We start from the raw sequence: 213,347 nt of genomic DNA on the forward strand, positions 1-213,347 counted from the left end.
GTGATGGTTGTACATATTTCTGTGAGCAGTTCTGTGTTTGTACTCTTAGCATTAGACTATGCTCTTTAGTGTGTGTGTGTGTGTGTGTGTGTGTGTGTTTACACTCTAGCCTGCTCTTTTTACACTTTGTACCCGACTGACTTTTCCTAATAACTTAGCTTAACTTTTTGTAGCTAGATATTGCTTCCTGGTGGGTGAGTTTGATCTGTACTGCCAATGGTTTGTTTTCCTAAAGACTCGTGGAGTCTCACTTGTTCCTAAGCAAGAAAGCTTTTATTTTGGAGACCTTGGCTGCATCTGAAAGCATTCACTGTTTACGAAACAGTCTGTATTTAGTCTGTCTTGTCATTTTATAGAACAAATCTTTGTATAGCGGGGCTTCAGTTATTTCACAGCCTAAGATACTGTATGAAACATAGTGATAATACCATGTTCATGTCATGTGTGATGGAATTGGTCATGTGAGGCTTAAAATATATATACATACATACACCACATTAACAAAATGGATGTGAAACTATATTCACAAAACTGGTGATTGGTGTGAGGTCCCACATGGTTCTTGTGTTGGTCCTCACACGTTTGCAGCCTCAGCAAACATCAAACCTCTGCAGATGTGTAATTTCGTCTGGAACCCTGGAGCCAATCAATTTGTACAGATGGCAACCACTTAAAAATAGAAAAAACACATACATGACATGAACGTGGCATAAGCAATGACTTACTACCATCATGCATTGCATATGATCTGAATAGTGTCTGATAGAAGTGTGAAGGATTTCAGGTTTTGACTTGAGTGAGTAGAAACTCTTCAACATGTCTTTAGACATCTCAGATAGTGAAGCAGTATGTGTTGTATGAGCTGTACATTTAGATATTAGACACAGCTGAACTTAAGGCCTATAAACAAGTGTGTAACATATCTGATTTATGCAGCACAGTCCTACTGAATGCCACACCCTGGTCTCCTCCATGTTGCCTTGGAGAAGCAGCCATTTCTACCCACAATTCCTTTTTGTTGCTCCTTCTCTCAAAGTCCCTGAACACTCCAGCTGCTAGTTGTTCTTTATACAACACTGTGCTACAGACAGACATGTATGTTCATCAAGCCAACTGGTTCTTGACGAGTTCTTCTAGAGAGCTGCCGACCAAGTCTTTCCCTTTTCGTCGCTCAGAAGGCTGTGATGGGAAACACTTCCTTACCTTCAAGTATCTTTCCAAACAACTATTATTTAATAGACTTGTTCCCACTGCCAGGAATCAAGACAAACACCTTCTAATCATAACCTTTCCTACTGTAACTCTTCCAGTTGCCATTAGGGAAACATGTTCTCCTATCATCTTTGAATCTACACTTCGGTCCCTTCATCATCTAATGTTGGTGGATATGTTTCCTGATCTCTAAAATATTTGTGTCAGGCTCAAGAATCTAGTAGGAATCCACAATAGTCTTAACAACATAACGTTGGTTCTCTGCTCATGTCTACATGTGTCTTTACGGACACTCTACAGACATCTGAACATCTCCCAAAACTGATGAAGGACTGTACACACTGACTGCGTGGTACACACACACACCCAGTGTACATATGTAGCTTTTTAGACTATATGTTTTGGATTGAACAGCAACACTTGAGACCAGCCTAACTCAGTACACCAGCCTAAAAGTTCTTTGTGGACCAGACCCTTTGATCGGTGTCGATGCAAACCTCATCTGATGAATAACAGGGAATGATTGAAGGCAGCTGAGAACATTTTCTAGAACTTAAAGCGATCCAGTGTGAGCTGTTTTTTTTAACCTGGCTAGCATCTGTTAGTGTTCAGAGACCATGAGCGGTGGAGTAACAAACCGTTCATGTGATCCGCTCACTTTGTAAGTCATGCATAGATGACCACCTCTGTCCGATCAGCTGTAATTCGAATGGTGCTTCTCTCTTTGCCTTATACCCTGCTCCGCCCCACAGGGACACGCCACAGTATTCATGGAACACACCGTAGTTGCACCTGAGCATGAACAGCAGCCACCACTCTCATCTCCACTGGGATAGAATAGAATAGTAGAATGGGAGGAGCGTGGAGGGTGGAGGTTAGGGTAAAGCACCCAGGGGACTGAGAGGTGTGGCTGTTACGTCAAGCTCAGACTGCTGAAAGCTGAACTTCACACAATACACAAAATAACAAACCTGTCTGTGAATGAATGTACCGCATATCTTAGATATTATCAGCTATTGCAAAAACCTTAAGCTTGTAGCAAAAATGAAAATGCACCAAAGACATAGCGTTGAATGAGATTGACTTTGCCTTTATGTATTGGGATTGAATTATCTGTTTGTAAGTGAACACAAGTAAAAAAAGTTTTTGAAATGATCATGAAAGAACGAGGTTTGATTCTGCGCTTTAACTTGTAGCTAAAATGTCCCAGCAGTCTGAACGCTTGAATTAGCTGTCATGGTTAGATGAAGATTTGATGGATTAGAGGGAAGAGTAGCATGTGTGAGAATATAGAAAGGGACATTTTTTACGTCCATGGAAGGACAATAAATTGCACCTGATATCTTAGAAATAATGGGTAATGATCCACACTTGTCACATATGTTCTTGTACAATTCTCACTTGAAAACACAACATGTGAATGGTTTAGTTATTGTTGGCACTGTAGATGTTGATACTGCTTTAAATACCTGTGGATGGTCAGGTGTTTGGACTGTGGTGGGGCGTTCTCTCATAGGACATGAGACAGACAGACAGACAGACAGCCAGGTCACACTATGATAGAGAAGACAGTGCCAAAGAATGACTGAACACAACCTATGTAGATCTAGTCACATGACACTGACTGCTTCTATCAATCATGGTGTCTGACACTGAGCCCTGCACAGCCAGCCCAAATCCTACAACCTCACTTTTCAAATTCAGAAACACATTTGAATGCATGAATATGTCGTTTCCAGTTTGAAACCCAGAAGCAAAAGACTCCAGATGTTTGAGGGCTGGCTTTGCAACGCTGTCACATACAACACATACACACAATACTGTTCTCATAGACTCTTTGATGCATGCTTTTCTCTTCATACTGTATACTGTATACCACTTACTGTAGCTTACAAGTGTTGAACAATGTGTCTTTCTGACAGCTGAATGTCGGACAGTCTTCATTGCTTGAAGTGTAATAGTAAACCTTAACTCTGCTTTCTCTTTTATTCCACTATAACTCTGGCAATATGTTACACCTACTTGTTACTAATATCAACCTACTAAATAAAACATTTGAAAAGACAAGAAAGAGACTGGACATTTGAATTCTTCTTTTTTTATTGTTTAAAATGGAATGTCTGAAGGGATTATGGCTCATTAGAAGGTGGAGGAGGTTCATTTAATTACACAGACATGTTATTAACATAAAAAAGACAAGATATACAAATCACATGCCAGTAAGGGTTATATTACATATGATCTGTAAAAATACACTTGAGTGAGTGTGAATGTGAACTGTGATTATTTAAAAGTTATTTACATGTGGTTGAATTAATCCAGGCGAACACTGAGCTAAAGTTATCCTACAAATTCTTAAATAAGCATCAGATAGAAGAATGTGACTTTATGTTCAACTATAAACATCCAGAATAGAAGACAATGAAGAGATTTTGGTCAGTACTGAGATCAGTCACACACTCTGGGCATACAGTGTACAGTCAGTGTACTGGCTGTTTGGATGGACTGTGAAATGCATGAATAATGCAAGGTGAAAACTCACTTTGAAGCAGGATTGAATACAGAGACGCAGAGGCAGAGGGAGCACCTTGGTAGCTGAGTGGATACAGCACATGTCACCCTCCCCCCCCCCCCTCGCTCTCTCCTCCTGTTTCCTGCCAACCTCTCTGCCATCTATTGTGAAATAAAGGCAAACATGCCCAAAAATAAATCTTAAGAAAAAACCCCACAGAGGTAAGAAGGAATACTGGCAGAAAAAACACACCAAAGGCAACAGATGGTAGCAGACATGATCCTGCTCTGTACACATCTTGGTCACAATGTTTTAAAAATAAATAATTTAAAAGGAACCTTGTCAACACAAATGTTTCTATGTATTTAAAAAAAACTGATATGCTGATCAGTCATTATAGGATTTTTAAACCCTCAAATATCAGTATTGCTTTAAAAAATACAGTGTGCTGTCAGACTGTAAAAAACAGGACAGGAACAGTCAAACAGGATTTATAGACTGACATCAGCTCTAACTACAGTTTGGTTGATTAGTGAGAAAAACTGGTCAGAAGAGACATCACTATGGTAACATGGTTGGCAAACCCTCACACATGCTGACACATGGAGATGTAAAGTAAAGAAATGATAAAATATTTGAAACAAATAAAGGACAAAGATGTGTGGTGCTTCAGGTTTGGTTGCTGCTCTCTTATCTACCAGAGGAGGCAGGGTTTGTAGAGGGGGAGTAGACCAATCACTGAATACTGATGAAGCAGAGCCCTGAGACAAAAGCTAACAGTTCTAATAACATACCTGCACTTAAAACTGGTACTGGCACTTTATTCAATGATTAAGCAATTTTAAAATGGAATAGAGACTGCAAGAACTCAACTGTTAGATGCTTTAGCTTCTTTAAATACTTTTGACTTTACAAACATCTTGAGATCTTTCAAAAAAAAAGCTCCTTCACAAATGTAGGAATGTCTTTCTGTCACACTGTAAACATCGTGGTAAGGGGGGTAAAACATGCACAACACTTGTGCGAGTGTATGACAGTGATGTGTAAGTGTGTCTCTGTTGTGTGTGTGTGTGTGTGTGTGTGTGTGTGTGTGTGTGTGTGTGTGTGTGTGTGTGTGTGTGTGTGTGTGTGTCAGACAGCGGAGTGCAGTGGTGTTCCAGTTGTGTGTGTGGGGGAGGGGGAGTGTTCAGAGGAGGAGGACAGGGAATGGGAGGTGGCGTCTCTCTGCAGCTCCTCCACTCTCCTCTGCAGCTCTGCTCTCAGGATCAGCAGGTCCTTCAGAGTCTGATGCACCGGAACCTCAAACACAATCACAATAAGTCACTTTATTTAGTCTGGATCATCAAAATGACAGCTAGTAATATTCTGCCACTTTTGAAATATTTGAAATCAACTTAATCAACATAATTGTCACAGTGTGCTCTCCTCTTCACCCCACCTCTGCTCCACACTCACCTCATCAGACATCATATATGCTTCCTGTCTGCTCACTCATAGCCACATAGTTGTGTAAGGTTGTGGGTGGAGGTGACAGAGTGGAGCAGAGGTAGCAGCAGGTAAAGAGGAGAGCTCATAGTGACAATAATGTTACCTATGGTATCATGTTGTATTAGTGTTTTATTGTAAAATGATGACTTTACTGTCATTATATATTCATGTAAAATCACAACCTAGAAACATTTAGAACAATTCTTCAGACTGATTTTTTCTTGTGATATGATGAAGATTAAAGTGATGAACATCAGGTCTGAACACTGTTTGGTTTGTTAGGAACAGTCTGGGCTGATCTGAGATTTAACAGGTGTAATGTTGTTACTTCTACAAGCTGGAGCCTCAAGTTTAGACAATAAAGCAGGTGTTACTTCAAGGCCAGGTCATTTCTGTGGAGCACACACTACTAGCAGCGTACCACAAATACCAAACAGTTGAGCCTTTGGGGCTCCTGATGCTGACAGCAGTTGTCCTGGGGGCCCTTGATGGTTACCTTGGGCTCTGAAGCAGTTGCTAGGTCATTCCAATTTAGTAATCCAGCATTGATGATCAATTTGTTATTACATATATATTAAAGTCATATTTTTACAAAACAAAGGTGTGATGAGCTACAGTTGTAAATTAACATAAATATATACATAATGAGTAAAGTCATCATTTTACCATAAAAAGCTGTAATACAAAAAATTGGTAACATTATTTTATCAGAAAAGTTCATTTCAAACTATTGTGACTCTTTCCTCACACAGTGTAGTGTTATGAGTGAAGTTGTAATGTTTCAACAGTATAGTAATATTATAAAGATGTGTTCTAGAGTTTACATTTTACATTATAGATTACATTATTCTTGTAATCTATAGTTTCCTTTTACTTCAGCACAGAGGTCTAATAACAATAGTGACTGATAATCAATCTTTATTTATATACTGTAGTTCCAAATCACAACAAAAGATGTGATATCTCAAGACACTTTTCACATTGAGCAGGTCTAGACCGTACTCTTTAATTTAATAGTCAAAGAGAATGAAATGTTAGTCAGTGAAATGCATGTATGGATGTAACTCCAGCAATAATCCTACCTGTGGTCTCATCCGTGGGTTCCAGCGGGCGTAGTAGCTGCTCCACAGCTCCAGATGTCTGGAGGACACCAGTGGATACAGAACATGGTGCTCATAGTCCACATAGAAAGGGTTGGTGAAGTCCTCAGGCTGGCTGTTAGGAGATGATGTCATACAGTCAGAGAGAGTCTCTCACTGACTCACATCAATGAGACACACACACAGCTTACCTGTTAACGTAGGACCACAGAGACACAGTGCTGCTCTGAACCTCCTGCACACAAAACACAAGACTTTTATAGTGATAGGCTCATCAGTCACATGATGTAACCTGAGGAGGGGTAGCAGTGATACCCACCTTAGCTGTCCGCTCCTGCTCACTGTTATAGAGGAATGTACCAAATAGACAGCTGTACAGGTGATCCAGAATTGTGATGAGGAACAGCTCATTGTACTCAAAGGCTGCTGGGAACTGTAGTCAGAACAACATATGTTATTAGTGGAGAGCAGCTTCTATGAACCTCTACTGTTATGAGTTGATGACATCAGAGGCAGGATGCTGACCTGTCGGGTCATCTGCCACACACAGTCCATGAACTGGATGAAGAGAGGCGAGCGCTCTGAGTTGGCATGATTCTCATCACCATGACCCACACGCTGAAACACACAAACACACAAACACACACATGACCAAGCTTACAGATACTCAGGGTTACTGTTCATAACTTTTAGAAGTAAGGAGTCTCTCTACATCAACCTAACTGAACACCTCTGGGAGATTTTGGAAAGATGTGTTCAATCTAAGCAACGTACAGTTTTGTATGGAACCATGGTTGCATGGAACTCACTTCCAGCTCAGACTGTTAAAACACACAATTAAGCAAGCTTTAAAAAACAAGTGGAACACCCAATGGCCCTACAGCTGTAGTCATATTGTGTAAATAGTTTTTAATGTATAGAATAATCACTAGGTACAGAAATATGATGCAAGACTTAACCCTTACATACTGTTCAGGGTCAAATTTGACCCATTTTTACATTTGAGAGCTGTAAAAACCCCATATACACCTTTCTATTAGCCAGACTTTACCTCATGTGATCCACAGTATACATACATGCTAATAAAATACCTCTATTATCAGGCAGCTGATAAACATTTTTCATATATGCAAATGTACAAATTTGACCGGTCACCATTCAAACATATTGTTTCATTCATCATATTCTATCAAATGTTCTCCTGGACCATAAAACAGTGATTGTGAATGTCTTTTTTCCACAAGATGAATCAAACATATTAATGACTGATGGGACATGTATGAATGTGAATTGGTGTAGAGACTAATTATGAGTCAGAATATGAACAGTATGTAAGTGTTAACCATGTATGCTTATGAACTAGCACGTGTGTGTGCATGTATATATGTTTGTATGTCTAGATGCAGCATACATATATATATACAGTATCTCACAAAAGTGAGTACACCCCTCACATTTTTGCAAATATTTTATTATATCTTTTCATGGGACAACACTATAGAAATGAAACTTTGATATGCATGTACAGCTTGTATAGCTTATAGATTTACTGTTAAATTGTATCAAAGGTTCATTTCTATAGTGTTGTCCCATGAAAAGATATAATAAAATATTTGCAAAAATGTGAGGGGTGTACTCACTTCTGTGAGATACTGTATATGTATCTGTATATGCATATAAATAGAATATGTAGAGTAACATGTTGGAAGAAAGAATTCTGATGTTATAATCCGTTTGTTTTCCTAAGTTCAAGTGATTTTATTTGTTTTTGTCCATTTTAATGTCATGTTTTCATGTTCTGTTTTAATTTGTTTAGTTTTTAGGAAGAGTATGAGGAGTAATGAGTATCCTAATAAACACCTTAATGTCTTTCAACAACAAAATCTGCACCTTTTGCTTTCTATGTATTATTCATTTCTATTTATCACATTCAGTTCTCAGCTACTAACTATTTGTCCTGTGTCTGTGTGTGCTGGCTGCTACAGCAGTCATTAAATGATGATGGAGTTTAACAGTAGAGAATATGATGTGTACATCTGTGACAATGTACACTAAAACTGGACAAACATGGTCTACACCTTACTACAAGATTTTATGATGTGGTTTTTCCTTTATCACACACCTGTAGGTCTGACTGATGAATGCTACAAAGACACTAGCTTTAAAGATTACCACATTATTTCATTTTGATCATCCAGGCTCCACCCATTTAATCAACTGATCTCAGTCTTCAGACAGCTGATTGGTCAAACACAGGCACATGCTTCTTTATGGAATAGTTTGGACATGTCTGATGTAATGGAACTGCTTTATCTCCTGGTTACTTACAGCAGCAAACTTGTGTCCAAAACTAATCCATTCCTTCTCCACCAGGACCTACACACACACACACACACACACACACACACACACACACACACACACACACACACACACACACACACACACACACACACACACACACACACACACACACACACACACACACACACACAGAGAGTACATTATTATGTTGCACAGATGAAGACTAAATTATATAAGTTAAATTGTGATGTAAGTGACCTGGAACCCTCTGAGGGTGCGATAGTGACTGTCCAGCATCAGCATGGCCAGAGAGGTGAGCTGAGCAGTTCTGTCCCATCCATCACTGCAGTGAACCACCACTGATGTCTTCCCTGACTCCAGTTTATCAGCTATCTTTGCTGCTCCTGCTAGTAACAGCTGTACATGACAAAGACACACTGGTCACATGACATTACAAGACTACAGAGTATTGTCATTAATGTGTGTTTTCATGTGTGAGGCTCACCCGTATGTACTCCAGCCAGTGTGTCTGGTCTATATTCGAGTGCCAGTGGGCTTCATCTATGGTGGGATAAACCACATCCTTCATCTTCCTCAGAGACTCCCTCATCACGTGGATGTTGGGGATTTCCAGGAAGTTCAGCTCCACATTGGAATAGAAGCTCTCACTTTCAAACCCTCCGTCCTTCCCCTGGATCAGGTGGATTGTAGAGAGATGACAGAATGAGTGTGAAGGTAGAGTATCAGAGTGTGCAGACAGGTAGAACAGTGTATAGAGTGTAGAGTACCTTGTTGGTGACTGCAACACTACTCTGCCGGGCATCAAAGATAGTGAGCTTGTGAGACTGGGCGTTGGCGTCCATGATGATTTGGAGGAAGCGTTCGTCTTCTTTACAGCGACGGTCTGAAGGGCCAACTAACGGCTGGCTGCAGCGTACGATGGTGGCCTGAGTCTCTGGGTGGATCCAGGATAAGACCTGCAGGGTGAGAAGCACTGGTCTAGCACTCAAGATAATACCAATACCGACTTATACCAAGACCAGGACCTATGACCAGGACAGCAGTAAAACACAAGTCTTAAAGGTAACACATGAGACTCAGTTTACAGCTGCTCTGTAAGTGTGCTGGATTGTACAGTAAAGCCAGGTTTATAGTATTGTGTTAACTCAACGCTGTTATGAACCATTAGAAGTTCTGCTTTGGGGTTGAATGGTGCTGTGCAATTCATCGCCAAAACACTAGGGGGTGTAAGGTTCTTAAAGGGCCTGAAGGGTCTATGGTGAAAGTCATTGATTGTTTGTTTGTCTTTGTCTTTGTAATGTGGAGAAGACGAATTGTACAAGTGCTCGTACTTCTGCACCTCCTCAATCAAGCACTTTTCTACTTGGTCCATGTTTTCTTCATGCTCAAAAACGACAAAACTCCAAGACTTTAAAATGCCGGCAATGATGTATTATGATCACAGCCCTTGTATTCTGCGTCACCTCGACGTGCAGCTACAATTTTTTAGAGGTGCATGTCAGGCGACGTGGTGCTCTGCGGGGGGGAACATGTACCCCTTTCACACCAAAGCAGTTCCAGTGCTGGTTTGGGACCAGTGCTTAATTTGGAACCGGTTTACCTGTTCACACAGACAAAGAACTGGCTGCGGGCCAGAAAAACTGGTTCCAGAGTGGCACCAGTTCTTTGCTGGACTAGAAGAAAGAACCGTTAAGGGGCAGGGTGCAGGGTTATTGAGACCAACCTCAACAAACAAGACCATGTGGTGAATAGATAAGGAGTGAATTATCCCTTGAACATTTGACTGATGGTGAAATTCATGCGTGAGTTAGCTGTGCTCTGCCGGCTAACAACAAAGGCTAACAACCATCTCAACCCTGTCGAGCAGCAGAAACACGTTGTATCTGCTGTGTTTGGAATGCGAGCCAGAAACAACAGCTGTACAAACGCTAGTCTGCCGTTGTTGTTGTTATTGTTGCTTCGGGTTTGGCGTCTTTATGGGAAAGCAGTGAATGTAACTGGCGTATGCGGTCACATCATTAGGTGGCCACGCAAAAACCTTGAGCAGTGGGAAAGCAAACTGGTTCTCAACTGGTTCACAGTTGAACCGACTGCGAACCAGCACCAGTCCAGCACCAGCACTGAAACTGCTTTGGTGTGAAAGGGGTAATGGAGATCCAGAGGACTCTGCAGGACTACTGCATCAAGTTGACGCAGTACTAAAAACCTGGCTTAACTCATAAAGAGAAAAAAACAAAAAATATGTTTAGTAAGATGCATTCAAATAAAAAGTGTGTATTAATCCACCACTGAAAATAGTCTCCAACAAATGCACTGCTGCCTCCTGTTTGAGTAACATTTCATTTAAAACTACAGTGACCAGCTGTTCTGAACCTTTTCTAAAAATGAAACTACATATTTGTGAGTTGTTTTTTTAAGAATTTGTTTAGAATAACACATATACGTATGTATGAGACAAAGTAAACTAAGCTGTCAGCTGCTGTGTGTAAGCTCCAGAGTGATGTGACTCTTCAGACTGACCGGTATGCGGTGTTTGGCTCTGAACACTGCCACTCGTTTGATGTCTTCATCTGTGATGTTGGTGGGGATGACCAGGATGGAGGGATACGTGTCACACAGCTCATAGGTGCTGTTCATCTTACTGATGGTCCAGCTCTCATTAGGAAGACCCTTACACACAAATCACCCAACACATGGACAAAGAACTACTTCAGCATGATAAAAACCATTGCTGCAGTATATATTTCACTATATTTCTAAGCAGACAGCATAAGAACATGACATAGCTGAATCACAATAATGATATCTCCTCTTTATAGTATGACAGTAAAATGACACCATACTCTCATGCTACATCACTATTAGGTTACATTATAATACAATATAATACAGTTAGGGCTAGTTCTACCAGGAAGACTGTCTCAGCTGTGTGTGTGATGTGAGCTGAATCTAGAAGCTGTGATATTCTACATTGTGTTGGTGGTCAGTCACCTGACGTCTGTACTCTGTCATGGGGTCATACACCTTCCAGCCGTCCACAGGATACTGCTCCTTGTACTGGTATGCAAACAGAGGCTACAGACGAGATATCACAGGACAGTTATTACATCTGGTCACCATAGGAAACTTAAATACATACAACTGATAGAACTGAACCCATTTAAGACATTAGTCCAATGTTTAACAATATGAAATTAAGTTCATATAATTAGCCTATGTTTTCACTGTAACCCTTCTTATATATAGTGTTGTATGACTTACATACTCTACTTACAGCAGAACATAGTGGACCTAAGATTCATCTTTAAAAAGGCATGTATAAGTGATTTAAGAGAATTTGGAGCATTAATACATTGTCTCATCTGTATAATTTTCTCTGAGGCACAAGCAATTCATGAGTGATCATAGAGATGACATTCAAACATGAACAGACTTTCTATGACTTTCCTCACAGAACAAAAACACTGCATTGACCCGAGATCATTATGTCTTCATCTGAACGAATTAAGAGTTGAAATCAACTCAAATAAAAAATATATTTCAATGTCTGTAGTTTTGGTAAACAGCTGCTAAAGGGTCTTCCTAAAGGTCTCTGTTCTCTTGTTCTGATTTGTGACAGCAGGGCTTAAAGCTCTGCAGTGTCACAGTCAAGATTGTTGTCAATGAAACTTGCTCATGTTGATGAGCGTATGAGTTAGGCCCTAGTTTGTTATCGAGCCATTTGGTGAAGACTGAGTTAGGCTCATTGAAAAAGGTCTGGGAGATTCAAGAGAAGAATCTGAAAATACATAAAGCATAAAGAGGACATTTGAATGAAACTGACCAGGCTGTGGGAGAGAGGAAAGGCATGTTTGGTGAGCACCTCCAGCACATCTGGATGGCTCTCCTCTGTCTTATAGGCAAATCTCGGACTCCTCATGTCCTGATGCAGGGACAAGATCACAGGACAGGTTCAAATAAGTCATAATCTATATACATGTAGAGTATAGTGAGAGATATTTGGCGTGTGTGGTACCTTGCAGACCAACTCCAGTCCTTTGGTGTTCTCTCCTTGGTTGGGGACGCTGATGGTCTCTAGTCGACTGATGACTCCCAGGTTCACATCAAGAGTAAATGGAGACTCCTGGATGTACACAGAGTGATATGAACACACAGCTGCAGCCACACACACTTGGAAGCAAGTTGTGTGAGTGTGAAACAAAAGTAAAAAAGCCTCCACATAAATAATAAATGATGTGCAGTACCCTCTCCACACTGCTGAAGTACAGCTTGTAGTCTGTGATGGTCAGAGTCCCATTAACCAGCCCACTGAATGGACAGATGTACATCACATCCTTGACTGCATGTCCACACACACACACACACACACACACACACACACACACACACACACACACACACACACACACACACACACACACACACACACACACACACACACACACACACACACACACACACACACAAGATAAATATTTTCTTTTTTTTAAATAAAATGTCAAGTTCAAAGAATAAGTGACATTGTGAGCTACTTAATAAACATGATAAGTAATAGATTAACAAACCTGTAGTCTGGATGTTCTCTCCTGGTAGCAGAGGAACCTGGTTTTGGGACATTTTGACCTGCGCCCCATATCTCAGAGCTGGAAGGTTCTACATAGAACACAGACCAGTTAGTGGAGCAGCAGTTGAGCTCAAGTAGCCCTCACTGCCAGCTGATGATGGGGGGGGGGGGGGGGGGGGGGCTCCATGTCTGGGTGGAGCTACATGTGTAGCAAAAGAGTTCATAAACAGTCTCAACAATGAAATGCTGATGACTATGGAAATAGATGAATGTGTTAATGTGTTTGCTGACAATATGTAATGTTGCTTATCATCAGTTAGATAGATTATTTTTTTAAATTGACATTAGGTAAGATTTTGGATTTGGTCTACAGGAAGTTCAAACTGATATGACAGCTGTGATGGTGTGATGGTGTGATAACACAGGGGCCAATCACAGTCTGGATTCACAAACTGTACTTCAAGAGGGGAAATCTAACTAACTTAACTCAGTTTAACCACAGTATAAAACATGTCAGCATGTTGATATGCTGTACAGCAAACCAACACTATACCAGATTCAAGATCACTTTTAAACATACCGCTGTGTGTGTGTGTGTGTGTGTGTGTGTGTGTGTGTGTGTGTGTGTGTGTGTGTGTGTGTGTGTGTGTGTCTCATCTGTCTCTGTCTGGTTTGTGGGTGGGTATGGGTATAGAAGATTTTTGATGTATTGTTGTATAATTATGCCTCATTTCACACTGTATGTTATTTTGTTGGAAAATCCAAATAAAAGTTGGAAAAAAAAAACATACTGTTGTAGTTAGCTAAATAGCTAGCTAATTAGCTTAGCTGCTGGCTAGCTTAGCTGTTGGAGAGCTTTAGTTGGTATTTTATGTATTCTCAATAAAATGTAGTTTCTGTTTGAATAAAATACTTTAATTAAATAATGTTAATCTAAATAAGTGATGACAGCAACATTAGACATTGCTAGCAAACACAGTCGGTTATTTCATTGCTGAAAGATTGTTCATAAACTTTGTGTGTGAATGACTTCTAGCTAGCAGTGAGGAGCTTCATGCTGTTCACACTCTTACTGTTACTGTAGGTAGAGCTGCTGTGTTTATGTGACACTACACTGTTAAAACTTAGTTAGCCAAGGTTAATTGACTCAGTTATACATTATTTGATGATTTAATAGCTAGAAAACATCTTGACACAATGAAATGACTGATGAAATGATGAATGGTGAATCTGAGCCAGTAAAAGACAGTTAGCTCAATAACGGTTCAACTGACTATTTTCATGATCTATGAATTTCTCTGTTATGATTGTGATTTGATCAGACACTAAGGCGACGTGTCCAACAAACAAGCAAATGTTCACAGTGGAGAAGCTGCACTCACTCACTTATCAAGTGGATTCATGACCTAAAATGGTTTTAAATAATTCAATACTCTTCAAATTGTTGGTGGTTCTGTTTTCTGTTGATCAACTGCTTAATCAGCTAATCCTTATAGTACTACATGTTAGAAGCTAAACCACCTGTAAAGCATTATATAATCTGCTTCTATAGAGGTGACTTTACCACAATCAGCTGAAACCTAGATGGCTGAATGAAGAGGATTAAAATGATGGTTGTTAGATCTTAGTAAACAGATATCAGGAGTTGCAATTATTCCCATAGCGACCCAGTTTTTTTCTTCCCTACCTTCCTTCTCTGGGACGCTATGACTGAAACTGAATGAAGCCGGGACAGGAGAGCAGAGGGAAGATGAGGACAAGCAGGATGAGACATGCAGACCAGGACAGAGTGAGGACAGAAAGCACAGACTAAGAGAGACTTGCCAAAGAATTGGAAGGATGCTCAGAATCACTTTCTCCATGGTAACAAAGCCCTTCATCCTGTGAATCCTGCGGCAGGGGAGAGCCAGCATGGAGAAAGTGAGAGGAAGAACAGAACAGAGAAAGAGAAAATAAACAGACATCTTTCAGTGTGTGGTCAGATGATCAGTTTTGATCAATAATTCTATCATAATTGAAACCAGTTACATCATCCTGGTCAATATCAGGAGGGCTTTCAAAGTGTTCCTGATCAATACCAGTCACTCCTGTTACCTGTGGCTGCTCCAGTCAACCGACATACACTGTATGGACAAAGAGAATCAATACAGCTGTGAACACATGGATCTAGTACTGTATGCCTGCAGGATGTGTAGTAAGAGAACTGCCCTGCTGATGTACACAGTGTGGTGTTAGTTATTATCACTGCTTATGTATTTGTTTCTTTGTGTTCTGCTGGGCACTGTGTGTGAATGTGCCATATCTGTGTGTGTGTGTGTGTGTGTGTGTGTGTGTGCGTGTGTGCGTGTGTGTACACTGTGTTTCTGCTGAATAACTGAAGCTAACCAAACATGGAAGACCTCCTGAGAAAACTAAAATGCTGCTGTACAGTAAGTGGTGTTGTTGGATCAGTAGGGGGCAGTCTTGTCTCTGGTCCTAATCCCATGCCCATCAAATGCTCCAGTGCAGGAGACACTGTCCTTTGAACAACATGTTAAACTGTGTCATTAAATATCCCATGGTATATATTAATAAGAGTAGGGGGTTCTCTGGTAAAAAGGCTGTCTCCATCTGACCACCTCATCATCCACAAGTTTAACTGCCTCAATGATTCACACCCACTGCAAACTGATGTGTGGTGAGCGTTCTGGCACAAACTCAACTTGTGGAGTGTATATTTTGAGAAAGAATCTCAGATTTCTGATATAATAAAGTCACAAATCTGTGAGAAAAAACCTTTTTTTGGATCCACCTTGAGGAGGGCTAATGTGATCATTTGTTGTATGGTGTCTTGCTGGCTGTAGATGTAACCAGTGACCAGCCTTCCATCTGTCTGCTCCCTTGCAGCTCCTGGTGAACAAAAGCTATCACCTCATCCAGATGTTGATGTTGTTTTTCTCTGAAACAGGCCCAGTTTCTTGCAATGTCTTTTCAAAGTCTGGATGCCTAGGGTGATGTGGTGATTCTGGACTAAGATAACAAGTATCTACTTATTGTTAAACCCTACTGAGAAGTACTATTTGATCAGTTCTTCCACGGCAGGTATCATGCACGACAAGCCACGTCTCTGCAGTGTTGCAAAGTGAGGCGATGTGATTGCCTTTCAGAATAAAACACCTTTTAGTTTTAGCTTTCTTTTTACACACATGGCCCTAATACGCCATTGTAGTTCTTCGCTCTGCTCTCTTAAATTTGAACCGGTTCACAACAACCCCTCCCGCTCCCTTCAGTCCAAGGCTCAAACAAAAAACGTCTTATCAGCAGCATAACTCTGTGCCGTGCCTGCTGGCACCAACGTCCTATTGAACTCACACTTATCTTTCTGGCACTTACTCCCTTTGTGTCTCCTGATCACACCCCTGCTTGTGATGTATCAACTCTCAGATGTTATGTAGCTTTGATTAAAAGTGTCTGCTTCCTCACAGAGTGTAGAGGCAAAGAACAAAGAACAATCTATGAAAGAAAGGGTAGAGAGAAGGAAAAAAAAGGAGCAGAGTGAGGTGGAAGGAGCAGAGATGAAGAACTGCTCTCTGATCACAGCTGTCTGCTCTCACTGAGGACACACTCACTGTCACACACACATCAAACAGTCTGTGCACTCTTACCCTTGGATTCAGCCTCTTGGACACCTGGAGGTTAAACACACCATGTACACAGGACATAAACACACAAACACACACATACACAACACGTGACCCATCATATAACTGACCATATTATATTATAGAGTATATTGTAACAGCTGGTTGCAAACACACAGGAGGCTGAAGCGACTGCACTAGCAGAAATGCACTGCAGCATCCAGAGCAATGATTCAATATGAAGCAAATATAAAAACCTGCTGCAGGACATCAAACAAGCAAAAGCAACATGCTACATACATACTCACTTCATTCTAACTCACAACCATGAGAACAAACCTTTAATCAACCTTAACTCCACCCTGATACAACACAGTGTACACCTTACTCTGAATACTCATTTCACTGGATCTACTTGTTGGAAGAGTGTTGACAGTGAGACATTTTACTGATCTTAATTATACAGTGTTCAGGAGGGATATTAATTAGCTTGAACTAACCCTTTAACTATGGTACCAGGGTTTTCTATCTACATTCCTAGGTTTCCTGTACTGTAAATAAAGGAAATGATGACTTTGTTAAATAAAAGACTAGTTTCATCACACAGCAAAGAATATGTATTTATTAATGAGAGAGCCAGTAACAACACTGATAACAAATCCTCCAAACTAAACAGAACATTCTATTGGTCCATGAGCTCCAGAATAATCTGATATCCACTATCAGCAGTAACAACATCATTTATCTGTGCCTTTCAGAACCTGACAGCATGTGATTCATGGTGAGACAACGCTGTGGTTTAATAAAAAACACTTTGTGGTTTGGGTTAAAATAAGTACTTTGTTAAGGTTAGGGTATTTCTAGAGCCCAACTGATACTGCCAACTTCCCAACATTAGGGAGTAAAAACATTCTGATATTGATATATGAGGCCAATAATCTTATATATAAATCTTATAAATAAGTTTCTGAACATTTAAAGAAAAAAAGGTTACCAGACACTTACATACATAATGGAGGCCATGATATATAACAGTATAACACTGATAACGTCAGTGCACTGAAACAGTAGATTTAACTGGGAATTGAATATGTATATATTAAACTTGAATTATGAAAAAGGATTAAATATAAAATGTGGCCTATATATATATATATATATATATATTTATATATACATATAATAATAATAATAATTGGCACATATTGGATGGAATAAACACTGGTACCTATATATCTATGACAGGCTAATATCAGCCGATAATATCAGCTGATACATTGGTCTAATAAGCAGCAACACAGGGCTAACTTTGCTCTCACACACGCTGCATTGATTGTCTCTCTCTCACACACACACACACACACACACACACACACACACACACACACACACACACACAGTCACTCTCTAGCGCACACTCTTGCTCGCTCACTGCAGATTCCAGGAGATTGTACATCATTTGCAGCATCAAGGAGCCGCTATCAATATGCAGGAGAGTTGGGATGTCTGCACTAAAGCAATAACTACAGTTAACATACTTCATTGTTCAGTGATGTTTATGAATATCATCTAATATGAAGAGTGCACACTGCAGTTACTAAACGGTCACTAGAAAGTTTGCCATTGACTGCTTAAACAACTTATTGTTACATTATATTGCTAATAAATTACAATGATATACTATTAGTAGGGACTTAGTGTGGTACATTGCAAACAACTGATGGAGATTATATCACTCATGACTAGTCTAAAAATGGCAGAGGCATCTGTGCTAAAAGGACCAAAAAAAAAGATTGAGAATCGAATCGAATTGAATCGTGACCTTAAAATTGAAATCGTGACACCCCTACAAATCATATATACTTACTGTAATATAAGTTCAGATCCATATTTCCCACCCCTACTACATACGTATGCAGATATATTTCACCCTGTCCTGTCCTGTGCTGTACGCTGGTAGAAGAACATCTGTCTTGGTTGAGGACACAGCTGCAGCTGTAGAAAGCAAAGTGCTGACAGGCTGCGGCAGACAAGATACTGTACAGCAGCTCAACAGTAGCTGAACTAAACAATGAACAACAGCTGTGACACACAAAGCTATGCCCATGAAACACACACACACACACACACACACACACACACACACACACACACACGTGCCAATCCTACCAGAAAGTCTGGTCTTCTCCCGATCTATCAGTTACAAAACACACACTGATGAGAAATACAGTTATGAGTGTGATTGTGAGTGTGTGTGAGAGTGTGTGTATGTGTGTGTGTGTGTGTGTGTGTGTGTGTGTGTGTTAGCTACCTTGTTCTCCCTGTTCACATCAGGTGGGACTGGTCCAGAGATCTGACTGGAGATGGTGGCTGCTATCAGCTGTTTACACCACTCTACATGAGAACCTGTAGGACTGAAGAGAAAGAGAGAACATTTAAACTATACCAAGACACTGTTCGTTGTTTTCTATTGTTGCTCAGGCAACGTCCACAAAACCCAACACTTCCTGCACAGATGTTTCATATTAAAAGCCATGAAAAAGTTATGTGGTAGATGCACACATCCCGAATAAAAAAGCAGGTGTTGGACCAAATAACTAAATCTGTAATGACAGAAATATTATATCAAAAGCCATCCAGGAGCTCAAACAGCACAATGTTAAAACTTTCATGCCTTTTAATATCCAGGAAGTATTGACTTTCATTAATGGGAACTTAATGATTGAAAAACCCCCACCAAAGTAAAAGAAGTATTTAATAAGAAACAGTGCTGCTGTATTTTAATACTCAGAAGATAGATAGTGAAGGGCTGGGTGACATCTCAAATTCATTCAGTTAATTCAAATTTTTGTTTTTGTATTTTATTTGTTCTTCTTGTTTTATTGGTTTTCTTACATGTTTGAAATAAACATAAACATAATGTATGTTATAAGGGCTTTACAGTGACTTTTAATATTTCAGTACATGCTATGGGGGGCTTGGGGAGCCAGTTTTAGCCCTGCTGGTATTGTACAGATGCGGCACTGCTTCTAGCTGTGAAAGATGAGTTTCCAGATGTTAAAGCTGGTTAACGGCTTCTACCTTCAGAAAAATGATGTGTCACACATTGTTCACGTTATAATGTCCAGCTAAATAAATAATAGGAAGTTAAACATGTGAGTTAGTGTACAGGTCAGATATGACTGATGTGCATCATGTTTATATTAGTGATAACGTCGCTTCCATTAACGTTAGTGCTGTCTGTCAGCAGCTTTAAGCTAGCGCTGTGAGCTAACTCAGGCTGTTAGCCGTCTGTTAGCATAATGGTAGTTCCGTTTAATAACATACAAGCTAGTCTTATCTCTATCATCATATACTATGCTGTATTACACGTCTGTTTACACCGCTAGCTAGGTTAGTGTATGATAGCACAGCTAAAGCGGATGTGTGGCGAACTGTACTCAAACAGCTTATAAAATGTTGTAAACTTTGATTATTAGAAAAGAACATTTAACCAGATTTAATGGCAGGTTTTGGGTGAAATAAGAGCAGATAAATATGTCATATTAATGCCGAATTAAGACAGTATCCTCTATTCAGAACATATTTTGCCTAATATTTCTGGTGGACTGAAACATTGTGGGAAACAGTCGGTGATGTTTTAATACTGAGCCTGCTCACCTGTCCAGAGTCTCGCCGGTGGCTGGTCCGCAGGTCGGCGGGCCCCAGGGCTTTCTGTTCGGCCCTGCTCCGTCCGCCGCCCCGGCAGCTCCGGCCTGTTTCTCCATCTGTCAGAGGATGTTTACTGTGTGGGGTGGAGGTGGTGGTGGTGGTGGGCAGCTTCCTCTGAGATGAGGATCAAAATGAACCAGTGTACCTCTGCGCGCCTGCTGGTTTGTCCTGCTAAGACTCGAGATCTAGTAATATTTGTTAAGTATTTAAAGGTTTGTCCGCGGACTCTTGGGATTTCCTCTGATTTCGAAATATGTGCTTCTTCCTGACTGCCGCTCACTTGCATCTCTTCCCGTTCTGTAGCTCCGCCTCTTGTAGAGATGCAGATATAGATGCAGGACGGAGGCAACAAATGGAAGCATGCAGACCGTTAAATCTATCCACATTCCTGTCTCTAATCACATTTTAGACATCCGTAGTAACATTTCTCCTGGTCTGAACTGCATTCCATCCACAATAATATTCTTACAGTATCAGTACAAACTGCATCTACAACTTTGATTGTATAATTCAAAATAATTATATATTCAAATTTGAAATGAATATAGGCCTATATATTTTTTAAATCGAAAAATCTTTAAAAAGTATGTGACCGGTTTAACATTTAATATGTAGACTAGATATGTACTGCAGATGTCAATGAACGTGTCAGATATCCACCATCACATCCTTCCTGTCCACCATTGTCATTTCAGATGTGCATAACATCATTCGTCCTGGGACCAATGACGTCGCTTTTGCCATTCATGTGTATTGGGCTTTCAATTATATCTAGATATCCACCATTTTTAAATTGATATAGAGAAATATTAAAGAGATATAGAGAGAATGAAAAATTTAAGAGATCCATATCATTCTTTGCTCAGTCCTTCAATGGCCTCAAATGTCTATTAGCATTGTCAGGTATAAATTGGATTACCATTCCAACATTAACTTACTTGTAACATACTTTTAGTGCACTACTGGAATCATAATAACCTGTTATAACTTTAATTAGTTTGACTTCTTCTATCTCTTTAGCTCACCTTAAGTACTTGTAGTAAACTTCATCATGATGATGCTGTTTATTCCGTTCAGTTTCAATATCAGCATCAATAATAATCACTCCCAAATCTGTCTGCTTGTAATGTAGCAGTCCTACCACTAGGTGTCACTATGCATCATTACTGTGTTTCTTGCTTGCTTGCACACTACCTGAGCCTATTAACTAAACATCCTGAACCATGACTGCATCTAACAAAAGACAGACTATTTCCCAAAACTATTAACACCACATCCCCCTGTTTTCACATGTGTGCTTATTCAGAAAGCACTGGCATTTAGTATCATTAACTCAAGCCATCACAGCTGGAACCCAATTAACACAAAATTCCTCAGAAGGAAGAAGAATGGATCGTGGCTGCTGTTAGCACCATGAATTGTGTGTGTGTCAACAGAACTGTCTCTAGTGTGAAGATGAATGTGCTGTTAAACATTGGTCTTTAGAGTTTTGGGAAATGGAGCATTATTTCAAGAAATGTGTAATAAAAATGTGAGTGAACAGTCGTGTAATGCTGTATGCCACTCTATATTGATAATCCTGTAATGTTTTGGTATGTAGTTATCAGTGGGATACATGTGTATGTGTATATTTCTGCAGAGGAAAATAAAATAGATTTTTTTAAAATAGATTCTATTGTCCTGTATTTCCTGAGGCTCAAATAGTTGTTAGAGATTAAGTAAACTATGACGGGCAGAACAGCGTCTGTCTGAAATACTCTTGGCTCAATGTATACAAAACAAATGAGTTAGTAGTGGTCTATAAATGGCAGTGGTCCTGAATCTTGTCAAGGTGGCTCACTTCCTTTACCCAACTTCTCAGGGATACACACAAGTATTATGACCTACCCTTTTAGGGCCTTAGTTTGCACATATATTGTAAAAATATGTGTCATATTGAAACGTTTCTGGAGTCGTATCAGTTCAGTTGGGTTTTAATAGTTTTTAGTGTCCAGTTGTATAAGCTCATGTATGAAATGAATAACACATATGTGATAGTACCAGTGTGTATCATGAAGACCTTCTTAATAGAAGCATGAATCCAACTTTGAAGTACACTTGGAGGATAATAGTAATTTACAAGTCACCAGGTACAAGGCTCATTTATTGTAATTCAGTAATTCCAACGCTTGTTTGTACCCAGATCTCCATACACTCTAGAGCTGGTCGGTGAAGTTGGTAGGCCTACCTACTGTTTGAGTTTGACTGTGATTAGAAAGCTTTCAGCATGGATAGCTTTCACCAGGAGTCAAAATTAGAAGTCTTTGTTGATGGGGTTCCAACAAGGGAGTCGCCAAATTTCTTGATAGTGTTGGTAAGCATACATGTAATGTAATACACTGGAATTTGCTTTATGAAATATCCTCAGTTCTCATAATATGTATAGCAAACCTAAATTATAAATCTGAAAAACTAGGCAGCTTTTTTTTTTTTTACTTCTGTAAAATTGAAAGTATGATGAGTTCATTCTTGGTTTTGCTCTGTACATGAGGTTTGTTGAAAGTAAGAAATGCATGGAATATAAGGCTTGCATTATTCTTTACTAGGGCTGGGTATACCAATCCAAGTACCAAAGTGATACTGATACCAACTGAGTAATTATTTTGATACCCATCATAGAAGGATAAAATGCTGTGCAAATTCTCCAGATTAACCACAACTTCACCAGTGTAGACAGATTGTAGTTGCTGTGGCTGCATGCCACATTAAATCCAAGAGTGCAAGTATTCATATTTTCTAGCTCTGGGTGCAAAAAGGATCAATTGCAGGTATCGTTTGATGGGAGACATTTCGACAGTACTTGGTATTGATTTATTTCGGTCGATACTTTAAAAAGGTATTGAGTAGCTTTACCCAGGGCCAGCCCTACTCTTTACTTTACTTTTCAACAAAATGCAATGTGTGGACATTTTAAAGCATCTCTAATGATGCCATGATGTGATAATGCAGGAAGAAAGGACCACCTCTAAAACCACGAATAACTGAATAAGCAACACAGAGCCAGAGTCAGAAATCCTTAAATTAATTTAATCAGTATTATTTACATAACAAAAGCCATCCAACAAACTGTGGAGAGTATATAACATGATTAAAAGAAATACATCTGAAATGCATTATGATTTCTCCTTTTGGCTAACTCCCCTTCTACATGCCAAACAGATCCTGACACATTTCACATGTATTCATAAAAAAAGCAGGCTATATTATGACACGAACCCCCTGAAACTACAATCCCTACATTAATGAAAGAGAGTCAGATTGAAATGAAGGACAGATTACTTCTCAGATTCATCACCACAGAGCCAATAAGTGAATCTACCAGAGTTCACCAGAATGAATCTAGAAAGTTAAAGATCCACCAGGAGCTGAGATGTAAAGGTTTGTGAACAGTATCCAGAAGCTTATGTCTTTTCATCCTGGGGTTAGTGTATACAAACCAAAATAAAATGCCCTCAAAAATTAAACAAAAAGATTTTTAACCGATGGAGCAGAAATCCACAATTTATACCAACAATTTCTGAACCAACATTACTTTCCTTTTTATAAAACTGTAAGATTTTACACTACATAAAATAATTGTATTTTACAGCAATAGAACTTTAGACAGTAAAATAGGTTTTGATTGAGGTAATTACATCATGGTGCTTGTACAAAGTAAAAAATAAAAAATATAGATTTTCATCTGTTTTTCCCTAAAAACACAACCATGCGACCAACTCACACGCCTTATGATGCTGTCACTCTTTTTCTGTTGCTGTTGTTTTCCATGCAAACCTCCTTATTGAGATCAAACCTCATCAATGACGTCAAAGACCAAAAAAGTTCTAGTTTGGTAGAAGGACGTGTGTAAATCTACCACGCCGTGATCAACACTGGAATCAGGTCGCATCTTCTAATCCACACACTCTGCCCCTCCAAAGACAAAGAAGAGTCATGTTTGAGAGCTGACATATTTGTAGTTCATCCTGACATTTTGTTGAAGGTAAAACGCCAGATTTTATTTTTTTTGGGTGACACCCTTTTGATGGGGCAAGAAAAACTTTGGCGACATCTGCTGGGGAATCCTTGGTATTGCAATTATATGGACCGTTTGATCCATGTTTGTAAGGCCTCATTTTGGTGTGTTGAAGCTATATGTTTGATTTAACAAATCAATACTGTGTCAAGTAATGTGCCTTAAGAATAACATTACTCAAGGTCTTTTGATCACAAATGTACTCCCAACTTACTGTTATTCAAACTTTCAAAGAATCAATGGGCATGAAGGGACCTTTAAAGGGAGCATTCAACATATCTAGACAGTTTGAAGGTGTAATCACACTGAAATTTGCTCTTATTCATTTTAATGACAAAGTTGGCAAGATGTTCACTTCATGTCGAGAACTCATCGAGTTCAATTTGTTTTTGCATGTTAAATAGCAAGGCTTTCCAATATCCAGCTATTTTGACCTGTCCATTTATGAAATATTGATTGGTTCTATCCTTGTTTAAATAACCACATGATGAACAGCAGAGGTAGAATTACTACGTGACCAGAAGCCAACAGGTCTAAACAAAGTATTGGTTTTGGATCAGCTTCAGATCATCATCGGCTATTTTCAAATGTAATTACTAATACATTTCCAAACATGTCATGACTAATAAGTAGCAGTGGGATAATTGAAGGACATTGTTAAAATATATTCGAAGATCACTAGAGTTAAACTAAGAGATCTGAATGATTTTTGCAACCAACAAATCTTCCATAAAGTATGTTCTAAATCATTCCTCTGCAATTTGACTTCTATGTGTTCAGTAGATTGTCACAACTGGTGAAAGTTTTATCTGATCTTTTTTATTGTTGGAGTTTATTTATCAATATTATTTACAGATTTTATTACACATTTATATATTTATTACACACTCCAAACAAATTGCCTGAAGTAGGATTCATGAAGTTGTATGTATATTATAATGTCTTAGTCTGGTGACATAAATAAAGAACTAACTTTTTTTGTGTTTACCTTCAGGTGTTAATGATTTGATCACCCATCAAGTCTTGTCATGAATTGTTAATGTAATGATTTCAGCATGATGTACCTAATTTTGTATATTTATGCCTTGCCCTTTCTCATGTTGGCCATTAGCCTGAAGAAAAACTGGTAGGCATGAATTGTGGCCTTTTTCAGTCCGATAAAAAGTCATGTGTGATCATATCTCATGTCTGGTTGTAGCTACAGAGTGTGAACATTAATTAGACTGACTCATATGAATCTTGAAGTTTTAGTTATTGGTCATTTTAAATACTTAACGGTTGAAAACTGAACCCGTTGTAATGTTCACTTTTTCCCACTTTAAACTGTCACACACCCAATAAACAACCACATGGCATATTCCAAAATCAGAGCATACAAGGCGTTCTACCTTTGGAGCTCAGGACCACAAAACAGTCAGTCTCAAACATGACCCAGGAAAGCTTAAGAGTACATCACTCTGAAGAGGTGAAGGTGATTCTTAGAAGAATCAAGGCACAAATCTGAACATGACCTGACACACTTTGAAAATGTACTTATTACACCTCATTCACAACTGAAAGTGTCACACTCTGCATACATCATCCCCATGTAGTATTGCTTCTAACTTCGTGATGACCTGATGAGTTGATTACACTGTGTGAAGGGAAATGTGTTGGGGTTTGAGCTGGCTGTGCAAATTCCTCTTTGACTGTGAAGATATTTTATTGGGGGACTTGAGGATTCTATAGAGTAGCAAAGTGGGAGAAAATATCTTAGGTTCAGGGTTCCAGAAGTAAAAGTCCTGTTTTTTTTTCCTCATAGAAATGTTAGTTAACTGGTTGGAGCACCTCAATGTTTGGATCATGCTCGTGCTTGAATCAATAGAAAAGATGAACAATGAATGAGTTCTAGGATAAATGTGAAGGGTCACCAGAAGATAAACTAGGTAAGAATGGTAAGTATTGTTTCACACAATTACAGTATGTTTGACCAGTTTGGTCTGTTGTTAGGACTGACTTTTTTCAGTTCTACCAGTTTTATCAGTATCATTCAATTCTGCCCAACTGTCCACAGTTATATCTTAACCTGTGATGGCGGGAAACATGTAGACATTACCTCTTTTTAAGTGGTCACAAGCCAAAAAAGTTGGGAACCACTGACCTATAGTATTGCATTACAGTATTATAAATCTTTCGACTAGTCATTTCAAGTGAGGAAAAATACTTTTGGAACCAGCACTTCCTCCCTCTTTACAACTCTATCAAGTACAACTATGAATCAAATTCAGTGTCAAAGAGTCCAAGTGAACTAGAGGAAATTTGGTATCCATCAGTCCAAGTCCCATGGAAAGGAATTAAGTATTGTAACTCAATATTCATTTGTGAAGGAGGTGTTAATAAAAAGGAACAAATAAAGTGTCAGACATATGTGATCTACAGTGGTGGTCCATGTAGAAGTTCAGGTGTATCTACCCTGTATTAGTTTGAACAGAATAGTCTGTTCCTTATTGGATACCGAGCCACAGTGCAGCACTGTTGTAGTATTAAAGGTAGACTGCTTCCATGACCAGGTCTGGAACTCCTCAGGTTTTCTTCTTCTTTTTTTTTGTTCTAGTTTTTCAGTGATGGACCCCATAACTGGCATGGCCAAGATAACTGATAAATAAGGAGTGTATATCTAACAGGTCAGACTGGACATTTCTCATTAGACTGAATGAATAAATGGGGCAATGGTGGCAGAGAACTTAAAACTCAAGACTGATTGTAATAAACAGTCCAGTCAACAACTTGACAGACTGCATGATACAGTACATATATCTGTAATAGACATTTTATAAACATGCTGGCCATTATTTTTGTCTGACTTTGTGCGTTGTGTTTTTCAGATTAATGAGAATGGGAACTTTTTGAGATAGCAGCAAAATCATTTCATCAAGATATTTTTCAAAATATTGAATTCCAATGTCATCCTAGAGAAATATTTCCAAACATTCTTATTCACACTGCTGTCCATGTGAAGTCCTGAGTTTGACTGCACACTGCACTGTAGACATCAGCTCCATGACAACACAAAAACCCAAAGAGACTAACTATTAAACCATGTGCTTTTTGGACAGGTCGATGTTCATGTGTTTTTTCATTACTTTTGAAATTATATAGGGTCTTAATTTTCAAGACAAAGAGGCAAAATCTTGGTTTACAAAGTCAAAATTATAAAAGGTAGTAGTAGTAGTACTATCGCATAAGTTTGAGATTAAGACTACACAAATAAGAAGTACGGTCTCCAAAAAAATAATATACTCTATCTTAGGTCAACATTTTCATAATAATACCAACAATAATACTAATTTTACCTATTTGCCATAATTTTGTCCTAGTATCTCATAGTTGAAGTTCCAAAAATATTTATGTTTTTGTCATTTCTAACATTTAATCTATGGTTTTGGTTCTTCTGGTGAAAAAGAACTTCCATAGAATTTCCTTTGTGGAAATGGCAATGTTTTTGTCAACAGTTAAGGATAATTCCCAAATGTTTACACACAGGTCTTAACATTTTTCCCATCATTCCTATCAGTTGTGGTGATATCATTTTCATTGATTTCAATGCTGAGATCTGGGGACAAAACTAATTTGTTACCAATCAGCTAACAGGCAAATGGAAATGGAAGACAGAAAAAAAACTACAATCAAAATGTTCTATGTGATGTAAAAACTGTCCTACAGGTGAAACGTGAAAAACTCCAACACAAAAAAAACTAACAAACCCTGTCCAAAAGGCACATGTGCTCTGACATCACAAATGTGTTTTTTTTTACCTGGGACTTTTCAGTGAGGGTGGATCAAATATCTGACTTACAAAAAAGTGTATTTAGGGGAAGTGAGAGCTAATTGATTTATTTCTGCTCACTGTCCCAAAAAACCATCTGCTGGTTAGAAACATCTTGGCATGGTAAGGCTTTCATGGACCTGGACTGGCTTCTCCATGCAGGGTCTGTATTACGTGAGAACATAAAAGTAAAAGCAGTGATCCAGGATCAGAGGCCAGCACCACTTCATCTTCCTAAACTATCTTGAGCACCTGAAATATAGATCAAACCGTGTCAAAGCTGCATTCAGTAAGTACATTACTGATTAATTCTAACCAAACTCTGCTTATTAGCTAGAACTGTATTTGCTATCAGTGCCGTAGCTTACGAAGTGCTGGGAAATACTGCTTAGATGAGCTTAGCTAATAGCAGTGGCAAAATATACTAAACAGAGACAGCTCTAGCTTTCATCCTCAGGTGATAAGCAACAAATTCCACATCAATCCATCCAAATCTTACACACCTGATATATACATTTAGCTAGAGTCAAATGGGGACATGCACTGTAAAGGGTCCCCAGCCTCCAACTGTGCTGCGTGAGCTCTGCAGCTGTTCTAATCAATGCCTTATGGGACAGGGCAGCACTCAGCAGTAGTGCAGCAAGTAGGAAGAAGTGTGAAAAGTGAGAGTTGTTCGTCTTGATTAGAATTACATTGTTCACACAGGTCACCAACGGCTGTGTTGTGAGACTTCGGCATAAAATGGACTGACAGAGACAGATTCTGTCATCGAGCAGTGTTCTGACATCAAAATGTGAAATGTGTTGTGTTTTAAACCATCTGTTGGTAGATTTGGAGACATTATTCACTGTTGGGAAATTCTATAAAGATTTTATTTGCCACTGCCTTGACTCATGACTTGGCATATTTCAACCTACAACTTCTCTAATTTTAACATCTGTTCTAATGTAGCTTGATAAAATAATCTTAACACAGGGTCTTTTTTAGAGGATGGAGTTTACTTGGGTTTGTGGTTGAAAGCTCCAGAAAGCCACTGAAAATGCTAGTAAGATAATGTTTCTTTGTCTACTAGAATGACTTCAGCAAAACCTTTAAACTTGTTCTTTAACCATGAAAAAATACTTTAAGGACACATTAAGGACATTTTGGGAGAAGTGCTTGTTTTCTGTATAACAATATAAGATGATCTAGTGGAAGCAGGGGGAAACTACTAGCCTAGCTAAGTCAAAAATCATCTTACAATTGTTCATTCATACTGGAATACTTTCTAGTTCTGATCAAGAATAACCTGACTCTTATTGTTATAATCCACTGTACTTTGCTAACTCTATATAGTCATGCTAACTCATGAATCCTTAAGGACAAGCAGTGCTAATTTTGTAAAGGTTTCCAAAAAAAAAAAGAAGCAAATACAGAAATTAGTGCCCTGGACGAGCTACTGTCGCTACGTGCCAAGGGAGCTACTTCCTTTTGACAGAGTTAAGCTAACTGTTCCCCCATTGTTGAAGTGAGGCTAAAGCTAGCACAGCCTAAGTTACACCCCAGTTATCTCTTTTAAATGGCCGCATAGCGATGAAATTAATATCAGTCAATATGTTGTAGTGTTCCTTTAATGGATGATAAATACACATATGACTAAATAATTGTACCTCAGCTAGCATTATCTGGAGCTTTCAACGGTGAGACTTTGAGTAACAATTATTTTGTCAAGCTACTTTTCCCAATGTAAAGAATAACTTGTCTCATGGACACAAGGTTTATCACTGAATCTATAGTATATGTTGTGTATGTGCTTCTGTGGTGATTTGATTGAAAAATAACCATCCACAGTGAGTTTTCCTGCTGTATTCCTGTAAAATCAGTGCGAGTATGTGAACGCCGATACACATACGCTGCATGTCCTGTGTGTTCAAGCCCTTGGAGAAAATAAAAGCCACTAAATGTCTTTAAGGCTTCACTGTATGATGTATGTGTGTGTGTATGTGTGTGTGTATAGAAAAGTCTTGTGACAAGGCTGTACTGTGACATATTGCATAATCACCATCATCACCACTATGGTGTTAGGAGTTAACCATCAAATCTAACTCTTATTAGAATTCTTTGTTATCCACAGTTAGGACTGCACAATACTAATTAATTCCCTGCGTGTGAGACTGACAGAAATCAGAGTGCTGAGGACATAAGTGCAAGTCAACAAGTATATCTGAGAGAGAGAGAGTGTGTGTGTGTGTGTGTGTGTGTGTGTGTGTGTGCGTGTGTGTGTGCGTGTGTGTGTGTGTCACCAGCCCTCAGAGGGGAGTGTGTAGGTGTGTGTATTGCTGTGATGGTGTGGGGGAGGTGGAAGAGGAGGTGTTAGGGGTGGAGCTGTTAGCCAGACGGGAAGAGGGGGCGGAGTCAGACAGCTGCAGCTCCTCCAGCTTCTTCAAGTATTCGTCTCTCAGGGCCAACAACTCCTTGTAGCGCTGCTCCACTGGACTCTGTTGCTGGAACACACACACAGTCAGACACACACACAGACAGACAGACACACAGACACACACACACACAGACACACACACACACAGACACACACACACACACACACAGACACACACACACACACACACACACACGTGTCAGCAAACGTACAGTTCAGCTATTTATTTCTATTAATCCCAACAGTAGCCATTAGTCATGGAGGAAAGGAGTGTCAGTCTGAATATTGTTGAAAGTAGATCCAAATGAGTATGTTTCAAATTGAGTAGGTTGAAAATACAGCACCATTACAGAAGTGCTTTATCAGTTTGAATGACACTGTGTAGTATGACACTAACTAACTTCTCCATTCACCAGGGGTTAATTTGCTGGACTGTCTTAAGTTAGGAAGCAGTCTCTGCCCATTTCCATTGCCAGTGACATCGAGGAGACTCGGCAGAAATGTTACATAACACTCAAAAGTATGTTTTAATTTGCTTATAATCACCTGAACATATGACTTGATGTTTTCATTACTTAGAGGGAACCTTTTATATCTACATAGGGAGCGCTTCTGTTCAGTTATCACAACAGCATTCATCAATCTCAATCAATCAATCTTTATTTGTATAGCGCCAAATGACAAAAAAAGTAATCTCAAGGCACATTACACATAGAGCAGGTCTAAACCGTACTGTGTTAACTTATGTGATTTTACGTGCCTACACTTACATGAGTTATTACACAGAAATGTTTGTCAAAATGAAAATGTACTGAGTTTTTTTTTCTTTTGTTTATTCCATCTTTGACATTTATTTAATAAAATACTTTTTTACTTAGATCTCATAGTTGTTTTTATATCATTTATTTTGATAAAACTGTTTGGTTTCAGTTTGTTGCTGTGTGTAACCTCACCTCTTATTGTCACTGAATTCTAAACACTGCACCTTTCATTTCATCTACTGCCATAGATATAAATGAAAAGAACTAAGAAGCCCCAATAAATGAATGGTGTGGTGATCCTAGGCAGTGATCCAGGCTGAGTCAGTGTACATTACTACACACACACAGGCAGACCTACCTGTTGTCTTATACGTGGGTTCCAGCGGATGTAGTATGTTACCCAGAGCTCTAGGTGGCGCATGCTAGCAACAGGGTAGAGGACCCTGCCGGACTCCGGAGTGTAGAAAGGGTTTAAATAAATGTCCATCTTACTGTTTACCAAAGACCACAGAGACACTGTCTTCGACCTCACTTCCTGTATGACACACAGTGTGAATAACAGAGAATTACAGTATGCAGGTTGTATGTGTGCACAACAGAAAAGCAGCACAGAGGAAACAGTAGTTCTTACATGCTGGTCTCGTGCACTCTCACAGTTGTAGAGGAAAGTCCCAAAGCGACAGCTGTAGAGATGATCCAGGATTGTCAGCAGGAGGCGCTCATTAAACTCAAAGGCTGTGGGGAACTGAAAGGAGAGGAGACACTTCATTAGTTACTGTGTTTACACTCACATTTGTGAAATGGAATTGTAAAGAAGACTTCCTGTTTTCTGATCTGCTCTTCTTTTAATTTGACATTACATGTTGTCTTAATAAATGATCAATGATGCTAATGTACATTTCCACAATCTTTTATTAATTATCTCTAGCTGTTCCCACTTATGTGTTGTGGAAATGGACATTATATTGAATTTAACATGGTTTCAATTCTACAATCTCACAACAGTACAGGGAACACTAGATGATGACTGATGTGTTCTACATACCTGTTTAGTCATCTGCCATACACAGTCGATGAACTGAACAAAGATGGGTGATCTGTCCTGATCTGCATGGTTCTTGTCACCGTGACCTATCCTCTGTACACACACACACACACACACACACACACACGCACACACAGAATCATTTTAAATTCCCTGTTTTATCATTACTGACAGTTTTGAATATTAATATAAAAACTAATAAAGCTGGATTAGATGATGCTACAGACAAAATGTTACTTACTGAGGCAAACTTGTGCCCAAAGCTGATCCATTCCTTCTCAATTAGCACCTAATAGGAGACAAAAAGTGAAGAACAGTCAAATTGCTGCTGTAGATGGAATTCAGCTACAATAATGCTGCCTGGTTTGGATTTAACAAGCCAACAGCCATGTGTGTGTAGTGTGAGTCAGCAGGTTCCTTGTTACTGACCTGGAACCCTCTGAGGGTGCGATAGTGACTGTCCAGCATCAGCATGGCCAGAGAGGTGAGCTGAGCAGTTCTGTCCCATCCATCACTGCAGTGAACCACCACTGAGTTTCCACTGGAAACCTTGTCTGCTACCTGGATAGCTCCTGACAACACCAGCTACACACACACACACACACACTCATAAAGATGAGACCTCTTAACTATTAATCAACACACACAGACCAAGCTCTTTTTGTACCTTAACATGTTCTAGCCAGTGTGTGGACTCTAGGCTGGACAGCCAATGAGATTCTTCCACATTGGGATAGACAATGTCTTTGAGTTTCTTCAGGGATTCCCTCATGACATGGATATTCTGGATATCCAGGAATATGAGCTCTGCGTTTTGGTACTCATCACCTTCGTAGCCTCCTCCTGTAGCCTGGACAGCAAAGATGTCACGATTAAAAAGCAAGTATGAACTCAGTAAATGTCATGGCAACCTGCACATTAGTACAAGTTGAGGTGCTACAGCATGGTCACACTTGGATTCATTGTATAGAGGAGCATAAACATGTTTTTTGAGAAACTCGTCATGAACCACAGTGTTGGTCAATGCTATGTTTTGACCTGATGGTGGTGCTGTAAGCTCAGCGGAGGGCAGAAACAAACAATATGCTCTCCTCCATCCTCATATAGGGACAATGCATTTCTATGCATCATCGACACAGTCTCCGACACAGATTTTTGATTATGTTCTATGTGTACTGAAAATCTTAATATTCTTGTTTTGTCTCATTTCACATTCTGTTTGTGTTACTTACAGAGATACATGTGGGGGCAGAGGACACCCCTGTCTAACCCTCCTTCATAATAGGATATCTCAACACTTACATACTGTTCATATTCCGACTCATAATTAGTCTCTACACCAATTCACATTCATAAATGTCCCATCAGTCATTAATATGTTTGATTCATCTTGTGGAAAAAAGACTCAGATTCATAATCACTGTTTTATGGTCCAGGAGAACATTTGATAGAATATGATGAATACCACAACATATTTGAATGCTGATGTTTGAATGTGTTTGATATACAAAGGTCAAATGTGTACATTAGCATATATAAAAATGTCTATCAGCTGCACAAACACATTTGATGTCTATGTTTGTATACTGTGTGTCACATTAGGTACAGCTTAAAGAAATGTGTGATGGGTGTTTTTACAGCTCGCACATGCAAAGATGGGTCAAATGTAATACTGAACAGTATGTTAAGAAGAATTTAGAGACTTTATATTGTTAATTTAGTTATATGATTATAAGTTTTCCAATGTGTTCCATTAAGAGGAAAGGGACTGTGTAAGAAGGAGAGAGAAGTGGAAAAAAGAGAAAACAAACCTGGACTTGTCTTGATGTTAATTTTGCTGTATGGATGATTATAAATAAGATTATGTCTGGTAATGGTTTGTATCTCCTGTAGGAGTTTGTGTACTGCATTGTGTGTCTAGAAGACATTGAACAAGATGGAATATGTGGAAGAAATTAAGTATTGTGATATCAATAAAAAGATGATTACAAGAATTTTAGAGTTTTAAAAAGGTAATATTGACAATATTTTAAATTTATTTTGGTTTTACCTTCATGTTGTAGCTTCCAAAGAATAAAGCACTTTGTATATTTATGTGTATATCTACTATTATAAACACAAATAAGCCTTTTACTAAGTGCCTCTTTGGGTAATGTACTATTGGTTAGACAAAACAAGAGGATGTCACCTTTCAAACCCTGAAACTGTGATGACAATTTTTCAGTAGCTTTTCCCACGATATAAAACCAGAATCATTAATGAATGAATTGAAAACATAAGTGTCAGATTAATGGATAAAAGAAATGATCTTTAGTTGCCGTCTTTCCTTTCCTACTGACCTTATTGGCCACAGCGTTGACGCTGGGCCGAGCATCATATATGGTGAGTTTGGTGGTGTCGTTTGCCTCCCTGATCATATCCAGGTAGCGTTCATCATCCTTGTTCCTTTTACCAGACATACCGACCAGAGGCTGACTGCAGCGCACGATCACTGCCTGGTTCTCCCTGTGGATCCATGATAGAACCTAAAGACACAAAACCAGATGAAAGCCAGAGATAGACACAGGAACAGTGGTCAAACACAAACATACATGGAGGGATAGATTCCTTTATTGTCATTGTATAAAATACAATGACATTATTGATTCTTTACTTTGGAGATGAATTAAAAAAAGGTGAAATAACATCAGTCATGTCTTCAAACAAAGACTGTTCTTTAACAAGTATAGTGATGCATATTGTGTTGCATAGTTATTCTGTATGTGTGTATAACATGTACTCACTGGTATGCGTGATCTTGACCTGAAGGCAGCCACTCTTCTCAGGTCTTCCTCTTTACAGTTAAAGGGTACGGCTAACACAGTGGGATAGGTGTCACACAGCTCATAGTTCTTATTGATGAATGTAATGCGCCACTTGTTGTTAGGTAAGCCCTGTGGAGGATAATCATCATCATCATCAGCTATTGACTGAAACAATGTGAAGCTCTTTTCAGACATTAGACACCACCCGTCCTTACCTGTCGTCTGAACTCCTCTATGGGTTTGTAGGTGTTCCATCCGTTCTCCTCGTACTTCTCCTGAGTCACATATGCAAAGAGAGGCTGGATGGAGAAAAGAGAAAGATATGTGACATTTGCACATTACAGTATAGCAGTAGCACACACAGCTCTTATGATTACAAATACTGACATGTAATATTAGGGCTATTTCCACTGCAGTAACTTCAGGGTCATTTCACAGAGCTGTGACTGTTGGTGCGTGTCTCCATAGCAGGAACCACCCCCAATCATTTTACAGGGACAAAATGAGTCCCTGCCTCGGAGTATGTACTCCACGTGACCCTGAAAAATTCCTAGGTGCCCCACACAGTTGAGGTTGACTTGGTGCTGATTGGGTATACTCACGTCACCTCGGTGTTGTCACAGTTAAAACTATCAATGGATTACGCGACAATCGAAGGTCCTACTCGACCAAGTGAGAGGATGTTCCTGTTAAGTTCCCGCCTCATAAATTTTACCCAGAAGTTCCTTAATGAAAACAGGACTAGTGCTGCTGGGAGTCTCTCTGCTCATGTTTTATCTAATGCTGGTGAAACTCTTTGCATAATGCTGCTGTCTATTCCATTCATTGCTGTTCATTGTTTGTTTGTTTGTTTGTTTGTTTGTTTGTCCCCTAATTTTCAATGCAGGTCACACGTGTGTATGAACATAAAGCATTTCAGGAAGTCACATTATTATCGTTATTTCCCAATGGTTATTAAAATTCTGCTGAATTAGCTATTAGGGCTTCCTGTTCACAGTGTAGCAATGCATGTACATCAACCATCACTGGATTACTTCGATGCTGAAGAAAACTGAAAAATGTGATGATGCTAAGTTTCTGTCTTTTGTTCTAGGACTTCCAAGCACTGCAGCATGCAGGAAATGTCACCTAGACACTTCTCTTCATTTAATGTGGTCATGATCATTGATTAAAATTATTCTGGTGTTCTGTTCAAATAGTAATCAAGTAGCAATAGTAATATTTTTACTTTTATTTATTTAGTTAGTTAGTTATTTTGGCTGTTGTGTTTTGTGGTTTGTTAATGATGGTGTGTATTGTGGTGTATTAGATGTGTTCATGTTAAAACAGCAGAAAGCTGTGTATTTCATCTGATCATATGTGTATGTTGCTTTCCTGATGAGTCTTGTTTTGCTGTCTAAAACCAAATAGAAAGATTTCAAAAAGGACTTCCAAGCAGGTTTATGGATGACTGAGTTCTGATGCAAATTGTAGCTCATAATGAACGTCTCTCCCTACGCTCTGTGTCTTAAAAGATCAGGTCTCCTGCCTTTCATAAACCTCTAACTGCTTGTTTCAGCTCAGATTGGACAGTTATTTTCTCATGGTGTCATTATACTAGCACACAAGGAAGAAGTTCATTTCCTGAGCAATGTGTGTCCACGCTTAGTTATACTTATTCATGTCCTGGTAGTTCCTTAAAGCTACATTGTACAGAATGACTGTAATGATCAGCATGTGTATGTAAACAGGATGTTTGGCTGCTTGTTTTGTGTAACATAGGTCATCAATGTGGCTACATAAAGAACTAAGTTAAATCTGACATGTGAGAACGTTGTGATATCATATGTAGACAGGTCAAGAAACACAAGCAGTCACATGATTGGATAGGCTGCAAATAAACCCTGCTTTATAAACCCTTATACTGAAGCAAAAACATAGGTCAACAGTCAAACTCCAGTCATATTATCTCAACATGTCCCACTAGTCTATAAACTAGACTAACTTCCTGCTTCAACCTAAACCTTCTGTACTCAGTGTAGCTGTGACACAGTGTGTGACACACACAATGAGGATTTATTAGCAACATTTTAGGTGTTTTCACTTTCACATTGACCTCAAGATAAATGATTTAGGTTATCTGGCCCCTTTGTTTGTTTCCAACCTGTCCGATCCCATATTATTATAGTTAACTAAAACTAAGATTAAAACTTGTTTATGATTTTCTAGAAAGAAGACGAAGTTCCAGGCAGAGAAGGTCACAGCCCAATATGAGAATATTTAGACTCTGACCCCGCAGTAGATAAAAGTAAAAGTGTGATGAAGAGTGATGAAGAGTGATGAAGAGTGATGGGAACATTTGTGGGATACAGCTCAAAGGGAAAAAGTCCAGCTTGGAAGCTCTCACAGAAAAGCAGGAGACAGTTAACATAATGTCACAGTTAGGAACACAGTAAACCTTACCTCAGTGTCAGGATTACTTCATCCTTTACTGCTTCTACTAATCAAGAAAAACTCAACTAAGACTACTTCATCACTTGTTAAACTCACTAAAACTAAACTGAAATAAAAAACTAATGAAACTTTCAAAACTATAATAACCCTGGTGTGATCACTGAAAAACTAGCGTCAGACTTTAATGTAATGATGTCACCATATTACTTAAAGTTATCATATCTGGTAGAAATGATGGATCATAAAGCCCAGGATGTAATTATTATTATAGAGATTGACATAGCCAGAGACAGTAAGTAGCCACTGTTTCATTGTTGTGTTGAGCACATTTGAAAAGTGAACATGAAGTAAGCAAGCTGCATATTTCTGCATGCTATATTTATATATAGCATGCAGAAATATTAGGCGAGCAGATGAAGCTGTAGTGTGGGCGGGTAGCTGTGTGTCATGGTGTGTGAGGGGGCTGCATCTCTGAATGCAGCATTTGCATGAATACTAGCATTGAAACTAATGCAGAATGACTGGGAGCAGAAAAATGTCTGTTCAGCCAGTGCTGGGTAGACTACAATGGTTTTTACTCCTAGAAATACAGCCAGTGTTCTAGATGCAACTCAAAGCCACCAATAAAGCAGTTGAGTAGCCATAGTGGACTTCCTCTATATATATATATATATGTATATATATATGTATATGTATGTATGTATATATATATATATATATATATATATATATATATATATATGTATATGTATATGTATATATATATATATATATACACATGTTACTTATACACAGCTGACATAGGTAATAGTCTAAGTACTATAAAAGTAAATGCATCTAAAAATAAAGTAATGTGCATTGTCTGTAGTGGTACTTCATAATCAGCAGTGAGATTTGGACAGAAAGCTGAAAACACAGTGTGAGTTAGTAGGTGGCATTAGAAGTTTGAGGTTTTCTTACCAGACTGTGGGAGACAGGGAAGGCTTGTTTGGAGAGAGTGTCAAATATGTCTCGTCTGCTGTGACCCTCCTGCTTCAAGGCAAACCTCAAGTTCCTCATGTCCTGATGGAAGGAGAAGATCAACATGTTACTATCAACCTACACATGAGAAAAGATTCCACACTGGAGGATTGCTGTGTGCATTGTGCTGACTGGAAGGTTTGTTTAAATAGATTTAATAATCATGTGACAACTCACTGATCATAATCTATGGCTGACTTCTATTTGCAGTATATTAACTGTATAACAATTACAGAACAGAACTGATAACTGCAGAAATAACCTAAATAGTGATGTAATACATGCAGGACTTTTGTGTAAAACTATCATTTGGATACATTTTGAGCAGATTATTTCCTGTGAATATTGCAGTGCATCAGAGACGAGTTTTCCTTATATTTATAGTAATGTATTATACAATTGTCTGTATTTAAAAAATAATAATAATAATAACAATAATAATAATAATAATAACCCTTACATACTGTTCAGGTCAACCCTAACCCTAACCTATTTTGACATTTAACAGCTGTAAAATACTGCAAGGGTCCAAAATATGGACAGTATGTAAGGGTTAACTATCATTCATATTTACTAGGCTTCTAAGACACATTCACCACTGTTCTATGAGCTCTCTGGGTGTTTTCATTGTGTACATTTGTAATGCAGGGTGAGGATATTTAGCAGAGAGTGAAGGCTCTGTGATAAAGGCTTGTACTCATGTCTACACTGTGCACCTTTCCTTGTGAAAGTTTTTCAAATGTTGTTGAAAATTTTCATTGTTGAAAAGGCACTTGTTCCTGCAGGCTAAATGTGTGTTTGTCTGTGTTTCTTGTTATTGTGAAGCGACCTTGGGTTTCATGAAAGGCGCTATACAAAATAAAGTTATTATTATTATTATTATTATTATTATTATTATTATTATTATTATAACCTGAACAAAAATCACATTTAGTTTTAGTTTAGTTTAGCTCTACTGGACGTTAGCGTAGCATTTGATACAATTAACTACACAGACGATACTCTGATCTATCTCAAGTGTGACACTGAAAACAAGTATCAGAACAATGCCAACCTGCTCAACTGTCTGAATGCCAGGATTTCATGACCTGCAACTAAACACTGAAAAGACAGAGGTATTATTCACAACAACCACATTTCTTTGTCTTGGTTCACTGTCGTGTTGGTGTCATTTCTGATGAAAACCTCACCCTAGATAAACATGTTCAATCCTGCTTTTATCTTCTCAGAAACATTTCAAGGATTAGAACATTTCTTTCTGCCAATAATCTGGAAACCATCTTTCACGCTTTCATAACCAGTCGATTGCACTGCTGTAATTCTCTGCTCTCTGGCATCAGCAAAAAAAATCATAAGAAAAAAATCCCTCTCTCCCTCTCTCCGTCTCTAGCTCATCCAAAACTCTGCTGCCAGGATTTGAACTCAGTCTGGGAAACATGATCTCACTTTACCCACTCTGGCTTCCCTTCACTGGCTACCTGTTGCTTTTAGAAGAGATTTTAAGACTTTATTGATTGCTTACAAAGCCCCTGAGAGGCCTTGCTCCAAGCTATCTATCAGATCTCTTAATGCCTCATGTCCCTTCTGTTCTCTGAGATCATCAGCTGTGTCATTTCTTGTTGATCCAGGATCCAGACTGATTTAGAAAGGGGACAGAACCTTTACAGTCAGGGTTCCTAGACCTACTTCTATGTTGATCTTATTATATCCTATAATCATTTATGGCATTTGGTCCATTTGACTTTATTTGTGTGTTTAGAATGTGCTCAGTTTTTATGTCTAAGTTGTTTTTACACGTTTAATCTTTTCTGTTTTTTATTGTACAGCATGTTGTGACTGTTTTGAAAACGGTGCAATAGAATTATTTAGTTATATAGTTATTGATTAATAAGATGCATTAATGAGACTTATTTTAGATTTCAAAAATGTCCTCTAACACCCCTTAAAATGAAGAACAGTTGGTTTGGTTGGGACCCTCAGGCCAGGAAGCAGTGTCATTAACCATGCAAGTCATCAGAGTTATTCACAGTTGATCATTATTGTAGTCTATATGTATACAGATGTATACAGATGTATACAGATGCTGTGTAATAAATACCCACAATGGGACTGAATAGGCTTGTATAGGCTTTAATGCATTATGTAACAGATAATGTAGAAACCACGCATGACATTATAATGAGCATATGTGAAAGTGATCAGTGTGAAATATGAATGGGGCTGTACTGTATGATACATGCTGTATACACTGGGTGGCTTTAAAATGTAATAACATGTCAAGTATAGCAGTTATCACAACCATCTTCACAGAATGTTTTTGTGGCATTTAAGCCATGAAAATAAAGTGTGTGTCATGATTTAGTGCAGCACTCACTAATATACCAGTCAAATTTTCTGTCATACATGGCTGTTGTTACTGGTCCCTGCCTGTACTTAGTGTGTGAGGGGGTAAAAGCATCAAACACCTACCTGTACATAAACACAGGGGGGCAAAAAAGTATTTAGTCAGCCACCAATTGTGCAAGTTCTCCCACTTAAAAAGATGAAAGAGGCCTGTAATTTTCATTATAGGTACACTTCAACTATGAGAGACAGAATGGGGCAAAAGAATCCAGGAAATCACATTGTAGGATTTTGAATGAATGAATTGGTAAATTCCTCTGTAAAATAAGTATTTGGTCACCTACAAACAAGCAAGATTTCTGCCTCTCACAGACCTGTAATTTCTTTTTTAAGAGGCTCCTCTGTCCTCCACTCGTTACCTGTATTAATGGCACCTGTTTGAACTCGTTATCAGTATAAAAGACACCTGTCCACAACCTCAAACAGTCACACTCCAAAAGAGCTTTCAAAGCACACCAGAAACAAAACTGTAGACCTGCACCAGGCTGGGAAGCCTGAATCTGCAATAGGTAAGCAGCTTGGTGTGAACAAATCAACTGTGGGAGCAATTATTAGAAAATGGAAGACATACAAGACCACTGATAATTTCCCTCGATCTGGGGCTCCACACAAGATCTCACCCCGTGGGGTCAAAATGATCACAAGAACGGTGAGCAAAAATCCCAGAACCACATGGGGGGACCTAGTGAATGACCTGCAGAGAGCTGGGACCAAAGTAACAAAGGCTACCATCAGTAACACACTACGCCGCCAGGGACTCAAATCCTGCAAGTGACAGACGTGTCCCCCTGCTTAAGCCAGTACATGTCCAGGCCCGTCTGAAGTTTGCTAGAGAGTATTTGGATGATCCAGAAGAGGATTGGGAGAATGTCATATGGTCAGATGAAACCAAAATAGAACTTTTTGGTTAAAAACTCAACTTGTCGTGTTTGGAGGAGAAAGAATGCTGAGTTGCATCCAAAGAACACCATACCTACTGTGAAGCATGGGGGTGGAAACATCACGCTTTGGGGCTGTTTTTCTGCAAAGGGAACAGGACGACTGATCCGTGTAAAGGAAAGAATGAATGGGGCCATGTATCATGAGATGTTGAGTGAAAACCTTCTTCCATCAGCAAGGGCATTGAAGATGAAACGTGGCTGGGTCTTTCAGCATGACAATGAACCCAAACACATCGCCCGGGCAACGAAGGAGTGACTTGTAAGAAGCATTTCAACGTCCTGGAGTGGCCTAGCCAGTCTCCAGATCTCAACCCCATAGAAAATCTTTGGAGGGAATTGAAAGTCCGTGTTGCCCAGCAACAGCCCCAAAACATCACTGCTCTAGAGGAGATCTGCATGGAGGAATGGGCCAAAATACCAGCAACAGTGTGTGAAAACCTTGTGAAGACTTACAGAAAACGTTTGACTTCTGTCATTGCCAACAAAGGGCATATAACAAAGTACTGAGATGAACTTTTGTTATTGACTAAATACTTATTTTCCACCATAATTTGCAAATAAATTCTTTAAAATCAGACAATGTGATTTTTCTGGATTTTTTTTTTTTCTCATTCTGTCTCTCATAGTTGAAGTGTACCTATGATGAAAATTACAGGCCTCTCATCTTTTTAAGTGGGAGAACTTGCACAATTGGTGGCTGACTAAATACTTTTTTGCCCCACTGTATATGACCACTGAATGTATCACACACCTTGCAGGTGATATCCAGGCCGTAGGAGTTTTCTCCTCTGCTTGACGCCCCGCCCATCTTCTCCACACGAGTGATGGCACCCAGAGGCACGTCCAGCGTCACTGCCACATCCTGAGACAGACACACACACACACCTTATTTATATAGTACCAAATCACAACAAAAGTTATCTCAAGGCTCTTTACACATAGAGCAGGTCTAGACTGAACCAACATTCCCACATGAGCAGCACTTGGTGACAGCAGCAAGGGGAAGAAACCTCACACAGAGCTGGGCTTGCACACTAACATCATATCAACTAATACAATACTCAGTACCAATGCTTTTTTTTTTTTTTCTTTTTAGATTTTGTCTGGCATAGACACCTTCATTTATCAGTAGACAGACAGGAAACATGGGAGAGAGAGAGGGGGTGTGACATGCAGCAAAGGTTCTCCTCCATATGTACACAAAGTATACATATGAGACAAAGTATACAAGTGAGGAACTATCTGGGAAACCCTAAACCTAGACCCCAGATAAAATCACTCTTAACATGACTTTTTTAGATTATAATATTAATTTTAGTGACATGTAATGACTATTTTATACAAATAAGAGCTTCTACCAGGGTATCTGCACATTTTTTAAGTACAGATTTAATGACTTAAGACATTTTTAAAACCTATTATTATTAAAACCTAGTATTTAGATTCTCTACTAGTGTAAAAATACTAATGTCACTGCAGTAATAGTATGCATTACCACATGTGACTGTTGAACTCATATATAATATATTATGAGACATATAATAATGTTAAAGCAGGATGTTACTGTAGTGAGTCAAGTCATGTATATAGGACTGTAACTAATGATTAGTTTCATTATAGTTCCAACTGCTGATTTCTTTTTACTTTAATTTATAAGTTGATTAGTTGGTTATGTAAAATAATCAGAGAATAATGTTACTAATGATAAATAACATCAAGTGAACAAATATAATTAAACTCAAATCAAATTTAATATCTTAACTCCTACAGTTCCAGACATTTTAGACCTTGAAATTTAAAAACTGAAGATGATTCTTCTTAAGAATCATCTTCTACAGGATCTCATGGACAGAAAAACACCTTTACATTAAAGAGTTATATGTACGGATTGTAAACTGCATGCCTGATATGCCTCATGTCTGGATGGGGAAAAAAACACAGCATCAAATAAGTTTTAGTAAGTGGAGTCTGCACCCCCCCCCCCTCCCCCACCAACCACACCCTACAGAAATGACACTCTTGGTTTCGGTGGGAATTTCAGGGGATGCCGCAGCCCTTCAACTACTCTGTAGTGTTTCACAATTGGGTGGAGGGGAAATACAGGTGACTTAAAATGCATGTCAAGTCAAGTCTACAATGTATGAACCTCAGAATAACAAGCTTGTATGTTAAAGCATTCCTAAGTCCTTAGAGTAAAGACTGTACACTAGAAACTAGCAGCTATGTCCAAAAGCAGAGGAGGTTAATTACTGGTGTAGGAAAAACAATCCCCCCAAAATAAATAATGATAATACAGTATATGCTATTTAAAGTCCTTACTCTGTAATAACAGATCATATTAACCTCTGTGATGATAGACTAGCTGATGCATTCCATATGTCAAACACAGTTATGAGCCACTGACTGGCACCCACATGACTTTAATGAGACTTACAGCATCTGAGCTTTTAAAGTAGAGTCTGTAGTTAGTGATCAACACTTTGCCTTTCACAGCGCCGTTGAATGGACAGATGTAGATGATTTCTTTATCTGTGAACACAAAGAAGACAAATCTGACTTGATTTCTTATTGCATGCACACTGTCTCTCATATCTGATCTTACACACTCAGATGAGCTTCCTTTCTTCCTTTCAAATATGAAAATAACATGGCTGAGCTGTGAGAAGTAGTGTAGTGTAAGAGAAGAAACCATCACACATGTAGCAAAGAGGAAGCAGAAAAAGAGAAGAGAGATATGATACAAAGAAGCTATAAATAGCCTCTAGTCTGAATGTGTAGGGCAAGAAACTAATAAGGACAGACTCAGTGAGCACTGACTACAGTACAGGTACAGCACATCTTGATTGACTGATGTCATGTATGATCAATAACTTTTTTTTAGCATCTGCAGACATGGTGGCTTCAATATGGAAAGGCTAAAACTCCTTATTTAAAAGGGAAAGCTGAGAGTAGGTGCACCTGAAATGTTGGTTATAATCCCCAAAACGGTGGTGAGTATGTTAAGACAAAGCTGAACAGGAAGTCAGTCTATAGATTTGAAAAGACTGGACAACAATGGATCATTTAGGTCATCATGTTACCATTTGCTTAGGTTGTCTATTCTAAAGCTGCTGCTGTGTCACTTAGCATCTTGGATACTTGCACAGTTATACATGAAGCTATTTATTTATTTAGCTCAGTTCATGTGAACCAGAACTTTGAGAGGATTTGTAAAAGCAGCTGTGTGCTGAGTTAAAGCTGACTGCTGTTACACATGCCACATTCATAGCCAGGCAGTGTAATAAAGCTGTGCCTCTCTGAAAATGGTAATTAAGGAAATTGGTTTCAGGTTTGTGATTTTTCCAGACGAGCAGAGCGGTAACTGCTGAGACTGTATGGCTGAGACTCAGGAGGTAGAGCAGGAAGTCCCAGCTTCTCCTGTCCACATCTCCACATCTCCACAAGATACAGAAGATACTCAACCCCAAAGTGCTCCTAAATGATGTGCCACTGGTGTGTGAAACATCCAGCCTGCCATCAGTGTGTGTGTGTGGCTGTGCTTTGAATGAACACATTCTTACTTGTAATGCAGATGTAATTCAAATACATATCAACCTCCATTAAAACTCATCTTAATACATATGTGATGATTTAGTGTTATATGTAGGTGACAGGTGACTGAACAGCTGATACAGCAGGTGTCTCACATATCTAATTGTAATGTAACAATGTCCTTCTGATAAAGAACTGACACCTACTATTTGACTTTACTACTGTGTTTTGAGAGAGAAAAAATAAACAAAGAGTCAAACTGAACATTTGTTCATTGATGTGTGAACATGGGACACACAGAGCTACAGAGACATGTACTCACCTGTTATTCTGTCCTCTCCTGGCAGCAGAGTCACATCAGCTAACAACTCCATCTTTAGAGACTCTCTGGAGGTCTATAACACACACACACACACACACACACGCGCACACACACACACACACACACATACACACACACACACACACACAGGCACACAGGCACACACAGACACACACACACACACAGACACACACACACAGACACCTTACTAATTAAGGAGAATTGTATTTTTCCTTGGAAGGACTGGGGAGTTACTATACAATACTTAGTTGAAGTAGCAGAGGAAGAAAAAGCAGGTCTTCATGTGGACAGATTGAGTGTGTCCAGTGAGGTGAGACACTATAAACATGGAACTTTCCCTTTTTAAGGAGATGAAGAGACAGAGTGTGACAGGGAGGACATGAGCAGTCTAACCTCTGGGTTTCACATTGCTGCTCTTAATCCTTATTTGGATTTTTTTATTTATGCAAGTATTTCCATTATTGATGGTCTGTGAATGAATCCACTCTGAGTGTCTTTCCATCTTAATAACAGGAACCATTTATCACTTTATATTATCATGACTTGATATGGTTTATTGCAGCAACTAACAACACTTTCCATTTATGATTACATGAATACACCATTGATTATTTGATCCTTAAATCATCAGAAAACAATAAAAATGATGAAGTGACACCAAACAGTCCAAAATCTAAACAATATTCCATTTATAATAATGTAATATCATCAAACTTTTAACATTGCTTTTGCTTAGTTTTGCTTTGTTAAATGATTTCTGATTCATTGTTGATTAACTTATTGATTGATCATTGGAGCTCCAAATAACTTCACCAGAAAAACATCTTCCTGTGTCATGTGACTTCTCTACATGATGCTGACTTGAACCCTCGTGTTGTTATCCGTGTTATATCTGAAATATGGATTTATTTTATGTAATTGCCTGAAAATGACATGGATGGTTCCAGATTACATTCTTTGAAAATATAATCATCACTACTTTGATTGAATTGGGTGATCATTTGTACTCCATGCTTTCTAAAAACAGTCAAACCAGACTGGAGGACAACAGGCCAGATTAAGTGTTGCCATTCAAATCATTGAAATGGTTTTAAAACAGGACCCTGACTAAACCTTGGCATATACAAGCTTGTGATGATAACCCATCAACATATTTTCCTCTGATCTTACATTTAGTTAAACTAATTCTGAATTTCTGCTTTTTAACTTAAGCATGAGTTACAATTTGATTTAAATGGAGCCTATACTGACCACCATTTCCAAAAATAAGTGTAAAACTTAGTTGTTGGTTAAAAAGGTGTAATATATAATTGGGTGATAATTAATACTTACACTATTAACAGTCCAAATTGAGTTGCAGATCAACAGGATGGCAACAGGAAGGTTAAATAAATAGTGTCAGTAACTAACTACACGTCTTTAAATACAGACACAGTCTCTGAATGTTAGTGCTTCAGACAGCAGACACTCATATGATTGACAGATGAACTGAGCATGAGCAGCCTCTCTCTGTTAGGCCTGTTGATTAATAATGACATTTTATCATCAGTATAATGAACTGTGTCTGCATCCAGACACTAACTACATTCACAAAATCATCAGAAGAGAATGTGCATGTTTCAATCTGTCTGTTGATGACATCATTAGAAGAGCAGCATTCACAGCTCAAATGATGGAAAAGCATGTGGAAAAAATGATGGATGTGACATTTGTGTTAGTTTCAGGTTGAGGAATGTTGCTGACTCTTCATTTACGTCATCATTTATTCACTAACTCTCTTTCCACTGCACCTTTTTTTCTTTCTAAGTGTTAAACATTTGGACTCTTTTCACTTTCATGACTTACTGGGTCAACTGAAGAGAACACAGACATCATTAAGGTTTAGGTTTTAGGGTTTAGGGTAACTTTATCGATCCCCCAAAATTGACACAACAGTATTCCTTAAAAGTGATAAGAAATAAATAAAATAAAAATAATAATAGTCAATAGTTACAACTGTGCTTTACCTGCTATGATGTGTGTTTAACAGTGTCAGTCTGAATATATTATTAAACACTGTGTAAAGTGAATTCAGACATTTTCTTCTAAACACATTAAATAGGTCATAAATGTATTTCTAAAAAAGGTGTAAAAAGCATTTCAACCATTTAGATTTGAATTGTGGAGCTAGGCTTCACAAACTGTGTTTCAACATTTCTGTGTTCAGGATTTAGTGGGCGGGTCTGAAAATCATAAACCCGCCCCTGCTGCTGTAGAGGTATAAATACATTCAACACACACTACTACTACTACAGTCTACAGTTAGCTAGTTAGCTGAGTTAGCCACTGAGTTAGCAGCAGAAAGCTCTCAGACGTAGCGACCATGTTTCTGGTAGAGGTGGTGACTTTGATTGACAGGTGATACTTGGTAGGGGGCGGGGTTTCAGCGGACTCGGCGGCCACGCCCACAGCGTTTGGTAGCAGAGAAAGAGGCTGATTTTTACACAACTTTGAAGCCTAATTTCATATATTTGGTGATTTTTTTTAATCATTCAAATTTGTCAGGGTGGTTAACAACACACTTTTCTGTGGTATGTCAAACTCAGAACACATATTTATTCTTACTGTACACAGACTTTAAAGTGTGTGATAGCTGAAGTACATTACTTTAGTCTTGTGTATCAATGTATCAACATTCTTCAGACATCAGACATTTTTTTCCTAATATTCAGTTATTAACCCTTACATACTGTTCATATTCTGACTCAGAATTAGTCTCAGCATCAATTCACATTCATACCATCAGTCATTAATACATGCTGTTAATCCTTCTGTTTGATTCACGTTGTGGAAAAATACATTCACAATCACTATTCTATGGTCCAGGAGAACATCTGATAGAATATGATGAATAGAATATGCTAATAATTGAATGCTAACCGAGTTTTTTTAATAAACACAGGTGCATTTGCAGATATAAAAATATGTATCAGCTGCACAAAATTTAAAAATGATGCATTTTATTTCCATGTACTGTGGATCACATTAGGTAAAGTACAGTGATTTTTTTTTTACATATTAAACTGGGATCATGTCCTGTACAAACACTGTAGAAATGGAAAAGTATGAAAAGTAAACCTTCTTCTTTTTGTACTGCTCACTTCCTATCCATGCTTATCCACTAGCTGACCAGATCCACCAGGAAGTGAATCTGTAGTGGTTAGTAGCTACTTTCATCACTGTTATTAGCTGATGGAATACCTCTACATGAAAGTAACATGAACACACTTACACTGGAGATGTGAGTGTCCAAGGCGTTGGAGTTGTAGACGGAGACTGGTGAGGCCATCACTCAGGGAGGGGGGGGCTTCCACAGGCTGAGACACACACACACACACATACACAGACAGACTGTTAAAGCAGAGTTACGCTCACACTCATCTGTTCAGGGTGTCAAAGAGCAGAATGACACACTTATGCAGGAAATGACTCAGGTTCTTTTTATACATGTTTCATAGGTGTATATAGATCAGACCACAACAAACTGCAGTAAATAGATGACATGGAGGAGAGAAATAAATCAGCTCAGAAATATATGAACATTTTTCTTCAATTCATTTGCAAATAAACTAACAATAATGGTATATAAATAATAAGGTTCAAAATGATTTTCCCTTTTTTCCATGTACAGAATCTTTATGTTTGTCAGTTTAGATATACAGTACTGTGCAAATGTCCACCATTAGATTAGTTGTTGTAGCAATGCTATAATGACCATATAGAATTATATCTCTGTCTCTTTATTAGATACAAGCAGAAAAATACAGGAAATGTGTATGCTGTATTAAAACACAACTTCTATAGGCTAAAGAAGCAGGTGACACATTCATGACCAATCTGACAGGTTACCATGACAACGTCGTTAGAGGGGAGGCATCATCTAGCGTGTATTGTGTGATGTCATATAATTGCGACAGCAACAACAAACCCATGAGCTTCGCTTGAACTGAGTCATCTCCCCAAAGATTAAGAATATGGTTTGGTCCTCTGTCCATGGACTGATGTTTTTGACGTCCTCCGTTGCCTCCAGTGATATCACCTAGCAACAACAACTGGAATAAGCGCAGGTCTAGTGTCGCATAGAGTGATGTAGCGTAGAGACGTAGAGAGACGTCACGGACAGTCAAATCCGATATGAGTGTTTGGAGCTGTTCAGACTCACACACATCTGTCCAAATGAGATTTGAAACTACCTCCCAAAGGTGGATGTCATGTGATTTATGACTGTTCCCAATTCATAAAAGCCACCCTGTTCCAATCTACATGGGCTAGAAATCGGATTTTGGCTTGCAGTGTGAACGCAGCCTTTAAATGGAATGGAACCCTATTTAATATCATTGCTAACATCTGTATCTGTCCTACTATTTCATGTCATTGCTAACATCTGTATCTGTTAGTGCTGGGCGGTATACCGGTTCACACTGAATACTGGTGTATATTTTCATTATGATATGAATTTTTAACGTAGCACCATACCGGTGTATTTCATTACACAATGTTAGGAACGCTGCATCGCGCAACACTTTTTCAGGCGGGACCCTTTACAGTGTTGCACTTCTTGCTGCTCAACAAACAGCAGAAGATGTGTATGTGTATGTGTGTGTGTGTGTGTGTACATATTTCCTGTATTTTCTGTTTATATCTTAATAAAAGATACCAAAAAAATAAAGATGGATGGTAATTAAACTTAAAAACTAACTAATTAAACTTACTATAATGACAGTACTTCATGTGCTCATGTAAAAGCACAGATGTAGTATACAAAGATGCATGCTGTAAAGTAGGAGTGTGTATGTTGTGCTTATATGTGTGTATACTGTGTAAGCTGCTGGGATAAGTATGGGTGTGGGTATTTATGTTGACTCTGTCTTATCTTAACACTCACATCCTCCCATCTTATGTGTTTAGTGTCCAGTTGCTACATGTACATTGTTTTGTATACTGAAAGAAAAAGGAATAAAAAGTGAAAAAAGAAAAAGATGTTAAGATTGACATTCATAAGTGCATGATGTGTGCTGTTAGCTTGTCTCATCAATAATAAACTAAGCAGCTCATCTCTTATATTCAATTACTGTGTTCAACAGTTCAAAGTGAGGAAGTAACAGATGTTCAATGGACTGAACACCATCATTGCATCTCAGCTGTCACTCAGCTGTAGTCATGGTAACATCTCAGTGATTCAAATGAATGGAGGTAACGACACATGGCAGAATTACTAGCGAGCTCCCTTTTAACCAAGCTACATGACTATCTATGCTTCCAATCCAATACACTCTGATCAATACATAACATATACTGTACTATCATTTACATGTGATGTATTACCTGAGACTATTTACAGTCTAAAAATAAACTTGCTAGTCTTCCATGCTGTTTCTGGTTGACCAACCACACAAACAGTGACAGTGATGTGTGATGAGCTACCATCAGTATATATGATACACTGGCTCTAGTGGTCAGGCTGGAAGTCACAGTTAAGTAATAAAAGAGCAAAGAGCAACATATTTACAACTACAACTACTGACAAGGTGTCAACCATACTGTTTATACTGTCCACACGGTGCCATTTCCTTTCATTCAGTTGGGAGACTCATGAGAGAAGGATTTAGAAAAGAATGGTCATAAAATCAAAACAGATGATTTTCAGTCTGTAGTATGAGTCAAGTTCCATTTAGGTAGACATTTTCATTAGACCCACCTGCCCACATCTTTAAATCTCTACACCTCCAGTGTTCCAGTCAATTAAACAGAAGTCAGGTTAAAGAGGTTTTCCTCTCTGTAATCATTCCTCATGTTCATACTGACTATTAAAAGATCTCCTTCAAATGTGCTTTCAATGGAAGTGATGGAGGACTGTATCCACATTTAAAAGTAGATGTGAAGCTTCTATACAAGTCTTCAGCAGTCTGAGCTTCAGTCCTGAATCCTGTTTACCTTCATGTTAGTGAAAGATGTCACTTAAAAGAAATGTTCACAATTCTTTAAATATGTCTTAAACCAGCAGTCAGGTGTCCATATGAACAGTAAAGTAGTATAAACAGGAGGAATGGGACTAAATCCACAGTGTGTCCACAGCCATTTAAAAGTAGATGATCATCTTCTATTGAGCTTCATCAGTGTGAGTTAGTCATATCAAGTGATATCTGACACATTTACAGTCTGTTTATCAGTAAATTCCCTCTTAGTGTTTCCAGTTGAGCTGTGGTGGAAGTATAGTAACAAAGACTTTGCTACTAAAAACACTGAAATGTTGAAACATAGAAGATGAAGATTTGACTCATTTGGACGCTGAAGCTTCATATTAACTTCAGATCTACTTTTAAATCCATGTTTCCACAGAAGGAGGACTGTGGATGTAGTCCTCCATCACTTCCATTGTAAGTACATTATGAAGAGATCTTCTAATGGTCAGTGTGAACAGGAGGAATGATTACAACAAGAAAAACTGTTTTAATGAGCTCCTGACTTGTGAAAAAATGTGAACCTGTCCTTTAAGCCCAATCTAAAATAAAGCTGATGAATCTGGAGCCACAGAAAACATCATATATTTTTCTGTTGTATAATCACACTGTATTCTCCATCTTCATTCTCCATGTTTTTAACATTTTTGTAGTTGTTCTGAAAAATACATTACACTAAGAAGTTCTTCATCTTCCTGTTTTGAGGTTACCACTTTATTCTCCAATGCAAACGAATGGAACTTATAGAAAAGTGAATAAAAACTGCGTCTGTGTCTAAAACTCCTGGACTGCTCCTTTAATACAGCTGGACATTTGGCCAAGTTATAAATCAATAATCAGGACTCATTTATGGCATCATTAGATTTGAATGATTTACAGCAGTGTGATGGACTGCTGAGAGTTATCAGAGTACACAGCCTCTCTCTGTCCAAACAAAGTATACTGTCACAGCAGCCTTCAGTCTGAATGATGATGATGATGATGATGATGATGATGATTTCAGGTCAATGAACAGAACTAATTATTTCACTTGGAAAATGCTGAATCACATTTTTAGAAGGTTGAGCAAATGCAGTCAATCAAAGTGACGTGTCAGCATTTACTAATAAGTTCATTCATTATATTCTAGTTGAAAAAAGAGATGATCACAACCCATGCTCAGTGATACGTGTATTCACATGTATCTAATCATCAGCAGTAACTTAACATGACGCTGGTTTGGTTTTTTCTATTGGCTGAAATTGATCAGCTGATGAGGCTGATGTGTGAAAGTACAAACAGGAACACAGGAGAGACATTTCAGGTGCACCTGTGTCATAAACTAACAGCCCCATAATAATAAACCTTATCAACATTTACTTGAATAAACACAAGCTGCTGTTAAGGTGCTGACATTTAGTACAGACTGATCTAACACAGGAGTTTCCAGTGTGAGACTGTGGGCCTCTCTTCAGACTAAAGTCCTGTTTCCATTAAGGAAGGTCTGGGTAAAATTTAGGGAGGTGGGAACATTAAAGGAATGTCCTCTCACTCTGTTTCTCAGTAGGGGCTTGATAGCACCCACCGGACTCTGGAGGTGACCTAATCATTCTGCAAACACTGTCCTAATCGTTGTGCCACAGTTTTCTGTTGACGTCACATCCTGCTTTGAGTATACCCAATCAGCACTGAGTCAACATCAAGCCCCGCCCAGGAATTGTTCGGGGCTGCATGGGTTACATACACCGAGACAGGTACTTGTTTTACCCCCCTAAACGTTCCAGGTGATTGTCTGTCAGGGGAGTAAAGAGGAGTCAAATTCCTCTGAACCAGATCACACACATTTAGACTATTTTATGTGACCTGCTTTTAATAACTAAAGAAATACTTTTTCACATCTACTCACTGAGCCTCCTCTGAACCTGACTGGAGCCCCACCTCCCACTTTCAAAAGTTTAGTACCCAAGTCTGTCCCCAACATCTGGAAACACACTGATGGAAAAATCAGTGGATGACTTCTGTAATTTATGTTATTAAGCCACAGATGCCAAGAACACACTTTAAAAAAACTGAATATGAAAGAAATGTGAGTGTTTCATCATAATAATACCAGATAAATAATCAGAAGTCTATTCTGTAAGGTTGTGGAGGCTGATACAGTGGACAGTATCAGGCTGGAGGAAGCTCACATGACTGCACATTTAACCACATCATCATTCTTCAAGTCCAGGACTCTGGCCTCATGTTAATGCTCGTGCTATCAGAATGGGCTGGCAGGGAGTGGCAGGAGAACAGGTGAGGCAGTCTGATGTCACATGACATGTTTACAGGTCAGTACTCAGCACCCGGCTCATAGGCTGTGGAGCTGCACACCCTGCCATGATGGAGAAGTTTAAAAACAGATGCAGTGATATCCGCATTAAGAATATGAAACTAGCAGCAGTGAATGCTTCCTTATTCTGTGAAGGCTTGGGTGTAATAATTATAGTCTGCTGCTTCTGAGCTTTGGGGGGAAATGAAAGTTACGGAGCAGAACTTATACACACCTGTGCATCAACACACACACACACACACACACACACACACACACACACACACACACACACACACACACACACACACACACACACACACACACACACACACACACACACACACACACACACACACACACACACACACACACACACACACACACACACACACACACACACACACACACACACACACACAGACTGCCATCGCGTTATTTTACAAAAACAAACCAATTTCAGTAAGTTGCTGGAGTCTCTCACTGAATCACTGTACATAATCACATCACTGCACCGTATGCAGACATGATTCAAAAGTGAAAGAGATACAAATACGTAGCTGAACTGTCAGTTACTGTATCAAGATCAATATTTACAGTAGTTTCAATATCTAAAATGTGGAAGGAGCTTGAAAAACCTGTCTGTTAGAGACTGATCATACTCATGAGAAGACAGGGAGTGGTTTGTGTTGCTGCTGCAGTGTAAAGGTGTTAGTGGTATACAGTGTTTGGGGTTAGGGCTGGGCAATTCATCAAAAAATACTGGAGACTGAAGAGAAACTGATCCACTTAATCTTGCTCATGTCAATTAATGGTGGTGTTCACTGTTGCCATGACAGCAAAGGTTGCATATCTTTAAAGGAATTTAAAACTAGTCTCCAGTGATGATTTGAACCCAAACCATGATCTTTACATAGTTGTAATCAAGTAAACTAGACATTAACCACAGCGGCACACCTTCAAACATCTTTATCGATAATCAATAGTCCTTCATTATAGTAATTGAGGTTAAAAGTTAAATTAATCGTGATTTTGATTTTTGCTATAATCACCCAGCTCTAGTTTGGGTGTACACTGATTACTTTACATTACACTCTGCTGTGACTGGTGTCCATAGTGGTTCTCTCTAGCAGAAAAGCACATGGGGTTTCTTTCTATGACATACTACCACTCTAATCACCATGGTAAATGGTACTTATACACCACTTCTAGAGACTTTCTGACCACTCAAAGCACTTTAACACTACATGTTACATTCAGTCATTCAGACACATTCATACAGTGATGACAGGAGCTACCACACAGGGTACCAACCTGCTCATCAGGAGGAAACTAACCATCACACACATTCATACACTGTTGGTGCAGCCATCAGAAGTCATTTAGAGTTGAGTATCTTGCCCAATAACACATCAGCATGTGGACTGGAGGAGCCGGGAATTGAGTCACCAATCTTCTTATTGGTTGATGACCATTCTACCTCCCAGGATATGTTAGACTAGCATCATCCCTATTTCTTATTCTTATGTAAGTATCTATTTGTTTGACATTGTTTTTCCCTGATGAGCACTAGAGCTCTACAAAACTATCCATTCAACTGGGTACTGTAATATTAGTTTCCACAATACTGTATTGATTTTCTAGCCCCTCGTATTGACACATTAAAATAATAAATGATTCATGTTTTTTTTCCAAGATTTAATTTTAGGCATTTGTTGCCTGTATTTGAAAGTACTTGGCAGAGCGGCCAACAGGAAACAGGGAGGAGGGAGGGGGGGATTACTTGCAGCAAAGGCCCCTTGGCAGAATCAAACCAGGGACACTGCCATTATGTGGCATGTGCTGTAACCACTCAGCTACCAAGGAACTCCATGATTCATGTTTTTAACACATTTTAATGTCTTTAAATCTGCCTCAAATCCAGACAACAAGTCACATGCTCCTCAGTGTGTGAGATGCTTTAACCAGCTGTTTCACTGCAGCTGGCCATGTGCTGCCATACAAACATACACTACACACTGGTGACAGATACAGTGTTGTGGAGGAACTACTTCCATGTAACAGTGTTATGCAATTACATGATCAAATAAATGTAAGTGTAATCTGTTACAGTAGCTGAGAAAAAATGTCATTAAATTACAATTACTTATGAACATGTTGATGATTACAAAACAGGTTACATCTGAAGTCACACCTTTAAGATTTTGCTCATTTTTTAATATTTAACATTTTACTGAATGCATATATTGCTGTTTTTAATTCTTTGAAATCAATCTTTTTTATATTGTAAATATCTTTATTTTATATTCCAGAATCTACAACATGAACTAATGAATCCATGTTCACATGAGAGATAAATGTTGCTTTATAAGAAATGAATCAATCATGTCAGTATCCATGAAAAACAGCTGAGCTTAGATGTTGGTGTTTAATGGGAACACTTATCCTAACAGCTGATAACATTGGTTAGAACATTAGAAATACAAAAGTCATCAAATGTAATAACTTTGATGAAGTCATTGAAATAGAGTAACTAGTAATGTGTAACCTACAGTATTACAGAGCAGCAGGTCCTGCAGCAGCTGCTCTGGTGAAGAAGAGCTGATCCATCATCTACTAGAGAGTCACATGTGTGGATGTTAGCAGGAGCAGCAGCGACAGGTTCTTTATGTGACCTCAGACCTCACTCATTTAAGTTAAGTGATGCCATTAAAGATTACCGGTAGCCTGCTCTGTCAGTAAGCTGTAGTCTCCTGATTCATTAGCTGGTCGATGTATATGCTCTCCTCAGACCAAATTCTTAAAGCAGCCTTCCAGGATTACTCCATTGTTCTTTGCAGCAGGTGGGACAGACTAACAACATAATGAAGACTGCAAGGTTAAACTGTACTCAACATTTACTGATTCAGCGTTTCCTGTTATAATCGTATTAGAACCCCCAACAGACCAAAACTATATATTTATAACACCAAAAAAAAAAGCCAAACATCCATTCATTCAGAAATCAATAGTGTTAGTTCCAAAATGTGAGTCAACCTCTGTGCTGTTGCCTGGGAAACTCTTGGTGGCCAATGAGTGGTTGAGTGAGAGAGAAATGATGGTGAATGCAAGCAGCAGAGGAAAAGGTTAGCAGTAAGATGTCAGTCTGTGACATGATTGGCAGATATTACAACATTTTTTGGTTGATTAAAGCTCTGACGTCAATACCTCAATACAAGTTTACGATAGTAAAACATTTATATTACATGAAAACATGTTGGCTTACTGAGCTGTCACTTTCTGTATCCACTCATTCCTAGAGAATCAAAAGCTAATTTTATGATGATGTTTTTCAGCAGAGAGAGAGAGAGAGAGAGAGAGAGAGAGAGAGAGAGAGAGAGAGAGAGAGAGAGAGAGAGAGAGAGAGAGAGACTGGATGGAGACAGGAGAGACTGATGCGGATGTAGTTCCAGAGGAGGAGGCCAATCAGGGCCCTGTGAAAGAGGACATCTCTGTAACCCCATCCAAGAAAGAAACTAAAGCCAGTCAATAACAACATCCTGATGTATAGACCAGGCCTCAGTATACAGATGCTGCAGTCCAATGTTAACCATAACAAACACCTCCAAGTGCTAAATATGACTATGTGGTTATATATGAATGTGAATTTGAATGACACACACACACACACACACACACCCCCCCCTATGATTCTCACTGATACTACTACATTAATTAAACAGGCTACTACACATGTGTCCACCTTCATCAGTGGAGCTGCCTCTCACCTCTACATCTACATCACAGTTCAACAAAGCACACACGTTTTCTCTTCGACAGCACACACTACATTTACACATAGTTCATTTTATCAGTAAGCAAAGAGAGATAACATTAGAATATAACATGATACAGAGTGCACAGCTAGCGTTCAGTCCGTTTGTTATTGACTGCTAGCAGTTAAAAGGCTCGCTGTGTGAACCAGCCTGACAGCTAGCAGCAGTTTGCGGTGAACTATTGCATATCCAGCACTGAGGTACGAACACAGCCAGCGGGCTGCTTTCACTACATTCATAATGGAGAATACAGTCGACAACAAAGCCTGGTAGTGTTCATGGTACATTTTAAATACACATAACAGATTCAAACGAAGCAAAGAAAAACAAAGTTTCCTCAAAACCTCTGAACTCAACTTTTCCAACTTGGTCATTCCAGCAGGCACAGCTGTATAGTTGCACCAGGAAATAGCGAAGGCCTAGACACTACGACAGCTTGTTCCACCCGAAATTCAGACTATTTATTCCCCGCAGTGCACAGAAACCTCCGGGAAAGCCCACCGAAGAACACAAAAGATGGACTCAGGAAGTCTCGTAGAGGCCAAATGTCTTAACTTACCCGCAAAGTGCGATTCTCCCGTGGTTGAATGTCGATCTGTTTCCCTCAAGCCACAGCAGGAACTTACTCTACGTCATGTGCCGGGCTGTCATGGCGGGGATTGGCTGGTTGTCAAATTGCAGCTCGCAAAGGATGCAGGGAAAGGTAGTTTTCACGTAGGTTACCATATTCCTTTGTAAGGAGCAATATATATTTAGTAGTACACTATATATAGTATCGGTTAGAGTGTACTGTGCGTTCTAAATAAATTTCAAAGGCTGTATTCATATTTACAATATCATTGACTATATAAATGTTCAAATATAAAGAGTATTACAACTCTTAAATGTATTATTATTGAGGTAGTACAGAGATTTGTTAGAGTCCTACTCATATATCTAAAAAAGTGTGGCAGGGGTCAGATGTTGGTCCTTCATCCTGACCTAGATGGGCTTGTGAAGCTGACTTCTGACTTGAGCAACATCTTCAGCTAATAGGTTCACACTCCTCCATAATGGATCCTGCTTTACTGGCACATCCTGTCTCTTCTGCATATGCAAAAAAAACCAACAACAAACAAGCAAAAACAACAACACCAACCAACCACACCTCCAGGTTTGTCAAGCCTTGTTTGCTTGTTGGCAGAACTCCTTCATAGATTCAATGATAAGGGAAAATCAACATCCAGACTTAGTGATTTTGGAAGGGGGGATTTTATGGCTTCAGCTGGAGAAAGTATATTTCATGACAGATTCAGCAGGAGCAGATAAGATGACATTCCTTAACACTCCCAACTGCAGTTCTCACTTGTAACAGTAGAGGGAAACAGAGTGCAGAGGGTTTGTGGATAGTGATGTCAGTCTTTTTACAATGATAACACATTGTCATTTGCTTCATTAAATAGCCAGGTGAGATATACAGTTATATATCAGCCAACTCCAATTCCACTGGGTGGAGGGATACCAGTACATACTATTAGACCAGGCATTTCTTACTTCTTTCCTTCTTTGTTTCTTTCCCTCCATCCTTCCTTCCTTCCATCTTTCCTTAATTTTCTTTCCTTTCTTCCTTTCCTTCCTTCCTTCCTTCCTTCCTTCTTTGTCTTCTTTCCTTCTTTGTTTCTTTCCCTCCGTCCTTCCTTCCATCTTTCCTTAATTTTCTTTCCTTTCCTTCCTTTCCTTCCTTCCTTCCTTCCTTCCTTCCTTCCTTCCTTGTCTTCTTTCCTTCTTTGTTTCCTTTCTTCCGTTCCTTCCTTCCTTCCTTCATGCCTTCCTCCCTCCCTCCCTCCCTCCCTCCCTCCCTCCCTCCCTCCCTCCCTTCCTTCCTTCCTTCCATTCTTCCTTCCTTCCCTTTGTCTTTCCTTCCCTCCTTTCATTCCTTCCTATCACTTTTCCATTCTTTCCATACTTGTTTCCTTCCTCCCTTCCATCTTTTTATTGGTCCGGCCCACATGAGATCAAATTTAATTCCCAATCCTCTGCTGCACAAAGGAGCTCAGTTCAGATGTGACATTTAAGGTACATTTGAAGCAGCTATTTGAGTACAGTGTCTGCTAGACTGTACAGATTGTACATGATACATTGTGTCAGTTAATGACTCCATTTACAGTCTGCTTTTATTCAAGAAATGGTGAAGAAGTGGTTTAAAGTATCTTATCACAGTGAAGGACATACATACATATCAGACTACAGTCTGGCCCTGAATAAAATGTTACATCTCACTAATCTAGAAGCCAAAGAACTTTAGTTACACAATGGAGCCTTGATAGAAGTGCAAAGTGGGTCACATTTTATTTTGAACAATGCAAAATATCATGATAACCTGATAATGTCAATTTTCAATGACATGACTTCAAAACCATGGATTATTCTGGTGTATAGATGATTAACAATTGGGTTGTTTTTAAGTTTGCTATGAAAGACTGTAAAAGAAGGCAGAATGAATGCTTTTGTATTTACTATTTACTACAATTTACTATTTTCTTCTGACAGTCATTTATGAATTGTGTTGTAGATATTGACGATTTGATTGTATAAATTGTTAGTTTTCTGTATTTTTGGAGTTCTCTGCAGTATTCTGGATTTGGTTTATATGAAATGATTGTCTCTTGCAACCCCATAGTGGTATTCATGACACCATGCTGAAAACCTTTCCTTATTTTCAGTTGTAATGTAATGTAATGTTACAATGTCATATGTTTGTATTAAATGTTGCCAAAGTCTCAAATAAGAGACTGCTCTGAACTCCTGGTCTCCCATAGTTTTTTCTACTTTAAGCTAGAGCTGACATCGGCTCATGACAGATTTCTTTATTTTTCTTTCTATGGTCATCTGCTCCATACACTTGAGGCTTATATGATGGTGTTTTGGGGGTTAGTCAGACCGAGCCATGACCTGAGTCAAGCTGGCATGCTGTGATTGTTTTCCATTAAACAGCAGGGCAAAGTGAAATAAGTAGTTTACCTGTTCTGTACATCTGCGGGTCGCCTGCAGATCATCATCAAACATCATCATCACTGTGGCTATAATTGCTTGTATTATTCCTCCCTGCTGTATTTTCAACTGATCTGCTTAACAAAGAGCTCCACATATCTATATATGTACATGTTTTTATTACCTGTATTAACTAGTGCTACTCCCTTTATATGGGAGTCAGTCACTCGTTTGGTTCTGGTACCAAGAACAGAGACCACTGGTCCACTGGTTACCTGTGAAATAAAGAATGGATTTTGAAGCCTGAGGTCATAGTCATCTGCTGGAAACAGGTGGACTGCTTCCTCTGGGTTGGGAATGAGTTGCTACCGCAAGTGAAGTATCTCAGGGTCTTGTTCATGAATGAGGATGAAATGAAGCATGAGGTTGACAGGCAGACTGATGTAGCATTGTACCAGATCACTGCGGTGAAGAAGAAGTGGAGATTGAAGCTCTCAGTTTACCACTAATGCTCAGCTTTAGAGATAGAGTGAGGAGCTCAGAGATCCAGAGAGAGCCAGTGGTAGAGTTGCTTCTCCTTTGTGTTGAAAGGAGCCAGCTAAGGTGTTTGGCACCTGGTAAATATTTGTCTGGAAGTGTTCTGGCCACATGCAGCTGGTAGGAGACCCCCAGGGCAGACCCAGAATATGTTGGAGGGATTACAAATGTTCTGGCCTGGGAACAACTTGTGATCCTCCAGGAGGAGCTGAAGGACAGTGCTTGGGTAGAGAACATCTGGGTAACCTTATAGTCTGATGCCAACACAAAGCACTCCCAGATAAATGGTGGAAAATGGAAAATGGATGGATTTTAAGATGTTTTTAAATGTTTTTAAAGACCTGCATAGTTTAGCCTACATTCTACATCTCTGATCTATTCTACAGTCAGACCCCTCAAATGGGATTACTCCTCTCTGTTCCATGTTTCTGAACAAAATACTAAATGTAATTGAGCTTTTTCCATTGCTGCTGTTAGATTTTCTCTAACTAACAATGCCATAAAATGATTTTTTCTTTTACAGTTACATACCTATTTATATTTGTTGCAATTTAATTTTTCTGCTTAATACCTTGTTTTTGTCTTGCTTCTCTTTAAGAAGAAAAGAGCACACAGCTCTAAAGGCATGATGTCAGTGAGGTGTACTGTATACTGTAACAGCATGAAGCACTTTACTGTCTATAACTGAGCCAGGAGGTCAGAGCCATGCTACTGTATGATGTACATTGGAAGAGCACTAATGAACTAAATGACTTTTCTAATCAATGATGGCCATGGTGCTATCAGCCCTGTGGAGCTGTACACAGCCATTGATTACACAGATAGAACATATGTCCATGTCAATACATTACCTCACAAAAGCTTCCATTGGGTGATGTTATGAAGAGGTACAGTATTAGAGAATGTATTGTGGAAGACATTGTGCATTGCTGCTGTACTTTAAAATGATTTAAAGGTTTAAAAACCGCATCGCTCACCTTACCATTAGAGAAAAGTTGTGAAAGAATTGTATTACAGTATATAAGATTAGTTCAAGTCTCACATTTTGAGTTTGCAAAATGTATTTTGTATGTAGATTTGAAGGAAGGAGGAGTTGATTAGTTTTAGCACATAGTAAGCCTCACATGTAAACTCTATCTACCAGAAGTCTAACATTCCATTTCATTTGATAATTACAATCTGGTCTTGTTGAACACACCTTTAACAGTAGTATTCAAACATATGATGTCCATCATGGCATATTCACCATGGAGAACATACATCAAAGCAGTCACTGGTGTTATGTCAGTCTGTTTCCCAGTCAATGTATGTTTTCCCTTTACCTAATGAGATGCACTCAACATCATTTTTATCAAATACATTTCTCTAGTAATGTTTCTAAAGTTGTAATAGCTATATGCTTTCATTTTCTATGAAATACAGAGCACACAACAATATAAATAAGTAGTGATGTGCCAGACAGCTGGTACATTCACTTTCATTTATTTATCTCCATATTCAACATTGACTGATTTCACTCCTGTGTTTTATTTAAAGACATGTAAGCAGAATCAAAAGACCCACAGAGCAGCACCAGGAGCTCTCATTGGCCAGCTGTCACTCTCTGCTGTGAGCAGGAACAGGTGGCATGATGCATGGGGTCAGAGGTCAACAGCTGCTCACTTTTACATTAGTCATTGAAAAAACAGTTACACAAATGTCATTAATGAATTGGCACATTCATTATTATATATTTTTGCCATATTTTTAACTCAATGTTTTCAATGAAACCTAAGTTTAAATTATATCAATTTATTATATACAGTTATGTAACATTTTTAAATGGTCACTTTTATCAATGGTACACATAGACACTATGTGCATTTATGATCTATGTGGTATTATAATGTATTTTTTTGCTCCTTGTGGATAAGCTTTTCATAAGATTTTGGTATATTTAGTTATGTCTATAGTTTTTCTTTTTTTTGTTCCTTTTTTGTGCTTCCCTTAAGTTGTTTGGGAACAATAAAGTTTATTTGATCTTTTTTGCATTTCTTTCTATTCTGCTTGATAACATTAATCAGTTCAGTTTGTGTGAATACATGTTGAGAAACTACACATTATAGCATCAAACATCTTTTCTCTTACTCCCTCCCCAGACCCTTACACCCCCCCCCCGCCCCCCGCCCATACACACAACCAATACCACTGAAGAGCAAAAATAATAAGAGTAAATCTAATATGCAGTCATATAGAATAACATTAGCTGGTTTACCCCCACCTATCTAACTACAGAGCGAGACATACATACTATAGGTATTAATGGTATGCAAGTATTTATAGACATACTAAGTATAGGTCTATAAATACTTCTATATGTATAAGCCTAGATTTACAGTGTCTATAAAAAAACAACATTTTGCATACACACATAAACTCAAACTTTCTATGTGACTAAATATAAATGAAATGAATGTCATGGTATTAGGGGATTTAGACTACTCTAATCTAATATGCAGCACTTCTATTACTATTGTGTCTTATCTTATTAGAGAAGGTCAAATGATCTCCTCACAATGGCCAGAGAAACTCCAAATAAATGTGTGAAACTGTGAGATTATTTGAATTATGTGTGTCTTCAGAATTGATGAATGACATCATGGTAAAATACATGCAATAAAATCTCAGTGTGTTATGAATATATGAATTATCTATAGCAGGACCCAGGCTCATTTCCTATTGTTATTATTCCTATTGTGTTTTGCCTTGTGTGCTCCTTCCCCATCCTACTCCTCCTTCCCCATCCTACTCCTCCCTCCTCACCTGACCTGCATCCAGCCACATTAGCCATGCTATACTCTCTCAGCCAGTCAGCTCCTATCTCCTCTTCCTCTCACTCACCTGATCTTCATCACCTCATCAGCTCTGTCTCAGTCATTCATTCACTTTCTCTATGTTAAAAATGTGCGCTTGTGAATATTTGCATTCAGTCATTTTGCATTTTTGATCTAGCATGTTATCTGCTCTTACCGTTGCTTGTGGTTTGGACTTTCCGTTGGTTTTGACCTGGCAGCTTTTCAGACATGTAAGCCTGTTAATGAATTTAGATTTGCATTAATTATACATTGTTTATTTACTTATTTGTTAGTGTACATAATATTTGTATGTAGGATAAGATTTGTATCATACGATGGAGTATATATATTGGAAATTACGAGAATAAAGTCATAATATTAGCTCTACAAGAATAAAGTCATAATATTAGCTCTACAAGAATAAAGTCATAATATAATAAGAATAAAGTAGTAATTTTATGAGAACTCGGTTTCACAAAAAAGGAATACTTCATCTTTTGGCACATCAGCATCAAATTATTATCAGTATCAGGACTTTAAGCTTTATGTCGTCCTCCCGGGTCAAATTGACCCTGTCGGTTTTGACTGTTCCTTCCTTCCTTCCTTCCTTCCTTCCTTCCTTCCTTTCTTTCTTTCCTTCCCTCCTTCCTTCCTTCCTTCTTAGCTTAGAGATAAGAATATTACTATCTGTCTATATAACATTCTTTTGTGAAGTCTTAAAATATATCAAGTGAACATTTCTTGTCATCCAGGGCAGAAGAGATAGAGAGTAGAGACTGTCTGCTTGAATAAGTTAAATCATTGTCATTTCTTACTGAAATCCATGATGTTTCATATAATTGGTGCCTATACTTTATATTATTGTGTGATGGCAGTTTTTATCTTCTTATTTCTGCCACTCTGACGCATATTACGTAAAAAGGCAGATACTAGATGTGCTGCTCGTGCTCCTTGAAGTCTCCTTGTGTCCCATTGACGGACATGCACACACTTTTGCGCAGCTGTCTTTATTGATTTACATTCGTTGTCGAAAGCCGAATGTTAATCTAACCTCAGCCCACACTGTTCCCGATAAGATCTGTGTTTAGACAGGAAAATGTCTCAGGGAGGTAACAAAAGCGATCACACACACACACACACACACACACACACACACACACATACACACACACGTACCCGCACGCACACACACACACACACACACAGATAGCAGAGGGGGGTGGGGGGACTGCGGTGATGCTGAGCCGCTCCAGTGAGTCCAGTACGGTGGTTTGACGTAGTGAACTGGGAGAGGCGGGGCTTGTGTAGAGTCTCCAGTGGGAACACCGACAGAGCCGGTCTCCCTGTCTTTCATTCATCGCCGGAACTGTGCAAGCTCGTGCATCAGCCGTGACACCGTCTACCATCCTGTCTCCTCCGACCACCGACACCAAGGACGCCACCGCCGCCCCTCATCCGCGGTAAGAGGCGCAGAGCAGACGGTTGGAGAGCTGCTTGCCGGTTAGATAACAGCTGATTGGGTTCTGTCCTATAGGTTGTCTAAAGGAAAATTACCAGCCTATAACATCCCTATATGGCGCGTGCGATGCTCAGTGGTGCTGTGTAGGCCCGCTGGGTTCATTGTGACGTATCGGATTTTATGGTATCGTTTGATTTTAATCTCCACTGCTATTATGTAATATTCTTCAAATGTGTATAGGCTTCTCAATAATGACAGGATAGTGACCTTGTGGGATTAGACTCTTTCTCATCTTTGCACGACTATCACGGTGGTATCACTCATGACGACACACTGCACACATGAATATGGAGCTTATTCCTTGAAAAAATCTTAAAGCTTCATAAATGTTCATGATTTTTTTCTCCTCTTCTCCTTGCCGAACATGTAATTATTAGAGCATGGCATTAAGGTCATTATGGTTATATTCAATTTAGTCCAATTCATCCGTCCTATCCGCTTAGCCATTCCTCTAATACAGCATAATGAAAAATGAGAACATGCACATGAACAGCTGATTAAAGTCAAAATACATATTTAATAAAAATAGGTCAAACAGTTGAAAAATAATGCTATACTCGTTCAAATATTTATTTTTGAGAGGTTACTTTTTGTTAAAACAATTAATTAATTTTTTCCCCCATTTTTGGCTTCATCATAAATTACATAAGACAAAATATCCTTTCAAAAACATTTAGTATTTCTGTAAATGGGGGGGGAAATACAGATACAGAAGCACCTGCATCAGTCTGCAGCTATTTGTGATTTATTTATTTATTTATTTATTTTAACTAGTCAACCAGAACATCCCAGACTGGACTGGTATCTTCTTGCAAAATTGGCCATTGGTTAGTTTCAGTTTTCACCTTAATGAAAATAGGCTGCAGCTAACAGTTGTCTAGAGCTCAAATGATTAGTCCATTATTTGATTTGTCGATTGGCCAATTTTTGATCAAGAAAATCAATCAATAACTATATTTTACTATCTATAATCAATCGATCATTTTGGTGCTGTTACCAGCTTATAATTGTAAATGGAATTGATTTTCATTAAAAAAACAGAAATCTCAAGATGTGATTTTGGGCTCTGGGAAACTGTGATGAGCGTTTCTCATAATATTCTATTATGACCAAAGAATGATTGGGCTCTTGCTTGATAAATGAGTTTTAAAAATTGTCAAAGGTTGATTAATTTCTTTGTTATATAATCAATGAGATTAATCAGCAGTAGGTCAACAGCAGCGTATCATTATTTTTTGTTGATACATTTGGTGGATGTTTTTTGGCTGTGTAATCAGTCGCTGGTTCGGTTTTTCCATGTTTCTCTCAAGTTTGAGATAAATAACATGAACACATTGTTATTTGTGACATTTGATGAGAAAAATACAGTCTGCAGCCGTATAGGAAACAGTCATCCAGGCTTATCCTGACCCAAATGAAGTTATATTCCCTATTGATTTATGTGGAGATATATTTTTTGTGATTTACTGATTAATTGCATGCACTGAAATGCCAGAAAATATAAACAAAATGCCCATTACAAATTCCCGGAGTCCAAGTTGACTTCTTCTGTCGGACCAACAGTCTAAAGCCCAAAGATATTTAGGTTACAATGATGTAAAACAAAAGATCATTGAATCTGAGTCATTGAGGAAGCTGGATAAATGATTTTGAGTGACTAACTGACTCATGGGGTCAAGCTCTAGATACACAGAATTGTCTATGGGAGGCCATTAATGTTGAATTTTTGGTGCATGTGTTGACACATGGGTTTAACTTGTGCTACATCCTGCCTGAACACGATCCAAAGCTCCCCAGATTGGTATCAATACCTTTACTTTTGGAGTGTGCAATCTCTCGTCGGTTTAAAAACTACAATGTCAGTCAATTATTTCCCACCATAAACTGTTAGCTTCTCAGACCCTTAATAGATCAACAGGATGGCTATAGTAGCAGCATAGGCACCAAAATGATTTTCCTAGGTTTGTCTGATCAGGGGTTGACTATAATGTACCATGGTTTCTTGTGCTATTTGGAATAAAGACAAGTTTAGAAAGTGGTCTGTATTTTTTAGACACTGCTCCTATAGACATGATGGTTGAGCGCTGCAGCTGCACAGAAGGGCTACACTGGATAGCAAACAAGGTCACCTTTGTGTAGTGTATCTCTAGTGTTAGCACCCAATGCCATCCTCCATAAAACAAGATGGAAAATCTAGGGCCCAATGAGGCTGAAATGCTCATTACATACTAGAAAATAAATTCTGCCAGATGGATGAAAAATGGAAAGACAACTTTTCTATTGTAGGGCAGGAAACATTAGAGGTGCCTCTATGTTTCCATGGATTCATTTGTATCAGGTCCTGCTAAACCCTGATCCTGAACCTCTCAGATTGGGATTCATGTTATGTGATTTAAAACAACCCATTTTCGCTATTTTTCATGAATATGGTGGAAGGGCTGGCAATACTTTACTACCCCTGAAATGGGGAGTAGCCTAATACCCCAAAATTGTAAAAACAGTTTCTTATTCGTCCCTTTTTCCTGAAATACCATGATTGCATCAATAGCCAGCATGCTATGCTAGGATCAGCATGTTAGTGTGGTTAGAGTTAGCATGTTAACGTACATTTCAATGCCTGTTGGCAATTAATATGACCTTCAGTAGGGAATATGTCCTACTTTAGCATGCTAACATTAACATAGAAATATGACCATATGTCAACATGCTAATTCTTAGTATGTAGGCTAATATTTAGCATGTTGATGTGCACATGTACAGTTTACATGCTAACATGCCAATCTTTAGCATGTTAATATGCTACATCAGCATGTTAACTTGCTCTGCCAGCTTTAATCTCAAAGTGCATCTGAACCCAATAGGAGATTTTAATGTGAACATTTTGACTAGCATGGGGACATTAGCAGCACTTGCATACTTGTATGTTGCAAGTATGGATCTCCATTAATAAAAGAAGAAATATCCACTCAAAATGACACTTAGAAATGTCTCTGCAAAACAAGAATACAAACATTTTCTCAAACACTAAGTTTGTAAGTAGATATATGAGACTTGGAACATTAACTGATATTGGCCCTATCCCATTACTACCCCACTCATCTTAGAGTGCTCTTAATTGGGTAATGGCCCATTTGAGTAGACCTACAGAGGCCTGGGGAGCAATCTGTACCTGTGAACTGAGACGGTAAAAGCAGTATGGGAAACTACTGTATCTCACACAGTTAGGAAGAGACCAGTATATCTATGGTTACAATGAGTAACACTATCTACTGTTGACATCACACACAATTGTCATAAGATACTTATGGTGTAGAATCCACTGCATGTGCATAAGATATTCTTTTTCTTTCTTTTTTATATATGCTTGTATACATTTTTAGCCACAGTTGTGATGCATTCTCGGAAAATTTCTTCTACCACATGATTTGACTATGCATGTGGAAATGCTCCATTTGGCGGGCCATCTGGAGGGCTGGATCACTGCTATCCCCTCATCCTTAATAGAAATGGGACACCCCACACTACATGAGAGTACATAAAATGGAGGATAGGAACAAGTGTGAGCAAGCAGTTTACTGGGAAAGGACAGGATTGGATAATTACAAGTGTCCACAGTAAATGTCACAGCATACTTATCAAATTTTAGACACAGCAGATTTGAGGACATTTGTTTAATCCTTATTAGGATTAAACCAGGAAATTATGTTAATATGAAAAGATGTGATGTTACATGAACACACAGGTATTAATATTGTTATTTAAAACCCTTTTGTTGCCTGAATGTTTGGGTTAGATGAGCATGTAAGCTGTCATGATGTGGCAACAATCATGTAGACATTCTACAAACTTAAAACTGCTGTTTTTTGTTCCCACTTGGAGCCAACAGATAAACTGAAAACATCCTCAGATATTATTAACAGTTGCTCTATTTATACATCCAGCACACAGAGATATTAACATTCAAATGGAGTCATGTTTCTGTCCATCTGATGAATTCAGAAGTAAATTACTGTTCCTCCTGGGTCGTATTCTAATAATTGTGGCCATTCAGACTATGGGTCATGCTGACTTTGCACTGGTGCACTTTGCAATTCAAGAAATACAACTTTAACAAAAGAGCATTGATAGGGGAAACGCGTAAGTCTCCTAGAGCTTTCCCGATAGTCATTTGACAGACTTTCGCTTCCTGAATTAGCTATTGTATGTAACTGTGTAGGGATCTACTTCTGGGGAAACTCACTGGCTAACCAAATGATGTGCTTTATCTGAGGTGTGGTTCTTACCCATACTTGTGTGAGGCTGTGGATTGTTGTAGGTGGTTAGTTGTACCCAAAGTCCGAAAGGCCCCAATTGTGAGAACAAAATCCAGGTTGTTGGTTCTTTTAAATCACTTTATCATGGATTTCTGAAATAAATATCTGGCTCTTTGGTTGTTTGGTGTTCCACTATAGTCTCGTTTCCATGAAGGAAATTCTGGGTAAAATTTAGGTGGGTACATGAACGTCCTCTCAGCCGTTGTGCCTCCATTGCAGAGTAGGACCTTGATAGGACCCACTAGGACTCAATGATGGCTCCATTGAATTACCCCGAAATTCCTGTAGTGGAAACGGCCCATATGATCACCATAGTTGCTATATTTTTCACGGCTTGTTGCTGCTGGACAAGAACTGCAATGATTAGCCATTTCATCAATTAGTTGCCAACTACTGAATTATTTGCCAGTCTTTTTTAAACTTTTTATATTATTTTCTTGTTAATAAAAAATGTCAAATCTTTCTGATTCCAACTTCAAAAATGTCAATATTTTCGGATTCATTTAGTCTTCTATGTAGAACACTGAATATCCCTGGGTTGAAAACTGTTGGTCAGGACAAAACAAAACATTCGTGGTTGTCCTCTTGGGCTCTGGGATTGAGATTTCTCACAATTTTCTAAAATTGAACCCTAAACATCGTACACAGGCTCTAGAGAGGGCATGTTGTGTTTTTGCGAGTTTCACAGCCACCATATGTTCTCCTACGCAACTGGAAGAGGAGGGGGAGGGCAGGGGAGGGGTACTCAGTTGGTTGAAATCTGCAACCTCACCACTAGATGCCACTAAATCCTGCATACTGCACCTTTAAGTAAATACAGTGCTGATGTGGTATTTTTCAAAGTGGCAGCTATTCTTCTCTGTCATCATCATCATCATTATTATCTATATTCCCTTCTCATCATCATCATCATCATCATCGTCGTCATCATCACCATCATACCCTTACTGTTACTGGCTCTGTCTTTTACATGGTGACTCACAAGTGAAAGACTTTCAGTAGTCATGGAAGCTTGTATAGCAGAGAGAGAGAGAGCGAGAGAGCGAGAGAGAGAGAGCGAGAGAGAGAGAGAGAGAGAGAGACGGGGGCGAGGGGGGGGGCTGTTTGGATGTGATCTGATGGCTTTTGACAGTTTGGTATTTGGAATTGAAAGCGTGGAGGAATTATTGTATTAATCATGGAAGGGAGAGAAAAAATAGCAAAGCACAACATGGTCATCCTTTTCTTTCCACTTTTGTCAACACATTTACTCACACAGTCCAGTCTCTCTGTGTCTGTCTGCCGTACTAACAGCAGCAGAATAACTGCAGTGTAAAACTCCCAGATATGCCCCAAAATGGATGTGAAGTGCTGATGTGCACACACAAACAATGTGTACTTTCTCATGTGTGATTTTTTAGTTGTTGTTACATGTCAAGTTACTGTGTTAAATGTTCAAATATTTCATCATATTGCACAAAAATACATGAAGTCAAAGGTATAAAGGTGGTCTTGCCACAGTATGTGGTCTCTTCCAGCTTTGAATGCATTAAGTGGGTTTTCATTAACATTTAAACCCACTTTTAAAATGCTATATTTTATCCTATAAAGATGTCATAATTTGGTGTAGAGCTGCAACTAACAAATACTTTTTTATAATCTGTAAATCTGTCGAAACAAAAAAAAGCTCAGCAAACACCAGAGGTAGGATAAGAATGTCAAAATAAATCAAATGAAATTGTAATAATAATAATAAAAATATATAAAAGGAAATAACATAATAAAGTCAATGTAGAATAATGTGGGTAAATATAAACCTTTTATAAGTGTTTTGCCCATAAAACACATCAGTCACTGTTTTCCACAGTAAAAGATGATATCCAGAAAATATCCACATTGGCACAATCTGGAATTTGGAGTTTTTTATCTTTAAAAATGAATCAATTTGTTGTTGCAGCTGTTGTTTCACCAATCGGCTCGCAATAGTGTTTTACAGACCCAGGTTTTGTGTCTCGTGTTACATAAGCATCATCTCTGAAAAGACTTTAAATCAGTCCACTGCACAACAAAAGAGATTTATCCAAGTTTTTGAGAGATAGTGAATGGATACACAAACTACTTCTACAAACATGATGACATACAGCATTTCTGTGCTGATGATAGATTTTACATTTGTCTTTATTGATGTTGTCTTTCTATTAGATTATTAGATAATTAGATTACACCCAAATATAAGACAATATTTTTATATTTTCATAAAATTGCATTTAAAGAGGAGAGGGGCAAACTGTATTTTCGGAGTAGACATTTATGTCTTCATAACAGTGGATATTCATTTTGAATGGAGAGAGTATATAGAGCAGACATGTCCAAACTATTCCATAAAGGCCCGTGTGCCTGCAGGTTTTTGCTCCAACCAATCAAGACCAATGAACTGTCTGAAGACTGAGATCAGTTAGATTTAATGAGAGGAGCCTGGTCTGCTCTTGCTTGGTTGGAATGAAAATCTGCAGCCACATGAACCTTTATGGAATAGTTTGGATACCTCTGATACAGAGTGTAAGTTTTTTATAGTCTTATAATGTGGCGAGAGGCAAATTTCATCAAGTCAGTTTCTAGTGAGTCTCTTAGTCAGAGGTAAAAGTCTTCGGTAATGTCTTCACTGCAGAAAGAACGAAATCATCTGTCAAACTGCCAAGAATTACCAAGTAATAATTGTAACTGATGAGCTCAACTTCAGCAGCCTGACTGGAGTGTCAAGCTATATAAATGTGGGATTAACATTGTGCTCAGTGGAAATGGAAGAGAAAAGGCTCTAGAGAAGATGACTCTATTAATATCATGGGGAAACTTTCCCAGCAGGACTAGTGTAGAAGTATGTTTTTAAAAAAAGTTTTTGTACAGAAGGATCAAGGAGACATATCTGAGGTTCATCTCTAAAGCGTTTTTCATGCAGATTGCAAGTGACACTCCCAAATTGTTAAGAGTCTGAAATGCTCATGCATGGGTCGCAAGTGTGACATTTGTTTTAATTAGTGAGATGTGCCAGATTTAGTCATCCTTTTCACTTTTATGTAAGGAAACTCTGGATATCACCTTGGAAAATGGGTTAAAACACCTTTTTGTGCAGGATTTTAGTAGTTGACAAAATTGATGCAACATATTCAGGGAGCATGTGACATAGTGTCACACTGTATACACACACACACACACACACACACACACACACACACACACACACACACACACACACACACAGAGACACATTGTGCATTGTAGTAAAGGGACCTTGGAGATTAATGACTATATAGGTGCTGCAGTGCAGAGGGGAGGCCCAGAGAGAAGGACAAGAGAGAGAGAGGAGAAGAGAGAGACAGATTTAGGAGAGGAGGAGAGAAGCAGCAGGAGGGGGATGGTAGAGAGGCTGGGAAGACAGTAGTAGGAGGAGGGGGAAGTTTTAAGAGGAGATGAAGAAGGAAGCTTGGAGGAAGTTAGGAGATGAGGAGTTAGGGACTAAAATAGAAGGAGGCAAGCAGGGTTCGAATTACAGAGGAGCTAAGAGGAGCTCGGCTCTGAGAAGGAAATCAGCTCTAATGAAAGTATACTTTGAGGAGTTTAGGACCAACTCTAAAACATAATGATGCTACCTCAAAAAAAGTGTGTAAGACCAACAGTGGAAGCTGTGGGCTGGTTGCCGTGGTGTCATGTGATGTAACTGGTGTAGTCTTTTTAGAAGCGCAATGCAGAAAACATTTCATTAGTGAATTGTTAATCTGTGTCTTTGTGATGTACCTGCGTGGCTTAATTATCTCTCCCTCAAGTCAAATGTTATTGACAGTAGAAATAGCAGAATGGCTTTCACCTTAACCTTGCAATCAGCTGTGCACGTCCATGTGTGCATGTATGTGACGTATTTAGTAGCACAGCAGAGAACTGGGCTCTCCCAAAAGCTATTGTGTAATTTGAACCACGGAGGTAACGAAGAAGGGAATGGTTGAGAAGAGGATAGGAGGAGGTGGAGGGGTTGAAGGAGGCTATAGAGGAGGTGGAGGGGATGTTGTCTGCCTGAGCAGTTTTATTGTTGGCAGATAGGCCTCAGTCGTGATGAACTACTGCAAAGTCAAATAGGGCTTAGTGTGTGTGTGTGTGTGTGTGTGTGTGTGTGTGTGTGTGTGTGTGTGTGGTGATGCATTGCCTCGCTCTCTCACTCTCTCTCTCTGAAACTAGTCATACAAAATACAAAGCTCTCATTTCTACTGTCCCTTCACCTTTCCTTTCCCCCCGTTTTCATCATATTTATTACACCTGCAGCTGTTGGTGTAATGACACACACGTAATCCCCTAACCATCCCCCACACCCATCCTCTCCTCCTCGTGACCCTCATTTATTGTCACCAGCATTCACTGCATTGACATGCACTTGCCCTGCAGCACAATCCTAATTTCTGAAACGTCATGTAAACAAGAAGTCCAGTTTAAAGAAACCTGTTTTACACAGCTGCATCTCTGCAGGTCATATATATATATATATATATATATATATATATATATATGCTTAATTGCTTTATAGAGGGTTTTTACAGTGAGCTTGTGCATGACGATGACAAAGCACTGCGGCAGGATGAAAATGATCAATCACTGCTCAGTGCTGTGTTGTACCCAAAATGACTCAGTCCAAAGTCAAGATTACACTGAAACCAACCAGAATAAAGAGCTTTCAATATTCTAGATTCTAGAGAAACTCAAGTGCAGATTCAAACCAACAATGAATTGATCTACTTACAAGTATTGTGTGTGTATTCAAAGCCTGATCATATTCCTCTGTGTCACACATTTATCCATTTATGTCCAAAAACTATTCAAAACACACCAAACCATTGTTAATTTTGACATTTTTGGAAATGATTCACTTTCTTGCCAAAATACATGTTTGTTAAATATGAATCTGGTGCCAGGAGATGGTTTGATTGGCTTAGCGTAAAGACTGTACACAGACAGGACTCCAGCAAGTCACTGCTCATCCTCCATCAGATAACTTCCTGTCAAACTACAAAATGAATGTTTTTACTCTTTGGTTTTTGTAAGGATTCAACAAAGGAGATATAACATAGGTTTGTGTGGCTGTCAGTCTGCCCATATTTATTACCTGTGTACAGAGCCATGCTAGCTGATCCTTGTCTCCAGTCTTTGTGTTAACTAAGCTAACCAGCTGCTGGCTGGGTTCATATTACACAGAGGAATATGACAGTGGTATCAACCTTCTCAGGTAACTTGTCAGGAAAATAAATAACCATCAGACTATTCCTTTAAATAGAGCTGTGGCTCTTTTTATGACCTGATTTTAGGATTGAAGAACGATTGGGTTTGCAGTGCCACAAACACTAAAATAGTGAGTTTCCATCATTAATATATTAAATAGTCTGTAAAACCAAACATGTGGTTAAAGCTGCTCAGCCAGTGCACCAAAAATATACATTTCTACTTTCTGTTTCACATGAGACTTCCTGTTCCTGGCCATGAAGCCAGGCCAACCCCACACAGGAACGGGACAAAAATAATATCTTGATACAGCTCTTAGCAGTGTTCATATATCAGTTGAAATCACAATAATTCAAAGAGTCTTTTTGTAATCTATTATGCTCAGGGGAATCTATTTTTAACTTTATTTTTTAACTTTCTGATGTACTAGGTTTCTAGGGGGAAAGGTATTTCTGGAAACTATAAACTGTTCAAAGAATATGTGAGGATCAAGGGACATGATTTGATTACTGATGGACTGCATGCCAAACAGGGGTTTGCAGATATCTGACTACTGCAGCACACATAAACACCACATCATCTTCCCAAACCTGATTTTCTTCGTCCCAAACTCCATAGAATTATACTTCTTTACTAAAGTAAAGAATACAATGAAAAAATAGGACTTAAAATCCAACTGAAAGATGATGATTCAAGTCTTTTTTTTCAGTCAAAAATCATTGTCAGTTTTCAGATACATTGATGTTGACATTTGCAGGTAAGATTTTCACCTGTTCAGTGTGCTAAATAGCTGCCTATGTAATTAGCTATCTAGTCCTGCATTTTTCCCCATTGGATGTTTATTTGGTAGCTTGTTCAGCAAGCTAAGCTAAGAGGAGAAACTAGCTAGAAAGCTTCAGTGTGTGACCTTTTTTTGTGTCTGGCTGTTATAGTCACCATCAGTGCAATATGATGACACTACTTTTTAATGCCAATAAGTTTAAAATTGTCATTTGGATTGGCTAAATGCAATTCCTTTTGATTTTGATTATTTAGACAATGAAAAACAAGCATTTGACTGGCACAGGGGGGCTGTCCTGAGGGGGACATGATTTCACAGGACATGATTTACAGAGCAGATCAATTTGAAAACTGAGATTAAATATACCAACTGCATATATAACTTTCATGGTTATTCCTGAAAGCAGCTCTGTGCTCAGTGGCAGTTTCATGGTTGACAGCACAGCCTATGTTGTCCAAATCATGTCAAATTTCATGATTTGATTTCATAGAAAGTACTGCCAGCTTCAGTGTTGTGGTTTGTGACTAAAGAATCTGTAACATCATGACATCTTGCCAAAAGCTCATCGGGAGATTGCAGCTTACAAGAAAGAAACTGCTTCAACTGGTAAGCCTATACTACCCTACTCTGAATTATGCATACTGCCTCAGATAACGCATTATTCATGATCAATGCTACATTGTACAGATGGCGGTCTTAAACCATTAGGCACACTTGCTGAAGTGTTTCAGTGAGTGTTTGGAGACAGTAATGTTTCAGTAAAAGGGTTGATGCTCTTCCGATGCTGGTTCTTGTCAAGGTAAGGACTGCATAAATACATTCTTACTATTTTCATTTTAATGACACAAGTAAAAATTCATAGCATAATGCAAATTTCTTTATTTTCAGTACAAAATGTCTCTTTCCTTCTTCTGGCAGATCCATTACTGGCCACAGGCACAGACCTTGTGCATTTCCCATCAAGACTGGACTCGGACGACATCAATGACGTAGAGGCATCACAGAAAGAAGAACTGTGAATGAGCATTGTGCATAAGAGCAATTATATGCTCTCAAAATTAAAAGATTTAAACATTAAATGTTTTTTTGGGTTTTCAATCAGTTATTGTGGAAAGATTTATACACCACAATCTTCATTATCATCCTGATCATCATCAGGGGGGTGGGGGAGATGGGGAATTGGGGTAGCGCATAATATTGCTAGATTGTTGGCAGATTGTTGGGGTGCTTGTTGATTTTCCTTTAAGGAGAACATGAAACATGCCTGCACTGGCCAGTGCTCCATGCCCTGCCACAATCTGTGTCCTTCATTCCTGATATGAAAATATGATCAATGTTATAGAGGCTAAAAAAATACCATTACTACAAAATTGTTATTCGTTCTCTCTGGACTGATTGGCCCATTGGTTACAAATGGGTTCCCATTGGCTGTGGCCTTGGGAATAGTGCAAGAGACCATCACCATTGAGGATATTCTGTTACCAAGGAGATGACATCCTGGGGGTTTCTCTAAAACACTTAGTGTTTAATCACACCGGCATTTAATTGGCAACCTTTTGCAGTGAAATTGATTTATTCCAGTGGAACAGCCATTTCAGTGGATTGGCTCAATTTGTTCAAAATTTTTACCTTGGGTTCAACTTTTTACCCACAAATTTGCATGATTGCAAAATACTGTGTGGCCAATAGCAAGCTGTTCGAACGTGCTGATCTTTGAGGGTAAGGAAAGCCAGAGACTCCAAAATTGGGGTAGCCATCAGCTTATTGACTGTTTTGTACCATTATTCTCCTCTGTCTGAATATGAACTTCTCCACTAAAGAGGAATGGTTTGCAGACAGTTATGAGACAGGAGGTGGTTTAAAATAAACTGAAGTTATTGTCCCATCAACAACCCATTACAAGATAGCTAATTAACAGGCGGCAAGCAGTTAGCAAGCTCATTAGCTGAATGAACATTTTTTCTTTTGTCAGTAAAACCTTAATTGATACAACTGAATGAGAAGCTAATGTCAGAGAGGTCAACAGAAATGTTAAGAGAAAATAGAAACACTATTGTTACTGAGGAGCACTAGCATGTTCCCTGAAGGCTATTGGTTAGCGGTTAGCTTGCCAGCTGTGAGTAGTCCCTACATCACTAAAACCAAATATTTCATGAAGACACATGGATTAGTTTCACTGTTCCAATTTCCTTTGTGACCAGGCCTTTAGGCCACTTTCACTTAGGATCAGGAAGTGTTGGTGAATGTGGAAAATCTAGCTACCACCAAATTTGATACTCTGCATCAAACCTCTTGTGTTGATGCAGTTATATCTCTTGTGGTTACAAAAGTTTTCTGGTTCTTGTTTGATATGCACGAAACCAAAGTTGTGATAGGCCTGGCAACTCCCAACTACCAAAGGGAAAGACTTGATGACTGGAGGGGGTAGTTTAAATCTTACATGGAGCTGTTTTTATTGATATCCATGCAGATACTCGCCTGTAATGTTCTTAAGTCCATCCCTGTTGCCCAACTGCATTTTCCCAACGACTGAGAACTACAGTGTTAAAATAGCTGTCATCTCTGCTGCAATTGCATTACTCCGCTGTGTACTTTCATATGTCATATTACATTGGTAACAAATAATATACCTTGTATTGGCTATACGAATGGCAATGATTAACTGCTGGTTATTGTACAATTCCAAAATACTCTCACTTTCCATATGGTCACTAGATTAGGTGATCATGGCCCTTTCAAGACAGACCAATATTAGCTTCCAGTCAGTCAGAGACACAATTCTTGGATCTGGAATGTCAACTACTATTGTCATTGAGCACTTTTCAACCATTGTCAATCTAGCCAAGAGAAGATAATAAATATTGGACATGGTAGTCTTACTGTTGGCTTCTTGTGAGGCGTCCTAATTGCAGAATTGGCTTCCATTATGTTCCATGTCTGTTAGATGGTGTCTTTTTTTGTAGTGTGATCCCGATTAGGACCCAAACAGATTACTACGGATGAATGTAGGAGACTGTTGGAGGATTTTTATGTGTGTGTGGCTTGGTGTGTGTGTGTGGGGCAGATGATCAGGGGGTAGTAGATAACTGCACCAGATGGCACCATAGTAAAAAAAGAAAAAAAAGGTCCTCCAAATAATGAGTGCAAATTTAAGCAGGAAAATTGGTTTATTTATGTTATCTTTAACAAAAGCCAAAAATGTATCTGTAGTGGCTTGATGAATACAGGCACTGGATTTCTATACATATAAACAGAGTTATTGGAAAGAGCAGCAAAAGTACTCCTCCTGAGTCTCCCAAAACAGACAAACTATATTATAGAAGAACACTTTATTGATGCATTTGGAAATTTGATAATGGCAGTAGCAACTTACAATGTCAATACAGATTTATATTAGTAAAACATTGGTGAAGTGCACTTACATGCAACAAGGAATTTTCATAGGGATGTCTTCCACCATACTAAATCCATTGTAGATATTGGATTATTCCATGCAGTAAATGTAATACACATGACAGAACATTACGTAAGTCTCATTAAACTCTGACAGATGTGCAGGGAATAGATGTTATCCCTTTTAAATGATTCATTATCTCTCTCAATAAACCTAGACTTCTGTTAAAACAAAATATTACAATAAACAACAAAAAATGATGTAAAACAAATGGTGAATAATTAAACCAGATTTTAACCTTTTGTAGGACAGGTGTGTGTTTATCTTGTTGCCAGAATCAGGCTGCAATCTGTAGTCAGATTAAATTGATATAATCTTTTATAAAATAAAATTAATAATATAAATGTTTATAGTATTATTGGTTATCGGTTAGCAAATAAATACTGTTCACACTATGACCTATTAAACAGCCTGCTGCACAATGACACCCACCATGGGTTTGCAGGTATTGATTTTTATATGGTACATTAGGGTCATTTTCATTGGGATTTGAATGGATTTTATGTGTACTGTATAAGGTTATATGTACACTAGGTGCCTTAATGCATAGGCCTACTGTACAATTTCAGATTTAAGCTCCATAAGAAAAAAACCCCACAAACATTTAAAATCCAAATCATTTTGGTGGAGGGTTTAGCTATTTAGCAATTTTAGAATGAAAACTGTTTGATGTCATAAAACTAATCCACATCTGATAATTTTACCTCCATCTCCTTTGTACACACAAATAGCAATAGATCCTCAATGAAAAACATAGGACTAAATAATTGTCATAATAATTGTCATTATCAATAATCTCAAATTCACAATTTGTGATTAAATTCTGGTCTAATTCATTTAGACCATGGGACTTCATGCTATTTAAAATAAAATTCAACAAGCTTCCTTTTGTAGGAATCTATTGGCAACAGGCCCACCTCTAGGGGAGGGGGGAGTTTTTCTCAAAACCAATAAAATGGATGGTTGCCATTAACCATGACCTCTGGCTTTATAATGTCTGGCTTTATCCACATTGTCATAATGGATGGCCAACTTATGCCCTGTAATGTGAAGGCTAAAATTTTTCTGTATATCATTCCACAAGGGCATTTTAGAGGATATGCTGTATTTTGATTTATGTGTTGTTGTTTTTTTACTACTGTCATGTGCTAAGACATGACAGGCTGTGTGGTCCTGTAAGACAGTTAACCACACCCACTTAGCTTTTAGCCATACCTATGGCTCTCAAGTATTATTTTGTATTCTAAAAATTCCTAATAAGAGGTTTCATACTTGTGATTGTAATACTATCACATCTTACTAGTTAACCTCACTGCACACATATGTTAGAAGACAATTATCTTAGGAGGGTTCTTAGTCAATAAGCATCATTTAGCCTCTGTGTAGTCACTGTGTCAGTCATTTCATAAACACTGATGCAGTTATGCAGTATTTAATATTTGGGAAATGTGCATAAAACATACACACATGCTGCTCCTGGGGCTGCTAGGTATTTAAGTTGTCTGTTGAGGGAAATAGAAATATGTTTTATCTTCCCATTAGCATGTTTCTGTTGAAACAATGCTTTTAATGTTTGATACTGTAATAATTAGTTGTGGTTATACTGTAATAATCTAGTGATACTGTGCCATTACTTGAATTATGAGGCTTTATAAGTGCAAATAATTGGCGCTAAACAAAGTATAAACCACTAAATGTCAAGACATTTCAGTGGCAGTTATGATTTTATGTAATCAAAGCAAATACACTAAACAGAAATGTACAAAGTCATAAACTGACTTACTGTACAGTCACTGTAGAATATATTATTTGAACTATTGAACTAAGTATAACTGACAATGTCAGGGTATCTCGCACAGTTGTCTCATTTTCATGACAACAAGCGATGATTGACAGATTTACCAACTAATCATTTTGTGGTGCCTGTGTGTCAATGGTTTGTTTCATGTATAGGACTGCGTGGGGAAAATGACATGGAGCCTGCTATCGCGCAACAGAGTGCTATGCTTATGTGTTTGCGTCAGCGTGGAGCCTTCTGGCATGAAGCACTGGAGCCAAGGATCTGCCCAGGAGACATGAATGATTTTGGTGTCCATGTTCTCGTCACTTGACCAACAGGATAATCTTCCAAAGACATGGTGTGTTCCTTTGAGTTTTGTATTATTGAGGTGTTCAAGAGACATATTCTTTTCAGTATGATGGTCCTATCTATTATGTGTGGAGGTGGGAGAGGACAAAGAGGACAGCTAACAGGGTACTCCAAATAAATCAAATTTGATGTTTCAACAGAGGCAAAATGGCATGTTCATATGGAATATGTGTCACATTTGGCTTTGATTGCCAGTATGCAGAGACTATAATGCACATATCTTTGCATGCTGAGGTTTGCTCTTTTTATCAAATCATCAGATGAATAAACTCTTTGGAATTCTGGTATATAAATTCCTATTAGAGTACTTCTGAGCCCCCTTTACTTTATCTGTGACATTTTGACCAACTTCAGGTCTTCCTCAGGCAAATACCCACAAGAAGGAAATTGGACCAGTAACATCATAATTATTACTGCCACTCAGTCACCAATCATAGAACAGTCATGGATGGAAAAACCTAGATTTTCAGCTATAGGGTCATTGTTGGTACCATTTTGTGCCAACCCTGTATGTATGTTAGCCATGCGTGTTAGGTCATTGCAGTAGCTATTACAGCCTTCAAGTAACACATATGGGCAAGCAAACCTTATTTGTATCTCCTTTTCTTAGTGCCAAAGTATTTGCAGTACTTTGTTGAATAACCTTCTTCCCCCAAGTTCCACCATGAAAGCCATGTGATGGAGTGTGTTTTTTATTAGTTTGTGTCCTTTGGGGTACGGGTTTAGATCCCCCCACAAATCCAAAGCTCCTCCATCTGACATGGGCATCATTAACTAACACGCCCCAGAGTTGCAGTGAGCATACTGGCATTCGCTCGCGGTGGCGTATTTGATGGCAGTTCACCAGTCTTTGCAAACGTGCCAAATTCCATTTTGTTTGGAGTACACTGTCAGCCGAAGAGAGGAAGGAAGCAAGAGCATGAGAGAGTGAATAGGGGGAAGAATGAATCAATGAGTGTGTGTGAGAGAGAGAGCGAAAGAACGAGAGAGCGAGAGAGTGAGAGAGAGAGAGAGAGAGAGAGAGAGAGAGCGGGAGACTGAAACACAAAAACAAAATAGCATCGCTCTCATTGGCAGGACCAGACTACCCGGCCAAGCCTGACAGCTCATCTCAAAGCATCAAAGCATGATGGAAAAATACCAGTGTCCACAGTGTGTACGTGTGTGTGTCTGCTTTGACCAGACAGTGTTTTCACTACAAATGCCCTTACAGCTCACATGGCCCATTGATAGATTAATGGAACATGTCTAGCATTTCTGTGTTAGCCTCGACTATTCAACAACTCTCCTAAGGGGCCAACTGGCCAACCCCCCTCGAGTTCCCTCTTTTAATGGCATTGAAAGACAGTTTGTGTTTGCTTTGTCAATTTAAGTGCTATTGAGAAAAGTAAGAATGGACTTGATTCTTGTGGATAAGTCTCGTAATTTATCTTGGAAAACCAAGTGTAGGTGAAGCACTGAGCATTACAAGTAGTACAAGCTGCATGTCTGATTGCAACACACTGTTTACTGCAGACATGGCATATCTGACAGAAAAGACAAGCTTCTATTTGAATCAATGTTACTGTCCACACTGGCCAAATAATGGCATGCACTGCTTTTGGGCTTCACTCCACTTTTTTTGGAAACTTCATATTTTGTCACTTTTTTAAGGGTTTTCATATAAGTAAAGGCCATTCCTTTCATGTGGAATGCGTGTCATAAGTCCTGACTAATTGATATCATTACGTAACTTTTTTTTTCAAGGCTTGAAACTTAGTTTGCTTCACGGTAGAAAGTATTCATCCTCTCTGTGAGAAACAGGTTACATACAGCGTTATGTTTTGAGCTTGTCTCTTGAGAGTTTTGTGAAAAAGTTCTTCAGTTTAGCATTAGGATGAGGTCCAAGCTGTGCCAAGACTCCCTTTGATATTTTGTGGCATTTTCCACAAAGTGAGGTTGCTCTTTTGATTCTGTGTCATTGATACTGCAGTGTTTAGAGGACTGAGAGGACTAGTTGAATGACACAACCCTTCTCCGAATTCACTTCTTTCATCGCAGTACTGTGGGCATATTGAATAAATGAGAGAAAGGGAGCAGAAATTACAGCTTGTGTTCATTCAGACTGTGTAAAAAAATGCAGGCTCCTCTTTCATTTGGTGTATGCCTTCCTCAAATACCCATTTGAAGATTTTGTACAGTATCTTTGCAGTTCTTGAAAGTTGTCTGGTCAGAGATTCTGCATGTGGTTCCTGGAATCTGTTGGAGCCATTGTACTCACAGTATCTTCTCTCTCTATATATGCTATAGTGTATTGTAAGCTCCTGGTATTTCTCAAACCTTTCTTATACCTTCCTTCCTTCAACTTGGTTGTTCCATTGCATCTTAACTCCACCACTGCATGTGGAGTCATGTGTACAGTCTTATCTTAGGCCCTACCATGCTGCTGAACCTTGTTTCTGGTGGTGACCTGGTATAAGGTGCCTACTCTTTTACTTTAATTGTCAGTGACTTGGGTCCTTGAGTCCGGCAGTCTTCTTCTGCCAGTCAATGGAACTCTTCAAACCATCAGCACTTTGCTCTTCTATAGACCCTACCTTTTGCACTGTAAGATAACCTTTCATTTTTGGAAGGCATCATATGGATGTACTCATAGGTGATCTATATTTGACTGAGAATACTGGCCTTGATAGCCCTGTAGCCCTGGTACTCCTCTTTCCAGGTGGACGGACAGTCCATCTGTGATGTACTTCAGGTGGAATCTTCCCTTTTGGCTTTGTTAGGAGTTTCAAGGTTGTGATGTTTGAAGTAGCCATGTCCCACCTTAGCCACTTTACTATATAGATTGCTATGGAATGAGTCATGTGTCATATGTGTTGGTGGACTGAATGAAGTCTCTTTGGCTCTGTTGCTTTGTGGCTCCCATGTGATTTGAAAATCTTAAAGTATGAAGCTGTGCTGTGTGCCTGTGCGGCCATCTGTTTGTTCAACCTCTCCAGTCCCAGTAATCCTCTCTCTCTTTGCAACCATCCATCCAGAATTGGGCAGATGTTGTCCAAGCAAAAGAGAAGGGTCATAGGAGCCCCACTCTTGACCTTACATTCTTAATCTCTGCTCATGGTAACCAACTAATACAGAACAGATGCAGGGGTAGTGTACAGCCTATGCCACACTTGATGTACACTTGGAAGACTAAGTGTTGCTCTCACTTGACCATGATGTGTGATAGAGAGACTGTATTGTCTACAAGGGGTGAATTTGTTTTCATTGTGTTTGCCTTTTAATCAGTGTGGCATTGAGGGGACAAGACTTTGGCCTTTTACATTTTAGTATCCTGTATCTTTCTCTGAATGGGAGTAGTGTGGAAAAATGGGTTAAGGGGTTGATGAGGGTCATGTTTTATGAGTGTGATGGCTCTGGTATTAAGATTGAGACAGGATCTTGTCTTATTGACCTTCTGTAGAGTCATGTGTGTTGCATTGAATTGAAAGTTTTCTTGTTCTCAATCCAGGCAGTACTCAGATTGATCTGCTGTCCACTTACAGCCTGAAGTGACTGTTGTGTTTGCTTTAGCTTGGCACTTTGAGTCTGTCTCATTTTCCAAGCCCTCCTCTGAGTTCCGTAATGTATTTACACACACACACAGTATGTCCATTCAGCTTGGTGGCTGTGACGCCAAACACTGCCATGCAGTTGAGACAGGTTATTGGTCAGTGGTTGCATGGTGGTCTTTCCTTGCTATCATCATTATGACCGTTATGGCTTCTGCTGCTCTGGTATTTATGTTTTAATCTGGCTAATGGCACTTGAAGACTCTACTTAGCAGTCTGAGAAGCCTCAGTTATGGATGTTCACTTCAGTACCCAAGACCTGTCTTTGATGAATACAGCCTCTGCAAGTGGTTGTTGGACTTTCAGTACAACTTGCAGTCATTGTACTTGCATTGACATCTCCCTGGTGCCACTTAAAGCTAGGGCTGGGTACAAATCTGATCTGAGTGTAGCAACCAATACAAACATGACTTTGTTATACAGTGCATTCGGAAAGTATTCAGACACATTCATTTTTTCAGATTTTATTTTGCAGCATTATGCTAAAATTGTTTAAATTGACCCCCCCCCCCCCCCCCCCCCACACCCACCCATCTACAGTCGATACCAAGACCAAACAGGATTTTAGAAATGTTTGTGAATTGATTAAAAAAGGAAAAAACAAATTCTGGCCCTTTATTCAATATACTTAGGTGAGGCACCTTTGGCAGCGATTACATCCTTGAGTTTTCTTGGGTATGATGCGACAAGCTTTGCACACCTGGATTTGGGGATTTATTGCCATTCTTCTTTGCAGATCCTCTCAAGCTCTATCTGGTTGGATGTGGACTGTTGGTGGACAGCGATGTTCAGGCGTCTCCAGACATGTTCAATAGGGTTTAAGTCAGAGCCCTGGCTGGACTATTTAAAGACATTTACAGAGCTGTCTCCATGCGCCTCCTCTGTTGTCTTAGCTGTGTGCTTAGGATCATTGTGTTTTTGGAAAGGGAACCTTTGGCCCAGTTTGAGGTCCTGAGGGCTTTCCTTTAATTTGCAAAAGTTTTTAAAATGCTATCTTCATCCTGTCATAAAGGGTTAGGGTTAGTATTGGTATTGGGTGTAGATTCATGAAGGGAACATGACGTTGAATGACTTTAGCATAAGGCTGCAACATAACAAAGGGTTAGGGTCAGGGTTAGGGTTAGTGATGGGATGGGGTCTGAATACTTTATGAATTCCTGTATACTTTTTTAAAACTTTCTTTTCTTCTGATATACACAACTGCCCATGTTCACAGGTGTTGCTTCAGTAACACTGCACTCCCACTGGCTGGTTTGGGGCAACTACATACTGAGAGTCAGAATTGGGGGTGGGTGTCACATGAATCTCCCGCACATTTTTCCCTTGCACAATGAAATTCATAATTTTCAGGTGAAAGGAAGCACTTGGAGACACCAGCTGTGACAAAGGCTGCAGTGCACAACAAAAAAACCTTTATTATATTTTTTTGTTTAAAGCATTTTGAAATATGTATTACATGTTATCTTAATGCAAACAGATTGAAACTTTTGCCTACATAAAAGACAGAATCACATTAACAAAATGTTTTTCTGATATATACATATATATATTTTGGTATATGAAGGCAACTTTCAGTACTTTACAACACAGTTTAGTCACTGTTCAAAAGCTACTGAGATTTCATACCCAGCCCTACCTATTTGTTATTGTATGTTATCATATCCTTATCACATTTTGTTGTATCTTATCATATTGTATCACACCTCTTTTGTATGACCTCTCATGTTATGCTGCATGTTTTCTTTTTTGCAAAAGCTTGTTTTTATTTGATCACACTGTATTGCATCATGTGTTAATGCATTGTATTCTAACCTAATTAAATGCTAAAATTTTTATGAGCAAGCATCTTGTTTTTGTTTTTCTCAGTGCAGTGCCCTAACATGTGGTACCACGGAGGGTACCATGTATGCACGGAGGGGAAATGTTGGTTGATTTTGTTTAATATTAGTCAGTATTCAGTATCAGTTTGGAATTGTGTGTGCCCACTCCAGTGACTCTATTCATCTGGTTACCCAACACAAAAGTAGCAATGTATGTATCCTGAATGAAGTAAAAGGGTTAGGGTAAGGTGGGCCAGATGGTGGGCTTTTAAGACATAACCGAGATGAAACAATAATGTTCATTGTTTTGTCACACTCCATTTTGTTTATTGTATTCTATTCTGTGAACTCTTTAGCCAGGCTATGGACAAATACCAGTTATTGTAATGTGGAGTGGGTGTCAGAGAGTATTAGTGCAGGATTAGGAGGGTGAGGGTATGGATTTACAGGATTTATGGGAAACGACAAAGGGATCAAGATAGGTGCCAGTCTTCCACTTCCTTTGTCTGTTGTCATTTATCTGTTTTATCGCATCATTCTGCCTGTTTGTGCCCTCCATCTCTTTTAGCCATCTGTACTATAGTTTCTTTCTATCTTGCTTTTTTTTTGTCCCTCTAGTCCATTTATCCACCTTCCCCTGCTTCATCATCAATTCAGCTACCTGGCACTTATCTATCCTGGCAGTTGTGTATTTGGTTCCCCGTTGTCCAGTGCTTTAGGACCATGATTGTGTTTCTGCTGATTCACAGTGTGCTTGTCAGTATTTGTAGTAGATGAGTGGGTGGTGCTTTGTCACACCATGCATGCTGCAGGTTTGCTTCCCTGTTTATGGTTTTTCTGTGTTGAGAGACATGGTCCTGCCCGTCATTTATGGTCATTATGGTCATTATGGACCCCTCTCACCCCTGTCACTCCCATTTCTTTTTGAGTTCCAAGTAAATATTGACTATTACAAAGCTTTTACCCAAAATCTGGGTAAGTCTAATTACAATTGGCAATGCTTTATGACTTGATAATACTGAAGGATTATTACTTTGGCTTCTATGTTCAGTGCCCCAAACCTGCATTTTGTAATTTGAAATAAGACCTATTTTCCAAATGTATGTTGTCATACATTATAACCCAGCAACTGCTGTCTGATATAGATTCCTCTCAACTCTCATCTGCACCCAAGGTGCTTCTTCTCCTTCCATCTCACTGCACTCCTACAGAATTTAGACTCTAATACAGAGTTAGTAGTGCAGGCATGATGTTGTGTTGTTGCCATGGTGTGGATCAGCAACATAGTTTTAGATGATAGTTTGAGCACTCCAACATCATCACCACTTCTCCATAGTTGTTTAAGATTGATGGCTGCAGAACTGAGTTGTACATAGTGGTCTCTAACTCCTCCTGATACAACAGTTGGGTGTGATCAGATGTGGTATTCTGTACTTGTGACCACACCTAATGTTGCATTGTGAAGTGCTGTCTGTGAAAAGGTATGGACAGAGTCGGCAGCAACTACTTGATGGGAGCACAAGCCGGATGATCAGCCTATGTGAAGTTACTCTCAATAAAGTCCCATATGTTCCTGTACATGGAGACATGCCTTGCCTACAATAAAGATTATGGCAATGCTTTATTAATATGTACTGTTGTTCTGCTTTCACTGACTGTCTACAGCATATTTTATTCACACTGTTGGAGCCATGTGACCACATCAAGGATCATGCCTCTAAGTATGTAACTGTATATTGATGCACTTGGAATGTATTTTCCTTTGTTCCTAGAGCCACCAATGTGATTGTTTCCATTATGTCACTTTATGTGAATGATTGAATGTGTTTGATCACTCTTGATCACCAATGCTTTTTTTTTTTGTTGAGTGGACACAGTTATTTTCTCTTGATGGAGTAATAATATCAAAAATAAAATCAGTTGCAAACAGCTGTTTTGCAAGCACACTTCTTTGAAGAAGTTTGATGTTACTTTCAATCAAAAGATGATTCTGTATTTCTGCACCATCATTCAGGATAAGGACAGCTTCTGAGCTCTCCTAAATCCTGGGTTACGAAAATGGTAAAATGCTAACCCTAACCCTAACTCCTAAAAGTAGGATCACCTGGGTGTAATCCTACTCTGACACACTTGATATATACAATGTACAACAATCTCTCCTCCACTTTGTATCTCATCAGTTGTTTCAAGATGAAGATTGATACCAGCCTGACTATGCCCCAGCTCCCAGAGGCCCTGTCCCAGGCAGGCCTTCAGTTCGCTGTGGCCACAGAGGAGGACTTTGATGAAATCATGGCTATGAGCCAGGATATCTATGGCGGCCTTGACTATCTGCCCACTAGATACACCAGCTGGCTGCAGGAAACCAACCGCACAGTTATCTTGGCCCGCAAACAGGGAAAAGTGGTAAGTTCATTGAACGGTATGAAAATATTGTAAAATTGTGTGTTTAAGAAAAGGTTCTCTTAGGAACTCTTCTAAATGCAAAGTTGGAGACATGTATAAAGTACTTCTTGTTTATTTGTTTTTTAAAAAGGAGAGGTACCTTAGGGTGCAAAAAATGGATTGATATGTTTGTGCTTCTCTCTATGGTGGGCTTACCTTTTAAGAACCTCCAGATAATCTATGCACAGGGTGAGCCTTGAGTGATTGATCCTAAAACTGCCATCTACAGTAGTATTAGGAAAGTCCAACTAGATACAACCAGCTGAAATGTAAAGGATCTAATTTAGATATTAAGGGTTAGGGTTACGTTGCCATACTGTTTGTAAATCACTGTACAACAAGGATAGCAGTGCCTTCTTCCATGTGTTATCCTCCTGAAGAACAGTCACTACTATAACTATGACCATTGGCTGAATGCAGACATTTGATATTCCCAGTTTGTTCATGGAATTCAGGGTTTTCAGGAAAGTGAATGAACTAAGCTGTCCAGGAGCAAGTTATGTTACAAGAACATTCAATAAGTAAATAAACCAAGTCAGCCTTGGATTTCTTCTTACATTTGCGCACATTGTGTCCACTGGTCATGATAACATTGTACTCACACCCTCCATTGTAGAGAATTGAGAAAAAGTGACTTGAGCAAGAACAAAGTAAGGGGGGTAAGCCTTCTACAGCATTCCAATGAACTTCAATCTAACAGAACTCACGTCAAACATGTCTTTGAATTTGGCCCAAAGTACAAACGGAAAGTAGTCCCTTGGAAACCCCCTTAGCTGTTGTCACTAACTGCAGTTCAAAAGCGATTAGCCATAATTGCAGTAACCCTTTGCTGTATATGGGATGAGAGTAAGCCACAGTCACACACTAATGTAAACAAAGTTCAGATTATACTTGGAAGCTTGTGCGAACATATGCAAGTCCACTGAGCCTTTATGATATTTCAGCAGGAAGTTCACTTCAAGGATTTAAAGAGTTTCTGTGTTCACATTTGATCAGAAATTTGATATAATAAAGCTTTTTGGAAAGCAGTAGGATTATAGTGGCAGCAGGCTAAATAAGAGACCCAGACATCCTTCTCTCCATCCACATCCTTCAGCTCCTCTTAGGGTATCCCAAAGTATTCCCTAGCAAATAAGATATGTATTCTCTCCTGCCTGTTCTGGGTCTGTCCTGGGTTCTCCTGCCCAAAATACCTTCATGAAGCATCCAAATCCTGCAACCAATCCTGAGGCTGCTCCCTCCTGAATATGACTGGTACAATGATGTGACACCAATCTGTGTCAATGTTGTGTTCTATTTTACTCTCCCATGGACTGATCTACTGTATTCTGAAACAGAGCAATAACCTCAGACAAGGCTGAGACATAATTTGCTTTTTGCAGATGATATGATTCTGCTGGTACACTGCCCAGTCTGCTACCACCAGGACTTGGAGCCTGATAAATTGCAGACAATGCATGGAAATATGTTTTTTTAGCTCCAGCTGTAGAATGGTGAAGTTCCTAAAATGACATTGCCAATATGATTATTACTATTCATGTCTTTTTCTCTGTGTGATGGCAGATTGCTCTAGAGTCGGTGTGTGTGATTGACAATGGGGAGACTATGCTGGTAGAAGGTCTGCGTGTTGCCCCTCAGGAGAGGGGCAAAGGTGTGGCAGGTGTTCTGCTGCGCTTTTGCTGCGAGCTTGTCAAATCCAAATACCCAGAGGTCAAAGTTACCCGTCTGACCCGTGATGATCAGCTTGGACCCAAGGACTTCCAGAAGTATCGCCTCATAACCAAGCAGGTATCTGCAACAGAAAGAGGATAAAAAAACTCTTTTTTGTTTTGGCTTGTGTTTGTGGTTAATGTTATTAACGCTGTTAGTCTTGCTTTTAACCTTTACATACTGATCATATTCTTTACCCAGTCTAAGAATCTCCTCATAAAAAGTGTCTATACCAAATGTTGAAGCACAGATATGTTTAGAAAGCATCAATAGTTGATCTGACTGATCAATAAATGTGATTAAACCTTGATTCATGTTTCAGAGAGCAGAGAGAGTGTATTTTTAGCTTTTACACCATCAAACAGCTCCTATCACACAATATCATGTCCTGTTTTACCTAAGACATGAAAATATAACATAGTAATAATGATGTAAATGTATTTAATGTAAAGGTAAAATGAGCAGAACTTTATGGAAGTGTGGGCTTTATTGTAGAACCATTAGAGCCATCAGTCTTCACATGTCGAACAAATCGAACACATGTCAATAGATTTGGCTCAAATTTAACCCAGAACAACCTCAATGGACAAAAAAGCTGTTAAAAGACAACATGGGACAGATTTGACCTGGGCAGTATGTAAGGGTTAATCAGTGTGTTACTGTTGTCTGTGTCAGCTTGTACATTGGCTTTTTTCCATAGGGAACCCTTAGGGCCTTCAGAAAAGGACAAATGTATCAGCATTTTAACCTAATTTTTTACAATCAAGTTAGCTTCTGAGATGAAAGGGTTACTGTCCTCAAACCATGAAAGTTATCCAATCAGATTTGTGTTGTTGTTGTTGTCTCTAGGCAGAGAAAAGGTTAGCTGACTCTCTCATTGGTTAGGACTCCATAACCAGCACAGAAGGCCATATCCCCATAACTGTGTGTGTTTGTTTAGACCGTGACGGGTGAATTAACCAATCACATTTTGATTTATTGTGGGTGGGACCAAAAATCATCCCCCTAGGCCAAGGCTATTCAATGATGTTGTTCAAGGGAACACATTGTCAGAAAGCTGAGGGCCCCGGGGGTAGACATTTCCCTCAGCTGTTATTCTCATTATGTATACTACCGGTCAAAAGTTTTAGAATATCCCAATTTTTCCAGGTTTTTATTGAAATTCAAGCAGTTCAAGGGTTAGGGTTAGCTTGAAATGGTACAAAGGTAAGTGGTGAACTGCCAGATGTTAAAAAAAGGTAAGGTTACCCAAAACTGAAAAGTGAATTCACCATCAAAAAGCACTCAGAAATTGGGGGAAACTCTGACAGGAAGAGGTCTGGCAGACCAAAAGTCACAACAGAGTCAGAAGACAAGTTTCTCAGAGTCAACAGCTTGCGCGACAGGCGGCTCACATGACAACAGCTTCAAGCACAGCTTCATAGTGGTCGTAGTAAGCAAGTCTCAGTTTCATCTGTTAAGAGAAGACTTGGAGTTGCAGGTTTGACAGATCGAGTTGCAGCAAGAAAGCCATTGCAAAGACGTCAGAATAAGAAGAAGAGGCTTGCCTGGGCCATGAAACACCACCAATGGACTACTGAAGACTAGAAGAAGCTGTTATGGACTGATGAATAATAACCCAAAACATGAAAAAAAAGTCCAAGCTATGACACAACTACCTTAGGAAAAAAGACCAAGATTGTAAGCTTGAAAACATTTTTTCAATAAAAAACTGGAAAAATTGGGGTGTTCTAAAACTTTTGACCGGTAGTGTATGTATACTTGACATGTCATCCCTCACACCATTACATTTTCAAAACTTTTATTTTGCTGCTTACCATGTCATTCAAGACATAATGTGATATAACCCCATAAGTAAACACATATTTGAAACTTCTGACATCTCATACCTATAGCTACACACAGCATTTCCTGTAATCAATTATAACCATCTTTATTGTTTGCAGTTAGTTTTTCAATGACATCCACCACTGTTGTATCCCTCTCCTGTAGTCCCAGAAGCACATTCAAATGATGAACATGTTGCTGAAGACGCACATCTCTGACACAAATCCATCATCCAGCATTTGCGACATGAAGAAAAGTGACAATTTCCTCCCTCAACTCTCTCAGCCAATTAATTAGTTGTAATTAATTAATTGTAGCTCAGCTCACTGCACATGCTATTGCATGTTTGTCATGTATTCATTCAAGGCTCCCTTGTCATGTTGTTTGTTTGGTAATGCTCCTGGTACAGCTTCAACGTTATGGGTTCATAAAGAGTTTTATGTACATATGTAATAATTATTTTAAACTAAATAGTATAATATTAGCTCTCTTAGCTTGGTCACTTTTCTATAGGATTTCCCATTGTATTAATATGATGTTGGATTAGTGTCAAGTCAGTCCAACTGGAAACCTATTTGAGAATTATTAGTGCATTTATTTTAAAGCTCTAATCAGCAGACCAAATAAATTTGGAGACATCATACATATACATGGAGACAGCACATATATACACTGTTGTATAGTTTTGTTGTTTAAGAGAGAGAGCTGGGAGCTGTACAGCAGAGAACGGATGTCAAAGCAAGTGCTGAGCTGCAGCATGTACACACACCGCCATCTGTAGGGGCTGAGCTAAAGGCCCAGCTCTAATGGTCATGGTTTGCCACTGCTTTCTGCTCTCTGCAGGGTATTCTGCTGGTGCGCTTCAGAGCTGAGGACCTCAAGCTCCGTCTGTCTGAGCTTAACCTAGGTGGAGACATCCAATCATCTTTGTCCACTTCCTCCTCCAACACTCCTCCAGTGCGTCTTGACCATACAGCTATCCATCGGCTGTATCTGACCACTGACCTGATGCAGGGGGTCCTTCCCAATGCCACTATTATTCAAGACTGGCAGCCATTCAAGCCTTTGCCCAGTAACATGGCCATCCTACTGAAGAAGGATATCGACTGGATGGTGGATGATGTGACCAACCCTACCATGGCCAGCCTCTGTACCTTCCCTTACAGGGTGCCTGTTGGAGATGACTGGTAACTGTTTGTTCTTTATTTATTCATATTTAGTAGATGTTATTAGTTAAGTCAGAGACAACTACTGTCCATAAGGAAATGTAAAACAATGTGATGGCTGTGATTGTGTCTATCATAGTGTCTTTTCATAGTAGGGCTGGGGGGGGGGTTAATGTAATAGATACCACACAAAGTGGCTATACTCATAACATTTGACTGATGTGCCTTTTCTCAACCAGGTATTACCTGAACATTGACATGTTCGGTAAAGACCTGGACCTGGCTCAGCAGCAGTTCTTGTGCCATCTGCAGCACCACACCTCCACCCTGAAGGGTCATGTGATGTGCCAGATGTTCCTGGATCCACCACTCTGGAAACCCATGGCTGAATTCTGCAAGAAGACCTTGAGTGTGGAGCTGGTTAAGGAGTACACCGAGCAATGTGTGGTGGAGTCAGACGTCGTGTAGTGGATGGAAACAAGTAGAAGATGAAAGAATAGAAAGCTAGAAAGGAATGAAAACAAGGGTCTAGACAAAAAGTAATGGACACAACTCAGTTACAGCTAACAGAAAAACACAACCTCTAGTCTAAAGAGATAGAAACCAAGCTAACTAAATGTAGATTCTGGAAAACAAAACTTCTAAGAATGCAGTTTGATATGACAATACACTAACAAATGCAAGAGTGTGGACACAAAATCACAAACACAAAATGCAATCAGTGAGAGTACGTTTGGGACAAATTCTACATTTGTAAAGATTTAATTTGTCATAGGTCTTGATACAACATTGTAGTCATTTTAAGGTCACACTTTTAAATATTTTTCAAAATTGCATTCCTCCTATACACAGAGGTGGCAGAATACCAATACCACCTTTTTGGTGTCTTTATGGATGAAAAGTTTGGATATGCAGAAACCTACCCAAACACATTTTAAAATCGAATTTTAATAGAATGAGACTTAGTCTGAAAGAGAGCTGAGGATAATTGGTCAATAATGCCAGTTCATGTTAACTGAACTCAACACATCCACCTGTGTCCATTCCTCAAAACTGCAAACAGCACACCATAAATATGACCATAAAGTTGTATCATCACCTTATTAGCATCCTTTAGTTTGACTGCATTGATTAGAGATCTTTTTGACATTGTGCCCACCCTCTGTGTGTCTTATGACATGGAACGGTGTACTAAGAGAGATGAGCTTGGGGAAGCTTTCCCTCACTAGTAGCAGTGATCTAACCTAAAACCTAAAAACACTAAACATGCAAATGCTTGTCTTTGAAGAAAAGAAATTCAAGTACCCTTAGGGCATCTCAAACCTTTCATCTCTTTCTTTCTGTAAATATGAAACTTCTAAATATGTACACAAGCTGAGTTGGGTTACTAAATCTGCACAACTCTGAAGGCACTTTAAAACTACAGACAGGTTGTGTCTATGTTACAATGAAAAGGAATAGTTTAGGATCAAATAGGGGTACTTTACAGATCCCATCACTCTAATGTTGATGGGTGCATCTTCTAACTAGCATTACCTAAGGAACATCAACGACAAATCTCTGCAAAACAACAAACAAAGCCTGTCAGTGAAATGAACATGCTCAGTCACAAAATGACTGACGAATTTATCCTTCATTACCGTCAAGCTTATGTCTTAGTGTTTGTCTTTTTTTTTTGTTTGTTTCAGAACTTTGACTGTATATATATATGTTACTAATTTAATATTTTCACTTTAATGCTGCAATAAAATGTTAACGTAATTGATTAACTTCTGAAGCTCTAAGTGAAATCTAGGCTTACTTTTGTAGATTGTTAGCATAAAGCCAAACAAAATGCTAATGCTTGAAAATGTTTAACAGACTACTGTGCAGTTTACTACTGGCTTCAGCTAATGCAGGGAGAAGACGTAGAATGAAAATAGTTGTGTTAGAATTAACAGAAATATACCGTCTTACATTTGAATCATCACTAATATTAGCAGGCAAATAGTGTTCCCTTTGTGACTATACAAGACAGTGTTAAGAGAAGGTCCAGCCATGTTGGAGGAAACAATCTAAATTTTATAGATTATAGTATAATGTGGATTTATACCATGGCCAAACATGTAGTTTCAATTAGCAAATTACACACAATTCTAATAAATAGTTACAGATATTTGACAAGTTACAAAAACAACAACGTAGTTCTGCTAAGTTGTTGTTCCACCATGAGCATCCAGAACTGCTTCATTGCTCCTTGTCATAGATTGTCCAAGTGTGTGGAGCTCTACTAAAGGTTTCTTCCAAAAGATATTCCCTCATGTGGTCTATAGATGATGATGGTAGACAGCACTGTCTGACATGTGGCTCCAAAATCTCCAATAGGAGTTCAGTTTTGTTAAGATATGGTTACTGTGAAGGCCAAAGCATATGATTCAAATCATTCAGCGAGGCCTTGTGCCCTGTATGGAAGCATCTGTTTGTCTACTTTTTTTTCCTTTGATCACCTGTCTGTACATGAAACTCTATAACAACACTAACCATTCTTTACACTATGTTAACCAGTTAGCTGTGAAACTAACCTATGATTAATATTTGAAAGTTGGGCTCCATTTTTACGCCACGCTAACTGCATGGCTATAGGGATGGCAGTGTTGGTCAGTATGTTGGTCAGACTGAAATATCTCGACTATTGGATGGATTGTCTTGAAATTTGGTAGGGGTATTCATGCCCCCCCCCCCCCAAAGAGGATGGATCCTAATGACTTTGGTGTTCCCTCAAAGTTTATATCACAACATCTATGACATGGATTGGCATGAAATTTGGTACAAACTCATGTCGCTCTCAGGTTGAATCACGACTTTGATGACTTTTCATCTAGCACCACCATCAGGTCAATATTTCAGTTTGTCTGTAACTTCAGTTTATGACCAAATATCTGCAAGACTGATGACATTCCTATCAGCTGTCATTTTTATTAAGTACTAATTGGCCTATAATAGTATTTAGCTCAAAGCATCGTTGTGCCTAAGTACAGCCTCTCAAACGGCTTGTGTCACTGTAGACTTGTTGCTTTGGCAAGTGGCCATGGTATAAGGACAAGAACATACACTGATACAGTATGTCACCATTTAGAAAATGACAAACCTGGTGGATGTAAAGGCATTCCATGTCACATTCTTTGCCCTCCGCCATATCCGTAGTCCTTTATTTTCTTATACCCCGATGCATCATCACTTACAAATATAACCTCTGCTAGAGTCATCATGGCAGGGTAAAAAATGTTCAGAAAATTTCTCTAGTGATTAATTTCCCCTGTGTATGGTATTTATAGAACAGTACACTCAATCTCTACACTCTGTAAATCTCCCTTTAAATGCCCATACAGAGGGTGTGACACAGGACCATTAGTCTGAGCCAGTCAGGAATATCTTTTTGGAAAAACACCTCAGTTTGTATAGAACTATTTTACCTCCCCGTTGCCTTGACCAGCTTTTATCTCAACTTTGACCACTTTCTTCTTCTGGTATGCAATTTTCTAGCTATGAAGTTGAGGGCCTGTTTTTTGAGGAAAGATAAATGATGAGTGAAATTAAATAGACATCCTTTTTTAAATTATTAATATTTTAGGAAGGACCTAATAGAGTGACCACAATCCTCAACATATTCCAGGGAGTATAACAAAGGAAGACGACAATTATGTTAGCCTATTGTTTGTAACCAAAGAAGGTCACCACTCATCTACACAGATGCCCTATTATTTGCTGCCAGGAGTGAATGTGAAGATATTGGAGGCTGGAGCAGCCATGGGTGTAATTATTTTTTACATTTTGTTTTCTTGTGTTCACAGATCCCTTTTTGTGATCCACACTCAACGATCTTTGTTTTCTCGTGGTCAGTCATCAATTTGTTGTTGTGGCATAACATACATGTAACCCAGACTGTGTTCTCATGAATTTGATTTGATAATCCTGTATAATCAGCTAACATAAGGTGGGACTGTCCCTAAAATTTGACATTTACTGACATTGACCATAAAAGTGGCTGTAATATACCTATTCTATTTGAAAATATTCACAGTCTGTACTTGCTAGTGAATAATTAGACTACTTTCCCTGAACATTCCCTACCATAGTGTTCATAATAGTAATACTAGTGGTTCATTTTCCAGTAGCAGAAAACAGTTTGTATACAGTATAGTGACCTTGTGTTTAGCTGATCTTAGATCATTCCCATCAATCCATTTTCCACCATTATCTAGGTCCCAATGGCAAAATGCTAAGCAAGGTAGCCTGAAGACATACAGTACCTTTCATTAGCCACGTCATCATGCTTCTCCTGGGGGATCCAAGAAATTCCCCAGTCTGATTGGATTTGTAATTCCATCAGCATGTCCAGGGTGTGCCACAGGATCTTCTCCCTCCTGGGAACCCTTTAAAGGGATTGATCCTGATCAGTTGCCCAAACCATCTCAATTGGCTACCTGTGATGTGAAGAAGCAGCAGTTCCACTCTTGAGTTCCTTTAAGGTGTTAGAGTTCCTCAGCTTTTCTCTAAGGGTGAGTCCAGACATCCTGTTAAGGAAAAGCATTTCAGATGCTTGTATTGCATGATCTCATTCTTTTGGTCATTACCCAAGGTTCATGACCATAGGTGAGGGTTGTAAAACAGATCAACTAGTAAATGACATCATGACGTTTACAGTCTGGTATACTGTCTACATTGCAGTTGATGTAATCTGTCTGTTGATATTGCATTCCATGTTACCCTCATTTGTGAATTAGACCCCAAGAGACTTGAATTTCTTGGCTTAGGGAAGTTACTCTCTCAACCTCAGGCGAAAAATGACCATCATGACTATAGGTGAAGGCTGTAATGTAATGTGTTAACCAGTAAGTAGAGAGCTTGTCTTTTAGACTCAGCTCCCTCTTCACTACAGTTCATTACAGCATCTGCACTGCCCGTCAATCTTGCATTCCATGTTACCCTCACTTCTTAACAAGACCTGAAGAAACTTTGGTTTCTTGTTGGCAGCTATTTACTCCTGACAGAGTGAGCAATCCATCATTTACAAATTGTCAGTTTTTGTCTGATGATCATTAAAAAAAGTTTGATAGGTTATGTTCAATTTGTGATCACGAGATAACAAAGCTTGTACATGAGATACATTTTCTTGTGATTTCAAGAAAACAACTAGAAAAAACAATCAACTTAACCCTGTGCTCTACTGCCTTCTGTATGGAGATGTCTCGGAAGATAAAGATTTCCAAAGCCTTTATCCAGTGATGAAGAAATGTACATATGCAGCCACTCTCCACCCCCAAACACACAAAAATATTACCGGTCAGTATAGTTAACTCTAACCCAGTGAGTAATACTATGTGGAATTAGCTTGATATTTTCCTCATAATCAAATACACCCTTTTTTAAGTTTCACATAACCCTAACCTTGATATAGCAAGTAATGGTGTCCACAGGTTATGATAAATATACACATTAACTTATTTTATGTTGTGTGGTCATAATAATATGTAATACATGTAATTACTGTACATTGTGCTGGAAAACCTCTGGAGATTTTGTGAAGCCAGAGTGATGACTTCCTGTTAACATTTGAATGGCCAAAAAAAAGGTTATGGTAGTCTCATTCTGAGGAAACCAAAAGTGGCCAGTCTTGAATTTATCTCAGAAAACCTGTTAATCCATCACTGATCATCTCACTTTTTAAAAAATAAAACTCTATTTTCAATGTGCACTCAATACGCTCTGTTGCCACTTCACTTTTAATACCATTTCAGCGTGCTCTGCTTGTTTCAGTCCAGATAGCTAGAGATACTCTAACACACCTGATTTTAATTATTATCTCATTATCAAACCCTTTGACAAGCTTCAGCAACTTGATAATGAGTTGATAATTATTATCAGGTGTGTTATAGTAGAGAGATACCTAAAACATGCAGGAGCAGGGTTGGAGACCATGGCGTTTTGGCTGTTTGGCTACTACTTATTTACTGTAAGCATTTGACAGCTAGACAGGAAAAGGAACATTTTCAGTTTTAACAACCCTTACTCTTGACATCAGTCTAAATTTCAAGTGTTATTTGTATCAACAAACTTCTTCTAAATAGATTTTGCCACCATTTTGAAGCATTCCTTTATCTTCATTTTCACTTCAGTAGAATTGAGCCAGTCATCATCAGTTGAAAGAAAGCATCTCTTGGATGCTTTTATCATGGCCTATCAAGAGCATTTTCCATTCCAAATAATTTGGCTTTGACATGCAAATAAATCTGGCAGGAACTTGCATTTCTTTGCCATGTTAATGATTCAAATTGTTTATGACATATAGAATTTGGAAATATTCACAATTCCCTTCAACACCACCTGCAATGGTGACTTCTAGAAACTTCTGACTTCTATAACTTCAAGTGCTTCACTCGTTGATAAAAAGAAACGTTTCTGCCACGTGAGTTCTGCAGATTGAGATCAATCCAACATACAGTATGTTGTTTGATGAATCCCATTTGAAATGTGTTAATACACATATGTACATGTTGTGTAAAAAAAGAATAGAGCATTCAGCCTAAAGACAAATAGTTGTACAGTTTTAGCAGCTGTTGATGCGCTCCCGCTGGAACCCCAGGGTGCCATTTGTATTTGGACCTTACAGTTTCGATGACATCACCTAGCCAGTGGATCAACCTATTACATTACCATTTGAAATAAGGCATACTATTTAAAATGTTTTATAAGTTGTGACTAATTATGTATTAATCATTTGATGAATGCGTTTAGATCAATAATAAGCCATTTATAGAAGTAGAGGATATCCTCCAGTTTCATTTATTGTGTATTTTTATGTTGCTCTTTAATTAACTGATCACTTACCTTCTGGAAAAAGGATGCAGAATATATATACAGTATATATATAAGAGCTTCACTGTTCCAGTGCACACACACACGAGCAAACAGGTTTGGGTGTTTCTTTACAGTTATTTTAGAAACCGCGTGTCCTATAAATAACATTTAAATATGAGTAAAGTAAAACAGCAAATATGTTTTGCTAGAAGTAGAAATAATATCATTCTTAACACAATGACACAATGTTGTTCATGCATTTGGCAAGTTGCAAAAATACTGACACAAATGTTCAGTGACGATGCATTTCTCACCAAAATATCCAATCTAGTAGTACAATATCAGCTGGTAGTAACAACTTGGTTAAGTTTAGACAAAGATGGTCTTCATTTAATACAGAAACCCCCCCTAACCACATGCAGGACTGAGGATGTGTGTTTATTACACCTGACATCAGAGTGATATATAAATGTATGCTTTATTCATTCAAAGAAATATTGCAACATCCTTCTGTACATTAATCAGCAGAGATGATTAATGCCTACTTTAGTGCCACGATTTTCTTACTTTTCCTTACTTACCTTTCCTAAAATGACAAGTTATATCTGGAGGAGCATTGTGGGATAGCAATCCATATTTTTTTTTGCCATGCAGCAAGCTACTTGCTATCTTGCAGTGATGAGCGAAGAGTGGTGAATGCCACTTCAGTAGGTCTTCACTATAACAATTTTATCACATAGTTGCAACTTCGAAAACTTCAAATTATTGTCAAAGAAAATGTAGTTTAGGGTTAGGGGTTAATGCTACCATACAGCTAGCAAGGGCACATCACCAGCATGCAAAAGTGATGAATAATAACCACACAGGATGTATTTGATGATGAGGAAAATAAAATGTTAGATCATGTATCATGCTTAGAAATCAATTCTCTCATGTTTCCAGGTTTCAGAGAGGATACCTGTGCTTTACACGACTTTACAGGTCATGTCATGCACAAATATCCAGTATGTCCACAAGATATAGCACTGCTGGTTAGAAAGAGGTGGATTTTATACATAGTATTTCTTCACTGGAATTGGATGCATTGTGTGTTTGAGGGAAGCTTGATGAAGTGCCAAATTTCAGGTCTGCTAAATGTCTATTTGTCAATTTAGCTTTTAAAAATTTTACAAAAAGCAGCAAATTTCTAGGGTTTTTATTCTCAACACAATCTTTAGTTGAAAATTGAGTTAAATGTCTTTTTTTTTCTAGTGCAGTAGCCCCACAGCACACAAACAAAAGTCAAAGGTGATATCATCAGTGGTTGAATGTGACACTGAGTTGAATTACTGACTCTGTTTTTTTTTTGGTTACTTGTGATGATTGTATACTTTGTATACAAGTGAATAAAATCCTCACACACTCATTGTGCTGCAAACCCTGTAAGTATTATAGGGTTAAGTATTATATTAATGTATGTTTTATGAATTACTGTACAAGCCATTGAGTTAGTTGATAAAGCAGCATGCACTTTAGTTGTCTTTGGCAATAATAGATAAGCTCCCATCTCCTGTAAAGTAGCATCAACTTCAGTGAAAGAAAATGTTCTTGTCAAGCATCTTGATGTTCAGAAACAATTATGCAGTTTCACGTGAGATAAGCCTTTCTCTGTCAGTTTGACAATGTTTCTTCAAAGCTGAACCATTTCACAAAAGACATGTAGAGCAGTCTGTACATCAGTTTGAGTCAAATCAAAAGATAAGACTATATTTTATCCTCAGAACAGACTAACAACCATAGAATTAACAGATTGAGATGTTGAAATAGCTGGGTTCTGATGCTGGTTCCGATTAGTTAAAGGGAAACTTCCATAATTTTCAACCTAGACTCTATTTTCACATCATTTTGTTTCTAAGTGCAAATCAGCCAACTGTTAAGCCATGACTTTGAAAATCTATAAATAACACCAAGCTACTCTCCTCTCTTCTACTGTCATTAGTCAATTTCGACTACAACTTAACTGTTGTGAGATTTCAGGAGACTTGGTTAGACATAATAACAAATCAAGTAGACCATAGTGAAAGTTAAGAAAGCCGTTTCATTTCTTTGTACAATCCTTTTCTATAATGTCAAACACTCATGATAACAATCTGAGCCTGTCAGTGGCAAAAACAAGTACTCCTAGTGGACAGATGTAGATATTGCAGCCTATTTCATGGCTACAGGCTGAAGCACTAGACACAAAAAGATGGAAAATAGGCTCCAGGTTAAAAACACCACATTTCCCTTTAAGCAAAGAGATAACAAGTAACTAATAACATTTAGAATACTAGTTTTTAAGTACTTATTGTGAGCATTTCCATTTTGTGAAACCTTATACTTTTACATGTCAGAGGAAATACTACCTTTTTTTCTCCACTACATTAACCTGACAGCTGTAGTTACTTTAAAGACTAACCTTGTTACATGCAAAATATAAATAAGATGCACTGCTAGAGTTTAGACTAGCCAGTGTGATGATAGAAATGTGTAGACTTCAAAGACAATTTTATTTTAATATGCACTCAGTGATGCAAATCTCTATCTCTGTACATTAAATCTTTCTCTGTGCTTGATTTGTAGTGATTGCTTCATCATGGCTTTATTGGTAATGCCTTGGACCTCCAGTAGGGGGAACAAGAACAAACCTTCCTCATTTACTGTGTTTTAAGTAAAGACGAACAACGAGTCTGTGTTTTCTTTCACATTATTCTCCTCCTTTTAAAGGAATCATTCAGCATTTTTGGAAATATACTCAGCGGAGTTAGCAGAGAATTGACATCAGTTTTAGTCGGTGCCTTAAAGAATATTTTCCTTTTTTGAGAAATATGCTTATTGGCTGTCTTCCGAGATAATCAATGTCAATCTCATCTCTGTTCTATCTTCAGGATGTGGTTAGCCTAGCTTAGCATAAAGAGGCATGAGGAAACAGCTTGCCTAGCCATGTCCAAATTTAAAAATAGGCATATTTCTCAATAATGTTGAACTATTCCTTGAAGGGTTTAACACCAGCTGTATATGGAGATATTTACACTATAACACATTAGTGTCAATGCAACAGTAACATAACAATGTAAAAACCTCCATGGATACTTGTGCTTCTGTTATTTTATTACATTTGAATTTAAATTTAAATACTTCTATATTGTTACTTACGTTAACTTCTGAATGCAGTATAATTCCATTGTGGTACTTGTAGCTTTACCTAAATAAAGGATCTAAGTCCTTTTACAGTTGAAGTCATTATGTGGCTTTATCTATCATAGTTCTATTATTATGGTTTGATATGAAAATATTTTTGTAGGTAAAGACCTCAACAGTAACAACACATGGATTGTTATACAGTGGTAATAGTATTTGTAGAACATCTTCACAACAACAAGTAAAACCGTTTCTCAAATCCTGTCCAACACACAATAACTGTTTTATTTTTTTACTACAACTGTTGCAGTATAAATGTGAAACAAAATATATCCACACAATAGATCAGAGTAGCAAAGCTTCTCACTAACATGTTTTTGGAAATTTTGGTAACATTTGACTTCAAGTTCCTTTATTCTGCATTTCAGCGTCATACAAACATTTGATAAAGAGTTTATAAAACACTAAAATGTACTTACAGGCAGATATAAGAACATTTGAATTTTAATATGCACAGTATTTGTCTACAATTATAACATCTCCTCATTCATTTATTCACTCCACTTATGGAGGGGTTATAGTCATGACAATACTTCCATCTACAAACAACTACATTACATTATGTTAGAAATCATTTATGAAACGCGTATATTCTGCTTATAAATGCTAAATAGGAGGACTAGAAGATGTATTAACTGTAGGTTATATAATATACATGTACAATGTATAAAGTGTTGACCCTGTGACAGTAATGACAGGAGGCAGGATTGTACTCTGCCAGGAACAAGTTGGGTCTTTTGTATGGAGAGAAATTAGTCTCAGTATAAGTGACAAATGTGTAAACATGTTTTACATTTATTCATATTGGGGAGTATTTGTCAGATCCACTATTCATTCACAAATTATTATTTTCAATAAAATAATATTTGCATTATTTTATTCAGGGATCATATAACACTCGTTCATCGCTATATTGAGACTAATGTCTCTCCATACTTTTGGTACGCGTCTTCAGCAGTGATTAAAACATAAGAGAGCACATGGGATTCTTGTTGTGTCTGAATGAAAGAACATTGTAATAGCTGCTAGAAGCAGTTGGACTTACTGACTTGAGATTGTGCTGAAAATATTTAAGAACAAAATAAAATATACATTTATTTATGAGAAACTATTGTCTAGTCTAAAACTTTCTGCCATAGTTTGACAAAGGAAATGACATGTAACACTGAAAACTGAGGGCTTCAATGCACAGTGTACAGGAGAGAGGCTGTATGATTTATACTGTACTCTGTGGGAAGGTCTGGAGAGATGAGTCCTGACCAAAGCCTGTAATACAAAGCAAGTTCAACCTACTCATGGCTCTTTCAGTGATCCTTATAACAGGTACAGTATCACAAAGCTGATTATCAGCTCATTTAACTGTGGATTTACTGATCCAGCTGTGTGTGCATTCATGTGAACAAGGTAGAATGTTTCAATTCAAAGAGCATCATTAGAGCATGCGATGACACAAGAATACCAGTTTAAAGGTGAACTTATTGTGCCAGTAAGAAGTGATACTCAGTGAGGGCTGAAGATATAGAATATACAATAAGACTCTAGAAATCTAGAAACATTTAAGACAATAATAATAATAATTAAAGCTGCAAGCAGCGGGGAATGGGTCCTTGCCCCCCCCATGCATGTCGGTTTACAGATACAATAGGGCTTCGCCCTGGTCAGCGCTCGGGCCCTAATAATAATAATATAAAATATAATAAAAAGATGTATTTATTTTCCATAGGTACATTTTGTTGGTTTTTTGTCTTGATGATGAACAAATGAAATTAGCAGTACGTTGATCCAATATATTTATGATTTACTGATCGCTGCCAACACACTCGAGGAGTGTCGCCAAGACTCTGTCAAGGTGCTAAAGCGTTTAGCAGAAGGGGGACACAAAGTCTCCAAGAAAAAACTGCAGTACTGTAAACCACAAGTGGAATACTTGGGGAGAACGATTTCCGAAGGAACAATCGCGATATCTCCCTCCCAATTAGAGGGAATGAGCAAAGTGCCACGCCCAAGAACAGTAAAACAAATGATGACGCTTTTGGGGCTCACCGGATACAGTTCTGATTGGATTGAGAACTATGCGGAAAAGACAGCTCCCTTAAGAGATCTCATCAAGGAGACAGGGACGCAGTTACTAAAAGCTCCATTGAAATGGACAAACGTGGCTACAGTGGTGTTTGAAACAATAAAACAAGAAATGCAGAGCGCACCTGCTCTGGCGACACCAAATTACGACAAGCCGTTTTTGCTATATGTCTCGAACAGACAGAACATGTATGCATCAGCAATACTAATGCAGGAGACATGCAGCGGCTAACAGAAACAACCAATCGCATACTACAGCACAAAGCTGGACAATGTAGTACAAGGCTGGCCACCATGCTATCAGGGCCTTGCCGCAGTGCAATATGCATACGAAAAAGCCGCCACCATAACGATGGGATATCCAGTCACATTTCTAACCCATCACAAAATCTCAGAATTGATAAACCAAGGGAAGTTTGTAATAACGCAAGCCAGGTGTCTGCAGTACACACCACTGCTAACATATCCTGACGTAACGATAAAAAAGTGCATGACAACCAACCCAGCAAACGTTGTCCCATTCGAAGATGAAGGCGAGCCACACGAATGTATTGCAGAAACAATGAAGTACAGTTAAGACCAGACCTAGAGTCAGTTCCATTACCTCATGCAGACGTAATATTCTTTGTAGATGGCTCCTGTTTCAGAAATCATTTGGGAAATCATGCCGGTTATGCGGTAGTGAGACAGGTCGGTGATGATTTTGAGACAGAAAAGGCAGAGAATTGTAACCAACCATGTTCAGCCCAGTTGGCTGAGTTGAGAGCGCTGACAGAGGCGTGTCAACTGGCAACTGGGAGAGAAGCCAACATCTACACAGATTCCACGTATGCTCACGGTGTTTGTCATCTGTTTGGAGCATTGTGGAAGCAGAGAGGGTTCAGGAAGTCAGATGGAGCATCTATACAACATGAGAAACAGATAAATGAGTTGATCACAGCGATGATGCAACCGAAAGAGCTTGCAATCATCAAATGCCAAGCACATCGAAAGGGAAATGATGCAGTAATAAGAGGCAACAACGCCGCGGATGAAGCCGCAAAAGCAGCCTCTAAGTGTCAAAAAGCAATCCTAGCACCAGTAGTGTCAATAGAACCTATGGCTACACCAGAAGACATTATTCTGATACAGAAAGAAGCAAATCCAGCCGAACACAATCTATGGCTCAAGAGAGGAGCCACTCAAGACGAGAAAGGTCTTTGGAGGTCCCATGAAGGACTTATTGTCACGATTTGGCATTCCATCAGAAATAAGTTCAGATAACGGTTCTGCATTTGTTCAAAAAGTAGTGAAAGGAGTCTTGCAGTATCTGAGAATCAAACAAAGACTCGGAAGTGTGTACCACCCAGCCAGCCAGGGTATCGTTGAAAGAATCAACGGAACCCTGAAAGCAAAAATCAGTAAGATCTGTGCTAGCGCAAAGCTTAACTGGGTGGATGCATTGCCACTCACACTAATGAGCTATCGCATGCAAACTCACAGAAGCACACATTTAACACCGCATGAAATGCTAACAGGGCAGGCGATGCCCTATCCACACCTGAGAAATGCTTTCAAGGGACCAAACCTTGAACAACTGCAAATTGAAATGTCTGACTATATGAATCAATTAACTGCCATCCATAGATCTATATACTTGCAGGAAAAAGCAAAGGAGCCAGAGGGCCAGGTGGTCGAGAGACAGGTGGTACCAGGCGACCAGGTGTACATAAAGGTCTTTCGGAAGAAGTGGCACGAGCCAAGAAGGGAAGGGCCATACACCGTGGTGAGAGCAACTCCGACAGCGGTCCAGGTCGAAGGAAGCACAACGTGGTATCATCTGAACCATTGCACCAAAGTCCAGCAAGAGACAAAGGGCAGTATAAAACTGAAAAACAATGACGAAAATGATGTGGTTATTTGCGAGAATAATGGGCAGCCTAGTGTTGCAATCACCAGGCAACCTGGGGACGAAGGAAACTGCACCAAGGAGCCAAAGCCAGACTCTGGAGGCATGGCCAAATAAACGTCCACTGGAGTTAAAGTCGCTCCGGGAGACAACGCACGACCACGTCCAAGATAAGTATGATGCAACCACAAAATTCCCAATCCACACTGTGTTGAAACCCATGCCAACATTCTCAGACACTACTCACTATGTCCACAAGCCAGATAGGCAGGGGCAGGTTAATAAACGAGAGGAAAGAGCTATACAAGCTATGTGGAAGTGGATCGGAATAGTACCCATTCCTGAGGAGGTAAGAGGGGGTGGAACGAAATATGAGGTAGCCGTAGAGCTAGGGGACACAATATTATGCAAAATAAAGACAGGGGAAGAGGAACTAATGGTGGCAGATCAATCTTGCCAAATACAAAGTGCAACAGGGACCCAGGAACTTAGCATTGAAGTAAATGTGGGTAGAGAGAGAAGCCCCAATGATGAGTATTTTTTATTTTTAGTAGTATCTGACTTATTTTGTCTATATGAGGGAGGGGGATTGGATCTACGAGACCGACAGGAATGCTGTGAGTGATAAACCTGGGAGATATGTGCTGGAATTTATTAGCACATATATGACCAGTGGCAGCAGTAAAATGGAGAGGGCGTGGACAGATTTAGTGACAATCAGCCAAAGTGAGTTTGATGCTAAGATGGCAGAAGGACTAATTCTGGCAGCATTGCCCCCAGTGACTCCAATCAAACCTCCTGTTGAGGAAGTAGATCGAGTTGTGAATCAGCCTCCTGTTGAGGAAGTAGATCGAGGTGTGAATCAGCCTCCCGTTGAGGAAGTAGATCGAACTGTGAATCAGCCTCCTGTTGAAGAAGTAGGTCCAGGTGTGAAGAAACCTCCTGCATGAGGAGTAGTTGTAGGTGTAAATCAGTCTCAAGTTGGAGACAGAGTAACCCTGGAGGTGGATCAGCCTCCAGTTGAGGGAAAAACAGCTTCAGCAGTAAATCAGACCATGCATACTCTTACTCCTAATGCAAGTCATGAGAATAGTGATGACTATGATAATTACGATGGAGAGGAGGATAGAGATGTAAACCAAGTCGGGATGGTTAAGCCTCAACAGAGAAGCGTGAGACCAGCATATGATAACCTTTGGACACCGCAACAAAGAGTTGTGAAACAAGAACTTGATCATCTTTGGGAAGTTGCTAGTCATAATGATTGGTACAAGTGGGCCCAATATACAGCGAAGGGAATGACAGCTGAAGGATGTATAGTGTGTGCAGGTGCTCCTACCACCTTGCCCATAGCCGTGCCTGAAATCTACACTTTTGCAGGATGTGTAGTAGAGCAGAGGCGTAAATGTAGAGAAGGAACCTTTGTAGCCCAGGAAAATCTGCCATGCGGAATGCCGTGGGACGTATACAAATATCCCATGTGCGGTATATTATGCCGAACATTATATGATTCTCCCCTGGGGCATGGAATAGTGGATCAATGTAACGGTTTCAATTGTGACATACGTGATCAATACAAGAAATTTGAAATATCCACCTCTCAGAAAGAGCCTCCAACCAATTATAAAATTGACGAAAATGCAGAATATGAATGCTATGCCAATGGAGGACATACAGGAAGAAGTGGAGGTGTTGAAGTAGGTAACACCTCTGTTAATTGTGCAGTGACTTGGGTGGTGTCATGTTTTCCACAGGCCAAAATTACACGAACATTTTTGAGCACACCTGTTTGGTATGAGAATCCTAAGCCACTTAACCCAATCTGCAAAAATTTAACCATGACTCTTCCGAGCCTGCCGCTACTGAGAAACCAGGCGCATGCAGTTGCGGATAGCTATTGGATGTGTGGAAATAACATTTTAAGGAACACTCTGCCTCTCCGTTGGATAGGATTGTGTACGCTAGTCCGTATGAAAGTGCCAGTGGTAATCACCTATGAGGGAGTGGAAGAGGTGTTAGAGATTAACAGAGTCAGTGACGAACTACACAGACAGAAGAGACAGATAACATCGTATGAACAATTTATCTCAATAAAATAGGACTACCTACAGGTATTCCAGAGGAGTTCAAGGCTCAAAACGAAGTTAGAGCAGGACTGGAGTCTATACTTCCATGGATAACAATTAATAAAAATGTGAACTGGATCAATTACATTTATTACAACCAACAGAGATATGTTAATTACACCACTGAAGTCCTTAAGCAGCTAGGTCAACAACTGCATGAAACTAGTGCCATGGCATGGCAGAATAGACAAGTACTAAATTGGATGTTAGCAGAAAAGGGGGGAGTGTGTAAAATGTTTGGAACGTTATGTTGCACATATATTTCAAATAACACTGCAGCCGACGGAACATTTTCTGTTGCAATGAAAAAGCTTGAAATGTTAAAATCTGAGATGACTGACAATGCTGATAAGGGTGGAAGCATTAAGTGGGATGGGCTAGAAAACATTTTTGGAAAATGGGGAGCCGTTTTGGCTAAAATAGGGATAAGTGCCCTGATAGTACTTGTGGTGTAGTAGCAGTAGAAAAAAAGAAACATCAGGCTCTGTGTAACTTCCACATTTTTCTTTCTTTACTTCGCGCACTTTTTTAACAACAACATTACGACACCACAGTGCTTTATAGCTCTTACTCTCTAACCAGAATAACTATGCCACCTGGTGGCCTGGAGTAGCAATAGCTCTGAGAACACAACAGTACTGATTCTGGTTTTCTTATTGACATGTTGCATCGTGCCTATCCTGAAGGGGTGGTGTATGAGAGCTATGGACGAGAAGCTGAACCTTGCAGCGGACATACAAGGAGCAAAAATGCTAAGTATGATGTCTCCTGAACAACTGGTGCGCAGAATCCTTCTGACGCAAAGGGGGGAGGGAATACCGGACTTATTCCCGACTCCTGACTACATGAAGGACAAAAACAGTTCGGATGATGAGGATGAACCGTGAGGTAAAGGGAAATGAACAATGGCTGATGTACTCTTTAGACGGAAAGAGATACACTATAACCACATACCACACATATAACAAGAGACTATGATCAGAATACAATATCATTGTCATTATATCATGTAATCAACTGTGTGTGATTTGTGTTCTGTACTCAATATTCATTTTTGCATCTTTGAGTTGCATTTGGTATATTCAATGTGTGCCTTGGGTTGCAATATAACAAAGTGATCCCTGCGACCCCACTAAAATCTAAATGGATTCATGTTACAGTTCATTCTGAAGCTATGTTGCTAACTCATTAATAGCATATTTGAACATCTGTCAGAAGTCCAATAAATTGGAATAGGCTGCCCAGTGGGAAGGGGGCGATGGAGGAATTTTCCTGAACTCAACAGCCGGTAAGGTTTTTCGCCTTGAGCGACAGATGTTGAAATATGTTCCAATATTTCATGTGTGCCATATGATTATGCCAAGCCATATATCACTATACATCATATATGTGCTTCTTATGTGTATCATGTTCATGTTAAGAAATTCACAACATATATCCATGAGAGTGAGGAACACTGGCTGTACTCACATTGTCACATATCCATAATATCCACACCTATATAGACACATTTATCATACATAATCTCGGCGAACATTTATGATAAAATCATAAAGAGGAGGGACTATGTAGAGGCAGATACTGCATGTGTATCAGAAGTGGGAATGAGGAAAACACCAGTAGAGGCGAAAGGTCAGTTTAGTAGATTTCTCAACAGGCCTTACCATGTTTATTCCATCAACTCCTTGTAAGGAGTTGTTTTTCACCATGTCTAATATTCCCAGGGAGATCTGGTCACCATCACTTATGAATAGAATTCCAGGAACTGAATATTAGCCTCAACATGCCAGGTCAACTTGACCTGGTGCACGCACACAATGATGCACGACACCACACGCAATCAATGGTATAAAGGGTCTGTAAGGGCGTGCCTCGGGGCTGTTTTGCCGTTCGTTGGTCTATTGTTTGCTGTTTGTATTGATGCTGAATATCTGCAATAAAGATCCCAGTTGGCTGTTCGACGACTTCTGTTCTCCGTCTCATACTTTACCGAAGTTAGGTGATCGGGCAAAGCTTCTATATAATATTAAAGCCAGTCTTATTGTGACATTATATAAGGAGATATATAATACCTGGTCTGCAGTAGTCCTGTACAAATTCTAATATGCCCAACTCCCCCTGGTGGCTGGAATCTTCTTTTTTGTTTTAGTTAAGATGTACAGATAGTAGGTGGCCTAGATAAATAGAACTCTGTAACACAATATCAATAAATACAAACTAACTCAATAAACATACGACTTTTAAATCCACAAACATATTGTGTCAGTGTACTGTTGTCAGAGACAGAACAATGATCTGTGCTGCTGTGTGAGCATCTCCCGTCTCTCCCTCACACGCTGCATGCACATGTGCACTTTGAGCACTCAAATTCAAATAAGTAGAGTCTGCCAGCCGCCAAAACCTGACAGGAGTGAAAAAGGATATACTCAGGTTCTTCGCAACCAAAACAACAACTCCAGTTTCGGATTCAAGTTCCAGCGCCATCGTTGCCACCGAAGCTGCACCTGTGTAATTGTGCAGCATTTGGAGTAGCCTACTCCATTCAGAGCTCACAGTTATGAAATCTCTGTCATATAGCATTTATGTGAGCTGTATTTAATTATTTATTGTATAAGAGAAAATGTGTAATTGTATTGTTTTGCCTATATTGACACATACGGCATGTCGTTTGTATCTTGTAGATTGTGCGTACTGAGATTGTAAAACAGAAGGAAAGGTCTGGATAAACTTTTTTTTTTTTTTTTTTTTTGAACATTCTGTTTATTGGATTTTTCGTATTCAAGACAAGTATTTGAATAACTCATCGTGTACATATTTTCAACCCAAGCCCCCCTCCCACTCACTCCCCCCATTTCCCATTACTGGTATATATGTCTACAGAAATGTACTGAAATACAAATTATAATACAATAGGATCATAACACAAGAGAGAGAAAAAAATAATAATAATAAAATAAAAAAAATAGAATAAATAAATAAATAAATAATATGATAAAACAAATAAAGAGAAGTACATAGAGAAAGTACATAAATAAATATATAAAAGAAAAGCCAAATAAAATATAGTTTCTCTGGTCAGTCGCTATATCTAGTTTTGGTGTGGCCCTTCAATCAACTTTGTCCGCTGTAGGTCTGGATAAACTTGTGAGGCTGTATCATCTTTACAAACACGTCTTGGAATCTATCCGATGATAGATAAATGCTTTGCAAAGACTGACTCTGAGAAATGTTCAGATACATTGCCTAACCCTTGTTGTTGGGTGTGTGCTTTTGGCTACAGACAGGTTTAATAATAGGCTGATACAGTTATTTGCTTCCTGACTAAATTACATTGCAGCTTTTAATTAATTACGCTATATATAAGTGGTGCCCGCCCCGGTCCCAATTGTTGAAAAACGCGCACTAAAGTGCCCTGAATGCACTGAATGTGACCTTTTTTATTTTCGTCCGGTCCTTCAAAAAGTCTGTGCACGCCACTGGTCTCTGCTGTAATTGGAGTAGCTATATTAATATGCAGGTCTAAGGTGATGCTGCAGTTACCTCCTTTGGCCAGTGGGGGGGAATGTTGGTTTACAGCTACACCATATGAAAAAGGTCATGGTGCAAAAATAAAATAAAACAATCAAACAAACACAAAAACTCAGTGAGAGAGAAATTGTCATTTTCATTCTCAGTCACGTGTACAGTAGAATTTGTAAGAGACATAATGACGCTTCCTCTTCCTTTGTTCACGGCAACCAGTCGAAACAAACACAGGAATTATCACTGCACGGTTATTCTGTTATTGCATGTATAGTTCGTCGCTTTTCATTGATTCTAGTGTTAGTTGAAGTGACACTAAATATATAAACAACCGGAAATGGGATAGTTGATGCTGCTGTTGGACTTCCAATGTACCTCGCAGACCTTCAGAATAAAACATGTCATTTTTAGTAGTTTTAACGTTTTGTGCAGTAATGTAGTTCTAAATCATCTTACCACCTAAATAACAATAAATGTTATTAATTGAGTTCATAAAAACACTATAAGGTGAGTAATTTGTAACTGAAGTGTTAGTGTTAGTTAACATGTGCAGGATGGCGCTTTTATTATGAAGTCTTCAAACAGGAAGTGGTGTTATTGTTGTTGGAGGCGGAAAATAAGGCAGCTGGAAGTGTAGCTGTAGCTGGAATACATCCAGCTGTTCACAGGTCATTTTGATAAGTGTGTGGAAGAGAGACAGAGAGACAGAAAGACAGAGACAGTAAGAAGACAGAGTGAGAGAAGTGAGGTAGGACACGACTACATTATCACGTCATGTCAGCTGTTTACTAAACGTGTCGGTTTTTGTGTCTTCTAAATGTTTTAGTACATCTCTCCAGCGTGTGGGAGAGTGACAGAACAGCACGCAGCTCACTTGAACTGAAGGTTTAACAGTCATTGTCATGTTTCATACAGCTGGAGTGTGATACAGAGTGTGTGACAGTGACACAACTGTTCAGTGTAACACACTCAGTGTATTTGAATGTACACATGCAGCCTTGAACTTTGCTCTGTATTGATGGCAGCTCAACTACAAAGGTTACTGTGAGTGAAGTGTGTCAGCTTGGATCTATCTATAGTATTGACTCTGCTGGAAAATGATTTTATAAACTGTGACTGAGTGAATAAATAGTTTTAGTTGAGATATCTAACATGTCAAATATGTGGACATATAAAAGTGAAATGATCTGCATCACCAGATACTGAGAGGTAAAATTTTGGGTGAACAGACCCTTTAGAGAATAGGTAGTAGGAGAAGATGCATGAACATTGTCCACCTATTGAAAAGACACAAGGTGTTTGCATGTTATTAGAGAGTGTACAGTATTAGTTTATGTACCTACAGACTCTATTTAACAATCACAAGTTCCCACAAACCAACATGTTAACATGCTGATACTGAATATTAGGGCTCAGTTGATACTGAATATTAGGGCTCAGCTGATACTGAATATTAGGGCTCAGCTGATACTGAATATTAGGGGCCGATGCTGATACTGATATCAGGGAGTACAAAAATCTGATATTGATTTATTGGCTGATATTGTTTTAAGTACAGATTATATACATTAACACATTTTTTTGTAACGGTCCCTCAAATGTAATGAAGGTATGATATTTTACAGTTTAACAATACATTTTATTATATTTAGTGCACTAAAACTTTTTTTTTGGGTGATTTGCTGCTTTTCTCAGGTATTGAAGTTTGACACATGTTCATATAAGTCTACCTCTCTGTTAATGCTCTCCACAGTGCCTTAGTCTCCTGCATGGTGAAGCGCTCCAGTCTGAACACAGGAACATGAACATGGATAAAGTGTCTGACCTCCCCAGCGGCCCGCTGGATATCTACAGGCAAAAAGCTTCTTTCAACTGGAAGGAAATGCTGTGCTTTATAGAAGGAGAGGAAACGTTGGCATTCAAGGTAACATCAGGAGGAGCCTACAAAACATACAAAACATAACATACATGCAGTACATAAATAATTTACTCTTTAAATCAATGTGACAGTTGACACAGTTGGCTTCCAGCCAATGGGACTATTGTCAGAATGATTGTACTAGAAGTTTTAGTACATTTGATGGATTTGGGAAGAAACTCCACTGATGTTCATTAACCATGTCAAAATGACTCCTAGTAATTGTTCTTACATTTAACCAAGGACTAAAATGCTTCTACCACTGAGAAGAACTTAAGAGTTCAGGAGTTCAGCAGGGATGAGGAGAGAGTGTGTGTGTGACATTCCTGTTTCAACACACTCTTCAAAGTAGATACTAGAGCAGATATTAGTAGATATTATAGTGATGAGTTCTAGTTTTGGACTTCTGTGGTTTGAAGTATTGGACAATGGAACAATCAAAAAGCAGAAATAATGCTTCTTTTTATGTGTAGGCTTTATGTGTGTAGGTTAATAACCTTGGTGACAGTTATAATGAAGTATAAGTATAAAGTATTAAATCTCTCAGTGATAGACTATTTACAAAATACTTTTTGTGAGCACTTTACATTAGCTTAAAAGCTGAACTTCAGAGTTCATTCTTGAACACAGCAGTTGAGAAAACAGTCTCATGGATTTGGACCATTTAGTAGCTTCTTTCAAATTTCATGACAAGCAGACAGACTCATTAGCTGATGGGGATCATGTGATATGATCAAAGCCAAATGGACCTTGTGGTGAGAATGAATTTAGAATGAACATTGTACCTCAGATTTTTTAGGTGTCAGTCTTTGTCTCTCATAGATACAAGCAGACAGTTTATTACTAACAAACTTACATTTGAAACTAAAATCACCAAAATCTCCTTTACATATTCTGTATGTTTTCTCCTCCATCTGTGCTGCAGCAACATGTGTTCAAGACGCTGGAGAACGATCCTCTGTTTGCCCGCACACCTGGTGAAGATGTTCCTGTGGAGAAAATGAGAGAGCTCAACTTCCTCAGGTAAGAACCTAGAAGCCTCTGTTGTATATATTATACTTATAGTAGACCTATGTATCATATGTGGAGAAAATAAAACTGGAGATGGAATTTCACAGGGTAAAGCAGCTCTTCCGCTATGACTTCATGACAGCAGAAGAGTCGATGAGCGACCCCTGGAGGACTGTGATCCTCAATGACTGTCTGGGCATGTATGACTGGTCCATGTCAGCCAAGTTCTTCCTCAATAAAGGGGTGAGTGTGGAAAAGTGGATGGTGGTCGTGGTGGAGAATGTGTAAAATCAACTGAACAGAATCAAAGAGGATGAATATTTTGTGTTCTCTGCTACAGTGTGTGGTGTGACTAAGGAACTTTACATTATTTATATGACCTATTCCTACTCTAAAGTTCTTAATAACTTACTTCCATTACTCCTGCAGTGGCTGGAGTATCAAATATGTACCATGCTCTGATCTGAGACCTCCTAGAGATCCTAGAAATTGCTCAACACAGATTGCCAGCAATGAAATGCATTCTGTCTACTTGTTACAATAGTTCCACACTGAGTAGAAGGCCTTCTAATGCCTGTACTCCACCTATTACTATTCTTCTATATGTAACTACTTCTACAACCTGAAAACTTCTCCAACATGTTTATTTTTTTCATTTGTGTGAATTCAGACATTGCCTTCTAAACACATTAAATAGGTCATAAATGTATTTCTAAAAAATGTGTAAAAAGCATTTCAACCATTTAGATTTGAATTGTGGAGCTAGGCTTCACAAACTGTGTTTCAACATTTCTGTGTTCAGGATTTAGTGGGTGGGTCTGAAAATCATGAACCCGCCCCTGCTGCTGTAGAGGTATAAATACATTCAGCACACACTACTACTACTACAGTCTACAGTTAGCCAGTTCGCTGAGTTAGCCGCCGAGATAACCGCCGAGTTAGCTGCCGAGCTAGCAGCTGAGTTAGTTGCAGAAAGCTCTCAGACGTAGCGTCCATGTTTCTGGTAGAGGTGGTGACTTTGATTGACAGGTGACACTTGGTAGGGGGCGGGGCTTCAGCGGACTCGGCGGGCACTCCCACAGCGTTTGGGAGCAGAGAAAGAGGCAGATTTTTACACAACTTTGAAGCCTAGTTAACACAACTGGTTAGGAGTTTAATTGTTGTCCAGTATTCAACATGCACAAGTATCATGTGGAAACATCAAACTTGAAGCAGTGAAATATATTTGCATATTCAAAGATTCTGCTATTTTTAGTGGAAATGATGATTTTGTTGATATACATGATTGTTCCAAGCAGAGTATTCTTCTATATCTATATATAATACATGTCTGGAAGGGATTGTTAAAATAAATCATCTTCTGTTTCAGATGTTTGGAGCGAATGTTGCCAACACAGGGTCAGCCAGACACAGCAAATATGTTGAAGACATTAACGACATGAAGGTACAGTAAGAGTTTGACACAGACACATCATTGATTGGTTTTATTGTTATTATCATTGTTATTCTTTATCTTATTATTATTATTATTGTTATTATTATCATTAGTTTATTTATGAATGTCTAACAGGACAGTCCAGAGTGGGAAGCTCTACAATGAGCTTTTCTATTTACACAGGGCAGGTGGTGTGTCCTCATATTCATGTTATTCTTGTTACTTTCTCCAAAATTCATCATCTTCATATAATAATGGTGCACATGCAAGAAAGCATTTTGCTCTCAAGACCCCCGGGCTTTCTTTAGCTTTCTGAATGTAGCCTTTGCTTTTCACCTGGGTCACCAAGAACAAACCATCACTTGAAGCTATTCCACAAAAGGTTAATGTGGTTGGAGCTTTTCATTCCAACCAAGCTGGAGCACACAAGGCTGATCTCAGTCTTCAGACAGTTGATTGGTGCACATGTGTGCTTTTGATTGGTTGGAAGAAAAACCTGCAGTCACACGGCCCTTTATGGAATAGTTTGGACAACATTAACTCGCACAGATCAAATGACTGCTCCATGAATTTTTAACTACTCAATAAAGAGCTGTAACCTGCCAGTAGCTGCAGGCTACAGTTGTTAAGAATGCTACACTCTCCAGTCTTCTGCACATCACTGTGTATTTATTAATGCTTCTGTCTGTTTGTAGATCTTTGGATGCTTTGCACTGACTGAGCTGAGCCACGGCAGCAACACCAGAGCCATGAGGACCACAGCCACGTATGAGCCCTCCAACCAGGTCAGCACTAACCCAACCCTACAGTCAGTTCATACTAGGAACACTTTTTAATATATGCACTCCAGTTCACCACCACACCACATACGATGACCTCACTTAAAGTCCGTGTAAAGTAAGAATAAATATGTGTTCTGAGTTTGACATACCACAGAAAAGTGTGTTGTTAACCACCCTGCCAAATTTGAATGATTAAAAAAATCACCAAATATATGAAATTAGGCTTCAAAGTTTCTCTTTCTCTGCTACCAAACACTGTGGGAGTGCCCACTGAGTTCGCTGAAACCCCGCCCCCTACCAAGTGTCACCTGTCAATCAAAGTCACCACCTCTACCAGAAACATGGTAGACACGCTAGGTCTGAGAGCTTTCTGCTGCTAACTCAGCTGCTAGCTCGCCGGCTAACTCGGCTGCTAGCTCAGTGGCTAGCTAACTGGCTAACTGTAGACTGTAGTAGTAGTAGTGTGTGCTGAATGTATTTATACCTCTACAGCAGCAGGGGCGGGTTTATGCTAATCAGACCCGCCCACTAAATCCTGAACACAGAAATCTTGAAACACAGTTTGTGAAGCCTAGCTCCACAATTCAAATCTAAATGGTTGAAATGCTTTTTACACCTTTTTTAGAAATACATTTATGACCTATTTAATGTGTTTAGAAGACAATGTCTGAATTCACTTTACACGGTCTTTAATGGAAATTATAATTATTATTTCTGACAATGACAGCAGGAACTGAACATGTTAAATCTTCTCAAAAGTAGAATTTAAGGCAGAGCTGTTGTATTGGATGGCATTAGATTGTGTTTACAGTATGTATGTAAATGTATGTTCAAACGTGCATGACTCAGCATTTGTGAAATCAATCAAACATTAACCATCTTCTGTGCAGGAGTTTGTGATTAACTCTCCAGACTTTGAGGCTGCTAAGTTCTGGGTGGGGAACCTGGGTAAGACTGCAACCCATGCTCTGGTGTTCGCTCAGCTCTACACACCTGACCACGTGTGCCACGGCCTGCACTCCTTCATTGTCCCTGTAGGTATCTGACCTCTGACCCCTGATTTAAGCTACAGCTGCTTACATTATCAGATGCTGTTATTGACGTTTTATAGACTAAATGACTAATCAATTCATCAAGAAAATAATCATCAGGTTAATCAATAATGAAAATAATTGTTAGTTGTCGTCCTAGTGGAAACATTAGAAATAGTAAAGACCCCTCAGTGTCTTAACATGCTGGTCTAATTATTTTGTGTAACAATGTAAGTAAGATCAAATATAAGTGTTACAGGTGAAACTGGAAGTGTCAGTTGATACACTGAAAGACTTTGAAGTATCAGCTGAAGTGTAAGACTTCAAAGCTACTTAGTCAAACTGTAAGTGAACAAAGTATGGGATAAAAGTAGTTGAAGTGTCAGTTGACATGTATTTGGTGAAAGTAGTTCAGATTGAAGTGGAAGTGCTGGAAACCAAAGAGTTGTGACTGACACTGGAGTTCAGGTGTGTGCAATGACAGTACTTCACATGTGAATAGAAAAATAAATTCAAGTGTCAGGTTACATGTAATAAGTGAAGGCAGTTGAAGCGTCTAAGAGAAGGGTAGGTCAAAGGTAGATCAATAAGATTGTAATAAAATGATATTATTCACCTAAAATGTGACACAGTGACATGTTTTGTTGCATAAGTTTTTTGAGTAAATTGTAAGAGCTGAAAGGTTAAGTGCTCTTACACTGTTGCACATTGGATTACACTTACTTAGACTCTAGGTGTGTACATTATGCATGATGCACAACAATGTAAAAATGTTGAAAAAACACAAAATCTGCAAAGTTGTACATTACAGTCAAAGCGACAAACTGATTTTCCACAATGGAACCAGGATGCTTTTATATTCCTGAGATAGACTGAAAAATGTTATGAGCAAAGTTTAACCATGATAAAGTAAACTGGATGATGATGTTCATTCACAATCAACCCAACACTGCATCTTGTTTTAAATGCATGTGTGACTGGAGGCATTATCATTTCATGTTGTTCCGTCTGTCCATCCCATTTTCCTGAACACCATGTCTCTGGAATACCTGGAGGGAGTTTCATTACATCTTGAACTTAAGGATGGTCTGATTTGCTGGTTCACTGTGACCTCATAAAACACATTTTGACTATAATTTAAGAATTCATAAGCTAATTATTACAACATTTCACACAAATATCTAATAGGATAAAATTATGAAGTAATGACATTTTATATCCAAAAGGTCAAAGGTATTCAGAACAGTATTCAGGCAACAGAAGGGAACATTGTGACCATATTTCACATTTGGTTGAATACTACCTATTAGTTAACCTATTATAATAATGTTACAGATGACACAGAACACCATGTCTCACTTTCAGTCATCTTTAACCATTGTGCTGCAGGTGAGAGATCCCAAGACTCTGCTGGCTCTGCCTGGTGTGTTGGTTGGAGATATGGGCAAGAAGCTGGGTCAGAATGGACTGGATAATGGGTGGGTGACTACACAAGTGTATTTTACAGAAAGCTCATGTTTGCCCCTTCATTTGATGTTTAGAAGCTTTTTACAGTGACAGAGAATACAAAGAAAGTTCTGGAAGTAAAGAAAACATGTCCACCAAACTGTCAAATTGTCAGAACATATGCTGCATAAGAAATAGCACTAATACAGAAAAACAGAGCATTACATAATGCTGTTTTGTGCTTGTGAACAGTGGAGGTAAGCTACAACTGTGTTTTGTACCACTAGCAAGAATAAAACGTGCAATCAGAAAATGAAGCAGAGACTAGTATAAAACAGTACGCATGTTGAGGACTGATTTAATGCAGTATATGTTGAGGAGTAGTAATGACACAAAAACTGTATAGTACAGTTAAAATGATGTTGTTATGGCTGCAGTATATACACTAATTAAAAAAATCTAAAATCTCAGAATATCATAGTTTTTAATTTTGAACTCACAAAAAACATTTTAAATGTTTGTTAAAGGAGACAATTTTTAAGTCTGTCTTAAAACAGTTAAAAGTTGATCCGAAGCTTCAGTCGTCCAAATGAGTCAAATCAAGTAGATATGTTTCACACTGTACTATACAGTTTTTGTGTCATTACTACACACCAACTTTTAAATGCATTTTTGCACTAAATAACTTTATTTTGTCCTCCATTACTTCCATCAAAAGCACATGTGAAGATCTTTTAATAGTCAGTATGAACATTAGGAATGATTACAGAGAAGAAAACCTCTTTCACTTTTCATATGAACACTGACTGCTGTTTTAAGACAAAGGGCTTTGGTTTTTACTGTCATACATCATCAAACCTATTCCATACAGGCCTGTGTGGCTGCATGTTTTTGTTCCAACCAATCAAGTGCACCAATCAACTGTCTGAAGACTGAGATCAGCTGATTAAATGAGTGGAGCCTGGTGTGCTCCTGCTTGGTTCGAATAAAAACCTGCAGCCACATGAACCCTTTGTGAAATGCCATCCATATGAAGTTCAGTGACTCAATGAAGCCACTAGATGGAGCCAGCTGTTCTGTTTCATTTTCATGCTTTGGTTCAAGTAACTTTGTACTAATATGAACCAGACACAACAGATAACTGCAAATTCAATTTAGTCTTTTATGTGAAACACATGCTGCCTGGCATCATCTTTCTGACTTGGCTGTGACTTCTCTTCTTTCCGGACAGGTTTGCTTTGTTCCACAAAGTCAGGATCCCGCGAGAGAACCTGCTGAATAGGACTGGAGATGTTACTCCTGACGGCCGCTATGTTACACCATTCAAGGTTAGTAGAGATTTCCAACCAGTGACCAAACAGTTGAGTTAAGCTGGATCTGCCTTAAGACGGTCCATTTTAAGTCTACAGTATGTTAAAGACTGTGTAAAGTGAATTCAGACATTTTCTTCTAAACACATTAAATAGGTCATAAATGTATTTCTAAAAAAGGTGTAAAAAGCATTTCAACCATTTAGATTTGAATTGTGGAGCTAAGTGATTTTTTTATTCATTCAAATTTGGCAGGGTGGTTAACAACACACTTTTCTGTGGTATGTCAAACTCAGAACACACCTTTCTAATTTTAGGAAAATAGTGGGGATTGGACAATTTTTAAAACTGTATCAAACCAATAATCATGTCCGCTTTACATCGTGATTGTCCAAGTATGTTGTGAGAGTCCAGCTTTCCTTTTTCATTCTTCACACAATCACTTTTCTTATAATGCACAACATAGTACAAACCCATGAATGCTTTGGAGACTTCATAAAGTGTGCAACAGGTTCAAGCACTTTTGACTTAACTGTAGATATGTGTTCTGTTGTCATGCTCAAGCACATGTTTTCCCCTTTCAGACATGCACTTCTTTATGTTCATCTCATGGCAATTGAACATGTTAGTGTCAGGTCTGAGTAAGCACCCTCGTCAGATGGCAACTGTTTGCTACTTCTGTATCACTATGGCTCATGTCAGATTAACCTCATGTTCATGACTGTCAACGATTAAAACTTCAACAATTAAAACACAAGCCTGTGAGAGAACAAAAGAACAGTCTTCTTTTTTACTATTAGTAACATTTGTAATGAAGTTGGGATGGAAAACTGAAACTAAAACTATGCATAAAACTAAAAACGACCGCCATTTTCTTAATTATTCCATCCATAGTTTATTTTGACACTAAATCCCACTGGAACTTCCCCCTTAACTGAGTTCTTTTCAATCATAAATGTTGTAAATAAATCCTTTTTTAAAACACACTGAATAAACAAAGACAAACGTTTAACTGCTTCAAGTTCAGCAATCAAACGCTGTCTTCACATTACAGCTGCTTTTCACTGCTACTGCTGTGTTTTTAATGGGATCTCAGGGGCCAGATCCACATGGACATAGTGAGAAGATGGTTGGTAATGACAACCAGGCCTGGAAAAATTCCTCTGGTACCCCCTGAGAGGTGTAAATAGTAGCGACAGTCCTGGTCTTGAACAAAACATCTCAACAAGCTGAGTCAACATCAGAAAGTCTACATCTGATCATTTACACCTTTGCCTGGAAACTTTGTTATTGGACAAAATGGGAAAAAAAATTGGTGTGGGGGGGGGGGGGGGGTGTTCTGCATTCTTTAAGAGGACAATTGTAAAAAAAACAACTTTATTGTCCAATACCAATACTTACTAAAATTCAAACATCACACTGACTATCTCTCAATTTCTTTGAGAGATAGTCAGTGCAAGTGTGTAGATGCCAGCATTTTTCTGTCCCAGGTTGTTTTTGGTGATACCATTTACAGGTTTACCTCGCCACTGTATCAACATTTGATCCCCTGTATCACTCAACCCTGAGATACATCACTAACTCTTTATGTAGCTTGGTCAGATGCTCATCCCTTACATTGCGTAGACTGCAACATTGGTACATTTCATTTGACAAAGTGATCTCAGGCATGTTCCCTGCATACTTGAGTCAGAAGTTCTCATTTGTACAGAGCACTCACAACCTCAGGTCATGCATTCAAGAACATGAGACTAATTATTGCTGCCTGTTGTTCTGATTTTTATTTTGCACTTTTACATATTTAATCTCAACGTGACTTCCTGGTTAAATAAGGTTAAATAAAAAAATATTGTGAATCATTTTAATTGGAGTGTATGTCTTTCTGTTGGTTTCCCCGCCTCCTCCAGGACCCTAACAAGCGTTTCGGGGCGTCTCTAGGTGCCCTTTCAGGTGGCAGGATTTCCATCACCAGGATGGCTCTGACCAGCCTGAAGCTGGCTCTGACAGTGGCCATCCGGTTCTCTGCTACCAGGAGACAATTTGGACCCAAAGACACAGAGGAGATTCCAGTTTTAGAGTACCAGTTACAGGTTAGAATGGAAGGAAGACCTTACAGAATGCATCTGTACTTTACACATGTTATATATGTACATCTTCCTGTGTGTTCCTACAGCAATGGCGTCTGATCCCCTACCTGGCAGCAGGGTATGCTCTGGAACACTTCTCCAAAACCATCTTCATGAACTTTGTCGAGTTTCAGATTGGGCAAATAATGAAGGACAAGAGTGACAGACAAGTGAGTAAAGATGAGATGTGTGTGTTTCTGTGTGTGTGTGTGTGTGTGTGTGTGTGTGTGTGTGTGTGTGCGCGCGCATAAGTTCCAGTCTTCTATGTGTGTTGTGTTTGTTCCAGGCAGAGATGGGCAGGGAGATCCATGCATTGGGCTGCTCTAGTAAGCCACTGGGCTCATGGACAGCTCAGAGAGGGATCCAGGAATGCAGGGAGGCCTGTGGTGGACACGGATACCTGGCCAGTCAGTCTCAAACATACAGATATCCACACACACACACACACACACACACACACACACACATACACACTCTCAGACCCCTAACTCTCTTGGTTTTCTCTCCTTTCAGTGAACCGGCTGGGTGATCTCCGCAATGACAATGACCCAAACTGCACATATGAAGGAGATAACAATGTGTTGCTGCAACAGACCAGCAACTACCTGCTCAGCTGGCTCCACGCTAAGCATCATGGTCAGTCTCCATCCACAGAGGCAGAATTCAAACTTATATTATTGTGAGAGGTGGAATTACAGTTATCCACAAAATTCCTTCAAAAAGCTGAGTGGAAGTTGAGTTGTACTGTTTGTCCATCATATTGCTTATTGAAGATCGAAGTGATATTCTGTGATTGCTAGTGCCGATGGGCCTGCCAATGATCATCTTTCATGTCAAATTTAAGTTTGGTGAACTTTGACATGGAAATTCACAGTGTTGATGAAAAGCAACCTGGATCAAACCTTGACAGTAGGGATGTATCACCAGATGCTCCACAATACGATATTATAACGATACTTGTGTCACAATTCACAACCTTTTTTCAACTGCAAATTATGTCCCCAAAGGAAACTATGTTAACAATCTGTTTTATGCAGCTGAACTATTTTTATTACAGTTATGAACAACTTAATTAAATCAAAAATAAACATGTGTGGACTGCGACCTGTACAAAAAAAGTTCAAAAATTTTCATTAGCAATTTATATAATAAAAGATCGATACTTGGCGTCCATGTATCCTAACAATATTGTCACACAGAATATTGCAATACTATGCTGTATTTTTCCCCCCAGCTCTATTTGACAGAGCTGAAGAAGATAACTCAAGAGTACAAAATAAAGGAAGCGATCACATTAGCTGTGTCACACCATCTGAATTTATGTAACCCTCCTCTCTTAAAGTGTAAAGTGCAGGAGAGGCATGGTCTATAGACAGTAAGAGATAGGAGTCATTGGTACAAATACATCTGTTGAATATACTGTGTGAATTGACTACTGATGGAGCTCACTGCCTTACAGTTAGCATCCAAGCTATACTGGAGAATTACTAGGACTGATTAGAGCTAGTTTCCAGTTTACTAGTATGTCTTTCTTTTTACTTTGTTTATTGCATATTTTAAGAGATAAACACTTACAGAACAAAACCCTCCACCCCTAAAAATAAAGTTTTCCATGAGCTCACTGGCTTACTTACTAGTCAGTGAGTGCAACCCACAAAATGTTTCAAACACTTTTCTTCCATGGTTGAACTTTGCTATGTCACTTTCTGGTGCTAGAGGAAGATAGAAGGTGATAATCCACATTCATTTTTCAACATAACACAAAGAAATATATATAAAAATATATATGTATATATTTATTTATTTCTTTGTGTTTGGGCCCCTGCATGTTTTTTTGAAATACTATGGTTTATGTTGTGAATGGAGATCCTACAAAACAATATTGTGGATATTGTTATTGATCACACAATCAGCATTATACAGTAAACTCATCTGTGTGTATAGCTGTTTTTTCATTAAGCACAGGATCATTAGTGATCTGTAAAGCTTTAATGCTGTGGTGTTTGGTTTCAGATGGAGTGCGCATTGAGTCTCCTCTTCACACCGTGGATTTCCTGGACGACATGCACAAGATCCTTGGAAGCACGTTTACAGCAACAACAATGGAGCAGTGCATGGACCCTGCAGGTATTCTGCTATTTTAGCCTGTAAGGAATGGATCTTATCTACTCCTAGTTATTCCTACACAAATGAGCTCATGACCGTCCAATAACTGAACTGGAAATCAGATCAGTGGTGATTATAATGGTTGTATTTTCACATTTATTCAGTTGATAGATTCAGTTCAGTCAGATATGAGGTGTTAAGAAAATACAACCAGATGACTTTGTCTTTGTTGTGATTTCTACAAAAGATATTCACAATGTTTGGGAGAAAGACACGGCCAGATTTACGAAGAAAAATCTATTCACATTTCACAAGTTCAGTTTCAGCTTTAATGAACACAACTCACAACACAAATAGATATTGTATTAATTGATAATATATAGATATATATTGATGCCCCTTTTGCTGTGACTACAGCCATTTCTGTTGCTGTGGTTGGAGCTAAACTATTGCCCTGTCTGTGGCTGTATCTATGGTGGGATCTAGGGCTATACTTATTGTGACTGTGACTGTAGTTATAATATTAGCTGAGGCTGTGATGTTTGTGACTGGTTGGCTACTCTTACAGCACATAAAGATGGTAACACTGGCCAAGACGGCACTGTGAAGAAAGACACTCCTGCCAGGATTTGAACCTGGTAGTTCTATCAGATATGACAGATGTGTTACTAACACAACCCAGAAGTTCAGCACAACAATGCATGTAGTTATAATATGAATGCATTTAACTTGAATCTTAAAGTGCTAACGTGTTAAAACATACTGTATACCATAAAAAATGACCTGTTTTAAAAGAGACTATTGTCTGCTGGTTAGGGAGGCTGCTCCACAAGCTTATCCCCCATGCTGCAGACCTTAGTACTGGGGGCCATGCCTCTCTCCCACTAATTACAACAAACAACTAGAATAACAACACAACACAACAAAAACTGCTCTTTTTACAACTCCACTTTAAAGGCTGATGTAGATTGGCTTAATATGTGATTGTAGAACATGTACAGTTGATATTTGGTGTTTAGATTGACTTTGCTCAGCACAGCAGGGAGTGATGGTAATAACTTCCCATTCCATCCAGTGGACGGTAGACATGAGGAATGTGAAATGAGTGTAGAGGACAGCCTGTACTAACCTGCAGGCTTTGTTCATTTAACTGATAAAAAAAATCTGTTGTTATTTGTATTTCTACTTTCAAATCACCATTATGCAAAATATCATTAACTGGAGGCTACCCTCTAAAAATGTTTTTTTTGTTTTCAGCTTTTTCAGTATAAAATAGTGTGCATACTCTTTGTTTTGTATATCAGTGTCACTAGCAGCCTACAAGTGGCTGGTGTGTTTTCTGCTGGAGGAGAGTCACAACAGGCTGAAACAGCAGAGAGCTTTGGGCAAGGATGAGTTTGAGGCTCGTAACAACAGCCAGGTAAGATAACTCTCACATACACACTATTCTTTTAGCACCTTCTAATGCAGGGGGGTCAAATCCATTTTAGTTCAAGATCCATAAATATTATATAATATCTATATATATATTATAACTTTACTACAATAAACCATCTATTTGCCAAACAGGTGAACAGCCTGTCAACAATTATTTTGCACAGAAGCTGCACAATGTTCAATATATAAATGATGTATATGACAACAATTCATTGCTTTTCAGAGGCTTTTATTCTGCTCAGGGTAGAGATTGGAATTACTTTTCTGTAATTTTCCATACTTTGCAAAGTTATCCAATCGGCCAGATTAGACTCCTTGGCAGACCAGTTCTGGCCCACGAGCCGTATGTTTGACGCCTCTGTTTTAATGGATAAACTCAGATATGCTCATTGCTCCAGCTAAAAACAAGACTGTTGTTCTAAGTCTGTCATCAAACACAGGATGAAGTGCTGAGGCTGCTTTCTGTCAATGTCTCTCAAGTTCAATCCAAAACACTGAAATTGAGTTTTGATTGAAGTTTTCAAGAGGGGTGCAAGTCAGAGTCACATCTGACAAGTAATAATTCACTCCATACAAAACAATAATACAAATAACAACAGCAAAGAGAACCCTAACCCTAACCCTTCATCTGATAAAGCATTTCAGATGAATGTTGAAAAGTCATCAATTAAAGTTCCAGTCGAGTGATTTGGATCCAGCTGTTGGCACATCTGTAGCCAGGAAGAGGTCAAATACAGGACAAAAATATCATGGTCATTTTAATCTACATCACAGTCTAATCTACATGGACCAATCCCAATATGTGTGTGTGTTTAGTTTATCATGTTCATACCTGCATATATCACTGTATCCTCTTCTCTATATCAGGATCAGTGCTTAGCTTTGTTATGGCCATGCATTTTATTTTAGAGAAATGTTGTGTCTAAATCCTGATAAAACCAGAGCAGTATTAATCTTCTTAGATGAAGAAATAAATGCTCCATCATCCAAAGATAGCAGAGTTTTAAACACTTGGCTGTCATCACACAGTCTTGGCTGACAGTCATGTGGTTTGCAGGCTGGAGGTTCTGCTGTCAGATAGATGTGTTTTATGCTTCTGAGAAATGTTTGTGTGAGTGGTTGCATTCATTTAATTAACTGGTGTTTTTACTTAATATGATGTACGGCCATGAAATGTTTATTGTGTGTGTTTTAGTAGTTTCCAGAGAATCATACATTCATTTTGTGGCTGTTAAGTGTTTTAGTGGTTTTTACAATGACATGTGATTCATCAAGTGAAAGAGAACTGCATGATATTCAGTATCATGTTGGCATATTATTTTTGATGTGCTAAATGAAGAAATTCCCATTTTTGCATAAGAGTCAATTAGGTTTTATTTGTGTCCATGTGGTTTAGTTTAAATTTAAAGGGTTAAAATGTGAAAATAAACATATGAATAACTTCACACATTCTTTTTTTGTGGATCCAGCATCAAATTTCTGCTTTTAATCCATTTAGAGAGAATATATTAGAGGATTATGGTGAAAATGTCTGAGTGGTGTAACCATATAAACACCATATCAACTGGTTTGGCATGATCTTACATTATAACTTTTATATTAAATAAAGCTAATGGAATACAATTGTTCTAAATATTACATGTAGGGTCTGATTTACTAAGATCCCAAATAAAGAGTACTCAATAGCGTGCACAATGCAATAGATGCGTTTAGTTTGCGTGTGTTTTGCAGGTGATCTACTAAGAATAACTGTGTAAATGAAAACAGGAGCAGCAGGTGCAGACAGCAGGATTTAAGGGTTAGGGTTAGGGTTTGGGTTTGGATGAGCAGAAAGCTGCAAGCACAAAATGAAATGTGATCAGGTTCTAGTGGAAGAGGTTAACTAATATATTAAGTTATAACAAAAAACATTATTACCAGAAAAACACACATATGGGAGAGTATTAGTGACAAAGTCAATGCTGTTAGTAAAATAAAAAATATTCCTCTCCAAAAATATTAACACAAGTAGAAAAAAAAGAAAAAGTCCATTCTGTTGTACCTCTGTCTCATCGTCTCCATAGTAACAGACGGCTATTATTTATAGACACAGTTACCATCAGCAACATTACCTTCAGGTTTGGTAAATCACAATGTGTGTGCTAAATAACATATTTGCATTTTCTCCTAAAACGTCTCATATTACATATTCATTATGACAAACATACTAAATGGACAGTGTGTATTATCTTCCACAGTTGAAAGACATAAACCTCAGTGTGCTGCGTTAGTAAATCAGCTGCACATTTTTTGCAGGTGATGAAAAGTTTGCACACGTTTTTACACCAAAGCTTTAATAAATCAGACAACTTAATCTGGAGAATCATTTACATTAGAAAAAAAAGACAGTTCATTATTAGTATAAGTCCACTTAAATACACTGTAGGTGATAAAATATGTAATATTTATCATTCTTTTGTGGTTACACCATTTGACATTTTCAGGAGCATTCAGTCTTACTTTTGGTAAAATGGTGCAAATGTCATTTAAATGATATAAAACCAACAAAAATACTAAATGTACATTTTAACAAACCTGATGCTGCTTTTAAATCTAGTTTAACTGATTTATGAATGTTAAAACTAGTTTTAAACCATTATCTGTCACTGACCCGTATATACTGTGTGGTAGGATAAGTTTGGGATATACTGGCTAAGCTTAAGCTGGGTTCATGTCTTGTCAGAATACATTTTGGATGACCACACATTTCTCTGAAGTGTTAACATCTACAACACTTTGACACTTCTTTATGTATGTATGTATGTATGTATGTGTGTGTGTATGTATGTATGTATGTATGTATGTATGTATGTATGTGTGTGTGTATGTATGTATGTGTGTGTGTATGTGTGTATGTGTGTGTGTGTGTGTGTGTGTGTGTGTGTATGTATGTGTGTTCAGGTTTACTACTGTCGTTCCCTGGCCATCGCCTACATTGAACACAATTGCCTCCAGAGGTTTTATGAGTTAACCACAGCTCAGGACACACCAGCAGGTCTCAGGCCAGTGCTGAGTAAGCTATGTGCCCTGTATGGACTGTGGAGCCTCAGCAACCACATGGCCACACTGTACCAGGGTACGTACTATATACTGCTGGCATACATTTCATCTAAACTATGTTGATACTTGTAACATGGTGATGTTTCTGTACAGGTGGTTACATGAGTGGAAGGAAGCCAGCAGAGATGTTCCAGATGGCCATTCTCTCCCTCTGCTCCCAGGTACAACAATATCTTTTCACCTTTGTCTGATGTGTATGTCATTCTGATAATAACAACACATTTAATAAACTACTCCTAGCACCATTTTGAAATAATTCCTTTTTTTACTTAATAATCAGTCTGAAACTACTGTATACAACCAGTTAATAAATGATGATGTAATATTATAGATAATAAATGATGATGTAATATTGTACATAAAGCAACCCAGCACTGTACCTTTTTAAAATAGTTACAATTATCCTCACCTTTACCAGCAACATCCAAGTAATGTAAGTAAATACACATGAATGCATCCATAGTTACAATCCAATGATGTAATATAGACTGTATGATTCTGTATAGTTAGCACTTTTGGTTCTTTGAGTATATTTTGATGCTTGTATTTAAAGATTTTGTACTTTTACTTATTCTGAAATACCTCTCCCACTTCTACCAGTGTTACCAAATGACTTCTTTTTACAAGTACATACACACACATTTCATTCAGTTACTCTTCTACTTTGGAACCCGCTGTGTGAATCTCCAGACTCCACTTAAAAACAGCCTACATCTTATTTCATGTGTAACTGAACTATGCTCTTTATTTTGGACTTCTTCTGTCCTTACTTTAGAAAAAAAATCTACAGTTTATCCACAAAGCAATGACAACAATACTTGAAAATCTAGTAGCTTCCTGAAATATTAGCCATGCAAATACTACAGTATACACTGCATGTTCTGTCCTAGTGTTGATTGTTGTTAACACCATGGTTCAGGTAGATTCTTTTACCATCAAAGTAATGTTGTATGTTTGTCTTTTTCAGATGAAAGATGATGCAGTAGCACTGGTGGATGTTTTTGCACCTACTGATTTCATCCTCAACTCACCTATAGGCAACGCTGATGGACAGGTAAGACATACACACTGAATACTTCTATTAGAGCCCACTGATGTATCGCTCTATGGCTATATATTATCAGCCAATATCACAGATATATCTGTATCGGTGGATATCTGATATGTGCTAATATTGTTTTTTTATTTTCTAAAGTTATGTAAGTAGCAATTTATGTATATTTGGCCCATTTTCTCCATTCAAGAGAATTTGACTGTTTGAGTGCACTGAAGTCATTTTATATAATAACGTTTATTGTTTAACTGTAAATTATCATACTATCATGCATTTATCTGTATATTCTGTACATACAATATTATTGGCCAATATACCCATATCAGCCCCAAAAACCCATTATCAGTCCTGCTCTAACTTATACATTCATCAGTTAAAGATAGGATAGGAATAATCAAATGAAAAGGTAATAAAAGACAAATATAATTGCAGATTTTAATATTTAATTCAGCTAATTCATGGCACACTCTAGATTGTATACCACCCTCACTGATTGACAGCAACATACACTGAACCTGATCACACACTATAAAACTGTGTTCTGTTGGTGTGTAGAAGCTCAGAAATCACTTCTCATGATGTAATGTGTTTGTGTATTTGTATAATACTAAGATATATTTATGACAACATCAAGGAGAATATAGTCACTCTGTTTTGGAGTTTGATCAAATTGTTAATGATGCATAGTTCTGGATTTCAATAAGCAATAGATTCTGAAAATGAGGTCATGTTAATTAAATGCAGTGATGATAATGTATCCTCTTAAAACAGTTACAACCTGATAAGGAAAGCTAAACTTCATTGATCCAGCCAGGAGGAAATCCAAATTTGACACAACAGTAGCCTTATAATGGTGAAGTCATAAAGAAAAACTAAATAAAATACTATATACAATAAACAATCTCTACAATAATCTGTAATTATATAAATCTACAATATACATAAATTCCTGTCACTATATACAAGTGTGCAATGTTCCTGGGATTAAACAATAAGACAGCATCAATCTTATTAGTGGGAATATACATTGTGATGGCTGATGGTATGAAAGAAACCCCCAAGCACTTTGAAATTCAAGTTCATTTCTTTTTGAGGTACAGTATAGTATTTGAATTATATTTTTGAATAATCACATGAGCCTGTATATGTACATCTTGTCCTCTGTGAACTTTTCCTGTGTGTGTGTGTGTGTGTGTGTGTGTGTGTGTGTGTGTGTGTGTGTGTGTGTGTGTGTGTGTGTGTGTGTGTGTGTGTGTGTGTGTGTGTGTGTGTGTGTGTGTGTGTGTGTGTGTGTGTGTGTGTGTGTGTGTGTGTGTGTGTGTGTGTGTGTGTGTGTGTTTGGTTTGGCGATATCAGCTCTGCACACAAACTACCACTCATCACACTGTCTCAGTAATATAGCACAGTGTTTTTTTCCCCTCCCTTTCACTCACTCCCATTTATTCTAACCTTTATTTAAAGACGGGAGCCCATTGACTTGACTTGTCTTTCACAAGAACGACCTGATTACAGTAAAAATAATCAAAGCAATCAATCAAATCATCAGACAGTTTACCAGTAAGTTCTTTCTAAATAAATAAAATACAGTGTTTTTCTCCTCTCACTGCCAACAGCTTTCTTGTGTAATATACAACCATGTGTTCTAAAGCCATCTCTAGCTATGAATCTTGGGTGGAAAGAGAGCATATAAATGACATCACCATGGTTCATATCAGATTGATCCTATTGACTGAACACTTTGCCTTCTGCAGTTCTGGGTAATACTTGCCTTATGTCTATTAAAGAATGCCAGTTTTGCTTTAAGGACTGCTCTTTTAGACCACAGGCTCATCATCCAGCCACAAACCAAGATATTTGTAAGAGGATTCTCTTTCAGTTGCTGTCTTACTAAGGGTAGTAATATTCACTGCTGTCGTATTCTAAGTCCAAGTGTGGCTGAGGAGTCGTCATGGTAAACTCATTATCACCATAGTACAAATCAAACAGAAATGCTTGTTCAGAGAAGTGTTGAACATTCCTTTGTAATACATGGTTTGGATCTTTATTTTGTGTCAGGTTTGCATGCTGTTGAGCAGTGGTCACTGAAGTTAAGAGGAAAAACACCACTAGATTTATAATGTTGGGGTCTGTTGGTTCAAAAAATATGCAAGTAACAGGAGTGTTTTTAGCATGGAATTAGCCAATACATAAAATATAGCCACATGACGTCAATGCTAATAGCATGACGATACTGAGCACATTCTTGCAATTCACTAAAAATTTGTATTTAAAAAAAACCCAACCCCAAATAATGTCTAAGAAAGATTTTAGGTAACAGGACAGAAGGTTGAGACTGACCCTTTCAGTTTCAGTTGCAATATCTTCAAATATACTGAAAAATACTGAATACTTTTGGTATTACTTCCCATCCTTCAGAAGATCCAGAAAATGTAACTTCCTGTTGTTGAATGGGTGGCTGTGGCTCAGGAGCTAGAGCGGTCGTCCATCAATCAGAAGATTGGTGGTTTGATTCCCGGCTCCTGCAGTCCACATTGCCCTCATTGGGCAAGATTCTTAGCGTACAATCCCAATGGCTGCGCCAATGGTGTATGAATGGGTGTGAATGTTAGTCTTCTCCAGGTTAGCATCCTGTGTGGTAGCTCCTGTCATCAGTGTATGAATGTGTATGAATGGGTGAATATGACATGTAGTGACGTCAGTGCACTGAAACAATTAACGTTACTGGAAATGTCATGATTATAAGTAGCTATAATTATAAAAACAGAACAAAAAACATGTTTATATTAACGTGAATTAAGAAAAATGATCAAATATACATAAATGCTGCTTATAACTTTGAAAAAAAGGCACATATCAGACAACATACACACCAATACTGATGTAAGTGTGATAGGCTAATGACAGACATATCAGTTGGACTCAAATCTTCTTTCCTGCAGCTCTGTTATCTCAAAACAACAACTTGTACAGTTCTCTAAACTGGATGGAGTAGAGTGCTTAAAATCCACAGTATGAACAGGTCTATCTAAACACCACCTCAGCCCCATTTTTTCATTTGGTCGCAAAATAGTGGAGTTAGAGATTAGATTAGATGTTGTTTAAAACTGGATCAAAAGTCAGTTTAAGACAGAGTTAACAGCTTGTGGCACAGGAACACAACACTGATGCATGTCCAAACCACCATCAATCAATCCATTTTAATTGCAAAAGAAACATGTATATATTTTTCCTCTGTTGTCTCACTCTGGGACTTGTAGTCAATCAGGTTAAGTCTTCTTACTGGAAGAAGACTGCAGGCTTTTGGCTGCTCTCCTTGCCTCTTCCAGGAAAACACCCATGTTAGTAACCCTAACCCTAACCCTTGGTTTGAGGAGAGTCATACACAACGTAGTGTCTGACAGTTGTTGATGATGACCCACTCTGCTCTGTCTGAGATGGCTCAACTAATGTTTGCTTTGCTTGGGAAATAAAGACACAATGCAGACCCACAGTGTATTCTGTTACATTGTATCAGCTTCAGGGTCGCTCAAGTTTATTTTTGCAGCTAATGAGCTGAAATGTGCTGATACCACTGACTGTCATTCTGTCACTGACTCTGTCTCTGTCACTGACTCTGTCTCTGTACTACCATTTACAAATCATCAAATCATCAAGGCAGCATAGCATAGACATCACACAACACTGTGTGAAGGTTGGTAGTAGCCAGTAGGAAATGTACCAGCAATGGTAGGAGTAGTGAAGTAGTCTTTGTTTGTAGTGTTTTCAAATGTGAGTATGCGTTTAATAGTTTGACTATTCAATGACTACATTTACTGTCTGTTTAGAGTACTAACTATTGGAGTTTTCTATACTCCTCTTTTACTCAAAGCTCTGGGCTCAGAACATTCAGTCTTCCTTTTTTGCACTCTTCATTCTTAAGTTCATAGCCAATTCTGGATATGTCTAATAAGCAGTGTTCCTCTATTGACCCCCACTAACTTGGTAACAAATGAATGTAGGAGTACACACCATGGACATTTATGACACAGATTCCATCTACAAAACTACCTATTCCCAAAATCTATACCACAAATCAGTGACACAATAGGTGTGTGGGACGTTTGGAACATCTCAGGCCAGTTATTGCTCTGCCTATGAGGTCAGTCCAGCTTTGGGGACAGATCATTCTCATGATTCATCATGTTTTATTTGTGCTGTTTTCTGGAAGGTGAGCTTATGTCTCTGCAAATCCAGTAACCATCTGCAACTAGTTACTCTCAACAGCATGGGAAGAAATCCCAGCAGATTATACAGTCATGTTTCACTGGCCTCACCTGATGGACACAGTTTGCTTCAATAAGCATTGATCCATGTGTCCTTCCTTACAGCTGAAGTACAGCAGGCTTTTCTACCTGATACACAAATTCCATCTCTGTCACTGCATGCTAAGTGATAGCACAGTTAGTTATGCAGGGTAAGCTATATAACTACAGGATCATGGATACACATTTACACATTTAATTGATTTATTTTAATATGCAATGTAAAGAAAAACCACAAGGCTGCACTGCTGCATTGCCTCTGCTACAATGATTTGAATCATTTGTAAACAGATTGTACTCATTTTTTACAGATGATATAGTTTCTACATGTAAGAGGCCTGCACAGTTGTGAATATAAAAAAAAGACCAGCCACAAAAAACAAAGATGATCCATGCGGCTTCCATGATCAGTGTAGCAGCTTCAGTTGATTATAATGGAAGCACTCTGCTGCAGCCAGATGTGCCACACCACATCTGTGGCTGTGGTATTTTGGTTATTAGAGTCACAACTCAGACAAATCTGAACACACACACACACACACACACACACACACACACACACACACACACACACACACACACACACACACACACACAGGACACATGTATTGGTAGATTTGGTATGACTTACACATTTCATGGATCTGCTTTAAAATTTAAAAAGATTATACTCACAACTAGAAATGTTGCCATCTAATTATCATCAAGTGATAGTTGTGTGTACAGCCATGCTCACAGTACAGACAGAAAGTGTGAATTGTTCATTCAACAGGACCTTTCATGCTCACAATCTGACAGGAGATGAACAGTTATAGAGGAAAGCTTCATGACAGAGTAGGCCACTCTGGATAGGTGTATTTTCAGGTGGGATTTAAAGGTAGAGACAGAGTCTGAAGTGCAAATGTCTGGTGGGAGAGAGTTCCAGAGGCGGGGGGCAGATCGGCTGAAGGCTCTTGACCCCATGGTGGTTAAGTTGGCAGATGGGGCAAAGAGCTGGTTGGCAGAGGAGGATCGGAGAGTTGGAGAAGGTGTGTAGATGTGGATAAGGTCAGAGAGATATGATGGTGCCAGGTTGTGAAGGATCTTGAACGTGAGGAGTAGAATCTTAAAGTCAATGCAGGATTTGATAGAGAGCCAGTGAAGTTGCTGCAGAGCAGGAGTGATGTGTTCAATAGAGGGAGTTCTGGTTATGATACGAGCGGCTGCGTTCTGTACCAGTTGGAGTTTGTGGAGAGATTTCCGCAGAAGACCAAAGAGGAGAGAGTTACAGTAGTCCAGACGGGATGTGATCAGGGTGTTTACCAGGATAGCGGTGCAGGTTGGTGAAAGTGAGGGACGAAGACGATTGATGTTACGTAGATGGAAGTATGCAGACCGAGTAACATTATTGATGTGGGCTTCGAAAGATAGTGTGCTGTCCAGGATGACACCCAGGCTCAGTGGAATTGTTGATGGACATGGAGAAAGTGTTAGGTGTTGCTTGGGTGGATTTGGTACAGATGAGAAGGACCTCAGTTTGAGAAAGTTGAATGAGAGCCATGATTTAATTTATATACACGTTTCCCATGATGAAATCCTGTAGACGTACATACACACAACTCACTATTTTTTTCATTAAATACATTCTTAAACATATCCTCATCCTCCTTCCTGTATACTTCAATATAATAAAGCATAAATATCACCAAACCAGTAGAAGATAAACAGTGAAGTGAGCATGCTTTTCTCATCAGACTGACTGATTCACTGAGCTGCAACCCCATAAACAAACTTCCTGTTTAGTTGTGGTCACATACACATACACAGTGACCTCCTGCCCCATCACTCAATCTGTTTGGGTTTGTCTGCAAACATGTGACATTTTGAAGGCCGATATTGTGTTTATTATGTGGTCAAGATGAGTTTAGCTTGTTTGTGTGGTTGGTACAAATCCAACAAACAGTGTGATTGTGGGTTTTTGATGTTCCTGGAAAACAGGAAGTAATGATGACAAGTTAATTTAATGAGGGAGGAGCTTCTTTCATATCAAAACATAGCCAACACAACTGTCACCTAAGACAAGTGGTGCTTGGTCTGATTTTTGTGATTAGTGACCACTTCCTGTCTGACTCATGTTATTGTTTTCCCTCCTCACAGCTGTATAAGAACTTGTGGTCCACAGTGATGCAGGGCAACCAGGTGCTGGAGCGCCCCACCTGGTGGAAAGACTTCTGCTCAGACAAACCTGTGGTTGGATCCCTGCGTCCAAAACTGTAGAACACACACACACACACACACACACACACACACACACACACACACACACACACACACACACACACACACACACACACACACACACAATGATCTCAAAGATTCATACAATGTAGTTTGAAATGACTTTTATGTCTACGTTCACATTACAGGCCTTAATGCTCCATTCCAATGTTTTTAGTATGTTCTGATCTTTTTATGTTGATGGATCATATTCATGTTTGTAAGTGACATATATATTATAGTTGACATCCTAAACTGCCACACATGCACACATTGAACTGAAATATGAGCTACATGTGTGTAAGAATAACAACAATAACATGATTAATGCCATGGATGACATGGCTGTGCTGGCTTTCACTTCCAAACTGTAAAGAACTTATTGTTTAGCTTCTCTATGAATGTACAACAGATGAGAATGGAGACACTGACCTCTGTCACTGTTGTTGTTCTCTGATTATTTTTACTTGGAGTTAAAAAAAAAAAGGATTTGGAGGACTATAGCATGTAATGTGAATGTAGTCTACCGTCTGTACACTACTTTATGCCAAAACAGTAATGGCATAAACATGATGATTATTCTGCTGTTTCCAAAATCTTGAACCATGGACTAATGTTAACCCAACTGTATCATTCTAACATCAGTCAGTATGAATAATAATAATAATAATGAAACACAGCGCATTCTCTAGAACCCTGATGATAACATTCAGTCATGATGCTAACCACCAGACAGAAGGGATTTTACTTGGATGAAAGATATATATATATATATATATATATATCTTTCATATATATATATATATGTATGTATGTTTTTGTATTCTCATGGATAAAATGAGAATTTGATCATTATTATATTGATTATAATGGTTTGATTCATGCTTTTATGTAAGGTTATGTGTGTCTCAGGATTTCAATCACTGGCATTCATTATCATCTGTTCTATAATGTAAAATATTAATATTAATGGTCAGACCACATGTCATTTTAAGTGCCTAGAAAGATAATATCTATTTTAACAAGTGTAATTTGTAGTTAGTTGACTAATGTGAAATGTATCATATGTGATTTGTATTCATCTTCATTGTGTTATAGTGTAGATGATGTACAGCACCATACTAATCTGTAAAGAATGATCACAACTTTTGCAATACAAATTAAACTGATTTTCTAAAATGACTTATTTTGCACTACATCTTTATGTTGTGTCTCCATTAGATCCCATAGATTTATCATTTAGTCTGTTTTACCACACGTATCTCTAGTGTTTGCTACTGATGAGCAGTGCTGGGGAGTAGCTAGTTCCATGTAACAGCATTACATCATTAAATTACAATATAAATGTGAGTCTAAACTGTTAGTTACTGAAAAAAATGTTTTATAAGAAATGATCTCTCTTATAAATCATGTCAGTATCCATGAAAAACAGCTGAGCTTAGATTTTGGTGTTTAATGGGAACACTTATCCTAACAGCTGATAACATTGGTTAGAACATTAGAAATACAAAAGTCATCAAATGTAATAACTTTGATGAAGTCATTGAAATAGTTACATTACTTATAACATTATAAATAGAGTAACAAGTAATCTGTAAGCTATTATATTTCCACAGTAACCTTCACAACTCAGATGATGAACAATAATAGTAAACATCTTGAAACTAATCAGTGTATGTGTGACTGCCATACAAATATTGGTAAACTTTGTATTAATATTGGAAACCAATAGTGAGTCCAAACCCCATCATCTCCTCTATGTTCACTGCTGATCATTCTAAACTCAAGTTCACAGTTCAGTTCAAACAGGGATTACAGCCTCTATACAGCAGATACATTGATTAAATGTTCATAAAGTAAAATTAAGAGTTTAAACTCAGAATTACTGAAGGTTTGTTTTGCAGTGACAGGGCTCATGTGTTTATAAAGAGGAGAGATTCTAATCTGTTTCATGCACTCATGGATCAAAACACATCTTGACCCAGTTTGCTTGTCTGTCAGGGTCACAGTAAGTTCATGTGGTCTGGACAGGAAGTGCTTGTGAATGTCCGAGTGTGCTCAAGCATCCCAACTTTTTTGAAAAATGTAAAACTGCCTTTAAATGAAATTCTGTTCGCCTCTACAAAATAAGGAGGAGGGTTGCCGACTGCATAAAAATAAAAAAAAATAAAATGTTCAATTTTAATTTGTGCATGAATGCTGGCACTGAGAGGCTGAAGGGAAGCGTAACGTCTTGCACAAACAGCTACTGAGAATTAGGCTTTTTCTGCTCAAGAAATGTGTTGCAGCTCTGAGTAGCCATCTGTGTCCTCTTATTATTCACATGACTGCATGAACTGAGCATAAAACAAATATTTGTGGGTCAGTGACAAATAAATGTTGGTAGGATGAGTAATTCATAAAAAATGTCAAATGGTGTAACCACAAAAGAATGATACATATTACATATTGTATCAGCTACAGTGTATTTAAGTGGACTTATACTAATAATGACTTCATTTAAAAATGTAAATGTTTCCTGATCTCCATGATTCTCCAGATGAAATGTAATATTTAGAACAATAGTATTCCATTAGCTTTATTTAATATAAAAGTTATAATGTAAGATCATGCTAAACTAGTTGATATGGTGTTAGGTAGGAAGGAAGGAAGGAAGGAAGGAAGGATGTAAGATCATGCTAAACTAGTTGATATGGTGTTTTATTGACTATTTACTGTTTTTAAGCAACGTTCAATTATTTGGTACAAAGTTTTTATGGTTACACCACTTAGACATTTTTGCCATAATCCTCTAATATATTCTCTCTAAGCCACAAGAACACAAAAACCCCCTCATTGACTCAGGAACACTTTGTTGCATTCAATGACTCGAAGTTATTTTGTTCTGCTGCACCGCTTTAGACCACAGTGAAATACCTCAGTAATTTTTGGATGGATTATTGTCACATTCATACATTCATATTCCCCACAGGATGAAATGTAATAACTGATGATCTACTAAATAATAATGATAAATATTGTACCTGTTAAACATCAGCATTGCCATTGTGAGAATGCTGATGTCAGCATTGCTGCAGCTTCCAGTCTTAAAGCTGCTGGCTGCACACTCAGTCTTGTTTTTCCATATGAATCAACAATGACAAATGCTGATGTATGTCTGCTACTGAGACACAGGGAAGCATGCAGACGTTTACATATGGTAACAATTTTAACATTTATAGTCTCCTCTGTTAAGCCCAACAGTATGTGCTTGTTGCACAGCCAATCTGAGAGTTTAATCAGTTACAGAAAACTTGTGTTTAAGCTGTGGATGTACATATTGAAGTTTATTCTACTGTTGCACTCCTTATGAGAAACTACTGATGTGTGAATGTAAATAAAGTGCTGTTGACTTCCTCTCCACCTCTCCATACAGTAAGTATGTTTCTCTGGGACACAGCCAACTCACAAAGCTCCACTCCACTTATCAAGACAGCATGTCAAGACCTAAAACTTTTTCACCATTTATAGAATCAGCTGTCAGCCCCGAACCGAAACACAAAATTACAGGTTGGCTTTGAAATGACAGTCAACTGAATGAAGATGTTGCTTGGAATAATGACCGATGAAGGCAGACAGATACGGGGGGGGGGGGGGGGGACTTTATCAATGACTTCAAGACATAGCACTGGATTTCACATCTCAGCCCAGAAATCTGTAAGCGCTTAGAATTTATAAAAAAAGAAAAAATAATAACCATAAATCAAAGCACACCAATGTTTTTTTCATTTAACAAAGTCAATGATTTGTCTGTAAATTCAGGTCTGTCTTTCTGCCAGCTCTAACATAACTCATGAACCATGACACCAGAAAGAAATAACTCATGATGCGTTACAAAACACAGAGTAATTAGCTGGAAGAGTCATAGCCCACAGTGTGATTCATATGACATTATGCATTGTTTTGTCTGTGAAGGTCTTAACCCACACACACATTCACATAAACACACACTTTCAGTTATGAGTGTCAGTACTATCTCTATGTCTTTGTTTGAGGCTCCAAAAAGCAGTTCAATTCCCTTCCATGTGGCATTCTATCAGAGCAGTGCATTATGGGGTACACTCCATTATTTATCAGTTTGATGATGAGGGAAATACTGGAACTTTTACACAGTGTATTTAACAGTATGTTTCTGACCACATGACTTGTAATTTATTGTTAGCAATGTGAGTTTGCAAGATCTGGATGGTTTTCTTGTTATTCCAACATATTGAGCTATTTATCTGCCCAATCAAGAGGAAACTGACACAACTTGTAAACCTTTTTTTTTTGGGGGACAAATGGAACATTCCATCAGGGTGGTTTCCCACGCAGTGAGGCTACTTTAGGCTCTATTTTCATAAGGCACATGAAATGGTTTTGGGTGGTTTTTTGTGCTGCTTTTTGTACTTTTTGCCCCCCTAAATGAAAGGTTAAAGGATACCAATGGTTTGGCCCCTTGTCTCTAGTTATGATGCGTCCACCATCATACCACACTTTTAAAGCTCCAATGAAAGTGCTCATGGGAGGGTTGAATAGTGTCTGAAATCACCTCCACCTGCACCTGTCTGCTGTCAGAACAGAGTGAGACTGCATCCAGAAATATTTGTAACTTAAAGTTCATGTAACATAAGAATAAATATGTGTTCTGAGTTTGACATACCACAGAAAAGTGTGTTGTTAACCACCCTGCCAAATTTGAATGATTAAAAAAATCTCCAAATATATGAAATTAGGCTTCAAAGTTGAGTAAAAATCAAAATTCTCTGCTGCCAAACACTGCGGGAGCCATAGACATATACTGTATACGTAGACGCCGCATTGACTGTGGAGAGGCGTGCCTAACGCGGCAGGGCTAGCAGAGGCAGTAGTGCATGTATATCTACGGAGGTAAGAGGTACTGCACAGTTTCAAAGTAGAAGTATTCACTGAAATCTCGACCGATTTCCAAACGGTTTGATTTGTTAAAAACGTGTCTATCTATCTGTCTGTCTGTCTATCTGTCTGTCTGTCTATCTGTCTGACATTTGTAACAAACAACCTTCTTGTCAAGTCAAATGTTGACAAGCCTGGCTCAGATGTTTACATGCAATAGTATCCTGGTTTCTATTGGTGTACTCCAGCTAGCATGTCCAGGTTTCTCTAAACCAGGACCGGATCCTGGTCAGTGTTTAGCACAACACATAACTGGGATACTCTAAAAATCCGATCATAAGATACAGGTACACATAAAACTGTTTATTGTTGTCCAGATACAGGCACATTTGTGACAAAACTGCATGATATATTAACATTATGTTATAACCCAATTCAGATTTTTAAAGAAAAGTATAATTTAATATATCATATGGACAATAAATCAGTTCCAGTTTGGTTTGACAGGCTTAGTCTACTATGGCAACACTGACACGCCTCCATTTCACAGGGTGACCCCCCTACGAAAGCACCAAACAAATAAAGGCTCTGCAAGGGGCAGTAGTATCAACACAGCACAATAAATATCACAACAGGTTGTACAAATATACATTCTGTATTTTCATACATATTAGACATATTTAAGTGTCCCTCATTTTAAATGTCTTTGCATAGCTTTTCAAAATCTACTTGAATATGAGACATGAAAAAAAAAATTCAACACATTCCTTTTACACTTGAGTTCACCAACACAATACATCAAAGTACATCTGAGATTTGTCAGCAAGTAGGAATACAATAGCAAGTCTATATTAACACTCACTGAGTCACCACACTGACTCAGCACTGTTACAAAGTCCATTCAGACATCTACAGGTCATCTAAACAGGTCATTTAGGTTTTTCCCATGTTTGAGTGATTGCCAGGCACTATTTTTTCTGTTAGTGTTGATGTTCATGTTCCTCATATGCTTGTTTTAATACAAACAGTCATTTTTTAAAAAGTCATTCTTGTGCTGTCTAAATGCATTTTCTTTTCAATTATGTGAAAGTTCATGTTATTTATTTTAAAGACATCTTTTATACAGCTAAATTTAAACATGTATCCTCTCTTCTAAGATCAAAATGAAAAAAACCCAACTGAAAAAAGTACTAGTAGATACTTTTATACCAGTACTGTTAGATATCAGCTATCAAAAATAGAATTTTGCTATCAATATCTGAGACTTCACATTGGATTATCCATAATAACATAAAAATACAAATCCATCTGTTTAAGAAAAGTCACAAGAAACCAAGCCAAGAGCAACTGGCAGCCAATGTGAAAGCCTGTTATCATGGTCTCATAGGCCAGCACTCATTCATTTCTCTGGCATGTTACATTTATAGCCACTGTATCCCCACATAATGCCTGTTTGAACCTACCACAGAACGACTCAGCAAAACCATGTCTGGTTTCCCCATATTGAGGTTATCCTCAGTGTTTGAAACTGGGTTTTTAGACCCAAATGAATAATGTGGTCTTTAATTAAAGGCTTTTTGCTCATGGAAATAGGGTTGCTCTAAACTGTTGGGGAAACAGCACGAACAGTTTTGTAGGCATGTCTATTATCTGTTCATCCATTTACTGCCACATATCCAGTTCCAGGTCATGGTGATAACAGGATGAAGAAGATAGGCCAGCTTTCCCTCTACCCAACCATGTACTCCTGCTCCACCTGGAGGATCCTGACATATTCTGGGGCCAGATTGTATATCGTCTTTCTTGCATGCTCGAAGTCTCCACCCAGTTTTATGTACCCTGAATAGTTCTGTAGGGAGGCGTTCAGGACCACCTCCACCTGCCAGTGCAAAAGAGGAGCAGTTCTACTCTGAGCTCATCCTGTGTCTAAAGGTGAGCACAGACACCCTGCAAAGGAAACTCATTTCAACCACTTAAATTCACAGTCCATTATTTTGGTACTCCTTTCTCCCCAGACACGTCATTCAGCTTTTTTTAGGGGGGATCCCAAGATGTTCCCTTGCCATGTGGGCTAAACAACACTTTCTGAATTGTCTTCATCTGCCATGTCTGCTCCAAGTTGGAAGCCTGGAATACCTCGTATTTATGGACTACTTTCCCTCATCCCAACCTTTTTACCAAGTGACCCAGTGCCAGCCTTGTCCCCAGAATAATATTGGCGTTGTACAAACCATGATGTTGAATCTCTACATTTCAATATGTTAAATATGTAGCATATCAACATTTCAACAATATTTATATCAACATTTTTGTATCAATATGTATGATATAAACATTTAAAGTGACATAGTTCAGATGACATTTATATGAGGTTTGGGCCTTGACATCAGAAAATGGGCCCTTTTTCCCCGTTTCCCTGTTTCCTTTGCCCTCTCGAAACAAAGGAAACACAGAAAAGGGCACAGGACCCTTCCCCCAAGCCAAATGCTCAAATTCAACCCAAATCCAAACCAGGGTGACACCCGTGGATTCTCGTCCCTCATTGGCTGAGAGATACCAGAAGTCACCGGGTTGCATGTGAACACTGTCAGGAAGTTAGCAGTTCTCCATCATTTTGGCAGCTGTGGCTATAGAGGTAGAGCAGGTCATCCACTAATCACAGATTTGGCGGTTTGATCCTCTTCTTCTCCTGTCCACATGTCACATTTTTCACATTTCCTCAGCAAGACACTGAACCCCAAATTGCTCCCAATGGTCGGCCCAGCTCCCTGTTTGAATATGTGTGTGAATGGGTGGCAAAAATACTGTAAAGCATTTTGGATTAAAGCACTATATAAATGCAGCCATTTATCATTAATCATTTGCCTTACCACCAAATTGGAACCACACCACACCTCAGTGGGATTCTAGGGATTCTTTCCATGAGATGCACAAACAGAATCAGTGACAAGGAAAAGCCCTGGCAAACTTCAACACCCACAAATAACATGTTTAAATTATTGCAGAGAAAATGAACAAAACGTACACTCTGGTAATATAATGGTAAGATACTGGATAGCAATGGCTGTGGCAACATTCTCCAAAACTACAAAGCAAAGACTGAATAGACAAAGAGTTCTTGCAACAAGAAGAGGCGCTGGTTCTCTGTTCCCCCATCAATGTATTATAAGCACTGGATACAATTGGAGTTGGGGACCCTGTTCATTCCTAGGAAAATTGCTCAGTGGTGCATGGTTCCCCCAACTAGTATTGGATCCATGGATGGATCAATGGGATCTGGAAAGCCATTCTATTTGTTTTGGCTTTGTTGTAAGCCTCTGAACTCCCATAAAGGGATGTGAAATATTTTGTGTTGACTGCCAACATTCAAAACCACACAACTGCAAATCTCTTAGTGTGCGGTTCCAGGTTCAGCAGCTCACTGTATGAATTTTAAAGATTGGCTGAAATCACACTGCAGACATGTGAATTCAAAAAGGAATGAATGAGAAATGATCTATTTATCAGATCTGCATGCATCTGTAACAGGGCCATGTCCATGGAGTGGCCTACAGTAGCTACCATTACTTTTAAATGATGTTATAAGGCAGTGTCCCAATGAAGTTGGTGTGTAAGATTTAATCAGGTCATTGGATGAAGATGAAAATTTCCTTCAAATTGGAAGTATTAAGCAGACGGGACAAACAGAGGTAAAACAGAGAGATGTATTGTAACACAGCAAAAAGACAGTCTGCATACACTGCTCCACTATGTTGTTGCTGTGTCTCAACACATTCTTTGCTTGTACTAGTTCTCTACAACATAAGTCTGTCCAGAATATAGGTCAGTGTTACTACACAGCAATAAATCATATGCTGATGTCTCCCAGCTGCAGAGTCTGCTGCATGACACACTTCAGATTCACACTACAGTGGGTTTGTCCAATTTTTATCTTATTTTTCCTTGTGAATGTATCAGCTGGATCACTTTTATTTTATATCATAAAAACTGCAAATGTCTTACAATTACAATATGTGGGTTGTTACATAATGTTTGTAATGTTTAAGTAGGCCAAAAGTTAAAACTAAAGCCATCTGGCCTTGATTACAAATGATATATACCAGTGTATATGATATATGTCTGACCAGTCTGTCCAGTTGAACTCGTCTACCTTGCTGAAACACAGTATTGGATCAGGGTAATACCTGGTAATAACCATGATCTCAGGTTTGAACAACTGAACCAAGGAATACAAACAAAAATCTAGATAGAAAATTCAAGCCGTTAAACCAACTCACACAAGTCCCTGAAAGCATCGCTAAGATATGTGAAAGACCAGGACCATCCAGAGTTCATGTCCTTTGCATTTTTCCAGGAACTTGGGGTTTCAGCAACCAGGGAAGAGTTTATTCCACCCTTTTAATTACACAATTAGACATGGAGAGTATTTTAGAGGATTCTAATTTAGACTTGATATCTGACTATTGGTCAAAATAAACAAATAAAGAACTAGGACTGATCTTGGTGCTAATAGCTGTTGTCTAAATGCCTAAATAAACAACTATGTCTCCTAGAAATTACTTTTATATACTATTAATGTGTCCGATAGGTTTTGAGGAGTTGTTAACTGGATTATGATCACTGGCAATCATTTTCAAGTCAAAAGGCAATATAATCTACCATACCAATCTATACTATACACAATACTTAAGACACCATCAACTGGGTTTTAGATAATAAGTCCTGCTTGTGGTCAGGTTTAACAACAACAACACTGAAAGGTCATGGTTTCACTTAAATGTTAATAAAGTCAACACACTGTGTCTTGTGTTTTAAGTCATATTTAATCAAGCCCACCTGTGTGTGTTTGAGTAACAGAAACAGAAAAGTTGAATCATGCTTCAGTTGTTGCAGTTGGATTTTCTATTGCAAAAGTGGACACTGACAGACAGATGGGTTCATTAAAATGTTGATGACAAAAAATGTAATAGACCTTTTTCACAGAGGCCATTGTGACATGTGAAGTAAATAATCAAAAGAATGATGGCTGAATTCCATTGAGCTGTTTCAGCTTCAGGGTTCTGGTATTGTGTGTGCTCATTGTGACACTGTTATTGTTTACTGGGTCAACTGAATATAACAGAGCAATAATGATGTTATTAGTAACACCTGTGCTGTGAAAAAGGTTCATTGGAGCAGCATCATGCTTCTGTCAAAGCCTGGATGTTGCCTGCATGAATGGTGCATTGGGGCTACAGCACTGTGTTATAATAAACTCACTGTCAAGAGCTGGGCAGGAAAGAGTAATTATGACTTAAAATGATCAATATCTGTCTGCAGTGACTTTATCACTGAACCCCAGTTTCCTTTGTGTTTTTTCTCTACATTCCAGCCTGGGTAGACTTTCAGTCAGGAATGTTTATGACAGGCGGTGAGGAGAGCTTGGCCTTGTTTCCACACAGTAAGGTATTGTGCGTCTGCGCTCAATAGCCCTCAAACGTTTCCTGCAAAAATTTCCCATGAGTCATTGCCTAGGCTACGACCTAGATTTCAAGGTGAGGAAAATTATGAATCATTTTTGGATTTAGATGATGTAATAAAAGAAAAAAATATATTCGATGCTTCATTTGTGAAAACTTTATTTGATGGAAAAAGTTACTGACAAAGGCTGATGTAAGTACTTTGTTGGCAACTCACATGTAAACATTTGGTGATGGGATGAACAGGCGTCTTTTCATACTAAAAGCATGAATAGTTTTGAACCACAGCAACAGCAGTGGTGAGACAATGTAAAAAAAAAAAAAAGCTCACATTTTGTGCTCTTCATTCCAACAGAATACATCATTTCAACTAATCAATGTACATTTGGTTCACATTTGGTTATGGAAAGACAAGTTACAGCATTAGAGGAGCACAGAGTTAAGATAACAATGTTGGATATTAATGAACATAGACACTATGTCAAACATATAATGGGTAAGTGTATTGTGATGCAACAGTCATCAGAAGTACTTTTATCTTCATATAAAATAATATACAAATCATCAGAATTGAAAATAACACTCAAAATAATGTTGTGTTGTACAGTCACTCATTGTGTTTATTGCAGAGGTTTTACATCTGTCACAGTCTATCAACTGCATGTGACAGTTTAAACCATTCACTAATGTTGGTTAAATGAAAGATGCTTTTGTTCCCTCAATCAAATAAAAGTCCACTTTCATCTCTGTGTCCAGTACAGAGATAAGTCCAGGATGGGTTTTAACTTGAGCACAAAGGTTCCTTTCAGCTCCACAGAACTTTTTAGCATCTTTAAGCTCATTGTTTCAGTTTATTACCCCCAACTTTAATGTTATGATTATACCGCTCTAATCAATCAAATCAGTAAGCCGATATTATCAGCCAATATTGACCTTATGACAGATATATCGGTATGGGTGAATATGTTGTACAATATGTGCTAATATTTTTACAGTTCTATAGACAGCATTTTATTTCAATTATCTATACCGATATCGATATTGTTTCTATTAAAAACATGTGATTAACCCCAAATAGACCAAGTACTGCAGAGGCACAGACCAGCAGACACATTTAGCATCTAGCTGATGAACACAGCATAAAAGACCAAAATGTGTCTCAAGAGATTGTGGAGACCAAACCAGAGCTAAAGGAGAGTGTGTCTGACTGGTGGCCTGAATCATGATTTCAAATGCGTTTCTATGTTTTCTGCTGGATGTGTAAATAGGCTTACTAACGGTTTACTAAGACATAACTTTGTAAGATGAGCGTCTATCTTCAGGAGGTGCTACAGACATAAAATGTGTATAGTGAGTCTTTCTTGCCAAATATAGCTGTTCTCCCAAGTGGCCAATATGTCACCAAAAGTCTAGCACCATGTGTTCTGGATGTATGAATGAATATTGCCGTGGCAATTTTTCGGTGAGACCAGGCACTTTATGACTCAGTATTGAAATATAAAAGTAAAGTCCTGTTAACAACCAGTAATGATACATCCTCATTAGTCAGAAGGAACAAACTCCTGTGAAGAGCAAAGTGATAATCATCACAATAAGAGCTTTAGAAGGCCAATATCAATGTCAACAGTTTTGGAATGAAGCTGCCAGGTCTGTATTATCTTTTTTTTTTTAATTTAATTTGATTCCTCCGGTCAAACATCTGACACACTGTACAAATAATACAAAGTACAAACAGCACTCACTAGTTGTGTTCAAGTAGGATTGCCCACATTAGCAGTGGATCACACTGATCAGCTGATGCCTGTTTGAAGGCCAATGTCAACAAAAGCTAATATCCCATTTTAATGAGAAATGGAGCAAAGTGTGGTCACATGGTCCTAACAGAGTTTTATAGTGTGCCTGTGTGTAAGAGGGAGTGCTGACTTAACTCTGACATGACATGGAAGTGAACTGGCTACACACCAATAGATGAGGTGTGAGATTATGCAGATGACACACACACACACACACACACACACACACACACACACACACACACACACACACACACACACACACATGCACACACACATAAGTGCTTCTGGCTGTAGTTGAAGCAGTTTTTAAGACTGATACATCTATGATGGAACTTAAATAGCACATAATAAAAGCAGAGGTGATAAAAAAGTGACTGAACTGATAAATTTGACCTAAAATTTGACAAAGACCTGAATGATTTGAGTAACACAGCAACATTTAGCATTCAAGGTTATCCTGATGTAAGTGTCATACCAAGTGTCGCCTGTCAATCAAAGTCACCACCTCTACCAGAAACATGGACGCTACGTCTGAGAGCTTACTGCTGCTAACTCAGCTGCTAGCTCGGCAGCTAACTCAGCTAACTGGCTAACTGTAGACTGTAGTAGTAGTAGTGTGATGAATGTATTTATACCTCTACAGCAGCAGGGGCGGGTTTATGCTAACGCAGTGGTGATTTTCAGACCCGCCCACTAAATCCTGAACACAGAAATGTTGAAACACAGTTTGTGAAACCTAGCTCCACAATTCAAATCTAAATGGTTGAAATGCTTTTTACACCTTTTTTAGAAATACATTTATGACCTATTTAATGTGTTTAGAAGAAAATGTCTGAATTCACTTTACACGGTCTTTAAGTTTAAGACATTACTGGAAATTGTTGTTCAACTAGTAACAGATTCCTCAATTCTTTGCAAACAATCTGCAGTTTACTTGGAAAATGCAGAACAGGATAGCAAACATCCATGTCATATATTCTGAAAACACATTCCCAGAAAAAGATCTAAACTGAACCAAACCTCACCTCCTTTCAGTGCTTACCGCAAGTCCTGCTTTATTGCCCTATTGATGCCAGTAACTACAGCCTTTTAAACCCATTACAATTACATGCACAGATTAGCAGAGTTAGAGAACAGTGGAAACAAAGCAGAACTAAGCACAACAAGTGTTTTTATCCAGTTGTTTCATGCACATTTTCATTTTGTGCAAAGACTGAGGTGCAAGAGTTGGTTTGTCAATAAAAAGGAAGTGATGTGGAAACAGACCATGTTTCAACTGGAGTAACTAAGAATGGTTTGATCCCTGCTTGGGGCAGAGGGGGTTACTTCCAAGAAATACAGGAGCTTTTGGGCAGGGTTTTCAACGTGTGACCATCACTGATTGATCAAACATCACTTTATTAATATAACAAGGAAGTACTCTGGTATCACTTTAGGAGCAGTTCATGATGAGGGGAGGACATTTTCCTTTATTTATTAATGTTAAAAGCAAAGTCCGGCTTTGTTGTTGACTTCCTGAGTCAAAGAGCAAGGAAAAAAGGAGAGAGAGAGCATCAGTGGTGGAGTGAGCTAAGAGAGGGAGCGGCTGTGTTATTTTCTGATAGTTTCATAGTGGTTACATTCTAAAGCTGATGTTACACTGTGGATCAGATTATCTTAGTTTTAGTTTCCTCATGTGTGAATACTACATTTCAAGCACAGCTGTATTATGCATGATCTACCTGGCATATCACATGCTGTGGATATGCAAACAGGACTGCACTCCCAGGACTTTTAGTCACAGGTTCCAAAGTACCTGAAACTTTTGGTCAAAACAGGATTTTTGTGAATGAATGATAACGCATATGAAGCATGTGTCAGCTTCATCTGAAGAAATGAAAAGATCAGATCTGTGTGGAGTGATGAATGAATAGCCTTCATGAAACAAACACAAATATCATCATGTTTTCCACATTGTTTGAGTTTTGACTGCTGCTCTTTAATGACATCATCTTATGTCCTCTTCTGCAACAGTTGAATGGCACTGATTGGAGAATTAGTGCTGCCAGCTGTTTAGTTTTTAATTTCACACAACAGTAGTGGATGGAAACATGCATTCATTTGTGTTTTCTTTGAAACATGGTTAATATTTGGGCTACATTTGGAAGGAAACTTAACTAGTGGCTACATACAGTAGTTGGCTGCTTATTAAGTTCCTGCAGTAGAAACAGGGCTATTCTGTCATTCATAATCCACACCCAGACTGTCATCACAGCTTTTTCTAATTTCCCCTTGCACACTTATGAATTGATGAATGTCGTCACAGGCCTGTTTGCTGGCTCACTGTTTAGTTTGACCAGCCAAAAGAGACTCATGAGACTATTTATTGGAAGTAACTTTGCTTATGAACAAATTCATCAATTCAGTTGTTTCTATAGTATCACCATCTTTGTCTTACATTTAACAACAAATATATTTATTTGTACATTCTTCAACTCTGCTTTTATATTATCATTTATATGATGTGCACTATAAGACGTTGCTTTACAGCTATTATTGCTTTCTATTCATATATTTTTGATGTGTATGTGAATGTGTCTACTTGCTGAAAATGTAACATCAAAGTGAAACCATCAAGTATTTAACATAAAAAAGGGAGATTAGGGATTGTGTGTACATGGGAGCACCTGTTCCAATGTTCCTGAGCAGGCAGGGGGTGCAACTAGAAATCCTTGATGCCAAAACAACATTGCACCGTATCGTCGTTATTCATTCTCCTCTGGTAATGTCAAGATAGCGGTCAAGTTCCAAAGAAGTTGTCAGTGCTTGACAAAAATACTACTTCACTGGTGCAGAGCTTCCAGCATCCGACATGTTCTTTCACAAAAATAGAGCCTTAGCTGTTGCTCTAACTCTGCGTGAGAACTACGCTTCCAATGTCTACTGCATGATCACATCAGGTTCAATGTTAAAGAGCAGGTCGTCGTTGTCCCTCCTGACCTCCAGCAGCAGGGCCGTTTCCTCCTGCAGCGCCCCCTGCAAGTCAGCTGTAGTCATCAAAGGTTTGCCGTTCAGTTTCACTATAATGTCACCATCTCTGATACCACCTCTGGAGACAGAGAGAGATGAAGAAAGACTTTAGAAATGAGAAGCAAATAATATAATGAATGTGTAATAAATGAAACTTACTTCTGTGCAGGTGAGTGAGGAACAACCTCATGGACATAGATCCCACTAGTGACATCAGGGAAGTCTGGGTTCTGCTGTTTTAATTCCTCAATGAGCCTAGAAGAACACACATATGTGACATTTTCATAAAGAATGCATAGAATCTTAACAAATGTCCAAATATTTGTAAGTACTACTGTTCGGAGCTGCATTGTGTTGACATTATTTTTAGACAATGAATAATAACCCTCCTCCATTCATTAATTTCTGTCACCATCCATTTGTTGACCTAAATGAAGTAGAACACATTCCAGGCTCAGTTCATGGCTGGTGACATAACAAGAGCACTGCAATGCTGACCGCCTAATCAAATGGAGTGTTTGTACAAAGTGATTAAAGCTAACTAAGGCTAGGTAAGGTAAGGCTCACTTCAGCTAATAAGGCTAAATTGGTTTGGCTTTAGAGTTTAGACAGTGTGGGACTGGGGGGGGGGGCAGAGTCATATTTAGCTCATTAGAAAAGGGTCAGGGTTAGATAGGTGAGTCTGCTGTCAAAGTGCTAAATAAGTGCTGATTAGTTCACAGAGATAAAGTGGCAATGATGTTGTGTACAGGAGGTTAGCCTCAGTATATATAGAATAGTGTAAATAACAAAACTTTAGTTTCATACATACTGTTCATATTCTACACCCTTGCAGTATGTTCCGTTTCAGTTTTGACCCAGTCTAAGAATCCTCTCATAAAGTGTTTATACAATTGCATCAATAGTCAGTCTGACTGATCAATACATGTGATTAAACCTTGATTCATGTTTCAGAGAGCAGAGAGAGTGTATTTTTAGCTTTTACACCATAAAACATCTACTATCACACAGTATCATGTCCTATTTTACCTAAGACATGAAAATATAACATAGCAATAATGATCTTAATGTAAAAGTTGAAGCTGTGAGAGAGCTTTAGCATTTGCATTGCAATAAATAAGTGTGTCATCAGCATAAACATAGACCTGTACATCAGATAGATTTGGAATCCTAATCTATCTATTTGGACGATTTTGTATCATCCAAATTTTGGATGATACAAAATCGAAAAACAAGTATGAAGTTTGTGAAAAGATCTGAAAGACATACGAGATGATTTCCATGCCTGTACATTCCACTGCTTTTGAAGGAGATATTATTGATGATATTTCTATACAGTATAGTGAATAAAAGAGAGTCCAGATGGAGAGTTTTTGATTAAAGCGTTGCAGCTGTTACTGTGATGTAACTTGCTGGACTGTGTGGTTATATTATGTAACATGCTTTGAAAAAGGCAATCGGGTGTGTATTAACCCAGATGGACCATTTTGAAAGTAGATACATATTTAAATAATTACATCAGATGTCACTGAGATCACTGTCTTCTCCTCTCTTCTCTCTATTTGTCATATTTGTCATCAACACAGTAATTATCATGAGGTCCGACTTACGCTGTTGTGATGGTCAGCATCCTTATCCCAATGAAGCGCTTCTTTAGTGACCTCACCTCTGAAAAATGACTCCAGTTAGTGAGTGAATATTCAGCAGGATATTCTCATTGATTCACCGAGACACTCACCTTTACTGTGCTTGTCGAGCGACTCGTTGAGGAAGCGAGTGATTCTGTCAGAGGGAATTGCAAACGAGATTCCTGCTGCCACCTTAAGGGTGTTGATGCCGATCACCTCGCCATCCTAAAAAAGACACAGCAGGAAAACATTAATGACAATTTACAATTGAATTGTTGAAAAGAATATTTTTCCTAGAGTACCACCAGATTCTTAGATAAAGTCATTAGAAAGTACTTAAGAAAAAGGAATTCAAGAATCATAGCTTAAAATCATCATTGCTTTCTAAATTATTATTTTGTAAAGTTAAAGTCTGTGTAAAGTAAGAATAAATATGTGTTCTGAGTTTGACATACCACAGAAAAATGTGTTGTTTACCACCCTGCCAAATTTGAACGATTAAAAAAATCACCAAATATATGAAATTAGGCTTCAAAGTTTTGTAAAACTCAGCCTCTTTCTCTTCTCCCAAACGCTGTGGGAGTGACCGCCGAGTTTGCTGAAAACCCGCCCCCTACCAAGTGTCACCTGTCAATCAAAGTCACCACCTCTACCAGAAACATGAACGCTATGTCTGAGAGCTTTCTGCTGCTAACTCAGCTGCTAGCCCGGCGTGTAACTCAGCGGCTAACTCAGCTGCTAGCCCGGTGGCTAACTCGGTGGGTAACTCAGCTGCTAGCTCGGCTAACTGGTACACAGTATATGAAGCCTAGCTCCACAATTCAAATCTAAATGGTTGAAATGCTTTTTACACCTTTTTTAGGAATACATTTATGACCTATTTAATGTGTTTAGAAGAAAATGTCTGAATTCACTTTACACAGTCTTTAACTAACAATACTGAATTCTAGATAAGTATGTTACAGTTGTTATGAAAGCATGTAAAGTAGGAAACCAAAAGCTTACCAAATTGACTAGAGGTCCTCCTGAATTCCCATACTAAAAAGAAAAACACAATCAACAGAAATAATTCCAACTGAGGTATACAGAATAATACAAAACTTTAAAATATATATCTATCTATATATATATATATACAGTGCTTAACACTTGCTTCATTCTCACATTGATAATAGCATCCGTCTGGATGTAGTCCATGTCAGAGTCCCTGAGGCCCAGCTCCTTGCCGTCTCTCTGTGCGGTACTGACAATGCCAGTGGTGACGGTGTTCTGCAGGGCGAAGGGACTGCCAATAGCAACCACAAACTCCCCGGGCCTCAGGTCTGCACTGTGACCCAGAAACAATATGGACAGCTTTGTCTGGGAAGAAGCAGGCAACAGACAAAGAGAGCATTAAGATCATGCTTTGGCCACCTGATGTGCCAAGGATGGTATATAATGTAGTATTCACTTTGGTATTGGATTTACTGGTGATGCAACCTAGTGCTCCAGTATTTCTCAACTTGGGTCTTAACCTTTTCCACTCCAACTCATACCATAGATGTTTGTGTTTTTAGGTAGGGGCAGGGGATCTTTAAGGTATGCCACATGAAATTGGTATACATCATCTCTGGGAATCTGAAGATGAATTGAGATGCTGCTCAGCACTGTGGGTTAGGGTTAGGGTTAGGGTTCTGTAATCAAAATTGGGTTTTGATTAGGCGCCTTTTCAAGTTTAGAGTGTATAAGGGCTTAGAACATTATGATGGAGGTATATGATGCTCATTGCCAGGCTCAATTATGTCAATTTAGGGTGGTACAATTTTTCACACAGATTTGATCAAAACATCTAACCATTTTTGACCACTTGAGTATTGATATAAACTTCAGAAATCCCTCCATAATACCACATTAATACACAAAGACCTTATGTAGCACAATGGAAAAATTCATGCTGTGATTTGGTGTCAAAAACATTTGACATTTGGAGATTTCTGAAAGAACGGCATTTTTCAGGAACTAGATAACAAACACTTCTGTTCTGGAAATTGCTCAGAAACTTTTATTGTCAATATACTTAGGAAAGCCACGCATCCTCTGAATGTTCTCAATCTGTAGTTTTTGGGTGTGATGTTTCACGAGGCAGTGATTTTTCTAGAGATCACAATAGATCATTTTAAACAATGAGGTCACGTTTCAAAAGATGCTCTCACTACAATGAAATGGCTACTGTGGGGACTAACATCATCACACATAAACACAATCGGTTTCATTGAATCCACAAGACTCTCAGCTTTCCAGTGATACCAAATTTAGGCAGTTCCAAGACTGTTTTAGGACTTTGGGTGCTCTAGTTTCATATAGTGCCAGAATCATCACTCTAGCTTTAGAACTGAGCCTGTTAAACATCCTTGGAGAGTTTGAGAGGTTGCAGTTTTGGTTAAAGGGATAGTTTGGGTATTTTTAAGTAATGTATGAGGTACGTTTCAATAGCGTATCACCTGCAGTTTGGAGAATTAGGCAGGAGTTCTGGCATGGAAGCTAAGCAATGTACTGCTGTGGACGGTCCCTGCAGCAAAAAAAAATCAATTAACCACCTAAACAAAGGCCTATCAAAAAATTCTGTATCAGTAGACTAGACTGCAAGGGGACTTCCCATGATGAGCTATTTGGAGCAATATAAGTAACTTAGCTTAACATATTGCTACACATGCTCTGCAACAGATGTTTGGATGAGAATGTGCTGTTGCAACATGGTTGGTGGAAAATTGTAGTGCCGAAGGAAAAGGCTATCTGGTGGCAAGGTTAACATATTCTAAATATAGCATAGAGTTTTACTGACACTGATTTTTTTTAGGTGGCCTTTTTTAAGTTGTCTAAAATACATTTTCCTGTTGTCCCCTTCCACAGCAGTATATTCATTTGCTTCCAAGCCAGTACTCCTGTCTGTTTCTCCAGATTGGAGGTACAGACTACCATCTACTGCAGGTAATGCACTGACTATGGATGAGTGTGTAATACAACCTCACTTCAAAAAATGCAAACTATCCCTCCAAGAAAAGGATAATATGGATAGATATTACCAACATACAGAACCAACAGCCAGAGTAGCAAAAATGAAACACAATACACCAGCAGTGTGCACCTAGTTGGACCCAGAGGTGGCACTGTCATAAGAGATTATTGAGGTAATAACTTTTAATGTTCAGCTACATATGCTTTTAATTGCTTTGTTAAGCTTGGACTGTTTTCAGAGGAGAACTTCTTTACAATAATGTTGGTGAGTAGTAAAATATGACGCTAACTTCTAGTTATACAGAGCAAAACAACATAACTATGACCCAGGTGAAAAGTGTATTTAAGTGGTACATTCTTTCTAATCCAGCCACTTTCACAGCTGTGCTCATGAAGCTTTCCCACCAAAATGACTTTGTGCATTTACAATGTGTTTTTGGTATAAAACTGTTTTTAAGTGTACAAATCTCTGCAGGAAACTGTAATCTTAATGACTTCAATTTGTAACACATGAAAGCTATAACTGCTGTTTTAAAAGTTCCAAGAACCGTGCAAGTAGAGTGAGTAGCAAACCCTTGCACAACCTACAATCAATAGTTCGAACCTGTCAGGAACATGATGAATAGAAATGTAAAATAAAGTATGGAAAAGCAGTAACTGCAGCCTGATGCTGATGATGGAAACAGACCAAGTAAAGTTATTAAAAGGACACGTAAGACAAAATCTGGAATGTCATCTACTGTATGTTCAATATACAGTAAATGCAAAAAAGTAAGTTGTGAAGAAACACATGAGTGTGTATCCACAAAGAAAAATCTGAGGGGGGATCTGAGGAAAAAGGGTGAAGAGGTAAGGGTGAAAGGGAGGAAAAGAATGGAGCTGAGTGGAAACACATGCTCAGCAGACAGATGGGATGACAGAGAGAAGGAATGAGCTGAAACTGCTCTGTTTAAGATTTCTTTAAGGTGGAGTGTTTTGTATAGTGTTTGTCTTTCTCTCACTCCGCCCTGTCTTGGTCCTAGTCCATCTCTCCCAGTTCTAATGCAGTGATGTCAACCTTCAGTCATGCTGGAACCTGAATTCATCTGATATTGGTTTTTGAAAGCACATGCTGATATTTTTTGCACTGAATGATCCACCCACCACTGGCTTTCTCCAAAGATTCTAAATCTCTGCAGCTGAATTTTGAGGAAATATGTATAGAATTAAGAAGGAATCTAGGATAAGCTTCATTTTATTATTTTCGGGGTTTTTTGTTTTGTGTGTACACTGATCAACATGAGCTTTCACTTAGAGCCATGGAACAAATATGGAAAAATACAAAATACACCAAAACATTCCCTGTCTCCTGAAAACTGTCTTACTACTAATTTGCAACAACAAATACATTTTATAAAACACAAAACAAACAAACAAATGCTGGTCAGACTGAGGTCTTCAAGTAACATTTCAGGAAATGAGCAGATTTTTAAGAAACCCTAACCTCAACGCCTGTGCAACATCCATGCCAATGAAAATCACCATGAGATGGTTCTTGGCAACCATGCGCTGCAATGGAAATGTATCTTTGGTTGCTACCTTGGTCAGCTGCAAACGTCTTAATGGTGACTGAATTCTTGAGAGGGTCAATGCTCCCTACAAAGGAACTCTGTCATTCCTTTTAAAAAGGTTTCCCTAGTAGAACTTGGATAAATTCTAACAGACCATGGCTGGTCCAGTGGTCCAGGACTCTAACAGGGCCAGACTCTCTGAATGCACATCTCTTGCAGGGGGCCATGCATCCAGTGATATAGGGGTGGAGATGTAATGGCTGTTGTACATCTGATGTAATGTAATGTTTTCATTGGTGGGTCAGGCTACTTTCGGGCTGTTGTCATTGGTTGCACTGGTCCCTGGGTTGAAGGCTAAGTGGCAGTAGTCCACTGAGCTCAAGAGAGAGAGAGATGGCTATAGAATATTGACTCAAATACCAGTCCAAGTAGGTATGCCTCATAGTTTGGAATATATCCAGGTGGAGGGGAGTATCAAATGCTGAGCAACTGATGTATAGCTGGCAAGCTTTAACATAGCTGGTATGCTATATCTTTCAGAGAAAAGCATTCCAGCCACCACTGCACAACAGCTGGCTCACAAGTTTACCCACTAAGTCATTCATATGGTCAAGGCTCTGTAGACTGGGACCTTGTTAAATATTGGGTGGAACAGCCCAGAGGTCACAATGACCACAGACATACAGTAGGGTGTTTGCAGCGAATGGAATGTACAGGTGGTTAGACATGTGCACCAATGTGAAGGTCTCAAGACAGTACAGTCTAAGCACGGTCCTCAAATTATCCATGGACTAGGGGCCATCATTCAATCTACCTCTTGGATCTTTGCTGCCAAACAGGTCTACAGGCCCAATCTGGACCACAGGACCTTTTTTTAATGGCCCACGTACACACATCACACAGCGGGTAGCTGTCTTTGTACTTGAAACTTTGTCTTTGCAAAGACTTCATCCAAGGTCTCTTCTACCATTTCTAAGGCAAGCTTTATTTTTGCAAAGTGTGTGTTTTAGGTGTGTATGGTCTCATCCTGCATAGTGAACAAGACATCCACTGCTTCTTTACCCAGGCTTAAGTTGCTCATCTTATTTTTTATCCAGTGTGCCAGCTCAAAGGAGCATTATTTAATCCATGCAAATGTCCCTGTTGCACCTCTGTCTCAAAAATATTACTAAAAAATCCAGCAAACATATAACAAGTGCAATAGTTTGAACAACTGTGGCTGATATTACTCACAAAAAATTAGCATCTTCAGCTGGGAATTGACGTAAGACAAACGCATTAAGAAAATCCCCTTTAACCCCTGAGATCTGGATGAGCTGTAGACTCAAGCTGGAAGTATTTGGTGTCATCCCAGGAGAGGTTTGGATCCTGACTGTAGCCCATCACCCCACCCTATTAACACCACTGACACATACTGTAAACAGACAAGTTTAGTCTGCTAACCTTAATGAATGCTTGTCCAAAGACTTATTACCATGCTGGAGTTTTACTGGAAAGGGAGTGCTAATGGAGACCATGAGGCTGATGGATAAAAGCTATCCTGTGGAGTCTGCATCGTTAACAAATACTATTTTGTTTACATCTAAACTTTCCAACCAAAATGCATTGTGTGAATCCTTAAGGTTTAACAGCCATGTTGAATGCATTTCCTACCTCATAAAACATTGGATTGCCTTTGTTTTTAATGGTTTTTAAACTAGCATTGGCTATTGGCTTGCAGTCTTCTTCCCCTCTGTGTCACATCACCCTGTGGGTTATTGTAGCCTTGCTGGTAGAATCTTGCACCAATGGTGGCCACAAATGTCCCATATTAGTTTTAAAGCAAGAGTGAATTAGCAAGCAATAAAACCCTTACACAACTCAAAACTCTATGTTCTGCAGCTACACCCTTACTTGACCTCTAGTTTATGGTAGCTAATGTTAGCAAATGTAATACTGTGTAATGTATTTTACTAATTCAAACCAATGTTCAGTGTACAACTCAAGGCTTAGTTAACCTCTTCAGCTTGTCCAAAGATACATATCTGATACATATTTCTTACATGTTGTTTTTAAACATGTAAAAATTTCACTAGGGCTGTCAGCGCTAACGTGTTAAACACAATGTGATTAAGGGCTGAGCATAATGACATTAATCGTGCTGCTCACTGACTCTCAAAACCACTGTCACGGATTGCTGTTATAATGGACCTCTGTAAACTGTGCACAGTGCACAGCATGTGTTCATATGGCAGGCGTCTTGCTGTTGATGTCATATTACTGCACTGTCTGCACACATGGTTGGACTTTCCTTCAATGTCCCATCGCTCTGTAACTTCAGAGGAGTGCTGCTCATGTTTCTGCAGAGTAGCGTGCACTTGTGTATATTTCATAAACTGTTGTGAAATGCAAAATAATAGTATTCTAAACATGCTATCAATCGTGATGCTAAAAACACCAAATCACTGGAGATGCTATTGCATGAAACAGAAGACCAAAAACTAACCAAGAATGTGTTACTGTAGCAGACATCTGGGCGTTCTTTGGCACATTTCCAACACAGCTTAATGTTAAATGTGGTACAACACTCCATCACCCATGATGCAGAGTGAGCAGTTTTAAGGGGAAAACCAGAATCAAAGAGGTAAATGAGTCCTATCTTAGGGGAACAAAAGCACTGTGTGAAAGGCAACAGGAACAATATACAATAGGGTGTGTTTATCTTTGTAGCTGTGATGAGGTGTTGTGCCTGCAGTCATCCACCAAGCAAGAGAGTGTCTCAATCTGCTACAACAAAGACTACAGTGTTAACAATGGTCAACAGTCTGGCCTAACAGTGTCTAGAGAATGGTTTTCCCATCTAGTTACTTCACTTCAGTTGTACACCAGATGTTCATCTCATGCACATCTGGTTGGAAGCTTGTAGCTGCCTGCCATAAGGAAAGATGAAATAGTTTGACATTTGGGTAAAAATCTGTTCTTCCAGTGCTGTGTGTGTACATTATGTCGCTAATTTCAGTTTTCTTTTAATAGAGTGATAGAATTTCAACCTTTTTCACCTAATCATTTTCTTTAAAGTAACATAGGAGAGCATTTAAAGGGGAAACCAGTTTAAAAGAAACTAAATTTGCTTAAATGTACTGTATATTCTGACTTTTGTAGAAATATAAGACATAATTTAAGCAGCCTTTAGTCAGTTTGTACTGTTATTGATACATTGGTGTATTACACTTAAAACTGAGATGAAACAGTGAGTCATTTGATTCAGTTTTCCCCATGACTGCACCTTTTCACGCAAGGCTAACTGAGACAATGATGTGGTGATGTGGACTCACCTGTGCGTTGATTTTGATGGTTGCAATGTCTGACTTTTTGTCAATGTCTTTGATACTGGCTTCATAGACATCACCATTATGCATCTGGACCTTCAGGGAAAGGTTGGATAATTAATGAATTATGAATTCATCATTTTCAAATGAAAGATAATGCATAGCTTTGTATCAGGAACAGTGTATCAGCCACATTTTCTGGGTTAAATGCCTTATGTACCTATCACAGTGAGAAATTGACAGTCAACATTTTTGAAGGCTAGTACCCAGCCAGCATGTCCACGTGGGCCCCATAATGGTTACATTTGGGCTGCAAAGATGTGTCTCAAGTGGGTTTGTCTGCAGTTTCCACGATGACCCCACCTGTGTTTGCCCATATGGGCTTCAAGTGGGTTCTGACTGGGTTTCAGGTGGGGCCCAACTGGGTGAAACCCATGTAGACCCCATATGTTTGCCGGTATGGGGTCTAAGTGGGATCAGAATGACCTGGAATGGGGCCCATTTAGCCAACCCACATGAGCTTCACATGTGGGGCCCATGTTTCTGAAACAAAATGGGCCCCATACAGTTTTCTTTGCATGTGTCCATTTGAATGTTGCCAATGTTTTAGGTTTAACATCCAATACTGACTGTTTTCAAGCTGCATCATATACATTTTATCAATGTAAAAACAATGACTGAATCTCATCCCATTCTTAAAAGAAGAGTTCAGCATTTTGGAAAATAAGTTTATTTGCTTTCTTTTTTAGATTAGAAGATACCAGTCTACAATCACAATGAGTGAGCTTTACAGGTGTTAGTGTTAACTTTACAGGTTCAATATCAGCAAACCAATCTCAATGCAACTTGAGGACTCAGGAAGGCCTGGTATTTTCAATGAGCATACGGATTTGTTTGCAAAGCTGGCACTCAAGTCAAGCCAGAAAAGTAAAACAAGGGATCATTGTTGATAAAGTGGACTTCTGTACCTTAAGGTGCTGTTGACCGGACACTGGAGCGGTGCTGGAGACTACATGGGCATTGGTAACAATCAGTCCATTGTCTGACATCACAAACCCAGATCCACTAGACAGAGGGATGTTCCGACCATAGAGAGGATGTCTAGAATGTGACCAAAAACATCAAGAAATTCAAGAGATTTGGTTGGACTTAAAGACACAGGACAGCCATGATTGCTCATAATTTTGTTAAGCCCATTATTGTTAAGATCAAGGCTTGAGATAACAAACAGTTACTGATTTAAGGCAGTTTTGTCAAAGGGAATAATTGTTATCTCTATTTCTAGTAATCATGACTAAATGCAGCACTACTATCTGAGGGTAGTCATAGTCTGCCCTAATTAGTTTCATGCCTAATTCAACAGCAATTGAAGGGCCTGGACAAATTATTGCCACTGGTCTGTGTCTGACTGTGAAATAACTTGATAACCACTGATATCTACAAAATAAAACAACTCTAGTAACTCTTTCCAGCTGTTACATGGTGATTGTCCACAGTAAAGTGTTTACACTGATAAAAGCACCTTTAACTTTACTTGTTGGTATTCCCAATATGGAGCTTTCGGTAAAGTTTCTCCAAAGGGTATGAATGTGAAAATGCTGTTTATATTGTAGTTTGAACTGACAGTGATATAACTAATTACACATAACACACACACACACACACACACACACACACACAGTACCTGAGGAAGAGCTCGATGTGGACCACAGCAGGAGCGATTTTCTCCACCACGTCAGCTATGAAGTTGAACTTGTAACGAGGACTGACAGCATTTGAAGGACCTATACTGGCAACAAGAATTATGTATTTTAATCATCAGTCAGTACTTTGACATACTACAATACATGAATTAACCATCAGATGCATAAGGATAAGAATAATTTCTATGCATTAGCTTGCCAGGACTGTAAACTGTCAACCGGCAAAAGCAGTGATCACTGACTGCAAGTCATTTACCTTAAAGACCGTGTAAAGTGAATTCAGACATTTTCTTCTAAACACATTAAATAGGTCATAAATGCATTTCTAAAAAAGGTGTAAAAAGCATTTCAACCATTTAGATTTGAATTGTGGAGCTAGACTTCACTAACTGTGTTTCAACATTTCTGTGTTCAGGATTTAGTGGACGGGTCTGAAAATCATAAACCCACCCCTGCTGCTGTAGAGGTATAAATACATTCAGCACACACTACTACTACTACAGTCTACAGTTAGCCAGTTAGCTGAGTTAGCCACTGAGCTAGCAGCTAAGTTAGCAGCAGAAAGCTCTCAGACGTAGCGTCCATGTTTCTGGTAGAGGTGGTGACTTTGATTGACAGGTGACACTTGGTAGGGGGCGGGGTTTCAGCGAACTCAGCGGGCACTCCCACAGTGTTTGGTAGAGGAGAGAGAACACAACTTTGAAGCCTAATTTCATATATTTGGCAATTTTTAATCATTCAAATTTGGCAGGGTGGTTAACAACACATTTTTCTGTGGTATGTCACACTCAGAACACATATTTATTCTTACTTTACACAGACTACTTACTTAATAAGAAACATTACTTTAATAAGAAATGTGAACAATGAATATGAAGAGCCTTAACTGACTTGAGTGCAGGCAAAGGTTAGTCTGATTTCACAGACACCACAACTCATTGGTTTGTTAACCTCAACTTTTTTCTTTATTTGTGAAGCACTTTTCCAAAGCATAAAACACAGATTTAAAACTGAATAAAAAGAATGTTGATTGATAAACATGTAATGAAATTCAAGGTTGTAATCAAAGTGATAAACTAAATAAGAAGCTTTAAAAATAGATCAATTAGATACAGACTTTCATGGTTCTCAGACAATGAAATGTACACTGACTCCTCTAGTGCCACTATGAAGTTGATATTTGTGGTTTTGACTGAAATGTCTTAATAATCATTGGATGGAATAAAACATTTTTCACATGCTCATACACCACTTGATGAGTTACACCGATGAGTCTGACTTTTCATTGTTTCTTCATCTGTCTTTTGTGCACTACTTTGGTTTATGACCTGTGTGAAATGTAGTACATTCCTATCAAATACTTTTTATTTAGTACTAATTATCACTAAATGCATACATACATCTACTCTAGTCCATGTTGGAGTTGCAGTTGCACTCTGACGTTATGGTAGGCCTGCTGAAGAAGATAAAGCAGGAAAAGCCGAACTTGACGATTCTTTGTTGACTGTATGTCGCCACTGTACACTGTGGTCTGTTTTCTACTTGATTTTTCTCTTTTTCTCTTTATAAACATATTGGTTATCTGGTTATCTGATAGTGTTTTGGAAAGAGGTGGAAGATGAAGAGATTGGCCAGATCCATTCACTGGATACATGTTTAAATGTGTTTGCAAAACCCAGCACAAGAATAATGGAATGGGCCAAAGTAGAGTCTCAGAGATGATAGCGGCCATGTTTAGAAAAAAGTGCCTTCTTTCAGTGCCAGCCCTTTGATGCAGTGGGGGTGCCAACACAGAATCATGTAGCCAGAGGCTGGAGGTTGGGTACGTTCCTCATAGACTTTGTCATTTGTATTTTATAACCAGAACGTCATATTTCTACAATTGCTACAAGAAAAGTATGACAAATGTTGCTGCTGAGAACCATGAGTCAAACTCATGGATGTGTGTGTACTCAAGCTATGGTACATGTATACCATATATATATACAGTATATATATATGTGTATATATATATATATATATATAGGGCTGTTTTTAGCCTGAAAAAAGTCTTAAATGCCAAAGTGAATAGATCTGATTAGAATTGTAAGATTTACGCCGATAGTACAAAAAGCTCTTTTTTAAAAAGTGTTGGCTAGATCTGTCAGGCATGATATGTATAGCTTACTGTAAATTTTCAGCACTTTAGGGATTCCACAGTCTGTCATGAGAAGTGTAGCACCTAAATCCTTATTTCCCTCTGAGCTCATCACTCTAAATTCTGAAAGATGTGGTGAACAAAGTCTAGTGTAATGTCAGCCTATCAGAGTTAGGACATTTCAAATCAGTCCCTTCTGTCACCTACACAAAAATGAACAAACCTACTTGATGGCACAAACTTGGCAGCAAAGATGGAAAACCAAGTTAAGCTCCCAGGGTCCCGTAGTAACGGCCTTTACTGTTCAACCAGTAATAATGCCTTACATGTTGTCTCTACAGCTGCACTGCTGAGCCAAGTCAGCCTTTGAGGAAAATGTGGTTTGTTATTTTAGACTGGAAAGAACTTTTCATCCAACCACAGACTGAAGCCAGTGAGTTCAAGTCTCGACATTTCTTTGAAATAGTCCTAGTTATTATTGCATGGCCTTCCAATGCCATTCAATGACCATTAAGAGATCTGTACTGTATGTTGCACCATTGAATGATCATTGCTGTCTTCTTTATTTACACCAGTGTCACACTGTCAATGGTTCCTTATCAATAAAACCAAGAAATTCTAAAAAACTAATAGCTGATTATAAAGGCTGCACTCTATCCCAATAAAACATTGATAAATATACAGTATGATACCTGGATGGTGGCGAACAACAGACATGAATGTAATGGGATGACAATGTTGCTCCAGGATATAGTGCAGGCTGTGTCTAGCTTGTATTGAACTACTGTCTGTCTTAATATAATATTGACGTGCCATTATATATGTGGAAATGGGTCTTAGTTGCTGTAGTTCCTCCTCTTCATACAAACCCTAGAGCTCATCTCTTGGAAAGAGACTTCAGTGGAACTAATTGGGGCAAAATCCACAGCCCTCATTCTGCATTCCTAAGTTCAACTAAAGCTTAAATGATGCATCAACAGTCTCAGTTAGCTAAATTGAGTCAGTGTACTTCAAGGCTACAGCCTGTTTGATACTAAAACCCTTCTTTTGTGTATGTGAACAAAAGTGCACTGAGAAGAGAAAATCACAGTGAAGAAACAGGAAAGAAAAACACGTTTTTGAGTGGAGGTTTGAATATAATAATAATTAAAGCTGCAAGCAGTGGTGAACGGGCCCTCGCCCCCCCATGCATGTCGGTTTACAGATACAATAGGGCTTCGTGCTGGTCTCGGGCCCTAATAATATCGTCAATCTATATTGAATGATACAAAGTTTAAAGTTTGACCTGATGGTGGTGCTAGAAGAAGGTATCCAGAATGAAAAGGTTCATCCTATGAGGAGCATGAATGGATTCTCATAAATGCAAATGGAATCTTCCAACTAGATTCTGATTCTTCTTGTGGAAATATAGTCTGTTGATGGATGTAGGGGAAAGGTTAATAGGTCATTCAGTGGCCAACCATCTTTTCAGGCCATCTGTCTGAAAATCAGCACAGCAGAATCAGCTCTGATCAACAGTCTGATGAATGAAACAGATTTCTGCTCTACTGACTGCTACAATCATCACAATCCCCACTCAGTGAAGGGGGGGGGGTTACAGTCATACGAAACACACACACACAAACAAAAACACACACACACACACGAATCCCAATGAGAGATATCAACTGAGGAAACAGGAAGTCCCTGCAGCCGTTGTGGCAGACTGTATTTACATTTCCCTTTGATCACAAACCGTTTATTTTGTCTGGGTTTAAAGGGTATGTGGCTGGTGAACACACACACACACACACATACACACACACACACTGTCACTGGAGCGTTACATCCGTGAAGGGTGTGGTAGATTAAAAATATATGGTTGACTGACCTGCAAGTCCTATATCTGTTGAGGTAAATCATCCGTAACCCAGATTATAGTGAGTTTAATTCAATTACCCAAAATGAACACTTACCTCGTTCATTTTCACCTAATAAAAGAGTTCACTTATCACGTATTTGGATGGGCGATAAACCAGCCAATCAGGAATTCAATTAAGAATGAAAATTGTTTTAAGAGCTGAAATTGAGGAACAGAGTAAACACTGTGTGAGTAAAGCTGAGTTAGAGAGCTCATTATGGCATGCACACTGATATACTGATACAGCACAAACCATACTTTTGTTTGCTCAAATGAAATTATTCTTTGCATGATTGCAATTTTTCAAAACTGTCTGTGCAAAACAGTTTGGCCTAAAAAAATGATCCATCTCATGCTCAGAATGAATGCACAAATAGAGCTGCATATGAAGCATTTCCATATAACTTTCCGTTTTAGTCTGGACTTGATGTAAGTGATTCAAACTCCATGTATTTCAGGACAGCTTTCACATGTGTTGTTCTAAACACCCAACTTCTGGTTGATGTCTCTCTGAGGAAAATCTTCATTCACAAAGGAAGTCATTTATTTTAGGTTTCTAGCAGCAGCAGCAGCAGTGTCCCAGTTTGTCTGTCTTATGTTGCCTTGTTAATGGAAAAACCTTTTGAATAGCCATATTCAATGATGAAACCAAAATTGCCTGAAAATGAGCCTGATTGCTGCTTATTTAGTCCTGGTTGTTTAATGTAACAGAGAAATGCTTTTAATCACAGTGACCGCGTTTTCAATTGAACACAATAACTGGGAAGACTTTCTAGAGTGGATAATTATTTGACCAAAAGCCAAGGCTGTAAACTGTTCATAGGTGTGAACGAACCACTTCTCTCACTGAAATAAACAAGTGCAAGTTGGTTTTCATTGTGTACTTGAATGAAATGAACTTAGTATAAAGGAGGAGACAAACCTGAAAACGGTCTGTCTTTGTTTGGAACAGTGTGGTCATGTGCTTGGCTGCAGTCTGCATGAAGCACTTCCTTTAAGCAGTGGTCATGCTCCACTTTTATCATTTCAGTTAACAGCAGGGAAGAAAGTGGAGTGTGTAAGACAGAGATGGAGAGAATGTGGGACAGATGAAAAGAGTTAAACAGCATGGGTCATTATTTAGTGGCCTGTAACTTGACTTCCAATTTGGTTTAGAATGTCTAATAAACTTCCAGGCAGGAGAATGTTTATCAATGTAACAGAAACATGTTCAGCTGTAAAACTGTAAAACAACAGCTGCTGGTGGGTCTTGCACAATATACTGTGTGTGTGTGTGTGTGTGTGTGTGTGTGTGTGTGTGTGTGTGTGTGTGTGTGTGTGTGTGTGTGTGTGTGTATGTGTGTGTGTGCATCTATTCCAATGATTTATTAAACCTGCCTCATTTACTGACGTCGTCACCATCTTTTCTGATGGTGAATGTTTTCACTTTAGCTGGTGATCTGCTAAGACTGAGCACAGCCCGGGTTAAACTCATTGGACTGCTGCTAAATAACACCTGATACAGGGCTGGTTATCCTCCTGAGACACAACCCTTTTGTTTATGCATTTTTAATTCTTTAATTTGGGATTAGTACTAGGACCTGATAAGTATGAAAACTTGAACAGGAAGTAGTTTTTGAAAAAAAAAACCTCATATGAGGACAATGGGTTTATTTTACTGTGCAGTGTATAAATTCCTTACAGTTACACTTTCCCTTCTCACAAATGATAATAAACTCCCAATGTCCTCAAATGAGTACAAACAATAGCTTATTGCTATTGCTAAAATTAGTCAAATTTGTACAGCATATCAAATTACAAATGTTATTAAGTATAAATAAAAAAGATTCAATGATAAAATTTGATAAGATTTGAATTTGGTTTTGTACCTGGTCTACTTCTCTACCACTAGGTGGCACAAAACATTGTGTAGTAATGAGGACAACAGGTCAAAATGAAGCAGAATGAAGTATAAGGTCCAGCAAACCTAAAATGTAATGTTCCCATATGAGGACGCAGGGTCACAGGAGGTTAAAGTGGTTCTTGAATATGACTAAAAAGCAATGGAGTGCAAATATAAGTAAAGGTTTCCTGCAACTGACCTTGGTTGAAGAAACTAATACAAATATTTCAGCGCTGCAAACAAACACACTCCTCTTATCAACAAGTTCTCCAAATGAAATGAACAAAAACGTTTGACCATCACCATGCAACTCCAGAACAACATATAGGAGTGTTTTCTAATCGGGTTCCCCTAGGAGTTATCATCAGGACCTCATGTGTCTACTTTTCAAAGGTGTTACGCCACCATTGTTGTCATGGCTACCATAATAACCATTTGGTTAAGGTTAGGAGATGATTGTAGTTCAATTTTTTTTTAAATTGGCATTTAAAATCACAAACAACCTCTGAATGAGGATAATCTGTCCCCATATGTTGGTCAATCAAATACTGCAGGTGCACATTCTTGGTAGATTTCTTGATCTGGAAGTAGGTGCCTCATGTCAAAAGTGTGAGAGTTGGCAACCCTGACTAATGCCTGTGTGATCTGTGCAGTCTATATTACTGCCCGTCCCTCAATGTTCCACACAAAGTTCTACACTGCTACAAAATATCTGTTTCTGTAAAAACCTAGGCTAGGCTCAATGATCAGCTCTATAATACCACCAGCTGATTGGAAAATCATGAGATTTATATTTATTTCATCATCAAACAAAATACTGAATGTTTGAAACACATTTCATGATAATCTATCCAACAGTCGTTGAGATATTTCACAAAAAAACAAAAAGTCAACCTCATGGTGGCACAAGAGGAAAGGTGAGGGGATCATTAAAATCAGATGAATCCATCCTCTGGACATCACAAACATCTGGACCAAATTTAATTGAAATCCATCCAATAGTTGCAGAGATATAAGTGTGAACCAAAGTGGTGGATGACCAAACAATACTTGACATACCAGTCTGAAAGCAGTCTGGATCAAAATGTAAAGCCTTCACCCCTTTATAAGCAGGACAGCACACTATCTGACCACACACTTGTGCAGAGACTCAACACCAACAACATATTAACTCTGTTTTGGGGTTGTATTTTCCTCCACAAAAACACAACAGCCTTTTAGCTTGAGGCGTGGTGTATTCCCACTGTCTACTCTGTTCCAAATAACTGCTTCATGTCTGCTCTAACAGGCTGTTAAAAGGGCACCTGCCCTCTAACCAGTGTTTATTGGTGCTGTGAAGCCTTGTTAATCTGGTTCTTATTAATGTGTAGACAGAGAAAAACCACAAGACAGTTTAATGAGGTGGGCAGTGTTGGTGGAGAATGCACTCAACTGATGAGTCAATGCCATATTATGTGGGAAACACTTTTCTGCTACAATAAAACCAGGACTGAGGTCCAAGGTTCATTCTTAATCCTGGAAACAGCAAGGTCCATTTATTAGCTGTTCTGGACCTTTCACTCATCAATCAATTAAATGATCTTCATCAGCTGATGGAGTTCGCCCAATTAGAACTGCTACTAAAATAGCTGCTAAATAGATTTTGCAGTGACATTGTTTCTCAGTAGTGGGGTTATTTTGTTAGTAGATTGTAATTAATCACATTTGCACTGAACAAAGCAGTTTGTGCAGCAAACTGTATCATGTTTAGTTCTAGAACCCCACTGATCCTGGATTTTTGAGGTTGTTACTGTTTTCCAGGTGCAGTGTGTAGAATTTAGTGGCATCTAGCAAAATGGACTTGGCAGGAACAGAATATAATATTCATAAATATTTTAGTTTTAATTAGTGTATAATCTCGTGAAAATAAGGATTGTTGTGTTTCCGTTACCTTAAAATACACAGATCATTAGTATACACAGTCACTTAGACCCTTTTTATTCACATAGGGAGTGGGTCCTCTTCCGCCATGTTGCACTGCCATGTTTCTACAGTAGCCCAGAATGGACAAATCAAACACTGGCTCTAGAGAGCAGGGTTTCCGCTAGAAAAGATGCTAGGCCCAAGCACTGAGCAAAAATTGGAGGAGAGCCAAAGTTGTTGCTTACTTCAACTGGATGACAAGTAAAGGGAACTTGGCTTGGGTCTTGGAGTTGTAGCATTTATTCACTGACAAATAGCCTAAAATGTATGCAGAGTGCATTGTTCATAACTGTAGATATTGTAAACATTATTTTAATTCACTCATGAAGAGGGTCAACTCAGGTCATCAGGCTTGCAACACATTAGCAGAAACCCTGAGAGAGCATCTTGCCTAAGGAAACGTCAAAGTGAGAGGAGCCAGGAATCCAACCACTGATCTTCCAATTAGTGGACAATCCCAATCATCTCACCAGCCTTCACGTTCATCTGCTGACCCTTTGAAGGGACCCCACCCCTAGGTTGGGAACCACTGGACTAAACTAGCTAACTGTATATAAAGTAGTGTAAACTAGCTAACTGTATATAAAGTAGTGTAAACTAGCTAACTGTATATAAAGTAGTGTAAACTAGCTAACTGTATATAAAGTAGTGTAAACTAGCTAACTGTATATAAAGTAGTATAAACTAGCTAACTGTGTATAAAGTAGTGTAAACTAGCTAACTGTATATAAAGTAGTGTAAACTAGCTAACTGTATATAAAGTAGTATAAACTAGCTAACTGTATATAAAGTAGTGTAAACTAGCTAACTGTAGGCTACCTATATAAAGTAGTATAAACTAGCTAACTGTGTATAAAGTAGTGTAAACTATCTCCACCGGCTACAACAGTAACATGCTGCTCTAACACTGATGCTTCACTATTAATAATCTAATGATGTCATATATAATAATATATCAGTACTTTTACTGTAATACTGCATACTACATCACTCATAATACTGCACTACTTTTACTGTAATACTGCATACTACATCACTCATAATACTGCACTACTTTTACTGTAATACTGCATACTACATAACTCATAATACTGCAGTACTTTTACTGTAATACTGCATACTATATCACTCATAATACTGCACTACTTTTACTGTAATACTGCATACTACATCACTCATAATACTGCAGTACTTTTACTGTAATACTGCATACTACATCACTCATAATACTGCACTACTTTTACTGTAATACTGCATACTACATCACTCATAATACTGCAGTACTTTTACTGTTATGTAACTACAACAAGCTGATTGTATTGTATTATGCTTTTACTATTTGAAAGTCAAGAAAATCTGACACATAGGCTATTGGGTTTTATAACAAACACATAATAAACTTTCTGATGAGGACTCTTCTGTTAGTGGGGTGTTTGTACAATATCACAATATACTTATCAGTGCTCTCTGGTGGACAGATAAGCTTTTGAAGCAAACAGGTAGAGCTGATGGTAGAAATGTGATTCTGCAGGATATGGAGCTTCAGATAAAAGGTTTTCCTTTAATATTTGATTGATTTAAGAAAATACATTGAGAATGAATTACTGAGACTGAATAATTACAGTAAACCATGCTGCAGAGTCTTATTGTTCCCTACTCACACTATAAATGAGTTAATTAAGAATTCTTATTTAATAACTTATTTATTTTTTGTTATTATTTTTTAGCCAGATTAAATTCCTTATTACTGGCTTGTTTTACTGCATATTGCTCCTGATGCCAAGTGTCTGTCAAAAACACAGAGCCGGTCCTGTCAATAATTTCCTGCACTATCATTGCCAAAACAACCATCAGTGCATAAACCGTACCTATGCTGGTCTCACATGGTCCCTTCTGGATCTGGGTGACGCCTGGCTGTCCCTGCTGCAGAGCCTTCCTGCTGGTCGCCTTCAGCTGGCACACGTTACCGTACGTCTTCCCGTCGCTGCCGCACACTTCGTGGTTGAACTTGCACTGACAGAAGCCTTTAGAAAGCCGTTTGTTTGCCGGGTGTTTGCACTCCAGTCCGTCCCCGCACGGCAGGTCGTCTTTGCGGCCGCACGGCTCCCTTTCTCCCTGAGCGCACACCAGGCAGCAGTTGCAGCGGTCCGGCACGTACCCGCTGGGGCAGCTGGGGCTCGGACAGGTACTTACATCGCAACGTGTTGGGCACTTGGCTTTGGGTTCAGCACTGGCAGACTGCTTGAGGTAAAGGAACACGGCTGTGTACAGGATGAGCTGCATTTTGATAAAAGAAGGATTTGAACAGATAGAAACTAAAGACAGTTGAAGAGAAGAAGAGATTTAACTCCCTTATTGTTCATCACTGTCTTGAGACTATATGGATGGAAATCCCCAAACACGAAAGAAAGACAGACAGTTGTCTCCCTAATATTGCAAAAATACATCAGAATAAAGCAATCCTAACTTTGGAACTTGGCAGCTGAAGCTTGCCACTGTCTTGTATCCGCGCGTAAATGTGCGTCCAGACGCACTGCTGCAGAGACTATCCACTGGAGTGAGACTGGATGTCTCAGTGTTGTCTATTTATCCTTTGTCCAGGCTGAGAGAACATCCACTCTGCTTGCAGAGAGAGCGCTTGGAGCAGTGAAGCCGGCCGGGGAGAGAGAGAGGTGATGTGGGGAGCAGCTGGGGGCGTGGCGACGGAGCTCAGACTCAGATGTCTGCAACATCACTGCTGGCGTTTATGACCATTAGACAGACACATTCAGCCTCATGGTCATTGTCTTATGTTGCACCATGCGTGTCCTTTAGTTCTGAGCATCCCCAAATGATGACAATCAACATCATTTTTCTTGATTTACCAGGTTTTTCACAGTTTAATTATAGAGACTCTCCTATGTCTGTGTTTGTAAAGCTAGTTACATTACAACATGTTGGCACATTCATACAATTATTACATATATAACCTTTCTAATAATCTATAGAAGCCATTTAATCTATATACAGACATGTAAAAATTAAAATTACCATTTGTTCAGGTTTGGTAAATTCATACCAGAAACCCAAAAGTGAACTGTCAGTTCTGTGCAGATGAATACACTGTTCCAAATCGGAAGAAGAAACAGAAAAAGGAAAGGTAAGGCGATATTTATTGGTGGGAAACAGGTGAGGAAAAACTAAATGCATTAGTTGTTGGTTAGGTACCTGCATGAACAGCAGTGGGATATTGTGACAGGGCCTCAATACATGCTAACCACAAACTTCTGCCAATAAAGACAGACTCATTAAACACTTTGCGCTGCTTCACATCAGCCCACAGCTGACCGCCAGCTGACTGCTGTTATACACATGTTCTGCACCTGCCTCAGAGGAAATACATGATGTGTAGTCTGTGTTCTTAATCCAAAAATCACTGTAGAAATAGAATCGGGGATTCTGGCCTGCCAGTGTCACACTACTATGACTCTGATAAACAGTCTCATCATACTTAGCTTGGAATACAGGTTGAGAATATGCTTACCACTTCCAAATTTCACTTTCCTTTGCTTTCCTTTGACTGTGGTGGTATTTGCTGACTGGAAGAAGAAAAGAGAACAATGGAAGGCTACACTAAACAGTTGTGAATCCCTGGTTCACCAGGTTCAGACAGCTCTCTTTCAATGCCTTTAATGGGGTCATCTAGGCCTTTCTTTAGACCTGGCATTAACATCAGGTGATCCAATCACAAGCACTAAATACAGTACAAGTGTAAATGAACTCCAAGACGCGTTGTGATCCCATCATTCAAACCACTTTCAGAGGTGGTCTGGGACACATCTGACCACATATCTAATGTGTCTTGATGCATCTTCGGCCAGGACGGAACAGGAAAATTCCTCATCAATGGAGGACGTGACGGTTGGAGAATGGAGAGGAGCACAGATGTACATGGTTAGAGTCATCTGAACAGTAGGAATAGTCTTCTAGTTCATTATTAGTTCATGAAACATTTATATCTAGGAAATAGCTATGTGCTTGCACTCTCAGGTACTCTCAAGGTACTTGACTATAAACTGTGATTAAAGGACTAGTGCACAGGATTTAGTGACATCTGGTGGTAAGGGTACAGATTCCAACAGACTGAATACACCTCCTCTCCCATTCCAAACATGTAGAGGAACCTACGGTAGCAGTGAAACAAGAGAAAAACATGAAAAGTCCTTTCTAGAGCCAGTGTTTGGTTTGTCTTTTCTGGGCTACTGTAGAAACATGGTAGTGAAACATGGTGGCCTCAGTGGAAGAGGACCCACTCCCTATATAGATAGAAAGGGTTAATTCTAAGGGAACAATAACACAATTTGTTCTTTCCAGATGAACTTTCCACTAAATTCTACAAACTACTAAACAACACACCAAGGTTTAACCAGCTGAGACATGACAGCATCTCATTACTCACCAGACGTTGACTGGAAAGCTTTATTGTTTGTTAGCTGAACAGAGGGAAGTGATGTACCTGGTTTGCTGTTCAAGTGTTGCAGTATAGACCAAGTACTTCTAAATGAACTGGAAGCACACCTGTGTCATTTTTAACACAAAAAGAGCCTTTTAGTTAGTTTCAGAATTTGGACGAGATGTTACTTCAGAGGTGATTTCTGGAGCAAACCACTTGACATTAAGGTGAGAGGACGTTTAGAATTTTTCATGTGAAAATGTAAATATCCAACTCTTCAGTGTTTCTCTTGTAGGATTTTACACAATGAGTTTATAATAAAACAATCATTAGCATTAAAAAGTATGAAGAGAATGTTAGCTTTGCTGGTAGTAAAAACTTTCTCTTTGGGGTTGGTTGTCACATGTTGGTATATATACATATATGGTGTGATATATCTAGTTCCTTCCTCCAGATGTAAAGCTCAGGACAGTCAGAGAGGTGAAGATGCATAATATTGTTATATAAGGATAAAAAAATGCACTTATATGCACGTGTTTATGTTTTATTGGTGCAGGAGATGAGTTAGGTTGGTGTATTTCAATGAAACTAATAATTTTAAATAATTTTGATAATTTTGTAGATCTACATTTTAAATTTAAATAACACAGTAACAACCAACCCCATAATGTGTGACTACAAACCCCATGAGGGGATGGGACGGTTGTCACAAGTGCACAACACATATTTGACGGCTCATATCTTTAGAACAGAATCAGCTGAAGGAGAGTAAGACCTCTGTATTCCTACCTGACACTTTAGACTTGCATTACACATTAAAAGGGAATTTATTCAGGATCCAGTTTATGTGGAATTCAAAGGAAAGTAAAAAGTGTGACTACCAACCCTGTTCTCCCCTAGTTGTTGACTGCATGGAATGGATAAATATAGAGAGCAGATGTACTTATTTACTGCACATTTTCTGTTATTTTTCATTCCAAACTTTTTTTTGTTGGATCTTCTGTTTGCCTGCTTTCTGCTGAGCCATACAGTTCTTTCAAGAATATCCAACTTTAACACTGTAAATGCAGCAGTATCAATCAATCAATCAATCAATCAATCAATCAATCAATCAATCAATCAATCAATCAATCAATCAATCAATCAATCAATCTTTATTTGTATAGCGCCAAATCACAACAAAAGTCATCTCAAGGTACTTTACACATAGAGCAGGTCTAGACTGTACTCTTTAATCTTATGTGAGGTATGTAGATGGATACAAACTGTATGTCTACCTGACCACTGAGGACATTGCTTTTGCTTAGTCATACCTGATCTGTCTGCAGCTGTAAAAAACAACACAACAACACAAAAAAACAACAAATGAAATATACCTGAACTAACATGAAAATGTCAGGTTGTACCACTTTAATGTGTAGCATTCCAGAGGATGATATGTGTGGATGTAGGTGTTGGGACTGGAGGCTCAGTGGTGTGCACAGGGTGCAGGCTGCAGGCAGCTCCACGTGCAAGCTGCTTTCTTTTCTTTCTTTCCAAAATATGAAGTCATTCATTCTTTGCAGCAGACTGGGGATATGAGAGCATGCTTTCATTACTGTCCCCATGTAAGGGCAATTTAAGATGACCATAACGCTCAGTCGGTTGCACACACACTACACCTGTGTGTTACTACTGTTGTGAGGACCTTAACCAACTATACTTCCTTCACTGTGCACCAGAATAGAAAGCTGATCCATATGGATTTTGGTGGGACCTCAGTTGGCACTGATTTTGGATTTTTTCCCCCAGTGCTGATGTGGACGCTGATACATTTTTATTTTCTTCTTCTTCTTCTTCTTCTTTTTATTTTTGTTGTTGTTGTCTCATTATCATTATTATCATTATTATCATTATTATCATTATTATTAATAAATTATATTATAAGATCAATTGTTTGGTCAACATGCTGACCACAGTGTCTCACTTTCTCAAGAAAAAATGTGTTTTCTAATGAGTGAAAATATAAATGAATACATAGTTATAATAAAGTAATAAAGCAGTAATGTAAGTATACTGTAGCAATCATGATCATGTGTAAACCATACATTAAAACAGTTTGATATTAAAACTTCAAATTCAGGTGAGACAGTGGAACTTTTTCTGAACAGTGGTCACTTCTTCTGAACCTTGTTTGTTTGTAGAAGTGTTCATAGTCTGATTCTGTCTGATTCAGTGTTCTGTCCTCACTGCTCTAACCTGCCTGATGAATATCACCTGTTCATGAGGAGCTCAAACTTAACTGACACCACTAAAATGTCCATATAAGGCCACCTGTTCTGCTCTATTTGTGAGCGACTTTCATTCACAAAATCTTCGCACATTTTCCAGTGTCAGTAGTCATAGTAGAGGAGCTGAAACAATTGGAAAATATGAATCCAGCTGCCAACAATATCTAGGTGATGCCAAACGCCCTGTGACTAATATGAGAGGCGGTGATGTGACAGTCACACAGATACCAGAGGAGAGAAAAACAACAGCATTGGTTAGATTGTTACTGGTTTGTTCACATTTATCTGTCAAGGCTGTGTGAAGGGGGAAGTATAGAACAACAAAACCTCTTAAAGTCCGTGTAAAGTAAGAATAAATATGTGTTCTGAGTTTGACATACCACAGAAAAGTGTGTTGTTAACCACCCTGCCAAATTTGAATGATTAAAAAAATCACCAAATATATGAAATTAGGCTTCAAAGTTGTGTAAAACTCAGCCTCTTTCTCTACTACCAAACGCTGTTCGCTGAAACCCCGCCCCCTACCAAGTGTCACCTGTCAATCAAAGTCACCACCTCTACCAGAAACATGGACGCTACGTCTGAGAGCTTTCTGCTGCTAGGTCAGCGGCTAGCTCGGTGGCTAACTCAGCTGCTAGCTTGGTGGCTAACTCAGCTAACTGGCTAACTGTAGACTGTAGTAGTAGTAGTGTGCACTGAATGTATTTATACCTCTACAGCAGCAGGGGCGGGTTTATGATTTTCAGACCCGCCCACTAAATCCTGAACACAGAAATGTTGAAACACAGTTTGTGAAGCCTAGCTCCACAATTCAAATCTAAATTGTCGAAATGCTTTTTACACCTTTTTTAGAAATACATTTATGATTTAATGTGTTTAGAAGAAAATGTCTGAATTCACTTTACACGGTCTTTAAAGAGGAAGACACAGTGAATGGTTTGGAGATAACAGCTTCCTGCTTCTTTCCTGCAGAGGGTCAGTCTTCTTTTTTAACTGTAAAGGTTACCCTGGCAGTGGTTATATTTCTCAACTTGCTGCAGTAGTTGAAGTGCACAATATGTGTCAGTACACCTTAACATCACTGTTGGTTGTGGACCACACCCAACATCATCACCCAGCAGTGATGCTTCTTAAGATGAATCATTTTTGTAACCATCATTTGAAAGGTAGTGACAAACAATCTCTGTTATACATATATGCAAGTGGAATGAAACAAACAAAAAACATGGTGATCTACAGAGTGTTTACTACTTGTTTTACTTTTGTCAGTAGTAGTAGTTTGTATGTTACTCAGCAAGGGAAGTTACATACAGCAGTGGAAAGTACATTTATTTAAGTACAATTTTGAGTATTTCCATGTGATGCTACTTTCTACTCCACTGCATTTATTTAACAGCTTTAGTTACTTTTCAGATGAAGATTTGACTCAATGGATAATATAACAAGCTTTTAAAATACAACACATTGTTAAAGATGAAACCAGTGGTTTCCAACCTTTTTGTCTTTTGACGTCTTACAAAAAGCAGTGTGTAGTCGGCTCACATTTCAGATGTATATGAGTTGTTAACAGCTCCACCAAATACTGATTCTTCCCTCTAAACTTCTCACATGCTTTCATTTCAATAAATGTTCAAATGATCCAATATTTCAGCAAAAATCAAAGATTAGAGAAAAAGTCCAAAAACTAAAAGCACATTTGTGTATCAGAACTTTAACTACATCAAGCTCATAATACTTATGTACTTTTACTGTAGTAGGATTTTTCATACTGAAGTATCTCATAACTTCTTCCACCACTGGTTATATACCAAAATCTTTTTAAGTTTGCTGATGTGGCGCAATAGTTCATGTGCTGATGATTCAACAAAGTAATTTTCCTGAATGTGATGTTGTCAGTGTTGCTATGTGGACAGCAGGAAAAGTCACCGGGAAATTTGTCAGTGAGAATCTCAGTTTACAAGATGGAAGCAGAAAACACATTGTTAACCTAATGTACCGTTTTTACAGTTTTTGGTTTTGATAATATTGTTTAACTAAGCTTTTAAAAAACATTCTAATCACATGTGTTGTTGCCATGTGCACACGCTGTTGGGAAACTGTCTAGTAGAGTCACGTTGTCCTCAGAACAGTGAAGCTGGTGGGTAAAATGTTATCGTAACCATCAGGACTGATGGTTCAAACTACAAAAACAAGCCTCAGGTTGTAAAAAATGGTCCAAAATGACTTCACTTTGCAAAAATGTTTCTCTCAGGATCTTTAAGCTGGCTCTCACGAGGACAGAAGAACCCTCATACACACACAGAAACACACACACACACATACATATCAGACCATGGTCACTTTTGGGGACATTACATTAACTTACATTCCTTTCCCGGAGATTTATTCTAACACGAACCATCAGCATTGACCCAAAACTTACATTTTTTCCATCTTGGGCCATGTCTTTTATCCCCAATTGGACAAACCATTCCCAATTAACTGGTACTAATTCTTAAAATGTGTCCCCGAAAGTAGTCTATGACAGACCACCCACACACACACACACTGTACTGACAGTCAGAGAGGGGAAGTGGGCTGTGGACTGCTCATATCCACGGCTCAGTGACAGAGCAGGTTTGTTTGGGCAGACAAGTGGGGTGTCGACTGAGACATGTGTTTCTCACCCAGCCGTGGGTGTGTTTATTTGAAAGAGTCTGTCACTTGAGGGAACACAGGAGTCCTTGTTGAGCAGGAATACACGCTGTTTCTAGAAGTAATGGAGGGATACAGGCAACACTTGGCAATATTTATTCTTCTTGTATTCTTTCTTTTCCTGTGTCTCTGCTGAACATTATGACTCATTAAAACGATTTCCTGTAACTTTGCGTAAATGTGAGAACCTTGTGAAGTATGGTCTCAAATGACCAAACATAGTATATTGATGCGCCAGTTTCCACATGGTTTGTCAAATTAATCAGTAAAGAAAAACTATAAAGCATCAGAATAATTTAAATGAGGATAATCACTTTTTGCATTGCAGGTGATGAAACACAATCCAGAAAGTCCAGTTTGGGTATAATGTCCATGTCTTTACAGGTGTGTGTAGATGCTAAAACATTGGATAGCACTGAGTAACACTTTGCAAGATTTGTGGTAGAAGTTTAGCCAGGTTAGACTCAACACAGTGGTTTTATTGAAATGAATGAGGTGGCTGTGTTTCTTCATGCGCTGCCAGTGTTGGTTTGAACATGACCTTAGTCTGGTGTGATCAAGGCCATGCCACAGCCAAAAGTTACACTTATGCCACACAAGTAAATGGAGTCAGACATTTAGTCTCAAGTTTAAAAGAAGCATAAATGATGTTACAAAATGTAAGAATAAAATAAGAGTAATAAAATGGCTAGTTCTAGCAAGAGATTTAGAGCAGGGCTATACTCAGAAAGGAAGGCGATACTTACCTGCAACCTCCCGTACCTGGACTAAAGCTGCACAAGTTCACTGCATGCCAGAGAGGAGAAGGCCTTATTATATATATTTCCAGCCACATCCTGCTCCAGAGACTAGACAATTAAAAAAAAGTTGGATTACTTTTAAAATGCAAGATTTCTACAACTGGAAGTAAACTTACAGTAAGAAAAGCACACAAGAGATGAAGAAAAGAAGAAGAAAACAGCAGCAAGTATTCTGCAATAACACAATTAACATACATTCCAATTCAACATTATTTAGTAAATAAAGCTTAAATAAACACACCTGTTTGGGGACAAGCAGCTGCTTGTCAGGTAATGTCTCTCTGCCTTTGGAGACAAGCCTTCTAATTCCTGTCACACTGTGTACTCTTTGGGTGATCCTTTTGAAATTGGACCTAATCCAGATTATTAACATGTATTCATATTTTGCAAAAATACCGTTGAACTATTTTTGAGCAAAAGCATCATGTCCATCATCATCAAATAAACTTTGCAATTGCCTTGACTGTGGATGAGGAGGACCCTCTGTGCAGAGGCATGGGAAATAAAGGTATCTGGAAGTTAATCAGTAGATGGATGGATGGATGGATGGGTGGATGGATGGATAGATGGATGTGTATTAGGATGCTATGGTAGGATAGAATGTGTACCAAGCAATAATGTAATAATATATAAGCAACAAATGTAACTAAAAAACTGACTTCATTTACTGAAATACTAGTAATAACTAATAACTCCTCTGAGCAGGGTATCTGAACATTAAACAGAGATGATTAACAATGCACACAGGGGAATAGAATCAGGCTGTATTCATTGATTTAAAAAAACCTGCTCATTCATTTCAATTCATCTGCTAAAGCAGAGGGCTTCAGTATAAGCTCGCATCTGGCAATGAGACATCATCTGGCAAGGCATATGTTGAGTCTCATAACCTGAGTTATTTTGGTGATTGGTTATGGTCATACCAGGTGACCTGCTGGTGGGAATGCTTGCGAGACAGAAGACTATGTTGTTTTTGGTCAGAGGACCTTCTTCAGGACTTTGATCCTGTGTTTATGTTCTTGCTCCTGCCCCAGACACATCTGATCAACAAGTGAAGTGAGTGTTCTCTCCGGACTTGTACTGATGCATTTTGGTTTTCTTGGATTTTTTTATGCGTGAAAACCAAACCAAACCAAGGAGGAAAGTCATCAAGTTGACTGCACTCTAAGCTGAGGAAAATCCTAACTGCACATCAATTTCATTTTAATGTACTTGCCTTACCAAAAAGATCCCCTTCCACTTTAATAAGCTATAAACAAGCACTTGTAACTATATTTCTCTCACAGTGTGTTACCATTAATTTAAGTGTGTATCTTTGATTCAGTTGGGGAAATCCACTAGACTCCTACATTAATCTTACAAAGAAATAACAACAGCTCCAGGTCAGACTTTACCCAGTCTAGGGTCATTGATGTTCTTTCATAGTCACTGAGGAGTCACTGAGTTCAGGTCAGTCTGAATAAAGGAAGCAGACTGTGTTTTCGCTTTTGGGTTTCTTTGGAAGTTCAGTTTGCCCTGTCGTGACAGAGGGAGCTCTCATTGTCTCATAGTCAAACAGATAAGCTCCAGAGGACTCCTTGAGTCATTCATGGGTTTTATTCAACATGTAGTGCAGATAGGACAGTCGAAGAGGTTTAATTAACTCAAACTGAGGACCTTCATACAATCCACAAGTAGTTTAGGTTCAAATAGTAATTTAATAAAGACCTGGATTATTTGATTACCACAGTCTTGTTGTCATGAACCTCTTCTTCACAATGTTGCAAACTCTTCAAATCACCAGTCACTGTAAATAGTGGAAACAGCTTGGTAAATGTGTTAACATGTACATCTGATGTCAAATTCTTGCAAACTAATTGAGCATAAAGTGCAGTATGGATCATTAAGGAGCTATCTGTCATTACAGCAGTACAACATATTTCTACAATGACGAATCCATTCTCTTTCAGGAGAGTCGGCACACATCTGCTGCTAAGCTAATTTAATAGCTTGTCATCTCTACTATTCAGAGAAGACACCTTGTTTTTTCAGGTGGTGGAAAGTACATGCTGAGACAGACTATACTGGACAGCTAGTGTAACACTCTTTCTTATAAAAACCAGCATCTTAAATGACTAAGTGGAAGCAACCACTGACATCTCCCTTCTTAATCTGGATTCAAAAAGTCTTTCACAAAAAAACCCTACAAAACTACCCATAGTAGCATTTCCTGATCTCATGTCCGAATCTGTTGCCAGTGCCTTCCAAAATCTTCACAAATGACTGTTGAAAAAGATTCATATGACTGTTTTCTGCCACCGCTATGATTACTCTTGGGGAAAGACTGTAGTCATGTTGAAAAAAACAACCCAAAAAAATCACTCAAGGACCACATACTTGCTTGTTCAAGCTCAGCTTTTAGCCAACATAGACAAAAAGGGTTCAGTTGAATGGAAAGTTCATCTACAGTTCCATGACAACTCAGTAAACTTCTGCTATATGATAGGGCTGAAAGCTCTAGAACCACGAGGTTACAGTGACTGCTTATTGCTGTCCTGAAGCTAACCCTATAATGCTAACTCTACAGGTAGTCTTCTATACTCTGAATCTGTCTGTGAGGGAAAGGATAATTCACCATTAAGTTACACATGCCTCTACTAAAATACTAATCAGAAGCTAACCAGGAGAACCTCTAAAATCTCTTTTGAAAGATTGACCAAGACAGGCAGTATTTTATCCCAATAGCTAGAGATATGATGCAGGGCCTGTTTCACATCCAGCAATGAGAAAGCTCAACTTTCTGTCCACTCATCTTCTGCAGCATCAGTTCACTTTATGACAAGGTTGGGTCGGCCCAGTGCTCTTCTTATGTTGCTTCGTCTTGTGCACTCATGATCTGTTTATACAGCAGCCTCCACTTATGGACGCCTACAGGAGTTGTCGGCAATTACATTAATAATCACGAATATCTGCTAACAACTACAATATGAGGTGTATACTGATTATAAATGATATATAGATGTTTTAAACCAACACTTCAGGGATGAGTGTTAGTATTGTCCATCATGGTCCACCAGAAGAATTCCTCATGTTCAGTAGCATGCCACTAAGACCTTGTGTTTGCTAAACAATCAAAGTGGCAAATAATATGATATGATATGGTAAATAATCATATGTGACTCTGATACTAGTGCCATTATTAGTCACTGCAAAATCTAGTGCTCCAGAGTGGAGCCGAAGGGCAGTGGGGTTCGGGGGTCTGTCAGATAGACTTAATGGCTTCAGTTGCAAAGAATACTAAACACCAAATGAACACCTTTTCAGTCATGTGCTTGGCTGTGTCCATGGAGAGCTTCAGGGACTCTATGGCTCATTAGAAATACTCAGTGCCTCACTTAAGGAATCAACAAGTTGATCCATAGTGCCAGCCGTGTGCGTTTCTATGGTGTTTTTGGTGACCTGAAGAGCTCTTTTAGTGCCAGGGTGCTCCTTAGAAAGATTTAGAAGGTCCTTTATACATGGTGCAGTGAGGTTTTTTAATGTTGAAAGCTGAATGTTTGAATTGATGTTGATGTTGTGCCTTGCACTTATTTTTGTACTGCCGGAGTCTTGTGTTATGGTGACATTCAATTCCCCCTCTTGGGCATTAATAAAGGACCTCTTATCTTATCTTAAGTTGATTTTTCTATCCTATACATTTAGATGCACAGGTCAGAATTCATGTGATATTATGATTGTTCTCACCAAAGTAATTGCTGACACCTGGGAAAGGCAAAAAAAACCCCAAAACACTGGGATATAAGTTACATTCTAGGGACATTGTTATGGTTAGAATATAGTTCAGTCACATGGAGGCTTATATGAACATACTGTAGTGTTTTATATTTGAGGTCAAATTACAACAAAACAAATACTGTCTTTTCTCATCAGGCCCATCGTTTCATCAAAGACCTGTGAAACTGAAGAAAACTACAAAATTGGTGAGACAAAATAATGTAAAATAAACCTGAGAGAATAAAAGATACCCAGAGGCTCTTTGTTTCAACAAACACTTCAATTTGAAGGAAACCTGAGATACTGAGAACTCAAGCTTTTTCTGTCCACCATCCTATCTCTGGATCTATGGGTGGATCCAAGGAACACTGTAGCAGCTAAGAAAAGTACAAATGTTAATTTGTACAATTTATGCACTCACCACAACCACTGAACACAGCTGGATTCACAACTTCAATCAAAGAAAATATGGACACACGGATAAATTCAGTAGTGTGATGGTTTCTTGGTAAGTGGGTAAGATTCCTTCTAACTTAAACATACTATAAGTCATATTTAGGCATATGAATAAAGGATTCGTATGGTTTATCTTAAAAATGACTCAAAGTCAAGTGTTATTAATTTAAGATCACACAACTGTGACGGTCACTCATTTTAAAACAGGTTACTGAAAAACAGATGACAAACCCGAGAGAGTGGTTTATAGGATGCATCTCAGATTTCACACATAATTATACACCACATATAGTGTATATATTATGCATAGATTCTGAAGCTAAATGTGGCGCTAGTTGGTTTTCTAAGAGTGCTAGAAACTGAAATTGATAGTGTGTCTTCAAAGGCTGGCTTCAGAGGACTCCTCTTACTGTAGCTTTCAATAAAAACATCAACTCCATTTCTGACTGTCCTAAATCATAAAGGTTCAATGTGTAAGTATCATGAAGCTACATGCATTTATTTGTCATTTTTTATTGCCAATGAGAAGGACACAACCAGAAATCATATAGTATTTGACTGAATAATACACTTAATGAGCTTTCTTTTGGCAATACTTTTATTGATTGAGTCAAATTATGAATCTCCACGAGATGCAGCACTGGTAATATATTTTCAAAAATTGCCCTTAATATTTGATAGGCTGATGGTGTACCAGATACCTACAACATGCATGTTTATCAACAACCATTAAAAATCTGGACCAGCTAAAATTAATATATATAATGGCCTTCTATTGGCATATATTTCATATTTTCTTTGAATTGGCCAAGCGGTTTGCTTTATGCACTGACTGTTGTATCATCTCAGAATAGTTCCAGCAGTACGGGATCCGAAACAGGGCCTGTCGCCTTGTCTTCCTCATGTCTTGCTTTGGTCATAGAGATGATCTCAAACTGTTAGAGAAAAGGCATTCAAATACATACTAGACACGTTACATTTTATTATATACAGATGATGTACTTCTGTTTATGTGTGATCAATGGAAATCTGTACCAGTTCTAATCAAGGTCACTCAAGAATCAAGTTTTCAGAATATAATAAAAGACTTTTCTCTGAATTTTTAAGTGTGAGTGGCCAGCAGTAATTTAGAATGAGAATAGATTAGATAGGACTAGACTGAGTTCACTATTGTAAATGTATTCTAGCATTTCTCTTGTGTTTCTGTCTTGTCATGTGTATATGCTATGATAGCAGTGTACTGTATGAAATGTGTTAGATTCATTTGATTCATGTTGCTTCCCTGACATGCTCCGTTATTTTTAAAAATAAATAAAAAAAATAAAGTGACAAAAATTATGTACGATTTCTAAAACATCTACTCTTTCCCTTTTAGGATCCCATTTTGAAAGGTGACAACAGACCCTTATTATGTAAAGGTTTGACTTCTTAATGTGCACACATATAATTTTTGCTTCAAAGTAAAAATTTTCTTTGTGATCAGTTGAATCTCTGATGGAAGATTAATACTGTTCTCATGACACATGATTTTTCTGTACCAACAAAGAACACTTGTCATCACCTTCATCTGCTGAAGTTTGTCTTCTTTATGCATCTAGAAAAGGTTTACATTTTCCGGTGGCTTGACAAGTTCCTCTTTATGTGCTTCTGTCTTCCTTATTGTCCCGTGGTCTTGCATTGTGGGCTGCTGCCATACAGCTGATCTGGTGAGATATTAATCCTCTTCACGTTCAGCTCTGCAGCGAATGCTCTCGCCTTCTGGTAAAAGAAGAGAGAGAGCTCTCTGTCCTTCAGGAAGTTGTGGTAGATGGTGGCAAGGCGGGTGCACAGCTGCAGCTGAGACTTCTTGTTGCCCAGATCAATGGCTGCAGCTAGTGCCAGGTGGTAATATCCTGCTGCATCAAATGGGTCCTGTGGAGATAACAAACCATTCAAAACCATTGTGATGTTATTTAGTCACAGCTTCTTGGTTGATACAGAAGCTAAGAGCTCATGGTGACATTATTAAATCTTCTTGTTAATAAACTTTTCATCAAGTGGTAACGAAGAAAGAATTTCCCCATCATCTAGACAAAAGGAATATTATTCATTAAAAATAATGAGTAATCTTTTGTTAAACATTAAATGCAGTGGATTTGAGTCACATAAGTTGAATGTGATTGATTGTGATGGATTTAGACATGGGTTACAAAATCATTTCAACTTACACACATAATGACTTGTTAGGACTTGGACTTGACTTGGAACTTGTTGGTCTTCACTTGGGATGTGACTAGAGACTTACCATCTTCACTTCTGAATTTACTCAGGACTACATAGTGAAGACTTGGATTACCAGGATTATGCAAGACATGACTTTAATATCATCATTTAAGATGTGTGATTTATATCCAATATGAAAAGAATGTTGTGGAACAATCTTGGCATATTTTTCTTGACAAAAAAACTTTTTCATCATGCCAAGTTATAAGATCTTGGGGATTTAAAAATACTGCAACAAGGTTACTTTTTAATTCTATACATTAGGTCACATCCATAAAGCTTTTTAATAACTCTGAACAAAACCACGGTGAGCCTTGGATGTGTTGGTGACTAGCTTGTAAGCTAATATGTAAAATCAGTGTGCTGAGTTGTTGGAATATTTTTTTTCCATTTTTTACAGACTAAAGATGTTCCAGGTACCACAGAGTCATTGGAACTAAATATAGGAAGTAAACTAGATATTCTTCAGACTGAAACTGAAGCTAGTTCTTAGGTTTTCCAAAGAAGGGACTTTTTGGGTGTTAGGAAGCATGCCAGAGGAACAAAAATGTGTCCCTGGTTCCTCAAATGGTTCCTGAGCCCCTGTGGTGGAATCACAGGAAAGGCCTGCCATCTACTGTATTGTTATGGGACACAATTTAAAGTAAAAGCCCCTTTGGAGACTCTTTTCAGCTAATGATTGATGTTAGGGTAACAGTGTACCTATGGATGACTACAGGCATCAGTGGATTTTACATTGCCTGCTAACTTCCAGAATCACATGGTTCAGTAATCTATAACAGAGAAATCATTCCTTGTCTCCCATCTAATTCCTTACCTTCAGATCATAGAAAATGATGTCCCCCAGTGTCAGATACACCCTGACATAGTACAGTGTTTCCTCATCAAACTGCAGAGGTGTTGGACAGAGTGTCAGAGTCTTCAGGTAATGGTGTTCAGCCATTTCATACTGTTCCAGACAGTGGTACAGAGAGGCTAAGCGGTGGTAGGCCACTCGCTCATTCAGTCTCTCACCTGTGTGAAAAGACAAGGAGATGTAAGAGTCATCGCACTGCATCTATCATCTATCATCTGTCACAAACCATAAAACCTTTGAGTTGTAGGGTTAGGGTCAGGGTTAGGGTTAGGGGTTAGGGGTTCGTACCTAGAGTGATGCTGATGTCCAGTGCAGTGTGAGCAAATTCCACAGCTTCCCCATAGAGTTTCAGATTGAGCATCAGTTCAGTCAACTTATTACACAACCTCAGCTTGGTTTTAACACTGCTGCTCTTCACTGCGATGGGCAGAGCACGGTCCTACATTGTAGCAATACACACAGATAGTCTTAAGTGCTGAAAGCATAATTACACCCCATTAGTATTTAGGTCTTTTAGGTTTTGGCTTATTGCTACTTAATGACAAAAAGTAATGAAAAGTATGAAAATGCATGAAGATTGTGTATGTGAGTTCATTGTCATCATAAAAATGTGGCTGAGTAATGTAAAGCTATGACAGAATCAACTGAGATCAATATGAAGAAGGCTTGAGATGAGGTTCTACCCTGTAGAAGGTGATAGCCTTGTCGCGATCCTGGCAGCTGTTGAAGAAAATGTCTCCTGCGGCTTCCAGAAGCTTCAGGATGAACTTGGTGTCTCCTGTGCTCAGAGCGACATCCTGAGCTACCTGATAATGAGCAAAAAATACAGGCTGTTGTTCTTCTGCTTCTTCTACTTTTTGAGCTGTTTTTATCATTAGTTTATTACCAGTCTTTTCCACTTTGCTGTTTTTAAGTTACCATCAGTGAAACTCAACACCTCCTGCAGATGTTTCACATTAAAGGACGACCAGGATTGGGAGGGATCGTGCCAAATAAGCATCGGGAAGACTGACTTTTAGTGTGAAACATCTGTGACGGAAATATTTTTGAGACGTAGCTAAACAGCAGTCAAAAAAACTGAGAAAAAAGTGAGAACAGAGTGTGATATTACTATGTTGTACTAGTAATATTGAATGTTTAAATACTATAGGTAAACATAGAGGATGTGCTGAGTTTCCATTAAACAGACCACAGAGGGAATTTGAGATAAACACAAGCACATTTGAAATAAAGGCCTGCTTCTCTCCTCAAGTAAACACAGTTTAGATCTTCCTAAAGTTTAAAATACTGTTCTGATAGTTATGAAATAACTGTGATGTTCACACCTGTACATAAAGATCCACCAGCTCAGTCTGGCCCAGCAGGTGGTAGATCTTCCCAGCATGCAGCCAGCCGTACGCCTCCTTCTCCCTGAAGCCCAGGTCAATGAAAATACCCAGACTGCTCTTGGTGTAGTCGAGAGCTGCCCGGTGTGCCCTGAAAACATTCAGAAACAACCATGGCTGTTTATGTGTCACATGTTATAGACTGATATCAGATGAACAGAACAGTCAAACTGAAAGTGAGCGCGCCTGAAATATTTCATTCACCTGCGCATTCCCAGCAGACATAAAACTATAACTGTGGGTGTGTGTACTGCTTATCAGTTCAAATAACCATCACGCCATTCTTGCAAAGGCTTCCCATCATGAGCATGATGTAAAAGGAGGATGGCCACGGTATTAATAGCATGTGTCTATAGGGAGGGACTGAAACCCAGTCAGAACCCACTTGAAGCCCAAATAGGAAAACACAGGTGGCACCACCATGGAAACTGGACAAACCCACTTGGGACCCATACCTCCCCACTTTGGGGGGCAGCTCTTCCTAAAATCTACTGTCATCTCCACAGTTTGAAGTGTATTCAACTCCACATTGTTGTGACCGGACCACAGGGCCAGCTGATGAGGCTGATGAACAGACGGGTCTCCTGAGGTGCAGTCATTGGTGTGGAGTGAGAAGACCAGCGATGAGAGCTCTGCTGCTTCCTGTCAGTCAGGAAGTATGTGATCCACTGATGGTGGAGGGGGCACAGTGAGCCAGGTAAGTTTGGAGAAAAGGATTTCTGAAATGTTGGTGCTTACTGCTGAGTTGCAGGATATAAAACAGTCCCATGTTCCATAGAGAGCTGCTGCTTCTAACCAAATCTTTGCTTAACTTTTTAGCTGTGTGAAGATTGATGAAAAGGTTTGTGGAGTGTCTTTTCAGTATTCAACAGTTCCTCCCAGGTGATGAGGAAAGCTTCAAACTTTAAACTCAAACTCATCAATAATTGAACTCTCTTTAAAGTAACAGCTGTGATTTTGTTTCCTCTTTTTTATTTCTTAGTTAATAACACCTTTACATATAAGTGGCAGTTTAAAAGAACTTGTACACAGCCCTTTGTACTTGAGTGTGAGCAGCTGGAACATTTCAGTTACACACTCACCTGTCTGTGCCCAGACTGAGATAGAGCTGGCTAACAGCTTCCAGTGCATCCCCCTCCTGTCCTCTGTCTCCTGTGCTACTGAGCAGCTGGATCTGGTGCTGGCTGTAGATGATACACTGGGCCTGGTCTGGACTCTCACACCCGTACAGATGGCACAGATGTTTGGTTGCAGTGAGCTGGCCTGGCAATAAGTGATAGTCAGGTTTAGTTCATTTAAAGAGCAAAATAAACCAGATAACATTTGCACATAGTACAAAAAACACTGGATGTAAGTGACTGTGTAACTAACACTTACAGTCTAAAACATTGGCATTGATAGCCAACAGCAGTGCCCACTCATAGCATCCTTTCCCATAGTCCAGCTGCTGCTGCTTCACATAGTGCTGCCCCAGCTCCAGAAGCACTGTGATGAAGTTCACCTCATGACCTTCTTCATCCAGCTCAGAGAATAGTTGCACAGCCTCAGTCAGGTGCCTCTGTGCTAGTCCTTTAGCTCCAGCTTTCAGACACAGCAGCCCTTCATGAGGATAAAGGAGCACTGAGTCATCTCACACAGTCTCTTCACAGTTAAAGTCCACTGGAAAAATCATCAACAAAGAAGTATATAATACTGTTACCTAGATTAGCCTGAGCTACAGCCCAGTTTGGCATGTCCTCATACTCTTGGCAGATGTCAACAGCAGCTTCGTAGCTCTCTGCTGCCCTCCGGAGGTCACCCATGCATCGAAGGGCAACGCCACGCATGTTGAGGACCACACCTTAATGTGAAATAAAAAACTTTTACTTTACAATTCTACAGCTATGGAATAACCTGGGGTAAATTCTTTTTTTTTCATAACACACCCCTTTTTCTAAAATAATTTCTTTACATCTAAAATAAAATCTTTCTATATTTTACTTTGTGTTAGTTTTGTCTGTATTCTTTTAAAATCCTCATATCAAAGTTTATTAATATTCTACTTCTACTTCTATACTATTCAATTTATTCTGCCAGCTTGAATTTGTACAGAAGTTGGTTTACTGGAACTGGTTTACATAAAAGAGGCAGAGGGTCCATGTTTGAGTAGGCTGTCAAACAGTACTGCAAACTTTTGATCAGGAAAAGCAGTAAATTATATTATATTCAGGCAGATTTCACAATCAACCAGCATTTCCATTTAATATGAATGTATTTTGCCTCACATATCTATTTGAATTGTACATATGATGTAACATTTTTTTTCAGCTACTGTGATCAAGAACATCTTATATAACAGCTAACCACTTATTTTGGTTGTTCAGCGACAATGTGAAACCCACCCAAAACATAAGGTTGAATGGAAGTGCACAGTGCCTAATCTTTATTCAGCCTTTCAAGTTTATTAATTATCAAAAAATAGTCAAAAATAATCAAATGACCAGAGTCATACAAGGAACCAGATTTGTGTGTTCACTATTGAGGTAAATCTATTAGTACCTGTCTACTCAACAGCCTTGCTCCAATTTCCCATTTGTTTGGTTGTAACATGAGGTTTTAAATAATTGTCCAGTGGAACCAATTACCAGAGCTACTTATTTGGTGCAAACAAACTAAATTAAGCCTGAGCTGCTTGTAATTGTCATGGGTTGCCCTGGTGGCCAGAGTTTAAAGATCATGGCCATGTAATTGCACCTTTCATGCTTTGAGTCAAGCTGAGGATCTCTGTTGAATACCATGGCAGTAACCTATAAATCTCTCTTGCTCTTTCCCTTCATTTCCTTTCAGCTATATACTGTGTCACTAAAAAGTAATAAAATGCTCAAAGAATGTTTCTGATTGATCCATGCACCATTCTGTACTGTGTGGAAGGGCAATGTTGAACCTGGATACCTGAAAAATCTAATAGATGTTTATGACTGACATTTGGGTAGTAACCTATAATGTGCACTTTTGATTTGACTTCCAAAAGTAGCAGGTTAGAATTTAACCACAGAAACCTTAAAAAAACCCAACAGACCTTCCTGAGGTGTGGTGCAGTGTTCTGGCATGGAAGCTAGGACAGCATCCAAGATATCTAGGGCAACAACTGACTGGTTGTTGTCAATGTGAAGCCATGCTAGCCAGATGAGGGCACTGTTTCTCTCCAGGACAGAAGTGGGGAGTCGTGAGGATGGACTGTTGTTGATAAGAGCGTGCAAGTGTCGGATAGCGTGTCCAATCATTCTCTGCTTGTTAAACAGCTGGCAGAGACAAACAGTAAGCTGATAGCTCAACAAATGGTATTGGTCACTTCCTCCTCCTTGGACCATGGGAAAAGAGATGGCTTGGTGTAAATATGGAGCCACATGAGCCGGGAAGAAGGCTTCCTGTTCTGTGATCCCATACAATCTGTTGACATTGTCCAGAACTAGTACCATGCTGCTGAGGCAGTCAGTCAGTGTAGCAGAGGACTGCTGAGAAGCTCTCCTGGCTGAACTGACACTGAGGTGGGGAAGGCAAAGTTCGCTGTAGAGCCTTCCCAGGGTCAGGTATCCTTGGCTGGTGGAGATGGTCCATGTTTTGTCCGCTTCAGCACAAACAACAACTAGTCTCTCAAGATAAGGAACAGCCTGGGCACCCTCAGTTCGAGTCAAGTGGTGCTTCGCCAGTAGATAACAAGCCCTGGCTTCAGCCATTCTGTTGTGACATAGAACAGCTTTCTTGAGCATGTACTTGAGAACAGGATTATCCTCTATGCTTTCCAGACAGTCTGGGATGCCCATTAACAAGGCAACAAGCCGCTCCGCTACAGCAAAGAAACTTTCTGTATTTTTCTGCAAAACATATATGACAGCCAGGTTGGAATAGATGCTAGCCAACAGCCTGAGGTCCGTGAAGCTTTCACGTGGAACACTGAGGGCTTCTTCAAAGTAAACCCGAGCCTGGCTAAATTTTAACCTCCCAGCACAGAGCTTACCCAACAGGAAGCACAAACGAGTCTGTAACCAAAAGAGTCGCTTCTTTCTGGCAGTTTCCCTCGCAACACCAAGAAAGGCAATCAGCTCATCCTCATCAGAGTGACCACTGAAGGTGGAGGAGTTGAGGAGTTCAGGACTCTGTTCATACAGAGTGCCAAACTCCAGTTTGTAATCTTGTCCTTCCAAAAAAGAGAAGAGGGGAATGAAGTTCTCTGTGTTGTTGTTCCCTTCTGCAACTGGGTGAACAGTGAAGCAGGGAGGGTAGGGTTTTTTGGCCTCAGTAGGCACAGCTGATTCTTCTTCAATCCCATTCATAGTCGCACCAGAATCTGGGGAGGATTCTTTTCCTTGGTCAAGAATCCTCTGGATATTAGTTTTCAAGTGAGTATCAACTTTGCTTGAAGAACTGTCTGCAAAAGATTCATGAAGAAAAAATTGAATTAGTGATGAAACAGGGTTCTCTAAGATGGCTTTGACCCATCAAAAATAAATTCAAACAGGGTGGCAGAACTTACTTGGCACTTTTGTTTCAGAGTATTTGCAACCGAGGATATCTGGGGTTGAACAAGTACATGTAAGTAAATCAGAAAACACTGATTATTCACAATTCTGCTTTTAGGTTCAGATAAAAATACATTACCAAGCTTCTTTTATGAAAGATCTAGGGGCATTCATGGGTGTAAGGCAGTGAATACAACCTGTGTAAGCTACTCATCAAGCAAGGGTATGCTTGAAATTACCTGACTGTGTCTAAGCATGGTGTTGGCCACACTTGATGAAATGTGGAAAAACCTTCCATCATACAGAAAGGTAAGAGCTGATAAGCAACTTAAGATAATGGTGGATATTTTTGGACAGTCTCTCTCTCTCCACTAATATTCATGGTATTGCATTTGTTCATATGACTAGTGCTGGAAGTTAAGCAGGTGTGGTTAGTGGATTGTTGTTTGAGACAGTTACATAAATGGGTAGGTGTGGGTGAAGGGGATTTTAGATGCTGTTCAACTATTCAACAAGCACTTTCTTTAAACTACACTAGCACCTACAGATGCATGGTTTTAAAGGACAATTCTCATTTATTATAACTTGGTTTATACTGTAGTTTTCTATGGACTATGTTACATTGTATTCATCAAATAATGTAATCAATTAAATAGCGACATTATTACATTAGAGTCTGTTGATAAAAGACAGTTTGAGTAATAAGTTCACCCTTTGTGTTTGTTACTTCTTCTAAATAAGTGTGACTAAACTGGGTGTGTGTTTCTAATATGTCTAATCATCTAACTGCTCATGTTGCTTAACCCATTATACTTTTTTCCTCTGATGTTGGTGGATACTACGTCACCAGGACATTCTTTTTCTTTTTTCTTTTTTCTCCTTACTAAAATACATGCACTTTAGTGAAGCATGTGGAACAATGATGTCCTTGTTACCTCCCTGGCTGTCGGATTCCTAGATCTCAGCAATCTACTTGGTGAGTTATTACTGATAAAGACAAAACTACAAGCTGTGATCCAAGTTGCAATACACTCCATTTAAACTAGAACAAGAAGTACTCCAATGCTTTTACTTTCCTCACGTGACATCACAATCAGTCTTAAGGATTATTACAACAGTAGTTACTTCTTTCACTTTTGATCTAGAAAATATAAAAATGTGCAAACAAATCAGATCCTAAGTCACATGACTAAATGTATATGGCACTGCTTTTGACAGATCTGTATTTTTAAAAAATGTCCATAAAAGTAAATCAATGTTATGTTTAAGCTGAACCACCATTCACATAGAGCACATTAATAAGCTGATATGAGGTGCATATTAACTAGAGAGCAGGTTAAACATTTACCATGCACAAACATTTGCACCTAAAATAGAAACAGGGAAAATGGAAAATCTGTATAAATCATTAAGACTTTTCCATCTTACCTAGTTTGTAGTTATGACCAGTATCATTTTGGGATTTCTTCTTCAATAAGGCAGTTGTTTCCTTTATGATTTTGCTCTCTTGCAGACAGAAGAACCCTTCCTCTCTATCCAAACAAATATCTGCTGAACTAGAAAGGTGATACAAAAACATACAGCAGTTGCATTTATTGTAAAGTGATGAAATGCCTTTTTGTTTAGATGTTTCTAAGTGTACACTGGAAAGGTCAGAGAAAAATGTCATATACGTCATATACACAGTGACATATACTGTACAAAGATACATAATACATACATTTTGATGTATGTTTTTAGAATATTCATATTTGGAACAGACATTCCCGCAACTCACTTGGTAAAAGCCACATCATAGTAATATTCTTGATAAACTCACCTGTAGGTGTTACTGGAGGGTTTCACCACGTTTGTCTTGACCAGACCCACTTCTCCTGTTACCTCCTTCCTCCCTGTGAACCAATCAAAACAAGACACCAGAAGTCCCACGATGATGATACGATCACCGGATGCCACACTCAGCTCATCTGGACCCTCAGCATCATACTCCACAGCGGCCACACAAGTTCCTCTGGCTGAATGGGATGGAGAGAGAGGATACACAGAGACAGAGATAATACTTTACACTTTTTACAATTGATTGCTTCAATTTTAGTGTTTTTGTATAAATGTTTCCATCAATTTCATCCATCCATGAATCCATGTTGCACATTTGTCCTGTACTGTTTACTTTGAATAAATATTGACTGTGGCAGTTCTAAATTAGTTTGCAAAGTAAGAACAAATTCATGTGAGAACATATTTATCAGTCCTGGATTTGTGCTTAAAATGTTCGTATGTAGAGTTTAAGCATAGATTTGTGTGAATGCACAGTTTGTGAGCCTGAGCCCAACCACCTGGCAGAGGGAAACTGATTTCAGCAGCTTGTCTCTGTGATCTCATTCTGTCAGGCACTACTCAGAACTCATGGGTGAAGGTGAAGGAGTTATAGGCTGTCCATAATAAACACCATGATGACTGCACCTGGTTTGAGGGCATCTTAGGCCAAAGATCATGGATTAACTTTGAAGTTGTATCATCAGATCTATGACTGAATGTCTTGGATAATCAGGTAAAGGGTGCTAAGAGAGTACTGACATCATATGATGAGAGTGATATATTCCAAAGTTTATCAGCACAAATAAGACACAGATACTGTAGGTCAAGCTGTTGAGCTGTTACCCCCATCTCCAGCTTCATCGCTGTATGCTTACTACCACATAACAGAGAAAGATAACAAGAAAGTGTTTTTTTTTTTTTCAGATCTTGACACTGGGTGATGTTTATGATACAGCACCGCCACACATCAATGGTGATGCCAGTAACATTATTAAAGTGAGGGGTCTTATTCAGGAGTGGTGGTGAAATTGATCTTTAAGCCAAATCAACCCCATGCTTCACATATACTTAAATATTTGGCTAGAATTGAAATATAATCAAGAAACTTTCTTCATTTCAAATAATTGTGTAAAATTATTGTCTTGACAGCAATAAATCTTCCTCCATGACCCCTTCCATTGTTGACTGTAAACTAAAAACATAATTCATGTTTGTATAGATTATATTTAACAAACCCATATTCTCTCTCATTTCGATATAAAGGTGAAATCATTCTCTACAGCTTTAACATAACTTACCACACTGCAGAGGGAAGTCACAAGCAGGTTTCCCATCACCAACTAAAATGCTCTCTGCACAAGATTTAAGAAACCATCTGTGGACAGATGGCATCATATGACTACAGAGAAAAACAACAACCTGACATGTACAATCACAGAACAGTGAGATCAGTCACAATACACTCCTATATGTGGATGTGACTCACTGATGAAAAGGGATAACTGGTTCCAGTACAGGGTTGGGTGCAGTTCCCCGGTTTCCATCAGCCAGGCATAAGACGGTCCAGCCTGAGCCCAGGAAGGGAGGCTCAAACTGAGCTATGTCTCCCTGCTCCAGGTACAGGTCTCCGCCAGAGGTGGAGCTGTCAAACATCTGGTTGGCAATACAACTAGCAAACAATGAACCTGTGGACACAGAGACAGAGAAAGAGGAAGTGAAATGTAACCATGAACAATTTTATTTTTTTAATTAGTATGTTTTTCATTCAGTTTTTAACATTGTAAAAAGGTAATATTAATGGTGCTATTAATTAGTGCAATGATAACTTGAACATGTTCTGATCTGCACATACCAGAAATTAAAAACAAAACCATAACATGAACATATGGCAAAATACAGTTAATCGCTTGCTGTTAGCCTCTATCTTAAACGTTTCTAATGATGTTTGCTCAGGTGTTATCATGTGACCTAAGAGTGGAATTTAAGTCATATGACAACAGGTGGCTGTGTATGGACAGAGTATTTACAGTACTTTTACATCTAACCAGTTTAGTTTTGATTCAACTGAGCTGTGATGCTTTTGCTCATTTAGTTTAGTCAGTTGAACTCTTGTGTGGGCCAAACAACCAGACTGACACTGTCTGAAAAGGAATGTCACGGTCTGCTTCAAAGCAGACTCTGGTGCGGTTCATTTGTAGTGTCAAAGCAAATGGACCAACCACAGCATTTTATCATAGTAGACACGTGATCTTAGCATTAATTCAAAAGCTAAACTACTATTAACCCATCTGCTGTTCATGAACTGCAGTTTCCTCTATCTGTATAAATGATGTATACCCTATACAAGATCATTTTGTGACCCTGATACTTCGGACAGTGTGTTGAGCTTGTATCCTACTTTGTGTATTTTCAGTTCCCAAATACAAATTTCTGTCCCCTTAATATTATGGTCCAAAACACTTCCTTTTGTACAAGTTTGTCTGTTCATCTCCAGTTGTGATACACAAGTACCAGTTGTGGTCTCAACTAATAATTTGATTTCCTCAAGTGGGTCTATTTAGTGATGCTCATGCAGGATCAATACCTTTCAGTCCATATGACTTCAAAGTTAAAAAACAGATGTTGTTTTTTTTCCAAACAGCCCTTGTGAACACAAAGCGGACCAGAACTAAAAGGCAACAATGTATCTTCTTCTTTCATTAGTACATACCAAATTAACCAAAGTATAGTTGTGCACCCTTAAATAGTCTAGACAGTCCATGTATGGGAGTCCCATTGAGATACTTTTGGTGGTCCTCATTGATCTAGCAGTGGTCATAAATCGGAGTGAGATTCTCATAATCCACACCTGTTGGGCAACTGCACTTTCTGCTGGACCTCCTTCTATTCTCCTCTTCACTGACAAGATGTTCTGCTCTTTCTAGGAGGGTTATGTTGTGAGTGGATAGTGAAATGGGATACTGGACGCTGAAGGTATTCATCTCTAAGGCAAAGACCCTCTTTGAACAGGAACCTAACACTAATGCTTTGAGTTGAGAGTATTAACCACATACTGGAACTTCATCACCTACCATCTTGCATGAGGATGCCTTTGTAGAGAAGGTTCAGTGTGTCCTCCTGAATAGAAACCTCAATAGCAATGTCTTCTTCCAAAGAAGTGAGCCAGAACTTTTGGTCTAACAACAGATTCTCTATGCAGTGACCCAAGAATCCTGCAAGAGAAGAGGATGATTCTATAGATCATACTTTATGTTCATATTGTAAACTGCAAATAGTGGAACAATAGCTTTACATCTACTGATAGTTGCTACAGCAGCAGCAGCAGAAATAGTAGTAGTGACATTACATTGTGTGGTTGTGTTCTATCCAGTACATCATCAGGAAAGTAAATACTCAGCCAGCATGTGGGGCCCACATGGGTTCAATGCAGGCTATGTGGGTACTGAGTGGACATGGAATTGAACTGGGCAAATTTTGTGGGTCCCACATAGTTTCAGTAATATGGGCCCCACATGTGAAATTCACCCAAATGGGCCCCAGCTGAAACCCAGTCAGAACCCACTTGAAGCCCATTTGGGCAAACACAGGTGGGGCCACCATGGAAACGGCTTACAAACCCACATGGGACCCATATTTGCAGCCCAAATTTAATAAAAAAATAATTATAACTATTAGCTTTCACAGTTTTGTATTACTGCAATTGGTAAATTATAAATCCAAAATTTACTGGCAACTATGTTGTTCTCACATTCCAAACCTACCTGCTGTATAATATGTGGTGAACTTCCATATTTCCTCAAATGTTTTAAAAGTCACATATATCACTTTGTCTTCACTGTTGATGGAGACAAGATGAGCAGACAACTCCTACAGACAGAAAGAGAGAAGATTTAGTTTAATAGCAGATTTTTGTATTTATATGTACCTATTGTATGTATTTTTGCCAATATATTGATTTTGTTTTGAAAGTCACCTTAAAATTGCGTAATCATATTTTGTAATTACAGCTTGAGAGTCTAGTGGAATGGAATTGGAACACACTAAGCAGACAGTGTGGGTGGATGCTTAAATACTTTCTCTGATGTAAAAACTTTCAAATCACCTTTCAAATTTAATAGGATGTGACTAAAGGTGGAGCACAGCCACTATTTTCTACCAAGGATCAAAGTACTAACTAAAGAACAGATTTGAGTTGAAATCTCTTTAACCTAAATGTAACAATTTTCAACACAAAACCTAAAGCTGTATTACTTCAATTTGGCCACTAGGAGGCAACCTGCAAAACAAGCAGTCAGACAGTATTTCTGATTCATTCATACTTAATGAATGAAGTACATTTTTTTCAGATTAAAATACTTAGAGGATATAGATATAGCCCTGTTAACCATGTGTGTGTGTGTGTGTGTGTGTGTGTGTGTGTGTGTGTGTGTGTGTGTGTGTGTGTGTGTGTGTGTGTGTTGGCATGTGCTGTACCATGAATAGACTGTTGACCTCGCTGCTGTCAGCCTGCAGAATGTGCAGCTTCCCTCTCAACATTTCCTGTGACTCCTCATCTGCAGGAAGACGCTGTGGACCCCTGACCACATCCAGCAGCATGGGCAGAGCTGCAGCACAAAACACAGCACATTTATCACATGCTTTATAGTGGGTGTGAAGTCAGTCAAACTCAGGAAATGATGTTATCATGACTTAATATAGAGATATCACCATACACAGTACATCAGCCAATCAGTAACTAGATACAAGTTTATATTTTATGTCCCTTTAAGTGTCATATTTATGGGATCCTTATTAAAATGTGTGTTTATGTTTTATGGTTATGAGCTGATATATCTTATCTCTAATAGTGTTTTGATTTCTTTACCGATTTCTTTTAATAATAAATTACATAGCTATGTGTGTTTCTTGCAAGTCCACCAGAATGCTTTTTTTCCTCTGGTTCATTTTATATTGCGTGAGAAAGGTAAATCATTTGTAATGGTGTGAAGTTGTGCCCTTTATATTTTAAAGACTGCGACTTTTTACTGTGTTCCACTTATGACAAAGGCAACTTGTGTGGCTGTTACTGGCTGCTATGACAAAACCAGGAAGTGTATCATTACAAGACCTAACCATTTTTATTTTTTTTAACTCAAATTATTTGACTTAAACATCAGTAAATTTAGGGTAAAAAGGTGATTTTTAAGGTTATCCTACATCTACAGTACTTGAGTAGAGTAATTTGGTTATTTTTAACCTTATTGGCAGTTTAATGTGACTCCAGTTCTTGTTAATATTTGCAGAAAATAAATGAGCTGAGCAGTTACTGCTGCTGTAGCAAACTGTGATACTGATGCCAAAACACAGCATTACAATATATACAGCATATATAATACTTAAATATAATGGTAATGCAAGAACATAAGTTTGTTGTATTTGTGTGACAGAATTTTAAAAGAAAATCTTTACTTGTAAATGAGTCTGAAACAAGATTGTCCCTTATGTGACCAATTTAGTTTAGTTTTAGAACTTCATGAAACCATAAAGCATTTAATATCATTTACCACAATATGTACAAACCTGATAATATGAACAACAGAGCTGACCAACTATTTACATTTCTGTTGTTATTTGGTGAGTGAGATGAATGGTGGGAAAACTTGGTGGTTGTTATATTTTCATGTTTTGGGTAAATTAGGACATGATACTGTGCAATAGTGGGTGTTTTTCTCCAAAAATGAATGGTATAAAAGCTAAAAATACACTCTCTCTGCTCTCTGAAACATGAATCAAGGTTTAATCACATTTATTGATCAGTCAGATCGACCATTGATGCTTTCTAAACACATCTGTGGTTTAACATTTTTTATGAGGAGATTCTTGGACCTAGAACACACTGCCAGGGCATACAATATGAACAGCATGTATGATTAAATATGAAGCCACATGATGAAAATACATAGTGCCACTGTCATGTGACAATGACACTGTGTGACTGAATCACAGATTAATAAGTGACTTCAGACGAGCTCAGAGGTTCAAGGTATAAAACACTTCAAAGCCTGTCACATGACTGTCCACTGAGGTCACGTTAGTTTTACAGGACATATGTTTGCTTATGATTGGTCGGGGGAAACAGTACTACAGCAGTTCTTTTATGGTTCATTTTCTCTTATTTTTTCTTATTCTGCCTAGTACAGCTACAGTACTCTTATAGAGCAAAATCATCAGTATGTTAGTTCAAATTATATGATTGAGTGTAATAAATACTGCAGCCTACATGTACATCATGTAGGGGCTGCTTAAGAGCCTTTAAGGGGTACAACATTTAAAAAAAGAGAGAATTGAGTAAATAACATGAAAACATTTATTTATACCTTAAAGACTGTGTAAAGTGAATTCAGACATTTTCTTCTAAACACATTAAATAGGTCATAAATGTATTTCTAAAAAAGGTGTAAAAAGCATTTCAACCATTTGAATTGTGGAGCTAGGCTTCACAAACTGTGTTTCAACATTTCTGTGTTCAGGATTTAGTGGGCGGGTCTGAAAATCATAAACCCACCCCTGCTGCTGTAGAGGTATAAATACATTCAGCACATACTACTACTACTACTACAGTCTACAGTTAGCCAGTTAGCTGAGTTAGCCACCGAGCTAGCCACTGAGCTAGCAGCTGAGTTAGCAGCAGAAACAGGTGACACTTGGTAGGGGGGCGGGCACTCCCACAGTGTTTGGGAGCAGAGAAAGAGGCTGAGTTTTACAAAACTATGAAGCCTAATTTCATATATTTGGTGATTTTTTTAATCATTCAAATTTGGCAGGGTGGTTAACAACACACTTTTCTGTGGTATGTCAAACTCAGAACACATATTTATGGTTACCTTACATGAACTTTAAGAGGTTACATTTTCATTCTTCAGGAGATTTGCCTGTTCATCATGAGCGAATTAGGGATGGAGATGTCATTCACTGTTTGTCAGTTACTTTGTGATAAATTAATGAATTGATGAATATAAAATGAAAGGCCTCAAGTTTACTGCATTTGTACCATACCTACAACAATGTACCTGTGGTTTTACATGTTCCACCCCATTTCCTAAAAACTACACCACTGCTATGAAGTTACCTGTTGGGAAGTTCTCCTCTGGTGCTGACAGAGTTCTCTTCAGAGTTGAAGCATCTCTGGAGAAACCACGCACTGTTACACACATGAAGACACAGCATTGAAGTCACACACATGGAACCACAATTTGGAAAGATTTCACACATTTCACATGGATAGAGGAGGCATACTACAAAACTAACTGAAAAGGCTGATGTGTCTTCATTATCTTTTTCACATGAAAAAAGACAAAAACAGCCATGAACAGAACTGACTGTCCTGTCTACATTTAACAGCATCATAGTGTGTAAACCCTATTTTGTCTTACCTTAAATACCATCTATTTACTGTTTAATAATAATTCAATGAAGGCATTGTTAATGGTATTATGAGGGGATAGTAAATGGATTGTTAAATAGTAATACATTCCACCAACACAGCCACATGGCCATCAAAGTAGCCAATTTTAAAAATGTTATCTGCATGGTTTCAATATACTAGAATCAATTCAATAAAGGTAAAATGACATTGTTAATCCAGATTTGGGGTGAGCCCCTTTATTTGACCTATGTGGGGAAAAAACATGTTTTATTTATAAAACTTGAATGAAATATCCTGTAAAGACAAGCTGAGAAGAGTAAAGAGCAGCTGTATCCCTTTATGTCTGCAGACAATAAGAGCATTTTCTTTAAACTGTGAATAATAGTGACATACTGTACATCCTGTCAATGAAAGTATGATTGATAGGATAAGGGCCAAGGGCCATTTAAAAGGTGCTAAACTAAAATGAATGAAATGGTGGCTGTAATGTTAACTTTGTAAATTATGAAGAGTTTTTACCCCTTAGACACCCTTAATCCATCTAACCCATAATAAACACTTCATGTATTACAATCCATTACTGTATTTATTAAACTAGAACTTTAAACTCTGCATTTTAACCTAAACAGGAAACACTTTTCTTTGACTATCCATATTTTGCATTTATAAGCTATAAACTTTTAATAAATAGGTTATAATACACTGCAGTGTAGTTATAAGCAGATATGAGGACATTGTTAGTGTTTATTATAATTATAAGCTCTATTATGAAGACATTCTATATTATTACAACTGGGTTTTACTGTACTGTCATTCATCATCTGATTATAGGAGCCCACAGAAAGTGTTACACATTAATACTTATGCTTACAACTCCATTAAAGTGTGTTATAAACCATTTATTAACTGTTGATATACTACATGTGTGGAGTTAAAATGTTACAGTGTGTGTAGTGAGGTGTGTCAAAAGCTAAAGTTGGAAAAAATTAATAATAATAAATGTACCAGTGGTTTTACTACAAATGACATAAACTTTATACCACAGCTAACCACTTTGTGTTTTATTAAAGAAGTTTCCAGTGAAAGTGTTATAGTGTTTAGTCTACTCTCTCATAGTCACCATCACACATACTATTACAGTGACTGAAAATGACTACCTAGAACTTCTATAGTTAGGTTAGGTAAGTTTTATTTTACGATCATTTACAACATAAATTCACAATTATTTCCATGAATCATTTCTTGTACAGATGCAAACAAAACCAAGATAAGAGAAAAAGTGATAAGATATATAAACAAAACAATTAATATATCATCATTCTTTCCTCATCCCTATATGTTTCTCTTACAAATTATTTATTCTCTTTTATTTTCTTTGACCAAAAAAAAAAAAAAAAAGGTGTAGACTGAAGCCTAAGCTTATTTTGTCTTCCCTTTTTAAAAACATGAATTCAGTTTCTTCAAACATAACTTAGGTCAGTAGCAGGGACTTTTAAACATGACAAAGTAAAATAAATTAACACTTTAAGTTCTCATAACAAACTAACTAAGTAATAGTACTAACTATAGTATTATAGCAGTAACTTTTAGAGGAGTCTTACCTATTCTGCTGTGGCGGCGGCTTCTCTCCGCCATGTCCCGCTGCTGCTGCTGCTGCTGCTGCGGCTGGCCGGCAGTAGAGCCTCGCTTCGTCCTGGCTGACATTTCCCTCACAGGCTGAGCAGTCAGCAGCTCACATCACATGTCTGAGGTGAGACAGACAGCTTCTAAACCTCTGTGTAACACAGGAGAGAGGAGGGAGGAGTGTCAAGCTGACCACAGCTGACCCGGTTCACTCTTTCAAAATAAGTGTGCTGTTGTTGACCTGTGAATGACACGATGATCTGCTTCACGTTCATACTGATGAATTATTCATTAGCATTATGATCAGAAGAAAGAGAAACCTCTATGAAGATATATTAGAAAACAAGTTACAGTTACAACAGCTTGTTGAGTTTCATATTTGATTACTATTACTACTACTGTACACTACCACAACCACCACTACTACTAGCTACCACTACTACTACTACTACTACCACTACCACAACCACAACCACCACTACTACTATTAGCCTTCTACTTCTACTACTATTCTTACTAAAAAAGTAGTAGCCTACTACTAATAGCCTTCTTCTTCTACTACTACTACTACTCCTCCAGCTACTCCTCCTAGTACTACTCCAACTATTACTACTCACTGCTGCTACTCCTAGTACTATTACTCACTCCTTCTAAAAAAAAAAGAAAAAAGATGAAGGCATTAGGCATTAGTAGATTTTATAATCTTATTCCTCTGTGCTGGTTCATTTGTAATACATATGTACCAAGTTTATATGTACACGACTTAATAAAAACATTACAGTTTATAGTCACATGTGTATATGACAATGTAAATGTATGTTCTCCTTCTTTGTTATTAATTAAAATATTTACCTGTTCAATTATTCATTTGAGTATGTCCTATTATGTGTATCATTATTTGAGTTGGACTCTTATTTATTGCTTTTACTATAATTGATGACTTATTTATTTTTATTTATATTTATTTTATTTATTTACTCATAGTTTTATGTAACAATATTTTTATTCAACCTCAGTTTATTAGATGGTCATACAATGCCAATAGGCTTTAATTTTGAAGTTACACTTGCCTGATTTCCTGTACTGTCAGCTTGACTTCAACTCTTGACTGACCTGTCTACAACACTGAAGCACCTAACCATCTCATATAGTATGTATGTGTGACTCTAAGCTGTATATGAACATATTAACACTGTTCTTTCATCTTTGAAAGAATTCAACACAAACAACATCCTCTTCAATCAACTCTGCCGTTTTCAGGTTAATAATCACTCACTGAACAAATAAAGCTATTTCCAAATCAGTAAATATGCTGACAGTATTCAGTATAAAGTGCTGCAGAGGCTTCTGTTTGATTCATTCTGTCACATAGAGAAAGTTACCAGCCAACAGTTATTTCCTAAACAGAAGCAAACTTATGAGGTATTGTCTTAAACGCTCTCACACAGTTTTCCTCTCTGTCTGCTTGTGTGTGGGTTTGGTCAGTGTAGTGTTCAGGCCAGTCGTTTTAATCCTGTGTGTGTGTGTGTGTGTGTGTGTGTGTGTGTGTGTGTGTGTGTGTGTGTGTGTGTGTGTGTGTGTATGTATTCCCTCAAACATCCCAGGAACAGACTCAGCATTTCCTTTCCTCTACTCAATTCCTCTGTGACTTGCCGCCAAGCAGCAGCAGCAGTAGCAGCACAGTTGCTCTTAAACTGGAACAACACTGAGGAATTTATAACAGACAGTCACAAGATAGATGATGGCTCAGCACTTAACCAATACACATTCTGCAAGGTGTCTGGAAAGTAGTCATATAAAATACAATCTTTTTATTACACTTAAAGTCAGCTGCCAGATGACTGAGTGGTATAAAGTACAAGAGTTTTTAGAGTGGGAGTGTAAATCCTTATAAATATGATCCCTGCTTTACATTCTTCTTTATGGGTTGTCACTAAAAGTCGAGAATTTTAAAATACTCTGCAATAAAGTTACTGGTCAGCAATTTCACTGGTTGATTATTTACTTTAAGAAGGTGCAGCATCTGATATTTTAGCCACTTGGGGGCAGCAGAGCAAGCTCACAACTTACTGTTAACCACCTTGCAATACCTAAACAGAGAAACAGTAGTGTTGTAGTCAAGTTTGTGTTCACCTAATGAATGTAAGTCCAGTATTAACTCCCCTTTTAGCTCAATGTTCATAAAAGAGCAGTTGTGGGCTTTAATACCAAAAACAATGAGCTAAAAGCTCAGTGAAGAGTAAGAGCTTCTAATAAATCAGTGTGAGTGACACCTTCCACATTACACATTCATCTGATCCAGCCATAAAAAAGAAAAGCTTATTAAAAGGGTAGGTTGACTATTTTTTCAGGTGTCCATATGAACAGTAAAGAGGTTTTCCTCTCTGTAATCATTCCGCCTGTTTATTTAAAAGATTTTCAAATGTGCTTTCAATGGAAGTGATGGAGGACAAAATCCACTCCACTCATTTAAAAGTAGATGATCATCTTCTATTGAGCTTCATCAGTGTGAGTTAGTCATATCAAGTGATATCTGACACATTTACAGTCTGTTTATCAGTAAATTCCCTCTTAGTGTTTCCTGTTGAGCTGTGGTGGAAGTATAGTAACAAGAAGGCTTTGCTACTAAAAACACTGAAATGTTGAAACATAGAAGATGAAGATTTGACTCATTTGGACGCTGAAGCTTCATATTAACTTCAGATCTACTTTTAAATCCATGTTTCCACAGAAGGAGGACTGTGGATTTAGTCCTCCATCACTTCCATTGTAAGTACATTATGAAGAGATCTTCTAATGGTCAGTATGAACAGGAGGAATGATTACAACAAGAAAAACAGGTTTCAATGTTTACTTGAACTGACTGTTGTTTTAAGACTTGAAAAAAAGTAAATCTGTCCTTTAAAAAGACTTGATTAAAGCCTTTAATTAATGACTTACTACTCACTGTAATTACTGTAGAAAGTAAGAAACGTATGAATGTATTCATGGATTAAACCAACATTTATAACTGGATTATGACCAAATACTGTAGGATAAATGTCTTCCAATTTCATTACTTGGCAACCAAGTTTTACTTCTTATTTATGGATTATAACTAATCTATAAAAAAAAAAACAACAAGTATGCCTTACTAGAATATAGCATATTAATATATATAATTAAATAAGCTAATATAATAATTAAATATAATGATCAGTTGGTTTCTTGCTGCATACTTCAGAGGGCGCTATTTATAAAAGCTGCTCTAAACTCTGCTGAATTGAGCCATTTTTGCAACTCTGTTAAGTGTTTCCTTAAATATGTCAAGCAAAATAATAACATCGAAACATTTTCCGTTTCTTGCTTTCAAAAGAAAACTCTTTGACGATGTTCTGTGCCCAGGAAGTTGTTCGAAATAATAATATTTTTGTTTTGAAGGCAGACTCCTTCTACATCCGGTGGTGCTCACGCTAACCCTGACCAACTTAACCAGCTGTTACTGTCTTTGAGCATCACCCAAACATTAGCCTGCTGGGTAGCTACTAGCTAGCACAACTCTTCTACAAACAGCTCATTAGCCGAGCTTCATCTATGAGTCGCAAAAGAAATCACAGTTTCGCTGAAACGAACCTGTCCCCTGAACTCCACGGCGCCTTCATGGAGCCTCCAGGGTCAGCGAACCGAGCCGACACCGATTTCCTGGAGCTGGAGCCCGACGAGGAGCTGCTCTGCTCGGTCAGCGACATAACCGAACACCTCGGTAGAAACATCACCGCGGTGCTGGAGACAGCGCTGTCTGACATCCGCAAAATGGTCAGCATTAGAGTACGAGTCTTGAAAATGGAGCTACGCGAGAAGACGGAAGAAATTGAGGTATTAAAAGCGAGGCTGGAGACAGGACAGAGGGATGGTAGAGACCCTTTCACCGGTGCTACCAGCATGGAGTCATCTTCAGAGGCTGGCTTCAGGAAACCAGAGCTCAGCTCCGGCACCAAGCACAACAGCGCTGACCCCCGCAGAGCCAAAGCTGTCATGCCCGGCGTGAAGAAGGAAAATATAGATGCTATTTGTGACTATCTCATGAAGGACAAGAACTCGAGGGGCTGTGCAGATATGGAAGGAGACCAGAGCAGCCAAGCGAGCGGAGACAGGGACGCTCGCCAGGAATCGGATCCGCATTCCCTAAACCTGTGGCCGGAGAGCGGGATGGCTGGCTCCGGGCCTGGACACGGAGACTCAGAGTCAGCTACAGATGACATCTTCAGTATGCTTCCCTCTGGTAGTAAACGCATCTATGACTATGAGTGGATAGCACCTATGGAGTATTCTTCAGACCTGAAAGGTAAACACAGGCCCACAACTGAGGTTTGTATGAGGGGACAGAGGTGTCCGTATTACTGAGGACACTGCTCAATATGGTCATACTCTAATATCACTATATTGTTGACCAAATACCTCCATGTACACACACACACACACACACACACACACACACACACACACACACACACACACACACACACACACACACACACACACACACACACACACTTCAGCTCTATATTTCAGCAATATTGTAGAGATCACTATTGGTGCTGCCACACTATATTTACACAATGAGATTTTTTGATAAATAATCAGTAGTAATATATGGATGTAATGATAAAGTTATAAAGTCATAAAACAGGTGGAAGTCTTGGCAAGTTCAGGAGATATTACATCACTGCTTTTTAAACCAGGAAAGGATCAGACTTATGCCACATCAGGATATTATGATATTTAAAACTGCAAGATAATTTTGTCTAATTTCACAATGTAGATATAATATTGCCTAATCCTATGGAAGTTTATTTGTGCCTGTAATAGAAATAAAAATCAGAATGATGAAAAAGTCACAATTTGGAACTTTTAGGTTAAAATGATATGTATGTCATGATTATGATTTAGTGATGCACAGTTTTAAGCCTCAGTGATGATACAAAAGTAGAGCAGACATCAGCTGCATTGTAGAACATTACAAATCTATGTTGTACACTGAAGTACACAAGTTGCCTTCACTATGGTGACACCTGCCCAAGAGATCATAGAATCTGTAACATCTTCAAATTATAGTCATCAAAGTCCTTTAAAATAAAGTCTAAAATCTATAAAATGTAAACTCACCATCAGACTGTTACACAGTGTTAACAGACTGCTGTTCTGTGTTGTAATGAGCTGCTCCAACAATAAACTGACACAAAAAGAGCTAATTCCACAAGACTCTGCTCCATGAAATTTGTTTAGAAATCTCCATTAAAATCATAAGCTGACTCAGCAAGTTATTCCTGCTAGGTTAAATGAAGTACTCTACACAGCACTGTCAC

General features: G+C 38.6%; 7 protein-coding genes across 10 annotated transcripts in view; 3 read left to right on the plus strand and 4 right to left on the minus strand.

Moving 5' to 3' along the window:
* Positions 1 to 4,829: 4,829 nt before the first annotated feature.
* Positions 4,830 to 20,707, minus strand: mtmr1a (myotubularin related protein 1a). The gene is made up of 20 exons (XM_053343818.1): positions 20,482 to 20,707; positions 19,133 to 19,235; positions 18,991 to 19,014; positions 16,846 to 16,869; positions 15,026 to 15,091; positions 13,203 to 13,290; positions 12,882 to 12,976; positions 12,653 to 12,760; positions 12,461 to 12,559; positions 11,629 to 11,712; positions 11,158 to 11,307; positions 9,405 to 9,593; positions 9,122 to 9,307; positions 8,875 to 9,033; positions 8,641 to 8,688; positions 6,838 to 6,930; positions 6,632 to 6,745; positions 6,504 to 6,547; positions 6,295 to 6,427; positions 4,830 to 5,023 (listed from the first exon to the last, which is right to left on the minus strand). Exons 1-20 carry the CDS (start codon positions 20,586 to 20,588, stop codon positions 4,856 to 4,858), a joined length of 2,082 nt encoding a protein of 693 aa, XP_053199793.1. The 5' UTR covers positions 20,589 to 20,707; the 3' UTR covers positions 4,830 to 4,855.
* Positions 20,708 to 27,929: 7,222 nt separating this feature from the next.
* On the minus strand, positions 27,930 to 58,831 carry mtm1 (myotubularin 1). Its single transcript, XM_053343814.1, has 16 exons — positions 58,752 to 58,831; positions 49,360 to 49,444; positions 46,068 to 46,140; positions 44,649 to 44,743; positions 42,966 to 43,076; positions 38,811 to 38,912; positions 35,633 to 35,716; positions 35,397 to 35,546; positions 34,953 to 35,138; positions 33,281 to 33,463; positions 33,043 to 33,198; positions 32,855 to 32,902; positions 32,614 to 32,706; positions 32,200 to 32,313; positions 31,927 to 32,103; positions 27,930 to 30,874 (listed from the first exon to the last, which is right to left on the minus strand). The coding sequence occupies exons 2-16, from the start codon at positions 49,414 to 49,416 to the stop codon at positions 30,680 to 30,682; spliced, it is 1,824 nt and encodes a 607-aa protein (XP_053199789.1). The 5' UTR covers positions 49,417 to 49,444; positions 58,752 to 58,831; the 3' UTR covers positions 27,930 to 30,679.
* Positions 58,832 to 81,917: 23,086 nt separating this feature from the next.
* Positions 81,918 to 95,013, plus strand: nat16 (N-acetyltransferase 16). The gene is made up of 5 exons (XM_053343816.1): positions 81,918 to 81,976; positions 89,578 to 89,803; positions 91,406 to 91,630; positions 94,223 to 94,566; positions 94,785 to 95,013. Exons 1-5 carry the CDS (start codon positions 81,918 to 81,920, stop codon positions 95,011 to 95,013), a joined length of 1,083 nt encoding a protein of 360 aa, XP_053199791.1.
* A 19,862-nt stretch (positions 95,014 to 114,875) lies between these two features.
* On the plus strand, positions 114,876 to 139,560 carry acox3 (acyl-CoA oxidase 3, pristanoyl). 3 transcript variants are annotated; one of them, XM_053343810.1, is made up of 19 exons: positions 114,876 to 114,964; positions 115,970 to 116,140; positions 117,060 to 117,157; positions 117,253 to 117,388; positions 118,515 to 118,589; positions 119,276 to 119,365; positions 120,253 to 120,396; positions 121,783 to 121,871; positions 123,071 to 123,167; positions 125,057 to 125,239; positions 125,323 to 125,445; positions 125,562 to 125,682; positions 125,789 to 125,911; positions 127,289 to 127,402; positions 128,686 to 128,801; positions 131,759 to 131,933; positions 132,011 to 132,078; positions 132,885 to 132,971; positions 139,409 to 139,560. In XM_053343810.1, exons 2-19 carry the CDS (start codon positions 116,018 to 116,020, stop codon positions 139,526 to 139,528), a joined length of 2,082 nt encoding a protein of 693 aa, XP_053199785.1. In that variant the 5' UTR covers positions 114,876 to 114,964; positions 115,970 to 116,017; the 3' UTR covers positions 139,529 to 139,560. The 3 variants fall into 3 exon arrangements, with proteins under 3 accessions (XP_053199785.1, XP_053199788.1, XP_053199786.1); XM_053343813.1 differs by having other exon boundaries at positions 114,936 to 114,959; XM_053343811.1 differs by lacking the exon at positions 114,876 to 114,964 and adding an exon at positions 115,317 to 115,425.
* Positions 139,561 to 154,595: 15,035 nt separating this feature from the next.
* On the minus strand, positions 154,596 to 176,032 carry htra3b (HtrA serine peptidase 3b). Its single transcript, XM_053343815.1, has 10 exons — positions 175,618 to 176,032; positions 165,850 to 165,949; positions 165,134 to 165,266; positions 164,172 to 164,261; positions 157,478 to 157,672; positions 157,319 to 157,351; positions 156,424 to 156,538; positions 156,296 to 156,353; positions 154,845 to 154,940; positions 154,596 to 154,764 (listed from the first exon to the last, which is right to left on the minus strand). The coding sequence occupies exons 1-10, from the start codon at positions 176,030 to 176,032 to the stop codon at positions 154,596 to 154,598; spliced, it is 1,404 nt and encodes a 467-aa protein (XP_053199790.1).
* Positions 176,033 to 188,667: 12,635 nt separating this feature from the next.
* Positions 188,668 to 208,032, minus strand: LOC128384264 (SH3 domain and tetratricopeptide repeat-containing protein 1). Of its 2 annotated transcripts, XM_053343808.1 has the most exons (19): positions 207,981 to 208,032; positions 206,083 to 206,154; positions 203,448 to 203,578; positions 202,736 to 202,841; positions 202,046 to 202,186; positions 200,461 to 200,659; positions 200,273 to 200,349; positions 198,976 to 199,171; positions 198,585 to 198,712; positions 197,171 to 197,209; positions 195,716 to 197,065; positions 194,357 to 194,497; positions 194,035 to 194,256; positions 193,740 to 193,920; positions 192,598 to 192,748; positions 191,956 to 192,078; positions 191,561 to 191,711; positions 191,234 to 191,430; positions 188,668 to 190,065 (listed from the first exon to the last, which is right to left on the minus strand). In XM_053343808.1, the coding sequence occupies exons 1-19, from the start codon at positions 208,012 to 208,014 to the stop codon at positions 189,811 to 189,813; spliced, it is 3,894 nt and encodes a 1,297-aa protein (XP_053199783.1). In that variant the 5' UTR covers positions 208,015 to 208,032; the 3' UTR covers positions 188,668 to 189,810. The 2 variants fall into 2 exon arrangements, with proteins under 2 accessions (XP_053199783.1, XP_053199784.1); XM_053343809.1 differs by lacking the exons at positions 202,046 to 202,186; positions 202,736 to 202,841; positions 203,448 to 203,578; positions 206,083 to 206,154; positions 207,981 to 208,032 and having other exon boundaries at positions 198,976 to 199,165; positions 200,269 to 200,349; positions 200,461 to 200,600.
* Positions 208,033 to 211,398: 3,366 nt separating this feature from the next.
* The window catches only part of znf16l (zinc finger protein 16 like), a 9,445-nt gene continuing 7,496 nt past the window's right edge, over positions 211,399 to 213,347 (plus strand). Inside the window, exon 1 of the mRNA XM_053343499.1 lies at positions 211,399 to 212,326. Coding sequence (XP_053199474.1) covers positions 211,576 to 212,326 — 751 coding nt within the window. The 5' untranslated portion in view covers positions 211,399 to 211,575. The remainder of the gene's footprint in view (positions 212,327 to 213,347) is intronic.

The sequence above is a fragment of the Scomber japonicus genome, chromosome 22, assembly GCF_027409825.1.
Source record: "Scomber japonicus isolate fScoJap1 chromosome 22, fScoJap1.pri, whole genome shotgun sequence".
Taxonomy (NCBI): domain Eukaryota; kingdom Metazoa; phylum Chordata; class Actinopteri; order Scombriformes; family Scombridae; genus Scomber; species Scomber japonicus.

Coding starts and splice junctions, on each gene's coding strand:
- mtmr1a (XM_053343818.1), bottom strand. CDS start 20,588: ATGGAGAAACAGGCCGGAGCTGCCGGGGCGGCGGACGGAGCAGGGCCG. Junction 9,594..11,157: donor GAGCCAAACACCGCATACCG/GTCAGTCTGAAG, acceptor CTCACCCTGCAG/GTCTTATCCTGGATCCACCC. Junction 6,548..6,631: donor AGCAGGAGCGGACAGCTAAG/GTGGGTATCACT, acceptor TTTTGTGTGCAG/GAGGTTCAGAGCAGCACTGT.
- mtm1 (XM_053343814.1), bottom strand. CDS start 49,416: ATGGCCTCACCAGTCTCCGTCTACAACTCCAACGCCTTGGACACTCAC. Junction 35,547..35,632: donor TAGAGGAGTTCAGACGACAG/GTAAGGACGGGT, acceptor TATCCTCCACAG/GGCTTACCTAACAACAAGTG. Junction 35,139..35,396: donor GGTCAAGATCACGCATACCA/GTGAGTACATGT, acceptor TTGTGTCTTTAG/GTTCTATCATGGATCCACAG.
- nat16 (XM_053343816.1), top strand. CDS start 81,918: ATGATTTTGGTGTCCATGTTCTCGTCACTTGACCAACAGGATAATCTT. Junction 89,804..91,405: donor CCCGCAAACAGGGAAAAGTG/GTAAGTTCATTG, acceptor GTGTGATGGCAG/ATTGCTCTAGAGTCGGTGTG. Junction 94,567..94,784: donor GTGCCTGTTGGAGATGACTG/GTAACTGTTTGT, acceptor TTTCTCAACCAG/GTATTACCTGAACATTGACA.
- acox3 (XM_053343810.1), top strand. CDS start 116,018: ATGAACATGGATAAAGTGTCTGACCTCCCCAGCGGCCCGCTGGATATC. Junction 118,590..119,275: donor AAGACATTAACGACATGAAG/GTACAGTAAGAG, acceptor GTCTGTTTGTAG/ATCTTTGGATGCTTTGCACT. Junction 120,397..121,782: donor TGCACTCCTTCATTGTCCCT/GTAGGTATCTGA, acceptor ATTGTGCTGCAG/GTGAGAGATCCCAAGACTCT.
- htra3b (XM_053343815.1), bottom strand. CDS start 176,032: ATGCAGCTCATCCTGTACACAGCCGTGTTCCTTTACCTCAAGCAGTCT. Junction 165,950..175,617: donor ACCATGTGAGACCAGCATAG/GTACGGTTTATG, acceptor TTGCCAGTATAG/GTCCTTCAAATGCTGTCAGT. Junction 157,673..164,171: donor CCATCAAAATCAACGCACAG/GTGAGTCCACAT, acceptor GCTTCTTCCCAG/ACAAAGCTGTCCATATTGTT.
- LOC128384264 (XM_053343808.1), bottom strand. CDS start 208,014: ATGGCGGAGAGAAGCCGCCGCCACAGCAGAATAG. Junction 200,660..202,045: donor AGGCATCCTCATGCAAGATG/GTAGGTGATGAA, acceptor CTGTGTCCACAG/GTTCATTGTTTGCTAGTTGT. Junction 193,921..194,034: donor CAATGCCAATGTTTTAGACT/GTAAGTGTTAGT, acceptor ACTTATTGCCAG/GCCAGCTCACTGCAACCAAA.